This window comes from Rhinolophus ferrumequinum, chromosome 26 (assembly GCF_004115265.2).
Source record: "Rhinolophus ferrumequinum isolate MPI-CBG mRhiFer1 chromosome 26, mRhiFer1_v1.p, whole genome shotgun sequence".
Classification (NCBI taxonomy): Eukaryota; Metazoa; Chordata; class Mammalia; order Chiroptera; family Rhinolophidae; genus Rhinolophus; species Rhinolophus ferrumequinum.
This window is the reverse complement of record NC_046309.1, coordinates 26,144,679-26,433,036: the sequence shown is the minus strand read 5'-3', so window position 1 is coordinate 26,433,036 and position 288,358 is coordinate 26,144,679. Positions and strand designations below refer to the sequence as shown.

Sequence of the window (288,358 nt, the reverse complement as noted above, 5' to 3'; positions counted from 1 at the left end):
AGAGTTCTTTCGTTTCTTTTAAGTCTCAAGTCTCTTTTCCTTCCATCCATGTCATTTCCAGATTTCTATCTTCTATGTCACTGATTCTTTCCTCCATCTGGTCAGCTCTACAACCTGAGCTGGCTATTTCATTCTTCATTTCTTTTATTGAGTTCTTTATCTCCAGAAATTCTATTTGGTTCTTTTTTAAAATTTCAATCTCTTTGGTAAAATGTTCATTCTGTTCTTTGATTGTGTTTCTGAGTTCATTAAACTGCTTGTCTGTGTTTTCTTGCATCTCATTGAGATTTTTAGGAACTCCAGTCTTGAGTTCTCTGTCATTTAAGTCACATATTTCCATATCTTTAAGTTTATTTTCTGGAGACTTTTCATTTTCTTTCTGAGCTGTCTTGTTGCTTTGGTTATTCATGGAAATCAGTGATTTATTATTTCTCTTTCTAGACATCTACAGGAGTGGGTTCTGCACCAGGTTGATAGAAGGAGTTCTTTCTTTTGTTTTCCAGTAGGTGTTGGTAGAATATTTTATTTTCTCTCCGACTGAAGCCTTTTATTCTCTCTCACACTATAATGTTATGTTTTCTCTGCACTATCTGGCTTCTCACAAATCAGGGGATTCCCTAGAAGGTGGGCTTCTCCTCTGTGAACAGTTCACCTGGGTCATATGGCACCACCTCTGTGTGGGGCTGCGGAGAGCTTCTGAAGTTCCAAAGCTCTTCCTGTACCAGATTCAGAGCCCATGTGTTTCAGCAGCTCTGTTTACTCCTGCAGGGATCTGCCCAGATAGGTGCAGGGGCAGGGTGGGTTGTGAGAGGTGACCGAGAGCAATGGCGGTGACCACCACCACAGCTAGTCCTGCCTCCACAGCTCCCTCCCCTTTGCTGGAACTAGTTGGGCTGCGAGTCCATGTCTGTGGAGCACAGTTCTCAGAACTGCAAATATTCTGTTCTTTTGATCTGACACTGCTACTGTTCCACTTCTAGCAATGGGCAGGTGGGGGCGGGGCGAGCTCTGGGAGGGTACAAAGGGGGCGGCTAGTCTCAATGCCTAAGGCTTCTGTTCTCTGGAGCAGTGAGGGCTTAAACCACTGTTTTCAGCCTTCTTCCCTCAGTCTGTGCTCCGAGGTCTCTGCCATGAGCATTGGGTTCAGCCGTGTTATATGCTGTCCCCTTAGCCCTGTGGGCCATAAACGGAGCCTGAGTTCTTCTCTCTCCCACAGCTGCGGTAGTTCAGTGATGCAGCGAGCTCAGAGCACTGAGCTAGGTCTGCGTCCTGCACCCCCACGGCTCTGTCTCCACATTTCTCCCTTCCCTCCTCCCTTGCTCGTGCAATTTGCCCACCTTTAGGTGAATTCAGTCGTGAGCCTCTTCATCTTGCCTATCTGCTATGCAGGGAGTCCTTTGTGGAGTTATAGTTTTTCAATTTGTTGTAAATTCCAGGGCAGATTTCTAGAGGCTCACCTCATGCTGCCGTTTTGATGATGTACTGCTTTCTTCAAAGGCTGTGTTACATTGAGCAACCGAGGGTGTTTTCTTTTTGACAAGATATCTTCATCCTCTGAATTTAATACTCCACAAACAAAATGAATTTACAATTCTAATGAACTTTAAAATTCTTCAGTCAAATCTGATACAACATCCATGCTCGAATTAAAAATTTCTAATGAGATATCTTTTGCTCTTAAAAGCTCTTATTATGCTCTGTGTTGTTCGGGGAATTCTCTAATTCTCAAACCATGTTACAGTGAAACCGTGTTCTAGACAGCCGTGTTGCACGAGGGTTTTCCCCAATTCTCGAACCGTGTTAGAGAGAAACCATGTTATAGAAGTGCTGTGTCATATGGGGGTTACTGGTACTTTAAGTGTGAGTTTTGAGAATTGTAAAGATTCAGAGAAAAAGAAAATTATAAAAAGCAGTTGGAAATAGTGACACATGAAGAACAACTGAAGGAAATGAATCTGTTTAGCTAGAAAAGAGCCTCAGTAGGGGCAGGCGTTAGTATTTGAAAACTACCTTTAAACATGTCAAGGGTTAATATTTCACACTTAAACAAAGAAACAAAAAACTGTAGAAGGTAGAAAATGATTAATGGAGTTGGCGGGGGGAGGGAGAAGAAAGAAGAAAAGAAGGAAGGAAGGAAGGAAGGAAGGAAGGAAGGAAGGAAGGAAGGAAGGAAGGAAGGAATTTCAGGTAGATGATCCTGGCACAAATAATGAATTTTACGACATATAACCATATTTGGGTTGCTTTATAAAGTAATTCCCCTTTGCGAAATATTCTAATAGAGCCTGTATGATCACTTATGAAAATTCACTGATAGGTGGTCACTGACCCGGAACCTCTAAGTTCTTCCCAAGTCTGAGATATTGTTAATGAGTAAGGCTGTGACTGGGAAAAATAACGTTTTGGAAAGGAAGAGAGCAAAAACGCAAGGAAGAGAGAGAGGAAGAGGAGGAAAGGGTGGTTCTGTCAAGGAAACACTTTCTCTAGCAGGAAAAAACAAACCAACAAGAAAACACTGAAGAAACTTAGACGAAAATAAGACCCAAGGCAGGAATGTGAGCTTCTAAAGTAAATTTTAATGTCCTAAAACATCTCCTTACACCTAAAAGGAACTTAACTGCATTTTAATCTTTTCCTAAAGGACAGTCCAACTCTGTTAGATAATTGGCATCCTCTAGTTCTAAATAATTTAAACCTAACAGTCATTCATTTGTCACCTCTCATTTCTTCTATTATGCTATTTTTAATGAAAAAGACTTGGAATACGTTCAGAGTGAAATTGAATAGGCTTTTCCAAAATGATAAAATAATAACTCTATTTTTTTGCCCAAACATTTAGCTATTTGTGCTCTACTCCTCCAGAAAATACTTTGCTTTCATAGTAAGTCTTCAGACTAAGTAATTTGAGTAGCGTGCCCTTTACAGCAACATTGTATAAATTCAACTATTTCCAAATAAAGTAGTGTGCAGTTTTTCAGGACCGCAGTGTTTTACTATTGAAGTTTATTTTCAGTGGCTTGTTTATCTAAGAGCTTCCAATGCCCACAATAGTTTTTAGAAAGGAAAAAAGCATACTTGCTAGTAAAATGTGAATGTATACAGAGTGATAGTAAGCGACAAGCAGAATTTTATATTCACTCACTATTCAGAGGAAAATAGTCACGCTCTATTTGGTAAATAATTGTTTCCCAAAAGTAAAGTGGTGATATACAGATATTATAGGAAACAGTGCATATTTCAGTGAAAAGTTTGTTGTTTCTTTTGAGGTTAGCATGATGAGAATGTTCTGAATGCTCTGGAGAATTCCTACTTTTTTAAGAAAACACAAACATCTACTAAAATTGCTTTGAAATAAGACATGTATTTGCTAATTGTTTAACTAGGGGAAAATCATGTTATTCAGACACACAGAATGTTAATAGTCCTACTTATAATGTATTTAATAGAGTCAATATCTACCTTTAGATCAATCCTCTCACTGTTTTAAATAAAAACCTAGAAGCTACAGAGCAGTTGTCCGGGAGTGGGGGGCCTGACTGGGCTTCGATGGCTCCGAAAGAGTAGATACAGAAGCCTGAAATTCCCAATTTATTTTATGCCTTTATGTAGTGTAGAAAGCTGCCTTACAGTTCATATAACCACAGACAGAAATAGACAAACATTCTTTTAGCAAACTCTCTGGAAACAAAATTCTTCCCAGATATTTATTGATAGGAAAATAGAATCTAAAAATTCTCCTGCCCAGCCCGTTGGCAGCACCCGTGATCCATCTGCTGTGTGCACTGGAAGTCCCTTTGCTCTTGGCTCCCAGGATCTTCTCTCAAGTATTCAAGGTCACCTAACAGACACAGAACAGTAATATACAAGAACAAGGTGGAAAGTAGTCTGCATTTTTGTCCTTATTCTTCTATTGGAAATATGCAAGAAGATGAATATTTGTAAATAAATAAATAAATGACAAACCAAAAACTCCCCATCCTTTTTTCTCTTGACTAATGTAGATTAGTTATGTTATTTTAAAAATTGGCATTTACTCTAAATGAAAGTAGAATAACATTTGTAAAAAGAAGAATTGCTAGACAAAACAAAGGCTTCACATTGAGCTATGGTAACTTTCTGGTCCAAAATCAAACACTAAATCAAGAAAACACCTCCAGACCTGTTGTTTTAGTAACTAGTAATCTTATTGTGAACATTTCAGTTGGTATTTGGAAAACATTCAACTATGCAGCTTTGCAGAAATGAGTTCCCATTTGAATATAGAGGAAGTTGTACTTATTAAGATTTTAATTTAAAAGTTAGTGCTCACCAAAAGTTAATTAATGCCTATTTCATGTTCTGAAAAGATAAAATATCAAAGTCCTATGGAAAGGTTTTATTTATATATACAGTTTTCCAGAAATCAATAGAATACTGAAAAGATTAAACAGGAATATCCTTTCCTTATGGACAACAGGATAAAATAAATCTAAAATTAATTGTTTTGAATGAGAATGGAATGACCTCTCATCTTTATTCACAAATATAGGCTTTAGAAGAGTGTGCCTTCCTCCCCATTTATTTCTAAGAGCCAAATACTTCCAAACACCAGCTAATTCTGAAAATTCTTGTGTATGAAGAGAGGTGTTTGGCCAGAGGAGGTGCTATTTAAAACAGCCAGGAGATTCAGCTGGCACCAATTACAAAAAAGCTACTGTGCCTTAATATTAAACTACAAACTCCCTGTTCACTGGTACAGGCTAATTTTACCCAGAATGTGGACAAGAAGACAAATGATAGGTAAGAAAAAAATGAACAAGATTTCATTAAACACCATAAAACTCTCTGGCACAATTCCCCAAAAGCTGATTATCGAATAACTTGAATAACAGGCTTTTTTTTTTTTAATCTGTTCCTTTAAACATTTTTGTGGGAGGCAGTCCTGTGCATTGGGGAGGGTGAAGGTCAAGGGGGAAGAGGATGAAAAGATACACTGAGGCACAGAGGAGGATCTTAGGAGTTATGCAAGGAATAGTTTAGGTAAAGCCCACTATCCAGAGAGAAGGACCCCTGCAGGACACTGCAGGTCTTTCCAAATTCTCAGGCTTTGTTCTGCTGACAGTGAGCAAGTCTGAGACGGGATGCTCCAAGGACATGTAAGTCCCCCTCCCCCCCTACCCCTGGCTGTTCCACTGTGATGGATTTCTCACTTGAGGTCACCTAAAACTTGCAAAAGCTATTTAGTTGCTGAAGAGTGTCAAAAATTACAAAATTATGTAATTTTGAGTCCTGAGATGGACTCAAGAAGTCCCAAATCTCAGTTTTTCCAGCTATAATTATTCAAACAGCCCTGGCCTTTGTGAGGAAAGTGTAGGAGGCTGCAATGCATCCAGGGCCTAGCAGTTGCTTCTTGGTCGTTCCTTTATGAGGCATACATATCCCGCAGATAATACCAACATTGTATTGAAAACTTGCAATTAATCGATGGTAACTGGTTCTTCTGAAAATGTTACATGGCAAGCAAATACCCTTAAACTTATTTTCAAAAATCCCTGGAGTTTCTGACAAATTGGCATTACAATTCTGAGATTTCAGCATGGGTTTGTAAATGAACAGCTGCTGGAGCATAATTTTCCCCATTCACAGGAAGAACTAATTCAACAATGTCTTATGCAACAGTTCTCAGTACAGGGAAGAAGGGGAAAGGTGATTTTGGCACCCAGGGGACATTTGGCAATGTCTGGAAACATTTTGGTTGTCATGACTGGGGGGTGCTGTTGGCATCGTGTGGGTAGAGCCAGGGATGCTGCTAAACATCCTGCAATGCACAGGACAGCCCCCCACAACAAAGAATGATCAGTCCAACATATCAACAATGTCAAGGCTGAGAAAGCCTGGTCTATTCGCAATGCTTTAAGTATTATTAAGCCATAATGGTGAAATCAAGAATCATTAATATTTTCATTAATAACCAATTTGCACAAAGGCAGTTTGAAAAATAGGCTCTGCCTAAAATTGTATGTAAACTATACAAGGAAAATAAATGACACATTTGTGATTTGAAAAGAAAAGGTGGGGGGAGAATTAGACATTTTTATTCATAATGGCATTCACATACAATTTTCAATGAACCAGCGAAATAACCTTCTTTCTTAGACACTATGCTGAGCACAGTGAGGATCAAAATAGTAATAAACTATCCTCACAAATACTAATCTATTATCAAGCTATTATTCTTCATATGTATTAATATACCATTTGAAAACCAGCCCTCTTGTCAGAAGCTGTGATGGCCAGAGGATGAATGCACTGGTATTTACTATGAGATTCACTATGAGACTTTCCAGCTCCCTTACCTTAATCATATGGCAGCTTTTTTAATACTAAAAATGGCTTATTGGAGAGTAAGCCTGTGATCTGGGACATCTAGAGTGTGCTCAACCATTTTTCTCCAACTCAACTCTTCTGGGGGATCTCTCTCCTGGTGGGTCTCCCCTCCAGTTAGTGGACACAGGATATCATTTGCTGTGGTCATCACTGGTTTACACTCCTTGAGAACAACAGTAGTCAACATTGTCTAAGCATTTACTAGTAGGATAAGCAGAATCATTTTTGATAGCTCCTCTCAAAAATCTTATGTACTAAAATGATGAAATGAGCAAGAATTTCATCAAAATTAGAACCTCACACAGACCCAACCCTGGACCCAACCTTGGAGTGGGGCAAGGTGCTCAATAAAAAGTGTGTAAAGGAATGAATTCATGTGTGTGTCCTGTTCTTTTAAGTTCTATGCTACATACAACAAACCTAGATATGTTTGTTTGTTTGTTAACTTAGATGTTAGAGACAGTTTTTCATGGATAGCTATCATTTTACAAGTATCTATAGTCTAAGTTCTCCCATTAAGACCATGTTAATTTTACCTTCTTTTTGGACCCCTGGCCGGCTGCCTGTAAAAAAAAAAAAAAAAGTCAATTAATTATAAAAACTATTGCAAATGTCTTACTAATCCCATTGGAAATGGAAATGTGATCAGAGAACAAAAAAATAATAATAGTAAGGAAAGGAGTCGTAAGGCAGGTTTTCAGCACTGTTAAGACCATTCTAGCACAACAATGACATTATTCTTTGGATGAAATGTCTTACAATTTGGGGTTGTAATTTTAAGAAAAGTAACTTTTTACAAACTGTTAACTGTACACTCACTTCTTTTCCATGTCCTGGTAATTGATACTACAGATTTCCTTAAAAATTAAGGTCTTCTATTCACTTCGATAAACAGTCCTTGGGCAAAAACTCGAGACAAGTCCCAGCTCCCCGAGTTGAGTGAATGGGGGAGGTAGAGAAGATGGGAAAGAGCAATAAGGAGTGTGTGTAAGCCATTGCTTTGGAATGAATTGAACATAAATAACATAGGGAAAGAAAAGTAGGAAAAAGGGGAAAGGGTAAGCAGGAGGACCTGGGAAAGGCGGGGCGCTGGGCCCGAGAGCCCCCATGTCACACTCTGCAGTGCCCCACACTGCCATGCATGTTCAGCAGTAGCAGTAGGTGAACTTTTTACTTCATTTTTAGCAACACTGAATTTTGGCTCCAAAATATTTTTCCAAATCAGATCCTGCTCTTTTTTTGTAATTGTTACCGTTTCAAAAATTATCTTTTTTTTTTCCAAAAGAGGTAATTCTTCAAATCCAGTTCATCCAAGGGGATTTGATATGTGCAGCTACTTCCAAATGCACGTATCCACAGCACTTACCTGCGTTCCTACTATGTCTTAGGCCAGGATCACCCCGCCGTCACCCCCTCAAGTCCAGGGCCCACAATTTAGCTGTGGGCACATTTTCACTAAATCATTTCCTTCCAGCAAGCCACATCTGAACCCACCAGACCTTAAACCATTGATGAACGTGTAAACTACTCCCTCCCTTCTAAAAGGTTTTGAGTGAGTAGTCAGCGGGCTGGGTCACCTATTTTTGGGTGGCTTTATCCTCTGGGTTTGTTTCCTTGGTTCCTACAAAGCGGTTGCAGATGTGACTGCATCTCACAGATACCAGAAATCTTTGAACAGGATCTATTCGAAGGAAAATTGAGGTATAATTTAGAAAAGAAAAATCATACGTCCCTCCTCCCCCCCCCCTTCTGAAGGTTCAAACTCCTAGAAGCAGGGTGTTTCCCTACGCAATTCCGCGCTTCCAGTGGGCTCACATGGGGCTCACTGGGACAGCTGGATAGCTGGTGGCTGCTGAGTCTCCTGGCACTGGAGGGGTCACCTGGCATTCAGGTGTGTTATGGCTCCTTACCTCACAGCGCAACAGCAACAGCGTGGATTGGAAGCATACTGTGTGTTAGGGGCCATGTGAGTTTTACATGAATTAACTCATTTAATTCTCATGGGATAGCTCTGTGAAGCAGGTACCATTGCTCCCATTTCATAAGGTGGCAGCTGGGGTTCCGAGATGGTCCGAAGCCCACGCCGTGAACGGCAGAGCCAAGATGACGACAGGCCCTCCGATTCTCTGCCGGCGCTCTTAACCACCACCTGTCCCTTTCCGCGAAGTTCATCCTCCCTGGACCACCTGCCAGCTCTTGAGCATCACAGTTCCAGGTGTCTAGCGATGCGACCCAGGCCTTTCGGCCCCTCTGGGCGCCGAAGACGGGTCCTGGTCCCAGTGACACGCTTCGCCCGCCTGGGCAGGTCCGGGATGTGCTTGGTGGGAACCATTCCCTGCGCTCCCGGCCAGGGGGCGGGCGGGGACCCGGCAGGGAGGGGCGGCGGGGCGCGCGGGGCGGGGCTCCGGTGGCGCCCGGGCCGGGAGCCGGAGCCGGCAGCGGGAAGCGGCCGCCGCCCGGGCGACGCGGGGCGAGGCGAGGCGGGGCGGGGCCCGGCGCGGCGGGAAGGGGAGGCCGAGCCGGTCCGGAGCCGCGCCGCACCAGCCGGGCTGCAGCCGCCGCGCACCGAACGCAGCGATGGGGCTGGAGACCGAGAAGGCGGACGTGCAGCTCTTCATGGACGACGACTCCTACAGCCGCCACAGCGGCGTCGACTACGCCGACCCCGAGAAGTTTGCGGACGCGGGCGGGGATCGGGATCCGAACCAGCTCAACTCGCATCTCAAGGTGAAGCCCGGGGTGGGCTGTAACCTGGGCCTGAGGCCGGTCCAAGACCCGCCACGGCCTGGGGGTGCGGGTGCCCCCTACCCTCTGCCCCAACCCCAAACCCTACCCTCGCCACTGGGTCAGCCCGCGGGGTCCGGACCCGGAATCCACCAGTCGCGGGCCGCCTGCGTAGCCGGGAATTCTTAGCCAAATTCCTGTGCGCCAACCGTGACCCTAAGAGAAGGTGAGACATCCCAGCCAAGTTCTTCCTTCTCGCTTCTCCCTCAGGTGGGCTTCGAGGATGTGATCGCAGAGCCCGAGTCTACGCACTCCTTAGACAAAGTATGGATCTGCAGCCACGCCCTCTTTGAAGTCAGCAAATATGTGATTTACAAGTTCCTGACATTGTTCCTGGCTATCCCCCTGGCCTTTGCTGCGGGAATTCTCTTTGCCACCCTCAGCTGTCTGCACATTTGGTGAGAAGGGGCACACTGGGGTGGACCAGCTTCTGAAACATAGGATTCCTTTGCCACCCGCCCCCTGCTCTCCCTTTCTCCCAGGTGGGCTTGCGTGGGGAGAACAGGACTCAAGTCAATTCTTGGTAACAGTAGCACGAGTGGGAGGCCTCGAACGGCAGGGTGCATTCTTTAGAGTCATAGGTTGGGTGCGGAGTTGAAACGAAGGGAACGTCCCCCGGTACTCGTATGTGATTTTCCTTTGAATGCTAAGGCCCAGCTGACTGCGGAGGTGGAGACCTGGAAGCCATGCTTCCTGCCACAGGCCACCCTCTCACAGACAGGGCTGTTACGACTTGTGCCTGTGGTTTGGGGCAGGGCTCTTATTGTTTTCATCACCGTTTATTCAGTCACCACCTGTGCTTGGGGTAAAACAAAAGTGATCTCTGGGCAGAATGCCAGTGACAGTATCGCTGGACATGGATGTCAGCCCTGGTTAATCAGTGCTATGGAGGGGCTGCTCCAGTCGTGCCCGGCAAATGACAAAGATGAGACCAGAGGAGATTCCAGGTGTGTGCATTTAAGGTGAAGCCCCCCCCCCCACCTCCCTACCCCCCTACCCCCGCCAGCACAAAGGAATGAAAACTCAAACTGCAGGATAATGAAATGAGACCACCTCTCATTTTACTTTTAATTTTACTGAAAATTACTTTTTCACCTATGGGGAGTGAATGGGAGTGACATTTAGTTCAAGGGAAAATAAATATAGAAACATACTGGACATCGATAAGATGTTTTGAAACTATTCACACAAAGTGCATCATAAAGCTTTAGAGAACAATTTTAAGCATTAAAATTTTTTTAAAGGAAAATGTCATATTTTACCAAGAAGTTTTGTTGTTGCTTTGAAAGATATCCACTTTATTCTGAGAGGGAGAACATTCAGATCATCTCTAGTATGGCAACAGGTGCCAGGCTTGTGTTTTAGGGACATCCCAGTGAAATGGATAACCCCAGATGCTTCGCTGTCTTTCCTAATCATTTATATGGTGTTGCTACACCCTACCACAGACTGCTGTTAGAAATTACAAAATTATTCTCCATTCCCCTTTATTATCTGAATCAATTTCTTTAGTCAGTTAGCCAGCTGTTTAGTTCAACCAAGGAAATTTATTGAGTACTTAGTTTGTGCAGGGCACTGGGCCCAGGATGAGTAAGAGGAAGCCTTCAGCGTCCTCCCAACACACCCAGGGCAGCTGGCTGGGTAGAGTAGTACGTGCTGAGGCAACTTGGTTAAATCTATGCAGGAGGAGGGAGGCGCCGGGAAGGCTTTGTGGAGAAAAGAGTGTAGAAAGGCTTTTAAAGAATTAATAAAAATCCACCAACTGAGTGAACATCAATTCAAGTTGATCACTAAAGGTTATAAACAACTAAACTATGTTGAAAGTGCCAAAAGACTGCCGAAGGAATGAAAATCTTTGCCTTTATCAGCAGATCCACAAAAGCCAGATATGTATAGTTAGCTCATATTCTGAAAATAGCACATGGATTTTTTAAGATGCCTAAGTCGGCCTATAAGATTTTGGATTCTAATTAACTGAAGCCAGTCAATCGAATCTCTATGTCAGTTTTCTCACTTTTAAAAATGTAAAAAACTGAGTGACCACATAGCATATTGTGAAATGCTGGCTGTGAAGCTATTTGGAAATATAGAGTGCCGTGTTTATAGTCACCAAAGCTAGGATTTCCTACAGCATTTGTGGAAGAATTGAAAGTAAAAAGGTTTTCATTTCCTAAATGGTGGAAAGATAAAAGTAAAACTACAATTAACCAGATGATATTTCTCTCCATGTGGCTCCTGAGAACGGTTTTTGTGTGATGCTTCCAATGGTGAATCATCAAACCACATCTTTTTCAGCCACATAAAATGCATTATTTAACTTCAGCTTGTTTTTCAAATTATATTCATATGGGACATTAATATTTAACGATCATACATTTGTGATTTGCAGCTAGAGGAGTAACTTCAAACAAAAATCCTTAAAAGTTAGTTTATTCCTTGATACAACAGATTTATCATGAATGGACTACATTCCCATGATATGGTAGGAATGGATCAAGGAGAGGCCTTATAGACGAGAAAACCTGTTTAAGCTTTTTTTTTCTTCTTTTTTTTTTTTTTTGTCTCTTTTTTTCTTTCTTTTCTTTCTTTTTCTTTTTTGGCAGAGTGTGGGAGGTTTTTGTTTTTCCAAGAAGTTGGTGACCGAAGCTATGAAAATAGGAAGTAGTAGGTCTTCCAACCACATCACATCATCACAACAGATCTGATTTTAGATTCTTTAAACAAACAAATAACAAGAAGTACAAAAGACACCCAGAAACTCAGACTGATGATGTTGAATCTTAGGTCACTAGGATCCAGGGCATGGGTTTGACTATATCGCACATTCAGACTGAGATAGCTGCCACTTAGCAACTGCAGGTTATCAGTAATACGTAAATCATACCAAAGAATGGCTGGAGCTCCCTTACCCCTTATTTTTGCTGGGACTCAGTTCAAATACATGGTCCCATGGATGGGAATGCAATGGGAGCAGTCTCATTTCCAAGAAGACTTTAATACAGCAAGTGGCTGTGACGGTGCAATCGGCATGATACTACAGCTAATACAAAGCTAAATAAAAGTCTCTGCCCCAAGGGCTTTATTAGCCAATAGAGGAATATATAATCTTTTCAATTATAAGATTGGGTCACTCCAAATTGCCTGGAGTTTCAGAAGGGAAACTTTCGGATGTGGAGGACACAATTTGATATCAGAGGATCATTGGATCCTCTGATCCAAAGTGAGAGAACAACTTAAAGAAAATAAAATTAAAAGGAATTCACCACAGGCTATGAACTAAAGTCCTCAAATGTGGACTTTTATTTGTGATAACTTTTGGTAAATTTGAGCATTAGGAAGTTTGTTTCAGTACTTTAGAAGTGCGCACACGCACATACCAAAGGAGTATCACCCCCAGCCTGGCCCAAGGGGGACGGAAGTGGGACGAGGCAGCAGGAAAGGCTACCAGGAAGTAGAATCGCCAGGAAATATGAAGTCAGGCAGGTTAATGTTTAGGGGCAGAGGTCAGGTAGATAAATTTACTGTTTTACTTATTTTTGTTTTACGAATTCAGATAGCATGCCAACCAATAGAAAGAAGATTGGTGTTTATCATCTACATCCCTGTTTATTTTTTTAAGCAATGTATCTTCTGTGCATCTGATCATTATGTGAGTCACTTTCATTTATTTGTTTCAAATGTTCAACCAACTGTAGAGGAATTAGGTCATTATTATATCTTTTCACACACGTACGAGGGTCAGTGTCCTTAATTGTTAACACCAATAATCCTTGCACATCTCTCTCCCTCCATTCCAGGATTGTAATGCCATTTGTAAAGACGTGCCTCATGGTCCTGCCTTCCGTACAGACGATATGGAAGAGCGTGACAGATGTGGTTATTGCCCCACTGTGTGCGAGCGTGGGACGCAGCTTCTCTTCTGTCAGCGTGCAGCTGAGCCGCGACTGAACACTCGCACCCCAGGTCTGGACATCTGGATACTGTAATTCTTGTTCGTTGTTATAACATAAAAGCACCACTGTTCTGTGCGTTTCCAACTGTTCTAATTAAGAAAACTGTTAAGATGGGCAACCACATTTAGAAATGTTTATTGGCAAATCTTTTCAAATCTTCTCACCCAACGCTTTTCTAATTAATAACCAAAAATTTCATATCTAACTTTATAACCAGAAGTATACAGTAGGTTGGCAACACTTAATTTTAAAGGCAGACAGTTTTTGCTTTAGAACAAAACTATACATTTTGCCATGGTGAACTTATAATGATCCAAGGACATTTCAAACACTACGATGGTTTTATGTATAAGTGCTGATAAAAAATACCAGATTCCCTATTTTTTTTACTCTGGAAGTAATACTTTTTAAATTGCCTTTGCAGATAAAGTCATGGAAATATTGAGAAATGAGATATTCAAAGATCCTAGAAATTACAGTAACAAAAGCATATAGTGGTGATAGGAGCTATCAAATATAATAAAGCAAATGTGAAAATAGATTCATATAAATGAGTTCCTTTAAATAAGGTATTGTTAACCTACAGGCCTATTTAATAAGATGTTTCATTTTACTGTATATTTTGTACTTAATATTAAGTGTTGCTCTAATCAGATTGCTTTAAAGCACTTTTATTATATTTGTGATCTTGTTGAGCTAATATATAGAATGAGTAAATGTATCTTCCACAAGGAACTTCATTGGTGAAACTGCATTGTCTTGATTATGTAAGCATCTATATCTTCTCTGGGAATAGAAGTAACAGAGTAATATACTAGGCTTTTCTTTCTAACTCTTCCAAGAAAAAACCTTGAAATGTTTTATAAGTAATGTTTATCTGGCTGTGATCTCAAAATAATCTGTATGTAATTCTTATTTTGTCTAGGTGATGCTTTCTCTCTTGTAGTTAGAAATTAGAACTGTATGCTGCATTCTTATTAATGTTTCATTTTACCTTCAAGTAATATTGGTGCTATTTAATAACATTTTACAATAAAGGCTATTGCTGACACTTAGGTAAGATTTTACCTACAGTGATTCATGTAGAGACTTACAAGAAAATGGTCGATTTGTTGGGTCAATGCTACTGAGTTATGTATAGAAGTTAAACACTAACAGCTACAAACTTTCAATATGTTGTCTAATATGGGTTTTGTTACACAGTATAAAATTATTCTTATCATTTTTGAACTGTAGAATCCCATTCAATGTTATGAGTCGCTGTCGTTTTAAAAATCTCATTGTTGCAAAATGATAGGCATATGTAAAAGTTCTCTATGATGTGAGCAGTTACTGTAATTTACACATCTTAAAAGTGTATAAATGATCAAATTTCAGAATTGCTATCAGCACCTGAATTAACATTCCTTTGAATATCTTCCTAGATGACAAATCTTCATTCAATGAAGATTAATTTTATTTTTCCAAATTGTCAGGACTAGTGAATATAAAGGATGATTAAACTGAAATACTATTGGGGACCAAATCAAATGAATGATTAAATTATGAAATTCATGTTTTTGAAGGTAGCTTCAAAAGACACTTTTCAAAAAAGTCTTAGGTCATTACAGCATCCTTAGAAAAGCCCTCATGATCATTACCTTAAAGCATTACCAACCATTTGACTGTATAGATTTTATTATGTTAGTTAAAGAGGTTAAATCAGTCTCATGACTTTATAATTATACCTTGTATTTAAAGTGTTCTTTACATATAATTAGATACGTTGGTTGGCCAAAGTATTTGATTAATAAAATATCTATTTAAATAAATCATGAAATTCTGTCTTTTCAAATAGCTATTGGCAAGTTTTAAAGCCAAAATATGTACACATAGTTATATAACAAAACCTATTAACTTTTAACAAGTGATACACATGCATTCTTATTTCTGAATAGCATTGAATACTATCAGAATGAATTTTTATTGAGATTTGCCACTAATTATTTCAAAGACTGAAATTTTGCACCAAGTGGACCGAGTTTTCATGTGGAAACATGTTTGTTCTTTTAGCTGGGGGGGGAGAGGTAGGTGACAAGAAGACCTTCCCAATATCCATAATAAACTTTCTAAACACCCATGAAACGTGCTCATTGCTTTTATTACATTAAAAATAGGACTGATCAATAAAGAACCTTTTCAAACTTATTTTACCTTATTAAAAACTCATAATAGATAAAAATGCATGAGTTATTGCTTATTCAGAAATGTGTTTGTCAAAAATGATGAGACTGGTAATTCAATTCTTTGAACCACTTAAAGCAGTTCCCTATAATTTTTTGTATCATTTGAGGAATAGTATGGAATAGCTTGTTCACAAACCCACCATATTTCATCTTCTTCATGAAATAATATCTCTTGCTAATCCTAAATAAACTGTTATTTCTGTTTTCAATTTTTTTAATAAGAAAGTAAAACAATATAAATCACATGTACTTGGATACTGATACCATGAAGCCAGTATCCAAAATTATTTTTGGAAAGTGACTTTGTGAGGAGTGGTTGCTGGTATTGGCATAGATTTTGTCGTCAGTTAATCTGGAAAGTTGACCAAACTCTAATAATAAAACAGGTGTTTGGTTGTTCAAAATGCCCTTTATAGTTACAAAGAACTTAAAAAGTCCCTCTTTTCAATAGTTATCCACATCCCATGAATTTATTTAGAGGCCTTTCTGGGGAAGCTGTTGGCATATAATGAAGAGCCACTGCCTCCGGGTCTTGCATCTGAAGCTCTGAAGCGGTCTCAGCTCGGCCGTGCCTGAAGCACGTCGCCTCCCGCAAATGGTTTTCTTCTCTTTAATGAAAGGATCGGATTTAAAAGGAGCTTTCAAGCTCATTGTTTTCTGTGATTTTAGAAGGGTGAAGACGTGGCCATGTATATGCAAACCAATATATCTGTTCAGTTCAGGAATTTTTTAAAAATCATGAATTTTCTATCAGAGGGTTGGTGTGCTATAAATATAACAATAAATTTATTCCCTTTCACTCTTCACTTGATTGTGAGACTGTGATGTGGCTTTGATTCTTCATGACAGGGATTCCTAGATTTATAACAATTCTAAGTCTTTATTATTGTGACATCCCCCGCCCCCCAATAATATGTAACTCTGTATTTTAAATTAATTAAAATGTATTTTTTTCACCAAAATCACTGCTATCATCATTGCTGTCTTCATCTTTCGCCTGGCTAGTTGCCACAGCCTTCTACCTGGCCTCATTTCCAGCCTTCAGTATGATTTCTCCAATCCATCTTCCCCTTCAAAATAAAATAAAATAAAATAAAGTGATCACATCAAGACTCCCCTGTCACTCTCCTGCTTCAAGCTGTCAGTTGTATGTGATTGCCCTCAGAAGGTCATCCAAACTCCAGCACTATATACAAGGCCCTCATTTCTATCCACTTAGGCTTCCTCCTGCAGCCCTCACTGGACTGCCCAGTCTCTCCCTGCCACAAGCCAGCATCCCTTCTCACCATGTGTCTAACCTCCCTGGTCCTAAAACTCCTCCACATTAAGTGCCTCTTCTGTGTCTTCACATAAAATCTTGTACAAACCCCGATTATCATTTACCACACAGTAAAACTAACCTTGGTAACTAACCCCACGAGACTGCTAGTTAGGTCTCAAAACATGACTTTGTCATTGTTTCCTGGGATTCTGAATGGTGCCCAGCACTTAATGAGCTCGGTCGATATTTTCTGAATGAATGACTATGTGAATAAATAATTGAAGAAAACTTGGGATGATTTCACATTTTGACCTCAGAATTTTCTTCATTTGCAGCAGGGGTTTGAAATGCACTGATTCTAATAAGATTTTCCATCTCACCATTTTCTCATGAATCATTAAGTTGGGAAAATTAAAACAGATGTAAGCATATCAGGTATATTTCACCCTTTGGGGTAAGGTCCATCTTTACTGTCAATTCTCTTAATTTTATTTCACATCTTCAGAGGTAGGAAGCACTAACACTTAGAAACTGGTCTGGAAACGCTTTTTGGCAGTTTAAAACGTCGCTGTTTCTTTTACTATCCCATTTTGAAATTTATAATACTAAACATTGTTTTGATAGAGTTTTACATTTTAAAAAAGAGTCCCATATATCATCTCATTTGAATCCAGGACAAAAAAGGCATAGTGGAGAAAGTATATAAATAATAGCTTAATTTCTTTAGCTTGCAACTTCGTCATTTTAGAATGTTTATTTAAGATAACAGTGGCCCTAAAGAATTTTTACAAGGTTACATATTATTTTAAGAAAGTTAAAAAAAAAAAAGTAGGTAGTGCTGCAATGAAAAATTACCACTGCTAGTGCAATTTATCATAAATCAGGATTTGGTATATTTTCTTCCTTCAAGGTATATCTATATGTATTTAGGGAGAACAAGGGAAGGAGGGTGGGGCAGAGGGTAAGGATATGCTAGGTGTTCGCATTATCTTTTTTAGGAATAAAAATAATTTGGGCTTCCATAATTTAATCATTCCAATTACCCTTCTCTGTTCACCCCCAAATAACCAAATGAGCAAAAGAAGGTATCTGTTGTATTTTTAAACCATTTTGTACCCACTCCTTAGCTTCTTTCTTCGGACTGTATCTGAAATGCTACCATCTGAACCTTATTCCTTGATGCATGTTTAAGTGAAAGATACCCTTTAGGTGGGGTAACATTTCAGTCTATTGGCAGTTGTCCATTACTTCAATGTGAAAGGACAATCTGAAAGGAGGAGATTGAAAGCTACGGAAGGGACTCAAGTATAAGAGCCTTGAGCTAAGCGCCTTATGAGAGCACCATACATTGATTAAAAGACATCCCACCAAAGAGAAAATCAGGACAGAAAAGGGAGAACAGACGTCTCCAATGACGCACTCTTCAGCCTTCACAGTTTTGCTGCTGGACACCCATGCCCCAAACTCCTAGTGAAGGGAGAAATGGAATTGAACAGGGGTGTAGGGAGTGGAAGTCCACTCAAGACTGTTCCATAAGGGGAAGTTGCCTATGTCTCATTGAATGAAAAAGGCCCTGGGAAGGAGCATGAGGGCTCTGCTAAAACCAAGGACCCTAATGACAGTGGCAGAAGAGCCAAATCTGAAACGAACACTGAACTACAACCTGTGACCATCTGTCTCTCTTCCACCTCGCGTCTCTGCTGTTGACTGCTGCAATGCATCTGTGGCAAAGAAAGAAGACCATGCAGCAGAGAAATCAGAGGATACCACTTCAACAATTGTCCAAAAATAGGACAGAGACACCTATCTGCCTGCACTAGGACGTGTTAGGTCACTCGGCTTGGCTACACGGCTGGAGAAGTCGTTTTGCCATTATAGGAAAAGGTAAGGGTGGAGAATGAAGAGAGAAAGGAAGAGGCATGAGTCAGAGTGGGAAACAGCACGTAACCAAGGGCAAATATTTCTCCCAGACTTAAATGGATCAGGAAGAGATGGGAGCAACAGGTCATCTTTGGAACATTCTTTTCTTTCCCTGCCTCTGAGTAGCTTGTAATCGAGCAGCTGCCAGTAACAAAAGGGGAGAGGAGGACAGGCGGCAGGACCTGCTTCTCTAGCTGAATGGCGCACCAGTTCCAGCCAACTGCCTGTCAGCTAACTGGGGCAGTGAAACAAGGAGTCATTGGAAAGTTGCAAAGATAAACACAGCATTTCCCAGTGAGTCAAACGGCAAGGATTAACATGTTTCTTCTACTGAGGAGGAAATCTGTGGGAACCCTGATCTCTGGTACAAACAATAACATTTACGTTTGTTGAACATTTATTACCTGCTGGATATGTATTTAATCTGCATAATACCTCTGTCGATGGCGGTTCTATTATCATCCCGTTTCTCAGGTGAGGAAACTGATGCCCTGAACTTGAAGAATTTTCCCAAGATCACACCGGAAGTCAGGATTTGAGCCAAGAGAATCTGACACCAGAATTCAGCCTCTTGATCCCTATAGAGATTATCTTTTAGAAATATTCTGTTTCCAGAATGTGTTCATGGCCATTTCAGTGACTTGTTCTCCTTCTTTTCCTTTATCGTTCAGTCACGTCACCTTTCATGCTCTGAGAAGCACTTTTTCCCCCACCAGTGCAGTCAGTTCCAGGTCCTCAGTGGTGAGAGTTCCTCTCAGGCTGGTATCTGGACTCCCTGTATCCTCCTCACTCTGTCCCCATCTCACCCTCGAGCCCTCCCGAGCCCTATACCCTGCTTTCCCAGGCACATGCTCTCCTTATCTGTATAATCTGCGCTCTAAGCCCTTGTCATGCAGGGGACCCTGCTCGCTGCGCCAGTTGTCACGTGGGGCGGCCTGTGGGGTCTCTGGTCCCACTCCCCACACAAGAACTCAGGACATGGTGAGGCCAAAAAGGAACACCCACGGAGCCACAGGTAGGGGAGTCACACCACTATGGTCTCACTGGAGGCTGGGTGTACACGACGTGCGACCTGCTGTCCGCTTTGCTGCCAACTGACCGACTCTCCTCCACTCTCCTTCAGTCTCCTCCTCTCTCTTCCTCTCTCCTCGACTTCCCTCTGTAGCCGCGGCAGTTATATTAGTGGCCAATGGCTCAATAGTTACAGCTGACGGCCAACCAGCTACAGCTGACGGCTATCTCTTACCTGAGCCAGCACCTTTCCACATGAGGCCGAGAGCCTGGAAACTGCTTTCTGGGGCTCTGTCCCCACAGCCCTACACTTGGCTAATGCAGAAAACGTGTTTTTTTCAAGTGCCATTATTCCCATATTTTGAAAATTTCATAAAATTTTACTACCTTTAACAAAGACTTTCTTAATATGTGTAAATAACACAATATTTGTCAATACTACATTCCTTGACACAAAATATTAATAATTACAGTAATAATTTCTATTTAGGCTAAGCATATATTTTTCTAGATAGAGGCCATATTTTGTATCTTTCTTCATTTGGTTGGAAATTTCTTGTCAGTTTGTACATCTTTTAATATGTGATGCGATGTTATTGTCAGTGATTTTATCTTGGAAATCCCAAGGAAAACCATATGCAAATTTATTTTCCTCCTATAGGGTAATTTTCTCATAATAAATTTTCAAAAGCAGAAAAACTGGATTGAAGTATATTGTGATCCCCATGCTCATTTTTTCTCTAATTTTTCACTCATATCTAATATACTAACGCGGTCTGTTCTGTGCAATAATGGCTGGGCTGGACCCCTATCGTAGAGCATGGACTTTATATTTTGCATCACTGACAATGGCTATCACAGATACTTTCACTCTTCTCTTCCATTCCTCTTTCTCCTCCTTCCTTTCTCATCCAGTCCAGTTAATTGACTATTTATGGCTTTAAAGGGTGAAGGTTTACAATGTTTTGCTATGAGACAAAGAAAAATGAATTGAATCACAATATGATCACAATATGATTTTATTGTCTTTAGAACTTGGTCTTAAATGATCTAACAAAGTTTGATATTCTTTCTGATTGAAACTGTGTAAACTACAATGCACCAAAATAAAGAAATCGCCAAACGAAAATGTCTGCAATCGCAAATATTTTTTTCATACGTTTTCTCACAAAAAGATAGCAGGAAACTAGTCAATATCAAAATAGGGAGCAATGTTGAAAAGGAGAAGTCATGACATTGGAATATATATAAAAAAACATAAGATGTAACCAACCCTTCCTCTCCTGGTTACATATGACCTCGCTGAGGCAGTCATAGCGATAGCATACATTGTTTAGGGTTAGATAATGTGAACAAGATGAAAATCTCCACAGAGTATCGAGCTTATTCAATCAATCTCAGGGGCTCCATGTGCAGGCTCCATGAAGGGGGAGGAAGGAGAGGAGGAAAGGGCATGATCAAAGTATTGGAAACAAAACACCAAAACAACCATGTTGTTATCATGTAGAAGAAACACGTGAGCAATCAACTGAATTATTTATATACCAGAGGAAGATTCTATGATGATTAAAAATGTGAAAATAGACTCCTAAAAAAAAGAACCAGAGTTATTGGTATCATTTGTCCTAATGGTGGTTAAATGGCCACGTGAAACACGAAAAAATATTCTACAAAAAATGACTTTTATTAAAAATATTTTTTCTGAGACAGAAAGCTTAAGTGGAGTTATCTTAAGTGGTAATCTTGTTAGAGTAGGCACACACACACACACACACACACACACACACACAAATTTGATCATAGATATACTCAAACAGGGAAATGACAAAAAGAATATTGTATTTTCCCTAAAAAAACTTTGGGAATAATGAGCATTAATCCACTTGAGACAGATCAGATGTAGGCTTATTCTATGTGCAGGATGAACTAGGGATTCATTTAAAGGTGTTATGATTCTTAGAGTTGAAGAAATAGTCAGAACTGGACATCTGCAAAGAAGTTTGCCCAGCATGAAAGGCTTCCTGGTGCAGGATGGGTTTGGCTTACCTACTTCGAAGCAGGCTCTGTGGAACAGCTCTGTCTTCTAAACTTGATGGGCCAGTGCTGCCTAACTCTTGCCTCAGGCCAATACCTTTTGGGTGCGGCTGATACCCAAACTAGAGTTTATTATAGCTCAGGCCCTTGCGTAGCAAAATAATAATAATAATAATAATAATAATAATAATAATAATAACAACAACAACAATAATAATAATAATAATAATAATATAATAAAATAAAAAATAAAGAAAAGAAAAAAAGAAAAACAATCACTTTGGCTGCTGCCCAGTTTGTAATTCTTCATTTCACATTCCAAGAAGTCTTCAGTTTATAGAAATGAAAAGAACTGCCAGTTCCCTGCAAGCAACTTGGCCAACTTAGCCTGTAGGTTTCCCCCTTGAACATGCTTCCTTCAATTTGCTTACAAATATTTCTTTAACAGTATGTAACTTCCTCCTGTGGAGTCGGGATTCCCTGCAAGTCATCTAAACTGCAGTTCTACTGCTCTTCCAGTGATGTCAATGCTCCGCACGTATTTGTGGGGAGTTGTTCTTCCCTTACAGCTCTTATATAGGAATGTGGCATCTGCTGGCACAACTCCTGTCTTTTAAAACATCTTCAGAAAATGTGTATTTTCAAGTTTCCTGTAAATCACTGCTTATGAGAGCTTGATGTGCATACAAACAACTGGGGACCTTACTAAACTGCAGATTTGGGTTCAATAAATCTGAAATTGCCAGAGATTCTAGTTTCTAACAAGTGCTCAGGCCATGCTGGTACTGCAGGTGCCCAGACCACACTTTGAGAAGCAAGGCTCTAGTAATCAGCTTGAGCAAGACACAGAGAGAGACAAAGACGACGCAGCTGCAGACAGAGAAAAGAAGAGAGTGACAGAGAAATCTTTTTTCTTTTTTTTCCCTACAAAAAGATTTTACGGTCTTTATAATACCTCCTCACACACACCTGCTTTAAAACACATTCCCATTCTCTTCTAAGTAGCTGAATTGATCAGAGGCAAAGTCATCAGTGCAGAATTAAGTCCGTTCTTCAGTACTTACAAAAGCTGATGTTGCGATCACAAATTTTCTCTGGAATTAGTGAAAAAACACTCATCATCTGATTATAAGAAAATAAAGTTCTCCATAAAGACAAGACCACTTAATGACCAGTCAATATGAACTTATATGTTTTTTAAAGAGTGAAATACTTTATGATTAAGCATCGTTATGTTGAAACTAGTGGTAGTGGAGATAAATTTCCCCCAAATAAAAGCAACTCCTGGTCAATAGTTTATTTAGTAGGGAAAGGGCCAAAAGGAAAGAGAGTTTCCTTTGTTAAATAATGGAGCTCTGACTTAAAGCCAGATGGGTTGGTACAAAACAAAGGGCTTTTCTAGAGGACGCCTCCCAAACATTTACATTAACTTAAGAAAAATACAGAAATTTTATATATAATTTCATGGTCGTATTCAGGGGCTAATGTCATTTTTATTTTTTATCATTTCATTACAGTCAAATTCGGATGTTTAAATTAATTATTTGTTAAAATAAAATGTGATGTTTCTAGTGTGCTGCTTAAACACTAGTACTAATAGTACACTATAAAGTGTAAATATCTCAGATTATATCACATTATATTATACCATATTATATTATAATTTGTTCTATTAAGTTTTCTGAGAATCACATTGGATAAGATTTATGGAGCTTCCATATTTCTAAAGGGTCGTCATGATATTGTTTCCCTTGAATAGGAGGACGTGTAGTCATTGTCCACATATATAAATACTCTACTTCTCTTGTTGCCAGAAAATGGGTTCCTGGTGAACACCACAGGAAAGAATTCAAGGGCGCACCAAATAAGCAAATCAAGCAGTGAATTTACTAAAGCAGGACAGTGCACTCTCAAAAACGGAGAGCAGGCAGCCTGGAGAAGAGAAAAGGGGCTTAGGAATTTATTACCCTCAAAATGGGGATGTGAAATATTCGAAATTTAGGGGTGGCATTATAGGCTTTCCCAGGAGGGACTTCACTGACCTCCCTCCTTCCGGTCAGAGGAAGGGATCTTTGTCCTTATCTGGCTTTTGTTGGAACTGTCATGGCAGCACAGGTGGTAGAGCTTTTCCCTGCCTGGAATGCTAATGATATTAGAATCCATTACAATTAGCTAAGGTGCATCTTGGGCAGCAAGATGGCGTCCTGGTCTGCTCTCCGCCCCCAAAATGTAGTGCTCACCTGTCTGGCGGCTGCACCTTTCCTTAAGAATGACCTCATCTCCTCTCTCCTTTGTCGCCGTCTTTCCTCCCCCTCCCTCGCCGCAGCCCTATTCTTTCTGCCTAAGGCAGCACTCCCAACTCGATGTAGTGTAATAATCTGTTCACGACTTGACTCCAATTTTTATGTAAATTGCTATTCCCAAGACTTATATTAAATATTTTAAGTCTTTGATTAGATAGGATGTAATTATTACTTTTATTATTGATATAAAACTATCCAGCTGAAAAAATGTGCCAAATATTTATATACCTCTCATTCTAAGCTTTCTGAATACCTTAACCCCTGGTTATACTAATGTTTAGACTAAGAGTCCCTCTCTTTGAAGAATGCTAGAACAATTATTTTGGTAGGGCTGGTATAATCCAGTTATTAAAATAGTCAAGGTAGGTAGATCATCCGACTTCATGGCAGTTAGTTTGATTTTTGTATGTCATCATGATGAGATGGTGAATTGACTTGCAATTTTGCTTGGTCTGTGAGCACAATGTAAAAAGAACTCAGTGTGATTTGTGTTTTCTTATTTAACATTTTCTCAATATTTAGATTACTTGCATGCTAACAAATCAGATTGTTATGATTGTTTTTAATGTAATTTGTGAAAAAATCTCAAAGAAAAAATATTTTCAGATAAAAGAAAAAAGCAAGTCTGTAAATGTTGAATACCTACTTTTAGAAATAAAATTTCTAAAGAAAATCACAAATTTCATCAGATTGAGTTCTAAATCCAGAACAATAATAATGATGGTGATAATAAGATGATGGCCTAATTTTTTGAAAGTAAGACAAATTGTCAGCTGCCTTGAAAGTCACATTCTGTTTTAAGATAAGAGAATATATCTTGTGACGTATCTGGGCCCTCTGTCAAACATCGTATTTGAGAATCCTCATATAGAAGTTTGTATTTAATTTAAGGTTAGGGAATTTTTCCCCCCTTATCAACTGTTTAATGGAAAGATTTTTAATGCTATATAAAGCTTCCTGAGAATGAAATAAAAGATGGCAAAGGATATATCTCAGAATTCAGATTAAAACTGAAAGCCAAAAACCAGCCTCTAATGACACACATTTGATGTAGATTTAGGATTTTCACACCTTGCTGTATTCACACCTTTGCCAGGGCCTGCCTCATCATTGATGTATTTACCTCCCCCACCCTTGACTTTGGGTTGGGTCACACAGGACTTGCCTTGACCAACAGAAGGGGGCAGAAGTGACAACATGCTATGTCCAAATCTAGGTTTCTAGGAGCCTTGCATAGTTTTCCTCTTGTGCAACTGCCACTTCTTGGATCAGGAGAAGAACCTACTCCAAATAGCTTGCTGATCCAGGAGTATGAGAGACGCAGGGAGCAGAGCCAGCACAGCCTGCAGTGAGAAGCCGAGCTGCCCCAGCCACCACAGCAGAGATCAGCCGAGCCCCAGCCCTTTCAACCCATAGCTCTGTAAGAATGCATGATTGTTTAGAGCCACTGAGTTTTGTAGTACTTTGTGCCGAATTATGGTAGCAATAATTGATTGATACACCCTAAATTTCAGTTTTAAAATGTCTGTTAAATATATGATGAAAAAAGTGTTGTTTCATCATCTTTCACTTTTAATTAGCTGTTATGATATCATTCAGACATAGCTATAAAGCTTCATCTGCACTGATGTAGTACTTATAATACCTTTACCAGATTTAGTTAGCACACCAGAAAGAATTGCACTTTTCTACACAGGATTGGCTACCCAAAAGTTTTCCCAAGAAAGTTAAATACCCAGTCAGATCAATTTAGTTTTGACTAACAAAAGATTTGAAAAGAAAATTTAAAGTAAACTGACATAGCAATGGCTAAAGGCCAGACATAGTTTTCCACTATCAATATTTTGAGATAATTGGAACGATAAAAGCCCTAATGCAAGGCTATCAGTGAAATATAAATATTGGCAGAAGTTCTACAATTATATATTTGGAATTTGCGTTTGAAGGTTTGTTATATTTCAGAAATACCAGCTATATCTTAAGAGATGTTACTGGCAAAATCTTGACAGGACTGAGTTGAAAGGAAAGAAGAAACCTGGTGAACAATGCTGGTTTTGAAATGCTTACTGATGTTCTTCACTGGGTGCCCCTGTGCCTTCCCCTGCCCCACCCATCCCCGTGCCTAGGGAAGGATTATTACAGAAGAAAATCTTGATTCCAAAAGCCTTTGTCCTGGGAGAATTCAGGACATAAAAACTTGTTGGGTGATGCATGAGCAAGGATTTCTGCTCAATAGAGAGGAAATTGGGAAAATAAGCACAGTAATTTTTGACACTTTGTGTGTCCTTAGCACGGGCCCAGATTAGTTAGGAGGATCGAAGAGCAGAGACACCATGCCTCCTGCCTCTGGGGAGGGTCCCCGGAAGCAGCGACCTCCCAGGTTTCTCTGTACCACGGCCCAGTGGTTGTTCTCTCCACACCACCTTCACCATGGGGGGCTCTGTGATACTGCACCCTGCCTGCCCACGCGGAGTCATCAGTCAGACTCGCACAGAGCCCCAAGAGAAGGACAGAAGGAGCAAAAAGTGTCTCCAGCCCTGGGCACGTATGAAGGGCTTTGTAGCAGGGTCTTGAATGGATCAGTGACCAAGGACAGATAGAATGATGTACCTATCTGCAGACCCAAGACACACAGCTAAGGAAGAGCCTCTCCCCAGACCCACCCCGAGATTTCCTGGCAATGCATTAATTAACTAAGCCTCTGGAATGGAGATGCAACCCCAGCAAACTGGAAGAAACTAGGAATTGACCGAGATGAAGGTTCTGCCACCTGAAGGAATTGGAGTTTTGTTAAAGAAATTAAGTTCAGTTATAGAGAAAGAGAACGTTTCACATCACAAGGGACTTCGATAGTATCTAGAATGTTTCCACTTTAAAAAGTCTGAAGCAAGTAAGGCAAAATGATATTATTTGATCAGGCTTGATGGTAGGCGTTCATTATACTATTTTCTGTATTTGGATGGTGAACTAATTATGATAAAAATACTTTAAATACATTTCTTCCAATCCTGAATCTGTAGACTGAATTTATACCCTTAAGCCTATATCTGTCGTAAGCGTGGCAGTGTCCTCAGGCTTTAAAGGTGTCACCTCATCAGCTGTTCACAGCACCCTATTGGGTAAATGTCAATTACATTTTTTCATTTTACAAATTTAAAAGGTCGAACTAAATTAAAGAGATAGCATGAAAAGAATACTTTCTCAGACACCTTTGTTTGCTTTTTTTAAAATATAGAAATAGTTGTTTATTTTTTTAAAGAAAATAAAATTTAAAATACTGAAAATGGAAACCCTCAAATCGAGGACGATTCCAGTGGAGCCTTCAAATCAGAACCAAAATAGGAAAGGGTCAGCTAATGAGGCAAGCTTTCTTCTAAAAAGTAGTATCTTTCCATGTATACGAGGTGTGATCACCTTGTGATCACAGTGAGGGGTGGGCGGGTGGCTCAGTTGGTTAGAGCACCAGCTCTGGGCAAAGGGGCTGCTGGCTTGATTCCCACATGGGCCAGTGAGCTGTGCCCTTTGCCATTAGAATGAAGTCAATGAGCTGCCACTGAGCTCCCAGATGGTTCAGTTGGTTGGAGCGCGTACTCTCAGCCATAAGGTTGTCTGTTCGATTCCCACAAGGGATGGTGGGCTCTGCCCCCTGCAACTAACAATGGCAACTGGACCTGGAGCTGAGCTGCGCCCTCCACAACTAACATTGAAAGGACAACAACTTGACTTGGAAAAGTTCCGGAAGTACACACTGTTCCCCAATAAAGTCCTGTTCCCCTCCCCCAATAAAATCTTTAAAAAAAAAAAAAAAAAACTATGGTGAATGCTGCTGCCAAGTGCCATCAAATGGAAAGCAGCGCATGGAACCTTAGTAACAGTGTGTGACAAGTTTCAACTTGCTCGGTGCTGTCGGTGGGTGTGAGCTACGATAGAGAGAAGGTGTGTTTTAAAGTGTGCCATAAATCATAGATCATGAACAACGCATTAACATGAAATTTTGTTTCAAACTGCAAAAAAGTGCTAAAGAAACACAGGAGGGTTAAAATTATTTCATGGTGATGCTGCCGTGACCATGAAGATCATCTTATTAGAGCATTTAAAAAACAATGTGTGTAGAAAATGGCCTGAGAAATGGGCAGTTTCCATCATGACAACACTCCATGTCACACATCGCTTCTGGTACGGCAATTTCTGTCAAATAAAAACATTACGATGTGTCCTTATCCTCCTTATTCACTGGATCTGGCACCCTGTGACTCCTGGCTCTTCCCCAAAGTCAAAATGATTCAGGACATCGAGGCAGCCATGACAGTGCAACTAACGACATTCACGAAAGAGGACTTCCAGAGCTGCTTCAGAAAGTGGCAAGAACGACAGGATAAATGTGTTCGAAGTGAGGGGGATTAATGGCAGTGTGTCTTTCACTGTAATAAATTTTTTATAATTTAAACATTCACCATATCTTTTGATCACACCTCGTAAAATGGAAAGTATGGAAGAAGTATGGAAGGTATGGGAACAAGGCCTGAATGGAATTCAGTGAATGGAGGTGAATAGGGGAAGGTGTGAGAGGTGGTGATGGTGATAATCAGGGTAAATATTCAGCTGAACACAGATTGTAAAATTATTGACATTTGTGTATTTGCATGTAAACAGGCACTCCCTGAACCCCTCCCCTGTCACCCTTCTTCTAAGGGCCCCCACCCTCCCAATGAGCAGCCAGCAAGTAGCCAGCAAGACTGGAGCACAGCTCCAGTGTGGGGACCCAAGTCTGGAATGACTGCTAGATGGTTCTGCCATATTGGTTATTAATTTTTTTTTTATATCATGCCAAGTGATAATTCTACTTATAATCCAAGCTATACTCCTTTTTCTGAACTCATCAACAAAGGCACATTTGGGCAGCCTCAGCTTCTGCATATTGGAAAATGTTAGAAAGATACCTACTTCTCAAAACCTTGATTATCATTATAAGTGATCCCACCTTAGATTCCTAACCCTAAAGTGGGAATTAGATGGGGCCACCTGAGAGTACGAAGAGGACCTGGGAAGAGGACCTGGGAAGAGTGGTGGGAAGGGAGAGAGACAGCTGTGCCATGGGGTCAGGGGGTCTTGAGAGGAGAGAGAGAACACAAAAGGCAGCTAAGATCACCATCTTGCCCTGAGCAGGCCCTTCCCAGACCACTTAGGAGTCCATGTCCCCTAAATTAAAGGTGCTACAGTTATCTACCAACCTGCAATGTTGCATTACCCCACAAAACTCTGTAAGGACAAATCATTTTTGTATATTTAAACTTCAGTATTCTCATCTCTAAGATGGCTAATTTGGATGTGTCCCCTTTAGCTCTGTATTTTTAGTAACACATAATATACGAGCTGACCTTTAACACTGGTTTAAAAAAAAAAAAGAGGGCAAATGTGTTGCCATGTACCCATTTTTTAGTAAATGATTTGGAGAAAGTTATTAACTTGCCTCCAAGCCTAAAGTTATCTGCGTGGGTATCAAAGAAAAAATATTTTGTTTTTCTTTACATCACCTATTCATTTCAATGCTTGTGCTGTGCTAATAATGCTTCTTTTTTTTTTCAATTTCTCATAAAGTGTGAACCAATTCTCAGCTATTATAACTGGACTAAGATCTGTTTCTCCCCGATGCCAGCTTCTTGTTGAGGCAGGTTAATGAAGATCTGTGGGTTTTCCTCTCATTAAGAATTCATTTTGGCACTGACAACGCTTCACTGATCATTATGATCCCGTGTGCTGCTGTTGATTCCGCTTGGCCTTGGACTTGGCCAAGAAGGCTGCTTTCCCTCCTTTGAGTACTAGTTAAGCATTCACTCACAGGCCTCCCCAGAAAGTCCATTTCTTGCTGGAATGCAGGACATGCTTTCTCCCTGTTCCTGTTGACTTTTTTCACAGTCAAGATTACTCATCGCAGCTGAAGACTGAATAACAATAGATGGGAAACGGTTTCCACATTTTTCCATAGAACATAACCCCAACTGCTTTGCAGCCAGCATTTATGAAGGAAGACTTAGATGAACAGCAATGTTCTAGCAATCATTAGAAGTGGACTGGGCACTACACAACACATGGACCCTGACACCACCCTTTTCTAGCATATCATGTTTGTTAACACACAATTTGTTCAAAGAATTTAGAAATACAATTTAGCAGAAATAAAATGAAGAAAGACCAAATTTGGAAAATCTTTGGTATTCTCATGATGATTAGCCAGCATAATTAAATTCATGCCAACATTTGTGACCTGCTTCCAGCTACGTAGATGAAACTGATTCTTTTCTTAAAATTTATTGCCTTTTTGCTATAAATAAGAGGCTGTCTTTTGTAGTTCTTATATGTTCATGTCCTCTCTATAACTAGATAATTAACTCTAAGGGTTCCATCCTCTTTCTCCTTTTCCTCCTCCTTTAGTGCCCTCCCACATTCCCTTTTCTAGGCTGCCAGTATTTTAAATGTAACATGTGTCCCTTTAGGTATATTCCCAGGTTTTTTATTTCAAGTCATAATTTGACTTTTTATTGTATATGGAAACTTAAGTAAAAAAAATCCTTTCCACTTTTGGATAATGAATTTCCTGATATACTATAATCCCAAAGTAAAAGTGACTGATTGTTGTGTAATTCATCTTGTGCTACTTTATAATAAGGTAAAGAAAGAAGCCCCCAATTCAGGAATAGATAAAATATTTTAATTACTAACAATTTTTAGAATTCTAATCAATTAGTAGAAAAGTGAACTCTCCCTCAGCTCACAACCAAGCATATTTTTTTTAAAAAAATCACCTCTAGTAAACCTGAAGCTCCAATGAAATATTCCTACAATTGTAAATATTTTACCTGTTTTGTAACGATGGCCTGACCTGTTGGCATGAATATCCTTTGTTCCAGAAAAGATCAGTAATAAAATTATAGAAAAGTTTAATATTTTTATTTCTTATTTCAAATCGTTTGGGAGACGTTTCAGAAGGCGTTGGGAAACTTTCGATTCTGCATGCTTGCTTCCTCCAAGTTTCCATCCACAACGACTAAATGTAAAGCAGTGTCCCCGAAAACACACCCCACATCGCACCCACACAGATTCCTTCCTAGTGTTTCGATGTGAAATGCACCTAAAGGTTCCGCGCCATTTTTCATCCCTTCCTCTGTGAAACGGGTGATAGTTGTGTCTGAGGCAGCGATGGAACAGACATGGCTTAGGGCGATAGGAAGACACGGCTGAGAACCGCGCAGGATTCTTGTGGAAGCTCGGGTGCCTATTCTGGGCTCTCTCCACTCTCCACCCCTGCTGGGATGATGCTCTGAGAAAAGACTCGCTCTCCCCAGGACTCCTCTCAGCGGTTCCTAACTAGGAAAATGTTGCCCTGGGTTTACAATACCCGCCCAAGCAGCCCAGCGACAGTGAAACGCTTTCTCACTGCTCTGTGGCCCCGGCGGGCGATTCTCGCCCTCTGCTGCCAGAACCTCTGGGATGTGCCCAGACCCGGCGCTGCGCACGTCCCAGCCAACCCCCAGCCGAACAAGCCCTTGGCCCGCGGCCAGGAGGCTCCCTCCCAGCCACCGCCCCCCGCCAGCGCCTTTTTTTTTTCCCCATACAATACAAGATCTTCCTTCCTCAGTTCCCTTAAATCACAGCCCAGGGAAATCTGCTCAGAGCCTTCATCCAGCTACGGGCCAGCATGTCTGGGGGCAAATACGTAGACTCCGAGGTAGGCTGGGGTGGTGCGCGCCGGGCCGGGCACGCCAGGAGTGCCTGCGTCTGCTATCTCCCACTCCAAATACCCCGGCTGCTTTCCTCGCCCCAGCCCTCTCTCCACTTCGGGGCACTCCTCTTGCGCTGGCACTGCTGAGGAATGGGCCTGGGCGGGGAGGTGAAGAGGAGGCAGGAATGTTCTGTTTTCCTCCTGGGAACGGGCTCGGGATGAGGGGTAAGGGGGAGCTAAGCTAGAGGGAAAAGGGGACTCGGGATCCTGAAGTCGGGTTTCCCTGACCCAGGATGCGTTTCTGGGTGGGGTCCCAGGTGCTGCCTTCCTGCAGAACCCCCACGGTCCGGCCCGTGCCTGCTGGGAGGCGGAGAGCTGCATCTGGGTGGGAGGTCATTCACCCGCAGTCCTGAGGACTGGCCCAGCGACTCCCCGCCAGGCGCCTGGACCGCCCGGCCCCGCGACGGCGTGCGCGGTGTTTGCACTTTCCAAAGCTCTTAGGCCACCTCAAGAATTCTTCCCGCAACTCTGCGCCTGGCAGGGGTGTTTGGAGAGGGACGCACTTCCCTTCCCCCAACTACCACCACCCCTTCCAACCTCCCTCCCCCCGGGAGTGGAGACCTCGTTTTCCCAGACGCAGCCGCCGTTTAGCCACCGGTCGGCAGCCTGGGAGTGACCTGAGGGTGGGTCGGGAGAGTAGTGCAGGTGAGATAATCGTTCCAGGGAAGTTTTGGGATCTGACACATGGCTACGCCCAGAGACGGGTATGCGGCTTGTAAGCACCACGGGGGTTGGAGGAGCTGTGGAAGGACAAAGAGGGCACAGGGAGGGTGGGTAATGAGGGCAGGTGCTAGGGAGACGCGGCAGGAAGCAACGAAATGGGGATACTCCATGGGTCAGGGAGTTCAAGTTGAATCTTAAGGATGAAGCTGGAAGGATTATGGAGAGAGGGAGAATGGGGTCCAAGGACCGGAAAATGGAGCAGGTGAAGCACTCGGAGTGAGGGAGAGGGGCTGGAGAGAAGTCAGAGGTGGGTCCCGTCCCCCCCCTCCCCGCTGCCGGGGTCTCTGCAGGGTACAGTGGGCTGGGCGTGCGCTAGGCGGGGGCCAGAGTGGACTGCGCGGCGGGATTTGCCCTGACCCCTGGCGGCGGGCGGGGGAGGCAGGCGCTCCCTGCCTGGTACGAAGGGGTGTGGTGTCCTCTCCCCGATCCTCTTAAAAAGCTGCGGCGCCAAGGAGCTGGCTGCGCGCGGAGCCACTGGTAGAAGTGGTTCGTTCGATTTTGAGCCTTGGGGCTTGTTCCGCCTCCCGGCTGACTTCTGATCTCTTGTTTTTCTTTTTGAACATTTCTTCCCACCGCCGGTGCCACTCTCCCTCTCCTGGCCGTCCGCCCTCTGCAGGGACATCTCTACACTGTTCCCATCCGGGAACAGGGCAACATCTACAAGCCCAACAACAAGACCATGGCAGACGAAATGAACGAAAAGCAAGTGTACGACGCGCACACCAAGGAGATCGACCTGGTCAACCGCGACCCCAAGCATCTCAACGACGACGTGGTCAAGGTAAGGTGAGGCGGCCAGCGAGGAAGGGATGTGCCCCGAGGGGACGCTGTCAGGGCTCAAACAGCTCTGCTTTGGCAAGCAGCCTGTGCTTGCTTCTCCACCTTTGACACACACACACACACACACACACACACACACACACACACACACACACCGTCTTCTGGGCTCCATGTGTGGGAGTTCCAGCGGTCGTCAGAAATAGCTCGTCTCCCCTCCCCCTCCTGCTGGTTAGTTCAGCTGGAATTTAGCGAACTTGAGTTTTGTAGGCTTTCATACAACTGCACTCTTCTCCTGGCAAATGAACCCCTGATCTCAGCAACAGACACACTTGCACTCCTTGGAAGGGTGAGATGGTTACACTACAGGTCACCCTCTCTCCGTTCCCAGGTTGAAAGTCCAGTGAAGGGTGTGCCCACTGCACACAGAATTAAAGCAGTAAGGTCATTTTGTAAGGTCTGTGCCAAAGGTGAAAGCCAGAACACAGAGTGGGCAAATTCCCTCAGCTAAAATTAAGTAACCTGAAGTGATTTCTTTTAAATAATAAAGTGGGTAGAGGTGCTTCCAACTAAAGACAGGTTACACAAATGCACATACACATATATATATCTATATCTACATCTTCATCTATTCTATTTTAACTGGAAAAAGATGGCACTTGTGCACAGCCAGCAAATTTACAAAATCAAAAGTAACGTGTACCTCTTGGTTTCTCCCATAGGCACCTCTAGGTAGGTGTGGAAAGTTTCTTGTTTAGTGACTGCCTGGGTCAGCCTTCCCTGAGCTAATGGGACACTCAAGTTGGAGTTCCTTTCTGTATTTTCAAGATGTGCTTGTGAGATTCAAAACAGGTTAATTGAACAGGTTATTAGCCAAACTTAGATCTGACTTGGGGGTCAGTTTTCTATTTCATTATGTTATTCAACTTTGACCCTTTCAGCAAATCAAGTCAGACGAATTTATTGTCTGAACCCATCTGGACTGTGAAGTTGTGGGCCTGAGCCATCCTGGCAGAGGGTTTGCTTTGAGAGGCCAGGAGGGCCCAGGGAAGTCCTAGGCTGGAAGATGGAGTGCAAAGACCCAGTTCTGTACCACCCCAGAGTAGCCAATGGGGTACGCGAGCAATTCCCACCCACCAGCCCTCCTACCCGCAGATGGAAGGAGCAACAGGGCAGAGACTGTTCACATTTATGAATAATATATTTCAAAAAGGGGAACAATTTAATCTGTAACTGGAAGGAAAATGACTCTCTGTAACTGTCAGAATTGACTCTCTTGGCTCTCGGGTGGAGGAAAAAGGGAAGCTGGAGCGTTAGCAGGTTTTTCTAATAGCCACATTATGGAATATTTAAAAGCAGCAGCAATAACAAAAGTACCTTATAAATGGAAAATTAGAATTGATAAAAGCTATTTACTGAAAACATTACCTTCAAAGGGGTAAGGGCATTTTTGCTTTTCCCCCTTCTCATGTGGTTTTGGACACAAGGAGAGAAGCCAGGGAAAGAGGCAGATTTCAGAAAGGGCTGGCTGCACGGAGCCTCCCTGTTGTCCCATGGCAGGGCGAGTGAGGTTCCTGGAGCAAGCAAAGCTTGGGTGAGTCAGAGAGACCAGCAGCGTGGCTGTGGGTCTCCACACACAGCATGACTAAGCTGAGGAAGAAAGGCCCGCTGGGAAAAGAGACTTCAATGCAGATGGAAAAAAGGCATAACAGCCTCAGAGGAAACAGCAGTTTACCAAATGGCATTTCAAAGAGCAAGGGTGAGGATCCTCATATTAAAGAAATTAAGAGGAAGAGTTAGAGCATGCTCCTGCTGGCCTAGAGAGAGCAAACCCCGCCCACCTGCTCACAGACATGTGACGAAACAAGACAGTCAGAAAAATAGACCTTGAGAAGAATTTGGTAGGCTCGGTTACTCAGATGCCTCACCTAAAGAGGACTCAGACTGCCCTGCAGAGAGACCCAAAGGGTGCCCTCTGCCAAGAGGGCTGGAAAGTGGGGTCACACCCTTTGGAGACTCTTAGCTTATAATTTTTTTCTTTGAGTCCAAGCACAAACATAACGACAGAAACAAGGATGTACCTCTCCATGTTACCATGACAGAAAAGAAAAAAGAATTATTTTGATGACATAAAGACATCCAGAGTTTCACTGCTAATGTATGGCAGCTTAAAACTTCATGTGATAATAAAGAGTCTACTATTAAAAGGTACCAAATCAGGGAAGGAAATATCTGTCCTAAAGGCCAACAGCTCTGTAAAGTGGCTCTGTCTGCTTCTGTAGTCATTATCCACTGTGACTATTTAAATTTAAATTTCAAGTAATTTACGTTAAATAAAATCTAAAATCCAATTCCTCAGTCACACTGGCCACATTTGGAGTTCTCAGCACAAGACTGGTGGCTTCTCTATTGGACAGCACAGTCATAGAACTTTTCTGTCATCATGGAAATCACTACTGGACAGCACCAGTCTAGAGTGTTCCCTGAATTTGAAAAAGTTCCTGTACCAAAGTTAGAAAAATAACTCTAGATGGAGAAGACATTAAACCCTGATGTACAGTGTGAGGAACAGAATAGTGTGTCTGCATAGTATTCTCTCAGTCCATAAAACAGCTGTTTAGGGAAGGAAAGAAAACCCAGAAGCTAAGTATGTCATGAATTTATATTTCAAGAAAGTGTAGTATCATCACCTGTTCCTCTGGTGATAGTGCCATGAATCAGTTTATACCATTTGTTCCATTAAATTAGTTTCTTACCTTACTAAAGGTTTCTGCTCCATATTATGAGATACCTGTGTAGACATTTATCCCAAAAGAGTACGCTGTGAATGCTTTTTAAAATTTCCTCTAATTAAACTGATCCCAACTTCAGACCCTTCATTTTCCTTCCAAGAGTTCTGTCTTCTTATTTTCATTCCTATGTTTATTATGTAATTATTTGGAATTTCTAGATAAGTAAAATGGCTTCAAATCTATGATTCTGATAACACATTGGCCACCAATCAATTCATCTATTAAAGTCTTATCATATTATAAACTAAACACTGTGCTACATACTACAAATGGTAATTCCTAAAATAAGTCCTAGCAATCACAAAGATTAGAGTTAATGAGACAAGATACGTATAGATAAACAGTTTTAAAACTACACACATACAATATCACAACAGTAAGTCATTGCCAAATGGTAACTAATAGGTTCTTTTTGACTTTGACTGCCAGGAAACAAAACTATTAATAGATTTTAAGTTTCATTAACTTATGTTACTTATTCTCTCCCACATATAGTTTTGAATTTTCACTTTCTTTTTTCTTTTACAACTGGCATGCTGTTTTCTGTAGTCTCTATTGTAAGCCCTCTTATCATCATTTTGGATATAGACCAAATAAATTCTGTGATAAATCAAAAGTAATATTAAATATTGCATAATAAAAAGGTTTTCAAAAAGTAAATCGCATTAATTATCTTGATCTTGGTAGTCATTCTACAATGTAGATGTATATCAAGTGATCACATTGTACACTTCAAATATATACAATTATATTTGTCAATTATTCCTAAGTCAAGTTCTTTTAAGTGAATAGTTTTGATATTACCGTATTTTGCCATGTATAATGCACACCGACATTTTTGGCCCAAACTTACAGGGGAAAAAATCTTTCATTTTAATTTTTAATTCAAATTTTCATTTCTTTACATTTAGCTACTTTTTTGTATTATAAAGGAATTTTAGCATTTATGTTTTAACATATCATGGTATAAGAAATTTTATGAAACAGATAATTACCAAACACAAGAACAGGTACAAGGTACAAGAAATTTTATGTACCGGTAACAAATTTACGATATCTACGCATCATAGAAGACTAAGGACTCTTTTTCATTGCAAGTTCGTTGTAAGTTCAACAAAACTGATTATTGTATTCCAGGGTGTTATTTTCCATACGAATATTGTTATTGATTTATAGAGTTACATGTTTAACTCATAAGCATAAATAAAATAATTAAAAACATTTTTATATATATGGAATTAGTACTACCCATGTATAATGTGCATCTTTATTTTTCCCTCATAAATTTGGACAAAAAAGTGCACATTATACACGGCAAAATACAGTAAGTGTCAGGGAGACCCTATCATGGATAGGGCATTGAAGTGGGAGAAGGAGAAAGCATTAGAGAGTTTACAGGAGAGGAGTGTGAAGGAGATGCAGTCTGAGTTGGGTTGTAAAAGACAGATGGAATGCGTATAGCTGAGAAAAACACAGAGGGCATTCATTCTACATGAGCAAAGCATGGAAATGGGAAGTTCTCACTAAGGGCCTGAGTCTGAAAGGTTTAGTATCCCGTTTTGATTGGAATTAGAGCTCATGTGGCTGAGTGGAAGGTCACAAAGATGAAAAGACTCATCGTGGTCGTATGGCACAGTCCTGAATCCAGCATTCATGATAAGTTTGGACTTTATCATGTCAGCAGTAAAAAGCCAGGAAGACTTCAACATGAGGATGGCATGATGAAGGTGGGCATTTTGGAAGATGACTGTTAAGGTACAGGATGCAATAAACCATAACTAGTCTAGATGCACAGAGAACAGGTACAATGTATTTCAGAGTGGTCCAGACATGCAATGAGAACAGTGTATGTCGGCATTGGGGATAAAACCATATAAGCACAGAATGACAGAATTTTAGAATTAGAAGAGAACATAATGGTTATACCAAGCTACTCTCAGATGGTTGCCATCTAAAACAGATATTTTGAAATGTACCACAAGGGAAGAATAGACAAGGTTATGTGATTCTTGTGGACTATTGTCATGAGGGGAGCAATGAGTTGAGATGATTCTGAGGTTAATTCTGAGACAAATAAAGACATCTGAGAGGAGATATTATTAGAAAATAAAAATATGCGTAACTTTTTAAAAACTTGAATGTAATGATTCAAGAAATCATTAAATAAATATACAGGAACGTTTTCTTAGCAGTCAAGAGGAGGCATGCACATAGTAATAAGATCTGTTTGGGTTTCAAAACAACGGACTCTGTGATCCCTTTCAAATGGAATGCATTTTAGAGTGATTGCTGATTAATATCAATATAATAGTAATTTTTAACTTTGTGTTTATTTGGCTACCTATAATCAAAGCATGAGATTTAAGAAATCAGAGTTTCTCAAAGCACTTAGCACCATGGTAATACTCTGTTCTGTTGGAACTAGTGTCAAGTTTGTTTGTTTGTTTGTTTGTTTGTTTGTTTAGGAGATAGCATCACAAGATGGTGATGGATATTCTACTACACATGAGATCATTCATGAAATTCAGAATCCCCAGCTTGTAAAAAAGCATTATGGTCATCTTTGATGGGAAATTACTCCCATATTACTAAGCAAAGAACGATAGTAAAATGGGGGATATAATTCATTCTTAAGCATTGGATACACTTTCAAGATCAGCCAACGATGATATACATTTTAAATGCGTATTGAAAGAAAGTCTTTTTATCTTCTCCACCTTCTAATTGTGGTCAAAAGACTTTGAAGAAGTAGCTCAACTTTGGTTCTAACTGAATAAATATCATATTATTTGTTAAAATTTAAGACAAGACACACCAAATATCCTTGAATTGTGAAAAAATTTGTGATGTGGGTAATTCTTCCAATTAACAGTAGTGTTGGCTACTTTCTAAGGGGCTTAAAGTAAGAACAGCTGCAATAGTTAGCAGCATCTGGAGAGTCCAGTGATTTCAAAAACCACCTGCTTATGCATCATACTGCCCATTTGAATCCATAAAATAACAGACACTTTCATATTCCAAGTGGAACTGCTTTTTAGTTTGCCCTAGTTTCAACAAACTGAAGTTCTTTATAATGAAATGCTGATAGAGATCTGGTCCCTAGAAGGGCACTGATTTGTGGAGTCTGGGCTCTTTCATGATTCAACTGACTGGGTTTGTAGTGGGGGAAGGGCAGAGCTGCTATTTTCATACAAAGATGGTTTATGCCAAGAAACACACTCTTTTTTCTCCTACACTCTGAACCATATATATATATATATATATATATATATATATATATATATATATATATAATCATCTTTGTTACTGGACACAGATGGCCTGGAGAAAAAGATTTGCATACTATACTTCTTTTTTAAAAAGTTCCAAAAAAAAGAAGACCTCACACCCTAATATGCCTAACACATAGTTGCCTGGAGACACCCTGATAGAGTGGAAAGAGTATTATGCCAAGATAAGAAAAGATATTTTTTCAACTTTTTAACTTTTTTCTCTAAAACTTGAATGTAATGATTCTTAAATACGCAGGCACAAAATTCTTTTTCTTTCTTTTTCTTTAAGTGAGAAAAAGGCATGCACATAGTAGTCAGATCAGTTTAGGTTTCCACTTAAGGACCTAATGCTTTCGTGCTCTTTCAACTAGAAGGTGTCCAGTGCCATTCATGTGGGACGGGACACCAAGGAGAAAGACGTCAGGGCAATAGATTTCTCCTCCTCAGAGGTCTCTGAGACACTGACCTACAAACAGGGTGCAAACTTGCTTGGATAATAAAAGCTAATAAACCCCAGCCTTAAGACTATTTGGGGCAAGTTATTTTATGTTTCTATGCTTCAATTTCTCTAACTATAAGGAAAAGAATGAGAGTCGGTCTCGTATAATAGCACCCTCCACCAAAGCTATTCACCTTTCCAAGAATGATTATTATGTATCTACTCTTATGTGGCATGGGCTACAATTAGGAACAAGATAGGAGTCCTACCCACTCAGAGTGCATGGCTATCTCCTTGCCTCTCTTCATTCAGTTTCCTTCGAAAGCTTGTGCTGAAATTCCTTTACCAAAGTCTATTGTCTGTTGAAACACTATAACCTTCAGGGCTTAGTTCAAAAAATGCTGCATCTATACTGCCTCTCATTGTTTCTGAGCCAGTACATGAGGCTGGGGCAAAATGAGAAACATTTTTTTAACCATTTTGGTACCCTATTTTGGTTCTATAAAAAGTTCTAATTAAATTATGGACAATATTTCAGTTCTCTAATATTCTCTCTTCCCATATTGGTGTTCAATTTCTAATCTTCCTATTGAAAATTTGAAATTTTCAGCCTTTTTAAAACATTATAGCCTCTCTATAAATCCAGAGGGCTTTCAAATTTGGTTGGGCATCAGAATTACCAAAGGAATTTTTAAAATACAGATGCCTGGGCCCATTGCACATGTACTAAATTAAATTAGCACATCTAGGGATAGGTCCTAGGATCTGTGTTTCTCAGAGCTCCCTTGAGGATTACATTTTTGAAGTCACATTCAGAAGTAACTGTGCCCAAGTTAGCTTAGAGACACACACCCTCAGTTGTTCCACCGTAACATAACAGATGAGTCACTCTGTGAGTTCTAGATGTTCTAGATGTTCTTCCCGCCAGAATGCTTGAGGGTCAGGCCAATGTAAACCACACCAGGGAGTTTGGAAACGCCATAGAGGGCTCCCAGGTCAACCTGCTCTTGGTCTTCCATCATTCTAGGCCATTTTGCCTCAGAGCCAAGTACAAGCTTAGCGTCTCATGGTGACCGAGGAGTGGGTGGTCATGTGTCCTCGGTTGTCCCATACAGACCAGTTAATACTGGCTGTCCCTAAGTAACTATTAATAGCTCCCCCTTTCATGCTTATTAGTGTCCCAGTTTGGAAGAAAAATTATATGGTCACAAATGGATTAGCAGTGACCTGTCATTGATTCCTGTACCTGGAATGCATATTTTTTAGCTGAATGATCAAAATTTCCACATTCCAAACATGTCCTGCTTTTCTTTCATCTCCACTCTCCAGGGTCATCGCAGCCATCAAACTCCACCATAACTTGGAGGAGGAGCTTTTAACTATCAATCTACTCTCACTCAGACCTGAGTTTCTTTCCTTGCAACACAGAGTTAATAAAGCTCATCTACTTCCATCACATATTTTGTCAACAACTGAATCAAAGATTAAAGTGTTTAAAATAGTTTAAACTATTTTTCTATTAGTTCAGGAAACAAAAAATGGCATGCTTTCACAGAACCATTGTTTCAGGTGGGGGAAGTATTTTTAATTTTGTCTTAAAGGAAATCTGCATGACCCATGTACTATGCAAGTACCAAGGGAATTAATTGGTACAACAGATTTACACTTGCACAGAGTACATATTTCCTGCCTCTTATGGGAACCATGCTGATGTTTCAGATATAAGATACATCTTGTTTTCTTTATCAAAATTGAGAAGATATCTCTTGTTGGCTATTATTTCATGCAGGGGAAGTATATATCCGAAAGACACAACCAAGCTTCCCCTTAGCCATCGTGAGCTGTTTAGGTAATTAAGAACCAGGCATAATACATTTAGATCATGTATATATGTGTTTAATCTCATGGCAATTTAAAAGTAACATTTTTTAATGGTGCATTCAATATATAAACCTTTCCTGAGTCCAAGGATATTATAATACAAATGGACATTGATAGATTCTGTAGAAAAAGACAAATTGCATCTGGAGATTGCATCTCATGTATGTTGCATGTATGCAACACAATTACGTTTTCTCACACTCACAATGATTAACTGGAAAAGATGCTGATTTCTGGACCCAAGAAGTAAGAAAGTAGGAGATGAGGAGTAAAAGAAGCAAAGATAAAGAGGAACACAAAAGGCGGCTTCTCCCCGTCCTGCTGCTCTCTCTGCGAGCCTGGGCTTTGCACGTGCTGGCTCCAGGATCCCACGGCCATTGTGTCGCCTCCGCTGCGTGTCTGATGATGCGATCGGGCTCAGGCGCGGACGGAGTAGTAACTCACTGCTCCTGCGTACAGGTCAACAAATCTGAGTGAAATCACGTAACTAGGATGGGCCACAACTGGGCACAAAGCAGAGAATTCTCAGCAGTCTCCACAACCACACGTGTTCCCCAGGCGCTAGAGGCAGTAAAGGGGACCCAGCAGACGGAACCAGCAGTAGAGGCCCAAAGACCTGAGGGCACTTGGCGTGTTCTAAGCAGCAGTGGCGGGACAGTGTGGCCAGAGCCAGGGACCCAAGCAGGAGCCAGCTCGACGGGGTCCTTCATGGCCAGCCGAGGCATTTGTCCCCTTGCAGGTCCCAGCACTCACACAGCCGCTTTTAGGCCAGGGAGTGACCTGATGAGACATGGCCTGCGCCAATACAAAGGCCTGATCTCAGCGCCCTGAGCCAAAGCAAGGGGTGCTGAATGTGGCGGCAGGAGCCAAGCAGGGGCGGGCTGCTTCCTCCAGCACGTCCCACAGGCCAGCTCCGAGGCACAGGTTACCGGCTCCCAATGGCCCTTTGAGGAGGGAGCTATGATGATGATCCGCAGTCACATTCATTCTGCAGATAAGGAAACTCAGGTGGAGACATTCGCTCAGAATTACACAGGAGGGGGTCGTCAGGGTTTGAACTCAGACAGCGAGACCTCAAGGCCGTGGTTCTTCCACGCTGCGCTCCAGTGCCTCTCTGTAACAACTGCTCATGACCCACGCAGACAGGGGTGTCTCCACAGTGCTGAGAACGATGAGTGTTTTCACGGCGGGTGGGCGGCACTTGGCAAGGGGAAATCCAGAAGTCGTCTGCTTTGGCAGTGACAGGCCTGCAGTTCTAAGTCAGACTCTAGGTCCTGGCGGGTGGGTTGGGGAAGAGGGGAAGACCAACTAAAGACAAAGGGAAAACCCTAGACCTCAGGAAGTGCGCATGCTGGGTGAGCTCCCAACAAGACAGGGAGGGGCAGGTCCCCACGACCGGAAGTGGGGCTCAAGGTGGGGGTGTGGTCTCAGCGATTAGAGGCGGAGCCGCTCTCAGCACCAGACAAGCTGCAGTTCTGACTTGTGTCCAATCGCCCAACTCTTTAGAGCATCCCGATTGCCCAGGTGGGCCACAGCGCCTGGGGTGCAGCTGATCCTGCCTGGACGCGTGGGAGGGGTGGGTGTCACAGAAAAACGCAGGTCCTGACAGGCGCTCTGCATCCACAGCTTCACGTAAGGCGCTCAGTTTGCCTGTTGGATTTCTACAGACTTTCGTGCTATTACAGCAATGTGCTGTAAAAACAGGAAACAATTGAGGACAAACCTTAGTCTTATGCTAGTGGGAGAAATGCCTATTCAGTCCTGAAAGTTGTTTCTCTGAGACTTCCTCCCTAGTAATTCTGTACTTGTTCTCAAAAACAAACGCCAGAAGCAGGGAACAGACTTAACAGCACATGTTACAAGGCACCATTTATCTCTCTGCAGAACAATTACAATGGCCTGTGACTCATGGCTCACGGTTAGCCTTTTCCATATTATTTGCAGTAATAATACCTAGCTGGAAATGGGCATACCAAAATATGTCAAGGAAATGGATCGCATTGGAGCACCAGTCATTTGGTCAGGTCAGGAGATCGCTCTTCCTAGCTTGTTCCTAAGCATCAGTCTTGTTAGTGGGAAGAAATGGTTTGTCTAAAACAGTTAATAACCATCCGTTCACCAAACTGTTTTCAGTAAGCCCCTGTACTACTCTAGTTATAAAGGTAGGAATGAGAGTCATTCTCAGATAATGTGCTCCCCAGAGAGACCATCCGATAAATGTTTAGGAAGCATTTATTCCCCAGGAGTATGCCATGAGTCCTGCTGCACGAGAGCCTCACTGACAGAACCACGGCCCCTCGCCCAAGCTGCCTCTCACACACTGCCTGTAGGTCTTCCCTGACTGCTCTCATCAGAACTGGTCATCTCATCTCTTGACTTCCACCACAGTTTGTTTTTACGTCTATTTTAGCATGCATCAAAGCCTTCTAAGCATTCTGCTTCTCTTTCCCCATGCCTCTCTTCCCACGTCACCCCCGAGTCCCTCAGAGCTGCCCAGTACCCACCCCAGGGTTCCACACTGAGTTTGCCATCAGAAAATGGATGCCAAATTGAATCTGCCAAAAAGAATCTGAGATTCTTCTTTAAGTAACTGAAGGTCTCCTGTGAGTGCAAAGACAGTAGGATTCATTATTGCCTGTCTCTCATTGCCCCTTTTCTCTATGAAAGCCACATTTAAAATCTTGTAAGAAAAAAATAGAATTAATAAATAGTCCCCAAAACATCCACTCTATTTACTAAGGTAAAGAGAAAGCATGGTTTAATATGTGTATGCGTTTATTAGGATTTCTGTTTTAACCTGTAGTTTGAGGAGGACACAAATATGTGTGTCCTGAGCCTTCCAGGAAGCAGCCTATGGCATCCCGGGCCAGGGAGATAAGGCTCATCTCCTAAGTATCTTGGGTCCAGAGCCAAGCAAATTCCCAGCATGGCAAGAGATGCATTGTGCTGCTGGGCAGTGCCTCCTGGGGCCAGAGGTGTGAAGGCGAAGAGATGGCTCTTAGGTCACAGGAGAAGCCCCCTGCCAAGAAATACATAAAAGGACTCCTGTCGGAACCCCCATGTGCCCCTAGATCAGGGGTGTCCAAACTTTCTTCAACGTTTTTTACCAAGGGCCATATGCAGTAAAATACACAAATAGCCAGGCCACTCACTCGAGGTGAAGTACGTATTGCCTCATCTGGTTTATTTAAGTAAACTAAATATATTTTTGGAATTTGCTGTGGGCCAATTAACAATGGTTGCGGACCGCAGTTGGCCCGCGGGCTGTAGTTTGGACACCCCTGCCCTAGACAATGCCAAGCATCAGAGGAATGACTAGGTCCAGAAACAGCCCTGAAGAAAAAAACAAAACCTTCCACACATAAAGGAGACAACAGCTTTGAGAACCAAAGCCTCTTCTTTTTGGCTTTACTACTTCTAGATGTTAAGTACACAGAGCTCTGTGATTTTACTAGCTGGGAGGTGGTGACCATTAATCCACAATTCCAACAACATAAAAGTTTCTTTGTACCTCAGAGGTGGTCTCTTATAGATCTCAGATCTCCTCTCAGGAAAGAAAAGAAAAGAAAAACACAAAAAAAACAGGCAATATATTTAAGTGCTTCTAGAAGGGGTCAGACATCATTCATTTCATTATTGATGTCTGTGCCAAGTGAAGCGGCTGTTAGCTCCTTTTCCAGATGTGTTTCTTTCTCTCGTCTTCCGTGACAGGAGGTGGATTTACTGTAATACGTAGAAAAGTAAGATTTTTCAATTTGAATCGTAATAGCTTCACTATTAGCAAGCTAAGTATAGGAAATGAGGATCATTATTCACTTAAGAACAGATAGGATTAGGAAGTAGCCATCAAAAAAAGGGTGTATTTTAGGTGTGACTGGTATCTAACATACAGCCAGGCCACAGTCCTTGTACATTTATATTTTGTCAAGGACTGGAATGAATAAGTTAAGAGGACTCTCAACTTACAAATGACACCAATTACAATGATCTTGTTAGCATCTGTGATAAAAATAACATCAAAGTGATTTTGACAAATTACAAATAGCCTATAAAAATAAGGTAAAGACTAATACAAAATAAGATAATGTTTTATGAGTAGAAATAAAATGTCGACATATTAAGTAGGAAGCAAATAGGTAAATATATGAAAAATAAGAAAATACCAGGAGAGGTTGTCATTTCTGTGGGAGCTTGTGATGTGGAAAACCAAAATGCTTGGTGTACATAATGGATATGGAGCCCCTTATAATAATTCCACACACTCTAACGGACCAAGATCCCCAAGGCGAAAATCACTATTACAAACTCACCCTTAAATGTATTCACCGTGCTCCATACCCCTTAGGGCACCCAAATTAAGTTTGCTGATTGTTCCTGAACATTAAACATCTCAATAATTCAATGATATTTTAAAGGAAGCATAATGAATGGAATCCAAAGGACAATGTGATGAAAAGAAATGTCATATACAAGATTCTCTATTTGCTCTTGGTCAGACTAATTAAGAATGGATTCCTGTTGAAAGAGAGATCCAAGATGGCAGAGATGATAAACACTGTGCTTGTGTGCTTCCATAAACACATTAAAATTACAACTAAATCATAGAATGATAAACCTGGAGAACCATCTGAAGTCTAGCTGAACAGAAGTTTTATAACCAAGGATATAAAGAAGAAGCCATGTCAGGACTGGTAGGAGGGGCAGAGACACAGAATGGGACCAAAGCCTGTGTGGCAGTTGAGAGTCACGAGGGATATCTCAGCCATGGAGGTTCCCCACAGAGGAGTCAGGAACCCCAGCCCCACACCAAGCTCCCCAGCCTGGAGTACTGGTGTTGGGAATAGGAACCCCCATAATATCTGGCTGTGAAAAACAGTATGGATTTCAACCATCCCGCTGGGACAGAAGGCTGCATGAAATCCAGAGGTCTTCTTAAATAACCCGCACAGAGACTCACTGGTCCAGTGGAGGGATGGTGACTCAGGGAATATTGGAGGCGTATGGGGGGCAGACTGAGGTGTGTTGCTTCAAAATCTGGAGGACAATCACTATTTTTCCTGTGAAGGGTCCTCCTGTGCAGGTGGCAGGCGGGCACCATCTTTCCTGTGTTGATCCCACCCCCACAACACCCAAATCTGAATCTGATTGATCTGGTGAGTTCACAGCTTTACTCTGCTGATTCACTGGGAACCTGCCCCATCCAACTCTGCCCGACAGCAGAGGCATTTTCACTACAAGCAGCCAGCTCCACCCGCATTGCACTTTTTCTTAGAAAACTACCAGCCCCAGGCAGGCAGCAACTGGCCTCAGTGTGCTCTGAGACTGTTGCTGAATAGCTCCAGGCTCAGCACTGGCGCCAAACCAGAGTCTACATTTACCTGGTGACCACAACTCTTCCCACTCTAGTGATTCCCTGAAGCCCTGCTTCACCCAACTTGCATACCACATGAGGCTCTACCAGTGGCTAAACCTTAAGTGAGCTGCAGGTGGCAGCAGGCCTCAGGGTTTCCTGGCATTTTGCAGAGCTACCCGAGGCCTGAGACTGGTGGCCGATGTCCTCAGTTCACATCTTGGCTTCTCCTGTATGCCTCCAGGTTTAGCACAAGCAGCAAGCAACCACAGATCAATTTGTAGCTCCCAGGACGTAGCCCCCAGCCAGTCACAGGCAGTGGATGACCTGGGCCTGTACCAGAGGCCCTCCCAAGAGGCCCCCGAACAAACATACTTAGAGGATGGCTTCAGACCACAGCAGAACACTGTCCAATTAGCTCCACAAGTGGAACACCCAAAGGGTGGTCTCAACACGCACGAGAATCCACTGGGGTGAATCCCACTCAGTGGAATAAGCCCTCCACACAGCAACCCATAAGCTGTGGACATGGCCCAACCCCACAGCCAATCAGCCTGAGGGTCAATCCTACCCACTGATGTGCCAATAGACATCAAGGCTCAGCTATAACATGAGGACATACACAAACTACACAAGGGACACTCCTGGAGCACCTGGCACAGGTGACCATGGAGACTTTGCCAGGGCCCCACAGAGCACCTACTACACAAGGCCACCCGGCCAAGACTGGGAGATGTAGCAGATCTACCTAATGCATAAAAATGAACCCAGAGAGGCAGCCAAAATGAGAAAACAGAGAAATGTGTCACAAATGAAAGAACAGGAAGAAGCGCCAGTAAAAGAACTAAACAAAATGGAGGCAAGCAATCTAACAGATACAGAGTTCAAAACAATGGTTATAAGGATGCTCGAAGAACTTAGTGAGGACTTCAATAAAGAGATTGCAAGCATTACAAAGGACATAGAACCATAAAAAAGAACCAGTCAGAGGTGAAGAATATAATAACTGAAATGAAGCCTGCAGTAGGAGGAATCACCAGCAGACGAGATGAAGCAGAGGATCAAATTAGCGATTTGGTAGAAGACAAGGTAACAGAAAACACCCAATTGGAACAGCAAAAAGGATAAAGAACCAAAAAAATGAGGATGGTTTAAGAGACCACTGGGACAACATCCATCGTAACAACATTTGCATCACAGGGGTACCAGAAGGAGAAGAAAAAAAGCAAGAGATTGAGAACCTATTTGAAGAAATAATGGCTTCAAACTTTCCTAACCTGGTGAAGAAAATAGATACAAGTCCAGGAAGTGCAGAGAGTCCCTAACAGGATGAACCCAAACAAGCCCACACCAAGACACATTATAATTAAAATGGCAAATGTTAAAGACAAAGAGAGAATCCTAAAAAGCAAGAAAAAGGCAACTAATAACTTATAAGGGAGCTCCCATTAGACTGTCAGCTTATTTCTCAACAGAAATTTTGCAGGACAGAGGGGATTGGCACAAAATATTCAACATGATGAAAAGCAAGTATCCACAACCAAGATTACTCTACCCAGCAAAGCTATCATTTAAAATTGAAGGACAGATCAGAGCTTTCCAAACAAGTTAAAGCTAAAGGAGCTCATCACCACCAAACCAGTATTACAAGGAATGTTAGAGGGACTTCATGATGGAAAAAAAAATTCAAAATTATGAATAATAAAATGGCAATAGTTATATATCTACCAACAAGTACTTTCAATTTAATGGATTAAGGGTTCCAAAAGACATAGCAGGACTGAATGGATAAGAAAACAAGACCCTTGCATGTGCTGCCTACAAGAGACTCACTTCAGGTTGAAAGGCACACACAGACGGGAAATAAGGGAAGCATGTATGGAAAAAAGATGTTTCATGAAAATGGAAATGAAAAAAAAAAATAAGTAAAGCTGAAGTAGCAATATTGTAGCAGACAAAACAGACTTCAAAACAAAGGCTACAACAAGAGACATAGAAAGACCCAGTAATCCCACTTCAGGGTATTTATCTGAAGAAACCCAAAATGCTACTTCGAGGGGACCTGTGCATCCATACGTTCATTGCAGCATTGTTTACAATGGCCAAGATGTGGAGGCAGCTTGGGTGTCTGTTGATGGATGAATGGATAAAGAGAAGGTGGTACATATATACAATGGATTATTGCTTGGTCAGGGAGAGGAATGGGTTCTCACCATCTGCAACAGCATGGATGGACCTGGAAGGGTATTGGGCTGAGTGGAGTGTCAGAGAAAAACAGATGCAATGTGATTTCACTTATATATGGAATTTAAAGAACAAAATTAACAAACAAAATAAAAACAAATTCATAAATACAGAAAACATTTTGATGGTTGCCAGGTGGGAGGAGGGTAACGGGGGTGAAAAAGGGGAAGGGATTAAGTACAAATTGGTTGTTACACAGTAGTCATGGGGATATAGGGTATAGCATAAGGAATATAGTTAATAATATTGTAACAACTATGTATGGTGTCGTATGGATACTAGATTTATGGGGGTGATAGATGGGGGATTGGGGGCAAGGGTAAAAAAGGTGAAGGGATCAAGTACAATTGGTAGTTACAAAATAGTCATGGGGATGTAAAGTAAAGCACAGGGAATATAGTCAATAATATGGTAATAACCATGTATAGTGCCAGGTGAGTACTAGACTAGTCAGGGGGATAATTTCTTAAATTACATAAATGTCTAACCACTATGCTGTACACCTGAAATTAATATAAACTAATATTGAATGTCAACTGTCATTGAAAAATTTTAAAAGGGGAGGAAAGATGAATAGGAATAAGAGGTCCAAAGTTCCAGGTGTAAAACAAGTAAGTCATGGGGATGTAACATACAGCATAGGGAATACAGTCGATAATATTGTGATAGCATCGTACGGTGTCAGATGGTTGCTGGACTTGTCATGGTGATCACTTCTTCAGGTATATAAATGTTGAATAAGTATGGTGTATACCTGAAACTAATATATTGTATGTTAGCTATATTTTAATAAAAATATTTTTAAAAGAGAAAAACAATAATGGATTCCTGTTTTGATCTTATGAGGGAGGTAGAGATGCTGGAAAGATCTTAGGAAAGAGCAAAAGGAAGGAGATAAGGAATGAAAAGAACCCCCAAGGTATGTCTGGGGAGGGACTGTTTTGTCTCGATGATTTGTTATGCGAGTTGGAAGGGAACATAGAATTACAACTGTCTTTGTTTACTGTCAGGTTATTATAAGACGTACAAGAAAAATACTGCTCAGACATAATCACCATTCAGACAAGGAAAAAGGAGGAAGGGGGGTACACTTAGTTTTGGGGGTGTTTTCTTTTTCCTTTTTTTGTGTGTTAATTTACATGGGAGAAGAAATTCCAAGTAGTAAGTGGTTAGTGTCAGGAATGTGTCATGGCAGGTTGTTTTGTAATAGTTGTGTTACATTCCTTACCTGTCTGTGTGACTTCTCAGTCCTTCCACTTCTACAGTTACAATTTGGTGTGTAACTACACTGACACACAGCCTCGTAATAAGCAAGGTATAGGTATGAACACTTTCCTCTATTCCAAGAGGATATGGTTTGGGGGCAAAGAGGAGTTGCTATGGCAACTTAGCAGTGGTTGGGAATGCAAGTGGTAAACATCTGACAATACAACACTGCAAAATGCATGCATTGTATGGCCCAAAAGGTCAGCATGAAACACTATCTTTATGGCAAGCCTGCTGTCCACTTCCTCCTACACATTGCATATTCGCACAATTTTGCAGCTCGTATAAACCCTTATTGTGATTTAAACTCATGCGAGAGTTTGCTTTCTGCAAAGGGTGGCTGTTTTGTGACTTTAAACCAGTGGTTCTTTACCCTGGTTGCAAATCATCTGGGGAATGTTGAAAACCAGTTGTGCACACCTCCTCCTTAGAAATTCTGATTGAATTGGTCTGTGATGGGGCCCAGGCCTATGTATTTTTGTCTTTTTTAAAGCTCCCAGGTGATTCTAACGTACAGCCAGAATTGAGTCTGGTTTAGACACTCAAAACTTCTTAATAGTAAAACTGTGCCATGAATAACGTTTCGGGACCATAAGAGCCACAGCGAGGAAATTATTATTTCTCTGTGTCCTCATTTTGGGGAGTCCTTAGCATTTTATTGGAATATGATATTTGTTACTCAAATTCCTGTTACAAAAAAAAAATGCTTTGTGGAACTCTGCTATAGCAACTGCATAAGATAGACTTTGTATGTGGGATAAATTTCATGTCACTTACGTAACCTAGTCCTGTTGTTTTTCCCTTCCTTTTCTCATTCTTTCTATTCCCCAAAGAGGAAGATGGGCTGATGAGAGTATAGGCATGTCATCTCCATCCCCCTTTGATTCCTGGGTTCATGGCTCAGGTATAACTAGGAATGGAGCACACAAGATGCTCCATTTAGGACTGGTTTTGTCCTAATTGTGCAGCAAAATTCCTGTGTTGCCGGGGGCCACAAGAAGCTTCCCTGGATGGAAGTTACAAGCAAGTGCCTGGCACAGAGGAGAGACCCCAAGTCACTGAGAAGTGCTCTACTAATGCCAGTCACTGCTCAGAACAGATGGAAAACTAAGCCCGAGAGGAGGTGTCTGGACACTGATACTGAGTGTTACTCTGGGTCTTGAAAAAGTCACTTGTACCCTCTAGAGCAGGGGTGTCCAAACTTTTTTCAACATTTTTCACCAAGGGCCATATGCGGTAAAATACACAAACAGCCGGGCCACTCACTCGAGGTGAAGTACGTATTGCCTCACCTGGTTTATTTAAGTAAACTAAATATATTTTTGGAATTTGCTGTGGGCCAATTAAAAATGGATTGCGGGCCGCAGTTGGCCCGCGGGCCGCAGTTTGGACACCCCTGCTCTAGAGCAAACAAGAACTTGAACTTAAAGATCTCTAAGTCACTTTCATTTCTAAAATCTTTGATTCTGATTAACCAGCATTCATAAAAGAATAAAAGACCTTCTTCTTAGACTTTACCAATTGTCCTTCTCACTCTTAATATTCAGGCTGTGGAACTTAATTAAATCCTCTTTGAAATACTGAGCTATCCACGGAGGGCACGCTGACTGCAGATATACCACAAATGAGTGTTTGGTACTGAAGCACTCAGAGCTCTGCAGTCTTCCCTTTCACTGCCCTTCCCTCCAAATTGGCTGTCTGTGTCCCAAGATCGATCAGAAAATCAGTTCCAAAGTTGGTTACAAGCTTTCGGTAATTTTTTTGGAACCAGCCAATTACTCTTAGTTTATATAACAGAGCAGTGCATGATTACTTGCAACTTTAGTTAGAGCAATGATCGTCAAAAAATCTAGCTAGCCAGAAAATGTTCCCACTTTCTGAGTGCCAAGAGTCGTCAAATTCACCTAGTTCATGTGGCCACATTTCTGAAGTTCTTCTAACAGGTGAGCTGTGAGCAGTAGGGTCAGATGACTAAGAACCACAGGCAGAAGCACTGTTACTCTGAGTCAGATTTTCCCATTACCCAGCTCTAAAGAGTGTGTGTGTGTCTCTGACCCATAGCATGTTTAGTACAGAGGGCCCTGCATAAATTTAATCCCATCACTTAGCACCCCAGCTGGACGATTCTGAAGGTAAACACGAAGTTGTCTGAATTCCAGGCCACCTGAACACTCTTACGGAACTCATCAGCTCCTTAAGCTAAGCTGTGTCAAAATTTGTATGGGTGAACCCAAATTTCATGATCAGCAAAAGCTGAATTGATCTGTCTTCTGTCATGTCACCTTTTGTTCACTCTTTTACCAAAATTACTGTAACTGGGTTAGAATAAATGAATGAAATCGATGAATGCAATTACGAACATTTCAGATGGATAATAACACATTCAGAACTTTATTTCCTGAAGGGGATTTTATCAGGTTGGTGCTCTTGTAAATAGGAGAAAGGGAGAAATGTAACTTAGCAAATGGCAGCATTCACTAATTCATTCATTTATTCAACAAATATTAACTGAGTACCTACTAAATTTTAGGGAGTTTACAGTCTAATAGCAGGAAAAAAATCACACACACACACACACACACAATCACACCATTAGTTGTGTATGATAGGCTGGATGAAAAAAAGGTCCAGGTAGAAAAGGAGGGGGACCAGAAAGAAATCTTTGAAGAAAGAACATTTAGGTTAGGACATTACAATAACTAAGAGTTAGCCAAGTGAAAAGGGAGTTGTGTTCCAAGCAAAACCAATGGCAACTGGGAAGGCCCTGCAATAGGAAAGGGCTTGGGCCTTTGTCCTGGGAGAAATTATTCAAGATTCCAGTCTAAATTTAAGAGGTTAGTGATTTAGAGAGGTGCAAGAAAGTGATATCCTCTATTATCTTGAAAATAAAGGAGTGCCCCCAGCAAGGAGATCACCCCTCCTTGGTAATGATTCCTGAGTGGACTTCAGCAGCCAGAAGTCCACTATTTTATTTGCACTGTATCCTTTTCAATGATGCATAGCCAGCTCATCAACCCTGTCCTGGTTCTGTATTCTCATTTCATTTATTCCATCCTCAAAAAATATTCAATGAATGAACTTACAAGGCCACAGAACTACAAACAAAAATTTTCTGGAATAATAAGCCAGCATTCTAGGCTACAAATTTTTCTAAATTTAAGGTCCTGTCTCATTATATTATATTTGATTTTCTAAAGCAGTGCTTTTCAATAAGGGAAACCCCCACCCCACCCAGGATACATTTGGCAATGTCTGGAGATAACATAGGGGGTGTTACTGGCATCTAGTGCATAGAGGAAAGATTGCTACAGTGCACAGGACAGCACCCACCCTGACTCTAATGACAAAATGTCCATAGTGCCAGATAAAGAAATCCTGTGGTAGAGGTTGGAGGCTGTGTCCTGAGAGACACATAATGGGCTGTGATTATTCTTGCTTAGACCTTGCAAGAACCTTGGTGCAGATCCTTTCCTTACTTGCCAAGCAGTGTTCAAACCTGCAGAGATTTATTTCATTCATTTTCTATCTGTTTAATAAACAGACTCAAAACACTGGAGGGAAAAATATTCCAGCAGTGAGGTAAGACGAGAGCAATTAGTAACCCTAGTTTGACTTAACTGAATGGTAGGAAACAACCTTTGCTATCAGGAAGTGAACTGTAGAAACTAAGAAGTTAATAGTGTTTAAAAAGCTCTGGTTCAAACAGGTGTCAGTGCAGACCATTGGATAGTCTGAGAATGGTGAAGATGTTTCTGTTTCTTGTGTCTTTGACAGAATGGAAAGAGCTTTTATTTTCTTTAGTGTGGTAATCATTCATGTTTGTCCCATGACACACCCAGAAGTTTAAAGAATAACAAACTCCCAAGTGTAAACACAGAATTTTGTGAGTGAGTCCTCTGGATGAATCCTTATAATTTCGTATTTGGATAAAATAAGATTTCCATGCATTAAACAGTGCAGGATTTTTCTATTCGTGCAGGAAGAGAACTCTCAACACTGGGGCTGTAGGTATTTTTCCCCAAGGATGGCAACATAGGTGCCCCCGAAGCACTGTTCCTCCCTGTTCAAGTTCAACGTTCCTGTCACTAGCCCTTTTTACACTGTTCACTGTTCCATGTGACTTGTGTGGTGACACTCAACATCAAGTGCCACCAAATTGATACCAGAAGCCTGAAGATTAAAAACAAGGGATCAAAGGATATGCAGCCTGCTTTGTACTGAGCCATCCGCAACTAGGTACTGTTTGTAACAATGAAAATGCGAGGCCCTGTGGACCAGAGAGATGCCAGCTTCCTGAAGAAGGCTCAAGTCCAACTGGTCTTAAGTTCACCAAATGTGGTTTTCTGTTCCTGCCTGGGAGTCCCATAAGAAAGGGCGGGCAGCCTACTCAAGGAGGTATGAAAACACTCTGGAGTGTGATATCATCTCATCATTGAGGATTGTTTCCAGTGAGTTCAAAGGGACGTATATGTACACGTTCCCCAGGATTGCCTTAAAAAAGATCGCAAAGTGGGTGGCTTCCAACAACAGAAATGTATAGTCTCACAGTTCTGGAGGCTAGACGTCCAAATTCAACGTGCCAGGAGAGCCACACTCCCTCTGAAATCTGTAAGGGAATCCTTCCTCATCTCTTCCTAGTTCCTGGCGGTTTGCTGGCAGTCTTTGGTATTGCTGGCTCGCAGCTCTATAATCCAACAGCGTGGCCTTCTTCCTTTGTGCCTTCACATTGCCATCCTCCTGTAAGGACGCCAGCCGTGTTGGATGAGGGCCACCCTACTCCAGTGTGACCTCATCCTAATTACATCTGCAAGACCCTATCTCCAAATAAGGTCACATTCTAAGGTACTGGGGATTAGGTCTTCAACATATCTTTTTGAGGGGGACTCAGTTCAATGCACGATAAGATGTGAACTAGGAATGCATATCTTTATTATCAAAATTGGAAAATTTAGCTTAAATTTTCAAAGTGTAATATAAACCCTAGGATAATTCATACTCCTTTCTAAGAAGAACAAAAGAAACCAAGAGAAACCTGGTGGTTACCTTCAAATGAAAGGAAAGCAAGCAAAAAGGAATGAATTTAAAGCTAAGAGAGTCCCATCTAATTGGTGTTGCCACCTTCCAACATAACCAGGTACTCAGTCAGATGCAGCATCTTGTCCCCCAGGACATTTGGTGGCTGTGTGCCTCCTGTTTTTAGTAAACTCTGGAAGGCTGACACGCTTGCTAGAAATGAGCTAATCCTTGTGCACTTAATGGCAGAATGCAAAATAAGCCGCCACCTGAATGAAACAATTTCAGGAAGACCAAGAGGTTCTCCTTTTCCAAAACATTTCCTCTGTCCTCCCAACGCTTACTGAAATCTCTGACATTTTCCCACTTCTGGACAGGACGTCTGGCCCAGAAGCTCCTGATGTAGCATTCCCCCAGGCACTGCCCTAAACATTTTACGTGTTATTTAATACGCAGAACAATCCTGATGTGGGTACTATGAGACCCACATTTTAGAGATTGGAAACTAGGCACAGAGAAGGTTAGTAGCATATGTGAGATAACACAGCAGAGCTGGGATTCAAACCCAGCCCCTGTACTCTCACCCAGGTCACCACATTGCTTTTCAAAAGTCAGGAGCAACACAGTGACTAACCTGCCATCATACCCATCAGGTCCTCTCACCTCGCAGAGAATGAGGCCTAAGGCAGCTTCTGTTTCTCAAAGTGCCCTCCCCAGGCCACTGGAAGCAAAAGGTGGGAGGAGGTCCAGATATCTGGACCTTCAGAACACGATACAGAAACTTTATTTTAACAAACATCCCCAGAAAATTATTGAGTATATTAATGTTGGAGAACTACTAAAGGAATGGAATAAGGAAAAGGCACAACATTATGATAAACCAGGAAAAGCCTGGGAGAGATCAGAAGGCATCGGGAACCCTGGTCAGTCAGATGACCCTGGGGTCCCGGCCCGAGAGGAGCTTGGTGGCTGGGGAGTGAGAATAACACTGAACGTGGCGGCTTGACTGCAGGAGGCCAGCTGCATCCTCTGGGATCACACACCCTTTCCTGGTGGAAATGGTTATTTGCTGAGTCAGGGGAGGCATTTTCTACGAGTTGGGATGGGAAGCATGGGTGCAGCAAGGGAAAGCAAGCAGAGCATGGTTCAGGAATCGCTACGTGACTCTGAGTGAGCAGGGCTGCATAAACAGAACGGACTCTGCTGTGAGGTTAAAGAGCGTGGTGTGATGGCAGGAGAACTGAATGAGGAACCAAGATACCGAAGTCCTGGTTTGATCCAGTCACTGATCACAGCTCCCTGAGGCTCAGTCTCCTAGTCTGTTAAATGGAGGAGGTAACACGTGCCTTGCAGGTCCTCATGTACAGGATGTGATGCGGCCCCGCTGAGGTATGCAGTGCATGATATAAATTACTGGTATTCCCAGGCCTCTGTAAAAAGTCTGCCTCAGAAGCTATCTGCCCCATCGATGCCCGACAGCCATTAACAGCACATAAAGGACAGTCGGCCACGATGCTCTGTCTGGCTGTGCACATGCACCCCTCACCCCTACCAGGAAAGAAAACCAGTACCCCACGTCATTCCAAAGTACAGATGACTTTAGGCCTCCTTTCCCACACTGGGGACACACACACACGGGAAAAGTGGACACTAGAGGATCTAAAGAACAAATGTGCTCTCCTATCCCATCCCTTTCCCATCGGGGTGCTCTGCCGATCCCTCAGGGCTGGGCCAGGCTGCACCCCTGCTTCCTCTTGGGGGGGGGTCTCTCCTCATTCTATTCCAGTGTGTGCCCCATGCTTTGGGGCCAGCTCAACAGGGCTGTACTTGTTCAGATCATTGGGGCAAAATCCAACCAAACGAACTCATGCTTTGATCAGTATTTTCTAAATCGTTTTCCTTAAAGGTGAAGAGTTCTGATTTGAAATTTCCCTCTCTTCTGTGGGCTTTCCATTGTGCCCAAGTCACCTGAATGATAACCAACTCTCCAGTGCGTTTTGGTCAGAATGGTTGTGGTATTATAGAGCTATGGGGAATAAGAACATCATTTTGAATAAAATGGGAGACTAAAAATAATTAATTAAAATATGCTTGTGACACGAGGCAAAGAATTCATAGATAATATGATGATTAGTGACATGTTATATATATGCCTACATCTTTTCAGTGGACACTCACAGCTTCTTTAAGATATTATATATATAGAAGAAATATTTATTTGCTAATTAATGTGTGCATAGTACTACTAGATACTGTGGAGGATATCAAGATGCGGGCAACAAGCACAGACCCACCCGCAGCTCTGGTTGGTCCAGTCATTTATTAGTTAAATGATCTTTCCTTAGTGGGAAAATGAAAGACTATTTTTTATTCTTATTATAAAGATGATCTAGAACTTCGCAAGTTTTGAAGAGAAGCAGATGAGTGAAACAGGGCACTCTAAATGTAAAATACCATTATGCTGAGGTCTCTGTAAAGTCTGGAAAGCAACAAGAGGGGTGTCAGCGGGAAGGGACGGGCTCAAGGTCCTGGGGAGAGGCCCAGGCCAGGGACTGCAGAACCTTCCACAGGCCTCCTCCACACCCTAACCCCCTTCTCTTCACAGAGCTAGGTGAACACCAGCTTTGACCCTCTGCAGACTGAAACCCTGGGCAGTAATGCGGCCCCTGCCCTCCTCCCCACGAGGCAGTCCTGCGCTCTTGTGCAAAGTGAACTCCCTAATACCTGCCACCTCAGGCAGCCCAAGAACAGTGAGCGTTCCCAGCAGTGCTCCTGGGCCGTGGGGAGCCTCTGGGAATCCATGTCATCCCGGCATTAACAACCCAGTCGGGGCTGGAAGAACGCTGCAGCCTCTCCCCACAGTGGTGCCAGTTTGGCCCAATAAACACACATTAGAGCAAAGTTCCTGTGTTCTGGGAACGTTTATTGTGCTAGTTCCCAACCCTCTCTACACCCACACGCTCACACACAACATTTACTCCATTGATTTCAAAGGCCGCTCAATATGTTGGAAATATGTGCGAGAGCAGTGAAGTGAGTTTGAAATTCATCTAAACCCTCTTTCTTTATGGCTGGGTTTAGAACATACATTAGGATTTTAGAAGTGCGTATTTGAATATTTTTAAAACATGCATTTGTTTCACTGGGTTTAGAATCGGAATATCTATTGCCAGTTTCTGTGTTTTCCATAATAAGTAATAGTCATTTATCCTTGTTCACTAATACATATTTAAAAGCTCAAGTTAGGAAAAGCTTTTCACAGAGAATTTCCATTCATTATCCACCAACTTCCAGATGCCATCCAGCCCTGAGGAGCTCCCAGAAAGAAGCAGGAAGTGAACTGGGGCTTGGAGGCATGGCGGGGCAGAGTGGGAGTGAGCCCCACAGACAGAGCCCCACAGGAGCTGTCAATAAATCCGAAGGGGCATGGCATCCTCTAGTCCTTTGCAAGAGAAAAAAAAGGCAAAAAATTGTTAAAAACACAGATTCCCAGGGCACTGCCCCAGAGAGTCTGGTCTGAGTCTGAACTGGGGCCTGAGCATCTTCACTTTAACAGCACCCCACGCCCACCCCCACAGCTGATCCCTTTGCCGCACTGGTCCTGCGGAGAACCCCTAGGAACTGAGGGCCCTGTGCTAGTGTATTACACTCATGAGTCCAAACCCAGTGATGGGTTTTCCAGACGGAGGTGGGTCTTAGTGTTTGGTGTTTATCTCAGCATAAAACCAAGCCACTTTAGGTGTGTGAGCTGACTACACTGTCAGTAGCCTAAAACTTTCCTAATATTCTGTTTGACCCGAATCGTCGAAAGTTGAATGTGCTGTATTTCCTTCTCACATATATTTCTAGACTTATGTGGGTCTATGTCTAGACTCACATATATTTCTAGACCTAGGACCAAATTCTTGAGCATTTATATACATTATTTGTATACATTTTTCTATAAGCATGAACATTGAATTAACCAGTAGAAAAGAGCAATAAGATAAAGAATAAGAAATGATAATCAAAATAAAAGCAGTTGTTTGGTAATCATACTAGTTTTCCTTAGCTGCGTAACAAATTACTCCAAAATTGAGAGGCTTAAAACAATAAACATTTATCATCTTACAGTGTATCAGGAATCCAAGTGTGACTTAGCTGAGTGGTTCTGGCCCAGGGCCCCTCACAAACTGCAACCCAGCCATCAGGGATGGAGACATCTCAAAGGCCAAGTGGGAGAGGACATGCTCACAAGGTCACTCACACGGCCGATGACAAGATTCTGTCCCTTCCGGAGGGTTGGGCTGAGGACCTCAATTTCTCAATGCTTGTTGGCCAGAGTCCTCCCTCAGTTTCTCCAAAGACAATTCACAGTATGGCAGCTGGCTTCCAGCAAGAAAGCAAGCAAAAGAGCAAGAAAAGAAGCAAAATGGATACGTAGTTTTTTATAACTTGATTTTGGAAGTGACACCCCATCCCTTTTGCCATGTTTTATTATTTAAAAGCAAATCATTGTTTTCCCATCTTGCAAGATGGAGGGTGAAAACTCTCAGAAGCCGGACACTAAGGAGAAGACACCTGAAGCCAAGAAGGCTGACGCTGGTGGAAAGCTTAAGAAGGGTAAGCTCCAGGCCAAAATGCCTCAGAAGGGGCAGCCCCACTGCAGCCGAACCCTGTCCTGTCAGAGGAATTGGCAGATATGCCCCATTGGCTATGTGTTCCCGAAAGGCCAGGTACAAGAGGAAGTATTCAGCAGCTAGCCAGGTTTGAAAAGCAAAAGAAGGAGAAGATTCTTGCTACTGTCACAAAACTAGTGAGTGGCGACACAATGGTGACACCTGAGTGGTTAAACTTCACAAAAGGCCTAGATACTGTCCGACTGAAGATGTGTCTGGAAAGCTGCTGAGCCACGGCAAGAAAGTCTCCAGTCAGCAGGTGAGACAACTTGGGGCCAGCATCGCTCCCGGGGAACATTCTCGTCATCCTCACTGGACACCACAGAGGCAAGACGGTGGTTTTCCTGAAGCAGCTGTGACTGCACCTCTGTCCGTCACCTAAGTTCCTCTGTGTAGAACACACCAGAAATTTGTCATCACCACCTCCACCAACATTGATACCAGTGGTGTGAAAATCCCCACGCATCCCACTGATACTTACTTCAGAAGAAGCTGCATAAGCCCAGACACCAGGAGGGGGAGGTCTTCCACGCAGAGAAAGAGAAATCCGAGATTACAGAGCAGCGCAAAATTGACCAGAAAGCCGCGCATTCACAAATTCTGCCAAAAATCACAGCTTTTTCTCAGCTGCAGGAGCTGCCTTGGCTGTGGGTTTGCTCTCACAAGCGGGGTTTATCCTCACAAACTGGAGTCCTAAATTTATTACGAAGAACCTAATTAAATGTCTGATCTGTTGTTAAAAACAAAAGCAAATCACTAAGTCCAACACACAGTCCAGGGGAGGGCGCTGCACAAGACATGAACACCAGGAGTGGGGGCGGGCATCACAGGGAGCCACCCTATCACGGAACACGGAACACACGTGTTTTTTTCATAGTCAATTTAAAATCCTATTTACTTTTTGCTAAAGTTAAATGTTCATGTAAAGCAAATATTTTCTGATACAGGTTAGGCAGCGTATTCTGGAATTAAATCTAGTAGTGTTGGAAAGCTCCGTTGAGGTTAGACATTGAACTCAGGTTTCTAAAAAAGGAGATGTACTACTTACTGTATCACATAGGACTTCCTCTGCTTCAGGTAAGTAAAAATCTGAATTGCTGTGGCTTAAAAATAAGGGTGTATATATCACATAACGAAAAGTCTAGAGATGGACAGCTACTGACGTTTTTACAGCATCTGTATCTGCTCTCACAAATGGGGCTTATCATGCATATCACTTCATTGTCACAAGATAATTTCTCTACATATCATATTCTAAGCAGGATGAAAGGGGCAAAGGGCCACTTCATAGGCCTCTGTGTCTTTTCTTAAGGAAGATAATACTTTTCTTGAAGCCCCACCCAGCAGATTTTCACTTAGTTCTCATTGGCCACAACTGAGTCACATGTCTACCATAAACCAATCACTCACCAAGGAGACTAACATCACCATGGCAATCTAAACCAACCATGACTCTCTGAGATCACAGGATTATTGCTATTACCTGGATAAGGAAGATTCTGTTGGCAGAGAAATTGACTGTGGATATTGGGCAGGCAACACGTAAGTCTTCTGCAAACACCTCGTGTGCTGATATTTATGTGTTCTATATATCCAATACAATCGCAATTTCCACCAAGAGTCTAAAAAGATATTTTCCAATAGAAACAGAATATGCAAGCATCAATGTTTATGAAATCCTAAGTGTACTTCAAGTTTCCTTCTCAACAATTCCTTATTCAGAAATAAAATGTCCAGATTTTGAGACAAAAAATGACCCCATGTTTTTTTAATCCTGTGTACATATAAAATGTTTTAAAATATTGCCATCAGATACATTTAACAAGATGAAAGCTTCTGAGATTTACTGTATTAGTCCAGTATTATCAAAACACAACAAGACAGATTGCTTTTCCTGACGTCTGCTGCAAGATTTATGTTAACTTATGTTTTTGAAATTGTAGCATCGTAAGTCAATGTTGCACGAAGGTATTTAATGTCATTTATAAAAACCTAGTAATATAAACTGTTGACTCCTTATAAAGCATCTAATACGACAGAGAAATATCACTGAAGCACATTTATGCCTCTGGTCTGGATGTCCGCATAATGATTCTTGCCAGAAGGATAACTTGTTGAATAGATTACAGGACAGAAAACTGGTTCTTGGAGTAGTAGTTCAAGTTCATTTGAGGCATCTTATTCTAAAAAACTAAATGGCACCTGCACCTCTTGTGTTTTGTTTGTTTGTTGTTATAAAATCAAGTCTCTAGTGCCTGTTCTGGAAATCTAAGAGAGCAGGTAAAGTTCTGCTCCAGGCCAGACCTGCCCTCCTATCAAGGATGAAAGGAATGAGTCCCGGAGGAAATGGAAGTCCAGAGTGATAGTTTTGATGAAGGATGGATCAAATGGAACATGCATGGGAACGATGAGCATATTGGGGATAGTCGGAGAGAGACTCCATCATTCGTTCAGCAACAGACCTGCAGGATTTCTGGAGAGCGAGATGATGTTCACATTCAGATACAAGCCGAACTGACTTCTGCTTTGGCTATGGAACGTAGCAGCCTGCCCGACCTGAAGAGTGTGCTGGTGGCGGAAGAAGCCAGGACAGTTCCGAAGCCTGAAATCCAATCCTGTGTCTCCCATTAAATGGGGAGGCATCCTTGGTCCAGCCACCTGACAGCTGTGACCATCAATTTCTCTGTTTTAAATGGGGCTCCATTTCTTTAAGGATCCCTTCAGCTTTAAATATCTATGAATCTGCTGAAGCAACTGTGTTCTGATTGGTGTGGAAATTTGAACTGCCTTTAAGTGGAATGATTGATTACTAGCAGAACTTTGTTGAGTTCAGTGCGTTATGAATCCATGTCAAAAGGTACAATGAGGATCTTTTATTAAAAGTCCCCTCCAGTTTTCTTCACCCTGTGTAGATGTACAGAAATGTCCGTATTCATGTTGTGAAAGGGACATTTCTCCTAACCTCACACAGAGAAGACTTGCAAGTCAATTTCTTAGAAGTCAGTGCGAGACTTATGGGAGACCTAGAAACATGACTGGGGTAGGCAGAGAAGGGACGTGGGGAGAGAGATGTATGTTCCTAGGGAAATAATGTGGACACGGGCCTTGACCTAGGCCTGGGCATCAGGAAATTAGTGTTCTAATTTTCGCTTTCCCACGGATTCACTTGGGACCTTGAGAATGTCATTTTAATTGTTCTGTGCCTCAGTTTCCTTATCTGCCAATTAGAGTGAGAGTCCTTGGCTGGGTGCCCAGGATTGTAAGAACGTATTGTGCAGAGCCATGAAAATACAACCAGTCTCCAAAATGGAAAACATCTAGTTCCTAGAAGTCCTAACTTAAAATGGAAACATTAACAAGAGTAATTCCTTTAGCAATCAAAATGTGAATGTTTTAGGAAGCACATCTACTGGGTGAAAATTTAGCAAGTAAGATTATTCTAAGGGCTTGTCACCCCAGCAATACATAAGCAAAAAGAGATCAGATTTGAAGTAGGACAAGTTCCAGCTTTGCCACTTAGTATTTGTGTGACCTTGAGTGGTTTTTTAACTTCCCACAGTACCCTCACCATTCATCTCCGAGGGTTGTGGTAAAGATGATGGCAAATGGAAGTTAGTTCTTCGGAACCACTGGTGAGGTTGAATTCACAGCTACTCTGTACTTTGCAGCTGGTAGTTTCTCTTACTATAATTATCTATTAAATATCTTAGTCATCCAGAGCAAGGGATTTTTTAAGGCTACTATCTACTGAGCATTTACTATACTGCAATGCTTTATCCCCATGCTAAGCACTTTACATAAATTATCTCATGTACTCCTCACAAACCTATTACTATTCCTGCTGCAGAAATGGAGGTAGAAAGAAACTAAGCTTTATTTCTGGCTCCACTGTGTTTTCTTCACCTGCCTTGCTTTCTGTTTCTCAGCTACATCTAATTGGCTGTACTTTTACTATTCATTCTTTGAAGCCAGGTTAAATTTTGAAGACTAAAGTAACGACTAACTAACTGAGTATATTTATATGACATGTTATTTTTGTCATGTTGCTGTCCAACCCCTGGAGACCTGCTCTAAATTCACTTGGATATTTGAAGATAAATCATGCTTACTGGCAGTTTTTGGAAAACACTGAAAAATAAGCCACCCTGAAATGTTCTAAGCAATTAAAGCTTAAGGATTTCCAATAGTGTTCATTGAAAAAAGCATTCATATTTATGCTTAGAAAAATAAAGTTATTATCAATAAATCTTACACCCACGGGTATGATGTATATGACCTCATCTAACACTATGCTGTGGGAGTTCTTACAGTTACCAGAAGGGTTAAATTCAGCAAACTCTTCTTTGTTAATGTGCCTTTTCATTGTGAAATACTATAAATGCCTTAGAGAAAATTTTTTAAAATGTTTTTAAAGTGATGTGGTATTGAAGAGAAAGTCAGTATCTTTCAGACCAGATTCGAAACTCAAATCCACTTTTTATTTACCTCAATTTATTAACATTTGGTACCTCACATTTTTTTCCTATGAAACGAGAGTAATATATCACCGAGTTGTTGTGAGTTAAATGAGAACAGTGTGTGATCATAATAGCCAGTCAACAAATGTTGGTAACCTACCTCTTCCCTTGAAAAAGAATCTCAAGGCAGATGTGCTTGAAATCTGTTCTGTAAAGAGAACAGTAAAGTGCTTCCCAAGCTGCTTTGATAATAGACTCTTTATTTTTAAATGGAAGTAATGGACCCTCTCCCGTTGTGCACTCAAAACGTATGTACCCATTTCATGATATTCATGGACCGTCATTGCTCATCCTTTGACCCAAATTAAGAAAGCCTTCTCTAGTGTATTAATTTTGACTTCACCAAATCCTCTTACAAAATAAGGTCATCTTTAAAAAATAAAATTCATTAAGTGTCTTGCAGTTGAGGGAAGGAAAATTGCAGGCCTGTATTTTTAATAGCTTTGGGAAAATGCAGTGTTAGCACAAAATCCCACAATAGGCAATTAAGCAAATTGCACAGAAACATCAGTAAATGATTGATCTGACTTGCCGCATATTTCATACAACCTTTTAAAATACACAAGTTACTGTTTATGTCAGAGTCTAGATCTAAATGAGCGAAGAAAACATTAGAATGACAATAAATCTATTTAACTTCATTTACATAATTGTGGACACACCATTTTTACATATTACATTAGGACACTGGACAATAGATCAAACAACAGAATGTTCTAGAAAATTAACTTTAACTATTGGTAAGCATCGTGTGCTTTTCCAAATGAAGTTTTATTGTGTTGAATCCAAGGTGGCTCCTTGGCACTGAGAGCCTCCGCAGAGTCAACCCAGTTTTCGTTCCCTAATCCTGAGCTTGGCTGTATTGCTGCGAGCAGTCATCAACTTGTTTGGACTTCAGACTCTACATTAGGTCCCTTCATATATCTGTCAACACCAAGCACTTGAGCTGGCTCTGTCTCCTGGGAGTCATTTTTTTTTTTTCTTATCCTATGCTTCAGTTTTGTCTATGTAAATCCTTCCAAAGTGTTAAGAGCTCCTAGAATTAATTGTTTAGGTGCACATGTATGATGGGAGAGAGTGCTGCTGGGAAAGGGGCCGAGTTTGCATTCTGGCCCCACCTTTGCTGTGTGTTTGACTGTAGCAAGTCACCTTCACCCCTCTGAACCCCTCTATCTTCTTTTGTGAAATGACAACCTACTCCCTGTATCATCCTTCCTGTTCCTGGGGCCCTGCTCACACCGTTTCCAAGGTCCCTTCTTCCTTCCTCTCCAAATCATACTTCATTTTCCAAGCCCTGCTCAAGACCCACCACCCCATGAAGACTTCTTGAGTCCTCACAGCTCAAATTGATCTAATTTCTTGAAGAAATTGCACCAGTGGAATGTTTGAAGAGCTGTAATCAGTAAACTAACGACCCCTTAACATTTTGTGTGTGTAGTTGTCGCGGTGTGCAATTAACTGAGGTCGTGTCCTTTTCGTTCTACTGAGTGCCTTGTGTGCTTGTCCATGTTGCCTGGTTGGACTTGAAGGCAGGAACTGTATCATATCCTTTTGGCTTCCCCGACAACAGTGGTTCTCAACTTTGCACATGGTAAAGAAACACCTGGAGAACATGTTAAAAGCTTTCCTGGATTCTACCCCCAGTGATGCAATAAGGCCCGGGTGGGGCCCAAATGCCTACTTTTCCAGCACATTCCAAGTGGTGCTGCTGCCGCCAGGTGCCCTCAAGGTTCTCACACAGAACCTGCCCACAGAAGCTAATACATACGTATGAATACTCAGGAGTGGCTGTTTCTTCTCTTTCCTTCTATTTCAAGCTCATGTTCTGTCACTTCTTCCTTTCAGATTGATTTTGAAGATGTGATTGCAGAGCCAGAAGGGACACACAGTTTTGACGGCATCTGGAAGGCCAGCTTCACCACCTTCACTGTGACAAAGTACTGGTTTTACCGCCTGCTGTCTGCCGTCTTTGGCATCCCGATGGCCCTCATCTGGGGCATTTACTTTGCCATCGTGTCCTTCCTGCACATCTGGGTGGTCGTGCCCTACATTAAGAGCTTCCTGATTGAGATTCAGTGCATCAGCCGTGTCTATTCCATCTACATCCACACCTTCTGTGACCCGCTCTTTGAGGCTTTTGGCAAAGTATTCAGCAATATCCGCATCAACACGCAGAAAGAAATATAAATGACATTTCAAGGATAGACGTACACCTGATTCTTTTTTTTTTCCTTTTAATTTTCTTGGTGCCAATTTCAAGTTTTATGTTGCTAGTACAGCAACATTATATGAATGAATTTTCTTGGTTCAGAACAAAGAAATCACTCTCTCAGTTTTCATAACTATTATTTGTCTCTTCTGAGTTATTTCATCTATTTTTTTTTTTTGGTGATCTGAATTTTTTAAACCCATGTAAAATGTTTTCCTTACATTTTTATTTGATTGTGGATCATTGTTTTATTGCCTGAGATATGAACCTATTGTTGAAAGATAATTTGAGAGACAGCTGAAGAACTGAGGAGGAAAAATAAGAACCAACAACCTCAACTGCCTATTCTAAAATGATCATTTTTATGGTAAGGGAAGAATCCCAGGCTATGGCCATTGATTATACAGGTATGTGGGCTGCTTTTAAGCAAACTCTTCCCTCGCCGTCTGAAGTGTTAGTGGATTGCTGCCATTCAGTTTAACGATCCAGTGAGATCTAGTGATGGTTATCAAATTAGAACACATACTCTGCATTCACACAATGCAACTAATGCCTCTTACCCTTCTTGAAATTTTAACCTGTGATACTTTCTGTGCCTGAATATTTGTTATATAAATAATGAGACGAAGTGCCTTCCTGTTCTTCACATTTTCCTCTTCAAATAGGGTCCAAATGGTCAACTTTCATTAGGTCAGCAACTTCCTTAGAGACCAAAATTAGACAATCCATTACCTAGTTCCCCACACTTGTTTCTGACTCTACGACACAGAGCCAGATGAAGTTCATGTCTGCTCTTGATCAGGCATCATCTTTATCCATATCGGGTAGAGTCCATCAGTCCCATGAAATGAATTAAGGTGAACAAATGGGACTGAGCCTTCTCTGAGCTGGCAGGAGTGGAAGCCAACTCTCCCTGCCTTTCATCAGCTGAGTGAGGTCAGCATGTCTATTCAGCTTCGTTTATTTTCAAGAATAATCACGCTTTCCTGACTCCAAACTAATCCATCACCGGGGTGGTTTAGTGGCTGGACATTGTGTTTCACTTTCAGCTGATCAGTGGGCCTCCCGGGAAGGGCTCATAAAATGGAGGCCATTGTGTGAGACTGTCAGAGTTGTTGCAAACGTGACCCCTTTAAAGTAAAGCACTTGCAATAGTCTGTTATGCTGTGACACATGGCCCCTCCCCCGCCAGGAGCTTTGGACCTAATCCAAGCACTGCATTGCTCAGAGAGAAGATGGGGGAGGAGAAAGTAACAAAAGATTGAGGTCGTTTTGCTAGAATAAATTTGGATTCTTCTGAACTCAAACTGAGGAATGTTACCTGTAAACCTGAGTCATACAGAAAGCTGCCTGGTACATCCAAAAGCTTTTCATTCCTCCTGCGCATATTAAGACTCTGCCCTTGGGAATTTATTTTTAACCTTTAGTTATGCCTTTACTTTAGTTTCATACACCTGTTGGAACTCTGCTTGATTTTTCCTTTTTTTTTTTTGCCTTTTTCAGTTTCCCTGACACTTTAGTTACCAATGTGTTACCTACTTTGATTTTTTGCATTTAAAACAGACACTGGCATGAACATAGTTTTACTTTTAAACTGTGTACATAATTGAAAATATACTATACTGCATACTTTAAAGTGTAAAGATATTTTTATCTTTATATGAGGAAAATCACTTGGGAAATTGCTTTATGATTCAACCTGTAAACTGTGCATCCCAAAACATGTCTGTTCTACATAGATGCTTAGTATCTTGTGCAAATCCAATGCTGGTCCAAAAGATTGCTGCAATTTTATATGCTTACTGATGTATTTTACACTTTTATATCCTGCATGTCCTGTAAAGGTTACAAGTCTACACATTAAAAATGTTTAACAGTTCAATGGTCAGCTTAATTATTTTACCCCAAATAGATGTGTGTGCAGTGTGCATGTGTGTGCAGTGTGCATGTACAGTGTGTACATATTTGGAGGGTGTTTGTGGGGGGGTGGTCTTCCACTTTTCAACTACTACGAAGTCATTTAGGTGTGATCTTTCTTCTAAGGCCATCAGCATTCATGAGTTACTTTAGATAAAAGTTATAATTAATAAGATTGGAGTCTACCCAATGCTTTATTATATGTCATGTCATTTGAGCCCCTAAGATCTTTGTGTGATGGATATTAATATTCTCCTTTAGTGAATGACACTTTTAGGTGATAATGCCTTGAATTTTGCCATGTCTTAACTGGAATTTTTTAAAAAGCACATTACAGAAACAATTTATTTTGGGGCCTTGGGTAAGTTTACAATCAGAGCTCCTGTAGTAGTCAGAGTTCTCCAGAGAAACAGAACCAGTAGGAATGATATATATGAAACATATATGAATATGTAAGGAATAATATGTATTTAAAGAGATTTATTATAAGAAATTGGTTTGCACGATTTTTGGAGGCTAAGACGTCTCAAGGTCTCCAGGGTGAGTCAAGAAGCTGGAGGCCCAGGAAAGCTACTAGTGTACTTGACAGGCTCCAGACCCAGGGAAAGATGATGTTTCACTGTGAGTTCAAAGGCAGGAAAAAAACAATGTTCCAGTTCAAAGGCAGTCAGGCAGGAAGAATTCTCTCTTACTCAGGAAAAGATCAGCCTTTTTGCTACTCAGCCCTTCAACTGATTGGATGAGGCCCACGCACACTGAGGAGAGCAATTGGCCTTAGTCAGTCTATGGATTTAAATGTTAATTTCATCCAAAAACACCCTCACAGGAACACCCAGAATAATGTTTGACCAAATATCTGGGAATCCTAGTCAACTTGATGCGCAAAATTAACCATCACAGCTTAATTTTTTCTATTGTCTTTTTGTTCTCTATTTCACCTCTGCTCTGATTTTTATTATTTCCTTCCTTCCACTAATTTTGGGCTTCATTTGTTCTTCTTTTCTAGTTCTCTAATATGTAATGTTAGGTTGTTTATTTGAGATTTTTCTTGTTTCTTGAGATAGGCCTGGAATAATATAAGCTTCCCTTTATTACTGCTTTGGCTGCATCCCAAAATTTTTGATATGTCGTATTTTCCTTCTCCCTAAAGAGGTTTTTACTTCAGGTGCCTAGACATAGGCAGAGGTATAGTCATAGGTTAATGTCATCATTGATCTATGTGTGACTCTTTTATTTATTTTTTATTTAGTTATCATTAATTACCACCTGTGAATTCATCACCTAATCAAAGAACTAAAACAGTATAAAAATTCACATACATTAGATCTTTCTCTTTGCCATTCACCTGACCCCCTCTAACCATATGAAGTAATCATTTTCCTAAATCTTGTATTTATCATTTTCTTTCCTTGAAAAAAATCACAAGCAGAAAATTACTTCATTTTAGCTATTTTTATGTTTTTCTTTAAAAAGAGTATCATGTGTAATGGAATATTGTGACACTTGATTTTTTCACTTAACATTATTTAAGATTCATCCCTATTATTGAATATAGTTCTAGTTCATTCATTTGCACTGCTATATATTAGTTCATTGTTTGAACATACCACTATTAATCCAGTTCCTTCTTGATGGACCCTTGGGATGCTGCTATAATCATATTTGTACATTTCTCCTGAGGGGGCTTATGGGCCTAAGTTCTTCTAAGGTTATCATTAAGACTGAATTGTTCGGTCCTGACATATGACATATTACCAACTTTCCTAGATAATGACAAATGGCTTTTCAAAGTAATGATAGCAATTTATATTCCCACTAGCATTTGGAACTGTCACATTTCTTACATTTTGTTAATCAAATGGATATCAATTAGTATATTATTTTCGTCTTGGTTTATAACTTTCTTATTACCAATGAGGTTGAGCATTTGTTTCATATGTTTGTTACTCATGTGGGCTTCCTTTTCTGTGACATGACTTCCCATGTCATTTAGCAATTGTTTTCTTTATTTTTATCATTGATTCATTGGTTTCTGTCAGTTCCATCTCTACCTATGTATCTTGTTTTTGAAGTCTTGCTTCATCTCCACTGTCACTACTTCAGCGTGAGCAACGATTATTTACATCCTGGTTTTAGCTAGTCTTTCTGTTTACACTCTGGCTCCCACCTGTCCCCATTCTAACTCACTTCACCATTTTGCTATACAACAACACAAACTGTCACGCACGTAAGTAGACACACACACACACACACACACACACACACACGCTCATACACACACAGTTTAAAACCCTCCAGTAACGTCTCATTGTATTCAGTATAAAATCTAAGCCCTTTGCCAAGGCCTGCAAAGTCTGACATGACCCATGCCCTCCCTGCCTTTCTCGCCCATCTTAACTCACACCACCAGCTCCTCAGATTGGGGCTCCAAACACACTGACCTTCTTTCAGTCCCATGAACACATTAAGCCTATCTGGTCACAGGACTTTGCACCGACGTTGCCTCTGACTGGAGTGCTCGTCACCTTTCTCTCTTCTTTGCTGCCTCCTTCTCATCCTTCTGCCTGCGTGGCATCCTCAGAGAGCTCATCCCTGTCTGCCCCAGCTGAAGCGAGTGCTCCCTTCTTAGTCTCTGTCTTAGCCTGTTGCCTATTTCCTTCACGGCACATATCATATTGAATAGTTATTTTGTCATTGATAATTTTTTAGTCTTTCTCTCTCTTAGGATATAAACTCCATGAAGCAGAGATTTTACCACAATAGACACAAAATTAATATCAGGGATGGATAGATGGATGGATGAATGGCCAGAAGATCAGACCACCCTGGAGACTATGAAGGTACAAGGTGCTACATTTCTGCTTTACCACTAACAGTGTCAATGAAGAAAGTCACCCAGCCTGTTCTGAAATAAATTCCAGCATTATCAATAATATACTTGTCATTTTTTCTTCTCCCACTTCACTTTATATTTCCATAATTTTGTTCCCCCATCAAAACTTTCTCTACTGTACACATTTGAACATTTTGATACATCAAAACATGAGTTTCTCCAATAAACATTTTAGCAAGGGCTACTATGGATATTTGATATACATATTTTTCTTGCATGAATACTAGCAAACATGTGTTGATACAGTTATTAAGGGGAAAAAATGATTTTCCAGCAGCTGCTGATTTCATCAATTTCACTATGTGATGAGTCACTCAAATTTCCACAGTGCTAGAAAGTTACAAATAAGGAAGAGAATTTTTTTTTCTTCTTTAAGAGAGAAGTGGGAAGATTTAGACATGGGCAAGTGAATAAAATCAACTGCAATGAGGATTGTATGCTATAGAAAGTTGAGTAATTTATATGTCAAAGGGAAAAAAACTATATACCTGCCTATTGATTCAATGAAGCAACTGAAAAAACATGTGAAAACTGGCGTAAAGGGTGGGGTATATGTAACATGAAGAAGGCAGTCATATAAAAAAAAAAGAAAAAAGGCAACAGCTGCCATTCTGAGCCTCTCTATGAATGCCCAACAAAGAAGCCAACTCCTCTCTTTCATTTTACTAATATGATGCCAACTATTAATGAGATCATAACTATCCCAGGCATTAGCCAAAGTCCTTTTAGAAAGGCTGTTTTTTTAAATTCTTCATCACATAGCACAACCTCTTGGAAAAGGTGAGGTTTAGTTACCTGCCAACTCTAAAACAGAAAGTCCTGTCAGTTGCACAACACAAGAGAGAGCTCTGTGAAATGCATAGCACAGTATCCACATTGATGGAGATCAGTTGGCTTGACACTGACTTTGCATTTTCACCATGATTTCGTTCTTTGCTTCATTGTCTTTCATGCTGCCCTCAAAATAAAAGTAGCTTTCATTTACTGAGCACATGTCATATGCCAAGCCGTGCGCTAAGCATCTTACAAACAATTCTCCTAACAACAGCCCTATGGCTTATGTGTAATTACCTTGATCGAGCGAACACCATTCCTCTATATCTGAGATCAGAAAATAGAAGGTCAGAGGGGTTAAGTAACTGACTTAAGATTCCTCAACGAGTTTAACAGCCACGATTATTAGCTCCAAAGCTCTTCCTTAAGAAGAAACTCACTACATTCTTGAGCGAAATTGCAAATGTGGAATACCACTGGCGTGTTACAAAAGCATCGTGTGTCACCAAGGAGCACCAAGAACAGTAAATGGTAAAAAGCCATGCATATAATGGATTCTCTAGTCCAAGGTTCTGTTCATACAGTTGTTCACTTTATTCCTTCAACAGGCATTTGTGGAGCAACTATTTGGTGTAGTGGGGAATAGAAAGATAAGTAAACACAGATGAGTCAGACGAAGGCCTTTATCTTCCAGGAAGCTCAGTGAAGCATCAATGAAGTCAACTCTAAGATGAAGCTAATAGTTTGCTATTTTTTGCTAAGAAAATAGCTTTTTGTAAAATAAAAATTGACAATACATTTTATGGTTTAATATAGGGACTTTACAACTGTGCCCTATAGAATCCAAAAATATTTAGTATCCCCCCAAAGAGAAGAGAGGTGGGCTAGGGATAGAAATGAGAGGAATAGCATCGACCGTTTTCCTTCAAACAGACAAGCCTCGTTTTAATTTCTTATCATATTAATTATCAGCATGGTATTTTGTTGGACTAAATAGTTCCATTACTAAGAAAATTTGAAAACTATTGATTAAATTCGTAAAATAAATACATTTTTTATACCAGCTTAGATCTTAAATTGGCTTGCTTTTGTGATTGTCACTCAAATATATTCTAATAATGTTTTTTGAAGATGCAGGCTCAACTTAGAAGATGATCAAACTCAGAAAATATCTATTAAAACCATGAATAAATACCAATTAAAATATACGAAGCTTTGCAAACTTTCACACTCCATTTCTAACAGAAATGAGTAAGTAATGATTTGACCGGGATGAGTAGAAAAAAATTTGTAGTGTCATTTAGATTCCTGAGGAGGAAATAACAGTGAGGTTTTAGGCATTAGGAAAAATATCTGGGATGATGTCAAATATTGCTCAGGCATTTACAAATAGAATATCAGCCTTCAGTATCTACATTGGACTAGAACAATTTTTCTAGATCTTCTTATTTCACGTTCAACCTTAAACAGTAAGAAATACAAATAATAAGCCATCTTAGAGCAAAAGCAAAAAAACAAACAAAAGAAAACTTTGAACTGAGAAGCAGGAACCTGAAATTAATTCCTCAACCAATCTGAGAACGATCTGCGTGGCTTTGGATAAGTCTCATAACTGAATACATTCTCTTAAACCAGCAGCCATTATGCCTCCTCCCTCATTAGACTGTGGTTCGAATGAAAAGTGAAAATGCCTAAAACAGAACCAGACCTCGTGAGAATTAAAAAGGTGCAGACAGACTCCATCACCCATCTCATTCTTTCTAGTGCCTTTGGGTCACTTACCTGCTTTCTTAACACATCCAGGCCATTCTCTTGCCTGTCTCCAGAGAGCATATTTCATTTTGTCCTCATCAATATGGACTGAGTCAAAATGCCCAAAATCTACCTGAACTTTTACTTCAAGGATCCATCATCTGACTTCCATGTCTCTGTCTCTGTATTCACAGACTCACAGGGGACATCTGATTACCTCAGACTAGACTATAGATCGGCTCCTCCTACATTTATGCTCCTTCCTGGTTCAGTCAGTAGCAGCTATGACAGCAGAGTACGTTGGTTTGAAAGGTTGCCCATTCAAGGAGTTATGGAAGAAAGGGGTAGCTAATTAGAAAAAGGGATGTAACATGTCTAGCATTACAATGTAAGTGTAAAACTCGAATTTTCCAAAGTCTTCCCTATATGTGTCCTCTCATATTCTCATGAGATAGGAAGGGAGGTGTCCTCATAACCCCATTTTACAGATGGGGAGACTAAAACACTGAGGACAAATGACTTACTTAGGGTCACTTAATGAGTGACTGATGGAGCGGAAAATAAATCCAGATTTTCTGAGAGCTTAGGCTGCCTGGTTTCTCTTTAACAATTAAGATTGCAAAGATTTCAAAACATACAGTAACAAATGATGCATCAGTACCAAGTGTAGAGGCAAAAACACAGGCACAGATAGAAGAAAGAGCTAACTGTCCAAAGTCACTAAAATGAGGGAATAAGCCAGCTTGAAATAGACTTCTGTCTCAACATCGTCAGGCCCTCAGTCCTGGGCAGCTTCCTCTCTGGAGAGTAACACTGATGTCAGTAGGAGAGGACCCGAGGTTTAAGTCCTGGGCATCAACCCTAGATGGCAATGGAGAGCGTTTCCCCCGTAACTCAGTCAACGAATAAATGTCTCCTTCATACAAGTCTCAGAAAACAGTACTCAGCCACTGCCAGCAAACTAAATGGGAAGTTATCTTAGTGTCAAAAGCAAAACTATGTTTTTATTTGTGTAATTTAAATGAGACACAATAAAAGGAGAAGAGACAAAACAGCTGCTGCCAGAAGTTTCACTAAAAGATCACCACCATTGGGTGAGCTGTGGGGCCATCATTAAACATAAATTTCTCCTGCACCTGACCCGTGGGCAAGACGGTGTTGGGAGGGCGGTGGTCTCAGCTTGGAGCAGCAGAGTGCAAAGAGAAGCGTCACTGGCATGAGGTCCAGTCGCCTGCCTCATGAGTAATGTTGCCAAGCAAATTCAGGATTGTCACGGTTCCCACCTATGGTCCAGGCACATTTGTGAAACAGAGCAAAGGGAGACAGTACTTTGAGAATGTCAATGCAAAATTATAATAATTGCTTATTACATAATACAGTTATTAAACTATTTTCTGTGTTGTTCAAGAAATAAGGCATGCACATGGATAGAGAAGATAGAAGAAATGGGCATAACTGTGTTTTCCTCCTGTCTCTTTCCCAGGAAGAGAAAGTTGCTCTGATCCTTGAGGCCCTGAGGCATTTCATTCATATCTCTACTGAGCTGTAAGCGACTGGGGGTAGCACCAAACTTTGTCCACTTTATCACAGGGCCTAGCACAGTAAGTAGCCACTCCACTGAACTAATACTCTGTTATAGAATTTACCATGATGCATCCTGGATTCTGCAATAAGCATATGATAATCATTAGCTCTTAAAAGGGAGGGACCAGGTCTGATCCCTTTACATCTTTATACCTGCGGAACAGTGTTGTCCAATAGAATTCATTGCAATTATAGAAATGCTCTATTTCTATTATAATAAATGAAAGATTTTTAAAGAAACTTTATTTATTTATGAATCGGTACTTACTCTGTCCAATAGTAACCACTAGCCGCATGTGGCTATTGAGTATTTGAAGTGTGGCTGGTGTGACTCTGAACTGAATTTTTAAACTGCATCTAGTTGCATTTAATTTAAATTGAAATCACCGCGTGTGGTTCATGATGACTCTGTTGGACAGAGCAGCACTGGAGTCCAGGGTGGTGTTGGGCACATAGCAATTGATAATTGAATGTTCTGAATGAATGAATGACGGCCCATACCTCAGCCTTCCATGTACCGACCTCCTTCCAAACAGCTCTCAGCTGCAGAACGCCTGAGCATTCAGTACTTGCTTAGTGAGTTCAGTTGGGGTTAAATGTGGGGCCTAAACGAAGAGAGAATTTGGTCGTTCACTGGGTATTGTGAGGAAAGTCTTCTGTGGCTAATTTGAAAGAGTCACTTCAAAATAACTGATTTGCTTAAGAATAATTCATCTATAAACCATATTGCCATTCCCCGTCTTACAACTTAGGGCAGAGTGGTCAAGTGGAAAAACAATCCACTTAATTCCTAGTCCCACTCAGCTGTCTACTGGCTGACAGATTTTGGAGCTCAATGATTACGAAAAGCACTTGACTTTTCTCAGCTGCAAAATGGGGAAATCTTCTCTACCATACCCTTTTCCCAGGATACGGTCAACAGCAAATGAGAGCACATGCGTGAAAATATATAATGCTAAACAAGTGTACTATTAAAATGTTACTCATTTTGAATTAAATAATATTTCAAATAGTGATTATCATAGTAATGATGCTTATGTTATTAGCAAATAACTGAATATGTATTTTCTTGCACAGAAAAGACATACGAAAAAAGGTCAAACTACTTTGTTCCACTTTAAGTTGACTTCCATTTGTTTTTCTCTGCCACTTCGTATCTCCTAAGGTCACACCCTGCTGGCCGGATAGCTTCAAGGGACAATTCTGCAGCTATTCCTCTCACCCCTCTATCAACACTGTTGAATATGGCCATCGCACAACACGGTTACATTGTAGGAACTGTGTTTGTAGGAAAGACTAGTACTGGCATATTATTTTCCCATCACTCCTCCAAGGAGATTTCATATTGTATTTCCAAAGGCCTTTCAACAGTGACTATATGGAGTCCTCTCGGAAATGAAAGGAATGGAAAAAGCAAGACCAGAAGGCAACTTGGGAAGTGTCCTCGAAGACTGGGAAGACAGCGAGATGTGTGGGCTCCATAAGCCCTGGGAGCCTCTGTCCTGGTGCCTTACAATGAGCAAGATGGGACAGGACCTCAGAACAGGACATCCACCTGGAGTGCCTAAGGAGGCTGGACCCTGAGCACTGGGCTCTTGGCCTAGGCAATGACCCCGACTGCTAGGAGAGCCCCATCCTTGAGAGAGAGTACACTTCTAAACACCGATGACATCAGCTGTGATCTTCAGGGACCAAATAGCCCCTACTGCCCACACATGGCACCAGGAAAAAGTCTATCATGCAAGGTTTGACCTTTCCACCAGCCGAGCTGAGTGGGGGCTTGGAGCAGATCAAATTTATTGAGAGAAAGGAAAGAAATATAATATTACTCACATCCTGTTTTTTGGAGGAAAGTCATGCTTGTTACCCATTTTATGGTTGTGCTTCAAAGCAGGGCTCCTTTCCACTCCACATTTTTCAGAGGCTATAGTCAGATGGTTTTTTGACTCATCCTTTGTCACAGGCTCCATCTCCGTAGAACTGTGAGGACTCAGTTGGAGACAAGTCCTGTTGCACTCACTACGCTGTGTTCGAAAAAGCAGTATTTCTCTCTGACCCTCAAACAATTTCCTTAGATCAAGTGAGTTTACCTACAGAGCTGACATAAGCAAATTTGGTTGCTCATGAGTTTTAGGTTATTCTGGCAGATATCGGTCACCTCCGGTGACCTATCATAGGTGAGAATTATAATTCTCCTCTCCCACAATCTCATTACTGACTGATGTATGATATTGAAAGCACATGTTGAAACAAAGAAGCCACTTGTTCCAATACTCATTACGAGCAGGCCCAGAAACAGCTAGATCACCGAGACAATTAGTGCAATGAAGTCCCAGACAACAGATGCATCAGTGACCTGGGGAAAATTCCACTAAGCTCCTGGTCAGAAGTCAGGCCCCAGGATCGTCCATTGAGCTGTTGAACAAAGCCTGAATGAAGTCCTGCTCCATGAAGGCCCCTGTGAAGAGGGCAGGCGGCACGGCTCTCTCTGGAGCCTTACTCCCTGTTGTTCACACAAGGACACAGGCCCTGTACAATATTTCCCACTAATCAAGTGGTTAACTTGATCACCACTCATTCTATCAATGAAAAGTTATTCTAAAATCCCTTATGCTAACTAGCATACATTCTTGTGCTCTGGAGATAAAGTTATAATAGAATTGTGGGTTATTGCTTTTCGGTGCTATTTGAGTATCCCTGAAGTGTGAATTCCTTAGTCCAGTATTTCAGAAGTTAACTACCCACTGCTAAGGTGTTGTCTAAAAACACACACACACACCTCTGTTTGTGCTAAAGAACTATAAAGTAATTTACAGAGAATGTAACAGCATTGTGTTCCCTTCAGGAGAACTCTCCCCCTGAATGGCTGAGAGGTTTGAAGTCTTGCTTCTTCTCAGTAGTAGGGCTTAACTTTGAAGTTCAGTGTCTTTTCTCCAGTTCTCCTATACAAATAAGCCTTTGGTGAACCCACAGATGTGGCTATAGATAACCACACATACTGTGTTTCACCAAAAATAAAACCTAACCAGACCATCAGCTCTCATGCATCTTTTGGAGCAAAAATTAATATAAGACCCGGTATTATATTATATTGTATTATATTATATTATATTATATTATATTATATTATATTATATTATATTATATTATATTATATTATACCAGGTTTTATGTTATAGTAAAATAAGACCAGGTCTTATATTAATTGTTGCTCCAAAAGACGCATTAGAGCTGATGGACCGGCTAGGTCTTCTTTTCGGGGAAACACGGTATATGAGATCACAGTGAGCATACAGGTTGTTCAAGCCCTCCTTCTGGATTTTCCAACTAGCCAAACACTAGTCATTCTTAAAAACAAGTGCAAGGATATCCAAAGAGTAGATAAACACTGCCTGCTTCCTTCCATGAACGCATTAACACAACTAAATTACAGAAAAATCAACGAGGAGATCCATCTGCAGTCTGGCTGAACCAAAGTTTTATAACAAGGATACAAACGTCCAGGCGGATAGGCAGGGCAGAGACACTAAGTAGGCCCCAAACCACAGTGTGGTGGTTGAGACTCAAAAGTGAGAAACCTTGGCCGTGGAGGTTCTCCCTGGAAGAGCGAGCAACCCCAGCCCCACACCAGCCTCCCCAGCCCAGAATAGTGGTGCCAGGAAGAGGAGCTCCCACAACATCTGGCTGTGAAAACAGTGGGGATTCCGACCATCCCGTAGGCTGTGGAAAACCCAGACGTCCTCTTAAACATCCCATGCACAGACTCACTCACGCAAAGACACTCACCTTGGTCTCTGGTGGAGAAACGGTGACTCAGGAGCGTCAGAAACATGCGGGGGACAAACTGAGGCATGCCGCTCCAGGACAAGGGCTGTAGAAGAGTCAGCATTTACCCTGTGTGGGGTCCTCCTCCAGCAAGCAGCCACCATCTTTAATGTATTGAGCCTGCCCTCTCTGGCCAAATCTGAATCTGATTGGTCTCGTGAGGTCCACTGCTCCACCCTGCTTACTCCCCGGGACCCTGCCCCACCCAACTCTCCCAACACCAGAGCACTTTCTCCGAGAGCAGCCAGCCCCACCCACTTGCACTCTTTCTTGGAACACTATCAGAGTCCCTGGGCCCCAGGCAGATGGCGACCGGCCTCGGTGTGCTCTGAGACTTTTGCTGAGTAGCTCCAGGCTTAGCACTGGCACCAAACACCAAACCAGAGTCTTAACATTAACCTGGTGACAACAACTCTTCCCACTTTAGTGACTCCCTGAGACCTTTCCTCACTCAACTTGCATACTGAATGAGGCTTTATTAGTGGCTAAACCTTAAGGGAGCTGTCAGGGATCAGCAGACCTGAAGGTGTCCTGGCTTTTTGCAGAGTTACCCTAGGCCTTGTACTGGTGGCAGACATCCTCAGTTTGCAGCATGCCCTTTCCCACTTGGCTCCAGGTTTAGCACAGGTAGCAAACAACTGCAGATCACTTTGTAGCTCCTACTAGGTAATCTCTGTCTGGTTACAGGCAGTGGGTGACCTGGGCCTGCACCAGAACCCTTCCCAAGAAACCCCAGAACCAACATATTTGGAGGATGGCTTCAGAACACAGCAGAACACTGTCCAATTAGCCCTACAAGTGGCACACACAAAAGCCAGTTCCAATAAGCACAAGAGCCTGTTGGGGAAAATCCCACTCAGTGGGGTAAGCCTGCCACACAGCAGCCCATAAGCTGTGGACATGGCCAAATCCCACAGCAAATCAGCCTGAGCACCAATGTCACCCACTGTTGTGCCAATAGCAATCCAGGCTCAACTATAGTAGGAGGACACACACAACCCACACAAAGGTACTCCTGGAGCACCCAGAGCAGGTGATGAGGGAGACTGTGCCAGGGCCCCACAGGGCACCTACTACATAAGGCCACATGGCCAAGACTGGGAGACATCACAGATCTACCTAATACATAGAAAACAAACAGAGAGGTAACCAAAATGAGGAAACAAAGAAGTACATCCCAAATAAAAGAAAAGGAGAAAACTCCAGAAAAAGAACTAAAGAAAATGGAGGCAAGCGACCTACCAAAGACAAAGTTCAAAACAAGGGTTACAAGGATGCTCAAGGAACTTAGTGAGAACTTCAACAGAGAGATACCAAGCATAAAAAAGGACACAGAAACCATAAAAAAGAACCAGTCACAAGTGAAGGATACAATAATTAAAATGAAGCATGCACTAGAAGGAATCACCGGAAAACTAGGTAAAGCAGATCAAACCAGCGATTTGAAAGACAAGGTAGCAGAAAACACTGAATCAGAACAGCAAAAAGAAAAAAGAATCCAAAAAAATTAGGAGAGTTTAAGGGGCTTCTGGGACATCATCAAGCGTAAAACATTTGCATCAGAGGGATACCAGAAAGAGAAGACAGAAAGCAAGGGATTGAGAACCTATTTAAAGAAATAATGACTAAAAACTTTCCTAACCTGGTGAAGGAAGTAGACATACAAGTTCAGGAAGAACAGAGAGTCCCAAATAATATGAACCCAAACAGGCCCACACAAAGAGACATCATATAATTAAAAGGTTAAAGACAAAGAGCGAATCCTAAAAGCAAGAGAAAGGCAACTAGTAACTTTTAAGGGAACTCCTATAAGATTGTCAGCTGATTTCTCAACAGAAACTTTGCAGGACAGAAAGGATTGGCACAAAATATTCAAAATGATGAGAACCAAGCACCTACAAGACTGCTCTATTCAGCAAAGCTATCATTTAGAATTGAAGGACAGATAAGGAGCTTCCCAGACAAGAAAAAGCTAAAGGAGTTCATTGCCACCAAACCAGTATTACAAGGAATGTTAGAGGGACTACTTCAACGTGGAAAAAAAATCAAAATTATGAATAATCAAATAGCAATAGCTATTTATCTATCAACAATTACTTTCTGTGTAAATGGATTAAATGCTCCAATCAAAGACATAGAAAGCTAAATGGATAGGAGAACAAAACCCTTACATATGCTGCCTACGAAAGACTCACTTCAGATTGAAAGACACACAGACTGAAAATAAAGGGATGGGGAAAGTTATTTCAGGAAAATTGAAACAAAACAAAAACAAACAAAAAAATCTGGGTTAGTAATACTTATACCCGACAAAATAGACTTTAAAACAAGAGACAAAGATCCAGTAATCCCACTTCTGGATATTTATCTGAAGAAACCCAAAATACTACTTTGAGGGAACCTATGAATCCATATGTTCACTGCAGCATTGTTTACAATGACCAAGATGTGGAGGCAGTCTGGGTGTGTTTGTCGATGGAAGCGTGGATAAAGAGGAGGTGGTACATATATACAAAGGAATATTGCTCAGTTAGGGAAGGGAATGGGTTCTTGCCATCTGTGGTGTCATGGATGGACCTGGAGGGTGCTGTGTTGAGTGAAGTATGTCAGACAGAGAAAGACAGATGCAATGTGATTTCACTTATATAGGCAATCTAAAGAACAAAACAAAACAAACAAACAAACAGAAACAGAAACAAACTCATAAATACAGAAGACATTTTGATGGTTGCCAGATGGGAGGGGGCTTGGGAGTGTACGGGTAAAAAGGGGAAGAGATTAAGAAGTACAAATTGGTTGTTACAAAGTAGTCATGGGGATGTAGAGTATAGCATAAGGAATATAGTCAATAATATTGTAATAACTATGTATGGTTTCATATGGATACTAGATTTATGGGGGTGATAGATGGGAGGGGGTTGGGGGTAGGGTGAAAAAGGTGAAGTGATTAAGATGTACAAACTGGTAGTTACAAAATAGTCATGGGGGTATAAAGTAAAGCATAGGGAATATAGTCAATAATATGGTAATAACTGTGTATATTACCAGGTGGGTACTAGTCTAGTCAGGTGAATCACTTTTTAAATTATACAAATGTCTAACCACTATGCTGTACACCTGAAATTAATATAAAATAATATTGAATGTCAACTTTAATTTAAAAATTTGAAAAGAGGGGCAAAGGGGAAGGGGAATAAGAGATCCAGATTTCCAGGTAAAAAAACAAATAAGTCATGGGGATGTAATATACAGCATAGGGAGTATAGTCAATAATATTGTGATAGCATGGTGGTTGGATTTATCATGGTGATCACTTCTTTAGGTATATAAATGTGAATAATTATGATGTACCCCTGAAATTAATGATTGTATGTTAATAAAATCTTTTTAAAAAGAAAAGAAAAGCAAGTGCAAACACAGTAGTGCTGTCCCAAACCTTCATGAGTCCCCTAATGTCTGGCTATCTATCTATTTGTTCCATTTGACCCCACAGTGTTTCTTCTCACTGCAATAAGGATTTCTGGAAAAATCCCTACATGGAGAATACTGATATCTGCAATATATTGATATTTTTTCTTTATTCTAGGAACAGAGGATGTTAAAAAGTTTTGGGTTCTACAAACAAAGTCACTGGATAGCTATGTGAGGGACAACAAATAACATTTTGCAAATCCCCTTCTCAAACTTTCTTCCTTTAAGAACCCTCTTTTGCTGGTCTCCATTTTGAAATGTCTGTCTCCTTCAGCTACTGTTTCTCAAACTGTGAGTGCTGACCTATTATAGAGCTATAAAACTGATTTCATGGGTAATGGCTTTTATTTTTAAATAAAAATGTAACAGAATAGAACAAGATGGGAAGGGATGGATGGGATGAGAGGGCATGGGATGGGATGAAATGGATGGAATGGGATGAGGTGGATGGGATGGGATGGGCTGAGATGGATGGGATGAAATGGATGGGATAGGATGGGATGAGATGGGGTGGATGGGATGGATGGGATGGATGGGATGGGATGGGATGATGGGATGAGATGGTATGGGATGGGATGGGATGATGGGATGGGATGGGATGGGATGGGATGATGGGATGGATGGGATGGGATGGGATGATGGGATGAGATGGGGTGGATGGGATGGATGGGATGGATGGGATGGGATGGGATGATGGGATGAGATGGGGTGGATGGGATGGATGGGATGGATGGGATGGGATGATGGGATGAGATGGGGTGGATGGGATGGGATGATGGGATGAGATGGGATGAATGGGATGAGATGGGATGGGATGGGATGGGATGGGATGGGATGAGATGGGGTGGATGGGATGGGATGGATGGGATGGAATGGGATGGATGGGATGGATGGGATGGGATGGGATGAGATGGGATGGGATGAGATGGGATGGGATGGGATGAGATGGGGTAGATGGGATGGGATGGATGGGATGGAATGGGATGGATGGGATGGATGGGATGGGATGGGATGAGATGGGATGGGATGATGGGATGAGATGGGATGGGATGGGATGGAATAGGAATATCAGAGTAGATCACAGATAGCAAGGGAAATAGGATGATAAATCTTGTTTCACTTTTATGAGTGTGTGTGTAATGCGTAGTGATTTGCAATATAGAGCATATTCTTACTGAGGATAATACCAAAAAAATCTCTCAAGTCATTTCCATAATTTACATGGAGATAATTTATCTTTGGGTCTCAAACAAAATAAAGAAAATTCTGATGGGAACTTGCCATGTGTCTAAAGAGATTAGCAAGACAGGAAGGTTGGGAGTAAATTCCATCGTGATCCCAAAATATCTGCCTGAGGCAACATTATTTTTAAAGTGTCAGATGACCCCCTCATGCAGCCCAGGCTATGTTCTGGGAAAGTAGAGTCTTAGTTTGCTTTCTCTCAGAAGCGGACTCTGACACAAGGATTCACATGCAAATAGTTTACTTAGAAGAACAGGGAGTGTCAGCTGAGAACTGAGAAAGGGAGAAAGGGAAGGGCAGGCAGCTCTAAGAGGAGCTGTGGAGTCAGCTACCACGGTCGGCTTCTGTGCACGGGTTCGCTCGGGGAAATGGTGCACAACACATGCTGCAGAATAGCCCCCTCCTCAACGGGCAAGGGAGCAGCATTTATATCCATTTCCCAGTGAGCTGAGACTCGCTGCTGGGACAGGGGTGTTGGGGACAGGAGCTAAGGACGGGACTGGCACCTCCAGCATGCCCTGCTCCTGGACACAGTGAAACAGAGAAATGCCCACACCCTCACCACCCAAAAAAAAAAAAAAAAAAAAAAAAAGCCCTCAGACCCCAAGATGCAGGTACTGAAAGACCTGGGTGGAGTGCTTAGGTGGGCTCCTCCTGCAGAGACTCACCTGAAAAGCTATGACATGCTCTCCACCGTGTCCACTCACCTTGGATACAGTGCTAGTTCTGAGCTGAGCAGCCTGGTGCAGCTGAGGGTAGAAAGCTCTATGAGTGATGTCAAGTATTGTTTTGGCTCTAGTGTTTGGAAGCTTGTGAAAAGTGGGTAAAACCCTTGGGTTACCCTAAAATTTCCACCGTCTTGCGATGAGAGAAACAAAGCCTGCATAGATCTAAGAGGAAAGCCCTGATTTTGGTAGATTTTAGGCCAGTTAAGCTAGTTTCTCTGGCTCTGAACCATCAGCCACATACTCCAACTTTGTGTGCTCTTAATCTGTCCCTGTAAGATGTAGTATGCAGGCTGAAATTCTGGGCCTTGAGCTCCTGTGTGGCTTCGGAAGCAGTCCGCTCCTCTGGTCTCAGTGTCCTCAGCCAGCTAGAGGGAAGAGGTTGGCCAGCTGGAGTGCTCAGCCTCTTAGATCATCCTTCCCACTTACCCCCAGGACTGGTGCCTGAGTGGTGCCAGTCCTGCCCCCGGGTCCCTGTCACCATGAGCGCGTGGGGGATTTGCTAAAGTCCATGGACAATTGGATTCAGAGCTGGGACGGACAGATCCAAGGCATGTCTATATCTTGTGCTGGGAAATGTCCCACCTGGGGGAGGAGTTACTCACAGGTTTGGAGCTATTCCAGAAGGCTACCAAGGGGACAGGTAATTCCACACTTTCTCATCAGTCATACCACTGCAGAGTAACATGGGGCTTCCTGACTCTGCCAAGTTACCTGGACAGATACATGAATGGATTTACCAAGATTGGTTTAGATCTATAGTAAAATAGACCTTGGAGACTCAATCACAATGTTTCCTAGATTCAAGGAAAGAGAAAAAATAGGTGTATGTAACTCTGCATTCCTCAGCCCCAATCAATTGAAGAAACTTGAGACCTTTGCTTGGCTTCATGGTTCATTCCATTGAGTCTGGCACAACACTAGAGACCCCTCCCCACCAGGTGGTGTCGAGATGTCTGTCCCAGACCCTGAGCACCTACCAGAGCGGAGGCCACAACTTCTAATCTATTGTATTGGCCAAGAAATCTTGACTGAGTTTCCACCTTGGGTTTCCTGGGATCACTTTGGCTTCTCCCGGGGTTGAAACCTGTTTGAGTCCCGATCATCTGGCTGTGATCTTCCACCCTGCAATCCTTCCTGGTTCTTTCAAGTCTTCTCCCATCCCAGGGGACTGAGACCTATTCTCCACGCCTCTGCCACTGGCCTCTTCAAACTAAACAGCGTCTCTTAGAAGCAGATGTAATTCATCATCTGACTTCACGGCTCCCCATTGCTTAAAGACCAGCACGTGTGCTGAAACCACCAGGTTCCTGGTATCAACACCAGCCACACTGGGAAGTGTCGCAGACACCAGCTAGTTTGTGCACAAAATTTTTATCTTTCCTCCTGGACACACAGTTAGACTACATTCCACAGCCTTTCTTGCATGACCATTTGACTCTGATCTGGCACTGGAATTTGGGCAGAAATTATGTGCTGTATTTCCAGGCATGAGCCATACTAACCTCCCATGGGTCCTTCCATCTGTTGGCTGGATGTCTAGACCAAGGGCATCTATGAAAACCATGTGTTGAAATGGCAGAGCTTCTCTCAGCTTTGGTCTTCCAAAGACTATGTAGAGGAAAATGCCGTGCCACACCACACTTGCCAGCACCATGGGCACTTACACAAGTAAAAGCTGACTACTGAGATTCCAGGGTTTATCTGTTACAGCAGCTGCACTTCCATGAACCAATGCAGCCACCGACGACAAAGGCCAGGCTTGCAGCCAAGTTCATTACCCCAGCCGTCTGCAGCCTGGTCCCCTCTCCCTCGTGGTTGTGGAGGTCCCAGCTTTCCTTACCGCCCAAGAAGGCTGTTTTACACATATAGGGTGTATAGATGGGTGGCAGACAGAGTCAAGGAGATGTCTCTCAAGGGAAAAACTTTGACATTTTCTTGTTTTGTAATCAGAATTTCCCATGGTTACACAGTGAGTCAGAGGCAAAGCACAGATTCTTCTTCTCCCTCTGCTGGGGCATCTCTCCTCCTGCAAAATAGGGTCTAGACCCTGTGCTTAGGGAAGTGGAGGATCAATCACAAGTGGGGTCATGAAATCAGGATCCCACCTTCTGCCGTAGACCACTGAGAAGACTTTAAGCCCATGAGCCTCAGACAAGGAAGAGTTAAGTCAGCTGGACAATCCCCCTTCGGCTTAAATATAGTACTGTTCACTTCCCCTGCCAGTGACTGTGTCCTTAGCCTTCCATGTCATTAGAAACGCACATTCCCGTTGTTTAATCTGTAAACTACATTGCCCAACTTATTCGTATGAAGAAGTAAATTGAGAAGTCATTTCAACCTGACGGTGTCTCCACACTGAGCAGCTAAGTGCTGCCACCCAATGCATAGCAAATCCGCTTAAAAACTGGGAAGAGCACCAGCCCTAACAAAGCATCTGGAGGCACCCTACTGTGTGCCTGGTCACCACGGCCAGTGTGTTTCCTCCAGAAAGGATTCCCGCAGCAGCTCCCCACAGTTTCTGTGCCCTCAGGGAAGTTAGGAATACTTCCTCAGCTCTACCCCAGGAGCCGAGGAGCCGTGCAAAACGCACAAGGCTCAAGGCAAAGAAACGGGGAGGAGACTCATGACATGGAGCAGGCCTCTGGCTACAGAGAGACGGTGGGGCCTGGGAGGGCCTTGCGAGCTCTATATTTAGTTCATCCAGTGACATCGTTGCACCTCAGCGCCATCTCTCACGCTAGCTAGCAAAGGTCTGTGAGACCAAATGTTTTTCTCATTGTAGCAAGGCTCTGACTCACTAGTTTAAAAAAAAAAAAATATGAGAACAATAAGACCCAAGGGGACAAGAGTGTTCCAAAAAATAACAATAATAAAAGAAACAGTCAAGCATTCCTGTAGGCTGAATAAAAGTATGACGGTCCCGGAAAACTTTTCCAGGAGGCCTCCAATAAGCTCTTTTTTTGTTGCTTGTTTTTTTTTTTCTTTTTTTTGCTAGAGCACAAATCCAAATTGCAGCAAACACTAGTTTATAATTTCCAAGGACTTCTGAAAAACACAAGCCTATTTTTACAAGTGTTTGTAAAACTGAAATGTTAGCGCCGACTACAGACTAGCACAGTTTCTCACTGACAATAATGGCCTTTGAGGGGCTGACTGCAGATTACAGGGGTACTACATTCAAGCCAAGCTGTGGCCTGTTTTGGTTTGGTCTTGACCCCAAAAGTGGTTAGAGACAAATTGAATATTTTTCAACCAATTCTCTTCAAAATCTGTGAATAACTTATTGTCGGGTTTGGCAAGCTTTTCTTGGCCAGATAGTAAATATTTTTAGGCTTTGCAGGACATATGGTCTTTGTCATAACTAGTCAACTTTGTCACTTCACACATTGGCTATGTTCCAATAAAACTGTATTTATTAGGAAAAACAGGCGGCCAGCTGGGTTTGGCCTGTGGCCATGGCTTTCTGACCCCTGACTCAGTGATCAGAGCCAGTGTTGATGAGACCAGGCTCACAAACACTACCCAGGCAGGGCTTCACCTTGTTGTATGGCCAGAGATGTCCCCACACCCCAATCCAGCAGTCTGTTTCAAAAACTCTCTCCTAGACATGTAACACGAAGCAAAAGAGGGTGAAGCTACCGTGTTTCCCCGAAAATAAGATCTAGCTGGACCATCAGCTCTAATGCGTCTTTTGGAGCAAAAATTAATGTAAGACCCGGCCTTATATAATAAAGAACTTGCCTTATATAATATATAAAATAAAGATTCTGATGTGCTCTTAGTGTATAAGTGTGATGAAAATAACCTGTAAGTAACTTCTTGCTTCATTTTCCAGGGAAGTAGATCAAGACTCAGATGGTCATGTCAGCTTCAAAGACTTCGAATATGCCACGAACTACGGACAAAATGAAGCTTAACCATGTGAACTGCTTTTGGCAACTTCTGGGGAGACCCATAGATTGTAATGTATCTAAATGTCAAACTTCACTCTACTAATGATGTAATGCTGCCTACCCGGGGTTAAACTCTTTGTCATGGTTTTCAGATGCTGATAACTGCTAGCATCTCAGAATCCTAGAGGTCGTTTCCCTCCATGTGGCTAGCATCCCTAGCATCATTCTAACACAAGTGATTAGCAGAGAAGCTTAATAAAAATAAGGTCTTAAACCATCAAAAAGCAAAGGAGCCTAAAGAGACATAATAGCTAGATGTAATTTGGTATTCTGGATGGTACCCTGGAACAGAAAAAGGATATTAGGTAAACACTGATAAAGTATGGACTTTAGTTAATAATACTGTATCAGTGGTGGTTCATTAATTGTGACAAATATGCCACGCTGATACAGTGTTTCCCCGAAAATATGACCTAGCCGGACAATCAGCTCGAATGCGTCTTTTGGAGCAAAAATTAATGCAAGACCCGGCCTTATATTATATTATACTGTATAAGACCCGGTCTTTATTATATTAAAATAAGACCGGGTCTTATATTCATTTTTGCTCCAAAATACGCGTTAGAGCTGATAGTCTGGCTAAGTCTTATTCTCAGGGAAACACGGTATCCTTGTGTCTCTATCAGAACCACAAGGTAATTAACTCAAATTCTAACTATTTAGGAAACAGAAAGTTACAGGAAATCTAAATTTTTCTGCGTATTCTTTTAAGTTTGAACCTGAAGAGGGAATAAACATTCTGAAAACTCCTGCATCCACCAGTGGGAATTGTACTCTGAGCCAACTTTACTGATGTCGGTCCTTTGTAAGAACTGGTTTTCATGATTATAGAATGACCATGTTCTGGGGTGATTATGTAAAATTTGGTTTCTAGGAAGTACTCACACCGAGAGCTGTGTGAGGACCATTTGTGGACTTGGGGGTGTCGTACACTCAATTGCTTCTTGCCTACGCACAAATGTTAGTGTCTGGTTGAGTGGCCACCCAAGGGTGGACATCTTTGCTTTCCTAGTACCTGGTTGAAGTTCTTTAGGAAAATAACAAAACAAATTACCTACCTGATAATGGCATGCAGGCTTATAAACAAGGCCTGTATATCTAATACATTTTCCACAAAGAAATAGTAATATCTTAACATCCCAAGTAAAATCTCAAAATCTCGGACCTGATTCTGTCTCTTTTAATGGGACAAAAAGCATGGGGTTGGGTGAGAAAGAAGATGACTCTCCTTTTTTCCTTAGTCAGGATAACTTTGATAAGACAGTAATTCTATAAGAGACCAGGTTCTGATTTTGATCCAGCCCCCTTGTGAAGGGCAGGCACAGAGTTGGGCACAATCAGTCTCAAATGCAAGTAAGACATGACATCAGGGGAAGATGTCAAGAGACAATAAACAGACCAGTGGCATTTATCCTGACCACCTGTGTCTAAACCTGTGTGACTCACCAATCATCAGTAGCTAATAGAAGAAAGCAATAGCATGTGGCTGTGTTCACGTTGATCACCTGAGCACCTTTTCTCATCTCTCCATTCTTACTTCCCCAGCTCAACTTCCCCAGCTCTGCCCGTCTTCTGAAACTTCACCTATTAGAAACTGGACTTTAATGCAGTGTTTCTAAACCCTGGGCGGGACTTCCAGTCAAGACGGCAGAGTAGGTAAATGATGTGCTCACCTCCTCCCATGACCCCATCAAAATTACAATTAAATTTTAGAACAACCACCCTTGAGAACCACCTGAAGTCTAGCTGACTAGAACTCCTATAATTAAGGATATAAAGAAGAAGCCAGATCGAGACTGGTAGGAAGGGCAAAGACACAAAACAGGCTGGTCCCACACCCACATGTGGCAGTTAAGAATCAAGAGGGATATCTAGGCTGTGAAGTTTCTCACTGAAAAGCAAGGGGTCCCAGACCCACACTGAGCTCCCTCACCCAGAGCAACAGTGCCCAAAACATCTGGCTGTGAAAATCAGTAGGGACTCAGTCCAGGTAAGATGGAAGTCTGCTGTAGACACAGGTGTCATCTTAAAGTGCCCAAACACAAACTCACTCCCTCACAAACACTTGCCCTAAGCTCCAGAAAAGTGTCAGCAGCTTGAAAAGTGCCAGAGAAACACAGGGAGGAACTGAATTGTCTGGCTTCAGGACAAGGGCTAGAGGGGCAGCTCCCCCAAGTCTAAAAAGCCAGCAGGTACCATTGTTCCTCGGTTGAGCCCTCCCCCACACAGCCTTCAGGCACAGGCAGGCACCAAGTCTGAGTGTCTATTAACCTGGCTAATACTGCTCTTGCCCCACTGTGGTGATTCCCTGACACCCTGACCCACCCAATTCACACACCCAGCTCAAACGGCTTTCAGAGGCTTATCCACACAAGTGGCTGGCCCTAGCCCATGCTGTGGACTTTCCTAAAATCTCTAAAAGATACACAAACCAGAAACAAACAGTGGCTGGCCTTGGCAAGCCCTGTACCTCTTGCTAAGTGGCCCCAATCCCAGCACTAGTGGCAGCCAGCCTTGGTTCAAAGCCTAATCATACCCAGGTGTCTCTAAGCCCAGCACAGGCTGCTACTAACCACAAACCTCTTTTTAGCTGCTACCAGGTGGACTTAGGCCAGACATAGACAGCAGCAGACCTTGGCCTGCACAAGAGTCCATCCCAAGAAGCCCTAGAATCAACACACCTGGTGGCTGGCTTCAGACCACACAGAGCACCACCCAATTAGTGCCACAAATGACACACCCAAAGGGCACATTGGGAAGGCACCAGAGTCCCGCTAAAGCAAATCCTGTTCTGTGGGATCAGCTCCTGCACAACAACTCATCTGCTGTAGCCACAGCCAGTCCTCACAACCAGTCAGCCTGATGGTCAGTCTCACCTGCTGACATGCCAATAGCAATCAAGGCTCAATTACAACAGGAGGGCACACACAATCCACACAAGGGACACCCCTGGAGCACCTGACTCAGGTGAACAGAGAGACAGCACCACTGGGCCCACAAGAACTTACTACATAAGGCCACTCTGCCAAGACTGGGATACATAGTAGCTTTACCTAATACATAGAAATAAACACAGGGAGGCAGCCAAAATCAGGAGACAAAGATATATATATATATCAAATGCAAGAACTCCAGGACAAAACTTCAGAGAAAGAACTAAACGAAATGGAGGCAAGTGATCTACTAGACACAGAGTTCAAAACATTCATTGTAAGGATGCTCAATGATCTCAGGGAGAATGCCAACAAAGAGATAGGAAATATAAAATAGGAGATAGCAAATATTTAAAAAAGAACCAGTCAGAAATGGAGACTACCATAACTGAAATGAAGAATACATTTGATGAAATCAACAGATTAGATGAAGCAGAGATCAAATCAGCTAATTGAAAGATAAGGTAGTGGAAAACACCCAATCAGAACAGTAAAAAGAAAAAGGAATTTTAAAAAATGAAAATAGCTTCTTCTTCCTGGCTGTTTGAGGATTGGACGGCATCATGAATGACACTTCCTCTAGAATAGGAAGTTTGTGACCAACAGACTACCTCAATGGAAACAAATAGTTATGATGTTCTTCACCCTGGGAGGGCAACAGTACCTAAGACATGAATTTCTCAGAAATTCGAGAAAAATTAGCCAAAAGGTACAGGACCATACCAGGTGTCATCTTTGTATTTGGATTCACAATCCATTTTGGTGGTGGGAAGACAACTGGCTTTGACATGTTTTAGGATTCCTTGGATTCCTAAAAATCCAAGAAAGAAAACACAAAGAAAAATGAACCCAAACATAGACTTGCAAGACATGGTCTGTATAAGATTTCAAGACAATGGCAAAAGGAACACAAGAACAGAATGAAGAAAGGGAGACAGCAAAGGCTGGCAAAAAGTGAGCTGGAGATTAGACAACGGAAGAAGTAAAGATTCTTCAGTGACTTTATCTGTGGTGATTGTGCAGATTTTTCATGATATGATTAATAAACTAAGAACTTTTTTTAAATGAGGATAGTTTAAGGGACCTCTGGGACAAGATCAAGCATACGAACATTCACATCATAGGGGTATCAGAAGGAGAAGAGAGAAAGGAATTGAAAACCTATTGGAAGAAACAATGACTGAAAACCTCCCTAACCTGGCAAAGGACATAGAGGCCCAGGAAGCACAGAGCGTTCCAAACAAGATGAACCCGAACAGGCTCACACCAAGACACATCATTAACGAAACGCCAAAGGTTAAATACAAAAAGAGAACCTTAAAAGCAGCAAGAGAAAAGCAGTTAGTTACCTATATGGGAGCCCCCATAAGACTTTCAGGTGATTTCTCAACAGAAACTTTGCACGCCAGAAGGGATTGGCAGGAAATATTCAAAGTGATGAGAAACAAGGACCTACAACCAAAATTATTCCACCCAGTCATTTAGAATCAAAGGACAGATAAAGAGCTTCCTAGACAAGAAAAAGCTGAGGGAGTTCATCACCATCAAACCAGTATTACAAGAAATGTTAAAGGGACTTCTTTAAGAAGAAGGAAAAAATAAACAAATATTAATAAATAATAAGAAAATTTTGCAAAGAAAAAATATTCTCACTGACAAAGGCAAACACACAATAAAAGCAGTAGATCAACAAACACTAAAGCTAGTACAAAGGTTAAAAGACAAAAGTGAGAAGATCATGTATAATTACAACAGTAAATTAAGGGAAGCACACAAACACACACATAAAAGAAGTATAATAAAAAATGACAAAAACAAACATGGAGGGGTGAGAAAAATGGTAATGATTTTAGAATGTTTTCTAACTTAAGCAAATATCAACTTAAAATAGACTGCTATAAATATATCATGGCATATATGAAGCACATGGTAACCACAAATCAAAAATCAACAAGCAATAAACAAGAAATAAAGAGAAAGGATTCCAAACACAAACATCAACATGCAAGAGAATAGAGCAAGTGAATAAAAAAGGAACACAGAACTACAAAAATGGCCAGAAAACAATTAATAAAACGGCAATAACTACATACCTATCAATATTTACTTTATATGTAAATGGATTAAATACTGCAATCAAAAGATAAATGGATAAAGAAGAGGTGTTACATAGGAGTCTGACAAGTAAGTTCACAAACTTGTTGCAACAATGTAGCTAACCTTTTTGGATATGAGAGGGATTATTCATTATGAATTTGTACAAACTGGATAAACAGTTACCAAGTGTACTATTTGGAAGTGCTGAAAAGGCTGCGTGAAAAAGTTAGACAACCTGAACTTTTTGACAACTCATGGCTCTTGCATCACGACAATGCACCAGCTCACACAGCACTGTCTGTGAGGGAGTTTTTAGGCAGTAAACAAATAACTGTATTGGAACAACCTCCCTTTTCATCTGATCTGACCCGCAATGACTTCTTTCTTTACCCAAAGATAAAGGAAATATTGAAAGGAATATTTGATGACATTCAGGACATCAAGGGTAATACGAGGACAACTCTGATGGCCATTCCAGAAAAAGAGTTCCACAATTGCTTTGAAGGGTGGACTAGGCATTGGTATCAGTGCATAGTTTCCCAAGGGGTGACCATAGTGATATTCAGCAATGAAGCATGTAGCACCTTTTCTAGGATGAGTTCATGAACGTAATTGTCAGACCTCGTATATACACTGGAATATTACTTTGCCATAAAAAAAATGAAATTTTACCATTTGCAACAACATGGGTGGACCCAGAGGGTATTATGCTAACTGAAATAAGTCAGACAGGGTAAAACAAATACCATATGATTTCACTTATATGTGGAATCTAAAAAACAAGATAAATGAACAAAACAGAAACAAACTCATAGATACAGAGAAAAACTGATGGTTGCCAGGTGGGAGGGGGGTTGGGAGAAGGGATGGAAAGGGTGAAGGGATTAAAATCACCTAGGGAGTTTGTGAAAATTCCACTGCTGAGGCCACATCCTAGACAAATTAAATGAAGATTTCTATCACAGGTTTGAAACCAAGTTGTTAGTCTGTTTTCAAGTTCCCTGGGCAATTGATTAAAATTAGATAGCCAGATTCAAAGTTCAGCAAAGCCAATTATCCATTCTCTCTGAGTCTCAGTTTCCTCATCTGTAAAATGGTAATAATCTAGTGTCTAATTTATAAAGTTGTAAGGATGGAGTGAGTTAATTCATGTCAAAATCTCAGCACAGTTGTTAAATATTATTTCTTAACACCCAGTTTCCTCTTGTCTTCCCAGTTTTAAATCTTAGAGCCTCCCAAATCTTTAGCTTTTCCTCATCTCCTGTGTCGTCCTGTATTGAGTTGCTTTGTTATGACTCCAGACACCACCTCTGACTCCAAGCTGTGTAGTTGGTGGCTTGTCCAGGCTCATTGCCTCCACCAAAGACCATGGGACAGGCATTGGAGGGTCCAACACTAAGAACACACTGCAGACAGAAGACAGTCACAGGTAGGGTGAGCAACTAGCCCAGTTTGCTCAGGATGGAGGAGTTTCCCGGGATGGGGGAATTTCAATATTAAAAGCAGGACAATCCTGGGCTACCAGAATGGTTGGTCACCCTAGTCGAAGCATCCAGAAAATCATTGCAGAAAGGAATTATCTTTAAGGAAGTTGATTAGCAGGAAGTCAGGGTCTCAAGGTTAGGCTCCTGGACAAAGATGATGTTCGAGAAGAGAAGAGACTACAAGAACCAGGCAGGACCCCAGCCCTAGGGACAACAAGCCAGTGCCTTGCAAGGGATACAAGAACCTAGTTAACAAAGCTGGAATTCCAGAAGGCAATATTATAATGGCAAGTTCCAATAGGTAGCATGAATATTGAGCTAAAAAATGTTCAAATCCTGAAAATCTAAACACACTGAACTATATATGGAGGTCTCAGCCCCAAGGAAATGAAGTGCAGATGCTGGCTGAAGCCCCTTGCCCTGCAGGATCTGATCTTGACATACTCCCCTCCCCCCGTTTTTTTTTTTTTTTTTTTTTTTTTTTACATTTTTAATTGTGGTAAATACACACAATATAAAAATTACCTTCCTCACCAGTTTTAAGTGTACAATTCAGTAGTGTTAAGCATATTAACATTGTTGTGTAACCAATCTCCAGAACCTTTTGTTCTTGTAAAACTGGAGCTCTATAACCATTGAACGGCAGCTCCCCATTTCCCCCACCCTCTGCGTCTTGCAACCACCATTCTATTTTCTGTCTTTATGAGTCTGATTCTCCAGATGCCTTGTGTAAGTGGAATCGTAACAGTGTTTATGTTTTTTGTGACTGGCTTATTTTAGGTAGTATAATGGCCTCAAGGTCCATCCATGTTGCAGCATGTGTCAGAATTTCCTTCCTTCTTAAGCTGAATAATATTCTATTGTGTGCGTAGACCACGTGTTGTTTATCCATTCATGCATCAATGGACGTTTGGATACTTCCAGCCCTTGGCTATTGCGAACAGTGCTGCTATGGCTCTCTTTCTCCGCCATGCGGTGTGTGTGGTTGACTTCCTCGCCAAGTCTTCTTACAAAACTTTCAGGATCAAGCAGTTCCTGGCCAGGACAGAATCAATCCATTCTCCAATGGATGTGATGAAAACTGGAAATAAAATCAGGTACAACTCCAAGAGGAGACACTGGAGAAGAGCCAAGCTGGATCTGTAATCGCGTATGAGAGGCACACATACAAAGTCGGACAATTACGTTCAGTGACTCACCCTAGAAAAAGTGCTACATACCTCATTGCTAAATATCACTATGGTCACCTTCGAAGTACTCTCCTTGGGAAGCTATGCACTGATGCCAGCACCTAGTCCACCCTTCAAAGCAATTTTGGAACTCTTTTCCTGGAATGGCTATCAGAGCTTTCGTCGTATTACCTTTGATGTCCTAAATGCCATCAAAATGTCTTCCTTTCAATGTTTCCTTTACCTTTGGGTAAAGAAAGAAGTCATTGGGGGTCAGATCAGGTGAGTAGGGAGGGTGTTGCAATACAGTTATTTGTTTACTGCCTAAAAACTCCCTCACAGTCAGTGCCGTGTGAGCTGGTGCATTGTCGTGATGCAAGAGCCGTGAATTGATGGCAAACAGTTCAGGTTGTCTAACTTTCTCATGCAGCCTTTTCAGCACTTCCAAATAGTAAACTTGGTTAACTGTTTGTCCAGTTGGTACAAATTCATAATTAATAATCCCTCTGATATCAAGAAAGTTTAGAAACTTCGTTGCCACAAGTTCGCGAAACTTAATTGTCAAGCTTCATATTTATGCCATATCCAGGTTGCTTGCATTTTACCATACCACTAAAAGGATCACTACCTCCTGGATAGTTGGGCGTGTTTTATTGAGAAATTATTGGAAAATAATTTTTCTCTTTGTTAATACATTTCTACACTAGTAGGTTGGTTCAGTAATAAATATGTGAGACCTTTAAAAACCTAATGCTTCTATGAACATTAGTGTACAAATATCTCTTCAAAACCCTGCTATCAATTCTTTTGGATAAATATCCAGAAGTGGAATTGTCTTGATCTCTTCTTAAGCTCCTACCTTGACCTCTGTGTCTCCTTATAGTGGGCCACAGAGACTCTGGTTTTTCTGGGGGTGGCAAGAACTTGCTACCCTTCCCACGGACAAGCTCTCCCCTGTTGCTTCTACCATGGCTGTACTTCCTGCATCATTGTACCTTCACACTCTTGGACTTGGAATATTTCAATAATTTTCTTTGCATGATCATCCATTGATTGAAGAAGTATTTGCTGTAAGGCTGAGAAGGTGATGGTCTGGTGAAAGTGGAGGGGGAAGAGCCCTGGGAGCTGAACTCTTCCCCCTCCACTTGGTTCACCTCCTCCCACTTTCCCTGAGTTTTTACTACACGCTCTTCTACATCAGGCCATGTGCCCCTTGGCTTGAGACAGCCAATAATCTCTCCTGGTACCTTCCTGATCCTTGACCAGGAAAAAGCTTTCTCCTCAGCCTTCCTTGGACTCGGGTGAGCTCACCACATCCAGCAGCCTCACATTTGCTTATTTCTGACAAACCCATGGCGGGTGCCCTGAAGGCACTGAGTTCCAGAAACAATGACTCTCCCGTTCTGCTCCCCAGTGGGCAGGACAGGTTCTTTATCTTGCCCAGGTCTTTTGAGGTGAACAAGAACCACCACCACCAAGGAGGAGGTCCCCTTGGAAATCCCTGTCTCTTAGGGGAAAACATTTCTTTTTCTCTCTCTCTTTTGCTCCCCACAATGTTCTCTTTGACAAATCAGATTGGCAGCCCATGTAACAGCCACTTTTCAGTATTTAACATTAATGACAATGCCTACAATTACTCGTCAGCGTGTCTTCAACAGAGAAAGGAAACTTTCTAGAACAAAGCATCACCTGGTATGTTGCTGGTCACATTTAAAGGGCACTTGGCCACAAATCACATCCTCCGGTCTGCTCCTCTCTACAACATCAAGAACACTGACAGAAAATTGATTTATTGCCTTTATTATTCTAGCGATTTTGGATAGTTTAAGTTAATAATTTCTTTTGTTTCATTGTGACAAAATCTTTTTCAAGCAAAATGAAACAAAAAAGCAAATATATGTTCCATTTATATTGGTTCTTTAAGGCTAAATATGAAGAATGAAGTAGCTTAAAGTTGACTTTCCCCATCATTGTGTGAGCTGTATTAAAGTTTCCAAAATGCAGACTTTCAAAAAATAGTAACTGCAATCAGGGTTTAAGACGATGTCCTGTGAATTCTAGTGCCTGTACTGCCATCTACTGGACATTTATAATATAAAACTAGTTAAGCTGTCTTTAATAACTGAAGCAGGATTGTAACAGAAAATTACCGTTACAGATATTAATTTTTATAATAAAGATAAGTATCTAGATAGATGCATGGAACAAATCAATATAACATGCAGTTGCAGGAATATTCTGCCTGGAAATACTGGCTACTAAGGAGTTTTAATTTCCATCCGCAGAGTAATGTTTCTTTTCCACTCTGGTGAACATAGAATCGTGGCATTCATTCTCGGAAAATGATTTCCAAACTGTGGTTCCTTGATATCGTCAGAGAGCGGAGATAATTCATATCATGCTTCATGTGCTAAATTAAAGGTACATATGTGGAACTCTTCCCCAAAAAGGTTTCAGATTAGGACCTTATGTCTAATCACACAGTCTGAAAATATACGTTATAAAATGCATGTACAGTTATATACGTTTACAAAACCTTACGGATTTTTAAGGAACTGAAGTCAACTGTATTCACAATGGTGAACTTTTCATAAACAAAGTTCAGTCTTCATTTCAGAAGACAGTTCCATGCTTTGTGGTACTCGTGGTCGTTCTTGAAAACAATTATCTTCGTACAATATTGTAAAAAATATACTTAGTTGAGCTTTGATCTGTTGTTACTCTGGACAGATAAGTGCTATCCTTCGATTAGATGGCAGAAAACTACATGGGTTGTTTTGCATTTTTAAACGTACAAAGTAACTCATTCTGGATGTTTGACATACTTCTGGGAGTGGCAAGCGAGTTTTACATAGTAATTTTATAATAAGGCATAAATTGAGAATATGGCAGGCATAGGTGTGGAAAGATAAAATTCATTATAGGTATTAAAACCAACCTTTATAAGTCACGTGTCATTTTTCTACTTATTTTGGGTCAGATCCTCCCGCGCACATGCACCACAGGGATGCTTGGTTGTTGAAACACGCGCCCTTTCAACAACAAAGTAAAAAATTGCTAGCGGTCACTTTAAATCTTAGAAAAGGGTGTGTGTGTGTGTGTGTGTGTGTGTGTGTGTGTGAATGTGTCTGCGTAATGTCTGTGTGTGCGCATACGCGGTTGTTGTTGGAGGCGTTACACAGCAATAGGTATTAAATGAAAGTGTTTTCTATGATGCCAATAATAGAAATCAAGACAGATTATGTGCTAATGAACGAGTTAGTTTAGTGAGTATAATTTTAATTGCGAGAGCACAAAAGAAAGTATGGTTAACGATAAATAATTTGAAATGAATAAAATGGGATGAGGTTTCTATTCAAAATCCTTGAGTGTTTTCAGGGTACATTTTAAGAAAGCTAAAATTTAAGTAAAATAAAATTAAAAGAAATTGTCTAAGTATTTCTTTTTAGACATCATGGTAAATAGAAAATAAATATATTTCAATATCTCATGAGACTCATAGCCATTTTTTTAAAAAAAAAACTCTCAAACACAGAAAATTAACTTAGAAAAATAATTGTGTTAGGCTTTGAAAATTTACTCTCACTAAGCTTTACAAAGTGTCCCAGCGTTTTTGCATGTCTTAATTCTTGTTTGTGATCCAGAACAAAACATCTTTGCTCTACCTAAATTCAATTAAACCAGACCTACATAGCTGAAACCATGAGAGAAAACACAATTATGGAATGAATCCTAAAGCACTTGTATGGTGAATTCCAGCAAAAAATGGAACTGGTAAATGTGTAATAACAAGAATAGGGTTTCCGGGTCGGAATTCTCACCCGTTCTCATGAATTTTTTTCGCTTTCCCATTCCCGAATCCCGAGAAAAGTTGGTCAGGAAATCGGTAAAATCAGTTCTTTGAACCCAGTAATACCCACAATGGGAAATAAACATACTACTCACAGTGTATCCCTTAGACATTTCTCCTATTTATCGCTAGGGTTTCCAGGCAGGAATTCCCGCCCATTTGGAATTTTTTTTAGGTTTCCCATTCCCGAATCCCGAGAAAAGTTAATTGGGAAATCGGGAAAATCGGCTCCTTGAACCCAGGTGGTTGGTAGCATCGGCCATAACTTTGTGGAAATGATTCATCATGGAGAACACAAAACAATTTATATCTCGGGATTCGGGAATGGGAAAGTGAAACCCTTAGTTACAAGAGTAATATAGAGCCAGTCAGCATAGAAGGAAATTACGCATATTGATGAATACCATCCCAAATTCATCAAGAAACTCCCACATTTCTATACTCTATAAATCTGTATTGTCCGACTCAGTACCCATTAGCCACTTTTGGCTATTTAACTTTAAATTAATCTTACATTAATAAAACACAATTTTCATTCCTTAGTCTCACTAGCTACATTCCAAGTACCAAGTATTGGGCAGTGCAGATACAGAAACATTCAGTGCATCAGCACAGAAGTTCTGTCAGGCAGTGTTACTATAAGTCAATAAAATCCTATTTCAGTTCTTTGCTGTAACTTGGAACATCAGTTTGGGGGCTTATTTTAGCAAAAGAATAACCACACTCTTCCAAATAACAACTGCTTTATTTGCTAGTTAATTCAGCAAATATATTCCAAGCTTCAAAATACAGCTGACATACATATCCATTTCTTTAGAAAGATATCTCCAAGCTGCTAGAGTTTGAAAGGACCTAGAGATAAATAAGAGTTCACATCATTCACATTTTACCAATGAGGGTGCTCAGACAGGCTGGAAGAAGAAAATAACTTACACAAGGACACAGGAGCAAGTCAGATCCACAACTAGAACCCAGCTTCCTGACATCAAGGCCTGTGTGCCGTTTGAATAACAAAGAGTAAGTTATATTTGTCCTGAGACTATACCATAACCTGAGACTATATCATAAATCTTTCAGGGTCTATAATGAAACTAAATGGAATTTTTTAAATGGAGACTCTTCATTGTGAAATATAGAGGGTGCCCAAAAAATGTACACACATTTTAAGAAAGGAAAACTGTATTAAAATTGTAATACTCAATATATACTGATAACAAAAGATGAATACAAGTCACGTTTGACATCTACAATGACAAGAGGTGCTCAAAGTGGTTCCCATCAGCGTCCAGACACTTCTGATTACCGTGAGCTACTGCTTGAGCAACGTTGAAAAAAGTGTCTACTTGCATATATTTGTTTTTGGCACCCCGGATATTTAGCAGTACTCAAAACTAACACCAGGTGTCAGATCATTAGATTTGAAAAGTTAAACCTGATGAACAGTTTCTGTTTGATAAAAAATTATCTGACTTTCCAAGTTCATTGGAAACTCTACTGCTGCTAAAGTAGCTTTGAGACCTGATTGTCCCTGTGAACTGGAACAATTTAATCAGACAGTCGCTACTTCTGACCTGTGTTCTAAGAAGAGAATAATACTTTTTGTAAGTCTACATTGATTGTTGTTAATTATTTGGGACATCTTTAATTGTTGTTCTCTGCATTTGCGAAGAAACCAAAATATTCAATACTACTTAACTGTAAAGCAACTTAAAGTGGCATTATACTTCATCTTAAGTTCTGTGCTTAATATCTGACAGTGACATAGCTTCATTGCAAATACAATATAAAACTGTTTCCTTTAGGTAATTTAAGGGAAAGACACAAATGTAAGGCAGGAAATAGAGATTTGATCACAGCTGGTAGGAGACAATATAGCAAGTTGAAGACCAGGGAGACCAGGGAAGGATTTCAACAGAGGAGAGAGAGGGTTGTTGGCGGTGTAGATCAGGAGACAGGTACTACCAGGAGGAGCCTATGCCAGAAAAGGCTCCGAGTCCAAAGCTAGCTCAGGGACTGACGGACAGAGTGAAGAGGGAAGCTTGGCAGAGAAGAGAACAGGAAAGAGTGTGAGTAGAGATAAGGGCTACAACCCAGCCGGCCATGGCTCTGCCCCTCTTAAGATGAGAACCTGATATGAGGGAAATCAGGGGCCAAAGTCAAGGAAAGAGGCGATGGAACTAGAAGACCTTGAATGGAAAATGAAACCATTGTAATTCTGGGAAAAATGGGAAGGGTGACATTAAAAAAATCGGAGTTCAGAGCACAAGAGAAATTCAGATGAAATATTTGACACAAAATATGTGCAGAAGATATCACTTGTTTTGAGAAGAAAAGGAATTCCACAATAGGTGATAAAGTCTATTTGACTTGATAAGTTTCACAGCAAGTCATGGCCAGTTTACAGACACCCTGGGAACATTGGGGTCACCTCAAGCATATCACAAAGATGCCTGGACTTGCATTCTAGCTGCCTGACAGCCTATGCGGTCCTCCCAGGACAATTTTCAGGTACCGCAGGAAACAAGCCATGCAGTACAAAAAAAAAAAAGCAAGTGGACAAAGTTATCCACTTGGGGAGCTATCCTTTCAATACCCTCTCACCTTTTTTAGGAGCCCATGTAAAGGCCTATTGATCATTTAAACCTGCCTTTCCATTGCTCCTACCCTCCACATTCTACTAAATCTTATTCCCTCACGGTATCAAGTATCTAGTGTAACAAAGAAAATAAAGTGACATGCTAATGGAAAGGTCTGGGGTATCTTTATAACATGTAAACTTAGGCCTACACATAGGGCTGGCCCTGTGTCACAGGAGAAAATTCACAATTACATTAAGAACACTTACAAAGCGAGGAAACTCACCGTTTCCTATGTACATTTCTTCTTGTGTATCGAGGAATCAGATTTCCAATGTTCTCAAACTGGTCCCTTTGGCATTGCATTTTAAAAACAATCTCATAAAGCAGAGGGAAACCCTGCTGTTTTATGTCTGGACTCCTAGATCTAGGAAAAGGAAAATAATAGTTAGAAGGATACCGTCATAGCGTGAGCAAAAAGGATTGTTTTTCCAGAGATTTTTACATCCCATGGAGTTACAGAGTACCACACAGGTGCCTGAGAGCCTTTTGTTGGGGGAGGACATGCACTGGCGGGGAGGGGGGCGAAGATGGTATGGCCTAGGCCCCACTCCCCAGTTCAGTCTTCCTTTGTCTGTTTTATACAGTGGAGTACATATAAAAAATATTTTTAATGGGTCTACTGATAAATGTTTAACAATCAGCTTTCCAGAGAATACAAAGAGCCCTAATTTGTAGTATTTTCCACTTTTATGGTGTAAGTAGTGCCAGTACGGCCGATTTCAAGCTGCTTTTCCTCCAGTGGGCTTCGATTTGTTAATCAATATCATTTGAGTGTTATTCCAATACCTCTTCGGAGAGTTAAGTACTCCCTGTCTGGCTAGTGTCAAGCTGCCAACATAAGTCTCTGAACGCAAAGTTGGAAGGAAACGTGCTCAGTTACCTCGCCCAAGCTGGTGTGAGCCAGCCCAGCACACTCTTGCACAGCTCATTAGTGGAAACACCAGAACTGGAACTCAGAACCACCACCATAAAATACGGTCCCATCACATGTTCTAAACTACCAACAACCTTGGGCTAATTACTCAGATCAGTGTTCACATCTCATGTTCCAAAATTTCGGTTTGGGTCTTCTTCCTCATGATGATTCAAATGTCTCACGAGTAACAAATGTGCAGTTAGACATAGCAATTTCAGAATCATATATTCAGGATTTCTAGCTTCGAGAGGAGCTTAGAGGTTATTAATCCAGCCATGCTCGCTATGCCTACATCCCCACTGTAATGGAGCTTATGAGTGAATACCCCCAACGACAGAAAATTTACTCTCGGATCCTCCATTACATCTTTATTAGGAAACACCCTTTCTTAAAGGAAACAAAGTATCTATCACCTTGATGCTCTATCCATTTTTCATCGTCAACCACATGCAGCCAAGCAGAACAAGTCAAATTAAGTGACCTTCAGCTGCTCAGTATTACTAGCCCATGAGAGATCCAGAGCAAGCTGCAAAGGCGATTGACCTCAAAGTGTGTGCCCCTTTATCAGTGGACACGCTTCTTTCATTCGTCATGTCAGAAAAAGAAAGGATTGAGGAGAGCAAGCAGGTTTCCTGCTACCTGGTCTCTGTCTAAGGTGGTGTGAGTCCGTGTCCGTGTCCGTGTGTGTGTGTGTGTGTGTTTGTGTGTGTGTGTGAGAGAGAGAGAGAGAGAGAGAGAGAGTTTCAATTGTTCTTATCTCCAGTACTTGAGCTCGGTAATTATGAGAAACCTAGATAACAGTTATTCTAACAATGTTATTCTAACACCGTTCATGCACCACAGCTTTTCATCTGAAAACTTTGAAGACTCTTTGAGGTCAACACCAAAATAAAAGGCAGAGTACCCACTAGGATAAGTGAGCAATTTGTGCTATCTCAGTGGAGTCGCATTTGGACAGGAGTCAGAAGGGAGACGAGGTGGATTCCCATTAGTGTCAATTACGTGCTATATAACAAATCTGGTCCCAATGGTAGGGCAGCTCTGGAAAGCTCTAAAACAACCCCAGGGTTTCAGATGGAGAATTCTAAAGTCTGAGTGGATTTTCTGCCATGATGCGGCACTGATTCTGAAGTGAAATTGCTCTCAATTCAAGAAAGCCCTTGAGTCCAGGGGTTGGGACCAGGTCGACACTTTGAGCCCAAGTGCTTTGGTCACAGGCAGGCCTTCACTCCTGGTCACCCAATAAATATGTGGCATATGCTTAGAACTTGGCCACTTCTCTGGGATACCTAATTGTTTTCATGGCCCTGAGTAATAATACTTTGCCATCTAAGTGGGAAAAAACTCTCAAACTTAACTCTGTGGCCTGTCTACATAGTTCCTCTGAAGTAGCAGTTGAATGATGAACAGAAAGGCAGAGTAAGCCTCAAATGGACACATTCCAAAAATTTACAGGAGGTGACCTTGTTCCTGCATAAAGGAAGGAAGTGAGTATGGCCCCTTGGGTGTTCACTTGGGTAGATTTGGGGAAATTCAGTCTAGGAAACATGGGTGGTCCCAAAGAAATGCTTATCAAGGTCAATGCCAATCAGGAAAGGCAGAGAGGAACACATTCAAAATTCCCCTGAAAGTTGGAACTATAAAATGGCCATGAATTTTTGTCGAGTGCATAATAAACGGGAGATAAGATAAATATTTAGAAACGGGACGGGCGTGTCATTTTATTCAGTTTTTATAACTTTATTTTAATTTTACTAAACTAGTGAAATTATTTTTGAGTCATTTTACCAATGACAAAACTAAGTCTCAGAAAAATTAAGAGATTAGCTCAACATCACAACTAACAAATAAAGGAGTCAGAATTCAAAAACCAAGTATGTCTGATCCCCAAATCCAGGCGTTTCCCCTGTAAGAAAGAAGAGAGAGATGAAAAAGGGAGAAAAATTGAAAAGAAAGTTAATGTTAATTTAGTTACTAGAATAGTCCAAGTACTATGCTGGGCAATTTACATGTGAATTTATTTTTATGTAGTCTTTACAACAACAGATACAACTGGTACTTTTGTTCTGTATCACATCTGTAACTGTGGTTTCTTGTGTAAGTTTGAGGATCCCACAGCATTTTAACCCCAGCCTGTCACTTTTCACCCACCCCAGGCTCCCCTCTCTGATACGCTCAAGGGTTACAGCCAGTACCTAAAGGATTCAAAGGCCGAGACCTATAGATTTCTCTGAAGCTACAACACCTGAGTCACCTTAAGGCTGAGGAATCTCACAGTTGACAGGAGAAGCGCACTGCTCTGGAGTCAACCAGTGCTTCTGGAGCTGCCTCAAACATGAGAGGTCACTGAACAGAGTGAGCCGCCAAAAGAGTGTCTCCTTCACCACTAGAGGGCATTCGTTCCTGTTTTGGCCATGCTTGAATTTCTGCCACCACCACATACTCCACTTCCCAAGCGCTGTCAAGGAAGAGTAGAAGGTATCTGCCCTCCTCTCTCCTAGAGAAAATTTCAGTCACAGGGACGCCAAGCCAAAGTAGCCCAGGTTCAACCTTACGGCCTTTTCAAGTGGATCACATGGAAATCTCACCAAAGCAAAAGCATGCTCCGCGTTGCTTCCCCCAGCTGGAGGTTATGGCCAGCCCAGGAGTCCTCTCTTTCCACACTCCTCATTATTTTATTTTAGAAGTTGTATCACCTGCTCCTGTCCCTGAACCTGGCTCAAGGCAACCCTGGTCCACTCTGACAGGTTTGCTGACTTGAATCACAGAAAATTTGAAATCAGACGGCAGTGAGACGCCAGTGAGTAATCCTGGTGTCTCTCCTCCGAGAAGTCTTCTGGGCTCCTCCCCATGCAAAATTTCAACACTACCTACTCTATTGCCAAATAGTTAATTATTCATTTCCCAGGGGGAGAAATTTACCCTCCATTTTGCCAGACTCTCCCTACATAGATTAAGAAACTGAAACTCATAGAAGTTGTCAACAAAGAAGGAAAAGGAGGACAAAGGAGGAAAGCAGTTCTTTTAGCTACTTAGTGAGATAGCAGAGATTCAAACCCATGTTTGATTCCATAATGCCATGTGCCTCAAAGAAAATCATTCTCTGAGATTCAAAATGTGGCACTTCATTAGTGAGGTGCTCCCTTGGGGACCCAGCCACCACGTGAGAGGCCCAAGCCACATGGAGAGGCCCCTGGTGGGCGCTGTAGCCCACGGTCCCAGGTGAGCCCAGCCTCTTCGTAACCCAGCCCAGGTACCTGGTGTAAACATGGTTCCAGCCCCCAGCCATGCCAGGTACCCTCAGCTGTTTGAGTCTTCCTAGCTGACGTCCCAGACACCTGAGAACAGAGAAGCCGTCCCTGCATGTACCTTGTCTGAATTTCTGACCACAGAATCAGTGAGCACAATGCAATGGTTGCCACTTCACCCCCAGAGCTTGGTGTGACTTGTTATACAGCAGTAGATAACCTGGGGAAATTCATCAGGAGGGCTAGAAAATCCAAGACCCTACAAGGCCAAGGTTTTGATCATCCTAGACAAACAGCATCCAAGTGCTGAAAGTGCCTCCTGTCACATAGGTCATGCAAGTGCCAGTACCTCACGTTATAATTTTTGGCTGAGGGACTCAACATACACATTACCAGGTTATTGTTAACTGAGTATTATTGATGCTGGGCTGGGAAAAGCTTTACTGGCAACAGTGGAACATTTGGATGTGGAATTCTCTGCCATGGAAAATACAAAAAAAAAAAAAGTTCTTTAGTGAAAACCTCAGATCATCTGGAAAAAGCTTTATCAGTATCTTAGTAATGTTTTTATTTTCTTACAAGGCAAAATCAATTTTTCCCAGGTATAGGTTACGTTCAGAACTTTTAATAAATAGACCCCATTATGAAGATAACAGTGCCCAAGAGATGAAACTGTCCAAATTATGGGAAAGATTAAATAAATCTAAAAAGTGTAAGAAAAAGGCCCATAAATATGGGATTGACTTTTATATTTGTTTCACATAGAAGGAGTGTCATATATCATATAAGTAGTGTGTGTGTGTGTGAGAGAGAGAGAGAGAGAGAGAGAGAGAGAGAGAGAGAGAGAGAGAGAGAGAGAGAGAGATTCAGAGAGAAAAAGAGGAGAAAGAGGAGAGAGAAAAAGAATTTTATGGCTATGAAACAAAATAAACAAAATGAACGTCTGCTAAATCTCTTGGTTCTGTGGAATTAAAACATAAGGATAAAATTTTTGATAGCCCTATTTTTTCTATCATAGTAGCAAGCAGTTAAAATCAAGCAGGACATATAAACTTACACATATATTTATAGACTTGTAACCATAAACATTTATTTATAGACTGTCTTAGATTATTTGAGGTGCTGTAACAATACCATAGACGGAGCAGCTTATAACAAATACGAGATTTCTTTCTCTCCATTTTGGAGGCTGGAAGTCAAGATGAAGGTGCTAAGAGATTGTGTCTGGTGAGAGCCCACTTCTTAGTTCCTAGATGGCCATCTTTTCGTTGCGTCCTAATATGGTGGAAGGGGCAGGGAGCTCTCTGGGGTCTCTTTTTAAGGGTACTAATCTCATTCCTGGGGGGGGTTCTACTCTCTTGATCTAATCAGACTCCCCAAAGGCTCCACTCCAGATACCCTCACCCTGAGGATTAGGTTTCATCAGATGAATCTGAGGGGGACAGTAGACATTCTATGCTATACAATACAATACAGTCATTGTATAGCATAGAATGTCTACTGCTCACTGTCTAACATTTATTCATGTATTTATGTGTTGAGAAAATATATATTGAACAACACTGACTATGTTTCAGGCCTGGTTCTAGGTCCTAGATAGAATAGTGGTGGACAAAAGACAGAGGATCCCCCCCTTGTTACGTTTACATCTGGTATGTGTGGGGGGTTAATGATAAACAAGTAAATAAATAACAGGATCTATGGTCTCTGAGGATTTAAGGAAAAATAGGTCAGACAAAGAATTTTTGAAAAATGGGTTATACATCACAGAAGTGGAGTCGACATTCGTTTTTCAGCTGTCAGAATGTCACCTCCCATCCCCTGAGCAACTGGGTTTCCCTTTAAGTGAAACCCCCTCATGGAGACACTGCCAGTCTCCCACTGTGGAAACCAACGGGCAAGCAGCTCCTTCTCCTCACCTGCTACAGAGGGACGGGCATATGACTGAGATGTGACCAAGCAGGACACATTCTCAACTGACAGATTCCACCCAGGTCTCAGTAGTGACAGGCTAACCAGGCCTCACCTACAAAGAGGGTCCTGCCATGTGTGATGGTTAATTTTATGTGTCAACTTGGCTAGACTGTGAATATACATGTATCTCTGTATATACATGTATGTATCTATCTACACACATACACACACACACACACACACACACACACACACACACACACGTGTATCCTATTGGTTCTGTTTCTCTGAAAAACCCTGATTAATACACTGTTGTTTTTTCTTTTCTTAACCTAAAGTGCCATAATCTCTTCCTTCTTCCTCTTCCAAGCCTGGCCCTTTTGTCCTGTGTTATTCCGCAAGTTTGAAACATCCACCCCTCAAATACTCATAAAATGGTAGTCAATAAAATGATAAAATGACAGGCAATTAAAGAAACAAAGCTCGAGCTCAATCACACAGACCAGCGCCATGAAAACCGCTGAAATTTCCCAGCGTCCACGACCCCCCCACCCCCTGACTCACACACCAGCCAGTGACCTGCCTGCTGCTCACAGTGGGCAGAGGAGCCTGCCGTCAGGCACCTCGGCTGACACCGGAAAACTCTAGCTTTTGAAATAGGTGGTCTCTCCAATACCTTTTGCTTCACATCTTTTGCTTTTTCTTCCCTGCAGCTTTTCCCAGTCTGCTCCTGCCTCCACTAAATCACATTCGTATTCAGAACACTTTTGGCATCCTCCTAATAATTCTTGTTGGATTTATGTGTTATGATTAAAGCTTTGCTGTCTCCCCAGCTAGGTCCTTCAGAGCAGAGCTTATGTTTTACACGCCCTCCTGCCACGCACGGCCACAGTCTGTGATAGTTGCTTGCTGATGGTCCCTTGAGATAGCTAGGGTGCAATCCCTCAGTGAAAGAACTGCTTTCCATTTGAGAATTAACTTTGTGCTGCCGACGGGAGCAGTAACTGTTTCGATTAATAGAGCATCTTTTCCCAATGAATTCTAAACATCTGAGCACATTATTTCGAGCATGCAAGATACTGTTTTGGCAGATATTTACAAATAGAAGCCCAATAAAGACAAAATATTGCAGTGATTTTTCCATGGATAGAGCCACTTAAAGGTAATCTGAGAAAAAGGCCACAATGGTCATTATTTTCAGTAAGTTCTGTTTTTCTGACGCTAGTCTGTGTGGTTGAGTTTTTTCTTTAATTGGGACTATCAATTTGTCGATATTTGAGGTGCAGATAAAAAGGATAAATTGGAATGTCTGCCCACATATCCCTTACTAACAGGAAGAGGATGAAGAGAGAGGGAAAGAGGACGCAAAGCAGGTGGGGGGCATTCACAACTCTTCATTTCTGTTCAGAAGATCAGGAGAGAAACAGAATCAAATCGACCAGAAGGAAACTGGGGACGTCATCTTTGTCCCTCCAATTCCATCCATTGCTGTTCATAAAGAAACCACGCAAAGGACTGAGGCACCAGGTAAAGATTTCTGGGCTGAATACAGCGGAGATGTGATATTTAGCACCTTCAGAATGATGAGCCTCGTCTTCAATCCCGCTTAAACACAGAGGGAGTTTTAAAGCATTCCTCACCAGGCAAAAATATTTCCAAGGCTGCTCCCATTTTCAATAAATTCCATGAGCTTGAAGTTACGTTTAATAGTCACAAAATAAGAGGTTACAGATGAGTCTCTCTCGTACTTGAATTTGTATTTTTTGAAGTTTTAGAAGTTAGTAAGGGAAGTAGCAACAAAACAGAAAACAGAGCTAAGAGACTTCAAATTCTTAAGTGTAAACTGCTATCTGCTATTGATATCCAATCCCAATTTTAATTAATTATTAATTATACAGCCAGAAAGATAAAATTATCAAGTTGGTGAAACTTACTAGAGCAGAATCTAAGTAACAGTAGCATTATGGTCTTATATAGACACAAAAACAGACTATTCAGCCCCCATTGTTTTAAACTCCCGTCTTTGAATTTATTACAGAGACCATTAACTCCCGGCTTAGATGCAAAAGGCAATGAGACAATAACGGTAAAATTTAAGGCAGCTGAAAGTGGATTTGGCTTCCAGTGTAACTTGTCCATTAAATTGCTCTCATCACAGACCCGTTTTCAACACAGTACACGTTACTGGCTGTACGATGAAAGTCTAATAGGCAATGCAGGGACCTTCTTGTTCTGCAGAGCCCCAAACACGGTGTTGTACCACCTCAGTGCATTACCCACACGGAGAGCGGCTGCAAAACCCCGCCATGAGCCGCGCTCTCACTTGGTGCCTAGTAAGTGCTACGCAATGTGCGTTTCTGTGGCTGCTTAGAACATAGTCAAAATGAGGCCCCGAGATAAACCCAGCTCCTAAAGGTGCCACTTCTAATTCTCACCTAGGAAGCAGAGTTTATGGCTCCGCTCCAGGTGGGAGAGGCTTGCTGGGGCCTTGTGTGAGTCACTTCATTTCGTGAGCTTCAGTGTTCTCCTTTGCAAAAGGAAGACAGAGGTGATGATAACAACAAAAAAAGACAATAATAATAACAGCACATCTTACATAGCAGGCACTGTCTGCCAGGCCGCTTGCTGAGCAATTGATATGTGTCACTCACTGATACTCCGAGCAGCCGGATGAGAGGCCGGGTCGGCCGCCCCCCTCCCAGCCGCCCCCCTCCCAGCCGCCTCAGGTCTCGGGCCATCTTAACGCACCTCTTACAAATACGTGGAGCTGATCTCAAGTGGTGCCAGCAAAGGGAATAGGCCTTGCAATGCAACACAGAAACCAGCAGCAGGATGCTTCAGGCAGGATGTCGTCCATGGGATAAAGAAAATAGAAAGTGCGGCCTTTGCCCTGGTGTTTTGCACAGAGCTCCTAGCACCCTTGGGATTTCCTGAGTGACGAGTGTCTTGCTCTTCATAGGCAGCCCCTCTCTACCATAGTGAGCTGGTAATGAGGTGACACATAGTAGGGCCCTTAGAGAGCTTCAGGTGGAGAGCTGCTCACCAGAAAGTCCAAGCGCACAGTTAGAGGTTTGGCGCTTTAGTGCCACCCCTCAACCTCTGGGGAAGAAACTGGGGGCTAGAGATGGGGTGCAATCACCAACGGCAGTGCTCTCATCCACCGTGTTTACACAGTGAAACTGCAATAATCACTCTGTCCTGCAGGCGGCAGGCGGGCTCTCGGTCCCGCCCCCACGTAGTGACGCAGGACAGGGGGAGGCCGAAAAGGCACGCCCAGGGAGCCATAGGTGGGGGAGTCACACCACTATGGTCTCGCTGGCGGCTGGGCCTGAGACACAGAAAGCAGGAGCCACACTGTCCGCAACCCACACTGTCCTAACTGCGATCCGCACTTGCCGGCTCAGCCCCCATCTTCTTGCTAGCCCCCATTTTCTGCTAGCGAAGCCACAGCAGTTATATTAGTGGCCAACGGCTCAGCTGACGGCCAACTAGCCACAGCTGATGGCCATCCGATCACAGCTGATGGCCATTTACTACCTGAGCCAGCACCTTTCCACGTGAGGCCGAGAGCCTGGAAACTGCACTCCTGGCTCTGTCCCCAGACTCTTGAACAGGGATATTTGCGGAACTTCCTGGTTGGTGACCACACTGAGGTGCTGGGAGGGTGGTGTGCCCAAAGAGAGTGCGGGGGCTCTGCACCCCCCACCCCATACCTTGCCCTGTGCATCTCTTTCTTTCTGCTGTTCCTGAGTTGTGTCTTTGAGAGTAAGACTGTAATTGTAAGTATAGCATTTTCCTGAGTTCCATGAGTAGTTCTATTTGGCTGCTTGTCACTTGTGAGCCAAAGATTGAGAGACAAGGGTTGATGGAAGGAAAAGTAGGTTTATTCAAAATGCCAGCATTCCTGAAAGATGGTAGACTCCTGTCTCACAGACCACCTTCCCTCTTCCTAGAACCATCAGGGGGGTTTATAGGTACAAAGAAGAAGCAGAACAAAGGAAAGGGGGAGTTAGTCATGCGACTCATCTGGGAGAATGTCTCCTGGGGTCTGGTTTGTTCTGTGATGATTATCTTGGACCAGGTCGGAGGGGTGATTCATATGCCATCTGATGGAAAACTGCAGCCCAGAACTGCAGCCTGGTTGCCAGTGTCCGGATGGCTGAGGTCTGACTCAGTTTCTTTGAAGTCAGCATTTTGCGGATGACCTGGATTAAGGTATTCATGTAGCCTCAGGAAAACAGTTATTTAATCAGGTAGGAGGGAAAGAAAAAAAAGAACCTACATGGTTAAGTCCTGAAAAGTATACCGTCACCCTTCTACTTCTAGGAAATTATTGAACTTGAGGGGGAATGATGGGAATCTCTGAATTTGTAGTTGAGCAGGCAGAAGTGTGGGTGGCCTGGGGCCCCACTTGCAGCTGGTGTCTGAAGGGAGGGCAGTCTTGTAGGACTGAGCCCTTAACTTGTAGGGTGTGTGCTAACTCCAGGTAATGTCAGAACTAAATTGAATTCTAGTATACCCAGTTGGTTGTTGTTGAAAAGAAAAACAAAGAGTATCCCCACTGGCTAATTAATTGGCAAAATCAAATTCAGGGTCAGAGACAGATAACGCCAAATGGGAGTGTTATAATTTGCTCTGTGACTTGTGAGGTAACCTGTATCTCTAGCAATTAGAGAAAAAAAAAATTCTTACTTATGGCATAATATAGGAATTTCCCCAATATTGCTTGCTCAGTCATCTGACCCTACTTTGAATGAGAAGATATATGAATTATTATAAAAACCATATTTGAGATTTTTCATGAGGAATTTGTATTTTCTGAAAAATTTTATTTAAAAATTGTTTCCTCTGGAGAAAATAGATATGTGTATAATGGGAGAGGGTTTTAAAAGATTTTATATAATGAGAAAAATGCATCATATAAATATTTCTTTTTAAAGTGTTCTGTCTACAACTTACTATCTTAGAGCCCTCTGCAATATTTAGCACTGTAAATGTCTAATGAAAGATAAAAGAATCCTTGGCCTTACGTCACTACATCTGTAGTATAAATTACTTTGGCAAAAGTGGGACCCAGATGAAGGAGAGAAGAATATAGATGGGAGGGAGGCAGGGAAGAGAGGGAGAAGAAAGTCAGCAGTAGAAGGCCTCCCCATTGATTTGGAGTCATTCTTTCTGTCAGGTATTAATGTGATCTAACGAAACATCAACCTCTATTTTGATCTGTTGCTGCTGCAGCACCCTCAATTTATTAGGTACTTCCTTGCATTTCAAAACACAGCAGTGCTTTGAAGGATGATTGGCCTTCTCTGATCAAAGCAAATTTCATTAGCTGAAATAGCTTGACTTAGAGCTGGCCTGTATACAGAACCGGAAAAAAAATGTAATGCCCGTATAAAAATACCTCCCAGAAGCCTTCATTAGCATTTATTTTTTTCCTTCAAAAAAACAAAAGGAAGACAAGGTAGTAGTAAATAATTTCTTATCTAAATGAAAAACCTGGTGCCCAGAAATCATTCAGGAAATTTTCATATAAACCAAAGTTTAAAAACCTTGAAAATGCTACCATATAAACTGCAAAGTCTCACTTAACAGAACTGGAAAGGATTTAGAAAAACTAGTAGACTACAAAGTTGTTTCTAAGCTCACTTAAATACATCAAGAATTGCTGAATTTGAATAACATTTAAATACTATTTATAGATTAGTATTCTTGATGATTTAGTAATTGATAATTCAAGTCATAATTTTTTTAAGGACCTTGTTTTTCTGAAATCTTTCCTTGGCTGCATTTTGGCTATTTTTCTGCTTTTTGTCTCAACCACTGGGTTTGGGAAAGGAGTACAAGAGAAGAGCTAACTCAAAAAATCCTACTCAGTCTTTATGTAATTACTTGGCTACTTGATGGGAAAATCTAAACCATGTAATAATGTGGGTTTCCAGATTTTCTGTTTTTATGTTATATTATTTCACTGTTCTTCTGTTACTGTTTGTTAAGGGAAAAAGGTTAGAGTTATTTGTATTAACTTTACAATGAAAAATTTTAGATATTTTCCTATTTAAGCAAAATGAAAGAAAGTCACTTTCAAATAACATAATCAAATAGTCAATCATGATAAGCTAAAAAGGAACAAATTCATCAATACAAATGCTATTTCACCTAAAATATTCTAGCACTTGCAGTTTTCTGTACTTGTATCTTAGTTCTGTACTTTATTTTATCTATGTAAATACAACATCCAATGTAAAACATTTTTAGAGATTTTTCTCATTTTTAATAATTTTTTCTATATGCACTGTAAATTGACAATAATTGGGAGTCAGATGACATTAACATTCGAGTCACTTAATATAATTGTATAAGCAACAAATTTGAGAATTTATAACTGAGTATATTCATTTAAAGATTTCCCACTGCTTCAATAATTAAATAACTCAAATTTTAGACCATTAACTAAGGCCTAAGAAGAAGAAATTCTGACCGGGAACTGTGGTGTCAGCCCGGGCCCATTTCCAGCCTGCCCTCCTTATCGGCCTGTCCTACTGATTTGGGAGTGGCCCGGACAGCCCCCACAACTGTGGTAAGTCAATTCCTTATACTAAACCTTTAATATAGATCTTCTACTGATTGTTTCTCTGGCTGAACCCCCAACAGTCTTACCGTCTGCTTCCCCATGCAACCTTCCACCCTTTTCCTCTCTTGAAAACACTTCCCTTACATCTCACCTTCCAATCTTCCCAGATACCACAAAAGAAAACATGTCATAGAGAGAAAAATCCATTAGTAATGAGCAAATTTAAACCAGGAGGGATTTTAGACTTTTCTACTTGATTTCTCCCATCCCCAATATTTCATTATAAAAATCTTCAAAGTATAGAAAATTTGAAAATTTTCATAGTAAACCCCTGTATAACCTAGATTCTACCAGTAACATTTTTTTTTACTCTTACTTCATCTGTTATTTGTCCATCCACGTATCCACCTACTCATCCATCAATCCATCTTATTTTTGATGTATTTCAAAGTAAGTTGCAGACATCAATATCCTTCTCCCTAAATGCTTCAACATTGCATCATTAATTATAATTTAATATTTGTTCATAGCTTTTTTAAGGAAAATTTCATACACTGAAATGCCAAATCTTAAGTGTACCATTTAATGAGGTTTTGTATTTTTTTGTTGTTGTTATTGTTGTGGTTGTTGTAATTTTTAAACTTTATCTTTTTAGAGAAGCTTAAGTTTCACAGTAAATGGAGAAGGTAGAGATTTCCCACCTACTCCCTGCCTTCACACTTGCATAGCTTCCCCTATTCCCAACCTCCCGCACCAGAATGATACGTTTGTTAACAACTAATGAACCTCGTCACCCAAAGTCCACAGTTCACAATATAGTTCACTCTTGGTGTTGTACACTCTCTGGATTTGGACAAATGTATAATAGCATATACCTATCATTATAGTATCATACACAGCATTTCCACTGCCCTAAAAATCCTCTGAATTCTGTCTAGTCATCCCTTCCCCCACCCCAACCCCCGGCAATCACTGATCTTTTTGCTGTCTCCATAGTCTGGCCTTCCATTCAATGAGTTTTGACAAAGGCATGCAAACTTTATCAGTCGGGCATTTCCATTACCCTAGAATTCCCCTGTGTTTCTTCCCAGTCAATCCTCATCTCGTCTCTCATCATACCAGAAGCAACCACCGGTATGATTTGTTTTCCTCCACAAATTAGTTTCACTTGTTCAAGAAACTCATAAATATAGAATCAGAGAGTATATACTCTTTTGTGTCTAACATTTTTCGTTCATCATAATGTTTTTGAGATGCATCCATGTTGTTACGTGTATTGATCATTCTCTTTTGCTGTTGAGAAGCATTTATTTTGTATGAATATACCACAGTATGTTTATATACTCCCTTATTGATGGATATCTGGGTTTGGGGATGTTATCAATAAAGTTATGAACATTCTTGTATTAAAAATAGAAATCCAAGACTATATTTTAAGTTCTGTTCTTCACATGAACAAGTATTGATTGGACAACCACCATGTGCAAAGCACTTTCCAGGCACTGAGGTCACGGGGCTGGAACTCCAACAGCACAACAAAACGTGTATGTAAATTATTACTATAAAAAATAAAGATGCTATAAGAATAATGTGAAGTTGAGTAGATCAGGAGAGGCCTCAGGAAGAAGAGTATCGTGAATAAGCCTACAAAAGTGTGTTTGGAATATATTTCACAGGGTTTTTTAACAGAGGGGTCTCCAAAGAGTTCAAAAAATAATGAAAGGGAAAACACTGAAGTATTTTGAGGAGCATTTTAAGAACAGTAAGAACTGTGTTTAGCTAGATTCTTCCAGAGGTTTAGCAGATTGACAACAGGATAGCTTGGAATTAAGATACCAATAGGGGTGGCCGGTTGGCGCTGTTGGTTAGAGAGCGGTACTAATAACACCAAAGTTGCCGATTCAATCCCCGCCTGGGCCGCTGTGATCTATGCCCTCCTAAAACAAAGAAGAAAAAAAAAGTTATCCACCAATTAATTGTGGATATTATACCCAAGTGAGGTAATGGAGAATCTGCCCAAAGGTGTGGGCAGTGAGAATAAAGGAGAGAATTGATTCGTTACAAACAGACCTACAGAATTTAGCCACCAACTACTTTTTTAATACATCCTCTAATTGCATTGTAATTCAACACATATACATATGCATAAATAACAGAAACAAAGTTTCAAAAAAACACGCCCCTTACTATGTGTGATGTACACTAATATTTTCTATTTTTTATTCCCTTTCTTGTTTTATTTCAAAACTGAGAGTAAACTACTAAACTGATTTCGTAATCTGTTGGGTCATGACCGGTGAACGGAAAACTAATAAAGAAGATGACTCAGATTCAAACCTGGGCAAGTAGGAGAATGGTGGTTTTGAGCACTTCAAAATATTTTATTGAGAAGTCTCAACCTGCTGGGGAATAAAAATATAACAACTCAATGTTTTTCCAGTAACTTCCTTCAGTTCTGCTCAGTCATGCACTTCATCCCCACCCAAATTCATAGTTTTTCTTTTTTTATTTATTGTTAATGGACTTTAGGAGTACAACATTAGATAACGCATGATACTTGTTTCGTTAAATACTGTCATCATTCATGGCCCTCTTTTTATTTATCACATATTTATTAATAACATAATCTTAAAACAGTGAGGAAAAACTTACATCGATCTATGTTTGCCTTTCATTCTAAATCTTGCCTTGTCTTATGACTATTACCCCAAATTATGTTTATCAATTCCCTGCTTTTTAAAAAATAACTTATAGCAAATGCTGGTTTAGAACAAAGTGACCAAGCTCTGTATAACCTTTTAGGGCTGGCTGCTTTTTAAACTCAACATTATATTATTACTACTCATGCCCAGTTTTGGATATGGTGAAATTAATTAATTTTCACTACTGTGTAATATTCCACTGTGTGAACAACTGCCGTTTATTTATGCTTTTTTTTTCTTTTTTTGCCTTGAACATTCTAGTAATCTACAGGTTTTTGTTTGTTTTTGCTATGACTGTTGCTACAAACATTTTTGTAGTGGTGTCCTGTACACGTATTTGTGAGTGTATCTTGGATACATACCTACGAGTAGAATTACTGGGTCGTAAGGTATGCTTATATTCAACATCATAAGAAAATTCCGAGCAGTTTATTCATTTACCTCCTTCTAGTGAGATATTAGAGGTGTTGCTGCTTCATATTCTCTCCAACACTTGGGATCTGACTTTTTTCCCACACTTTCTACTGTCAGAACAGTCTCATTCTACGTCTTTCAATTCAGTCCTGGTAATTTGGAAACCTCAATATCACATGGATTTATGGCTCTTTTGACACCCCTTTCCCACCATGCCATGATAGACCTGCAGCTCTAGCAACTTGGGGTGGAGGTTGGATCATGGCCTTTTTTTCCCCGACCTCACCCCCTATTCTCCATGCTTCCTCTTGGGTCTTAGGGTAGGGAGGAAAAACAGAGGAGCAGAAGTATCCTTACTTAATGGCTCCAGACCAAATTTTACAATCTACTGTTCTGCTAGGACAAAGATGGGAAAAGAGATGGAGGCAGGTGCAAGGCTGGGGGCTTGGAGAGGGCGTGGCATACAGTGGTGCCGCTGAAACCACTCATCAAGCCCTGAGAGGAAGTGCCCAACTCCTACAACGGTCTGCTCTCTGCACTGAGAATGCAGACTGTTTAGAATGTTCTGCTTCCAGCTTTGAGCCTGAATCACAGATTTGAAATAAGTCCCATTCAGTGCTTACTACCATCCTGTTCCAGAGAAGCAGCCCCGGATTGAAGGGAGAGAAGATTCAACTCCAGGACATTTTGAGTTTCAGTTGTGAGTCAGACTTCCAGGTAGGGTTTCCTGGTAGGCACTTGGTAATAGGGCTGTGGGCCTCACAAGACAGGTGGGGGCTAGAGCAGGGAACTTGGAAACGAGTCACATCGCTGAAGTCGTTGACAGTTAGGTATTATTATTATTACCCATTTTACTAATGAAGAAGAACTGAAGCTCAGGTGGTATAAATAACCCACCCAAGATCTCAGAGCTAACCAGAGACAGAAAGATCTCCCTCTGATATTTTGTGACTGCGAAGACAGTGCTATTTTGGCCATGTGACAACATTGTGTGAAAGAAAGAAGGGACAGGGCATCTATGACAATCATTATTTTCTTTGGAAATCATGGAAATAATGGAAATAAGATTGCAAATGACAACTTTATATCAATTGAATTAATTATCCTTTAACTTATCTGCTTCTCAATAGGTCAGAGGATAGAAGGATTCTCATATCTGTAAAGGAAAATTATTAACAAGGAACAATGAGGGTGTGGGCATGGGTACAAGGTCTGAGGGGCCATAAAGTGGGACATGGTATGATGGGAAGCAGCTAATGAAGCAGAGATGAATGAACGAGAAACACAGGGACAAATAGTGGCAGTGCTCATCAAAGCTTGCAAGCACCACTCACGGTGAGAAGAACACTGGCTCGCAAACTCACCCTTTCCAAACGCAGACCAGGAAGCTACATCCCCTTGTGGAGATCAGTGACAGATGCTGCCCCTTGTTTTCCTGTCCCAGGCTCACTATGCAGCCCGCGGAGGGTAACATAGCTTTCTCACATTTTGCCTTAAAGAGAGAACTTGCTGACCAGAAGACAGGCATACCCACCCATGAGACTCTTTCATATTCCACTGCTGTTTAATTTAACCAAGTTTATAAGCATCTGTTTCTGGTGAAATTTTCCGTGGGGGCAATGTTTGTTAAGTCAGTTTGGAAGCTGGTATCAGATTTCTAATCCCACAGGCCCTGGGCAATGTCTACTCCACCATGGTGGGGTTTTGGTAAGGCTCTGTGGCTATCCACTGCCTGCCACCACACTGCCCACCTCTGCTCAGGACTTCTGGGTAAGTAAGGAATCACTGCAAATGCTCAAAATGGTTTTACAAGGGAAGAATAAGGAAAGAGCCACGGGCGTCACCGCCACAGGGCATAATGGTTAAATAAGCAGAGAGTGGGTGTCCACTTTGTCAAACACTATCAAGGCAGTAGGACCAGATCAAAGAGAAGAGATCTTAACCGTTTTCTATGTGTAAGAACATCGTGATAACTAAAAGATAACTGTATAAAAAGCTAATGGATAGCAATGGAAGAACTGCTTCTGAATGAGGGTGTAAAATGTGGATTATTTAAATGTAGTAACTGATTTAGATAAATATTATTTATAATATTTGAAAGAAAGAGTAAAAAGGAGTAAAATTAAATACTTTGACTTTTTAAAAATGTTATTAATTCATTTGATTATATACAGTCTAGGCTTGCTCATTTAAAAACATCAATGTGAAACCAGCTCTACAAAATGAAGGGAAACCGACATGCTCTCCTGACTGTCTGTGTATATATCCTTCGTAGTAAGATAAAACCACACACATTTCTCACAAATGTGAATGGCCAAGGGGAACATAATTTTTATTTTCCCCTTGACTCTAAATTTTAGAGTCAGAAAACACAGCTTTCCACTAAATAACTGTTTAAAAAAACAAACAACAAAACAACAAAAACCACGGCGCTTCTCCTTTGCAGCTTCCAATTTTTCAAAGTACCAGCATCTCAAATGTAACCAAAAACGTAAGCGGAAAGTCCCTTGATAAATGATGGCGTGTCTGATGGGACAGATGTCACCTTCCCTTCCTTTTCCAGGGCCTGAGCTTATAGTCAAAATGTGTACATGTGAAGTATGGACGGGAGAGTTACACCATCAGCCCCGGTTTCGTTTCTCTTGGGTGGTACTTGTGATTCTCCCAGATAATCCTTATTTACAGTACAGACAGGAACCTGAAGAAAGGATGCCCTAACAGTCCCAATTAAATAAGAAGATGTACAAGGCCGTATTTCATTTGCCTAAACATGTGGCTTAGACCATCAGAATGCCAAGGTGACTCCTTCGCCCCCAGTTAGTACCAAGTAAGCCGGAAGGGCCCGCTGCTTCTGCTGACTGAGGTCGGAGGAGCACAGGCTGCCGCCCCTCCCCCCACCCATGCCAACCAGGAGCAGAACAGCAAGAGAGTGGTCTTCCTGAGACCGGCGTTGCCTTTGTGCTCACGCAGGATAGATTTTAGGAGTCTCCTCTATGCTCCCAGGGTAGACTAAGGGGGAAAACACCTTTAAATGATAACGGTAGTGTTATAATGTTAAGTTTATTAACAAGGAGGGAGAACTCAATTCTGGTCCCAATGTATACATAGTTCATTTAGGGGAATGCACGTGACTATGGAAAAGAAATATCTACAATGTCATGGTCCCTGGTGTCTGAGTTCTACCTACACAATAGAAAGGTCAAATGGCTGGCAGCTCAGCAGTGCTTCTTTAATTTGATTTGCATGCTGTACTCTCAATATTGACCTCTGAGCTTTATCTTGACTGTCTTTGTTGGCACCGCCTTCCCAGGGATCTGGTTGTTCAGGTGATGAATGCTGCACACCGTAATAAAATAAAGTACTTTTGAAATGAACAGTAATTAATGCATTTGTTTTGTAAACGTCACCTTTTCCCTGATGGGAAAATGAGGGTCAGCGTGCCTTCCTCACTAACAGTGAGAGCAAGGTTTGGTGTTAATTCTCCCGTATGCTTGTTCATCCCTGATGGGCTGCAGTTAGTCCATGTTATGAAAATACTTTTAGTAAACTTGATTTAAGAAAAGACAAGAATGCAGCATCCTGTCTTGCCAATTGGTATGCGATGTGGGTGAAGCCTTTCTTTCCAATTCTTTTCATAACTTACCAAGTTCACATTCCAAGAATTTCCTGGAAGTGCAGATGCAGTTAGATTTAGATGGTTCCGCCTTTTTCGGTTTCAGCACAGGTTTCAGTCTTGACCCAACCTGAGCCTGACACACCAGTCCCCCAGTTACCAGCCCGTCCATCGAGTCAGCATGCAGGGTCCCTCAGGTACAGCTCAGTGATGCCGTGACAAGCAGCAGCTTGAAGTGGAAGTGCACAGCCATGTGACGGCTAATCCTTTTGTACTTTCAGGGGAAATAACGAAGGAAGAGAAACGAGAGCCATCTATAAAAGAATGAAAGTGAAACCAGGTGGCTCATTAGGCTCGTTCAGTGAGTTTTCACATTTTGGCAAATGGGATCTGAAGGCCTAGGAATAAATAAAAAGGAATTGTTTTGAAAGCTCGTACTATTTTTCACTTAGAATATATGCTCACATACCACACACTCACATGTTCACACCTCCATACACACCAGAGAACCTAGTCAATTGGTGTGCTGTGCCCAAGGAAGGAAAAGGTGGGAGCAGAGGAGGAATTCGTTGGCAGAGCCACACAACAAAAGACAAACACACAGCACACAGAATGTGTGCTTGGCTCAAGGCTGTGCAATTAGTATTGCTATTTCCAGCAAATTCCTTGTACCAGCACTTTAAAAGTAAACAACAACTAGATTAAAACGGTTTCATCAGAATGCAAAATTGAACCACGGTAAGTTCCAGAGCTGATTAACTATCTCACTTTTTTTTTCCCTCCTGCTAATTGCTAAGTACATTTTCTGGTTCCTGGCATTGATTTGCTGGGTTCTAATTCAGGGTATGAGTTTAAAATATTAATCCACAAACTTCTCATTTTCTTTATTGGTCAATACAACTCATGACAAATTGTACTCCATAAATTCTTCGTCTTAATGCTTCCACTTTGATTTTTTTCTGATTCTTCCATCTATTTCATACATTTGTCGCCATCACTCCCCCACAGACTACATTTTTATTCTTTCTTCTGCTAAATTTGCTTAGACAAGAGCAACATCAGCTAGAAAAATGAGAATATGAGTAACAGAGATTAATAGACACCACTTAGAAGCTGGTGGCTCAGTGCAATGGGTGTTCTGCCCTGAAGAATGGAAGCATATTAGAAACCTACAGAGACAGGTACCCAAAAGTAGATGTGGGTTGATTCCTTCCTTTCTATGAATGTTCCCAAATACCTTATTTAGGAAGCAAAGTCTTAAATGAATCAATGTTTTCCATTGAAGTTTGTGACTAATCTAATTTTACAAAGTTGCTAATGTGCCTGTTTGTTGGAGAGAATATTGTTGCTACTATAAAGAGGGTGGGTGACCCCAGCAATCATATAATGCCTGGTCCTGCAGTCTGTCCTTGACAGACAGGGAGTAAAGAAACTCTGCACTGGATGGTGACTCACAGTGATGGTTCTAGCAGGTAATGCACGAAAACCTCTGCACCCCACTGCTCCTTTGAGGAACAATAACTCTTCTCAAATCAGGGAAGAGTTATTGTTCCTCAAAGGAGCTACCATTTTACTAATTGCAATTCCATTTATACTACGTCAGAAAAAAAGCAAAATTCATCTTTGCCAAAGAAAAGACAAAATCATTACAGGAAGTTGTACTTCTTATTTCTAAGACAAATATTTTCCACAAAGAGAATATGAACCAGCTAAAGTAAAAATTTCTTGGAAAAATTAATCAGTACCTTCATATATACATATATACACACACACACACATATATGTATATATGTGTATATATATACATATATACACATGTATACATATATATACATATATATGTATATATATATTTGAAGCTAATATGATAACAGATATTTTTTAAATGCCACACTTTAATTTACAACAATTTCTCGAATTACTCACACCACTTACAATTCAGAGGAATAAACTCAGAGGTGTTTTGAGAAATAAACAGTGAGAAGAACAATATTTTTTTAAGACTCACCTGTACACAAGGTGCTTTAGATACATCATTTCCCAAGATCCTCAAAACAACCCTGCAGGGTACGTAGGAGCATCTGACAGATAAGAGACCGAGACTCAGAGAGACTGAGTAGTCCCAGATCACAAAGATAGTCAGCTGTGAATTCAGCATTGAACCCAGGAAAATCTGCCATTGTAACTTTTCCACACATCATTCCCTAGACTTCTCTTTCTTGCCTTTCTTTTCTTTTCTTTTTTTTTTAATCCAAAAGCAAGTTTCTTATATCACAATGACGAGGGGACTATTCAGGAACAGATCACTTAATTTAGTAAAGGTGTTCTTGTGTATAAATAAAATTTTAACTGAACCCAAGATATTTTCTGCTGCTATAAATTATTTGACAAATCATTTTAATAATGTTCTGTTTACATTATTAAATCCTCTTTTATTTAAGGTACATATCCTAATTTGGACTTCAATATAACAAATTCCAGCAGGGTACACAATAATTATGAGCAATCCTTCATATGTAAACATAAATGACACCAGGGACCAGCCATAAGTGGGTAACATTATTCAAGGTGTTTTTCCAGCGCTGGTGATGGATGTGCACTGAGTCACTCTTTCTCCTTTCTTCTGCTGCTTCCGTTGGGACCATGTGCATGTATTGCAGTCGGTAGAAAGTCTGTTTAAGATTGAAAGCATGAAAATAGTGCCAAGTGAACTGGCCCACAAGGGAATTAAACATACTGGTATCATGCTCAAATCAACTGAGTCAGCCAGCTGTATTTTCTTAAATCCAAGCACATATTTATTTGGTAAATGTGGAAGTTTCAACTTCTTCAAGTCCCTTGGGGCCCATTAAGTGGATTTCAGCATTCATTATTCAACTGATACTAATTGAATACTTAAATTGAGCAAGTCTTGTCCTTAGCAATCTGAGAGCTATCAAGATGTGGCTCCTGGTCACCAGGAATGACAGGTTAGCTGACGGAGGGGAGAAGATATATATACAAGTAGAGTCTTATGTACCAGTTAAGAGCCTGGGTCTGGAAACAGAGAAACCAACCTCGAAACCTGGCTCTGCCGCTTACTGGCTGTAGGATATCTGTCACATAACAGCTTCTCTAAGTCCCCACTTCTCTACAGGTAAAACAAAGAATACTATCACAGGCGGTCCTGAAAACTCAATGAGAGCCCATTCTCAAAGCCCTGAGTGCAGTTTATAAAATAAGCACCCACTAGGTTGTGGTTACTACATTGAAGACTGCAAGGATGAGAGTCAATGTTTCGTAACCTCCTAAGATTGCTCACTTTTCCAGAACTAACGCTCCTCCCAACCCAAACTGCCCACCTTTTTTCTTCTGCATTTCTACTAATGGTGTCATTGTTCACCAAACCATCTCTGTGAGCTCTAGAGTCTTTTTCCATTTCCTCCACCACTAGATTCCAACATATCGACACTACTTCTTGTCACTTCTTTTGCAGAATCCCTGCCGTTATGCTCTGAGCCATCTCCTCAGCTACTCCCCAAGTAAAGCTCTTGGTTTCTGAGCTGACCTAGTCCCCTGCCTATCTCAGTAGTCCCCTGATTTGGTATATTTCTTCCCAGTTTTATCATTCATCCAATTGGTCCACACAACTGTTCACAGCAATCTTCCTAAGCACAGAGCTGATTAAGCCCTGACTTAACTCATTGGCTTTCCACTGCCCACCGAGTACTCGTTACACGGCCAATCGCCATATAAAAAGTCCTCTCTGCACCTCCATTTCCAGTAGCACTCTCAGTATTTGCTATTAGACGTATCACACAGAGGTCAAACTTCACAATCTTCCCACCTGTCCTGTACCTTTCCACTGTCTTCACGTGTGCCATTCTCTACCTCCTGAAACTCTCCTAATTCTGCAAAAACCATTTTAAATGCATCCTCCTTCAAATCAAGCTTCTCATGATGCTCTCAGCATGAGATAACCTCTCCCTCCCTCGTGTTCCAATTACACTCCATTTACAATTGCATACAAAGTTCACTTTAGCACACCTTGTATTAGCACACCTTATATACCTTTCCTCTCCTTCTACAGTAAACTCCCTGGGAATAGTGTTAGCATCTTATATATTTCTTCATCTTACAAAATTCTAGAGCAATGACTTTTTCCACCTGCAAGGTCTAATCCCTTTACTCCTTTGTCCACTTGTAACACTTCAGCTGTGTATGATAAGGTTTTATACAAGATCTCCTCGCTCCTAAATCTTGTTGACTCAGTTCAGTTCTTATTCTCACTTGGCTTCTCTGTAGCATTTAGCACTATTCACCATTGCATCCCTTCTTTAAATGTCCCTTCTATTGGCTTCCATAATACCACCCCCTCCTAATTTTCTTCCTTCCTAATACAACGTTCCTTCTTCTCAGTTTCTTTTGTGGGGATCTCTTCCCCACCATCCCTGAAATATCGGCATTCTCATGTTTCAATTATTAGTTATGTCTCCTTTTCATTATTATTGACTCACTAAATTTGACCTGAGTCCATCAAGTTCTTTCCCTCAACATCCTTTCTTATTGAATTAATAAAATTAATCACTCAAGCCAAAAACCTGTACATCATCTTAGAATTTCCCCCAAACTCATGCCAGCTATTCAATCTCTTGCTTCTGAGCTCTAAATCTACCCTCCATTGTCTTGCTTGTGACATTGGAGCTGAACCTGTGGACATTTGTCCCTTGCCAGTTGGCCCACAGTTAAGCTTTCTCAGTTCTCAGTGGAAAGTGGAGGGACATTGCAGAAGAGAAGGGGCTTTTCTTCCTAATTCCAGTTTTCTCTTCTCTCTTCTTGCTCCTGTGCTGCTCATGCAGTTTGCAGGACATGCCGTGGGGCTCATTCCCAGACAGTTTCAGCAGCCTTCCCATGGACAGCTTCCCAGCGAGTACCACTGGTGCCACAACCAGCTTCCCTGTAGGGTCAGCTGTGAGGTGGCTTCCCAGCAAGTTCAGCAACAACCCTCCAGATAGCTTCCCAACAAATTCTACCAGCACCCAGAGGCCAGTTTTATCTGCACCTAGCAGGGGGTTTTCTGCTTGCCAGCCTCAGAAAGCTTCTTCTCCATCCGGTGGGCTACAGAAATGCCCTCTCTAAGGAGATCTGAATTTCAGCCTTGAAGAGGTAAGAGCGTTTCCAAATTTTTTCTTCGGTGGCTGCTCTGCCGCGTCCCCGGGGGCAGTGGCTGCTTTTCATAACTGCTATTTCTGTACTCTTTGAAGTTCTCTTTATCCCTTAGTAATTAATCCCCTGTTATTAGTTAATAATTCTTTCTATTAAATTTTCCCTGTTCAGATCACTGTGTGGTTTCTGTCTTCTGATGGGAGCCTGATTGATAGTCCCTTCCCATTTCCTAAGCATTTCTCAGATCTAGCAATTTCTCTCCAGTCCCAGAGTCCCTGCCAGAGTTTAGATCCTTGTCATTCCCTGTTTGGCTTTTAGTATAAGCCTCCTATGCAATTGCCTTCTTCCAGTTTAGATGTTTTCTAGTACTTCTTCATCTACACCGAAGAATCATTCTATAATGTGCAATGTGTATGAATTTTGATTCACCAACTCAAGTGTGGATGAAATGTCAAGTTATTTTTCCTGAAACCTAATTAAATCTAACTCTGCATAGAAAATCTTATTCTTAGTTATTATTGAGTTTGTTCTCAACTCCCCATCTCTTTCCCTCCAGGATTGTGTGAGGATCCCAAGAGTCTTATATAGATTAAAATACAATCCCTCGATGGTGGGTGGCACAGCCAGCTCTCCTGAAGCACAGGAATCTTTGCTGAAGTTGGCAGACCCATTACCATGAGTTCAGCTTTCTATCCCCCTCTTAAACTGGGCCAGCTTCCTGGGACACTAGGTTTGCATGGACCTCGTGGACCTTCACCCCTTCCCAGATTGGAGGACTTCTTGTCCCTCTCCTCCTCTTCCCTGAACAAGGTGAGGTTTCCTCCCTGTAAGATTCGTTTCTTCTGGAGACTCTCTTTTAGACACTAAGACCCCAAACTCCCTCATGACAAGAAACACAAAATCCCAACTACCTTCTAGAAACAAGAAAGGAGAGAGAGATATGGAGAACAAAGCAGAAATTAGTATCTCACACGGGGTCAGAATCTTTTAGGCTAGAAAAGAATTTTCAGCCCTTTATGTTTCTGGCCAAGACATTTTAAATATATGCTGTATCTTCTTAAACTCCTTTTACCTTTTCCACAAATCCTCTAAAACTCTCAGTAAAAGGATCAGATTTCAGAGACAAAATTTCTCAGATCTCTGGTACTTTATTACTTGCTACAACTCTAAGGCAGTGAGCACAGGCCAGCAGACTGAATTTGGCAGATTGAAACAGATAAACAGTAGAGAAAGGGGGAGGTGCGGAGATACATAAAACATCAGCTAATATCTCAAAATATGACGCATGATCAAAAAATATGGTGATTGTTTAAATAAAAAAAACTTATTACAGTAGAAGACACTAATTCCCCTCAAAATACTCCCAGTCACTTCAAACACACTTATCCCATCATTCCTGCCACTCTCTGAAGCAGTTCTGGAAGTCCTCTTTCGTGAGTGTCTTTAGTTGCGCTGTCGTGGCTGCCTCGATGTCCTGAATCATTTTGACTTTGGGGAAGAGCCAGAAGTAGCAGGTGCCAGATCCAGTGAATAAGGTGGATGAGGACACACCGTAATGTTTTTATCTGACAGAAACTGTGGTATACCAGAAGTGACATGTGACACGGAGTGTTGTCATGATGGAGGATGATTTACAGCACACTTTAAAACACACCTTCTCTCAACCATAGCTCCCACCCAACTGACGGCACCGAACAAGTTGAAACGTGTCACATGCTGTTACTAAGGTTCTACGCATCACTTCCCGTATTGAAGACCCTGCCTTTCTGTTGGATGGCACTCAGCAGCACAGTGACTGCAGTTTTTGATCCCACCTCATATTATGCCACTAGACATTCAATAAAGCATCCTTCCACAAATGCAAATTTAATTTGTCCCTTCCCTGCTTACCACCCTTCGTTATTTCTCAGTTGTCCCTAGGACAAAATTCAGTGTCCCTGCATTTGGGCACTGTCCTTCCCAATGTGGCTTTGATGGCTTCTCAAGCTTGCCACCCGTTTCTCCCCCTCCCCCCAAGGCTTTATTCCAGACATCCCTTGGTACCGGCAGCTTCCTGCCAGCATTTTCCTCCCACTTGCCTTCTACCTTTTTACTGTGTTCCAAATTAGAAACACCTAGATTTGTCTTTCAAATTCCTTCAGATAACAAGTCCACCATGATCCCTGGAGGCATGGCCCCCACTGTGGGAGCCCCTCCTGCATGGCACTTCCCACACCCTGGACCCAGCACACCTGCCTTGTGTTGTATTACAGTCTGGGTTTTATGTGTCTGTTCACCTTCTTTTCTGCTTCCCCTCTCGCTTGTGAGTTATTTGAGGGGTAGGCGCAGAATCTCTCATCTCTGTATTCCACAACTGCGAATAAAGGTTGGTTTCCAACGTTTCCATGTTTCTTGAAATAATTTTACTAATTCCTTTGGGTTGCTACCAATAAATCTTGACAACAGGAGTGCCCTGCAAGAGTCATTGTTCCCTGAAGTGCCAGAACTGAGCTGTCAAGTATTTTTCTTTCCAAGGACACACCAAACTTATCTTAAATTTCAACTATCAAGAAGTGTCATTTCATTACTTCATCTTTTAAATGCTACTTATAACATTTGCTGTGATACAGTCTTTGGAACCTCCTAAATATGGAAAAGCATTGCACCTCTCATTTCCCACACTTTTGGAAATCAGGTGTGTGTTTTGGAATGTGATGCTTTTAAAGGGACGTGTCTTCTGGATGGCCAGTAAGTGAACTTGCTGATGATTTGCATTTTCAGGCTTCAGAATGTCAGAAGAGGGGGATAGTTTTCCCTTTAAAATGAGGTTAATATTTTTATGTTGTTTGTGTATTTTGGCAGTCTCAAGAAATGCCATCTGGACTAACAAAATGAGGTATATTCTTAAGGGCTGAAAAATGTTAGTGTGAAAAATATAAGTTACTTCAAAATACAACAACTAAGGCTATTAAATTAACTCAGCATGTGGCAAAACTACAGTAAAGGACTCAATATAATTTGTTCAATGCTGGGTTATTCAAAAGTGAGACTATCTAAGTGCATTCCATTTTGCATACTGCTTAGCCTTTTTTGTGTGATTATTATGTAAACTGACTTCACATTTTTGCAAAGCAGCAGTTCTGCCTGGTTCAAAACTTGGCTCTGCCACTTTCCAGCTGTGCAAATTTAACAAATGATTTAAGTAGGTGTTGCCTCAGTTTTCTCATCTGAAAAATGGAGACAATAATAGTATCTGCCTCAGATAGTTATGGTGATCATTTAATAAATAATCTCACTCAGAGAAGACTTGTTGATTGCCTTCTGTGGGCCTGGTGCCATGCTAGGCACCTGCGATACAACAGTGAGTAAAACAGGCAAAAATCTCTGTCCTCATAGAGTTTATATTATAGTTAAAATGTTTAAAACAGTGCCTTGCACATGAATCATATAAAAGTTATTGTTATTATTATTATTACTACTGTTACGTTGTGACCAGAAAACATGTGTTGACTGGTAAGCATACACAATCCTTAAGCAATTATCTAGAATCTCAAGTCACTTTTCTGTAGCCTGCCACACCCCAGGCTGCTAGATGTAAGGTTGCAAACCACTGGCCAGCCAAGCCATGTCCTGGGTTGTGGGAGGCGGGGAGGAAAGGATGGGGAGAGTTTCATGTATCTTGAGATGCTTAATATTAGCACAAGCCATTGAGTATCATGAGATATATTTTTCCCCTTCACAAAAGCCTAGGGAAGGAAGGATAGAAACATAAAAACTCAATTCAGGGCACAGAGACTGAACCAATCCTGAGAAATTCTACTTTTGCCAACAGCACTTCTGGGAACATTCTAAAGAGGTTGTAATATGTGGTATCTAAACCTGAAAGGCAGCTTTGAGGAGGGGTGTGGGGGCTTTGGGAATAAACAGATCTGCCACAACCTTCCATTTCTTCCAGAGCTTTGCACCAATTTGAACTGAGCCTGTGGAAATGGTCTTGCTACATGTTGCCCTAGAGCATGGTAGGTACCTCCTGGATTCAAACCAAACCACATCTCACTTGTAAGATGAGAGATAGGCAATTATTTACCAAAATAAATGAATTTAACTAGTATTCTTTGGGTTTGATTTGCTGAGTTGTTTTGATATCACAAAGAATAAAAGAAAGATAATAATGAGGTCACAATATTATACTCCTTAAAACTAATTACTTGTAACTTCATTAATTAATTATTAATTAATTATAACTTCATTAGTGGAATAGTTTTACAAATATATATTTTTCATTGTGACTTAATTTTACTGTGATTTGTTAAAATTCTAGTTCCAGTCCAGGGTATTGAGATCCAGGGTTCCTGGGATTCCAGTGCTGGTGTCACAACAGTAGACAAATACTAGGGGAAAGTTTCTATCATGCAGAAAAACTATAAGCCTCCTTCTGGGCCTTTCTATGCAGCTTCAGGAACACCACAGAGATCTTCTAAAATTAATACTTATCCACGCAGTATAAATACACAGTAACTCTTCAACTACCCGCTGGTACCAAGAAATAAGTATTCTAATTAAGTACATAGTTTTTTGAAAATAACCTATTTTTATTATAGAACAAATCCAGGCACGAATATCTCTACAAAGGATTTATAAAACAGCAATCAAAACAATTCTCTTAAATGCTTACAGTGATATTAGTGCATTCCCGTTAGAGGTCTTGAGAAATACAGAATTTTACCCACTACAGGTCTTCAGTCTTATAACCAGACTTTTGAATTTCAATGCAAAAATATTTTCAACGAATGTTTGTAAAAATGCACAGGGATTTTAAGCCAAATAAAACCAAATTTTAACAACAACTACCATTTATTGAGCACTTATTAGGTGCTTGGCTCTGGGCTCAGCTCTTCACATGCATAGTCTCTCCCTAACATAGAAAGCTTCAGAAGCCCAGGAAAAATAACAGGGATCTAAAGAGAAAATGTGATTACAAAATAGAAGCATGGAGTGCTGGCTCTGAAAAGCAGTGGGCACATGGGAGGTATTACTAAGATTATAAGCTTTAAAGACACAATAATAAAAGCATAAATGTAGGAGCTAAATCAATTCTTCCCTCCGCATCAAAACGGGCCGTCTCTGTAGGTTGAGCGCGCAGAGCCCTTGAGGCGCTCTTGGGAGCACCTACCGACCTCCTCCGGACGTCTTCCTCTGACAGATTTCTCTCCATCCTTGGTAGAGTTCCCAGCGCGTTTCTGAGCACTGGGTAAACCTGGAGTGACTGAAATATTACTATAGTAAGTATTACTGTTATCAAACACATGCTAAGAAAGTAAAATAATAGAAAGCAGAAATGAAATTTAAAGCACAAGTAATTTTTGAAGATCCTAGCAGGAAAATAAGTGCAACTTTAAAAAAAGCTCACTGAATTAAAGCCGTGTCAAGTAATTCCACAGTTATGATGACCAGATCAGTATACCCACCTGCACGATATCAGCCACGAAATCACTGTAATGATGTTTAAAGATAAACAAAAAACTGTTTTATTTCCTCACAGCAAAGGCCAATGTAAATTTAAACAGGTCGCTGTAGGATGTAAAAAGTAGAAACAAAATGCATTTCACTGTTTGGAATACTAAGAGGAAATATGAGTAATTAAGGAAAAATTAAAGTAGAGCACACTTAGGAATTATCACTGTCAGCTGAATTGAAAATATGAACAGTGATTAGGGAAAAAACAAACAAACAAAAAAACAGCCACAAAAGAGATTACCTGAAGTTATATGTCGAGATGATGAGAAATGTAAGTAAAAGAGTTTAATTCCAATTGTAAATTAGTTCCGGTGCTCTTTAAACTATTTCTAATTAAGTGATACGAACATGCCTGCCTCAGACATCGAAGTTTGTTTCTACGTTTGATTTAGGTGGGCACACATTAGAAGAAAATTTTTATAAGAATAGTAAGTACCACACAGAGACTTCCATAGATAGACTCTTTGGTATTGATCTTCTCTAAAATTTCTCTGGGAACAAAGACTGTCTGTCATGCTGCTCGCTGCGCCATGTGTCATGCAGGGGACCCTGTGGGGTCTCTGGTCCCGCTCCCCACACAAGAACGCAGGATATGGCTAGGCCAAAAAGGAATACCCACGGAGCCATAGGTAGGGGAGTCATACCACTGTGGTCTCACTGGGTTTACACGACGTGCAACCTGCTGTCCGCTTTGCTGCCAACCGACCGACTCTCCTCCACTCTCCTCCTTTCTCCTCCTCTCTCCTCCTCTCTCCTCCTCTCTCCTCCTCTCTCTTGGTAGCCGCGGCAGTTATATTAGTGGCCAATGGCTCAATGGTTACAGCTGACGGCCAACCAGCCACAGCTGATGGCCATCTACTACCTGAGCCAGCACCTTTCCACATGAGGCCGAGAGCCTGGAAACTGCTCTCTGGGGCTCTGTCCCCACACTCCACCCCTACAGGTTCTCGCCTCATAATCTATGCGACAAGCATCTTTCGCTAGGGTCCCTGTGCTATATTAGCCTATTGACACCTACGGACGAAAAGAAACGGTAGTCTTAGGAACCAGCAATGGCAAATCCCTTCCATCTGGGAGGATACACGCTAGCTTTTTGTCCTAGGAAAGGAGGGTTGCTGCCACTGGCACCTTTCCTGGTTTGTGGGACCAGACCTTTATGGCAGTGCTTGGGGTCCCTTGCATAGTATCAACATGTAATAGAACAGGGGACCCCATAATAGGCCATAGTGAGAGCACATAGTCTCCCCGCAAAATCATCCCAGTATCGGGACCTTCGTATACTACAGTCACTTGTGGTGGCCACTCAGCCACCACCCCTGGCGCCACTTGCAAATCATGAGTCAAACCGGCCCCCTTTGGGGCTATCAGGCCCAACCATCGACAGTGGGGGCTTTTGACCTGCCAGGTCCAAGTCCATTGCTGCTGTTCCCCTGCTTTTAAGCATGTGGGGGCTGGCAGCAAAATGTTTCCATTTCTGCCGTAGCCTGGTTTTAACAGAGTCTCACTGGTGGTAACTATAGTCCACAGTCATTCGCCAGGTCCCATCTGGCTTCTTGACAGGCCATACTGGGGAGTTAAAGGGACTGTACGTTGGCCTCACAATATGTGCCTTCTCCAATTCCAATATTGTACGACCAATCTCCTCCTGCCCTCCTGGCAGGCGGTACTGTCGCACTGTAACCACGCGCTGGGGCTGTGGCAACACTTGAGGAGGGTGGTGAGCATGCCCGCGTGTCACCGCTTTCACCACCCGGATCCGGAGACGGAACTCTCCTACCAACGTCTGTAAGCTGAGGCCATGTAGCACGTCCACTCCTAGAATATACTCCAGAACGGGGGAGACATAAACCTTGTAGGTATGAGGAGGAAGCCTTCCTATACCCAGTGGTATGGAAACGGCTTTCACAGTCACAGTCTTTCCCCTGTAGCCATCAATGCAGATTGCTGGTCCAGGGAATAGTTCTGGGTTCCTATAAATGAGACGGCAGTCTGTGCCAGTGTCAACTAGGGCCAAAACCCTCTGCACATTAGAAGGGGACCAATGTATGGGTAGTTCCATGTGAGGCCTCCGGTCCTTGCTCGTCCCCTCTGACCCAGGTACCTTGGCCCCACCTCTAATCAAGCTGAAAGGAGTTGTCCTCAAGCGGCTGCATGAAGTCCTGGAGGGACACAGGTTGCGCTTTCCCAGACTTCTCCTTTATGCTTCTTCGGAATTGTTGTTCCGGACGCAACTGTTTCCAAAGTTCCAGCAGGAATGCATTGGGTTTTCCATCTATTTTCTCCCGATTGACCCCTGCTGCCACAAGATCACGCCACATCTGTGCGCGTGTTACTCTCTGAGGCCCGCGACCTCGCCCCTTTACCTTTGGTTTGGGCTTCCAGGTCTCAACTGTGCAAACCTCCTGTCTTAATTTCCTTCGCCTCCAGCTTTCAACATCCCGTAGGGTGGCCATGGCAGTTGTAACTTCATGGATCCGTCGCCCTACATAAGGTGTAAGAATATCAACCAAGGATCCAAAAGCACTCGCAGGTGCAGTATCCAAAACCAGATCTCTCATGCTGGCTGTAAAAAGCTCGTCATCCGGCCCCTGCATGTTAAGGTTAAAAATAGCATGTCTCCTACCCATTTCACGGATGATTTGAGTAAGTTCCGTATATCACTGCCATTGACTCACAATGTCTGGCAGCTCGCCAGCCTGTCCCCATACTGTGCGTACAGCAGCAGTGAGCCACTCCATTAGAGTGTGGTTGCCCTGGTCGTGGGCCAACCTATGGCAGTTCTGTAACCTTTGTCGCAGGGACGGATGCACTGTCGCGAAGGCTAGCTTTTCCATCTCTCCTGGGGAGCAGAGAATGTTGTCTGCTCCCTCATCCCATAAACGTAATAGCCAAGCCGAGACTGGCTCTCCAGGGAGCTGTCTGTACTGCCTCCCCAGCTCCTGCAACTCAGTGGGAGTGTAAGGGGTGCAGGTTGTGAACTCAGTCACAGCTGGGTTGCCGGCAGCGACGCCCCCGGGGCCCAAAGGTTGCTCACGTTTTACTCTTTGCTTCAAGATTGGCCGGGCTTGGGGGTTGGGAGCTACATTGTCTCCACTGGCTTCCTCCGCCTCTGCCTCAGAGTCTCCACTGTGGGGCCCCGCTTCCAACAGGCGAACCCGAGTTTCCAGCGCTTCCAACCGGGACACCTGGTCCGGCACCTGGGCCGTTTCATTAAGTGCATTTTCCGTGTTGAGACTCAAAGCCGTGAGGAACATCCAGCCCACGTGGCCGGCTGTAGCCTTCGCCTCCTCCGGCAACTGCTCAGCCAGAGCCTGCAGGGCCCTCTCCACGCTGGCCAGAGAGCCATCCATGTCCTCCCACCTCTCCTTGGGGGTCCAACTCCTGAGAACAGTGGCCACCGGACACCACACACTGTGTGGGGGCCACACGTCCTCCTGCCCAGAGTCAGACTCCATTCCTACCTGGTCGGAATCTTGCTCACTGTGACAGGTGTCTGAGTGGGTGGAGGCCTCCTTATAAGATGTCCACAACCCTCGGATCCTAAGGCCGCAGCAGATCATCAAAATTAAGGCAACGCCTTCCATGGCCAAGAAGGTGGTGTGCCAGCTGGAGGCTTGAGTCTCCCAGGTAGACCGTGCCTCCCGTTCCCGGTGTCGCTCCTCACGGGCCTCCCAAAGCTGGGCTCTCACACGCACAAACCGCTCCACCATGCTTCTGTAGGTTTTGGCCTGCACCACACGCTGCTTACGAAACTGAGCTTTTATACGTGTAAACTGCTCCAGTATATTCCGGAGAGTTTCGGCCGACACCATATCCTGCCGACTACGCCATGTGTCATGCAGGGGACCCTGCGGGGTCTCTGGTCCCACTCCCCACACAAGAACGCAGGATATGGCTAGGTCAAAAAGGAACACCCACGGAGCCATAGGTAGGGGAGTCATACCACTATGGTCTCACTGGAGGCTGGGTGTACACGACGTGTGACCTGCTGTCCGCTTTGCTGCCAACCGACCGACTCTCCTCCACTCTCCTGCTCTCTCCTCCTCTCTCTTGGTAGCCGCGGCAGTTATATTAGTGGCCAATGGCTCAATGGTTACAGCTGACAGCCAACCAGCCACAGCTGATGGCTATCTACTACCTGAGCCAGCACCTTTCCACATGAGGCCGAGAGCCTGGAAACTGCTCTCTGGAGCTCTGTCCCCACACTGTCCTTTGTAAATGACAGAAAGAGGAGGGGCATTATCCTCTGCTCACTCACCTTAGACTTTGCCTTTTCAGGACATGAACAGAGATGTCTCTCAGCATAGCAATTGGGAGCCTCATGCCTTAGAACAGAGCTCTGAAAACGTTTTCTGGAAAGGGCCAGATAGTTAATATTTTAGTCTTTGTGAGACAAGAAGCAAAATCAAAAACAGAATGTCAATATGTATGTAACAAGAGAAAACATATTTCCACATATATTTTATTGGTGAGAATACAGGTCTATTAATGAGGAGAGCAAAATTCCCTTCTAGGGGGATAATTCACTTAATTGGGGAATAAAAGTTAGAGCGCGCTATCACCAAGTCATACAAATATTCATCTGTAAAAACCATCATTAGCTCATAGGCTATTGGCCAAAGGTGGCGTACAGACCATAGCTCACTATGAGACTTTTTACTGATGCCTTGGTAGAGTTAAAAAGCAGAAGCAAAGACCGTAACAATAGAAACTGTAATTTACAGTTTTTCTGAAATATATTTATGTGCTTCTTTATTTCACATTTTATTTTTTTGACCTTCTTGATTGGCCAAAGGCATTCATTTGCTTTGGGAGTGGATTAGAATTATTTAGCAGACGTGAAAATAGAGAGAAAGAATCAATGCTGAACTACTGACTACCAAAATAAACACTTTCAGTTCTAAATAAGGCCAGAATATTGAAGCCAAGCATAGCAGAGTGAATTTTTTTTTTTAATTACTTGAATTCCTATTTACATACCAAGAGTCAGGTTTGACGGGTACCTCCAATGTCACCAAGCCAAAAACAAAGTTAGCAGTACATCTCTGGGGATGTCTCTGCTGGGTGATATCTCAGCTATGGCCACAGTAATGCTGAATAACAAACCACCTTAAGTCTCAGAGGTTTACAACGCTAAAAATTTACCCTCATCTTAGGGGTCTGTAGGGCACCTGTGGTTCAGGCGTTTCAGCTTGGGCTCAGCTGGCTGCCCGAGCTTCAGGCTTTGCTCCAGGTTATGGGTTCATTCCGGTTTGCTCATGTCTGCTCATTCTGGTCCCCAGGCTAATGAAGCAGTAACTAGCCATGGCACCTTCTTGTCACGGCGGTTCATGAGAAAGCGAGAGACCAACCATGTTCCACAAGTGTATTTAAAGCTTCTGTCCACGTCATGTCCATAATATTCCATGGCTACAGCATGTCACATACTCAAGCCCTATGTCAGCAGTTAAGGGAGGTACACTCTGCCCCCAATGGGATAGAAGGAGAGTGATATTTGCTGCGCAATAATTCAAACTGTCACCATAAGAGAGAAGAGTTCTAAGCTTAGAGTTCTAAGATGTATATAAGGAGTGATGAGAGAAAGTAAATAGAAACAATCAAACAGACACACTTATCCTGATATCCCCATTGTATCGATCAGGAAAGCATTTGGTCCCATATAACAAAACAATACATTATAGTGGTTCAAATAGTTTTCTTTCCTCATAACAAGAAGCATTGATGTAGACAGCTGAGGGTGATGCTGCTGCCTACGTCGGCACCTACATCATCACGTATCCAGAATCTTTTTATCTTTTTGCTCTCCTATCCTTATCCTGTAGCTTCCTCTCATCTCTCTCTCCCAATCTTAAGAGACAGCAGTATGCCGGTATTCCAGACAGGGTTGAAGGTGAAGAAGTCAAAAACCTTTCCCTCTTATGGCTTTGTTTGTTTTTTTGTGTGTTTTTGGTTTCTTTCATTTAAGAAAGGAAACCCTTCTGCTACACCTTTTTGCCAGATCTGTCCCATGGCCAGCTCTGACCAGATGACTAGGAAGAGTTCTCCTAGTTCTCCAATACCTGTGGCACAGAAGGCAAGGCAGGAGGTGTCTGGGATTCGGGGCTGAGTCAGCTACTCCATACTCCATGCCATAACTTCTCTATCCTAACATCTTGATAAAAAAGGGTTTGCTCTAACAATGCCCCGATGGAAATGGAATAACATAGGGAACTCCAGCAGTAGGCTACTTACTCAGTGCAGTCAGGGGAGATGACAAGCCTGGAGAAAACATCCGACGTTGACCTAGAGCCACATCCAACTGGCTTAGACGTGTTGGTGAAGGAATGTGTACAGAGAGATTTGCATGAGGTATAGGTCTTGGTTTCTGCCTGTGCATACTCTGGGATCTAGAAGCTTCTTTTATCCTTCTGAAAGGAGTTAAGGTACCGAGAGGGACACTAGAGGAATAGCAACCTGAGAACAGGGCATTCTGGGAAGAAGTGTTCAATGATCAATCCATTCTCCTAGCATTCAAAATTATTGAGATAGGCTGTGACAGATCAACATGGCTTCAACTAAATCCCAAACACAGGAAAAGGCAACAGATTGCCAAAATAAAGTTATTTTGGAGGTAGAATACAGCCTGGCCCAATGAGCTGACCTAATGCAGAGTCAGGGGTCTGATGGGAATGACGGTTCTAGGTTTATGACAACGGGGCTAAAGTCGGACTGCCCCGCCCTGCCCTTTTGGATCATGCTTGTGCCACAAAGGAGTGGCTCTGCACATGAACTTCAGGGGCTGGGGCAGGTGGGACGGGGGAAGCAGAGGAAGATGAGACTTCCCCCTCAGCACCCTGGAGATCACAGTGCCCTGGGGAAGACCAAAACCAGGACCAGTGGCTATAAAGACAAGAGGCATAGCTGCAGTCTATGCCTCTTGGTGGGGGGCGGGGGACATAGCATCCTTCATCCTTAGTGGGGATGCCTGGAACTAATGCAAACACAGTTATGGAGCCAGGGAGTTTCTGATGGTTGTCTCAGGAGGATAGTCTCTCTTTGGGCAAGATGGGAACTCAAGGTAAAAATAACTACTTTATCCTTCTACCGAGAGAGTAAAGCCTACACAACAAGAGGAAAAGAAGAAGGCTTTTACGGCTTTGTTATGCTCTTTCTCCCCCAATGAAGAAAATAATCTCATCATATATTCTAATTTATATAAATCACAGCATAAATCTCAGTTTCGTTTCTGGGGAGTATGAATTAACAGTTTTTTAATTAGTGAGATTACAACTAACCTTGGTTTGTAGCTATTAAAATCTTTTGGATAATAATATCCATTTATAAGAATATCTTTAACAGGGTGCAGTGAGGGTTAGTTTATAGAGGATGAACTTTCTATTAATTGATTTTAGCAATTCTTTTACATCTCAGTTTTACATTTTCGGGAGGAATAACTGGAAATAATCCTTAAGAATGTCTAGGAAAGAAGACTTTCTGTAATTATCTTCTCCAATAAATGTGAGAGTTTGCCACCCTACAACAACAGACAAGTTCACATATGATGCTCCTATAGGGAGTGAGAATGAGGGAGGGAGAGACAGAAAGAGGGGTGGGGGGGAGAGAGAGGGGGGGTGGGGGGGGAGGGGGGGGTGAATTAAACTAAGAAAGAGAAAAGAGGAGAGGAGAAAGGAATCGACTCCACAGACATCCTCTAATACTCTGAAAACAAGAGAGAGGGAGGCAGTATAGTGAAGTACATTATCCAGGTTTAAATCTCAGATCCTCCCATTTCATAGCTGTGGGCATTTCAAACAATGGGCATTATTTGAGTCACCTAAAACTCAGTCTCTTTCTGAAAGATGGAAATAATGGTTCCTACTTCATATGGTTATAATGGTGATTAGAAGACCTAATGGATATAAAGCACTTTCCAGAGTGTCTGGCAATGGTACTTGGTAAACATTAAATGCTATTATGGTAGCAAACAAATACATCAAATACTCCATCTTTACTCCTGACCTAATGGACATCTATTACATCTGATAGAATCTATAAAATGGGTTCTTTCTGAAAGGTTTTACTCTTTTATAATCGTAAGCAGGTGGTCATTCCTCCCACTACTTAAACAAATCTCACTGCCCTGTTCCTTCAGAAGGTCGCTTTGGACCTTGTCCCTCTGGTACCTCCCTGTGGAGTCAGAGCCCCAAAAAGCACTTTCCAGGCTCTCGGCCTCACATAGAAAGGTGCTGGCTCAGGTAGTAAATGGCCGTCGACTGTGATCAAATGGCCATCAGCTGTGGTTAGTTGGCCGTCAGCTGTAACCAGTGAGCCGTTGGGCACTAATATAACTGCCATGGCTACGCTAGCAAAAAATGCGGGCTAGCAAGAGGATGGTGGCTGAGTCTGCAAGCAGCGCAGTGAGGGTTGAGAATTGTGTTGCTCCTGGTTCCTGTGTCTCCAACCCAACTGCCAGTGAGAGTATAGTGGTATGACTCCCCTACCTATGGCTCCGTGGGTGTTCCTTTTTGGCCTCGCCATATCCTGAGTTCTTGTGTGGGGAGCAGGAGCAAAGACCCCGCATGACACCCCCCATGACACATGGCGCAGCGAGCAGGGTCCCCTGCGTGACACTCCCCATTCCTGCCTCTGCCACAAAGGAGGGGGTGCCCACCCTGCCGCTCCCCTCCAGCCCTCAGGCGCAGCACGGCCACATTCATGGGCTCTTCCGACCGCACACAGAATCCAGTCAGTCATCCAGTCAGCCAGTGCTTCACAGGCTGCCTCGCTTGGCTTGCCCCTCCCCCTGGGTCATTCATTAGTCACAAGACTACAATGTGTGCTCTTAAGGAAGAGAACTCTTGAAATGGGCTCATCAGCAAGCCTCTTCCTTCTCCTCCCGCCATTTCAGATAAAGCACCATGCTTAAAAATTTCTCCTCAAGCAAAGAAAGTTGCCCCTTAGTTGGAAGGCATTTGCTATTAAGAGGTCTCCTCCTGGTGAAGATCCAAAACAGACTCTGAGGCTATTGAGCCTATTGATGCTCGTCTCTCTTAAATCAGAACATGTTGGAGCGTGTCAGGGTATCGTCCTCTCACCTCATAGAGGAGGAAATGGGCCCAGAGACGCTGATGGCTTGTCTGAGGTTACACAGCCAGGTCCCGGTGTAGCTGAGGGGACCTGACTCCTGGTCCTGTGTCGTTCCATTGGCTCTTACTAGTCTGTTTCTGTTTGACCCTGGGTGAAGAGAGTGTTGTGTTATGTCACACATGTCCCTTCAGATAATACAACCTAAGTTAATACAATATTAGAGGGACTGTTAACAAAGAGGGCATACCCTATCCATTAACATCTGCATACATTGAAACAGGCAAATGTTTTACATTTAACTTGATTGTCTAAAAATTGAATGGATGTCTCTAGGAACACATTTGAAATTGTCATGGGAGTAATGCTTACCCAAAAGTCTCACTTTTATCTATAAAATTTACTTTTAGGATCCTGAATAGGGACATAGAAAAATCTAAGACGTTGTGAACTGTTACCCATGTATGGAGTGTGTGTGTGTCAGTGTGTAGGTGTGTGTGTGTGGGTGTTTATCCTGACAGTGTATGACAGGTCAAAATTTTCAATTGATGAAGCTTCCTGCAAACAAGGAAAGGGCTGGCCTGTTCTGAGTTTGCCCTAATGACTGCCCCTTCCTTTCCATCTGCAGTTGGTCAAACTGCAACGCCAGCTGGGATGAAATCCAGTGCCATGGGCTCTGCACTTGATGTTGTTTAGGCTGAGCCCTGATTCACAGGACACTGAGCTTATCTAGACTTTGGTTAGATATAAGGGTTATAACATAAAAGAAACATATATCATGTCAGGTATGATCAAATCCATTTAAACTCTAACCTGCTCAGCACATTCTAAACTACACAAGCTAAACTATAAACATTAGCTGACTGATTAGTCTTCCACTTCGCGACTAAGTATGTGATAGAACACAGTTGCTGTGAGACTTGGGGTAGAAACCACTTAATTCATTCCCCACGTATATGCTGACATTCGATGTAGCTCGGAATAAAGAAACATATATAAAAGAAGACTATAAAATAGTTTTCAAAAAAGGGGAGAAAAGGAAAAAGACACAGATATTTTTAGCAGAAACCTGGGATGAGGCAGTTGCCTCAGCTGAACACCGGATTTATCCCAGACTTCTTGACCACAAATAAGAGGGGTGAAACTAAGGTTCTTATTTTTATATATTTACTACCACATAGATAGCACATGTCATTTAATTATCTTTGGTTCAGATACTTTGAACAACAGGAATAATATCTGTAAAGCGTTTTCTGAGTTGCCTGGTTGTAAGTCAAACTGTCTAAATTAATGTAATGAAATTACATTATGGACAAATTAAAGATCCACAATCACTTTTCCAAAACCATTGGGGCCAAAATTCAGAATTTTTCAGGATTTGAAAATGTAATACAGTATATGGAGCTTGTGTTATGTATCATCTCCAGAGTCTGGGGCAGCGCCCCATAACCAAACACATGACTATGTCTGAAATATTTGAAATGCCTCAGGGGTCACACTCGGTATATATGAAGTTTATAAATAGCCTCTCATTGATTCACATCAGGTTTTGCCATCAATGGAGTTTGGCACAAATATGAAAAACTGTTAGTTTTCAGAGATTTTGGATCCGGGAATAGTGGAAGAGGGATTGGACACACACACACAACCAAAGAACTACACAGGAGAAGAATACTAGAGAATGCTTTGCCTTTCGTCTTAATATGTGTTTGACCTGGAGCAAATTGTATCACTCTGGGCTATTTTTACAGCACAAATGTAGGAATAATGAGGCATTAACCACAAGATAAACTGTGACTAAAGGCTGTAAACCCCCTTTGAAGCACTCTCCTGAGTGAGCATAGCAGGCGGGTAAGAGATCTAAGTGTCATCACAGCTCTGCTGTTGACTTTCCATGCGACCTCAGGAAAGTGACTTCATTTTCCTGGTCCTCAGATTTTGCTTCTGTAAAATGAGGTGATTGGAAACAATCTCTAAGGTCCTGTTCCACTTTCACAATCTGTGCTTCTAAGGTTTTTCATTTTGCTCATGTCAACAGGTTTAATTTTTTTTAATTAATATCCAATAATACTATATTTGAAATCATCTCTTGGTCTAAGAGGTTCATTCTTACACAATTGCTTATGTGTAATCATCCTTTAGTCATTGAATTGCAAGAATTGTGCACCAATCATGTTCCTTACCATTTCTAAGTAATGTTGTTTTATATACAAGCAACATGAAAAAACTAAGCATGACAGTAAACCAGAACACTCCAGCTCCCTGTAGCTGGACTTCACAAACTTCTTTGTATTATTTTACATGCCCTGGTGTCCTTAATATAAGAACAGAACGTGCCACAAGATTATTTCTCAACTCTGCAAGTATTTGTGAGTAATTTTGTCCAAGTATTAGTCAGAAATGCTAATTGAAAACTCCAGATGGCAGTATCACAGTTACCTTGCTTTGCTAATTTTCCTCTTTGAAATCTTGCCCTCCTAAGAAAACACATTGAAAAAAAATCTCTTTGAAACATTATCTTCGGCATGGAAATTAGTTTCTCAGGGGTTTTAAAGCGCAAACTTGTACTTATGGCCTCTGTACCATGTCTTTTTTGTTGTCACTGTTTTAATTTATAAAAAATAAATTTTGGAAATTGCTCAATGGTAGGAAACAGTAAGCTAAGTTTCTATAAAAAAAATATTACCAGTTTTGAATCTTCTGGCACTCAGGGGAACAATTATTGTGTTATCCAATGTCCTCCTGGAGCCAATCCAAATTCAAAGTTTCCAGTGACCTTGAATGGGACTTTGTACTCATGTCAGCTGCATGGTTATAGGAATAAAATAAGAATCTAGGTCTGTGTTGCTTGTGCAGACAGTATGATACTTAAAATAATTGTCATGTGTATTTCTCCATGACTTACAATCTTGCTAATGTATATTTTCCCCCTTAGCTGCAAAATATGTCTCTAATATTGTGTGTGTGTGTATGTGTGTACCTGCATACAATAACCTCTCTGTCCTGTGTCCTCAAAACTGGTAATGTGTATCCCTATAATTACTTAGTTTATTGATTAAAATGTTAAACAGCCTAAATATTTTAATATATTTTATTTAATAGCCTAGGGCCAGGTCCTCCAAATCCTATCTTGATTTTCCCCTTCTAAAATGTATGCTTCCTGCCCTACTCTTGTCTCAATAGTTTTAGAATGGAAGTTGGAAAGAAAGTACAGTATGAGGATTATAACATTTTATCTTTCACCCATTTTAACTCTCATCCCAAGAGTGTAAGAGTGCCTTACACTCTTAGTGTGTCTTGAACAGTGGCCTGAAGACAATATATTTGTGTATTTTAGTATGTATGTGTTCATGATTATAGAGGTACAATTTGATGTATGGTATATACAAATACATATTATTGTAGGAATCTACTTCTTGTTTTTCTTATCTTTTTCCATTTAGTTAAGGAACGTGTTCCCTAATATATGTAAGACATTTGTTATGGTTCTTTTTATATTTTTGCACACTGCAACTCATCTCTTAATCCAGCTTTTTAAAACTTTTTGGAAATAGCCATTACTACTTCTACTCATTGCTCTACTTTTTTGAGCAATAGTATCACTTGTTAATTTCTTTTAAAGTTTAGTGAGCAAAGTTTCTGTATAACTTCTCTGCCTTTTCTTCTAAGATATGGCCTTGAAAATATAAACAAAATTATATATACTTATCATGACTATAAAATACATGAAGAAACATTTTGAAAAGTTAAGAGATTTAAATGGGAGTATGAAAAGAAGGCAACCTTTTTCTTCAGACTCCACTCTCAGCCAGAACATACCGTTTATACAACCCTTGTTTAAATCACCACCACCACCACCTACATCCCAACACTTGTTGATTCTGTCTACTGGTCTACCTGCCAGTTGGATTAAAAAAGAATCAGAGAATGGATGTAGATGAGGGAAGTTTGGGGGGGTGAGCTGGTGGGCTCTTGTACTCCTGATACGAACTAAAAAGTAATGTACAGACTTTAAAGCAAAGCAAAGAATAGGAGGGATTTTAGCATCTGTGTGCCCTACCCATCAATAGCCTTCTCCTCCCTTCCAAACATAAACACTTAGCCAATTTCTTTGTTGAAAAGAACCAAATAAGCAACTATGAATAAGATCTAATGTAGACTATTTGGTTTCATAAGTTAGGCTAATAGATTTGATCATGCTGAAGTGTGATTATAGATTCTGGTGGAAAAAGTGGTGTATTGCTAATTATTTAGTCTGTTCAGTGTACACTCAAGATAATGATAGCTAACATGAATGGTATACTTCTATGTGCCATACACTTTCATGTATTGTAAACACTATATATATTACATTAACTTTTAATAATCGCAATTCTATTAGCGTCCCTGTTTTACACACAAAGAAATAGACATTAAAAGGTTAATTTTTCCAAGGCCACCCAACTCAAGGTCACACACATACAAGAGAAATTTTCACTAACTTGAGAAACTTGAGAGACTTACTAAAAATACGTAATTGTGAAAATGAAAAAAAAAAGAATAACAATACATTTCATCAAATGGAAATTGTTTCATATGCCATATTTAATTAATTCTGTTGTAATTTCTGGGAGGAGATCATTAAATTAATCAAACAAAATAAATTTCAATCACATAATAAACAGCTACAGAGAAATTATTTTGTGCCAAGAATTATCTTACGGAGTACAATATTTTTATTACTTCCTTAAGTTTAGACAATATACTAGTTGAATACTCCCATGCTCCAGCAAAAGATGCAAAATACATATGTGTGTGTGTGTGAACATTATATATAAAACTGAAGCTGTATTATGTCCTCTAATACTGAAAATATTTATTGGGAATCTTTGAATGCTCCTTGTCAACAATATATTAAAATTACAGCCCTTCGTGACTTTATATTGAGAACCTAAACTACATATGTTATTTAGCTCTAATCTTACCACCACCTCAGATGTTATGTTTGTAAACTTACACCTCCTGGTTCATTTTATAGGATGCAATTAAGTGGATAGCTGCAAATGGTCATGACACAGTAATATATTTTAGCATGGTAGTTTGATTTAAAGCTATTGATATATTTGTTCAAAAGGCTGAAGACTGAGCATGATACTGGACATTTAAAGGAGGTACCATAAAATCTAATTACAAAAACTATAATGGTCTATATGCTCATTATAAATGCAGTGCCTTAATATTATTTTGAAGAGCTAAAATAACTTGCAGAAAATTTCATGGTATTAATTCTTCCTACAGAGTCAAACAAAATGACTATACTAAACCTCTGGTTAATATTTTAAGAACAATTTGGAGTTTAAACAAATAGAAACACTGGAATGAAGGTATAATTTAATTTTAAATAAACCTTTTAGAAATATTTCAAAAGAGTTAAGAAAATAATAACATAAATACAAACAGAGGACCAAAATGAATTCTACAAAACACTACAGGACCCTCCCCCCCAAAAAAAATTCATTTTCGTGTCAAATAATTTGGGGAGATGCGAAGTTTCTTTATATGTTCCTCTCCTTTAATTCATTTAGATAATTTTCACCTGTTAATTGACTTATAAATCCTCAAGAAGGGAATATGGCATATAGCATTTCCTAAAATGTTTGACTGTAAAACCCCTTTTTCACAGAACATCTTGGAGGACTCAAGTTACACAGAAATCATTTGGGGATTGTTGGTTCAGAAACAAAGAACTCTTGACACAAGTATATTTGTTGGCCCCCAAAGGAAAGATGGCCCTGAATCTGGACACACTGCTGGAGGGTCCATGATGGCCGACACTGCCTCTACCTTAAGAGAGCTGAGAGTCAAGCAGAAATGTTATAAGAAGGGCGAGCCCAGACTCCAAGGAAGAACCTGATCACAGAAAGGTAACTTGCTCAAGATTATACAAATAAAAAGTGGCAGAAGTTGTACTTGAACCAAGGCAGTCTGCCTAACAATATTCATGCGCTTAATCACTATTTAATGCTGTCTACTAACTACATCCTTTACTAGTTCTTTCAGTATTGACCTCTGCCTAGTAAGTCTCTTGGACTTTTAATTCTCTAAAAAAATGGCTCTTGTTTAAATACATAAATAAAAATAAAACCTTACATAACAATTGTGGTCTGCATACCAATGCCCCCTCCCCAGATGACCACATCCTAATTCCCAGAACCTGTGAGTGGTACCTTATACAGCCAAAGGGACATTGTAGCTGTGAGTAAATTAAAGTTCCGGAGGTGGTAAGATTATCCTGGATTATCCAGGTAGGCTCTAAAGGTGATCACAGGTATCTTTCTAAGAGGAAAGTAGAAAGAGATTTGACACAGAGGTAGGAAAAGTGACAACACAAGTAAAGATTGGCATGATACAAGGAAGGCTTCCTGAGCCAAAGAATGTGGGAGGCCCCCAGAAGCTAGAAAAATCAAGGAAAGGAATTCTTCCCTAGAGCATCCAGTAAAAACAACCCTTTGATTTGAGCCCTTTAGGGTGCATTTTGGACCTCCAGAACTGTAAGAAAATCAGTTAGTGCTGTTTTAAGCCACTAAGTTGGTGTTAGTTACTTCAGTAATAGGAAAATAGCATAATAATCCACCCCAAAATGCAAGAACTTGAAAAACAATCATTTGTTCTCTTGGATCTGTAGGTCAACTCATCTCCTCTATGCTCAATTTGGGGTTGTTATGTTCTTCAGATCTCTCACACTCCTCCTCAGACCACCGAGGTGGACCAGGAACACTCTTCCCATGGCAACGGCACCAGCCCAGAATAAACTCACAATCGGGGCCTAGGTTTGACACAGGCACATTGTCATTTTCACTTCATTCTATTGGTTACAGCAAGTCACATGGCTGAGTCCAGAATGAAGGAGTAAAGAAATACCCTTTTTGCTTTCAACGTTTAAAAATGCATTTTATTGTTTCCTGATATTTGGTTTGTCAGTGAGAAAATTGCTTTCAGTTTAATTACCACTTCTTTTAGATTTTCTTTCATTTCCCTCTGATAGCTTTTAAGGTTTTCTGTTTAGTTTTTGAAGAGCCTAGATTTGGATTTATTTTGATGTATCTCACTGGATGTTAACATATTCTGTTAAAATGAGGGCCCCTGTCTTGCTTCAGGTCTAGAAAATGTACAACCATACAACCTGTTTCTTATTATCTTAATTTTATGCTTCTAGAACTATACTGAAGCTTCTTATCTTTCCTCCATCTCTTTTCATCATTTTAATATATTTCTTTATTTTTCTGTGCTATATTCTGATTGCCTTTTTTCAGACTAGCTCCCGATTCACTAATCCTCTCTTTAGCTGTGCCTAATTTGCTATTTAATGTTTGTTGAGTTTCATTTCACTTACTGTATGTGCTTTATAGCTATGCTTTCCTTTTTTCACCACCACTTTGTTTATTTTTGTTATGGTTTTTATTCTTTATATCTCCTTAAGCTTTTGTAATGTACCTATTATGTTTCAGATTGTTCTATAATCTCCAGTTCTTGGAGTGCAAATTCTCCTGGTTATTGCAGCTGTTTTTCCTTCCTCATGGAGTTTTCGATTTTTTTTTTTTTTTTTTTTTTAATTCCCATGTGCTCTGTTTTGTGGGATGATCCTTTCAGAGTTGTTCTACTCCTATTTCTTCCAGGGGCCTGGGAGGTTCAGAAATTCTAGTGCCAACAATGGTGTTAATTTCTCAATCTGGGATTCCAGCACCTCAGGAGTGGCGCAAACTCCAAACTCACACCTGTTTGTGCCGACTTAAGTTTCCAGTTCTTCGCAGACTTCTTGACCCAACGCTCCCCAGGCCCACCCTAGAGGACAGAGTTTCTGTTGCCCCGTTTCTTCCATGGGCAGCCCTGCAAGGCTTCCCGATGGAGGGACCTATCCCAGTGCCTGTCTCAGACAAGTCTGGGGCCTCATCTCCTGTCTCTGAACTGAACTCTAGTCCCATCTCTCAAATCTCAGTCTGCCTGGGAAACCCCTGTAAGCCTCCAAGCCTTCATCTTCTCCTTGGAGATCTGACTTTGTATTCCTCCCTCCTCTGTGGTACCAGGGATTTTTACTTTCTTTCTCTCAAGTTGGGTTATTTACTTTTAAAAATCTACATATTTTAAAGTATTCCTGTAACTAGCAGCAAGAGGAAGAGACTTTCACCATTATCTCCTTTCACCATATTGACAAGAAGTCTATGCATTGATTTTCTACTGTATAGTTTACATCTGGTGATCCTATTGAGTGCCCAGACCCCCTTTAGATTTGGACCCTATTCTAAATCCAGCTAGTACATATGGGCCCTAATGTCTCCTTCTAGCTTTTCTTCCCGAGTTGAATCCTCCACTCACAAACACCATGATAAAAAGGTCTTCCAGAACCAATCAACCATTATTCATCTGATTAGATTTCCTGGTTGTAACAGTCCCACCATATTCGAACCCCAATTTCCAAAGTCGAGCCAGAAGTTGTAGTGCTTGGATGCTAAACAGACGATCCTCATTCAAGACCCATGTCTATATCCAGAATACTTCCTCCTATCCATTCCCCAGCCGTGATGTACACCTCATTGAGTGAATCACTGCCCGCTGATGGCTGATGGAGGACACCTCAGCAGTCTACCTCCTGTACTCAGCAAAATCCCGTCAAGCATACAGTAAAATCTTATTTTCACAAATATCTAATGAATTAGAGCCCCTAATTAAACATTTCCAATCTCAAACCATTGCTAGAAGTCTATTTTGAGGAAAAGAAAAAAAGAAGCACATCTTGGGAAAAGAAGTTTAAATAAAGGATTTGTTCAAATAGTAAATACCCTGGTTATGTGCTGAGCTTACATACATCCATCCCCATCTCTGACCATACAGTGATTATTGACATTCAGGAAGATCAATATCAGACACTGGAAATTCACAGTGACCAAAGAAAGATTAATATACTTTTGTACTTCCCATGACAGTAAAGACATGAATTCATTTTTTAAAGATTTTCTGTAGAAATTGAAAATAAAACATTTAATTTTAAATTAAAAATTAAAAAGTAATTCAACAAAACAGCATCTTACCCAAATATTTCCATCAACTGAGGCATTTCTCTACCATTTTTCTATTAAAGTACAGTATTATTTAATGGAATGTTTCAGTTTTCTGAAATTGTTTCCTATGCATGTTTTAAAATTAGATTGTACATTTAATTCACCTTGAGAAAACTTGCAGAAAACATTATCTTTTGACATAATAAAAAAATCAATGATGCCATTTTCAAGTTGACTTTTTAATAATATGGGCCCTACATCAGAATACATACTATTAAAAAAAATCATTGGGAATTTAAGAATGAAAGAAGAATACAAGTAAATCGTAATAATATTCTTCAATGCTATTATTTTCGAAAAAGAAAACTTACCTACATAATAATTAACACACATGAGTAACCTTCCCCTCAGCTCTTTTCCCTAGAATTCCGTAGAAACTTTTGCTTACTCCTGTGTCCTACAAGTCATTTCAGCTGTCTCTTTTCTGGGAATTTTTCTAAAGAAAACCCCCTAGATAATTTTCTAATACAGAATCTCTTTATGTATGCTATGCCATGTTTTCTATTTGATTATTTTTAAAAAGTTATCCTGCAAAATTTTTGGCAACATTTTCTGGGGAAAAATATTTCCATGATTAGAACTAAAAACTTTCCAGCAGCAAACAAAATCCTTCTATATTTCTTACAGCTGAACTGTAAGAAATGTGTAATATTAAACATTTTTATATACAGTTGAATATGGCTGAAGATATGATTTGATACATGATATAACTAACCCATGAAATGAGCTGTATGTTGAAAATAGAGGTTATGTTACTCTTAAAGATATGGAAAGGAGAATAGTCTCCAATAAAGGTAATTAATGAGGCACCTGTTATAATAGTTTTAATTTCTTTAAAATTTAGCTCCTAATTATTTTAATGGCCAAGCTCTCTGGATTAGAAAGCATCTAATTAACTCATTCTATTGTAGAATAGATCTAACTATAATATATTTGCAGGCCACTGATATTTATGGATCACAAAAAATGCTATAAATAGTATCTAGATATGTTTTGCTTTTAACTGGGACATTTCTAATAGGATTGGATTTGCTTAGGAAGTCCTAGAGGTTGGTATGCCTTTCCTTTCCTGGGTCAGTTTATTGTGGTAGCTTCCATTTATGGTAGTGTTTGTTTGTGATTACATTTCCAAGAGTTTAAGTTATTTACTGCAATGGTAGAATCCTTCAGACTTTTCAGACCTCTAATAGCCAAGATTTCATAATTCTTCCTTTAAACTGAGTGTATCTCTCTTCATTCCTTTTCTTAAACATTAATTTCCTGTGAATGTCTCCACTATATAAAAAAGGCATTTTTTTAGCTAGGCTTTGTACTTTACAATGTGAGTTTCTGTTAAAACCAAATTTGTTTTTAAGGGGCTTTGCCCTTTTTTCTTCTCTAAATACAATCAATACTTGAATAGAAAGTACTAAATAATTTTAAACAATGTCATGATATTGCCTCATTTTAATTTTCCAAATCAAGTGCACATTAATTTTAGAGTGGTGATAGAAGAGTGGGTGTCTCAAAAGAATAACTCCATAAAGATTCTCTTGTCATTTGTGGGCGGACAGCCCATAAGCGTAAGCGGAGGGATGTGATGAAGTGACAAAGCTCAGGCTTTGGGGCCTGACAGGCCTGGCTTCAAATCCACTCTTCCTAACTCTACATGTTGCTTAGCTCTCTGGGCTCCACTTTCCTCATCTATCAGATGGGGATGATGATTAGCAAATCTTACAATTAAAGGAGACAAGAAAAGATAAGTTCTTCTCTCTCTCAGAATCTAAGGATGTCCATGCTTTTTCCTTCTTACGAGAAATAATGATTGACGTACTACAGATGGTCTGTCTTCTAAAACACTTCCCATTTCTTCTGGTGAGTTACTTTCTGATAACAGGAGTCGTCAGGAGTAGAGGGTAGACAGTTTATAACAGAAGCCAAGGAGAAAGCAAATGGCGGGCAGTCTTACCTAAATTAGCTCGTGTCAGTTAACTAAGTGGTAAGCAATTGCTCCCATCCATGCTGTGCTCCCCAAAGAGCTGTCTGCACCTCAAATAAGAAGCTGGAAATAAAAACCCAAGGGCTCCAAAGTAGAAGAGGGAGAGGCTCAGAACTGCCATCTGTGTTGACTCTGCATTGCCCTCTCTTTGACAGGAATCTACTCTAAGTCACTAAGATTTTTTCAGAAGAGAAAAAGTTATTTTTCTTTAAAATTCTCACAGTTTGCCTGGTGTAGGGAAGTGCCATCCTTCCTCAGCCATCGAGTCTCAGACCCGGTCCACTAATTCTCTGGAAGTCTCCATAAAAGGTTGGCTGTCTGCAGAGCCTCAGCTCAGCTTCAGAGCGTCTTAGCCCGACGTCCTCACTGCTGCCGGACTGTGACCGAGGGCACCAGCTCATCCCATGGCTTTGTCCACCCCTGACCTCTGAGCCCGACCTGCTTCCTGGCCCTGGGCTGCTGGTCTCATGGCAGAGCATCTCATTTCTTAATTCTGATAATTCCCATAAACTTCACTCTCGATGCTGCTTTAAACTAACCCAATCCACCTTCCAACCCCGCCATTCCAATCTGCTGTCATTCCCAGGTCAAATGTAATCACTTGCCCCAAAAAAACCAGCAATAAAAATGCTGCCCCAGTGCTGCGTGCCTTCTTGGAACTTCTACTGAGAATTTTAGATAGTGTAGCATTATTTTCCAAATACCTACATTATCAAACAATGTTGTTAGAAAACTAAGGTATATAAACTGTCCAAAGATTTCCAGCTCTAGAACCTCCCAAGCTCTGTAAGACAATCCTTGATCAAATTCTATGGACCAGTGACTCTCAGAGAATGGTGTGTGGTCCACGGCAGGTGGGCAATGATGGTTCTCATGGACCAAGAAAGGACAAAAATCCTCCCCTAGTCTCTTCACAAAATGATGTGAGTCTCCACAGATTTTCATTTATATATATGACCAAGGGCCAGTTTTGCAAATCTGCTGTCTTCGCTGGTTCCCCAGAAAGCAGAGACAGAAGCAAAAGTGTACGTGTAACCGCTTTATTACCGAGTGCAATCTAGGAAAGCAGGCTTATGGCAGGAAAATTAGCGACACCAGCTTCAGTCCCTCTGCCTGCTGGTCCCATAATAACCAAGGTCATAACTGATATTCATCACCACATCTTCCTCTCTCCTCCATCCATTCTAGATTTCTTCATTCTTGGCCAGAACTTTCGATGGCCTGATTTCTTGCCTAGTGAGTGGCCCAGAAGTGGCCCAGGTGTCAGGTGCTGCTCATTTCTAGGATGCAGATACATGGACACAAGCAGACCCCATGGTGTCTCTCTTCTTCCACCATGAACAAGGAGCCTCAGGGAAGAAGGTGACTAGTGCATGAGTAGGCAAAAGGAAAGGTGCCGTTGGGTTGTACTTTCTTGAAATCCATTGAACCTTTATTGAAATGGTCACTATCGTGGTGATGGGAGTGGAACAAGAGACCAAAGGCTTTTGTAGACAAGTGACATGAAGGATCTAACATGTCTGGTGCTTCCAGACGTGAGTTTTGCCTTCCAGGGCCTATTGGCTTATCTAAGTAGTTGTGGGGTGGGGTAAGAGGTCAAAAACACTGCATACTATTGCCTTAGATAACCTCTAAGTGGCTTATTTACTTAACTTATTTACAATCAACTCCTTTTAAAAGGATTTGAAATGGCCTATAACAAAAGGCAGGCCACTATGAATGACATATAAAATGGGCCAAACAAATAAAGGAAATACAAAGATGCTAATTGTATGTAACATAACTGCAATGATAGAGCTGCAAATTTGGCTGAGTTATATGGTTCAGAAAGAGTGATAAGTTATATAGCTCTTGATATCAGAAAGGAGGAAGCATGTTTAGGAGAAGCAAAGTTTTTTCTGGCACTGAAATCTAAAAGAACTTTCTGATGTGGAGCTTTATAGAGAGGAAATTGAGTGATGTAATGGACAATGTTCCCAACAACATTTTTACAGCAAATGCAGAAGTTGATTTCACTTTATAATGAGGTGGAGAAATTTATTATTTAAACAACTGGTACTATAATTCCTTTAAGGGAGCAAATGACTTTTGTTGGGAATGACCCTTGGGGCAGAAATGGACTCTCTAAGCTTCTGAAGTGGGCTTTGAAGGCTTGAGAGGAACAGGAAAATAGTGCTGCCTAGTAGAAGTAAAGGAATTTGGAGGCCACATGGCTATTTGGAAATGAATGGGTGAAAAGCTGAGGTGGGAAGGGAAATGAGGGAGAGTAAAAGCCACCAAGGTGGAGGAAAGCTGAGAACAAGCCATCCCTCATCAGCTCCCACTACTCCCAGGCTTAGTGAAGTTTGTTGAGCTGGTAGTTGCTTTGGGTATTTTAACACCTATATTGAAAGCAAAGAAGTGCTTAGTTTTGGTCAAGATGGACTTAGGGTGAGATGGTGACAGAATGTGAGGAATCCAGAAGCCAAGAAAAAGGAATCAGGAGATTGTAAGCCATCTGGTTTTAACAAATGCAAAGTGGAAAGCAAAACCAATGCTGACTGAGGGTAGGTCCACAGGCTTTCAATACCAGATGAACACCCCCTTGTAAAAGCCAAAGGCTAACAGTGTCAGCCTGGTAGACCAGCTCTCCTCTGAAAGCAGGTAACACTCATGATGAAAGAGGCAGGTGATTGTCACCCATCATCCACGTCCCACCTTCTTTGTGGTTATAGAACCTGCCCCTTTTTAGCTAGACACATGGAGTCCCAACTAGAGCCATTTCCTAACAGAGCATTCAGCTGCTTGTGGCTTGTTAACAAGTGGCCAATGAGATGTAAGCAGAAAGGACGTGGGCAACTTCCATCTAGATCATATTCTCATGAGAGGCGACTGCCCGTTGCTTATAATCTCCCCTTTATACGGACATGGTGGTAGGGAGCCAGCTTTGGCCACGTGGTAAATGACAACACAGTAGTCTGGTGGCCGAGACTGAATTTCCTAGATGTCCTGGACCTAGAGCTGCCTACCCTCCCTCCCCTGACCTACCAACTCAGACTTTTACATGACAGAAAAGTGAACTATAATGTTTCAGCCACTGTTATTTGGTCTCTGTTAAAGCAGCCAAGTCCATACCCTCTACTTAAAATATATATTCACCTATTTATATTACTCCACTTTTTGGGTATAGCCCTTAAAATTATGTAATATGAAATATCTTCCAAACTTAGCCAGAATTGTACCTCATTAGTTATAACCATGGTTCCATTACTGATATACTGCAAGCCCTTCACTGGATTGATTTTTGCTGTAACCAAATGCAGTACTTCTATTAGACGGAATGTTTCGCTGAGTGGACCATGTTGCCCATTATGGAGGTAAGGAATATGTCATACTGTAATGCTAGCACAAAGAGCCCACACTTCTCAAACACGCCAAAACTTTCCCTCATGAGTAGAGGGGAGAGGGCAGTTAGAAAAGCAACAGTTCTGTTTGTGGGGACCAAAAATTAATACTTTTCCTCCCACCCTCTAAGTTCTTCTTGCTGGGGTAATAGTCCCATTAACAGACAGATTAATAGGAGAACATCAAAGTTTTAATATATGCACACGGGAATTCATATAGTCGAAAATCCCAAAGACAGTGAGGCAACATTGGGTATATATGAGATTTTGGACAAAGGAGAAAAGCGGGGCACAGGGACTTAGATTTCAGAAGAGACAATGTGTGATTTATGGGTAGTTGAGGAGGAGTGGAACACACATGGCAGGTACATTCTTCTGGCAACTCCGAAACAGTGGGACCCGGGGCCTCTAGCTAACAGGCTTGGAGTCTGCCTGACTAACGCTACAGTCTCAAGGTGATAAAGCCAACGCTCTTCTCAAATACATACTCTTTGAAACCAGTCACCATGTTCCGGGGGAAGTTCAAGCAACATCATGGAAAGGTCATTAGGGAAATAAACGAAAACCACTAACTTATAGCCCTGGCTGACCTCCCAGCTCAAAGCTGGCATCAACTTGCCTACCATTTTAGTGAGCCATTTTAGAAGCAGATCCTTCAGTCTCACTTGCACTGTCCTAACTGATGCCTCATGGAGCAGGAATGAACACTGCCCAAATTCCAGATCTGCAAGCAAAAGAAGTAATTGTTATGGTTTTAAGCCAATTTACCACACAGCAATAGATTACTTTCAGTAAAAGAAATTAGTGATGACTTAATGAAATGTAAATATGAATAAATTTCTAGTGGTCAAAAAGTGTAACGAATATAAATATCATCATGAATATGCCACTTCTCTTTTTTTAGTACAAGCCAGAAATGTATTTATTATTAATACTTGACTGTAGTTTATCTAGCTATATGTATAGAGGCACAACTTAAATATTTGGTAAAAAAAATGGGGGAGGGTATATTCCCCATTTACATGAAAACAAAAAGAATTTATGGAGCAAATGGAAACTATACCTGAAAAGCATCTGCTATACTACCCTGAGCTCTGAATACATTGTAAACAAAAGGAATTTTAAATAGAGATCACAGTTTGTTTGTTTTTTAACAATGTGCAGTCAGCGCTGGTGGGTGTTTACCATTTAGAGAAATCAGTTACTGCCACTTAGCTGATAAGCACCAGAACGAGATAGAGAAGGACAGAAAGCAATGCACCATCAAGATGGTTTATCTTTCTACTGTATTAGAATTGTATAATTTTAGTTAAAATACTTTCTTTCCAATATTACTACTTTCATAATGTTTAGGGCTTTCAGAGAATGAAGTCATTTCAAAGTAGAGTTCCCTAGTCTGTTTGGAGGTGCAACTAAAGAAATTGTTCTTTATCCATTTTAGGATGGGGAATCACATCTCCAGATGAAAACTTTTAATGTGTTCAGCACATAAATAAAAATTACAATTGATTGGTTAATGAGACCTGATCCATGAATGGGTAATTTGGTATAAGATCTGAAAATTGAATCCGTTTTTTTCCCTTTGCTTTCTATAAAGACAGCCATAAGCTGGGGGCTTATAACAAAGGATCAAACTAATCATGTCTTAAACAGATCCACAGGCAGGCATTAGAAGGCTGGGTTGGCAGCTTTGTGATTTGAGTTGTTCAGGGACTCAAGTTCCTTTTGTTTTGTTGCTCTTCCATCTTTAGGTTGTTTTCTTCACCTGCAAGTTCGAGGTGGCTTGTCATCACATCTACATTCCAAACAGTAAGATATAAAAAGGGCATACTCTCCTTTTAAGAATGCAACCCAGAAGTTTCACAAATCAATTCTGCTCGCATCCCATTGGCTGGAATACCAACCACCAGGCTCACTCCCTCAGAACCAAGAATGCGTCTTCTGGCTAACATTTTCCTTTTCATGAGATCTTTGATTTGAATGTTCTGCCCTAATGAGCACCAGACCAATGCTTTACCTAAACTTCTCTGACCAAAATTTCACAAAGAATTCTTCATTATGACAAGAGATGATGCATCATTAAGTCATCTTTATGTACTAACCATAAAATACTACCATAAATTAAGGAAAACAGAACTCATTGATTCAGACATGGTGAATAGATATTCAGGACACATTTATCTGTGCTAAGCAACAATTTCTAGAGTGCTCTACATGTTTGCTTTTTCTATAATTTTAACTTACATAGTATCTTTCAGCAGACAATCTCAAGAAGCTTTTATAAATGTTAATTAGCTGAACTTCACAACACTCTTGAGAACTATTAATACATCCCCTTACATGGCAGGAAGCCAGGAGAACATTACAATCAAGCAATATGGAACTTAGTCGGTTACAGCCATGTAAGGACATCAAAAAGAAAGTACCAGAAGTTCAATCTGAAATCTGGTTAATCTGAAAATTTGGTATTTAGCTCCTTCTAGATTGGCAAATGATTGTTACCCTATATTCAATACAAGCAAAGCTACATTTCCAAAACAAACATAAAAAGAAACCTTTATTTTGAAATGCTGCTTCAATTTAAATGTGTCTGATGTATAACCTTCTATCTATAAATCTATATATAAAAATAAAATTGGAAAGATTCTCATCAGATAGAGTTTTAGCACCAGGCTTGATGCAATTTGTTTCTAGATTAAATTTGAAAAAACACAGCTGCTAAAAAGAAGTTATTCAATTCACGTGTCAGAAAAGAATAACACATATCAGATTTCTTTGAATGAAATAATCAAATTACATACAAATGTATATTATGTGTATTATCTGAACTGATCTTAGAGTAGTTGTCATGAATAAATAATATAAGTGATGGTAAAATACATGATTATTGTGCATGGACTATCAAAGAACTAACTTCTTTAGTATGGCATAAAACATCTTGACAATATTTAAAATCCCAAGGTTTTTTACATTGTTGTTATTCATTGCAGAAATTCACAATATACATTTCATATGTTCAAAGGAATTTTCCAAATAACCAAGAAGATATAACCATGGTCCCTTTAAAAGCCTATAACTTATTTTAGTCACTAAATAGAAGTTTCAACATTATATTTATTTCTGGTAATCTTATCCTATGTCTGAATAAAAAGAATGAGCTCTAAGACTCAGTTTAATGGAAGCTAAAATATAGAAATAAAGGCAAGAGTGTTATTTTCATAGGAATGGACAAATGTCCAGTGCAAGATTTACTGGTGACAAGCGGCATGACTAATGAAATATGAACCAATGACTTTTAGCTCAAATTTATATCAGTAATCCTTCCAAAAAGCTCCTTAAATAGATTTTTTAAAACCCTTCAAATAAGGTCTATCTAAAGATTAGATATAGGACAATATCCTGAAAAAATCTTTTGAAGTTATTGGTCTTCTTCCAAATTGCAAGAAACTTTAAATAAATTTTTGGAAAAATTTTCCTAGGGCATTTATCCAGGCTAGGCTAATAAAGAGGGGGAAACTGGGCTTCCATTCCACCTGGCTCACCCTTTTGGGTGGATTGACACACTCAAAACATTAAAGTTATAAGCCAACTAACTAAGGAAAACTATTTCAAAGCCAATAGTTTAAACTTATGGGCTGTTTTGTTTGGTTGTGAGGGAGTGTGTGTAGTGGGAGGGGTTTCCAAAGGAATATCAAATTTAACTTTAATGACTTACCAAAGAAAAGAATCTTGATCATCAAAACCTGATAAACGTGCAAAGTCTCTGCTATTAATAAAGATGGAGTAGAAAAGATAATAGTCATTAAAGACCTGTCAAGATGGCAGAGCAGGTAAACGCTGTGCTCACCTTCTCTCCTGACCACATCAAAATTATAACTAAACTACAGAACAATATCATTGGGAATCACCTGAAATCTAGCTGAACTGAAGCCCTACAACTAAGGACACACAGAAGAAGCCACCTTGAGACTGGTAAGAGGGGCAGAGATACGGAACTGGCTTATCCCACACCTACGTGTGACCATTAAAAATCAGGAGGGATATCTCGGCAACGGAGGTCCCACCCTCAGAGGAATGAAGGGTCCCAGCTTCGTAACAGGCTCCCCAGCCCAGGGTTCCAGTGCTGCGGAAAGAAGACCCCATAACTTCTGGCTGTAAAAACCAGTGGAAATTATGACTGAGAGAGAAGGAGTGTTGCTGGAGTCCCAGGCACTCCTCTTAAAGGGACCACATATGGACTTACTTGCTGACAGACCCCTGGCGGGCATGGCTCACTTGGTTAGAGAGACAAAAGGGCTTCTCCCCACCTTACAGCCAATAGCCATGGGCATGATCAGTAAGTGCTTCCAAGGCGACAGGTGTACTGTGAGTCCTGGGTGACACCCAGGTAAAACTCTCCTCCCCCAGGCCCACAAGTTGGGTTTACTAGTACCCTCCAATCATATGCTTTACCTTATTTGTGACAGACTTAACAGACACATCCAATCCCAATGTTTTTGCCTCATGTGAGTCACTAAGTAGTGGACACCTTTCAAATATCTAGTAAAATGGCCACTTTATTGGTAGGCATGTTATCTGGACAAAGAGAAAATTGTCATGAGAGTTTTGCACATACTGCATGACTCTCTCTTTGTGCAGTATGTATAATATGTCATTTGGGGAGGAGACACCATCTCAGTGTGACTTCATTAAGAATAACAGAAACTGCCACAGCTTGTTAATCCCATTTGTTTCTCAGGAGGAGGGAAAGGTTATTAATTGCACAACACAGGTTGGGGGTCATCAGTCCCATAAAGCGGGTTGCCTGTGAAGGCTCTGCCCCCAGAGCATGACCTCCAACTCCTGCTATGCCTGCAGAGCAGTTTACAAAGGACACAGCCCAACTTCCACACTTGCTTATTATGAATTCTTAAAACTTTGTAAGCATAGAGATATCAAGGTTTTTAGGTAAACAGATTGAAGGGGTGCTACTTCTGGGGCCTTGTCCAACCAAGCTAAGGTAAAGCTGGGTTATCCTGTACTTGCAGCAAGTTAACTCCTTCTGAATACACAACACTCTAAGAGATGTAAGGTCCCTACCTCCCTCTGGCCCCAGTGACAGCTTATTTTTTTTGCCTTAATTCTTTCTGACTCACAAAGTAGAAGACAGGAAAAAAACACACAAATTAACATATCATTGGGTCATGTGGTCAAAAAAAAACTAATTATAATACAGTGCAAGATATACTAAATTAGAAGTATAAAATGCCACTGGAGAAAGATGAAGCAACCTGTCAGCCTACTTCGGGTGTGGGACAGGGCAGGGAAGGAGAGGGCCGGCCAGTCATGGAAGCCTTCCCACATGAGGTTTGGACCTTGTAAAATGAATCAGAGTTTGCCATGCAAATATAAGAAGGAAGGTCATTCCCAACAAAGGAATAAACAGAGCGAATACCATTGCCTTTTTGACAAGGCTCCCAACAAGGCCTCCTTTGCTGCTCTCTTCTTGGAGTAGGAGACACCCATGTTCTCCTTTGCCGGCTTTGGAAGAAAGGCAAAAAGCAAAACAAACACAAGAAAGGACTCCTCAGGGCACACACCTTTCTAGGTCAAGTCTCATTTCCCAGTACTGGCAACTAAGTCAATACCTCTTCCTTACCATCTTTGCACTTAAACTCTACCCTCTTCCCAGGGTAGGAGAGGATGGAGAAGAACAGCCCAAACACTTATTCTCCAGTTCTGGACAGTATCCCCCGCTCACTCCTGTTCTCAACCTGCTCATGACAGGATCCTCACCAAACTAATACTATGAGGATCCCTGCCCCACAGCTGCATTCTCAACAAGCTTCATCCCACTTCACCCCAAGACGGCTTCACCTGCTAGCAGGAGGAACTTTTCCTGTTACAATCTGCCCTGTTCCTCCCTGCCTGTCTCCACAGCACCTAAGATCTTTCATGTCTGGCTCTCTATGGTCCAGATAATTCCACAGCACTACATCATATTAAAATGTTCACATACAAAATAATAATAATAATAATAATAATAATAATAATAATAATAATAATAATTTCTTTCAACAGCATATGAACCAAATGTTGAATTTTATTAAAATTCCTCATAGCTGACCTGACAATTTCTCCTGTTTGGACACATTGAGATCATCATTCTACTCTAGTGACCACTATCAGGAAATCAGAAAAAATCAGACTCTCAAAATCAAAATAATTCTGGAGAGATCCAAGATGTTGGAGTAAATAAACACCGTGCCTGTGTCCTTCCATGAACACATTAAAATTACAACTAAATGATACAACAATCAACCTGGAGAACCAGCTGAAATCTAGCCAAATAGAAGTCCAATAACTGAAAATATAAAACAGAAGCCCTGTCGAGACTGGTAGCAGGGGCTGAGACACGGAATGGGCCCCAAACCTCTGTGTGGTGATTGAAAATCAGGAGGGATATCTCAGCCACAGAGATTCCTCTGAGAAGTGAGGGACCCCAACCCCCCACACCAGGCTCCCCAGCCTGGAGCACTGAGAAGAAGAGGTGGCTGGGAAGAGGAGGCACCATGATATCTGGCTGTGAAAAACAGTGGGGATTCCGACTGTTCTGGTGAGGTGGAAGGCTGAAGGAAATCCAGACATCCTTTTAACCGGCCAGCACACAGACTCACTCACAGGCACTCACCTTGGGCTCCAGCAGAGGGAGGGCCATTCGGGCTGGCCTCAGAGATGTCCAGGAGATAGACTGAGGAGTGTAGCTTCAGGAGACGACTGGAAGACAGTTGGCATTTTCCCAGTGAGGCGTCCTTCTCCTGTGCAGCTGGCAGGTGGACGCCATCTTTACTATGTGGAGCCCACCCCCACAGGCCAAATCTGAATCTGATTGACCTGGTGAGCAACCTGCTCCACACTGATGACTCAGCCTGGACCCTAACACACCCAACTCATGAAACACTGGAGGCACTTTTACCACAAGCAGCCAGCCCCTCCTGCATTACACTCTTTCTTGGAAAACTATCAGAGTTCATGAGCCCCAGGTGGGCAGTGACTGGCCTCAGTGTGCTCTGAGACTTTTGCTGAGTAGCTCCAGGCTTAACACTGGCACCAAACTAGAGTCTACATTAACTGCCAACTGCTGCTAACTGCAGCTTTTCCCACTCTAGTGACCCTGCCTCATCCAACTTGCATACCAAAAGAGGATTTATCAGTAGCTGAACCTTAAGGGAATGGGCAGGTGGCAGCAGGCCACTGGGTGTCCTTCCTTTTGGCAAAGTTAGCCTAGGTCTCGTACTGGTGGCAGTTGTCCTCAGCTCACAGCGTGACCTCTCCCGCACACCTCAGGTTTAGCACAGGCAGCAAAAAACTACAGATCACTTTGTAGCTCCTACCAGGTAGCCCCTGGCCAGTCGCAGGCAGTGGGTGACCCACATCTGCACCTCATCCCCTCCCAAGAGGCCCCAGAACCAACATACTTGGAGCTTGGCTTCAGAGCACAGCACAGCACTGCCCAATTAGCCCCACAAGTGGCACACACAAAGGGTGGTCTCAACAGTCACCAGAACCCACTGGGGTGAATCCTACTTGGTGGGGTCAGCCTCCCACACAGCATCACATAAACTGTGGACTTACCCAAACCCATAGCCAGTCAGCCTGAGAGACAATTCCACCCACTTATGTGCCAATAGCAATCAAGTCTCAACTGTAACAGGAAAGCACACACAACCCTCACAAGGGGCACTCCTGGGGCACTGAGCTCAGGTGACCAGGAAGACTGTACCACTGGGCCCCACAGGGTACCTACTACATAAAGCCACTCAGCCAAGACTGGGAGACAAAGCAGATTGACATAATACATAGAAACAAAGACAGAGAAGCAACCAAAATGAGGAAACAAAGATATGTGTCCCAAATGAAATAACAGGAGAAAAATCCAGAAAAAGAACTAACCTAAATGGAGGCAAGCAACCTACGAGAAACAGAGTTCAAAACAATGGTTATAAGGATGCTCAAGGAACTTAGCGAGAACTTCAACAAAAAGATTGCAAGCATAAAAAGGGACATCAAACCACAAATAAGAATGACTCAGAAGTGAAAACTACAATAACTAGAATGCACTAGGAGGAATCACCAGCAGAATAGATGAAGCAGAGGATCGAATCAGAAATTTGGAGGACAAAAAAGCAGAAAACCCAACTGGAACAGAAAAAAAAGAAAGAAAGAAAGAAAAAGAATTGTTAAAAATGAGGATAGTTTAAGAAACCTCTGGGACAGCATCAAGCATAACAACATTCACATCATAGGGGTACGAAAAGGAGAAGAGAGAAAGCAAGGGATTGAGAACCTATTTGAAGAAATAATGACTGAAAACTTTCCTCATCTGGTGAAGGAAATAGACATACAAGTCCAGGAAGTGTAGAGAGTCCCAAACAGGATGAACCCAAACAGGCCTATACCAGCACATTGTAATTAAAATGGCAAAGTTAAAGACCAAGAGAGAATCCTAAAAGCAACAAGAGAAAGGCAACTGGTAACTATTAAGGGAGCCCCCATAAGGTTTTCAACTGATTTCTCAACAGAAACTTTGCAAGCAAGAAGGAATTGGCACAAAATATTCAATGTGATAAAACGCAAGGACCTACAATCAAGACTATTTTACCCAGCTAAGCTATCATTTAGAATTGAAGAACAAATAAAGAGCTTTGCAGACAAGAAAAAGCTAAAAGAGTTCATCACCACCAAACCAATATTAAAAGAAATGTTAGAGGAACTTCTTTAACATGGGAAAAAAACATAAAAATTATGAATAACAAAATAGCTACATATCTACCAACAATTACTTTCAATGTAAATAGATTAAATGCTCCAATCAAAAGACACAGAAGGGCTGAATGGATAAGAAAACAAAACCCTTACATATGCTGCCTATGAGAGACTCACTTCAGATTGAAAGACACACACATACTGAAAGAACAGTGATGGGAAAAGACATTTCATGAAAATCGAAATGAAAAAAACAAAAAAACAAAAAAACAAAAAAGCTGCTGTACCAATACTTATACCAAACAAAGTAGACTTTAAAACAAAGGCTATAACAAGAGACAAAGAAGGACCCAGTAATCCCACTTCAGGATATTTATTTGAAGAAACCCATAATGCTACTTCAAGGGGACACATGCCTTCATATGTTCATTGCAGCATTGTTTACAATGGCCAAGATGTGGGGGCAGCCTGGGTGTCCGTCAATGGATGAATGGATAAAGAGCAGGTGGTACATATATACAATGCAATATTGCTCGGCCATGGAAGGGAATGGGTTCTTGCCATCTGCGGCGACATGGATGGACCTGGAGGATATTGTCCTGAGTGAAGTATGTCAGACAGAGAAAGACGGATACAATGTGATTTCATTTATATGTGGAATCTAAGAAAAAAATTAACAGACAAAACAGAAACAAACTCATAGATACAAAAAACATTTGATGGTTACCAGATGGGAAGGAGTTTCGGGGTGTGGGTGAGAAAGGGGGAGGGATTAATAAGTACAGATTGGTTGTTACAAAGTAATTTTGGAGATATATGGTATAGCATAAGGAATATAGTCAATAATATTGTAATAACTATGTATGTGTCAATGAGTACTAGATATATTGGGGAGATAGATGGGAGGGGGTTGGGTCGAGAGAGAGGGTGAAAAAGATGAAGGGATTACAAACTACAAATTGGTAGTTACAAAGTAGTCATGGGGATGTAAGTAAAGCATAGGGAATATACTCAATAATATAGTAATAACTATGTATAGTGCCAGGTGGGTACTAGACTAGTCAGGGGATCACTTCTTAAATTATATAAATGTCTAACACTATGCTGTACACCTGAAATTAATATAAAATAATATTGAATGCCAACTGTAGTTGATCAATTTAAAAAGGGGGGAAAGGTGAATGGGAATAAGAGGTTCAAACTTCTAGGCATAAAACAAATAAATAATGGGGACATAAAGTACAAATAAAGAATAGGGAATATAGTCAATAATATTGTGATAGCATGGTACAGTGTCAGATAGTGGATGGACTTATGGTGATCACTTCACTTCTTTAGGTCTATAAATGTGGAATAACTATGGTGTATCCCTGAAAATAATATAATATTGTATGTTAGCTGTTTTTTAATAAAAATCTTTTAAAATGAAAACAAATCAAATAATTTCAAGCAATAAAAAGTATTAAGTGTTTTTAAATATAGTATTTTTAAGGGGTTCTGTTTGAAAATACACGATGGTTGTAGTTCTTAAAAAAATTCAATCAGGGAAGCAGAACCACCATGAGCAATACAGGAGAAGGAATTTATGGTAGGAATTCGTACTTAATTGTTGGAAGAGCTGGGGAGATAAATATCTGAAAAATGTTGTTGAAGCAACAGAGACAAGTCATGAACGAGCCAGAACTTGTAGGAGCTGTGTGTGTAAACCAGCACACACTGCTGCTGGGGACAGGGGGGCACAAGCTCTATGGAGGCTGTGGGTTCTTCATGGCTGTCACCTCTGTGAGCTGTTGCCAAAGCATCCAGTGGAGGCCTAGGGTCACTTTTAGTGGGCAAGGCCAGCATCGGGAAGGAGGAAAGAGAAAGAACATCCTGGAACGCAGCAGCACCCTTGGGCTTGACGGTAACCTCCAGAACATAATGACAGCTGCTTCTCTTCTGATTCCCGGAGCTCACACAGCTTCCCTTTGGGGCAGTGCCAACCTGGGATGACACGGAGAAAGAGAGTGAAAACCGTAGTTCCCGACATAACCCAGCAGGCAATAGAACAATTGGCACATTGGTGTTTTGACATTAACTACTATAACTCACTGTGCAGGACCACGTAAATACCATCTCAAGCTCACCAAGTCCAAAAGGAACGCATTACTGTGCCCCAGACATCCATTAAACAACAAAAAATAAATAAAACAAACCAAAGGCAAGCTTTCTGAGTATGGCTCAATTTCTCTTACCTCGGAGTGGTCCTGTATGGACACGCACTCAGCATCTGTCCAACTTTCCTCCCTGCCTGCATCCCAGCCATCGCAGCCTTACATCAAGCTTCCATCATTGTTGTCCTGTATTAAAGAAATAGCCTTCCCTCTCGCCACCCTGCCTCCAATCTCACCCTGCTGCAAACCTTCCATTAAACCACAGTGATCTTTCTAATATGTAAAATTCCAATTCTTTTTACCTAAAATATTTTAGTGACACCTTATGGCCTCCCAAACTGATTTTCTGTCTTGGTGTGGTATAGAAGACCCATCATATTCTGATTCTCAACTACTTTTTTAGCCATATTTCTTCCCCTACCCCAAACACATGCCCCCAACTGTTCTGGACTACTGAACATGTAATTATTAGGTTGGTGCAAAAGTCATTGCGGTTTTTACGCTTATTTTTAACCTTTTAAACCTCAATGACTTTTGCATCAACCTAATATTTCAAGCCTGTGTGCTTGCTCCCTCTGCTAAGAATTCATTTCCTTGCCTGGCAAACTCCTTCTCACCCTTTCGGAGGTGGAAGACATGTGGCACCCCTTGCAGTGTCTTCCACATTCTCTCACCTCCTCCCAGTCACCACAGTGGGACCATGTCACTCTCCTAACAGTGGCTGGTGCTTGCCTGCTCAGCTACATGCGGATTTTCCGTTCTGGACAATGAGCCCCTCACTGGCAGGGTCACATCTCGTTTGTCTGTGTAGCCCAGACACTAACACTTCCCTGGCACGTGGCAGGGGCTCAATAAACATTGGGTTAAGAAATTAATTGATGGATTACAAGTCCTGACATGTTTAAATATTTTATTCTATATTTATAACTACTTCCATACAAATTACGATTCCCATAAAATATAGGTTTATATTTACCAAAAAAACACACAAAAAACGGATTAATTTGGGAGTAATCTGATAAACGTAGATGGCCAGATATTGAAATTCAGTCCAAATCTTGAAATGGTCCTAAATCATATGACCTCATTGATCAGATTAATAAGATTATTTCTCAATCTCAGTTTCACTGGTGCTGTTTAAACACACTCTTGACCCGCCATTGGAATACAGAACAACAAAGGAAACATCTGGTTTTTCTTAACTTTGGGGTGACAAATCCATTTGTTAACAGTAGCAATGGGAGAGCCGACAGTACTTGATAACAGCTCTAACATGGGAAGCTTGGGCCAAAACAGATGGCCCAGACACTTCAGGGAAAGCTCTAAAAAGATGTCTTTTCTAATTCAGGTTACACACTCCTTGAAAGTTCAACATAAGTGAGAAAGTTTGCAGTTGATTTTATTGGCTCTGACAGTTCTGTCTGGAGGTTAGTTTGCAATTGCCTCTTGGGGGCAGTTTGGTTGGATTTTGTTTTTCAAAGTAGGTAAAGGCAAGAATGTTTATAATAGACCAGCGAACTGGAAGTCTGAAGCAGTTTGCTTCACCAGTGACTCTCTGAGCATGACCCCTGACTGGTCACAATTTGGCTGTGCTATTTTTTTCATGTGCCACTTAAACATTTTTTTCATTGGCAAACCAAGGTTAATCCAGAGTGATTGCCATTTCTTCTGTGTGTTTTGAATCCACATTAATAGTAATTATGTTTAGACTCTGAGGTTGTTAAACAAAAGGTCAAAATCTGGCCAGTGCAAAGGCGTTGGAACCACCTTTATTATACTTCAGTACACATTAGCCATGTGTAATAGTTACAGTGATTCTAATCACACCTTTCATTCCATCATTTTTTCAATGCCACTAAGACCCATATATTACCTCTTTAACTGTGAAATATTGTAGCCATTTCTAAATTGCCTAATTTACTTTTGGACTCACCAAGTATACTATCCCTAAGTTGATTATTAAACGAATCAATGATTGGAATAGAAAAAAGAATTTTATCCTATTTGGATAAGGCAATAGTAATAAGAACCACACCCGGGAGTACTTTCTTTCTAATACAATGTCTCCTTATATACAATACAATTAGTAAATTGTTTGATGTATTTGCTTCGAAAGGACTGGTTTCAGTAAAATTTTAGTTGATACTTAATTTTTTAAATCATTTTCATCAGACTTTGGAACTGTTTTTATAGCTGAAGAAACTGATCCACGGGGGTTAAGTGCCAAAGCACTGATTAAGTTAGTGGTAAAATTTAGGATTGCAGTAATTACACACACACACACACACACACACACTCGTTTTTAAAGGGTTAATCATAAAGAAACGCTGTTCAATGAAGGACACGTTTATTTTTGTTAGTGCATTATTTCCCAGATAGGCTAATCCACTTGTATTAGTGCCAAACAGTTTAAATGAACAGATGGAATGGATATACTAGTTGGGAAATAATGCTATACTATGTTGTATAAAAATGAAAGATTTTTCCCATTTTCTTTCCCAAAATGCTTTTACAATTTACCACAAGGTAAAAGACAGAAAAGGAAAAGACAAGAACAGAAAACAAAAGGAAAAGAAATGAACATGGCTTCATGAAGTATTGATAGGAGAATTACGAGGGCAGCCTTTCTGGACGTTGTTGCCTTTATTTCAGAGACTCCAAAAGACCGTCTCTTAACGACTCCAGGCTTCATTACCTGGGCCTTCCCTTTCTCTCTCACCTTCCCTAAGTCCCAATGAAGAGCTCAGGGGTTGTGAAAACACAGACAATGGGGAAAGAACATTCCAGTTCCTTTCCACGTGGGGGACGTTGTGGTCATACTCACCTACAGCCCACCCCCAGGACACTCAGACTGCTTGGGACCCGTGTTCCAAAATGCACAGTGCTTTACAGATGGGCAACAAAGGTTTATTCTGCACTGCAACAACCAGTCCCCAAGGCAAACAAACAGAGGTGCCATGCCTTAAGTGGCAGAGAAGAAGGGAAAACAAGAAGGCTTAAGTGCTACTGGTCTCTGTTAAATGACTGCACGGCTCACCAGAGCAGGAGGACCAGTTAGTAAACAGTTGCCAAGGGAAGCGGAGTTTTGGAAAGAGCCAGACTGAGGCCAGCTGTTGTGACCTTGGATGAATCACATGATCTCTCTGAGCCTCCTTTCCCTGGATGTAAACTAGAGCATGATACCTTCCTGGAGTTTGTTATGAGGACATAAGTAGGATTCAAACACATGACTGATCCATGGTAGACATTTAATAAATGGGAGCTAAATACATTATACCTTCATTATACCGTGTGTTTTATAAGAGAGGTATAAGCTGAATGTGAAAATGAACCAAATCACTAACAAAATCGCTGCACCCTGTTGGAGATGGTAATTTATTTTTAATTTTCCTGCATCCAGTTTCCTAGGCTTCCTGAGTAAAATTGGGACACTTGTAGCTTCAAGAGCATAGCCGTCTTTTACTTGTCCAAGATATCAAATAAGCTTAGTCATATTTTTAGATAACTTAATGTTGCATATTTTATTTTTAGATAACCCAGCCACAACCAAATGACCAATATAAATCAACATAAAAGCAGTTCATATGGAAATTGCCCTGTTCTAACCCTTTATGGCTGGCATTTCCATTCTTTAAGGCGAGGTTTCCCAAAGTATGTTACCTATTAAACTAATTTTAAGGAAAATTGCTACTGAAACTGTTAAGACGGAAAAAAAAAGCGTGTCTTTTGTTGTTGTTGTTCTGTTTTTCCCTGTGTATTTTCAGAATCTTCAATATTCTGATGCAGATAATGTATCTCTAAAAGGTAAAAAGATTCCTACATCCCCAAAATGTATTTGCCCACAGAAATTACTTGAGGAACCATCACCTGAATTACTCTTCTTGTCCTTTTGTGGCGACATTTTCCATAAGCAGAGTAATAGGGGTAACGGGGAGAGTTGGGGAGAGGGAAGAACAGAGAGAGAGAATCCAAGAATAAATACTCTAAGACAGGTGTCACAAATCCTAATGCTTACAAGTCCTGTAGGATAAGGTGACATCAAGATCATTGGGATGCTGGATGCATTACAAGAGAAGATGGTAGGACAACAGCAAACTGCAGAACACAGGTTCTGGCCACAGTGATTCCAGCTTTTAAAAAACACTGTGGGCCCGTGTGTTTCTGTGGCCCTGCCTTCCACAGGTTGCCAGGTTAAGCCCCTGTTCTAAGACAGCTTTCACTTTTGTTTCAAAAACAGCACCATGTGAATGAACTTAAAGAAAGAGTACCTTCTAAGATGCAAATTTCCATGTGATGAAGGGAGAGCAGAAAGGATGCGGCAAGACACTGCTGTTCCTCTCTACTGACCATGGCTACCACTGGGTCCATCGTAGGGTGAAGAGGTGGGATCCTGTGGATAGTTTGGCACTACTGTGTTTCCCTGAAAATAAGACCGGGTCTTATAGTAATTCTTGCTCCAAAAGACACATTAGGGCTTATGTTCAGGGGATGTCATCCTGAAAAATCATGCTAAGGCTTATTTTCTGGTTAGGTCTTTGTGGGGACAGAGCCCCAGAGAGCAGTTTCCAAGCTCTCGGCCTCACGTGGAGGGGTGCTGGCTCGGGTAGTAGATGGCCGTCAGCTCTGGCTAGTTGGCCGTCAGCTGTAACCCTTGAGCCAATTGGCTGCTGATATAACTGCCGCAGCTACACTGGTTGGTGAGTCTAGTGGAGTCGGTCGGTTGGCAGAAAAGTGGACAGCAGGTCGCACATCGTGTGAATCCAGCCTCCAGTGAGACCATAGTGGTCTGACTCCCCTACCTATGGCTCCGTGGATGTTCCTTTTTGGCTTTACCATATGCTGCGTTCTTATGTGGGGAGCCGGAGCTGAGACCCTGCAGGCCGCCCTGCACGACAGTCTTATTTTCAGGGAAACACAGTATGTTATCCACAAGTATGTGGATAAGGATAGCTCATGCCTTTCGAGCCCTTATATTTTACCAGGGCTCCTTCCACATGCTTTCCTCGTAGCTCCTCATTTCATCCTCACAGTCATCCTATTATTATTCCCATTTTATAGATAAGGCACAGAGAGCTGATGCCACTGGCCTGTAGTTACACAGCTAGCAACCTCAGAACTGGGATTTCAATCCAGGCTGTCTGGCTCTAAAACCCACATTCTTAGCTACAATGCTAAACTCAGTCTTGGAGATATCTTGCTCCCCATTTGAGGGGTATATCAATTTTAAATGTTTTTTGGACACAGGTGACAGAAACCCCAGCTAACAGTGTCTCGAACAAGTATTTTTCCACAAAGCAAGAAATCTGGAAGTACTGGCGCTGTAGCTCAGCAATGTCAGACCCAACTTCTCTCCTCATTCACAAAATTGCTAGCTCTCTGCTGGACGTTACATATGAAATCAAGAAAGCAAGAAGTGAGAAGGGCTGGCAGCAGCGTATTAGGTCCTTTTCATCAGGACACCACACTCTTTCATAGATGTGCTCGACAGATCTCAGCTTAACCTCACTGCCAGAATGACATCACGTGGCCTTGTTTGGCTACAAAGGAGTCTGGGAAAGTCAGCTTTCTGTTTTCCAGCTCCAGAAGTGGAGACAGGCAAGGGAGTATCTGGTTTGGGAACAGGTGTTGGCTTAGCCAACCACAGGGGTTTGGTTTGGTTAGGGAAATGCCAACAGAACTTCATCATACAGTGTGTCACCCATGTCATGGACACACTGTATCATGAAAAGTGAAACAGCAACAATTGAAGTTTGCCACAAAACCAAAACTGAATGGTAGAACTCCTGTTGCCTTTTTAAAAGATCTGCTTGTATCCATTTCCAAATATTTGAAATTACTTTTACCCCTTTCCTGATCAAACCTATCTAGGTGTTGTTTAAACTTAATTATTCGATTTTTCACACACAGAGAGATTCTTAGTTATGCTCTTCTTAGTTATTTTTATAAAATGTTATCTCCTTATTTATGGTTAATAAATCAAAATGACGATTTTTATACCGTTTCAAAACTGGATTGAAACTTGTCAATAACTAGAAACTAGGAAACTTCAGTGCTGAAAATATATGTTATTTGAGTTTATAATCTATTTTATTTTCCAGTTTGCAATGGTTTGTCTAGGTCTTTCTACCACTTTAGTTGTAATTTTTTTCTTTTATATTTTTATCATGGCAGACAAACTCAGAAAACCTGTTAAGGCAACTACATAATACAATCTAAAATCCAGTTAACATATTGCTATGGAAACCAGGAAATAGAAACAGCACTCTAATCATTCCTTTGGACAACTATGGCTAATTATTCGTGTGTGTGTGTGTGTGTGTGTGTGTGTGTGTGTGTGTCTGAAATAATTCGTCAGTTTATTCACCTTTTATTGAAAGTTCATACTGAACCCCAAATCTATAATTGATTTGTCCATACCAGACTCAATGTCCTCCAGTCACTAAATCAGCATTTTGATATAAACCATAGTCATTGTTAAATTATGCCATGTGATATCAGCAAATGTTGGGTAGGACTGCATTGTTTATTTAGCCCTGCCAGGCTGAGGCCTCTTGCAGTATGAAGAACCCTTGACTGGAATTGAGGGCTGGGTTCTAACCTGTCTTCTCATACTAACCAGCTGTGTGACCCTGTTAGGACTCTTAGGCAATCAGTTTCCTCATTTGCAAAATGTTTCAATGCAGGGCTCTACTGTTATGTAACGGGAACATCCCTTTTCCATAAAATTAAGGAATCATGAGGTAATCACTTTTTAGGATTGAAACTGCAGTGTGCAGTCCCTGGTAAAGGGGCACATCATAAGCTCTCAGGAAAACGCTAACTGTTCTTACTATATTTTTCTATTTTTCATTCTGTAGGTAAATAATTCCTGAACCTGCATAGTAAGTTGTAAATTGTCCCATGACTTCAATAACTAACCGATGCCATTATCCCAACAAGCCTGTAGGAGTCAGAAAGGAGGACACTGCTGCTCAGGTCTCTTTAACTTTGAGTATTTATTTTCTTTTGAAGGGTAATGTCAATTTTTACATTAAGACATGTGAGATATAAAAAGTTATCCTAAAACAATTGATACTAACACAACTCACCAAGCCCTCAAATCTTTTTTTAATCATAAGATTTCAACACTCAAGAATTAAACTTTTGTTCTGTTTTGCTTGTTCATTGATGTTTGCCTAGTTATTTAATCAGCCTGTTTCCTGCTGTGGGGGAAAAAAAAAGAAAAAAGAAAGAAAAAAACCTTAAAGAAACTGAGGTTTCCTCGGGGTTACACTCCTGCATTGTTCTTCCTTCCAGAAATCCGAGTTATTATAGTAGGGGATAATCGCTGCCTAATGAGATCATTGGGACAATTCTTCTCTCCACTCTGACCTCCGTCTCTGACAATGAATTCCTTGTTTCCGTGGTGCCCAAACCTTTCCCTACCCGGGTCAGTGCCCGGTGGTTAACCGGGACGCGGGACGGGCAGAGCCTCGCGCGCTTCCCGCGGGTGGCGCGGAGTGTGGGCGCGGGGGTCCGTGCGCGCGGGCGACGCTCGCCCCGCGAGCACCAGGAGGGGGAGACGCGGTGCCGCTTATCTGCCGCTGTGCGAACTTCTAACTGCCCGCGCTGGGGGAGGAGAGCGCGGCCAGGGCGAGAAAACTTCTCCACCTAGAAAGTTTCACCTTGTCGTGGGCGGGGGAGGGCTGGGAGGAAACGCGACCCCCGTGGGGCCAGGCGCGGCGCGCGGCGGCAGGAAGGGCGGGGGCGATTTCCCCCTGTGGGTGGTGCCAGTCCTCACCTCAGCGGTCTTTGAACCCGCGGACTAGGCGGACGGACAGAGCGCCAGACAGACGGACACGTGCTGGGGCGGGCGGGAGGCCGAGCGCCTGGGTCGGGTGGCAGGGCCGTGCCTCCCGCCTGGACGTGCCCGGGCCTCCGCGGGCGGTGCGCGCGCCCATTCCCGGCTGAGTCACGGACGGTCGGGCGCGGGTGGGAAGAGGCGGAGGGAGCGCCGCCGGGAGCGCCGCTCGCGGGCCGGGCCGCAGGTGACCCGAGGCTCTGGCCGAGCGCTTTGTGACCAGATGCGGAGCCCAGCGGAGGGCGCGAGCCAGATGCGGGACGACAGCTGACTCGCTGCGAGGAGGCGGCGGGGAGGCACGGAGTGCGCGGGTGGTCCCTGGCCACGGACTTCTCGGCCGCGGGTTCCCGGGCCCCGCAAGGTAAACTACACCCTCTTCCGATCCCGCACTCCACCCCTCGCGCTTCTGCTCTCTTTGTTCCCGTAAGAGACCTGACTGCTGTTGCGTGCGGAAGACGAGACCAGAGAGGTAGGCGAGAGTTCAGAGGCTCCAGAAACTCAAGGGATGTGGTCTGGGGGAGGTCGAAACTGGAATGGGGCTATTCGTTTTAGGGGGTCGCTTCTGCCGGCCACCTGTATGACTCAGGAGAGAGGAGCGCTGGGGAGGGGGTGATATATGACTGTTTATGGCCAGGCCAGTTTCAAGACTGCAATCTGACTCATCCCTTAAGAGAGGGACCTGGTCACCCTGTCCCACGGTGATGCAGCTGGCAAGGTTGAAAGCCAGAGGTTTCCTTATCCCCAGCCCTGCTTTATCTGTATTAGTGGGAGTCCTTCCAAGGGACAGGTGTTTCTGTGAAGGTCTGAATTGTTCATGTCTGGCAAATACACAGGACTTGTGATCCATCATTTTCAATTGTACCTTAGCTCTTTGCTGGAGCTCTGGGGAGGGCATATATCTTATTAGGCGAAATAGGTTATAACCAGAGGTCGGTAGTCTGGCCAGTACTGTTACTGACCCAATCATAAAAGCACTAATGAAAGTAATCTTACTGACTATTGCCAATGCAGAATTTACTCCAGAGTACGGTTTCCCATTTCATACCTTTCATGTTTTAAAAGAGCCATTTACAGATTTGGCAGTTGAAGAGGGTTCCAGTGGTTCATGCATGAATAGTTGCCCAATGTATTTTTTCTTATCACAGTTTTATGTTCAAAGGAGCCCTGGGGTAGAATGAAATATTGTCAACTCTCTTAGGCAAAATAATCAGCATACTTTAATTGCCAAGTTAAGATGGTCGACGAATATAGGAGGATTGTAAAAACGGACATTGGAGAGAGTGTAGACTATCTGGACCGTCTCCTGAATTTTAAGAAGACTGTTCACATTTTGTAGAGTTGGATGGAGGTTTATTCTCTTGTTTCCATCAGCCAGACACATGTATATTGCCATGCAAATGGATTCAGAAAAACATTATTCTCCTTTACAGCTAAACTATTATAGCTGACTAATGATTTTTTTCTGCATGAAGATGATCTGAGAATGATGTACATTGTGTTTCTCTGTGCTACTGGGGCATAAATTGTGCTTTTATGTAAAGTGTAAGTGGTGCCTGGATTATTTACAGGTACATAGGTTTCTTTACTGTCTAGCTCTAAGCTTATTAGACTTTGTTTTAACATGTAAACTTCCGTAATGGAACAAAAGTGAGGTGCTTTGGTTCCAGTTAATTCTGTGGTGTATTCAGTGTTCACTCTTTCTGAACTGCTGAATAACACAGGTAAAATTTACATCACTTATAAGGAATTTCTGTAGTACAAAAATGTGTCTGATTGCCTACAAAATATACTGGTGTTTTTAAAAATCTGTTCAGGTTTCACACTTATCAGTGCATAAGACTACAGTTATTAACCTAAATACATTTTTATTTTAACATAATGGAATTTATGGCATATAGAAGATGGTCTGCTGACTACAGCTTTTTCAAAGATTGCTTTGTTCTTGATACATCACAATAGGGCTTTACATTAGATGTACACCCCATGCCTTCAGAATTAGTGGATGAGATTTATCTGAATGATAAAGATGTACAATATTAGCCACAGCCCATATGAAAGCTCGTAACTAGTATTTTCATGACTTTTAAATCTACAATAAAAGAAAAGTGACACTTTCCTAAGCAGGAAAAAATACCTTTATCTTACAAATTCATTTTAAGACTATATAAGCATGTGTTCCACTAATAATCTTGATTTTTTTTGGTTTGTTTTAGTGAGGATTAGACTAAGAGACACATTTCAGAAATCAATTTTCTTAGCTGTTAGTAAAACAAAAAAGTCCAAAATAGCATTAGTCTAATTTTCCTTTAACAAATCTGTATAATAACCTCAAATAAACTTTTTCTCAAATGTGGTCATCGCAGACTACAGTGAATTTTCTCAGGACACGCACCTTTCTCTAAGAGGATGCAGCAGCGCCTCTGGTGACGCGCCATGACGAGTACCCAGCTCCCTACACATGCTGAGCACCTCCCATCTCCCCACCCGCTTCCTGCTCAGCCTTTCCCCTTGGTTTGGTCAGAGCTCCTTCCAAAACCTTTTGTGCCCCCATTTGTCCACTCAGTTCTCATGGTTTCCTCTTCACTGTCATTACACCTAATGACTCTCACCAGAACCATCTATGCTTTCTTTTCCCCGTCATCCCTAATATTTTCCTTGGGTTTCTGTCTTTGTTCATGGGACCCCAAGTTTTCTAACGGTGCTACCTTCAGGGGAAAAAATATGCAGAAATTCAAGTGCCAGGGAGTGCACCTCCCTGGTGTATGTTGAAACTGTTGTCTTTGACTCTGAGCCTTCAGGACAGAATTTTTTCAATGCAAAATAAACAGTCACCTCTTAGTAATAAATGATGTGTATACTGACTCGTGTCAATTCAGCATCACTTTGATTTAACAGACACTGAGTTGCAGCAAGGCCCACATTTCCCTCACCAATAAGAACTGCACATAAGTATCATATGTTTTTGGTATTAGGGAGACATTTTTAAAGAGGAAGAAATGCTGCCCTGGAGGCATTTACGGTCTAGATATACAGATAAATAATACACATATAAAAAGGAAACAAGAACCATAGTTATTAAGGGGATGTCCCACGAGAATGTCATCGTTAGAAATCACCCCATTTGCTATTAAATAGTAGAATTTTTTTCAATCAAAAGATTGAAACTTAAAGACCTCTTAAAATTTTCAAGCTGCTTTTGAGTATGTCATCTTTCAGATGCCACAACAGCCTTACCAGATAGGCAATATCTTAACCTCACATGTGACAGACGACACAAGTGTGTGCTTGAGCCTGGTCCCCATGCTGTCTCAACAGCACCCACAGCCTCTGCCCAGACATCAGGGAAGGTTAACTATTTGAAGCCATTTCCACTGAGAAATAGGTTGGCGTCTTTAGGTTAGTAATAAATGATGAATATACATTTCCAGGCTCTGAGGTTTTTCTCACCTTCTCTTTCTACAGTTCTCTTTTCCTTGTGTTCTCTTTTTGTAGTAAAGCATACCAAGAAAGGCTCCGTTCATATGTGTGGGGCATTCTCCTATTATCAGATTAAGAGTTGTGAGTAATTTTGTGATCTCCCCTTCTATCAGAAATCCCATTCTCAGATCTCTCTTCAGCTCTGTTTAACAGAGTATATTCCCCTTGGGATTTGTTTCAATAAAAACATCCAGTAAAATCTGACTACTTTGCTTTTTAAGGGACAAAATAAAAAAGTGTTTTTATAAGCTGTAAAACATAATTGAGAGAAAAATCATGTGTGTGGCATTTGTAGCAGGAGGTGTAAACACAGTGAAAATTTTTTAAAAAGTTAACTTGCTAATTACATACCCAGGTATACATATTTCTTCTGTGATTGTGTGAATTTGTGCAAATATGTTTATGGAGGATACTCCTGTTGTTTTTAATTTCTGTAATAAATTATGTAGCTAAAAGGCCTATAGAAATTATATAAGAGCTTATGAGCCATATAAATTATATAATGGTCCATAGGATTTGAAAATGTATTTCTCCAAATATAATAAAGGATTATTATGAAATGTGGTCAAAGCAATTATATAATGTGATAAAGAGAATCACGGGTTGTAATGAAAGCTAAGTTCCTGTACTCTAAGACTGTGGTTGAGGGTTTAGTCATTCGGGATAATTTGTTGTGCACCTACCAGGAATAGGCAATGCAGCAGAGAATAAAATAGACGAAAGTATCTAACTTTATGATGTTCTGTTCTATATTGAGGACGGCAAACAATAAATACAATATGTAAATAAAATGTGTTGCGTATGAGGTACTGATAAGAGCTAAAAGGACGCATAACGTGATGAAGGGGAGTAGGTACTGTCAAGGATATGGGGATGGAGTGGTGATTGAAAATCCAGTCGTGGGGTCAGAGAGGGCCGCACTTCACAGGGGGCTTTTGAGCTAGAGCCTGAAAGAGACGAGAAAGCGACCCATCTGGTGATTTGGAGCAGGGCTTCTACTTTGCATTCCTCACGAGTGCCATTCTCATTTTATTTTCTGTGAATTGTGCAGTCCACAGCCTGCACAGCTGTACATGAGGTCTCTGGTTTTCTAATGGGATGCACCTGAATTTGAAGTTGTGGCCCACATCCCCTGGTTTATGGGGTATGGAAGAAGAGAACCCATGGTGTTTTCCTCCATTTGCCTCGTCCCATCCCTAGACTCCATCCTTGATCAGGGATATTGCTCCCTTTGGACAATTTTCCTCCTTCTCTGCTGTGAGCCTGGCCCAATGGGATTTGTTGAGAGTAATGCCGATAGCTTTCGTCACAGATCCCTTCCATAGCATAAATCCGGGGACAGCAAGGGAGGCAGTTGATGGTATAAGCTTCTGTCTGCTGTGCACTTCTTTCTTTTCTCTGTCACCTTCAATACCCCTTTCTTGTGAGAAACTATTGTGTTGGATTTTCTTTGTCTTTTCTTCCTTCTTTCTTATGCGCTGTCTGTATCCTGTATCGAGATTTGCAAACAGCTAACCTGAATGAGTGAAACTAACCCTTTCACTAGGGACCAACAACCTGCTCAGAAAAAGCCCCACCTAAGGGGGTGGCAGGGCACACTGCTTGGCATCACCACCAGAGTTGCTGTGAGAATAAGTGTGTGATGTACTCCCATGTGGTGTTGTCTTTCAGATTTTCAGGAGGAGCTAGAAATCTCGCAATATTAAAATGTTGATTCGGCATCTTTAAAACTGTGGCGGGAGAGACAAAATGTGTGTGGGCCAGATTTGGCTTCTGGTGGTCCTGTTTGCAATCGTGGCCATCATTGTACCTGCCAAGTGATCCTGTGTAGGACCTTCAGGTGCTGTTGAATCCAGCAGCACGTGGCCAAAGATCCCCAGGACCACTTCTGCAAAGTATTTTATCTTTTAGAGTTCTCAGATTTTTTTCCTCTCTGGAATATTAGCTTAGCAATTTAAAAAAGAAAAATATGGTTTGTATTTCATTGTATATTGGCACATACTTACTTTTCTAAACTCAGCCCACACACTTTCTATCAAGCTATGTGTGTTTTGAAAGGGTAATCTAGCTATTTCATCCTTAAACTGAAGCAATCACTTTCTGAAACCTAAATTCATCATATCTTTATATGTAGATGTCATATTTCATTTCCAAATTCTCATTCAGAATAAACTCTCTCTTTGGAATACTGGCACTTTCTTGGTTTGGTTTTGTTTTTGTTTTGTTTTGTTTTGTTTTTAGATCTGCCTGAACTTCACCAGTTGTTATTCCTCTACCATTGAAATTCAACACGCGCACTGCTTTGGTTTCCAGTGGCCTTTAAAAGGCATCAGATCAGTGTTGCAATCTATTTTTCCAAAGGAGTAAAAGCCCACAGGTTGTGCACTAACTTGTTTCCTTTAATCCTAAAAACTCAGTGAAATGCCCAGGCTGGAGCCTTCCAGAAGCCATTGTGTGAGACTGGAAGATTATGTGCTGTATTTCTTTCTATTGTTTTAAATGCAAATATAATCATATATCATGAAATAGTGCACATATTAAGATCAGAGGCCTTTTCCTTTTTTGAAATGATCTTGTGTTTCCCGATAGTTGGAAATCTGAGGTAGCACCTAGAATCTCGGGTTCAATTTTAAAATTGAATGTTAAAAAAAAAAGAAATGACTTGAAGGAATTAAAAAGTACTCCAGTTGTTCAATAAGACCGTGGGATATTTTGGGCTTTTAATATGTTATTGCAAATCTCAAGAAGAGCATTCAAAGCTGGAGACCTTTGAAATAATGTAGTGGTTTTCACAAGTCAGAGAGAGAGAGGTGGGGGATACTTAGTTAGCAGAAGGCAGGTTCTCTCCTTTGAGGCCTAATCATGTGGGAAAGAAAAGCCCAGCCAAGCTTTGGGTCTATGAGACAATTCAGACTATCTTCACAAATAAATTTTGGCTTTGCTTGTGACTCACATGTGTTTAGACCAACATTTTAGCTCTTAAAATTTAAACCTAGGGGTCTTTTAAAAGAAATTTAATCCATGTGTTTTTGATTCACTAAATCCTAAATCATTACCCATAAACTGTATGTCTCTCTAAGCTCTTTGATGTCTAAGAAATCTTTGAAACCATGTAAGGCCCCTTTTGTTCCAGAAAAATAGGAAGTTGGTTTTTACTAAGGGTCAGTAAACATCATCTTCAAAAATCTGAGTTAGGTCTAAAATCCTGCAACCATGACAGAATGGATGTTTGAATGAGTACTAATGCATTTTTCTGATGCAATGTGAAAAATATAAGTACTTTTAAAGATCTTGCTTACCAGTGGTATTCCCTTATAATCCTTACTAACCCCCAAGGAAATTATTTTGGCACAACTCCTCCTTCTATTGTAATATAAAATAAAGTCCAAATATTTATTATAATTTTATCCTGGCACACAGTAGGTACTCAGTATGTATGTCATTGAATGTTAAACAAATGGCTTTTTCTTCTGCCCAGCTAATGTCAATCTTTCTATTCAATATCAATATCCATCTGTCATGTCTTGGAATGAGAGCTATTCTGAGTCAATGACCTGGTTCAACAAATTTTTAAAATAAGCCATCTAACTAAATATATGACATTTATTGAAATTCATTCTGTACCATGAAGCAACTGCCTTGCACAGAGTGCTGAAAATAGGAAGGAATTTCTAGGCTAATTTGATTAAGTATTCAGTTGTTACCATATGCTTTCTGAAAATTGATTTTTTTTTTCACTTTCACCGTTCCTGCCATCCTTCCTCCCACCTTGACATGCTTACTGATTGAAAGCTATGTACAGAAAAGGGCAGGTCATTTGTATCTCTACACAAGAGCAGCAAGTTCAAACAAGCTTAGAAAACATGACGCTATAATCATAAGTTGCCCTAATATAGGAGGGGAGAGACGGATACTCAACAATAACACTGGTGTTGGGTTTTGCTCCAAATTCCATAGATGACACATCTTTAAACTCTATTGTGTGGAGAAAAACACTATCTTACTGTAGTTAGATTTCCTGTTTGTGAGTCTATTTTCTGGTAACTAGACTTTCCATATTGACTCGGCTCAGATATGTAACTTTAAGTGCATTTGAAATACCTACGATTATGCAGTATTGATGGCTGTGGAAACAGCAACTCCTTCTGTCTAAAAGAAAGAAAGAATTTAGAAGGCATTGTACTGAAACATAGGCACTGAGATCTTTTTGATATCATGTTGTGAATTTCTGACAACTCATCACATTTGGTCCCCGGAAAACCTCCTGATCAAAGGTGTCTTGCTTTTGTGTGACACTAGGGTACCAGAATTTGGCCATTTCTTATATCTTGGTGGGAGATAAAGGAAAATTGTGTTATTACGGTGTTGAAATGGAGGTTCTCCTAGGTGAATCTGAAGGTTTGTGGAATACATATATCGTCAGTAAAGCTTGTTTTGAAATTTAATTATAGATAGCACTGTGTAAGGAGTAACTTATTTATATAGTTTTGACATGCTTAATTTTTATTTCAGTGGTTAGCCAGAGCATCAGTAATAATCATATATTAATGTGTTTTTACAAATTCATCTTTAGATGATTTTAACTTCAATTAAAAGGTCTCACAATTGGATAAATGAGCAGTCAAATGCCTCTAATTGTACTTTTTGAAAAATGCAGTTCAATTTAAGAAAATTTTTGAGATAACTCTCATGCCACAGATATAGAAGATAGATAATGAAGGAGACCTTAAGGTTTTGATGAAGTACTGGATCTGTGAGGTTGAACGAGGGGTGAGGTGGGTGGATGTACTGAAAGAGTCATGGGTGGGGTGCATTGCAAGTCATGAAGAGTGTCCCATTAGGCATCAGGCTGCTGCTTCCAAATAGGAGAAACCTGGTCAAAACTGAGTGGGGAATCAAGGGAGGCACACAGGAAAATGGTGGGGCACATGATAAGCAAAATTGACATTTCCCCCAACTCTATCACAGGAGTCTGACTCTGGGAGAAGCTAGACTGTCATCTATCCAGTCTGACATCAGGCCTCTTGGTCTACCCTTCCCTCAGCCACAAGTAAGAATAGCAGGGACATGTAGCGGAAGCAGAAAGAACTTTTATTCTGAGTGTATGAGGTATGTCCTAAGTCCTCTCTTAGCTAGTCACAAACACCCTGAAATGCCATGTTCTCAGAGGAGATCATAATATTTAAAAAAAAAAAAAAACTTATAAATGTTTTACACCATATCATGACTAAAATTTTCTAGCGTATCAGTGCTTATAATGCATCTATTACTGTTGGGACCGAAAGTTATGTCCCTAAAAACTGTATCCACATTTACTTTCCTTTGGGATATCATCTGCTGTGGATGTTAGCTTTTCATATTAGCTTGTCTTGTGAATATTATCTTGAGGCCATTTCTTTGGACCTTGATTATACAGTGTTCGTGCACACTGGCGTGTGCAAAGGAATTGTCATATATTTGTCATGTTCTAAACACAAACTCAGACAATGGTCTCAAGATTTGAGGAAAGCTCATGTCAGGACCTGCCTTCACTTCCTGTCTTTTTGCTCCGCTCAGAGTCGTAGGTGAGCAGCTGTCACCTGACTCAAAACTCACGTTCAGGCAGAGTCCCTCCAGCTCCTAGTGATGGCTATCCGTCCGAAGTGAGCTTGTGGTCCGACTACTACGTATCTAGTTAAGACAAAGTGAGCAGGTAAATGGAATCATTTAGGGCCCATGTAAACCTTTGAGCTTCAAATATTACCCTAGTTGTTTATTTTTAATTGAAGGTAAAATAGTATGATAAATATTTTAAGTTCTGCTGAAGTAAGTATATAAAAAAAGCAGCCAAAGCAAAGTTTGTTGACAGAAAAAGCTTCCTCCTAACAGAAATGAATATGCATTTTGGACTTTTCAAACATTCACTTTCTGTCATGTGAGAATTAAGATACTTCTAAATTTTATTTCCGTCTCACTAACACATACTTAGATTGTTCAGTAAAATCTGCACATCAAGGTCCAATGATTTTAAGCAATCTTCTGATCTTCAAAGAGCTTACCAAAAAGAAAAAAAAGTGATGTTCTTTAAATCACCAGAAAAGTGCAGATGAAACTCCAGACAGTTTCATTAACAATGAAAGGTGACAGCCCTTGAATCTGTGTCATGAGTTGATTAATTAGTTTCCAAACGTTATTAAAGATTCTGAATGAATAACAAGACTGGTATTTGGGATCAAGACTCCCTCACAATTCCTAAATGGGTTTTAATTTTCAGAGTTAGATGATCATTATATCTGATTCATTTGTTTAGCATCTTTAGACTGTTGGTTTTATTGAAAAGAGCAGAGTATCTGTTTCAATATGATTTTTTCCCCTGAAGTTATTCCTTGCAGATTTCAATAAACCTCATTTTGAAATAAAAACAATCAAATCCTGACATTTCCTCTTAATAAAGACTTATAGATCTGTTGAATTATGTAAACATTACAAGGATTTCACTACAGAGGTCATGATTCTGGAACCATTTAATTCCCAAATCTGCCTTGCAAACTGCTTAGACACTCAATGAGAATGGACGTTAGGATGAGTTTTACCTCAGTCGAACTTGTATTCTTGTTTTGGTCATTTTCCATTTTCCCTCTTCCCATTCCAATGATTGCAAACGTTCACCATTCTCTCAAGCTCTTGCATCTCTATGGCTCCTCTTATTTTCAGCATAACGTCTTTATAGTTTAGAGAGTAAACAGAAACCAAAGTGGTCTCCATGTCACCCATTTTTAGATCCCTGTTTCTGTCTCAAATGATAATATGGTCTTTTCAACCTCTGGTCTTGATTCCATTTTTTTCCCGTGTCTTCGGGCACTTTGCTCCATCTATCCCACCTTCCTACCAACCCTTCCCATCTTTTAAAATCTCTCTCACCTTTTTTCATTCAGCCCTTACTCAACTTCTTCTTTTAGAGAGAAAGAAAACACATATGTCCAATATCCTGATAGGAACCTTAATACACAACTACCTTAAGTATGCACTCCTATTTCTGCCGCATCCTTTAAATAAAGAATTCTTGAAAATAAATTTCTAACTCTTTTTCTCTACTCCTATGTGTTCCTTACCTCATTCAACTCAAGCAGTGTGTTCTACACTCCCAAGAAAGTGTCCTCATTGTAATCACCAGTATCCTCCTCATTCTCAAGTATGACTGATTCTTTCTATCGCACTTGACCCCTCTGACATTTGATACTATACATTGCTCTTCCTTTATTGAAATTTCTCCTTAAGTTTCTGAAATACCACTCAAACTGTTTACCTTTAGAATATAAAGGGTAGATTCTGGTCTTCCTTAGGGTTCCATCTGAACCCCTCCTTTCTACTTACTGAACTTGCCCATAGGTGAGCTCACTTACCTCTACGGCTTCAGATACCCTGAGGGACCAGTGCTTCACAACCTGATATCTCTGACTCCCTCTTTACTCTAAGCACAATGCCAATGTTATTAGCTACCTGATAGACTTTTCTACTCAGATGACCATCACACACCTCAGAGATATTAACTGACCAGCCATTTTTACTCCAATACTTTTTTTGCCTATCTTCCTTACCGTTTATGACACCGTTAGACATTTTTAGTCATCCTTGACTTCTCAGTCTCCCTTATAAACAAAATCCATGTTGAATCATTGTCACATAAATTTTATCTCTCTAATATCTTTCTAATCTCGTCCTTCCTTTCTGCCATGTCCATACATCCAGAGTCTTTGTTCAGGATCATTCTTTCATGTATTAATTCATTCTGTTATCCATTCTTCAACAAATTTTTACCAACTGTCATATTATGGCACTATGCTAGGGGCTGAAAACTGAGTCTAGTGGGAGATACAGATAAGTAAATTATAACACGACATGATAATGTCTAGGTAAGGGGAAGGCAGTTTTGATGTATGAGCACATGGGAGAGTTCCTAATTTCCTACCAGAGGGTAAGAGAGGCATCGGAGAAGGCTTCCTAAAAGAAGTGTTCCCTCAGGTGAGACTTGAAACGAGAATACGAGTTAACCAGATGAAGATTAGAGTAAGAGTGTCCATAAAGAGAAGCCACATGTGCTGAGACTCAGAATGGGGGAGCACATGGCTTTCGTCAACAATGTGAAGAAGGGCAGGATGGCTAGAGCCCAGATTTCTAGTGGGGTGATGGCAAGAGGCAAGGCTGGAGAGTTAAGGCAGAAGCCAGATCATACATGGCTCTTAAGATGTGCTAAGGAGTTGGATTGTTTCTAAACAGAAAAATGACGTAATCAGATTGTCACTTTAGAAAGATATCTCTGGTACATTGAATAACGGATGATCAGGGGCAGGAATGAGGGAACATCAGGTAGGAAGCTGTTGTAGGAATCCAGGCAAGAAGTGACACTGCCCTGAACTATAGATGGCAGTCGGGGTGGAAGCAGATGGACATGTTTAAAACACCTGTCGGTGGGAGTCAAGGAGGATGTCCTGTAAATATGGGAAATGTTAGTCACTGAGTAGATGAATGTGCCAGAAGGATACCTGACTGCTCCTTCTTAGTCTCTGTCGCATTCACCCTCTTCTGCCCGCCTGTTAGCCTTGGTGTGCTCATGTGTAGCCTCCTCTCTTCATTCCCTGCACTCAAACATTCAACTGTATACGCTCCACTTGGATTCCTGAAAAGTATCTCAAACACGAACGAAACCCCTGATAGTCTCATGTCCCTGCCTGACTTGCTGCACCCACCGGCTTCTCCATGTCAGGAACTGGCAAAGCCATTCTCCGGTTAAAAAGCCAAACTCCTTGGAGTATTCGTGACTTCTTGTTTTCTCACACACCTCATATTCAAATCCATCAGGAAATCCTGTTCTGTCTTCAACCTGTAACCTGAATTCAGCCACCTCGTGTCATTCGCCACTTCCTTCTGGCCCAGGCTACCACCATCACAGCCCTGGGCTTCTACAGCAGCCCCCAACCGGTCTCACTTCCCCCCTTTTGCCCTGCAGCACGCCCTGCCACCAGCAACCTTCCCCAACACAATGTCAAGGCGGTTCCCTTCTGTCCTAATCAATTACTGCCTTGCTCTGATCAATCAACACCCTGAACTGGCTCCGTGTCACTCCACTAAAAGCCCAGGCCTCTCAGCGGCCCACAGGCCCTACGAGCTGTGATGCTTTGTCCTCTGATCTGATCTTCCGGTCACCGAGGCTCAGGCTTCCTGGCCCCTTTGCTGTACCTCAGACATCCTGGGCATGCTCTCAGTAGGACCTTCTTGCCTCTGCTCAGAAATCCCTTTTCACATCTTAGATGCTAAGTCCTCTCCTCCTCTGCCCTCTCCTTAGAAGTCGCCTTCCCAGCTTCTCAAAGCTACAAACCTCTCCCACCACCTTCCCTCTAGATGTGCCTGATGCCCCAACCCTGCTCTTCTCTCTTTTTTTTTTGCCCGTAACACTAATCAGCTTCTAATACATACATGATCTACTTGTTATATAATTTGCTGTTTGAATCCACCTGCTGGAAAGTAAGTTCTACAAAAGCAAGAATGTTTATTTTGTTTACTGATATACCCCAAGCACCTCACCCATAGTAGGGCCTCAGTAAATCCATGTCAAATTTAGTCTCAAGTAGCTGTTGGGCATACAAAGCTGATGCTTGAGGGATGGATTTCTGGACTTTGGCGGTTCCGAGATGAAGATACAGGTATGAGTCTTCAGTCTGTTCTTAATCTTCATCCTCTGTTGCCTGGACAGATGCAGTGACTTTCCATCATGTCTTCTGGTGTCTAGCTCCTTTGCAGTCCAAGCCACTCTCCAGACCATCACAATATTTTCTAATTATAGATATAAGTATGCTGATTTTCATCTCCTGCTTCAAACCTCCCAGTGACTCACCTCTATAGGTGAGCTGCAGACCCTCAATGGAACATACCCAGTTTGCTGTGATGTGGCCCCAGCCTAACCTTCCAGCTTCTTCCAAACCAAGCCCAGCTCACACAGCTTCTGTCCTCGTTACAGCTTCCCGAGCAGCGCTGCGTGTTCTCCCGAGGTGCCTGTGTGTGGGTCCTCTGTCCAAATGGTCTGTCTCTTGCTGTGCCTGAGCACCTCCAGCTTGTCCTGAAAGCTCAAGATTAATATCTCCACTGTGAAATACTCCGCCTCTGTCTGCCAGTTAGTTCTTCCCTCTGCTCCTCTAGGCATGTGCACCCATCTTTACAGCACCACCTGGAATGCGGTGGGGCAGGCGGCTGGGACCGCCAGCCAGTGGGCAACACCTGTATGGTTGAAAACTTATTTTTATAAATATCCTCCCTCTTTCTGTTTCTCTCTCCTCCCCCTCAAACACACAGAAGTTCTACACACACACACGCACACACCTGTCTGAATTATTTTTCCTTGAATTGATCAGTTATATAAATGCAGACCTGCGCACAGTTGTTTTTAAGGTGTCCTAACCTTTTGGTTTATTGATTTTTCAAGGATCCAGAGTGTTTACTGAGTTTTAGAAATTGGATTCCGTAGTTATGTACTTATTTTTCTGTACTGTTCTATTTGTGTTAGGATAACTTTGTTTGCCCTTCTCTGTTCATTTGAAAGTATTTAAGATATTTGTAGAAAGTTTTGGTTTGGTTCTTTATTCTCTAATTACTATTGATCTCAGCATAGTGATATATGCTTTAAAATTTTCTCCCAATACTGTTAGAATTGCATTATGTTCACCCAAGGAGTTCACATCTACACAAAAACATGGCTATGTTTGGCTTTCCTTCCATTCACAGTATTTTCATGATTTCTAAAACTATTTTTCCTCCTTTGCCTGAAAAAGAAAAGGTAATATACAGACAAAATACACCTTGAAAGAGATTCCTAGCTCATTCCACTGCCAGGGAGTCTACTTGCTAACTTTGATTTCTGAGAAAAGTTCCCAGGTGTGAGCCAAATAAAATTCAGACAGACCCTAAGAACTAAGTGGAAGTAGTGTTACAGGAGAACACCCACTTCATTGGACCGCTCTGTGTTTCAGGGTCAAGGCCTGGCCTGTGGTACCCTCAGGCCTCTCTTTGTCTCTCTGGATGTTGCTTCCTCTTTACATGACAGCGGCCATGACAAGAACGGGGTCCACTCACCAGCAGCATTCCTCTGCAGCCGTTTGATTTCTGCTTTAGGCAACACCAAAGGAGATTGATCAGTTATATAAACCCAATCCTGAACACAGTTTCTCCCTTTTGGAATTTACCATGACTTATGCTGAGGACATTTTCAAACGTGGAGGTTGCGAAATGTCTGATTCATTAATGAGTAATGTCCCAGCTTCCTCCCCGACTTGTCTCCTTTCAGTGGTTCACATTCTGATGGTTTCAGTCAGGCTCAACCTATTCAAACCCTGTATTTGAATGCCACTGGGGAAAGTTGCTAGACTTATTTTAACTTACATAGTTAGATGTTGTTCAAATACGATTTACAGATTCATGTTATTCGTGTTCCTGGACTAATTGAACAAAATCTGGTAGCACTTCTGCACATTCTGAACTATAAAATTACATCTATCCATTGAGCTGAAAAATATTTTTAAAGGATTTCAAGCTTGTTGGCACTGTCTTGACATTGAAAGTTCAATCTTCACATTTTCAAGGGCAATGAAACCTTCTTGCCTGACCTGCAACATGTTAATGGGACAAAAGCCTGTCCATCAGTCAGAACTCTGACTTCAATATGCTGTCTGAATAGGACTTTTTACAGTGTGCACAATGATAAAACAAATGTCCATTTATTCTTCTTTCCCAGAAGCTGAATACTTTCAGCCATTCTTAAAAGGACAAAGATGTTTACTAACAGATTATGAATGTATGAGGGATAATCTCGAGAATACAATGGAATTCTATTCTTTTTATCTTTTACTACAGCCGAGTTGGACAATGACCTCAATCATATGTTACAACTGGAAAATGCATAGTTGGCTTTTTCTTGTGCTATGATTCAGTCATTTTCAACTTTTTTTTTTTTTAAGGACATTTTGGATAGATAACTTTTTTTTTAAATTTTTTATTGGGGAATATTGGAGAACAGTTTGTTTTTCCAGGGCCCATCAGCTCCAAGTCATTGTCCTTCAATCTAGTTGTGGAGGGCGCAGCTCAGCTTCAAGTTCAGTCACCGTTTTCAATCTTTAGTTGCAGGGGGCGCATCCCACCATCCCATGCGGGAATTGAACCAGCGATCTTACTGTTGAGAGCTCACGCTCTAATCAATTGAGCCATCTGGCTGCCCCCCATTTTCAACTTTTAAAAATGTTTATTGGAAGAAGAAAGAATGCAATATTAGATAAGCATCTGAATAAAAGCACTATTTCGGTCTTATTCAAAGTAACAACATCTGTGTAATAATCAAGAATCAGTATTTAGAGGAGCCCCTAGAAACATTAATTATAACACATGAAAATTATTCCTCTACCATGTTTAACTTGTTTTCTCCTATAGCCAACTATGTTTGAATTTTTAATAAGCTTGTTTATTATAAATAAACTATGCAAATTAATCTAGGAATATTTTTTGTTTCAGAAATTTCATGTCAGTGACAAGTTGCCATATACAGAACAATTTTTCTACACAAGCACACAATCTTTTCCTTGATTTTTAGTAAAAAAAGGAAAAGAATCTTTACTCCCTTTCACAGAGTTACACATTCCCATGATATTTAAAACCACCTGTGAGGAACAGGTTAACCTGATAAGCACTTGGGAAACAGCATGTTTGAGAGACACAGCAACAAAACAACAACAACAAAATTGCATGCAGTTTCGCAGCATGTATGCGCTACAAAAACCTTAAAAATACTGTTCTACCCCAACAGATAATTAGGTTCAGCCAAAATCTTTTTAATCAGAGTTCTGTTAGTATAAAGGGTTATTGTTCCTTTATTTTTCTTTATTTGCTTACAACTAAGATTGTCACATAAAATATATTCATGGGACATACTTGTACTAAAAAAACGTATATGTTGTTTATCTGAAATTCAAATTTAACTGGGCATCCTATATCTTTATTTGCTAAACCTCAGTGGGGATATGGGTTTATTCTTTCCTAAAGAGGTAAAGTAATGGTTACTTATTTGTTCTTCCTAAGTATAGAAGGCCCTTACCATGGCCTTTTTCTTGGAGGACAACTTAAGAGGGACTTCAAGAACTTGAAACGGGTTTAAGGAAAACCGCAAGATAGACAAAGGGTGGGAAATAAGAAATAACACTATTTAATCTGTAGATGAGAGAACTGTGGTGATGAAACAGTCACCAAGTATTTGGAGTGGGCTCACCCAGGACTGTGCCAAGTTCCTCATTTTTGACAAGGGCAGGCAAAAACTGGCTAAAACACAACTTAAGATGATAAGCCTGGTAGCTACATTTATTGAATACCAGTGTATGTGACATAATTGAATGCCAATGTCTCATAATTTATCTCTTACCATGGCCAACCTGCAAGATATGTACCATTATCCCCATGTTTAAAATGAGGAAATTGATACTTGAAGTCAGAAGGTATGTAAATGGTAAAGCCCAGATTCATATCACATCAAAATCTGTCTGACACCAAAGCCCATACTCTCTCTGCTACACCCCACTCTTCTCTAGAAGGTTTTATGAACTAGTAGGAAGAATATTGTCAAGCAAACTAGTATGAATATTAGACATAAGATTGACTCATGGATATTTGGGTCACTAAATGTAGTTGTATAAAAGGGCAATTGGGACCTGAGAGATCCAAACTGGAGAAGGTAAACCTGTGCTTGTGTCCTTCCATGAACACATTAAAATCACAAAAAGTATAGAACAATCAACCTGGAGAACCATCTGAAGTCTAGCTTAACAGAAGTTTTATAACTAAGGATATAAAGAAGCAGCCACATTGAGACTGGTAGGAGGGACAGAGAAGCAGAACAGGTGGCCCCACACTTAACAGGTGGCAGTTGAGAATAGGGAGGGATATCTCAGCCACTAAAGTCCCCTGTACTGGAGGAGTGAGAGACCCTAGCCCCACACCAGGCTCCCCAGCCCAGAATACTCCTGCTGGGAAAAGAAACCCCCACCACATCTGGCTTTGAAAAACAGTGGGATTCTGACTGTCCGGGTGGGATGGAAGGCTGCAGGAAACCCAGATGTCTTCTTAAAGGGCCCGCACACAGACTCACTCGCTTGCAGGCACTCACCTTGGGTTCTGGCAGAGGGACGGCAACACAGAGGGTATCAGAGACATACAGGGAGAGACTTGAGTTGTGTGGCTTTGAGGTGGGGTCTGGGGGAACAGTCACCATTTTCCATGTGTGGGGTCCTCCTCTCATGTAGCCAGCAGGTGGGCACCATCTTTCCTGTGTTGAGCCCTCCTCCTACACAGACAAATCTGAATCAGAATTGGTTTGGTGAGCCCTGCTCGCCTGCTCCCTGGAGACTCCCTGGGATCCTTCCCCACCCAATTCACACCATGCCTGAGACACTTAGTGAGCAGCCAGCCTTGCGTGCATTGCTATCTTTCTTGGACAACTGCCAGTGATCTGCAGACTCCGGGAGGGAAGCCACTGGCCTCAGTGTGCTCTGAGACTTTTGCTGAGTATCTCCAGGCTCAACACTAGTACCAAACCAGAATCTACACTAGCCTGATGACCACAACTTTTCCCACTCTGGTGACTCCCAGAGACCCCACCTCACCCAATTCTGTACCACATGAGACTTCATCAATGACTGAATTTTATAGGAGGAGGCAGGTGGCAACAGGCTTTAGCCTGTCCTGGCTTTTTGTGGAGCTATCCTAGGCCTGGTACCGGTGGCAGCCTTTCTCGGTTCTCAGCATGGCCTCTTTCACGCACCTCCAGGTTTAGCACAGGCAGTGACCAATCCCAGATCACTTTGTAACTCCTACCAGGGAGTCCCCTGCCAGTCATAGGGATGGAGTGACCTGAGCCTGCACTGGAGCCCCTCCCAAGAGGCCCCAGAATGAACATACTTGGAGGTTGGCTTCATACCATAACAGAGAACTACCCAACAAGCCCCATAAGTGGCACATACAAAGGGCAGTCTCAACAGGAACCAGAGCCCACTGGGACAAATCCCACTCAAAGAGTAAGCCCCCACCCCACCCCCACCCAGCAGCCCTTAAGCTGTAGACGTGGCCAAACCACACATCCAGTTAGCCTGAGGGTCAATCCCACCTACCACCTTACCAATAGCAATCAAGGCTCAATTATAACAGGAGGGCGCACACAATCTACACAAGGGACACTCCTGGAGCAGGTGACCAGGAGGACTGTGCCAGGGCCCCACAGGGCACCTACTATATAAGGCTACCCAGCCAAGGCTGGGAGACATAGCAGCCCTACCTAATACATAGAAATACAGTGAGGCAGCCAAAATGAGGAAATTAATACATTCCAAATGAAAGAACGGGAAAAAACTCCAGAAAAAGAACTAAATGAAACGGAGGCAAGCAATCTACCAGGTACATAGTTCAAAACAGTGGTTATAAGGATGCTTATTGAGAACTTCAACAAAGAGATAGTAAGCATAAAAAAGAATACAGAAACCATAAAAAAGAACCACTTGGAAATAATCCAATAACAGAAATGAAGAGTGTACTAGAAGTAAACACTAGCAGACTACATGAAGCAGAGGATCTTATTAGTGATTTGGAAGAAAACACCCAATAGGAAAGGCAAAAAGAAAAAAAAAGAAAAACACAGAGGATAGTTTAAGGGGCCTCTGGGACAATATCAAGTGTACCAACATTCACATCATAGGGGTACCAGAAAGGGAAGAGAGTTCAAGGAAATGCAAACCTATTGGAAGAAATAATGACTGAAACTTTTGTAACCTGGTGAAGGAAATAAACATACAAGCCCAAGAAGCATGGAGAGTCCCAAACACGATTAACCCAAACAGGCCCACACCAAGACACATCATAATTAAAGTGGCAAGGGTTAAAAGACAAAGAGAGAATCCTAAAAGGCAAGAAAAAAGCAACTAGCTACTTATAAGGGATCTCCCATAAGATTGTCAGCTGGTTTCTCAGCAGAAGCGTTGCAAGCCAGAAGTGATTGGCATGACATATTCAAACTGATGAAAAGTAAGGACCTATCAGCAAGAATGTCATTTAAAATCGAAGGACAGATAAAGAGCTTCCCAGACGAAAAAAAAAGCTAAAGGAGTTCATCACCACCAAATCAGTATTACAAGGAATGTTAGAGGATTTCTTTAACATGGGAAAAAAATCAAAATTTTGAATAATCAAATGGCAATAGCTACATATCTATCAAAAATTACTTTCAATGTAAATATATTAAATGCTCCACTCAAAAAATAGGAGGGTTGAATGGATAAGAAAATAAAACCGTTCCATATGCTGCCTACAAGAGACTCGCTTCAGATGGAAAGACACACATGGAAAGTAAAGGGATGGAAAAAGATATTTCATGAAAATGGAAACAAACAAACAAAAGACCCCGTGATCCCACTTCAGGGCATTTATCTGAAGAAACCCAAAATGCTACTTCAAGGGGACATGTGCATCTATATGTTCATTGCAGGTTTGTTTACAATGGCCAAGATGTGGAAGCAGCCTGGGTGTCTGTTGATGGATGAATGGATAAAGAGCAGGTGGTACATACATACAGTGGAATATTGCTCGGCCGTGGAAGGGAATGGGTTCTTGCCATCTGCAGTGGCATGGATGGACCTGGATGATATTGTGCTGAGAGGAGTATGTCAGACAGCAAAAGACAGATGCAATGTGATTTCATTTATATGTGGAATCTAAAGAACAAAATAAACAAAATGGAACCAAACCCATAGATATAGAGAACATTTTGATGGTTGCCAAAATGGAGGCGGTTGGGAGGTAGGTGAAAAGGGCGAAGGGATTAAAAAGTACAAATTGGTTTTTACAAAGTAGTCATGGGGATGTAGGGTATAGCACAGGAATATAGTCAATAATATTGTAATAACTACGTATGGTGTCAAATGCGTACTAGATTTATCAGGGTATTGATAGGAGAGCGGTTGGGTGGCACGGTGAAAAAGTTGAAGGGATTAAGTACAAGTTGGTAGTTACAAGCTACTCATGGGGATATAAAGTAATGCACAGGAAACGTAGTCAATAATGTAATAATTATGTGTAGTGTTAGGTGGGTACTAGACTAGTCGGAGTGGGGGAATCACTTCTTAAATTATACAAATGTCTAACCACTGTGCTATACACCTGAAATTAATATAAAATAATATTGAATGTCAACTGTAATTGAAAATTTTAAAAGGGTGAAAAATGGATGGTGAAGGGGAATAAAAGGTCCAAATTTCCAGGTATAAAACAAGTAACTCATGGGGATGTAATATACAGCACAGGGAATATAATCAATAATATTGTGATAGCATGGTACGGTGTCAGATGGTTGCTGGATTTATCATGGTGATTACTTCTTTAGGTATATGAACATGGAATAACTATGGTGTACCCCTGAAACTACTACAATATTGTATGTTAGCTATATTTTTAATAAAAATCTTTAAAAAAAAAAAAAAAAACAGCAATTGGATAGGCTGAAAAATCCTGAAGATTTCTTCATCCCTTCAACTTAGTGTTAGAAATCATTGTCAAGACAATGTCCGGCTACATTAGAAGAGTTTTTTGACATACTGTATTGTTTTATCTTTCTAATGTCGCTTTAGACTTTTTTGATGATCATATCACTGTGTTAAATCTTTAGGCATAACAATCAAATGTTCAACAAAACATGTTAAAATTCACTTTCTCAATAGTCTGGTAGATCCATTCACTTTTCAACTGAGGTTACACGTTTCAATTTTAAGCATTTAACTTGCTATCTTCAAATCTGTAGACTGTCCACTGTCTGAGGGTAGAAACTTTCAGTATCTCAACAAGGGTATGGTATGCAATGAGTGCTCACAAATATGTGATTAATATTGTTGACATAATATAATATGACATCATAAGTAGTGACTGTTTTTAAACACAGTATTTTAAATGACATCAGAAATCTCTTATTGGATCTTCTTTCCTTAACTTTGTTTTTATAGGCCTACTTTTAAAGTTCATGGAAATCATATCTATGTAGAGAGGTCTAAGGGTTTGCCTTAGGATTTCATTCTGGCATGTCCTCCTGGAGAGTTAGCCATAACTGTTTTTATGACTAATTTCCGTAATTTGGGACCTCTGCCATTTTCCATCATCATAAATCCCTTTTATACACTTAAAAGCAGGATTGAATGTTTGCTACGTTTTATATTTTGATTTCACTTTGATACATTATTTCTATCTTGAGATTATATTAAGCAAATATTGTGGGAGAATTTGAAATTATGTAGCAGAAAATAAAAACTAGTATAACACCTCAGAAACTTTAATAGATGTGTCCACATGCAAAGTGAAATATTTAAAGTAATCCTTCAAATAGAAAAAGAAACCACCATTTTCTAATTACTTGAATACATGAAGTTGTTTATACACCTACCTTTGTGTTTCAATTCATAGGTTTGTAGTATCTTTGAGTACACATTCTTTAGTCAGGACGTTTTTAGGAGCAAGGAATAAAAAACTCACAATGAAACTGCTGATGAAAAAAAGAAAGAGAAGGAAAAGAAGAAAGAAAAAATTGCCATTTCCTATTAGCTTAAGACATGGCGGGTGCAGATGCTCAAGCAGTACCATCAGGAACCTGCTTTTCTCCACGTCTGAGATCGCCTGCTCCTTGGGTCAGTGTCCTGCTCAAGCATGCTTTCTCCTCACAGTGGTAGAGATGGTAATCAGACACTCCAAGTTATCATCTTTAGTTCATGTGATCTTTGAAGGAGATAGGTCCTTTCACAGTAGCTATATTGAGTCCCTAAAAAGATTCTGATTGGCCTTGCTTTGGTCACCTGCTCACCCCTGACCAAGCTGCGGGTCAGAGGAATAGAGTTCACTGAAAGGCCAGCCTGGTTTACCAGCTCACCTGTGGGGAGGCCATGTGGTTGACATCCCATGAGATAGCAGAGAGAGAAAGTTTTCAAAAGAATTGCCCGTAGTAGAGACAGTGGCTGCTGGGCAGGTGAACACACATGTTTACTAAATTACTATCCCTTTTGACTAAAAATATTTTCCAGGAAATGCAAATAATTTGAAACAATTCAAATAAGTATCATACTTTAAAAAGTTAGAAATACATTCAGAAGAACTAGATTACATATTTATCACATTTTAGGTAATATTTTGGTTTCACTGAATCTCAGTTTGGTCATTTGAAAACATGGGAATAATGCTTACTTTCAAAGAAATGCAGATTAGAAGAAATGATGTAATTGACAGTATCTTGTACACTATAAAGTGCTATCTATATAGTTATAAAATATATGATTTCTAAGAAAATTAATTCCTAAAGAAAGCAAACTCACCTATGTCAAAGTTTGGAAAGTCTCTCTCTCATAAAATGCATTCCATTACAACTATTGAGGTTTTCCTGAGGAATTAGTACTTGAAGAAACTCACAGATTTGCCTTGTGACAGGCTTTTGTCGATGAGGACAACAGTAGTGGAGAGAACACAGGTAAGCTACTCGATACATTCTTAGAGGATTAACCTATTGCTAGATTTCTAAGGAATGAAAAGACCAATGGAAGCTAGTGGAATGATAAAACTAGAGGCAATCGATGGCAGACAGAGAGTAACTGGCCTGGGGGGTTCAGCCAGTATTTGTAGCTCACAGAGGGTCCTCTTTATAGGAAACACTCCTAAATGCCCGTGGTTTAATGACCAAGATGCCATGGAGATAATCATTCCCAGGAAATGTTTTGCCGGTGAAATTAGCTATCAACTGAAAAGAAATAAATGTTTTATGCATGACTCAGTTTCACTTGCTATGTGAGAATTAATTAGTCAGACTATTTGAATCATCTTTAAGTGTTCCTTTTAGTAAAGAACTTAAAGTTGGTTAAATGGCCAGGATTATTTCAGAAAGAAAGGGAAAAAAAAAAGAAACAGTAAAAAGCATTGTATATTGAAAACCTGATCCAGACATATCACAGGAATAAATGTATCAAGATAAAAGTATATGAAAATTGAAAGTATTTCTGGAGTCACTACCAATATAAATATTAAAATTGCTCACATAGACCGATTTGGCAGAATATATATATGTGGAGAAGAGAAAGCAGCGTATGCCAATTCAATGGCAGTGACGTAAAATGTAATTGCAGAAAACCATCTCAGAAGTTGAAAATTATTAGAGTTGGAAAATACTTTAGAATTCATTAGTTCAACCCAGGCGTATTCTTGTAAATATTTAATACCCATCCCTTCAGGGGAGATAAAAAGCCCTGATTTGTAGGGCTAGCCTATTTCTATGGTGTAAATACACCCACCACGACCAATTTCAAGCTACTAAGATGAGGTCACTGAACGTGAGTTAGGAAGAGATTCACCCATAGGCTCCAGCACATGACTGGCTCAACACTGTAATTTTACACGTAAAAAAGCAACTGATGCCAGAGCAGTTGGCGACTGGCTTTGGGCCATACAACTGTGTAGCGGCCCTGCCACTACTGACACTCAGCTTCTGCCCCTTGCTGCCCCTCTGTTGTGATGCATCAGGAGGGAAGGACCATGACTGACTGACTGGTCAGCCCACATGACTCCCCTAGCCTGGTCAAGGTCCCATTTCGGGGTCCCCACAGACCTTTTCACATTGTGTTTAAACTGTGGTCTGTTTATCTACTTCCCTACTCGTCTGAGATCTCACTGACAACTGTTTTAGTCATTTTTGTGTCGTCAGCCCTCTGCACAGTATCTGGAACATAGTTGATGCTCAAAAGGTGTGTTGAAAGCATGAACAAATAATAATAAACACTTACTGGCCTACTGTGTGCCACGCACTGCTCTTGCTGTGCATGCACTAACTCGTGGAATCCTCAAGTGAGGTAGGTACTATACTCCTCCCATATTCCCGACGAGAAAATAGAGGCTCAGAGAAATTACTTGCCAAGGTCACACAGGCAGTGAATGGATTCTGTCTCCAGAGCCTGTGCACTTGACCAGTCAGCTGTCACTCAGTAAACTGGCAGTGTCACCAGGGTACACAGCTCAGCAAAAAAATACTTCCAAAAAGTCTCCCTCCTTTCCTTATGAATGACACAAACATTTCCCAGAGCAGATCTGGTCCGACCAACAAACCCCTTTGTTAATGGGGGAGGGCCTACATTAGTTGAAATGATTAAGGAAATGGGGTGTTTACGTTTTCTCATTGAGGATTAAACAGAAACCCATATTTTAATTAAAAATCCAATTGTTGACAATTGCCCCTAGTTTCATTTTTTTGCTTTAATTAAAAAATGAACCTTTGATTTTTCAGTCTGAAAAATGGCATCACCATTTGCTATCAAAAGAATGCGAAGAAGGTGTAGGAGACTGGGTTACTGGCTCCAGGGGTGTTCCGCAAGATTTTTTCTTTAAATAGAAAAACTATCCTCCTTCCCTGCTGGTTTTCCTACGATTTGCTGTCTCATCAAGTGAGATAACAAAACAGCCCAGTGGTGCATTTGTACATTTTGTTGGATTCTAGTTAATTGAGGTTTAGTACTGTCAGTGAACTAATGTACCAACCTTGAGATATGAACCTTATTTTTAAAACATGATTTAATATGATACCTCAGATTAAAAAAAAAAAAAAAGATCATTTTGAAGGCTCCTTCAAAACCAGAAGAAAAAAAGGCATTCGCCCTTTGTCCTACATTAATGGGCCTCAACTGAGATGCAGATTGGTTAGGCCTTTTTTCCTTTTGACAGTAATGGTTCATTTATTTTCTTCCTTTATTATTTTCTCCGAGAAAAAATACGGTGATAAATAATGTATTAGGCTAATGTTCCCAATTTAAAAGCTACACCAGTACCATATTGAGCAGAGCATTTAATTTTTCTGCGTAATCTAGTGTAGAAGGTTTAGATACATATTTGCAGTTCGTATTTGTCTTCTCATGGGACAACCTGTCCCAAATCCTTTTCTTCTACTCCTTGTCATCCCCGCCACCAGTGCCCCAAATTTTCTACTCCATTTCAAAACAATGAGAATTAGATATAAAAAAAGAGCAAGTACAACACCCTACGTGTATATTTATATACACTATATAAAAAAGTGCTTTCAGAGATGAGAGCTCTTCTTGATATTTAAAACCATCATGTGAGGGAATCAAACCCTGGAACCCAAGAGATTGGTGAATCCCCTGAAGTTACAACTGGAGAGGAGCAGGGCGGGAACCAGAGCTCCACCGGCTGCCGGGGACGCAGCGTCAGTGGACAGGTGCCTGTGAGCCAGGTGTGACACTGACCCTGTTTCTAACTGTGTGACTGGCAAGTTTGCTCAACTAGAAGAGGAGAATAATAAGCTTCATACATCACGGGGTGTTTAGGAAGAGTAATGCAGAGGGTTTAGCAGAATGCCTGGCGTATGATAAGCACTCAATACATGTTGTTATTTTATGATTTATCTTCTACTTCTTCACCTTAATGAAGCTTTGTTTTGCCCTCCAGAACTACTACAATTTTCCAGCCTTCAAAGCCTGTATCCCCAATCACATGCCTCATTTGGATCCTGAAATCATTGTATCCTTGACCTTCTGCCTTGGTTTCTTCCGTATCTCATAAATGTGGAGAGGAAATCATAATACATGGTATTTTATCTCAAAGGAGCCCTCAGAGCTACTGAGCAATCTTTTCTTTCATTTCTTGCCGACCTGTTCGCATGCTCTGCTGCAGCTATTCTAAACCTCGCCCTCTTTCTGAAGTCCCTAATCCCTCTCTATGTCCATCACTTTCAGCAAATGGTCATATACTCTGATTTATTTTTAAAACATTGGGATCATGTGCCCTGAACTCTCTCAGTGTCCTTGTACTTCATCTGACTTCTCATCCTCTCCTCTGTCTCAGATGCACTGACTTGTCTTATGTGCCAGGGCTCTTGGAAATGCCTCTCTTTGCTCCTTTGGAATGTCGCCGCAATAATTTGTATCTCCCTCATTTGACCTCTGGTTTCCCCAGCTCTCCAGGGTCAGCTACTTGCAGTTCTCCCAACTGGGCCATATGCTCACGCCTGCCTCCATATCTTCACACAGATTGTTCTGCCGTCTAGGAGTTTCCATCCTCCAGGGCCCTTCAAGACTCAGCTCTAGCATCTTTTCCAATCAGGTTGGCTGCCCTTCCTCATTCCCATAACTGTCCATCAACACACGGCCACCACCAAGTGTGTGTGAGCCTCCTGGGGAAAGGTGTCCTGTCTCTGCACTCCCACCCAACACTGCCTGGCCCGTAGTAAACACCAATAAATGTTAGCGGAAGAAAGGGCGGTCTACACATCAGCGTATGTCTTTCCTACAATTTAAGAATAAACTCCTCTTGACCCTGACATTGCCTTCTGCTGTTCTTCCTTTGACAAACATTCTACTTCCTCACCACGTTCCTTGCAATTCAGCATCAAATACCACTACTGAACCCACTGAAACTACTCGTGAAGGTGCACAAAGAGCCTCGTGTGGACCACATACCCCCCACACCTTGCCCCAAGCCTCTCTCTTGGCCGGGCTTCTGTGACTGCGCAGTGGACATTCCCTTGATGCCTCACTAAACTTATTATAATTTCATTGACTCCTTCGCTGGTTTCCCAAGATTTGTTTCATTTGCCTTCTCTTCTTTCACCTTGTCTCTCCTTGAACACTCTTGGTTTTAACCATCACCTCTGTACAAATAATATGCAAAATTTACTTCTAGTCCAACTAGAATCCAGTTACTCCACCAACACCATGCCTTGTAGTGCAGAGATGGCAGTCACTTGGCACTCACACTTCCACTTGGCACTGTCTCACCTACGACGGATATGGTCTCACCCACGATGGGTATTGTCTCACCCACGACGGGCATTGTATCCCCCAAGACCGATTGTGCCTATTTCCCAGGAAGGGCAGGCTTCTCCAAGGAAGCCTTCTCATTATTCTCCTCTATTGTTTGACACAAATGTTCTCTAGGCTTGAAATCTTCATTCTTCACTTATGCCAGACACCTGCTTCCTGGTGAACAATGTAAAACCTACTAGTCATCCCTGGAGTAGAACATTTTCACTCCTTTCTCAATATCACATCAAACTCAACATGTGTAAAACCAGCTAATTGCATTCCCCAATCTTCAGCCTGGTTTCCTCCTACTGACCTCCCTAGCTCTGTAAGTTGTTCCACTTTTTCCCAGATGACCGCTAATCATCTTTGCCTTCTCCTGTGTACTTCACCAATTTAGGTGTCGATCTTATTTATTCAAAGAGGTCTCTCATTTATCCCTTTCTTTCTATTCTTGGGGCCACCATCTTGGCTGCCTCTTATTACCTGGTCACGGGCTGTAATAATAGCTTGTCATCTGGTCTTCCCATCGCCAGGTTCTCCCTGCTCTAAGCCACCTTGCCTTCCTAGAGTAAAACCTTGGTTATGTGGTTCTCCAGCCCAAAACCTGTCAATGACTTTCTGTCACCTCTTAAATACAGCCCCAATTCCTATCAAATTCAATAGAGTAAAATTATCTTTGATTTTGGAGTCAAAAGGATTTGGATTCAAGTCTGGCTACTATATTTACCTGTTCTGTGACTTTCAACGTATTGCTTAAATTTTATTCACTCATTTATTCAGCACATATTTATTTAACACCTACTGTGTTCTAGACTCTATGCCAGGTACTTGGGATAAAGTGATAAGGCAAACAGGTAAGGTCCTTGCTCTCCTGGACCTTACAAGCACAGTAGACTTATCCCTATTTTTCATAATCATAGTAATCCTAAGAACAGGCCATGCCTCCATCTCTTTTAGCTTTTGGTTTGTGCTACGCATGGCATTCTAATACCCTGCCATGTATTAAAGTTATTTGCATATGTGTGTTATCTTTCAACCACATTGTCAGTTCGCTGAAGGTAGGGGCCAAATCCCATTTCCATAGTGCAAACAGAGCTGTGCACATACTACTAGTTGCTCAGTGAGTTCTGTTGTGCTTTTGTAGACCCAGGGTTAGACTACGGAATAGTTACAATGTGTAGTATGTTTTTAGATGCTCCCTTTGTCCTGTCAGAATTATGCATTTAAAAAAAGGAACAAAGTAATACCTATTTAGTTTCTATTTGCTCTAAGGCCTCTCCTTCCAACCTACTACCCAGCCAATAACCCAGCCGATAACCATTATAAGCTGAAGTCACAGTGTTTATAACTTGGGCACCTTAAGCTTCTAAAAACTGAATAACAAGTCCACTCATGCTTCCTAGTAGAAATATTGTCCATGTGCATAAAACAGAATGTGAAAATAATGTTCTTTTTACTAAATAGCTTTTGACTTGGTAATGAACAATATGTTGTTTTTCCCTGAGAAATAATTCTAGGACTTTAGTCCTGAAGATTATATTTTATTTTATACATTTTCAGCCCGCTGTTTTTATGTTCCCAATGATCTTACATTAAGTTAAGCATTTGTTTATCCAAAACAATAGGTCAACTATAGCCAAGTTATAACCATACCTTTCCTCTGCACACAGAATTCCATTATAAACAGCATGTGATCATATTGCTTCTAGAATTTATGATTGTTTTCTTCCAAAAGGAAGCTAAATTTAGCCTAGTAATTCTGCATGCTCCCAAGGAAACAATGCCTGCTGTGATTTCTAGAATAAATGAATCTGAACCACAATTCCTTTACTTGACTAACTGAGAAAGTTTAAATATCAACCTAGTCATTAGCCACCGATATTAAACCACATTACAAACCAGCAAGGGGCTAAGAAAGATATTTGCTATGTGTCTGACTTCATTGGTGAGTGAATCTAACCTAGTGGTTCTCAGGCCCTTAATACAGAACATTGTTTGCACCTCATATGGTTCACTAAAATTCCTCCATCGTGGTTTGAGTTCTAAAATTAAACTATGTAGCGTCATGTCCAACTGCACAAGGCATCTTTATGTGAAACAGCTAGAGATTTTTTTTGCTTTGTTTTCATTCAATTAAAATGTCCAGTTAGGAAGCTCTGTTTCTAATAGTTTAACTGGTATAGTGCTTTCCATCTCTTCTTCGTTTGTAATGACAGCTGAATTGCTCTCGCCTTGGACATGTTTTGGCAGATACCCGGCTCACCATGAAGGCCCTGGCTGTGCTTGGCCCCGGCCTCCTCGTGCATCTGTTGACCTTGGTGCAGAAGAGCGGTGGGGAGTGCAAAGAGGCGCTCGTCAAGTCTGCGATGAACGTGAACATGAAGTACCAGCTGCCCAACTTCACCGCGGAAACGCCCATCCAGAATGTCGTCGTGCACCAGCACTACATTTACCTCGGTGCCGTTAACTACATCTACGTCTTGAATGACACAGACCTTCAGCAGGTCGCTGAGTACAGGACCGGGCCGGTGCTGGAACACCCGGAGTGCTTGCCGTGCCAGGACTGCAGCCACAAGGCCAATGCGTCAGGGGGCGTCTGGGCAGATAACGTCAACATGGCCCTGCTCGTGGACACGTACTACGACGACCAGCTCATCAGCTGCGGCAGCGTCCGCAGAGGCACGTGCCGGCGGCACGTGCTGCGCTCCGACGCGGCGGACATCCGGTCCGAGGTGCACTGCATGTTCTCGCCGCAGGCGGACGAGGAGCCCGGCCGCTGTCCCGACTGTGTGGTGAGCGCGCTGGGGACCAAGGTGCTGCTTTCCGAGAAGGACCGCTTCATCAACTTCTTCGTGGGCAACACCATCAGCTCGGCCCACCTGCCGGGCCGCGCGTTACATTCGATATCGGTGAGGAGGCTGAAGGAGACGCAAGACGGCTTTAAGTTTCTGACAGACCAGTCCTACATTGATGTTTTACCCGAGTTCCGAGATTCTTACCCCATTAAGTATGTCCACGCCTTTGAAAGCAACCATTTTATTTACTTCTTGACGGTCCAACGGGAAACTCTCGATGCTCAGACTTTTCACACGAGAATCGTCAGGTTCTGCTCCGTAGACTCGGGCTTGCATTCCTACGTGGAAATGCCCCTGGAGTGTATTCTCACAGAAAAGAGGCGGAGGAGATCCGCAAGGTCGGAAGTGTTCAATATCCTCCAAGCTGCCTATGTCGGCAAGCCTGGGACCCATCTCGCCAATCAAATAGGGGTCAACCTGGACGATGACATTCTCTACGCGGTGTTCGCACAAAGCAAGCCGGATTCCGCCGAACCGATGAATCGCTCCGCCGTCTGTGCGTTCCCGATCAAGCTGGTCAATGAATTCTTCAACAAGATCGTCAACAAAAACAACGTGAGATGTCTCCAGCATTTTTATGGACCGAACCACGAGCCCTGCTTCAATAGGGTAAGTCACTCGGTTCCCCACTTACAAATTATGAGCTATAAATCAGAACAAGTATCACTCTAGAGAAGAATTAAATTAAGGGCTTCTTGCTACTTGGGAAATGGTCTTAATCCAAAATATTTGCAAATTCTTTCCAAGAAAATTTAGAAATTGAATCTTCACTTAAAAGTCAAATCACAGCTTGAGAAAAAATGTGGTAACAAAAGAAAAAATAAAATATTTTTACAATTTGGGTTTGCACATTTGCCAACACCAGATTATTAAACTAACTTCTCATAAGCTTTAGTCGTTCTGGTCACATTTACACAAAGGGTAACACAACACCGATTCCTACAAAACAAGATTATTGAGATCCCAATGCAGTCTTTACAACATTGAAAATTAGGCACTCAAGTTAATTTGTGGCTTTTGAAGGCTTTTTTCTTATGAGGCCCCAATTCCCTCACTAATATGCAAATAGATGGTCAATATTGTTGGCATTACTTAAAGAAACAAGTGAAAACGAAACAAAACAAAATCTCTTCTAAAATGTTGGTAAATAAAACATTTTTAAATGAACTAATATACTTCTCTAAATAACATAGAAAACTAGAGAGGAAACCTTCGCTCCCAAATCCCTCTCTTGGATCTTAACATCAGTCATGAACTTCCCACTTGAATAGACATGTGTCTACCCAGTTGTAGGTTAATACTTTTTATCTGGTTGGTACTGATACGTATAAATATGAATATTTTTTTATCAGTGATGGTTTATCCTTTCATGAAATGGTATTTTCACGGGACGTATTGGGGAAACTCTTTGTTGCATTGATTTCGGTATAGTAAAAGCTACCAGCTATGCCTGGGGATTTACCCTGCTAGTCATCAGATCTTGGTGCCGAAGGAAAAGCACAAAATTGAGACTCCACAATGGCCTTGGGCTTCCTTGGCTTGCAACCAGATTTGAACATACAGACCTGGCTATGCCACTCGTGATCATAATTGAATAAACAAATAGTATAGCTTTTCTAAAGACGATTTGAGTTGAGAAATGTACATCTCTTTTAGTCTAGCAGTTTTCAATCTAAGTAATAAAGGTTATAATTGCAAGTAGGAAGAACTTGAAACATGTCCTTGGTGAAAGGAAGTATGTAATTTGCTGATGGGTACCAAGGGCCTGTGAATTCAGAAATATTTGGTACACTTTTGCTGAAATGTCTGGGGTACTTCCCCAGATGGAAGCTGCAAGTAATTTTTTTTATATAACATTTAGAAATATCTGCAAAAATGAATTCATCTTTTGGGGAACTACAAACATAACTTCTCTCCTTCCCCTTCCAAAGTCTATGAATACACATAATATGCATATGCATATATCCCAACTAAGACTTACTCCTCCCTGCATGTGTTTAATATTTGTTGCAAACTGTGTAAGAAGCAATGGGATTGCTCATGAGGCTGCCCCTTTCCTTCACTAGAAAATACAAAAGAATGAAAGGAAACAAAAGGACTTTCAGAAGCCTGGAGTTAGGAAATAAAAGTGCAATATTAATAGCATTCCAGAAAAAAACACTTTTCCTGCATCCAATGAATTGCTTCAGAAACACAAGTTTAAAAAATGTCTATTAGGAATTTCTCCACGTCTTCTAGAGCACATGACTTTGCTATTTAAATCTTGTTCTCTTAAAAATTGAAAAGAGACTTAACTTACGAGTTTATATTGATATCTTATTATTTTGTTTTGTTCATGTCAGCCCCCAGATGTAAAAGTATTTATCAATTCTAGAAATTCCCAAAACACATCTGAACTTTATCGTACACCTTTGACTTTTTTAGTGTTCCAAGGGGAACAAAAAGACAGGCTTATCCAATGAAATACAGGTCAGTTTTATCACTCAGGAAAAATGCCCAAAATGCTCCAGCCACACCTAAAACCATTATCACTCCCATCACACAAATTCTTGTGGAAAACAAGATGGAACTCGCCAACGCAGTCTTCTTACAAGGAAGCCAATTTCTATACTGGCCAAATTCCATAAAGACAAATACCTTCAAACCTCCTCTATTTATTTGCCTGTTTATCTTCCCTGGTTACTGAAGATCAAAATTCTTCCAAGAATGAGACTACCCACATTCTCAGTTTTCATATGCCCGTTCCACAGAAAACCTCAGATCGTACCAATAATCAGCATCCAGTCATTTCCAGCTTCATTTCAAAACAAGGCACCTAGAGCCATTACTCACACAAAAACAAAATGATTTACAAAATCAAACCAGTTTGGAAAGACTCTAAGCAATAAGATAACTCCATTTCGTCTTGGCAAATTTACTTGGCAAGCTATCAGGTGACGCTTCTAACAATTTCTTGGAACTGAGTTTTTATTTTGTCATAAAGTTTGGTGAATAGACATGTACATTGTAGTTTTTGTTAGCGTCTCTAATCAATCAGATCTTTATGGAGGGGCTGCCGCGTGCTCTGGGGAGAAGGTTAAGAAAGCTGTGGCAGTGATTTCCCGCTGAGGTCTGCCCGGTCCTTAGAATATGGGCACAGCCACAGAAGGGGTTTTCTGGCCCTCCTTGAGCTTCCCTTCCTGTGCAAGAAGGGTTTCTATCACAGGATCAGACAGAGAGAGTGCCCAGAAAGGGTAGGTGTATCAGGCCTGACTTGCTCATTTAAGGTCACTCATTATGTTGCTTTTCTCGCTCTGACATTTTATGAAAGATTAGCTGTACAAATTCTTCATCTACATCTTCTCATATTGAAGACATCACTAAAGCCCTCTTTTGAGTCATCTGATAGTTTCCAGAGCACATCATCTTTACCTCCAAGTTCTTTGTGCTTCAGAACTCTTTGCTTCCACGTATGTATGACGCTGTTTCTGGAAACTTATCTCAAGCCACAGGTATAATATTAGTGTCGATTGTATCAGTTGTTCTGTAAGAGTTTATTCTTGATCTTTGCAATGTTACCATTTTTTTTGTGTGTGTTGCTTTTGAAAGTTATTCTTAAAGGGTTTGTTTAATGTGACTTCCAACACTTAGAATTATGAGATTATATATACCCCCAAATATCTTAAATATCGTAACCTCCTTTTTTCACCCATTCATCAGTGGACCTCTGTAAGCATCTGAAACTAGTATTAATTGAAGTTGTTTTAGACTAATGCATTAGTCCCTAACAGCACATTATTATTCAAAATAAAGTAACCAAGAAAATGCCGCACGACTCAATATGGAGACTTTGTAAAGCCCCAAATTTGGGTAGGGAAAAAACAAACAAACAAACAAACACCTCACATTCTATCTGGGACAAACAGGATTAAAAATTCCATTAATTTTAAGCACATTTACTGGAATCTCCCACAGTATCATGTAAAGGATTTATTAACATGACAATTATTCCAGGAAAAAACTAGAATCAGTACACATTGGCCCTATCTCTTACGAATGAGAATATTGAATAAGGGAATTTTTTAAGCCCCAAGTCTGCGAAGACCCTGTTCCCTAAATCTAGCACATTTACTAAGAGAAGTCAAAAGATATATTTGGAAAGACTTGTAATCAAATTTGAAATTAAAAAGGGTTCTCTCACCTACCCAGAAAATGCAGTCATATGTTTTTTGTACAATCTCATTGTCAAAGTTTTGCTCTGTCTGTAAGCATTTGAAAGAATAAGTGGAGACTTGTGGCAGATATTTTCATCAACATCTTGGTCATCTTCCTGACCAATGATTGACCAGTTGAAGGGGGAGAGCATGCCGTTTGGTGTAGACACATCTGAATGAAGTCCTGGCCTGCTGCATACCAGCTGTGCGACGGCTGCCATATTACTTAACTTTTTAGAGCCTCGGTCTCTTCTTTTGTAACATGCAAGTGACAATACTTTGCAGGGTTTTGTAAAAATCTGGGATAATCTATCGAACGTGCCTGGCACAATAAGGAGACCATAAATTGAGCTCCTTGGGCGGTGGCATGGTCAAATGGCACGAGACTAAAGTCAAAGAGATCTGGGTTCAGATGTGTACCCCACGATTTTCTACCTGCCTGCCAGGAGAGCATCATTTAAATTCTCTGAACCCGTTTTCTTCCATGCAGGACTACTGTGTGAACAAGTGTAATAATGTTTGTAAAAGACCCTAACTCAGTCCATGGCACATAATAAATAGCAGCGATTACTGTGAGAAATACTTGTGTAAAGAAAGGCAAATTCAAATGACTGGGTTGCTTTCTGGAAGAGGCACATTGTGGTTTTATTGCTCATGAGGCTCTCCCTACCTGTTATGAGTGACCTACCTCCATAATGTTTAATTTCTTAAAACAATAGCTAAAAAGAAAAGAAAAGAAAAAGAAAGAAAGGAGAGGTGAGGAGTGGTGGTGTTTGGGGGACAGAGAGAAAGACAGTTGAATCAGAAATGTATGGCAGCCAAGCTAGAAAGTACAAAGTGTGCTGCTTTTCCCAGCTTTCACTTCTACCTGCCCACGGCCCTTTAAGATACGGTGCGCATGTAGTTTAGTTACACTGTGCATTCAAAAATTTGCACATAATGCAATTAAAAAAAGAACTGAACCTCACAGGATGTTTTTATCAAGCTTCCTTGTTTTTAATTATCATTTATACTCAAATTCAAAGGTAGCCAACCGCTTCCCCCAAAAAAGGAAACTTAAAGTAGTAATTTTCCATCTCCCTCAAAGAGTGCCAAAGTTAAAGGGTCACCACTCAGAACCATCAAAGGAAGAAAGCAAAGTGATTAGAACAATTTTGAATGAAAACAAAAGCAAAACAAGATGCAAACAAGGAATAATAGGAATAGACAGAAAAGTAAGCATGCAGTGATGTTTCTTTATTACTATTATAAAGATGATAGATGAGTAAAATTGGGTTACATTTAAGTTGTAATGGAAGAAAATAATTGCAGCCTTCCATCAGGAAACCACAAGGACCATTATTGATCTGTCATCCTCAGGGCATGTCTCGTAATATTTAATAAAATAAACAAAGATTTATAATTCTTTATAGGCCGTATATCTATAATCTCCCACACCCCACCATTTGAACTGGGAATGTGGAGTCAGTGTTACAAACAATATCCATGTAATTATACTGGTTTGGCATGTCTTATTTAAACAATCCAGCCTCTCGAGAGAATGCATTTTGTGTTAGGGATGAAAAATGTGAAGTCAGATTTCAGGGTTTTTTTACTTCCTGTGCTCCGAAATGAGAGAATGTTATCCTATATGAAAAATGTTATTGAGGATTCTTCATTCTAAACTCTAAATATCTTGGCCATATGCCAAATGTAATAGCTACCAAAGCAAAATCTTGCAAGAAAGAAAATCTTTGAGGTATAAGGATTCAATATATATTTTTTTTTCAAATCAAAGTAGAAATTTATTAATTTTATACTTGATGCCTTTCCTTCTGTAAACTCTTCTTTATTTCCCAGGCTCAGGGAGTCACTGCTCCTTAACTTACTTTTTTGAACCCGTCCCATGAAAAGTGGCATATTGCATTGTTTTATTAAAAGGAATTTAAAATTATTTTTTCTCCAGAATTTTGTAACACTCTCTCAGATCAGTGGGCACACCCTGAGAGTATGAGAAAACGTATTACAGAGTGAGCCATTAATGACTTTTGCTTTTTTCTCTTCCTCTTCCCAACCTGTCTCGAAACTATTTCATAGCTTATTCACTGGTCTACCCCAGGAAAGAATGAAGAAGCAAAGGCATGATGTTTTTATAAGCTAACAGCAAAGAGCAACAGTAAATGCTGAAACAGTCACCAACAGCATAGGTAGGCCTTACCTGTGTGTTATACTGACTCATGATGTGATGGATGGTTTTGCCCGTGTGTGGGTTTTTAAGAGGTCACCATGCATTAAAATTCATTCTTCATTCTTCATAACGTCTTTGGAAGTAGGTGGCGAGCTCTGTGTTAGATTTAACTAGTTGGTTTCTATGCAGAGATTCATCTGGTAAAATTAATGTAGTAATTTTTTACAGTAATTTTTTACAGTAATTTTTTACAGTTTTAAAGAAGAAGTTCATGCAAAAAAATCTTCAAGTTGCGTTTTGAAAAGCTGAAGTGCTAATAACACCTTGAAGCCATAGCTCTAGTCCATGATGTTCGTGGCCACACCACCACATGGTGAGAGACTTCTGAAAGCCTGCGCGTCCTGCGTGTCGATAAGAATATTAACCTCCTTGAGTCAGAATGGATTTTTTGCTCAGAATAGTACATCAGATTTTGGGTGTTACACCCTTACTTCAGAATTCTCTCTTCTCGATGGCCATCCCACCCTAATAAGAAAAATAAGAAGCTGTCAGAACTGGGATAGGAGACCCACTAGGAAATTCTGCTGTGGCTTATTCCTGGATTGGCACAGATGCTGAGTTAGTGAGCACACAAGTCCACAATGACTAAGTGCCCAGCTACGTGCTGCAAGCCCCATCTGCAGCCGTGGAGGGCTGCACAGGCTCTATTACCAGGGAAAAGAAACCAGGACTCAACTGCTCCTGCAGTCATTAAAACTCCCCTGACTTGTTTTTTTGTTTGTTTTTAATAATAGTGAATGTGGTAAGTGATTCTATGATCCCAGCTAGATACATTCCAGTCTGCTAATTAAATAGTTTTCTAACTGAAATATTCCAGGCAGGTTCGTTTGCATGTCAATTACTGGCTGAGCGGTGTTGACTTCCCATCCCTAAACCCTTGAGGAAGAGGCACGGAGCACCTCACCCTAGAGCTGAGCTAACAGTGGAGCAGATGGAATGCACCTACCTTCTCCGCTTCAAATACATTCTCTAGTTTTTGAACAAGAGGACACAAAAAATGTCTTACAACTACATGCCAATATAGAGTAAAGGCTATTTTAACCATTCTTAATGTTCACAAATAGGGAGAAGTGGTTTGTGGATAATATAAACATAAAATAAAAATCATGAATTCAGATTAAAATCTGACTTTATTTGTCTTAAGTGGGTAAATGACCAAAATATTTATTAACCAGAGATGAAAAGTGTAGATGATATTTCACATTGTGCTGTAGGCAAAAGGGATGAATTAAGGTCAATTTTGATTTGTGAAGTGTTCTTTTCTAGAACTGATTTCATGAAAATTAAGTTGGCTGGGTTGTCATTTCAAAATACATAGATTATTCATAATTTGCTAGAATTTGTGTTCGTGTAGGAGAAATGTGTAAATACGTATGATATTAAATTTCCTAATGACAGTTGAAATTTAAAATCCTATTAACACTTGCATCCAGCAACCAGTCTACTAACTAAACCATAGGTGAAGTGGTGTTCAAGACATGGGAAAAATGCCGAGGTTAAATTGGTCTGTGAGCCGAGTGAATCAATACTGTTTGGCGCTAATGCACTAAGCAGATTACAAGCACTACTGAGTGGCAGTCAATAGCAAAAACGAATATCTCTAAAATTATCTTGACAATAAAATGTGCAATACTTTCCATTTATTTTAAGCTAATTACATTATATTCTTGTTCTTTCATCTTATTAGTTTAAGCCAAGTGCTAGAAGCCTACTTTATTTAGTGCATAAAATGACCAAGAATTTATAATCATTGTTTTCAGCAAGAGACAGAGGAAAGGATTTGTTCATACAACCAAGATTCAACAAGAAATTCAGCAGATATTTATTGATATTTATTGAGTGCCTAACCCTGTTGGTGTTAGAGTGGTGAGTGAGATAGGCAGGCATCGCTCTTGTCTTTATGAAGCAAACACAGGAGGGGAGGACATGACCATAAATGATCAGTCACACCAACAAGCAAATACATCATGATGATTTATGCAATATAGCGTGAGGGAAATAAACAGCTGTACATGCAAATGAGGAGGAATATGTTAATTTGGTAGTATCCTCGCAAAAAGCCACTCTGAGAGCTGAAAGTTAACTTTTACATAAGGCTAAAAGACCACCTTTACGTAAAACTCAAAATTTTAGACAAAGTAATATATCTTTAGTACATGGGCCGGTACATAGCCAGTACGTAATTAACTAATAATTATGACCTATTCACAGGCGTTAGGTCTGATCTACATGCTGCGGCATTTAAGCCCCTTTTTACAGTGGGTTCTGGCCGTGAGCTCATATCACTCTGCATTTACAAAAACACGTCCCAAGGAGTAGAGCTCTGCTAGATCACTTAACTTTTTTAACAGTTTTTTAACTGGTTTTTTTTTTAAATAGTTGTCACTGTGTTCAAACTGTCTTTTCTTTGACTTCTGAATGAATTAAGTTACTTTTCATTGAGTGATTTTTAGTCTGAAGAAGAGAAAGTGTAGATTTCTAGACGCTAGGACAGAAGTAAGGAGTGCTCGCTCTCACTGCCTCTCAGCCTGTCACCTTATCAGCTTCTCTGAAAACAAATAGTGCTTATGTCGGTTCAAGTTGTCTCTTTCCTGGTACCCCTTCCTTTCTTCTCTGGCTAACACTTGGGACCCTATTTGTCAGAAGAACCTGTGTTGCTTGAGAGTGGAAGGGATTATCCTGTTACCAGTAAGTCCTATGACAAAGTGAATCGTATACTCCTGAGAACACACACAATCAGCTCTTTTGAAACTATCAAAATTATAAAAGTTGATCGAATTCAAGGGAATGTGATGCTGAGGTGGGCCCATCATATGATATTGTCCTTCTGCATCTGTGCACTGGCCTCTGCACAATGGCGTCCATTTTGGACGATTTCCTTCTCTTGTGAATCCTGCGGCCACGTGAGACGAGTGTTCCAGGGACTCGCGGGGATGTCAGGGGCGCCTGCTGAGTGTCCAGGCCGTGCTAGCTGGTTCGAGCCGCCTTCATGTTGTTCTAGTGCATCTTTAGCTGCAGACACGTTTTGCCTTTGTCTCTCATTTTAATCACGTTTATCTGTATCTATCTGTCTGTCTATCTATCCATGTATCCATCTATCTATATTTAATCATGTAAATATCTAAGTAACTTTAAGATCTTAGAGGGCAGGCAGTTTGTCATGCTTCTTTGTACCTAAGCTTATGCATGTGCTTTACAGATTGTAGACAGTAGTGTTGATTTTACTTGACAAAAAATGGTGTCTCCCAAAAGAAGTCTGTATATTTACAGAGTAAACAGAGACCATCTGAATTGATGAAATGTTTGGATAAACGTCCTCGATAAAAATCTACAAATGCATTTTTATGACTGGATCATAAAAGGCATTGTTTTTGTCATTTCCACAAACCACAAAGATGTGAAATGCAGGTATATATATATATATGAAGAATCAAAAGAAATACGTTCTTCTTTGTTCACATTTGTTTGGCCAAGAAAGAAGTGGAGTTTGCCAAGGGAAAAATGAGGGAACAGGAGGTACTTAATCTTCAGAGCTTATTCCTGTGCCTACATGTCAGAGGTCACTGGCTTGCCCCTTCCTGGAGGCTGTAATTACAAGCAGAGGACTATTTACTTTCCAGTAATGTAACCAGAATCTTGAATGTAAGAGATTGTTTATAAGAGTACCATGTGTGTAAGGGTTATATAAAACCCCAAGAAAGATAATAGGGAGGCGAGATTATTTTTCTTCATATATTCACTAATAGGAGAAGGTCCAATAATAGAGGTGAATATGAGGTCAAATTAGGTGATCCTGGTACTTAAGGAACCAAATTAAATGAATAAAGAGGGGGAATTTAGAATAGAATACAATCTATCTGATGAGTCATTAAATGTAAACTTATTTGTGGCTCCAGCATCATGGTAAACCAGAATCGGTAAACATGTTAGTAAGAGTAATTGAGAAATATTTCTAATTTGAAAAACACCAGTTATGTTGAGTTTATCTAGACCTGATATGGAAAAAAAAGGACAGTGTTTCTTACTCTCAACTACACTCATTTTCATTTCTCATTTCAGAAGAGTCACAGAAAAGGTATTGATTCCATGTAGAATTGGGCAGACAAAGCACAAGATCGATTCTGTTACTGGCCCAATATTAAAGATGTTAGTCAGTGTTTGCAAAATGATGAGTAATATATAATGGTAGTTTAACAATAGCAGGTATAACGTGTAATTAACATTGAAAGGTCAAAGTACAGCTTTTTGGCATGTACAAAGAGGACTAAGATATGTGCCTGCTTTTTAAAAATGATGACATCATGTTATGGTAAATTGTGAAAATGATTATGTTTTCTGTTTACTGTTTTAGAATCAAACGCTTATGGAAACATAAGTAGAAATTTCATATTTGAAGGCATGCGATGCTTTTTATGACCCTGGGCACGTGGCACAGTGGCACACGAATCACCGCCATGCCTTTTTAGTAGCTTCTGTACAGGAAAACATATTCGCGTCAGTGTTGAAAATCTGAAGTTCAACATTGATGGCACTGTTACAGATCATAAAAAATTATATACCAGGACTTTACCTCACCTAAAAAAAGAAAATTTTTTATGTAAAAATAAAGGAAAAAAACCCTCCAAATTATTATGGGATCTAGGATAGCCCTAGTGTAAACTATATAATATTGAGTATCTTATGACCCTGGTGATAAGATAATATTCCAATTGAATGCAGATGAACTCATGAAAAAAGAAGGATTATGAAATATTTGGAAAGTAAACACCTACATTTTCATAAGTAAATATTAATTTAGTACTTGTGTAAGCTTTAGATATTAAAGTTTCCCTTGCATTCTCCGGGTCCTTGGAACCAGCTGTTCTAACTCCCAATGCCTTATTTAATACTCTAAATGCTGGGGATTCAAGAAATAGTTAGGAAACAGTCAAATTTTCTATTTTCTCTGCCAATATGTAATAAAATCTCTCTTCCAGTGAATGACTGGACAATTATTTTAAGAACAATGTTGGCATAGCTTTATTTCACCTTTTTTGCCACTAGCAAGGCCTTCATTCTATACTCTAAACTCTGGGTAAATCACAAGTGAAAATGAACTATTGCTTGTTTAATGCTCTGCTTCCTTCTCGCCTTGTTCTTGTCTATCAACCTCAACCCAGTTCCCCAGTGGCTCAGGAAACCCTCAGCTGGGATTAAGCAACGGTTTACACAACCTCTCTCATTCATTAATACATGTTGACATTTTCATTCTGTGCACCAGCCTTATTTAAGACTTTCGTAAGCACCTTATTCCGCTGCTGGTTTGGGTGCAATGCACACCACCTATTTAATCAAGAAACTTAATGTTTCTAGAGAATCATTCAGCCCATCTCAGCCTTCTTCATTAGCACAATCTATTTCGATCTGCTGCTTATATTCCTTCTTGAGAATAAAACCTGGTCTCATTCACAGTAAATATTAAGTTTAAAAATCTTCTTCTTTCCTTCTACATATAAGCAAAACAGAAAGAGAAAATTGCAGGTTATCATTCCAGACAGGTTTTGTGTTATGAGTGTGTTGAAAATAATGCCTGTATGATAAACCTAGATCTCCCTGGCCCCATCCTCATCCCCAGCCAATCTATTAGTCTCCATAATGCTGCTGGAGTAAGTACTCTTTCCCCAGAACACACCCATTTGTGTAACTACATCCATTAAAATAATTTGAGGACGCCCCAATGGTTTCAAAGTCAAATCCACACTCTTTATTATGATATTCAAGGAGTTTCTCACCTTTGCACTGGCCATTTCTTGGTCCTCCTCACACCAGGTGGTATGCTGGTTGATATTTTACTCTGAGAGGAGAAGGAGCAGAAGCCCTGATTTGCAGTGTTTGCAAATTTCCATTTCTTCCTTGGTGGAAGTACTCCCACCGAGCCAAATTCGAGCTACAAAGGTAAAGTCACTGAACAACAATTAGGAAGAAATGTTTACAATTGGCTCTGTAATCTGGTACAAAACAGCCTAGGCACACCACTGCCACCCTACCCTACCCTCAGCCTATCATTCTTTGTGTGTGTGGGCCACGGGACATTTAAGTTCTACTCTCAGCAGATTTCAGTTATACAACAGTGTTATCAACTATGGTCACCATATTGCGTACATTAGACCCTCGGACCTTATTCATCTTTTAATTGTAAGTTTGTACTGTTTTACCAGCCTCTCCCTCAACCCATGCCCCAGCCCCTGGCAACCATCTTTCTACTCTCAGTTTCTGAGTTTGAGTTTTCTTTTTTTAGATTCCACATGTAAATGATACCATGCACTATTTGCCTTTCTCTATCTGGCTTATTTTATTTAGCATAAAAGGTTCACCCATATTGTCTCACATGACAGGACTTCCTTCATTTTTTTTTTTTTAAAGATTTTTATTGGGGAAGGGGAACAGGACTTTATTGGTGAACAGTGTGTACTTCCAGGCCTTTTTTTTCCAAGTCAAGTTGTTGTCCCTTCAATCTTAGTTGTGGAGGGTGCCGTTCAGCTTCAAGTTGTTGTCCTTTCAGTCTTAGTTGTGAATGGCGCAGCTCAGCTCCAGGTCCAGTTGCTGTTTCTAGCTGCAGGGGGCACAGCCCACCATCCCTTGCAGGAGTTGAACCAGCAACCTTGTGGTTGAGAGAATGCGCTCCAACCAACTGAGCCATCGGGAGCTCAGTGGCAGCTCAGCTCAAGGTGCCGTGTTCAATCTTAGTTGCAGGGGGCACAGCCCACCATCTCTTGTGGGATTCCAGGAATTGAACTGGCAACCTTGTGGTTGAGAGCCCACTGGCCCATGTGGGAATCGAACCGGCAGCCTTCGGAGTTAGGAGCATGGAGCTCTAACCGCCTGAGCCACTGGGCCAGCTCCACTTCCTTCATTTTTAAGGCTGAATAATATTCTATTAGGTTGGTGCAAAAGTAATTGTGGTTTAAAAGGTTAAAAATAATTGCAAAAACTACAATTACTTTTGCACCAACCTAATATATATATGCCACATCTTCTTTATCCATTCATCCGTTGACAGATACTTAGGTTGCTTCCGTCCCTTGGCTATTATAAATAGTGCTTGAATGAACATGGGAGTCTACACATCTCTTCAAGATGATGGTTTTGTTTCCTTTGTCAGGTTAACACTTTCTCCCTATTCTTTACAACTCTAGTCAGGCCCAGGAAATCTTCTCTAGATTTCCCTGCAGCCCCATTCTGGATCAGCTGTCTTTCCTGAGTACTGAGTAGCACCCTTTAATTATTTCTACCATGTCTCTTACCACACTCTGGTAACATGTTCACTGCTTCCCTTATCAGCCCCCTGAAGATACCGACTTTGACTTTTATCTCCACATCCCCATTACCTGACACAATAGCTTGAACAAAATATGTGTTTATCAATTGAGTGAATAATTATGACCAAGCCCCCATATTTCAAATAATGTAATAAAATACTGATTAGTAAAAATAATTTTTAGATAAAACAGTTTTTAAATCTCTCCTCCAAATCTCTAAAAACTAATATATGGAATTGAGGAGTTCCCAAAAGTTAAATTAGCAACTGAATAAATTCACACACACGCACACACACATACACACACACACACCCTCCTCCATCCACCAGTGTGGAATGAAGATGGATCAGAGAACAAAGAGGAGAAGGAAAGATGAAGATAGAGAGGTGAACAGACAGGCATTCCAAGCTTTGTAAATAAAACTGGGAAAACACACGCCATTAATAGGAAAAAGACGGAGGAGCAGTGTCTCTGCTCCGTAAGACTTTCTGGAGCTTGTCCACTGAGCTCCCCCTTTGAGTGGGTGACACTGTCTGTATGAGGGACTCGAGGCAATAACTTGGGGTGATATTCCAGCAGAGGTGTCCCCACCCCCATGAAGTCTGCATTTGGAGTCCACAGATTTTCACTCTTGACCGCCAATCTCTGATTTCAAGTTGAAAATAATGATTGGTTAAAGAAAAGAAGTTGGTTAGGGTGAAGGTGTTTTAAATACCAGCCTTCCTGTGGCCACATGGTTAAAATCCAAAGGGAGCACTCAGAGGCACGAAGAGCATGCTTGGTGCAGAGAGAGACTTCCTTGAGCTTGGTCTCGATGTAGATGCAATAAGATTAGAAGCAAGTTTGGGAAGGGCCTCAGGGACTTTGGCCAGTGAGAAGCACGGCCCACAAATGGAGGCTTCTGATAAGCGGTTTTAGTCAGGTGCCAGGGGAGAAGGTTAGTAGAGTCTCACTGCACAGTGGAAAGATGGAAGGAGGGATAAGAGGTGGCAGACTGGAACGCAGTCATGGCTTTAAACAGTATGCTGGGGCCCAGGTGAAGGACTCGGGCTTCATCCGTCTTTCACCTCTCCTGGCCTCTGCTAAGGCATTCATCAGCCCATTTCTATGGAGTGTGACACTTAGGCACATCAGCAGGTGTGGATGGCTCTTGTCACTGACAGGGAGAGCTGCTTCTGTGTTATCGTTAGTGTACGGAAGTCCGTGTGCTGTCTTTGAGTGTCTCTCATACTCCTGTGAGTAAGTACATTAAAATTTGTGTCTGTTCACGAAATAGAGAAAAGCAGAAAACCTCTACACACTAAGATCTGCCTCACTTGGAGCAACTTTCCCGATGAATCAGTCTGTCACTCCTGGATGTGACGGAAGGCTGCTAACCGAAACCACATGAACTTGGTCTGCCTTAGATCTGACTCACCTTAGCAAGTGATGCTACAGAAGCAAACGTTTTAACTCTTAGAATTCCAAAGCTCCTCCCATTGGAGAACTCTGTCTTCTGAACCCTGAGGATACCTCGAGAGGAGCTACATGACAGACCTCGAATGGATGTGTATCCGTGTCATTTATATATAAATGCATTTGTACACATGTGTGGAAACCCGTAACACATATACATGAAACATACTCTGCGCCAACTATTTCTCTTTCCTCTTCAATAATCCAGCTTCTGTCGAGACCTGGCCCCACCTCGCCCCACGTGAGCCTCTCCAGCCATAGGGGTCTTACCCTTTTCCGCATCCTACAGCATCTGCTCCCTGTACCAACGTTTTCAGGACCGATCTGTCAGCTAGTTCTTGGTCCTTTGCCTTATGAATTAGCTGTTTTGCGTGTCTTATCTCTCCCCTCGCAGTGTGCATGATGTGCCACTGACGGGCTGTTGGTAGAAGCATTGCCAGGGCTGGCACCCTGTGGCCTGTGTCTGTGCATCCAGCAAGTTACGAACGGTTTTTAAATTTTGAAAGGGTTAGAAAATAACACACGAACCAACATATGTTCCATAGAGCGTCTGGTACCCCAAGCCTAACATACTTGCTACCTCGCCCTCTGTAAAAGAAGGGCGCCCACCTGCTTTAGAAGATAGTGAAAATGAATAGTGGACAGATAACCCAGCCAACCTCACTTGCTGTAAGTAATTCTATTTGATAGGTATGAGGGTTTCTATTTAACAGATGAAGAACCCGAGGCTTGTTAACCTAAATAATGAGAACCCTGGACTTTATCCTTCCCGGCGTTCTGAGGAATCGCTAGACCAACAACAGTGATATTAATAATAACTATTCAAGTTGCACAAGGCCAGGCACTGAGTCTTTTGTTTACTGCTGTATCCTTCCAGCACCCAGAACACTATCTGCCACATGGTATGGGTTTGTATTAGTTTCCTGGGGCTGCCATAACAAATCACCACAAACTCTGTGGCTTAAAACAACAGAAATTTATTCTCACGCAGTCTGGAGGCCAGCGTTTGAAATTACGGTGTCAGCCAAACTTATGCTGTCTCTGAATGCTCCAGGGAAGAACTTTCTTTCCTCCTGCAGTTTTGGTGACCCCAGGCATGCCTTGGGTTGTAGCAGCATCACTTCGGTCTCTCCCCGTTCTTTCCTGGGTGTGTCTACGTGACCTCTCCTTTTCCTGTAAAGGTAGCAGTCTGTGGACTTAGGTTCACACTGAGTCCAGGGTGATTTTATCTCAAGATTCTTAACGAATTACATAGCAAAGAGCCTTTCTAAGTAAGATCACCTTCTGAAGTTCCAAGTGAATATCAGTCGTTGGGGTGGACACTAGTCAACCTAGTAAGGTCTTAAATATTTTTGAAGGACGAGATGAATGAAGGAAGTAACCCTTCAATATAAGTGTTGTCACTGCATTCCTTTCATTTAGACCTTAAAACAATTGTGTTAGTAGGTATGTGTTTTTCCATTTACAAGTGAAGACCTGAGGCGTGGAGATGTGAGTATCTTCTCTAAGTCTGAACAGCTGGTCAGGGCAGGGCCACCCGGATCCCATGCTCCTCTCCACTAGGCCTGTCCGCTAGGCCAGGGGGATTACCACTGGGCATGATGAAGAAGGTGCTTGGGGAACATTACACTAAATATTTGTAGAGGTGGCACTGAGGAAAGAGATTCTGGAATCAAGGAAATCAGACTGTAAAAGGCCAAGTTCTAGATTTCCTTTAATTCAGTTTTTAAAAAAGTATATCACTGTGTAGATAAACAATAAAAGGAAGAGTCAAAGATGGCTGAGACCTCACACTGAGGATGAAGGTAGCTATTGATGCCATATAGAAATAGGAAGCTAGAAGAAGGAGTCAGTTCGGAAAGACAAACAATGAGCTTGAATGTCATCGATGGTATATTTAAACTTGGCCTGAAGGCAGTTGCAGAGACAGGGCTGGTCCTCAGAAGAGAGAATGCCACTGGGTGTGTGGAGTTAGGTCATCACCACGAGGCGGCATCCATCACCTCGTGAGTCAGCAGTGTTGGGCCAGCAGCTGGCTGGCCAGACGCCTAGTTGTACTACATTCGTGGCCTTATGAGGATGAACACATAGCCAGAAAGGATGCCCTTTCTGCCTTCCCAGAGACGAATCAACTCTTCTTTAACTGTTCCCCAGCTCTCCTCCCCAGCTAGAACTCTGAGCTCTGAGGTTGTCATGAACCCCATGGCTGGTGAAGCTGTGAGACAGGATTACTTCAAGGGGAGTTTGTGGCAGCAGAACTATTGAGGAAGGATCTTTCTTTTAAACTGTACATCATCCGGCTGAGTCTTCTTCATAACAGAAAGCAACCTAATCAGATTCTCAGGGTTTGACCACAGCACCCTAACAGTCTGCCCAAGAGAGCTGACTCTTCTGCATTTTACAAAGAATCAGGCTTCAATGTTGATTATCTTAGACATTTGAGTACAGACTCAGAGAAGTTAAAAATAGCTCTGAAAGAAACATAACCTGACACTGAAGTTCAAAGCTCTATGCCTCCGCCTGTTGTCGGTTCCAGACCACCTCTCTCCCAGTCCCACTTAGTAAAGAGAAGAGAGCACATACATAAAATTTAGATAAATATGCTAAGTGGAATTCCTGAAATTAAAGCAGTTGAGATTTTAGCCAACTACATGAAAAGCCCTGGGCAAAGAGGGCTTTTCCATTTTGAAATGTGTATGCCCCTGAAAGCCATAACTACATGTCCATAGAGTCTGTACAAAGTATAATTATGAATAAAGTTTATGTTAAATTACTTCTGTTAATTTAGTCATGGGCAAGGAGGGAAGAGAGCTGGTGTGAGTGAACTGGTATGAGTGAACTGGTAAAGATTTTACAAGACAGTACGTTTAAAAAATTCTATCTGCAAGACTGATTTAAATTATCTATAGATGAGCTAAATCTGTCCTATAGATCAATTAAAAGAATCACTATTTTAAATATATCACATCCTTAATTATACTGAATTAAATGTAATTGCATATTCACTGCATGAATCATAATGTTAATTAAGGGAAACATTTTGAATCAAATACAGTTTTCTTTTTATAAAACAGGTATATGTCTGAATCAAGTAAAAAAGTCTGGCAAGTATTCATGAAAAGGCAAAGAAAGACTAGAATAATTAAAGTATTATTTCAAGGCTTACAAAATGTAGAGTAATTCTTATTACGAGGTGTGATCAAAAGTTACAGTAAATGTTTAAATAAAAAAATTATTACAGTAAAAGACACATTGCCATTAATCCCTCTCAAAATCCCCCCCCCCCATTTTGAACACACTTATCCCATCGTTCTTGCCCTTTTTGAAGCAGGTCTGGAAGTTCTCTTTCATGAGTGTCTTTAGTTGCGCTATCGTGGCTGCCTCAATGTCCTGAATCATTTTTACTCTGGGGAAGAGTCAGAAGTCACATGGGCCAGATTCAGTGAATAAGGTGGATGAGGACACACCATAATGTTTTTATTTGGTAGAAATTGCCATACGCCAGAAGCGATGTGTGACATGGAGCCTTTCCATTGTGATCAAAACATACTGTGAATGCAACTGCCATGTGCCATCCAACAGAAAAGCAGGGATCTTCACTACCAGAAGCAGCAGGTCGAACTTTAGTAAACGTGCATGACAAGTTTCTGCTTGTTCGGTGCACTCAGTCATGGGGGAGCTACAGTTGAGAGAAGGTGTGTTTTAAAGTGTGCCGTAAATCATGGATTACGAACAGTGCATTAACATGAAATGGGCAAATGGTTTCATCCTCCATCATGAAAACACTCTGTGTCACATGTCACTTCTGGTATACCACAATTTCTGTCAAATAAAAATATTACGGTGTGTCCTCATCCACCTAATTCACTGGATCTGGCCCATGTGACTTCTGGCTCTTCCCCAAAGTCAAAATGATAGAGGACATCGCGGCAGCCATGACAGCACAACTGAAGACACTCATGAAAGAGGACTTCCAGAACTGTTTCAGAAAGTGGCCAGAATGATGGGATAAGTGTATTTGAAGTGGGAGGGATTAATGACAGTGTGTGTTTTACCGTAAGTTTTGTTTGTTTGTTTGTTTTATTTCAACATTCACCATATTGTTTGATCACACTTTATATTTAGGCCTCTGACACTATTTAAGCTTTTGAGTTAAGGAAACAATTTGTAACAAGTTTTAAAAATTAAAAAAAAAAAAAAACAGGTTGTTTATCATTGGTTCTCAGAGTTGACATTGTATAATTATTTTAATATGGGATAAACCTTGAAAAAAATAAATGCTTTTCTAAACTTCTTATAGAATAGACACATGTATCCAGAATCTGTGTTTTGGAATAACCTCTGGTGGTTGGGGGACTGTTTCCTCATGATATCTTGAACATCCTGAGCACTCATTTGTTCCGGCTGCGGGCTGGTGGCAGTGCAGTGATCCCAAGCTCAGGGGAGGCTTTGGGAAGCCCTCCATAGACCCATTGCTTGAAAGAGCTGGAAGGGAACTTTGAGGTCAGCTCACCCAACCCCGTGCTGTACAGACAAGCACGTAGCCTGGTACTGGAGTGAAGACCCTGGGGTCAGGTGGCCGAGGTCTGGTCCTGGTTCTGCAGGTGCTGGTTATATAACCACGCAGTGCTTCAGTTTCCTCCCGGGACTGTTATGAGGATTCAGTAAATTAATATTTGGAAAGTGCTTAGAACAGTGACACATTGTGAATACTATGAGTACATGTTTGTTAAGTAATAGTAAAATAATACTCAGACCCAGAGAGCTCAAATGATTTGCCTGAGGTCATGCAACTCATCAGATCCTGGCTGGGGTGGAACCAGTCCTGTCGGGTGCTCGCTTCTTTTCTCTCCCGGGTCTTAGACCAGCCCCGGAGCGTGGGTTTGTCGCAGAAATAGTGTAGGAGCTTGTAAATAAGAGCATGATGCAGGGTAAGGAATATAGGATTTGAAACCAACAACTAGGATTCAAGCTGTGGTGTTTATTGACAACTCTCTGAACCTCAGTTTCTTCATATATAGAAATACGATGATCATAACAAGCCCAGCCCACAAACTTGAGAGGATCCAATGAAGTAATGTACTTTGAAAACTACGACCGCTCTGCAGAACTTATTTAACATTATTGGGACCTCCTACAAGCTGAGATAGACCGTGAATGTTTAAACCTGCTTAGGACGTCCAGAACTTGGGGTAGGGAGAAGTGCAAGATACGCTCTCTCCACTTTCTCACTTCCCATTTATTCATTGTTTTCTTTAAAATTTATTAAAATATATCCATATACACAAAAGAATCACGTGCTATACATATGTATTGTTCTGTGTGTGTATGAAAAATTAAACCCATACTGATTTCTCTACCACTGGGCTTTAAAAAGAGAACGTTAGCAGGTCTGTGAAGGCACTGTGTGTCCCACCCCAGTCAGATGCCCTCTCCACCCCAGAGAAGTGGATGAACAACTGTCATGCAGTGTTGGTTCATCTTTCCCTTGTGTATAGCTGTACCACACAAGCGTCTCTGCCTAAACAATGTATTGGGAGAATTTGTTTTTCTTATTTCTTTTCCCCTCTTGACTCAAATATCAAGCTATGTGGTGTCTTCCTGTATCCTTATACTATCCACTCATTCTTTGTCACTATGTCCCCTCCCTCACTCATTAAAACATGTTACTTCTGTCATTCAAAGGACCTTATAAACAGAGACTTTGCAGAGAGTCAGGTTTCAGGTTGACCTGAGCAAGAAGTGGGTGTCTGTGACCTACCTGGAGGTGGGACATCAACTGCCAGAGCAAATGCGACAATCCAGGACTTGGAGGGTCATGTGTCAGAGCCACTCTTGAGATTCATTTGGCATCTTAGACGGTCACCTGACCTTTTATCTTAATGGAAAAAAGTCTAAAAATGTAAGTCAAGGCAGGCCCTGCTAAGGAATTTAGACATTTCCTCTAGGCCTTTGGGCAGCAACTGAGGTTTGAAGACGGGAGTGACAACTCATAACTGCTTCAGGGCAGATGAGATGGGAGACAGAAGAAACACCTAGCCTGGGGCTAGGTGTGGCCGGGGAGCTGACAGGAGAGACACTGCATGGAAGGGGTTTAGTGGGATTTCACACCTGGTGGGATGTGGGAAATGCTAGAGAAAGAAGTAATGACTGAAATGTTTAAGTTACCTGGATGGAAACAGACTAATGTTAATTAACAAAATAGGTAATAAAATCAGGTAAATTTGATAGCAAAGCTGATTAGAACAATCCAAAATGCTAGTGGTCATCTCTGTGCCATTATCCAGAAAATAATGATTAATTCCAGCCTTTCTCTCAGCAAAGGAATCAGAGATGGGTGAATCTACATTTCCTACTTTCAAGAGCTATAGGTTTTTTATGTTAAATGGTAAACTTTTGTTTAATGGTTCCAACTCTGACAGTAACAACTTTCCTGACTTTCAGTTTCTCACACAATAAATTAGGGGCTGGAATAAGATGGTCTCCAAGGCCCTTTCCACTGTTTCAATTGTGCAATTCTCAGAACTTTGCCCAGAATAGTATGCAGTAGCAAAAGAAATTCATGACCATGAAAATCAGGGCGAACTAAACCCCAGTGTCAGTTCTAGCGTGCCCGGGCACTGTGGCCGCACCTTGGGCCCGGTGAGTCTCCTCCTCCTGAAAACTGAGTGTAATGACAGCTCCCGGGGCTGCTGAGAGTCTGGCTGTATGGGAAAATGCCCACCTCGGTGCCTGGCACAGTGTAGGTGCAGGAAAAAGATAGATTTCCTCCCTCCCTCCCTTCCTTCCTTCCTTCCTTCTTCCTCCCTTTGTTACTAAAGGGATAGCGTTAGTCTGGCTTCCCAACTAGTGCTGGGGTGAAACCTCTGTGGTGCCCCAAGCAGCTGCCATATCAGAGAACTGCTTCCACCAGCCCGGCTTACAGACCTCATGCCTTTGAGGGAAGTCAGAGTGGCAAGGAGACCCCTGGCAGCAGGTCTGTAGTTGCTTTTCCAGCTGGACCCAGCCTCACCGCAAACGCCACAGCCAAGAGCTAACTTTGTCTGAAGCACTGTGAAGACACCCCCTCCCCCCCCCCCCAGCTTTCCTGTACAAACAAGCAGCAAACGCCTTCACTCATTGTCTCTAAGGGACACGGTTCCTCAGGCTGAGATTTAGTCGCATTTGCACAGCGCTTTATCTTTGCGTTGCTGAGAGCTGGAACCGAGGCTCTCTAATAGTTAAAGTTCTACTGTCCGAGCTCAAAGACAGCATGCAGCTCTGGGAGCCAGTTTCTGCCACCCTGACCCCAGTGGTCGAGTTTATCAGGATTCTCAACAGGAAGAGGCAAGGAGTCGTCCCCTCTCCTGCAGTCAACCCTGGAATGTTAGCTTTTCCTGGAAGCTAATGGCCCTACCCATCTCCTGCAGATCTGTTGAGGAGAAAATGAAAAAGAAAATGGTCGGGGTCCCCTGACTTAGGAATGTCACCTGAACCTGATGAAATATTTGGTTTGGAGCTCCAAAATACAGTTTTTCAAAATCAAGTTCTGTAGGTCCTCTTCCAACATCATGCAATGTTCCTATACTTAGGACTTTGTTTGGGGGCCAAAGAGAGACATAACTTCATCTCAGCAGTCACTGAGGAGGTACCATTTGGAGACCTTACCACTTGCTGAAGGGGAAGTCTTGAGGTGCACAATATAAACGCTTCTTTAACTCTGATGCAGAGTTCTGCATTTATGCCTCACACGTGAGGAAACAAGCGTCTAAAGTTCTGGTCGTGTTGCTCTTCCTTCAGTTGAAAAACACTAGTGAGTCCCTGCAGGTTGACAGACACAGATCTAGCTCACCTCATGCTCGTGTTGGCCCTGGTCAGCAAAGCAGACCACAGAGCGAGCTGTGGGGCAGAGGGGCCATAAGTCTGATTACTTCACGGATGCCCTCATTTCTCAGCAAGCTGTGGTTAACTACGGATCGTGTGCTGGGCACGAAACACCGTGGGGAGTAAAAGATGAATAAAACAATTCCTAGTCTCTTGTTGATAAAAGGCTGCTACTAGTTTACAGTCAAAGACGACTCCACACACAGCAAACTGTTTCATATCCCAATGAATTCATCACATCTCTGTCAGCACCGAACTCAAGGTCAAGTTTGAGGCTTTAAAGTTCCCAGGATGCCACCCAGATATAGAAAAAAAGACTAAGATCAAGCAAGAGAAGGAACAAAATAACCACAGAAACTGATCCTGAAAAGAGTCACCTCTTTAACAGAATACTTGCGATGGCCTTTGATTTAGAATCCTTTAAGCAGATTCCCTTAGTTCTGGCTATCTCTGCGAAATGGATGATTGATCACCAATAGAAACTTAATTACCAATCAATTGGTTACTATTGAATTGCTGGTACATCTCAGTTATCTGCTACTCCTCAGAGTAATCTATAGTACTTTGGTGAAAAAAAGCTCCTAATTAAATAGCAAAATAGCAGTCATTGATATATCAAAATAAATGTCTAGAACTAAAACATTTCATTAATTATGAGTCAGTAGGTTTAGCATCTCAGAGATTCCGTTTGCTAATTTATCACCATTTAAAATGAAGACAGAGTTGCTATATAAAACAGCATTTTAGGTGATTTTTGAACATAAAAGTCAATAGATGTAAGACTTTTGCAGTCCATGTGACAGAAGTTTGACCTTAAGGAGAAGATTATTTTATGTAAGGATAACTAAAGTTTGTATTTCAATTTGTTCTTAAACTAAGTTGGTTTGAAATATAGTATGACAATTTTCTAATTGCTATAGTAGGATAATAATAGAGCATATCTAATTTTCAAATCCTTTTCTGGAGTTGTAATTATACACAAAGATGTACAACAATGAATTTTTTTTCTCTTTCTCTTCCAAGTGAGCCTTCATTTCCTTCTTACTCCATGTTATCTGCCCCAAATTTATCAATTCAAAACTCTCTTGTCAGGAACCATACACTCTATTTGTCCCTTATAAACTCTTAGCTACCTCTATTCCTGAAAATGATAACTTTAGTAATATTGGTTCATATCTCCACACTCATTTCCCAGCTACCTATAGCTGATTCACTTGTTCATTCATTGAATTAATATTTACCGAAGGTTTATTGTGTGTGATATTTCATCTACTCTAAGCAATTGCAGCAGTGAACATGCAGGCTCCCTGATCCCAGGCAGCCACTTGGAGAAGTCTGACGTCGGCCATATAATCATACAACCAAATAGCAGTTGCAGCTGTAACAAGTGCTATAACATAATACATATGTTACATGATACATAATAGTAAGAAGGATTTGACCTAGATATTGGGGTCAGGACAGACCTCCTGTGCAAATGATGACAAGCTGAGATCTGAAGGAGGCATCGCGGTTCAAGGTGCATGGAGGTGAAAGGAGCATTTCAGGCAAAGGGCATGGTATGCAGAGACCCCACGATGGGAGGACACGTGGCGTATCTGGAGAACTGAAAAGCGGCCAGCTCCCTGGGGCTCAGGGGACACAGGAGAGTGGGTGCAGGGCGAGTCTGGAGAAGCGGGTCAGGATCCAGATAGTGCAGGGCCCCACGGGTCCTGTGGACATTTTTGTCCTTTATGCTAAGAGCAACGGGAGACATATTAAGGGTTTTAAACAGAGTGACGTGAAGAGATTTATGTTTTATACAGAAAATCTGGCTGCACTCTAGAGACTGGATCTGGAAAGAGATTAGACAAGATTGGGTGTGACAGGTCCACTAAGGAGGCCATTGTAGTGGCCCAGGAAAGGGCTGGGACAGCTTGGATGAAAGTTGATGTGGAGAAGAGACATCTGGATGGGCCCAGGAGATACTGAAGGGACTTGGTAATGGATGGTATATGGGGAGAGTCAGGGCTGACACTTAGGTTTCTGACTTTGCACCTGGTGGAACAGGGGAAGGCTGTGGTTTCTACGGTGGCCATGTTGACCTGAGGTCTTTGAGATATCTGCGAGCAGATTTCATGGTGTAATGTAGGCACAGTCCGCTCAGAGCTGAGGGGTAGCCTGGAGGTACAAAGGTGTCAACTAAATATCACCAAACGGCACTGGAGAGACTGATCGCCCCAGGAGAGTAGAAAGAGCCAGCAGTCCTGCGAAAGAGACACAGACACTGCAGCCAGAAGGCAGAAGGGAAAGTGGGAGACTCGAGTGTCAAGGAGGAGAGAGGACCCACAGCGCGTAACTGTCACACGTTACTAACAATATTTTCTAAAATCCTTCCATTCAACACTGAAGCTAAAGCACAAACACCTGATTGAGTGGTGATTGCCTTTTAGTGCATTGGTTACTGATGTATTTGATATTCAACTTTGGCATTTTTTGAGCCTTTCACGTAATGATGACAAATACGTAGGTGGTACTGTGTTCTTTGCACGCTGGGTTCTGTTGTTAGAGATTTCTAGGAACCAGCTCATTTCATCTTTACAGCAGTTCTTTCTCTAAGGTAGGCACACTCCTATAATGCTCTCAATTTTACAGATGGGGGAGCTGAAACAGAGGTAACATGAATTTCACAGATGGAGACAGATTACAGGACTCCAGGAAGTAAATGAGCACCAGATCCCAGATTGGATTTGGGATGGGATGCGCACACTCGGGCCTGGGGTTTGTACCCTGGAGCCTCCCCCGGAATGACCCATCAGCACTGCTACACTCCCCGCCCCGCACACAGGCACATATGTTAAAATATATTGTCCCCATGTGACTCTAACGTTTAGGACTATTCCAGGTAAAATTCATCTCATTGGACTTGCCTGCTAAGAAGCATTATCTTTATGTCAAGGGCTGAGACATTTACAGCTTTATTTTCCTTTCAATTGCACCAGCTAAGCTCCATCTTTCAGCACGGGGTGAACCGTGGTTCGAACCAGGACGGTATGGTTTGCCCCAGCTCAGAGACCACACACGTGCGAAGGTGCCTGACGATGCTGGAGCCACTTAGGTCCCTGGGAATGCCTCTGGCCATCTCTGTTGGCACAGTTCTCCCTGCCATCCCCCTCTAAGCTCTGAAAAGACACACCAAAACGTTTCTTACCAGCTTGCTCACATTAATTCTAGGACCATATTTTATTCCAGACACTTCTGAGAATTCCATCAGGCTGTGAAGTGCGCAGTGATGAGTATCGGACGGAGTTCACCACCGCTTTGCAGCGGGTCGACTTATTCATGGGCCAGTTCAATCGAGTCCTCCTGACATCTGTGTCGACGTTCATTGCAGGCGACCTCACCATCGCCAACCTCGGGACGTCGGAGGGCCGCTTCATGCAGGTAAGCGCTTTCTGAGCGCGGCCATGTCAGTTTCATCTGGTAGCCTGCACTTAATTGGTTTTTGTTTTTGCAGTAAAATACTTGCAAATATTGTAAAGTGGGGATCATAATAGAAGCTAGAGACAAAACTAAAAGCCAAACAAAGAAGGCTGGTTTACGTTTTATGAAGTCAATGGCCTATTTTTGTTAAATTCTTGAAGCTTTCGATTTAAATGTGGTTGCTTTTCATTCCTTTGCCAAAAATGGTTTGTTGGGGTTTTTTTTCCCCTTTCCATTCATGATTTCTATCACATGATTGGAAAATAAAATGAAACAATTAAAGCACTTCCAGGCGATGTTTTCCTATTTCAAGGGAAGCTTCAGATCAAAGGAAAGCTATTGTGTGAACCGCGCCTCTCCATGAGAAGAAACATTCACATCACTGAGAAATGTTGGCAGCAGTTAGGAAGGGACGTTATCATCAAAATCCCATTGTAACTTCAACTCTCCTGATTCTGCAAAACGATGGGGCCAGATACAAAGAAGTTCAAATACTGAAAAAAAATCTGGATTTTGTTAAGAAATGCTTTTAATGGATAGCAACAGTATTTCCATCCAATAAAAGTTCACATTTCAGAAGTTGTGTTTCCTAGATACAAGAATCATAGCACTTTGCCGAGATTAAAATGCTCTTGTGTTGGCTCTTTTACTGCTTTAATAGTTACGGTGTAGTGCTTTCAACATCAGTCCCTCATCAGATTCTTAACTAATGCAGAATCACAATGGCATCTATTGTGATTCTTGTATTTTCTTGTATTAGTCACAACTTGTATTTTAATAATACTGTGGAAAGGCTGAATTCCTACAAAGACTAGAAGTCTCTTTTAAAAAGTGATGCTCGTTTCATAAGTATCTGATATAATTTACACCCTAGTCAGACGATGACTTGTAGTGAACCAGTTGAGGATGATGTTTTCTTCTGACTTGCCTGGCTCTACATCCTTTTTCAGTATTCTTTTGCAAACATATTTTTTAAAATTACCACTGTCTTTATAGCAGTCTGCATGTTGATAATTGCCACATTTTAAATCATGTTTTTCTTATACTAGTGGGCATGGTGGAATTTTTTCGGGCCTAAAACATGTCAATAAATCCTTCCTAGCTTAAAGTGAATCATATAGACCCTGTTATCTAAATATTCCCACACTCAGTCCCCTCCTCCCATGGGTCACAGTTAACGAAGCTTTTTCTCCCCCGTCCCTCCGGTTCCCAGCCTAATGTTTTTATATACCCACCTCAGACCATTTAATTCTGTCCTAAACTCCTCAGCTCTGAAGGAGGAGTGCCCAGTCCCCACCCACACAAACAAGCACTTGAACATATTTGAAATATGGCCGCATCTATTATCCTTGTAAAATGTGTGGTATTATGTTGTGTTTATGTGGGGTTTTTTCTCAGTTTACGTTGATGTTATTCTACAGAATTCCAAAATAATTGGAAGAGGATGAAAGAAGCTAACATCTATTGCATTCCCAAAGTGTTCGCTATGTCGATTTGTTTCCCTGTATCGTTATTTCTGCTTTTCTTTTTTTTAAAATTGTCTATTACCTTGCCAATCCAGTTCCATATTAATAAGCTTTCTACAGTCACTTTAGGTCTGACACTTTCTTACATCAAAAGGTTCCTGGCCTATTTCCAGATTCTACAGTTCTTACAAAATCCCATTTTCAGATAGGTTGCTTTAATCACTGAGTAAATTCTGCTGTGTGACAGAGTCCTCCACCCAAGTGTTATGTCGTGTATCAGGCTCATTAGAACAGAAACGCTGTGGCAAATGTTTTATTCTTGTCTCGCAGCATTTTCATAGAAGAAGCTATATTATGCCCATTACCTGTGCATCCAAAACATTAAAGATAAAAAGAAGGAACAAGTAGATGCTTATTTATGAAAAGTACTAGTATCACTGATTTTTTTTAAAAACTCAGGTGGCTCTTAATTCATCAAATATATATCGGAACTTACTAACTTTGCTTTACGAGGCAAATAAATGAAGCAAAGAAAGAAGTGACACAGAACTTGCATTTAAGGAACTAAAATTGTGGTAGAGGAGATAAAAACATGTACCTGATACAAAGGCCCCAAACAATGGCGCACAAAGGACTATTGACAGCCACAGAGGATCTATTTCTCTGACACCTGCCGAAGAGAATCCCATTCCATGAAATTTTAATAAATAAACCTAACACATTGGAAGGATCAAACAGTCAACATCACTGAAATCATGTTTGTTTACAGCAAATAATGTTAGGGGAGGAGTCAGTTCTGAGCACAGACTGGGGGACCTTCCAGCTTAATCTAGCTGAATGGAACTACCTACCACGCTCTGTAAATGTTTTGGCTGCCCTAAAGTTCTAAATCTAGGGCCAGGCCTAAGCTTCCACAACTTGTATTTTAATAGTACTGTGGAGTTTCTGTTACAAAATAGAATAGACTTTTTTTTTTCCCCAAAAACAGCTGCCATACATGAAAAGGAAAAGAAAAATGATTTTACTTCCTTCCTAGCCTGAAGCCTAAAGGCAAAGTTGCTTTACAAATGCTTTCTCCCAAGAGTTTGCAGCTGTTTCTGCCTTTCCTATTGTGCTTCTGTTCAGCTCCGGCTGGGAATCGAAGCTACAGCCCCAGCTGTCGGGTGCAAAGTGAATCAGGTATTTCACAGTGGTTATTTGATTAGAAAGAATTATATTGTTTAGCTAACAATATTATATATGGCAGTGAAGACATTTTTGACATGTTTCTAACATTTAAACATGTGTAACTTATCTCATGCAGGTGCAGCTACGTCTAAATACTCTGATGGGTACATATGTCCAAGCCTAGCTATAGAACTACATCGATATAGATTTCAGAAACAGTTTTTATTTTTGTGATCACTCTCTTGGGATGCTTTGAAGTAAAATAACACGATATGCAATATTCGAGAGTATAAATAAACAATGAGAATGCGCCTTCTTGCACAGTTTGGGGGGGAGCGGATGTAGGAGAGGACAAGGCTCAGGCGCATTAGCGCTGTGTGCAGCCTCCGGGGGAGAGGGGAGAGGGATCCTCATGGAGATCACGGGACTAATCACAGGGATTGCCCGCGTCTCCCCTCTGAGCTCCTCGTCTAATCTACCTCCAAAAACAATGCCTGCTTGATTTTTTTACAGCACTTATATAAGGGCTTTAATCTCTAGATGTGAGGCATTGCTATTAAAATATTTGTGCATGACTGTCAGGCCAGGGAGAGTGAGTGGGTCAGGATGGATTGGGGGTGGGGAGTCCCTTTCGAGACTGGTTTCAAGTTCAGCTCCTCTAACACGCACTGGGCAGCTACCTTGTGCACATACAGTGGCCACCTGGGCACTATCACAGCTGTCATTAGGCCCTTGGGCATCTTCCTGGCTCTTCTCCAATCCGCTTTTTCCCTATCCCCAATTCTTTAATGCTATTACCACGCATCACCCCGTTTCTCTTGTGCTTCTTCACTGGACTAGTTGGGTCTTAAGCAAGAAATTTAAAGAGGTAGGGATGACCTAAAAAGACACCCTTAGGTCGTGATCATTACCTTGCATACCCATTACTGAAAGGATTATGTTAGTAATCAGTAAACTTGAGAGTAATGACTCACTTCCAGTAAGAAGAAGCAATGCACCTATTGACCTCCTGTCCAGATTCCTTCCGCTCCTGTGCCACTGTCATGGCACATCAATGCTCTGTGTTGGAAGCCGGTGGCATGCATTACGTTTGGGATTACTGCTGTTTTAGTGCATGTAGACACAGATCATTAATTCATCAATGCTGTGAGCGTCTGGCAAGAGACACAGCCGAATGAAGTTTGAACTTGAACAACGTTTCTCTGTATGGATTGCTGACTTACCTGTCTGTCTCCTTTATAAAATGCTCAGATAAAAATGTCATCAGCCTTTTTTTAATGTTCATGTTATTGACTTAGTTATAGCCCTAAAGAATGGTAGCTTTGGTATATTTCTCTAGAAGAAAAGATACTAATAAGTTCTGAAATTATTTTGTGCAAAAAAGAACCTATTATAAATAATAATTTCAGTTATATCCATAACTAAAAATTAAACCCAGTTCATGAATAGTCTACTAAAATGCATTAATGCATGCCTTCAAATACATTTATCTTATACACCGTTACATGCATAGAAATTTAAAACATCGTAAATATTTGAAACCATGAAAAAATGCTAAACTTTTGTGTGTTTGTTTCGGTTAGGATATAATAGCCCAGATTTCTTGTTTGGGTGCTTTTTTGAAAGAGTGGAGTGACATTTTAAGACAGGATATGTATACATATGTATACATATATATATGTATATGTATCATGTTTTATATATATATCATATATAATAGTTTTAAGAACTACTCATCTATATCTATGGATATATATATATAGATAGATAGATATAGATACATATGTATCAATAGTCTTTTAAACTTTTATCACTTAAAATTCAGAAACAAATATGCTCTGAGTGTAGACTGGCTAATTCTACAATCATTGTATTTGAAATATTGATTTGAAAGTATTAGTTGTTTTTAAATTTTTAGAAATGTACTAGACTTTTGGTTTTTAGATGCTTGATTTTTTTTTTTTTTTTTTTACAAAGGGCTTAGTTTGGTATTGACTCATTTCGACTCACTTTGACTCATTTCAAAAAGTTGAAACACACACATACCAGTATTATAATAGTAAGGAAAACTGTTTTGTTTTTTGTATGTACCTTTCCTTTGTAGTATCAAGTTGGTGTAGAAACAATTGTGCCCTATACAAAAAGAGTGAAGGAAAGAACAGAGTAAAGCCTCATTTAATTCAATGTTTGCTACCTGATATTTTGTCTTACCACTTTTAATTTTGAGTTTACAGTACCAATCAGGAATTTCTACTACTTCTCATGTTTTATCTTTTTTCTATTTTAGGAAACTAGATGTTTACCTTGATTGAAACAAATAACTCTTCACATCGGATTTTATTCTAAACAAATAGCAATGTCTCTCACATACTGAAGAAAATAGTAACCCCAAAGAAAGGTCTTAGTCAGTTCAGGCTGCTAAAACAAATTACCAGAGACTGGGCGGCCTAAACAGCAAACATTTGTTTCCCAGAGTGCTGGAGGCTGGGAAGTCCAAGCCCAAGGTGCCAGCAGATCTGGTATCTGGTGAAGATCTGCTTCTTGGTGCATAGAATGTCATCTTCTTGCTGAGGGCAAGAGAGCTTCCTGGGGTCCTTTTGATAAGAGCTCTAATCTTATTCAGGAGGGCCCCACCCTCATGACCTAATCACCTCCCAAAGGTCTCACCTCCTAATACCATCAAATTGGGGTTAGTATTTCAACATATAAATTTTGGAAGGACACATTCAGTCTGTTGCAGCAAGCAAGAAGCAAGAGGCATCAGGAGCCATGATTTGAAAATGCAGATCAAACTCATGAAGGTTATTTAAATATCTGAAATATTTTAAAACCCCCTGAAGACATCAAGTTTTAAGTGAGCTTATTTCAGTCTATTCATATATTTAGGCAATAGGTAATCCTTTGGGATTTAGTAGGTGCCAGACTGTACTGGGAACTGGGAAAGCAGACCCCTCCCCTGGATGAAGATGGTACCCAGTTATAACCTAGTCTGTTTCGGAGTGGTGTCATCACCTTCACTCACATTTTTCCCTCTCGGCTCACATTTTGTCTCCAATAATTTGCACCATCTTTCATTAAAAATGAAGTTTTCTTTATTCCTTCATAGAAATCCACTATTTTTCTTAGCTTTTAAATTAAAAATCAATCTAAATTAGTAGCAAAGGTCTCATGCAGCATATTTTCTGAATAAAAGGAAACTTCACTTTGATCTTCAAAAACCAGTGGCTCTTGGGGAGTGTGGTACATCTCCCACTCTGACTGGTTCTTCTAGTGAGAATCCGTGTTTGTTCCTTCTGCCCTTCCCTCACCTCCAGCCTCTCTGGGACCCTGTTTTACAAAAGTCCAGTCTGACCAAGAGGGATGCTCTCTAGAACACTGTTTGGGAGACTGAGCAGGTGATGCCAACCAACTACTCAGTCTCAGGGAGAAGGAATGAATGAAAGGCTGTAGAACCTCCAGAAGTAACCTTAGCTTTTACTTAATTTAATAAAAGATTTGGCAGAGAAATGAAAAAACAAAACCACAATGAAATACCACTCATACCCACTAGGATGGCTATAATGAAGAAAATAGAAAATAAATGCCGGTGAAGATATTGAGAAATTGGAACCAACCCTCATACGTTGCTGGTGGCAATGTAGAATCATGCAGCCCCTGTGGAAACTTGTCTGACAGTTCCTCAAAAGGTTAAACAGTGCTACCATAAGACCCAACAAGTCCACCCCAGGTATCTACTCAGGAGAAGTGGAAATACATAATCACATAAAAATTTGTACATGAGTTCATAGCAGCGTTATTCACAATAGCCAAAAAGTGGAAACAACCCAAAAATCCATCAACCAATGAATGGATAAATAAGATATAGTCTATCCATATGATGGAATATTGTTTGGCAATCAAAGGAATGAAGTACTGACACACATTCCAACACGAATGAACCCTGAAAACATTACGCTGAGTGAAAGAAGTCAGACACAAAAGACCACATACTGTAGAATTGCATTTACACCAAATGCCAAGAATAGGAAAATCTATAGAGACGTAAAGCAGATTAGTGGTTGCCAGGGACTGGAGGATATGAGGCCATGGGGGATGATGGCTTAGGGGTGTGGGATTCTGGGTCAGGTGATGAAAATATTCCAAAACCAGTTTGGTGATGGTTGCACAAATCTGTGAATATACCAAAAACAATCCACTTTTTTTAAGAAATGGGGAAACTGGACAAAGCCATATACAAATATCTCATGTTAAATTCATCATTCTTAAGGAAAATTAAATTCTAAAACAGATTAATTAAAAACAAAAGTCTATGTATGGGATGAGGGTCTCTAGCCTTTTGTATTTGTAGCTATATCACACAAAATTACTTTGTTCAGGCTATGAATTTTGGGGCCCAGCTGCAAAGGTTTGGTTTTATTTGTACATGCATTTCTTCCCCATGTCCTGTCCTAGATAATTTGAGATCACAGCCACAATTAAGTAAATTCAGACTACTCCCTACTCCTCCGCCCAAAAATATGTTACTCTTATGTTTTCAAGAGCATTAAAGCAAAAGATTTTGAGACCTAAACACTAAAGATTGGTTGTCGACACAGCAGAAACTCAAAACGTTCCATTTCATACTAATTGACCTAAGATTGCCAGGTGATTTGTCATAAGAATTAAATTAAATGCTAAATTCAGTTCTGTCCCTAGAAATATCTCTATGACAACCAAAAGAAACTCCTAATTTCTTGCAAACATTGCTTCAGGGGTATTGTTAAAGTTAAAGTGGTTACTCTATTTAGAATTCGGGAAATGAGAGAAAGTGAGGAATTAACAGATAGAAAAGCATTCTTGGCATTGTATAGCCGTAGGTATTCCTGCAGAGAAAGGGCTAATGATCAACTCAAAAGGTATTTGCATCTGTGATATGACCTCTGCTCAAAATTCCAAACAGTCATCTCACTTTTCCACACAGCCTTCCTGTCTTCTCTGGTTAGTTTTGTGTTCTGTACCAAGTCACACATCCCAGCTCATGATCAAAAGTAAAGCTTGCCAGCTGTGCTGGTAGCTTTCCCTGTGCCCTCAGAAGCTATTCAGATGTGAAGTCCTTCTCCTTAGGCACACTTAACTTGTGCAGCCAATATTACTGAAACAAGGAGCATTTGGCAGGCAAAAATATTGTGAAATTTGTTTTAATGCTTTGACTCACGAGTGGCTCTTAGAAGCTCAGAGTTGAAGCTTTTTGTTGGTATTGACTCTGGTGCTCCAAGAGTATAGCAGTTGAGTGTTTAAGGAGAGGTCAAGCACACAATTCAAACATTAGATAAAGCTCCTTGGGAACCTGACTCTTGTACTTTCTAGTTAAAATACTCTGTCGTATTTTCTTTATGGAAAATGATAGTACCGACCTTGGAGGATTATTGTAAGAAATAAGCAAAATATCCATTTAAGGTACTTAGCACAATGCCTCGCTCAGTTACCTATTATGAGAGTATCATATCTATGGTGCTCTCCAGACAAAAAGTCTTCTGTTTTGTTTTGTTTTGTTTTTTGTGTGTTTCATGTTTACCAGATACAAAATTTTAACAGGGAATGCACCAAATCAACCTATCCAAGTGTTAGAGGTGCAAAGAGATTCTTTAGGGAAAGAGAGAGAAAGGTGAACTCTCTTCCGGAAATGAGTATTTGCATGGGGTTCAGATATGTGATAAAGTCAAAGATGACGACCTAGTAATTCAGAGATTGCTTATTATAGATAAGGGAAATGATATGAAAAAGATCAAGAAGACAGGGCAAAAAGGGAACTAAAAGGTGACTGTTATGTAGCACGTCTGAATAGAATGAAAGATACAAGAGAGACAGAAACAAAATGCAGCTATCCCAGGAAGGTTCCCAGGGATCTTCAGTGAAGTGGAAAGCAAAGGATGAGGCAGAGACAGTCAGGGTAGTAAGAGAGGCTGCTGTCCTGTTTTGTTTTTGACACGTGTGTGAGAAAAGTTTTATTTGTTCATTTTTAATCTTTGCAGTTTGAAGTAATTGGCAACCATCATGAAAATGTTAAAAAAGGGGTTGGGTAGGAAAAACAAGAGGTGGTGAACACCAGAAGTGAGTTAAGATTGAAAAATTGGATAACCAAAAGCTGGATCATTTGGGATGGAAGCTTTAGAAGACTGATGTCCTGATTCTCTGCTTGTAACCAGAACCCAGAGGGAGACAGGACTGGTCATTGGATTTCTTTTTACTTTGCCTGCAAAAGTCACAAATACCTATTTGGCCCCCAATTTAGAAATAATAATTTCCATCCTTTCTCATCCTGACCAAATGACCTTTGGTCCGTCATTTAACTTCTGTGCAAATACTGTCACCATGCTTAGTAGAGCTGTTTTGAAGGTGTTGAACATTTGGGGTAACAAATGTTAGGGAAAAAATGTCATGATGCTTCATGTGTATGGTCTATAAAAGCTTCGTTAGTTTCTCTATCAATGGTCCATTCTCTGGAGCAAATTAGGTACTTAGGGAATCTTCCCAAATTGTTCCAGGCTACTTGACTCCTTTATTGTGTTGAAGAAAAAGTGTACTACTGGTTCCCCAGAACATTTATATGTTGTGTGTGAGTTTTTAGCGTGCTCAGCAGTCAGTTACTCCTATAATTTTCACTCCCATTTTACTCATGAGAAAGCTGAGGTAGAGGGAGTGGTTATTTAACTAATCCTAGTCTCACACGTGCCCATGTTTGTCCTGTGATTTCATACTCATGGCAAATACATACACTTTCAGTGCGACGTGCAAGGGTATTTGGGATGTGGGGAAATTTCACAAAGTGAATTTCAAGCTCAGAGCCGTGTTCAGCCTCCTATACCCTTGATTAAGAACAAACGTTTCTCTGAGTGTCACTCTACTCTTCCTGAGTCTTAGCGTTCATTTCAGATCGTCATCCTGATTTGACCCCTGGACTTCATTATTGCTGAGTTTTGCAACAGGCCAGATGAAAATTACATAGTTAAGAAGCATCCCAAATTAGAGATACCTGTAAGCAAGAATGACACCAGTTATCAAGCCTCATTTCCAAGGCATTGTTAAAACCGTCAGGCCTTATTATAAAACCAGACTGAGAAGCAGAACTTTGTTTATAATCCAAGTAATAGCAGATGCTGGGACAATGGTTTATAAAAACAACAGCACATCATTTCAAAGTAGCTGAGGGCCTATTTTCACCTCCAAAGATCTATAAATATGGCTTAAGAGTAGCAAAGCTGACACTAGATTCGAGTCCCCAGAATCCCTGTCCACTGCACTTCCCATTACGTCAAGGGAAACTGCCTGGTGGGGAGGGTCAGGAGGATACATTAAAAAATAATCCAGAATGCTTGTAGCATAAATGAGGTCTTCTGCTCTGGGGAGAGTTTGGTCTCCTCCAGTTCCCCAGTGGAATCATGAGGATTTGTCTGCATGTGCTGGCTGATTGACTGGGAGACCTCCTTCCCCAGAAACCATTAAGCCATCACAGCAAAAGTCTGTCTTGGGGGTTCAGATGAATTGTCTTCAAGGCAGGAGATTAGAAGATGCCATATTGACTTACAATGAGATAAACCAAACACCTTTAGTTCAAACACTCACAAGCTCTCCTAATCTATTACCACCATTATCGTCCACATTTTCCACTTATGTTTAAACTGAACTTGTTGGAACAAAGGTGTTTTCTGTTTCGTTTCTCAGGTTGTGGTTTTTCGATCAGGATCATCCACTCCTCATGTGAATTTTCGCCTGGATTCCCACCCCGTGTCTCCAGAAATGATTGTTCAGCACCCATTAAACCAAAATGGCTACACACTGGTCGTCACTGGGAAGACGGTAAGCCGAGTTCCCACAGTAGGTGCCACAGACACAGTTCTTCCTAAGTTCTTCCTATAGCCAGTACCACGTGGTCCTTTTTAACTTCTCTCTTTATCTTGGATTCACCTCTCCTCTAGCAAGCTCCTTCTTGAGTATTTCAGAGATCTTCTGAAACCAAGTTAAATTTTTATTTAGGGAAAACTGGACCTAAGGGAGGGCCTGCTCATAATGTGTGCTTCTCCTTTTGTCCTATATTTCTCAATGAGAAAAACAAACACAGAGAATTAGAACTACAGTCCTAAGGGAAGAAATCCAGTGCAGGCAGATAAATCCTAAAATTCATATTGGAATCTGACACCAGCCAGTAACCCCTTTTCTCTGAGAGAAGGATGTACATCTTGATACCAGAATGATATGTAAACTACTTAGAGTGTCCCTGGGGTTCAAGTGTGTTGTCCAGCTGCTTAAATCATACTCTCTTGTTATTTTAAAATCGTCCCAGGCAGAGCAAAATGTCCCTACAGAACAGAACCTCTAGCATTGCATGACAGTGCTTGCGTTCACTGGTCGGTAGTGGTAACTTCTATTACATATGTGCCAACAGTAGAGGGAAGAAAAGGGTTTGATTTTTTTATTTTTATTTCACTTTATCATTATTCCATGATTTGCACACATGGGTGCTATCTCTAGTAGATCCTAGAAAATTGTGTTTACTTGTATCTTTGGTGTGTTTAGTTTTATTTGACAAACAAACAAACAAAAACTCTCTGGAAGCTATTTTCATCCCTTTTGTTCACAGATCACCAAGATCCCGCTGAATGGGCTAGGCTGTGAACACTTCCAGTCCTGCAGCCAGTGTCTCTCCGCCCCTCCCTTTGTGCAGTGTGGCTGGTGCCACAACAAATGTGTGCGATCGGAGGAATGCCCCAGTGGAGTATGGACTCAAGACGTCTGTCATCCTACAATCTACGAGGTAAGAGTCTCTGGCAGCTATCAGTGTTTCTTGGTAAACACACATCTCACTAATGCAAAAAAAAAAAAAAAAAAATCAGTTTACTGACTGAGCTGTGAGACGTCAGCCAAAGCCCCCCTCCCTTTAGGTGCCCCTTCTGGCTGGCGTTCGGGCCCATCCCCCAAGTCTCTCCTGACATGCTCCTTCACACTCACTAGGTACATTTTGTCCTTGGGTGATTGCGCCTCCTTAGTGCTCTGTGAATAGGAGTGGTGGTTAGTAAGCCACATCACACCCCACTTCCTCCCACGGGGACCTGTTCCCCCTGGCTCACCCATTCCCTAATTCCTTACCACCTACTTCATCTGCCAGGTGCCCAGACACGAGCTCCTCTATACTCTGAGATCTGCTCATGGCATCACCCAGAACCCTAAGTGCACCATGTAAGCTGGAGGGCCCAGCCGTGCTGGGGCAGACAGGACAGAAGGCTTCTTCTGTCTGATGCCAGGGTGGTAGCCTGTCTCATCACAGGTGAGACTGGCGGCTACTTCCCTGGGCAGTGTAGCTGGTCAACATCCAGGGGTGGCTTGCACCTCCTCTCAGAATTCCTGGAAGAGCCATAAGGGCGCAGCTGTTGACTATACGAATATCTCTTCTCTGTGAGCCATCCCATTCTTTACTTCATTCCAAAAATATTCACTGAGTGCATACTACCCAGCAGGCACTCCGCAGACACTGGGAAGATCCAGTCAGAACACGGCCAAGTACCTTCTGCTGTCAGAGAACCCAGCTTCCAGTCGTGGGCTTCAGCCACGACACTGCAGCCACCATCATTCCTTGTTGCCCTACTTCCTTCAGCACATACCGGGGGTGCCAGAAAAAATGTATACAAGTGAACACTTTGGTCAAGTTGCTCAAGCAGTAGTTCGCGGTAATCAGAAGTGTCCAGATGCTGATGGTAACCACTTTGAGCACTTCTTATAATTGCAGAAGTCAAACGTGACTTGTATTCATCTTTTGTTATTGGTATATACTGAGTAATACAATTTTAATACAGCTTTTTCCTTTCTTAAAATATGTATATATTTTTTTGGCACCCTCTGTATTTGGCACTATGAAAATCTCCCTGACAATTCTTTAAAATGTCTTAAAGCCAATACATTTTGCTTGAAAATACTTCCTGGTGAGGACCCAGTGTGTATTTTCTCTTCCTGCATGTAGAAAAGTTGGACTTTAGTAAGTGGTTCTTGTGAAAAATTCAAGTTAAAGGTCGTAGACGCCTGGTTCAAGCCCAAGTAAACAGAGTGTACGATTCAGAGCAGGAAACCACCCCAAGCGCATGGCTGTTTTCATTTAGTTACGGTTTGGGACACGGTTTGTGGGGTGACTGGGTTTTAAACCAAATCAGTTTCTGTTGGGTGTGACACAATTATTAAGACTTAGCTTGATTAGCCAGAGAATAAACTAGAAGATAATAAGAAAACAAATTTAAATCTGTACTGTAGTGTTTATGTACCCCTTTTTGTTGTTCTTTAATATACTTTTAAAACCACATGCAATTTTATACTCTTTTAAACACACAGCCTTGGCAACTTGAGACATTAGAAAGCTGAGCTGAGCTATTTATTCCATGTAAGAGATATGAGGTGTGTGTGTGTGTAGTTAAATCACAATTTGATATCAAAAATAGCCAAGTTTGTGTTTTAAATGAAAAGCAGGTTGAGAACCTGTATAAATGAAACATTAAATTTTAACCAATGTGCTTCCTTTTATTAGTCAAGCTATGTTAAAATTGTTAAAAAACAGAGTAAATATTTTAGAATTTTCTGGAATCAGAAAATCTTTCCTAAGGTTTGCATCTTCCTCCTCTTTCACCTTTCCCAACTCCAACACTCTAGTTGGCAATTTTAAAAGGTTGCGTTGTATCATGCACAAGTCAGTGAGTCTCAGGCTGTGCGGTTCATAGTTGTTAGAAAGATTTCATGCTGCACTAGAGCGTGACATTCAGCATTCTTACTGCAAAAAATAAGACAGATTATTCATCTTTTTCTTATCTGTCTTAAACTCCATAGGCACAAAACCCAGCTGATGTATAGAGTTTCACTTTCCAATAAATGTAAGTTAACCTGCTTTTCAAGGCACATGATGTTTGGTGGCTGAAACTCTTTGCAGTTGCACAAATGAGAGATTTCAGGATTGCAAGCCCATTATTTTGTGTCAAACATGTTATCTGATCTTGTACTTAAAGAGCAATGAGAAATGCTTCTGAAAAGGAAGAGCACTTTCGAATGTATTCTGAATTTATAAGGATAAAATTGTCATCTCTTGTAGGATTGAATTCCATCCCAGTGAGACAGTAAAACAGTTTATTAATTGATGAGAAGACTCAGATAAGAAGCACCGTCTTATGGGGGCAGAGGTCATGCAGGCCATACACTACCACCAATGTGTTTGTGATGTTTTTCCTACTGAAGAGGCAAATTTTAATTTTCCAAGTTCTTTTGTTGTTTCCCTATATACTCTTCACCCGGTTTCCCCTATAGTTAATACCTTACATTACTATGATACATTGCCCATTTTAATTTTCCAAGGCTTTTGTTGTTGTTTCTAGCTTTCTCGTGTGTTATCTTCATAGGTTTTGAAAACATGATCATTTAAATCATTTTCACCTGTGAGAGGGCGCTCGCTGCCTTTGTGGCTATTTCTCCCCTACCCAGACAGATGGAAGACCCAGCGTTGTGCCAGACACTCATTTCCTTCCCAGAGTTCCTCTGCCCTTCAGTCCAGCTGAATTTGCTGGCCCTTTGTTAGTTCTGTGCAAGGGTGTGTAGTCCAGTCCTGCTTCCTTCCTTTTTCCCTGGAAGAGTGAACATTACCCCGTAAGCTGGGGAAAATCCTCAGACTCCCTCCTTTAGTGTTTCAGCCTGGAGAGGAAAGCTAAGTAGAGCTGGTCTTTCGAAACCTCATGGACGGTCTAGCTGAGTTTTTATAAAATCCATTTCTATTGCCAGGACACCAATTGAACACCACCCGATACCTTTGCTTTGAATAGAAAGTGATGATATACGCAGAGGGACAGACTTCAATTTTTACACAGAAGGTGGGAGGATGTAGGCAGTAGATCAGGCCTTGGGCAGCTGCTTTCTATGGGGAAGACTCCTCATTAAAAAAGGAACAGTAGCTGTGAGACCGCCTCAGGCTAAAGAGAGTCGGGGAGGGTTAGGTGTCTTATTATCTCCTACTGGATTTCTAACATAATAATAAACATATTTTTTCCCTAGCAGTTCTCATTTGACTAAACACAGACGAGATAAGTTTTCATGAAAGACACAACTGTATAATGTATTTTAATGGGTAAATTAGCCATCATAAAAGCATTAAGCTAAGACTTTAAAGGGGTGTGGTAAACAAAGGTAAGTTAAGACTTTGGTTTGCGATTATTTACTTGGGAGGGATAGGAATCTTTGTAAATTTGAATTTTGCTAAAAGCCCTTTTAAGTTGTAAAAGAATCACCTTTAGACTTTCACTAATTAGCCTTAAACAAAAGCCTTTACTGGTTTTTGAGTTGTCTCTGTAGCGGTGCTATGTTTTCCCACCATTGTACTTTACAGCACAATTTACAATATGTCCTCCCAAAACAGCATTTCCTTTCTCAATTGTCACAAAGCTGCTGAGGAGAAGCTTATTTTTAACTTGGAAATTTGTTTTGTTTTAATAGTTTTAGTATTATACAAGAATCGTTTTCTTATAGAATCCTAAGAGCCTAATGCTGTCTTATGTGACAGTTGCCAAAGTTTTACTAATAAATTCAAATTTTACTTTTAACACACTGAAAATGAACCTGCAATAATAAAATGAACATATTATTTATTTAACATTGAACAAGGTTGGGTGGTGGGAATCAGTCCAAGCAATGAGATGTAAAATAATGCCAAGGGCGATCATTAGAAACATTACAATTACAGATCACACATGGGGCGCTCTCTGGTCCTGTTTTTATCTCTTTCTAACGAAATAGTATATTGAATGTATTAAATATTATGTCATTTTTTTAAAGGCTGGGTGTATCAACCAACCTTGGTATCAACCAACCAACTGTCCATATCAAATAGTGACCATATTTAAAGAAAAAAAGAAAAATCGTAAATCAGTAATAAATGTGAATTCATAAGTATAAAGACACAGATTCACTTCCTCAAACGAGTATGTTGATGCCTAGCACATAGTAAATGATTTATACATAAATAGATAAAGAATGAATAAATGACAGGTATGTATTGAATACCATCTATGTGTTCGATAGTAGGAAAGCCGCTGGTATTTTCACCCTGTGACTTTCCTCTCTGGGTGGGGCTACCACAGCAGTTCACATGGGACCAGCTAGTATGCAGAGGGAGGCCTAGGTTGCCACTTGGCTTCTAGGGCCCATGAAGGGGTTTTGAGCAGAGTTTGATCTGGAGGCCCATGAATGAGTCATAATCAACGTTATCAGCATGTAAAATTCGGGGCCTAAAGTGTGTCTTCTCCAGCCCAAAAGTTGCCTAGAAGATGGATTCAGTTCAGGGTGGCCCAAGGAGGTCCTTCGTTCCTGCCCAGGCTCAATCTGCTCTCTATCCCATCGCTGGGTCTGCTGAAAATGCGTTTCATCAGCATGTGAGAGAGTTTTAATATTTGTTCCAGGTGATCTGAAATTTGTGACCATTATTCCTTTAGTGAAAATTAAATTTCTTTAAGTAGTGGGAGAATGGAAGAATTTCAGACTATTTGAGCATATATATTTTGTTTGTTTTCAACACATATGAAAGAATATATTGGGTTTTTTAACTTCTGTCTTGTCCTTGTAGGTTTTCCCGACTACTGCCCCCCTGGAAGGAGGGACAACGCTGACCATATGTGGCTGGGACTTTGGATTCAGGAGGAATAATAAATTTGATTTAAAGAAAACCAGAATTCTGCTTGGAAATGAGAGCTGCACCTTGACCTTAAGTGAGAGTACAGCAAATACGTAAGGAACTTGAAATGCTTCGCTGGGGTGTGGTTGGAAAACAGGTTTTGCTTTTGAATGAATGCTTGTAAAAACTGCCCTAAAAGTTCATCTCTTAAATTAAAGAGTCTTGGTCTATGACATCCCTTGTGGATTTGTCCTATTTTGTTTTTGAATCCTATTTACTACCAGGATTCAGGAGAGAGAAAGGTGACATTACTTGGGTGAAAAAAAGAAGAATCCAACATCGGATTTTTTCAGCCATTTTTGTAACAACTCTTCAGAAACTATTTGGGTAGACTTGAAAGCACTGGCTGGGATCACTCCATCTTTAAAATCTTCACAGATAGTATCCAATGGCTTTTTCTATAAAAATCAGTAAATAGCTCAATATAGATCCCCTCTTCTACACTCACTTTCTAAACCTCAGACATGGAGTGGAGCAGCTGAATCACACTTTTGAGATTCGTTTTTCTGATGAGTTTAAATTTACATTCAGCTGATATTTAATGGCACTGTAATGTAAGGACTGAATCTTATTTAGCCATTCCCAAATCCCAGAAGGGAGCAATACTAGTCCTATTTCACAAAGGTGGTTCCGGAAGGTCAGAGAGGTAGAGTGTAGGTTCCAGAGGTAATCCCAAGAGTAAGAGCTGAGCAAGCCTTGGATGGAACTCAGCTTTCCTTACCTGAGACCTGTGTTCATGCTACTGTATGCTACACGTACCTCCTAAAATCTGAATCCCATAGTGAACGAGAATCCAGAAATGTTTAGTTATCTAGTAACAACAACCAAACATTTAAAGTTTTATGGTTGAACCTAGCCTATCAAATGGTTATTTTATACACAGTTGAATTCTAAGGGTCACACTAAGGTCTAAATCTATTCATTTTACTGAGACCAAAACATCCATTAATGTCATACTTGTTTAGCCGAATGGCAAAACAAATTCATTCTGGAAATGAATTTTGTAAGTTCTTACTCGCAGCATTATAAATTAGAGCCTGGAACCACAGAACTGTACCTGTTGGCATCCTTTAATGAAGAGATTTGGCTTATTTATAATCAGCCATTGTTTCATATGCTGTTGACATACTGTTAGTCTATAGTTAAGTATGCCAAACATTATGCCTACAGTTTTATAGGATTAGACTTAGATTATTACGAACTTTTCCGTTGATGAGGTCTACCATTTCCTGTTTTGTCTGTGAAAGTAATGTAACACATTACTACTATGAAGTTTAACATAACAGTATAGGAATATAATTATACAATTGTCAGTCCTAATGTTTACCACAAAACTCTGCTTGCTAGTCAGAAGTCAGCTCACAATTTAGAGTTAATGTCCCTTCATATAAATCAGCCGAACCAGAAACTGGCTTTGGATTTGTAATGTATTAAACTTTGTGGGGGTTTTTTCAGGTTGAAATGCACAGTTGGTCCTGCAATGAGCGAGCACCTCAATCTGTCCATAATTATTTCAAGCGGTCGAGGCACAGCACAATATACTGCATTTTCTTATGTGGTAAGTCTAAGCATTACTTTTCTCATGAAGTAGGGTATTTAATTGCTACTTAATCTATTTAGAGTTACCAAATTAACAAGTTATTGGTCTTTTTGTTTTTATCTCTCATTCAGGATCCTATCATAACAAGTGTTTCTCCAAGTTATGGTCCTAAGACTGGTGGCACTTTACTTACTTTAACTGGAAAGTACCTAAACAGTGGGAATTCTAGACACATTTCAATTGGTGGAAAAACATGTTCTTTAAAAAGGTGGTGTAAATTTATTTTTTGTCGAATCAGTAATGTAGGATTAATATCTACATCTAACAAATCAAGAAAAACTTCCTCTTTTTTTGTGGCGAAAAATCAAGATATTTATCATTTACTCTCCTGCTGATAAAACTTCTTCCTTGTCAAGCCCATCTACTCCCTTTTGCCATTTTTCTACCTTACTGTTGATTAATTCCACTTTTGAGTTTTATCTTTCCATTCACCTTCTCTCCTGTTACGTCTTAGCACCCAACCTGTGCCGTAAGCTGAGAGATTCGAGTAATTGCCAATTAATTAAAATAAACATTTCCATCAAAATTTACAATTAGACCAAATCAGTCTGGGGAGGTGAGAAACATGGGAAACACAGGGTTTGGAGGGAAGATATTTTTGCTTCTTAGAGTTGGAAGAGCTCCATTTAATCAAATACTAAAAGGATACCTTTAAATTGCTTAAAATCCTAAATGTTTTGAAATAAAGGATGGCTTGCCCAAACAAGACTAAATTTGGGATCTAGTCAAATGGAAACAGGCTACGTTAGAAAGAGCTGTTTTCTAGACTTCATCAGGAAATTCCCTTGTAGGAGCCACTGAGTGATATCCTTTTATGGATATAATTTTTTTTCTTGTCTTTTTTTAATTAAATTTGTTGGGGTGACATTAGTAAAATTACATAGGTTTCAAGTGTATGTTTCTGTAACACATCATCTATACATCACATTGTGTGTTCACCACCCAGGGTCAATTCTCCTTCTATCACCATATATTTGGTCCCCTTTACCCTCATCTAACACCCCTCTCCCCCCTTACCCTCTGGTAACCACTAAACTATTGTCTGTGTCTGTGAGTTTTTGCTTGCTTGTCTTGTTCATTTGTTGCTTTCAGTTTTGTATCCCACATATGAGTGAAGTCATATGATTCTCGACTTTTTCTGTCTGACTTATTTCACTTAGCATAATCATCTCAAGATCCATCCATATTGTCCCAAATGGCGCTAATTCATCTTTTCTTACGGCTGAGTAGTATTCCATTGTGCATATGTAGCACATCTTCTTTATTATGGATATAATTTTAAAATATGTGTATCTTTAATAGCTAAGGTTTATTTTCTTAAATTTTTTGGTACAGTGTGTCCGAGAGTGTTCTTGAATGTTATACCCCAGCCCAAACCACTACAACTGAGTTTCCTATTAAATTAAAAATTGACTTAGCCAACCGAGAGACAAACAGCTTCAATTACCGGGAAGACCCCATTGTCGATGAAATTCACCCAACCAAATCTTTTATTAGGTAAGTAAAAACTTCTGATAGGTATAAGAAAATAATGAACATAAGGATGATTTGGCTGTTGAGTATTGAAGACGAGTTGTAGTTTTATCTGTGACTTTGATGCTGTTACATTTCTTTTAAAGGCTGCCTTTCCGATTCAGGACTGAAAACTACATTCTGGTCCTGAGTGCAGTTTGACGTTATCAGTGCTAGTTCATGCCAAGAAGCATTTTATCCTATTCTATTACATTTTGAATGGATTTCAGTAAAACAGTTTAAAGTGGCACCATAATATTTATGCACTTACATTATGTACGTGTCAATTTTTGTCCTGCCTGCTTTACACACAGCTGTTCCTTATATCAGGGTCCCTTTGAATCAATATCTCTTTGGACCCAATTCAGTCTGTCTTGTTTCCATTAATTCTATCAGTCTAGCAACAATAGTTAATTTTGTTTTTCTTCGTATTTTTTTCAGCGAGATAAAAACTTTCTTTTGCATATTTGGTGAATAAAAAGACAAGTTCATTTCTTCAGCTTACCAAATATGAATTTTTAAAAATATTTTCAAGTTAGTTTCCAAAGAAGAGTTCCCATTGCCTTTGGCTGTGGCTGTAACTTGCAGTCACTACATGTCGTTTAATTGAACTTCTCTCTTAAAATACTTGGTAGGAAAAGGACCTCTTAATGTTGTTGTTTTTCTGTTTTATTTTGCTAGTGGTGGGAGCACAATAACAGGTGTTGGAAAAAACCTGAATTCAGTTAGTGGCCTGAGGATGGTAATAAGTGTGCGTGAAGCAGGAAGGAACTTTACTGTGGTAAGTCCTTTGAGTGATAGTTATGCTTCAAGTTTTGTGTCTCTGCCTCTACCATGATTCATAGGATGTTTCAGTGTGCCTTGAATATTTGCACCTTCCTTGCAGTGTAGGTCAAATGATATTTTTTATTCAACAACTAAAATTATCTAGTCTCGGCTTAACATTGTGAAAAAATACACACACGTTTAGATACAAACGATGATTACCAACTTGAGGCAGTGTTTTTAGACAGTCGGTGCATGTACATACCACATCATTTCCTGTCTTAGTGAGTTAGGGCTGCTATTGCAAACAAACCATACACGGGTGGCTTAAACAGCAAACATTTATTTCACAGTTCTGGAGGCTGGGAAGTCCAAGATCAAGGTGTCAGCAGATCCAGGCGTCTGGTGAGGGCACTTTCCCTCATTGCAGAAGGCCATCTTCTCACTGTAGCCTCTCATGGGTTAGAGAGAAAGAGGAGGCAAGCTCTCTTGTATCTTCTGCTAAGGTCACTGTGAGAGAGCTCCACCCTCATGACGTAATTACCTCCCAAAGCCTCACCTCCAAATACCAGTCCATCGGGAATTAGGGTTCCAACACATGAAGTGCGGGGAGAGGGGGTACACAAATATTCAGTTCATAGCTTTCCTCTACCCCCCTTTTTTAATGTCCCATAGAACATTAACCCTTTGGGGCTAATAAAACCCACAGGTAAAGTGTCCAGTCTTGCAGCAGCATCTTTGTCTTTCTAAGTGGCAGGCACACGAGGTTTTCTTACACCCTCTTCTTACCATTCTTCTTGTCCCTTTGTTAACACTTATCAAGTCCTGAGAATGAGCATTAGAATACTGCCATGTCCTAGAGGGTGTATATTCTTTGGTATTTCTCCACCTTCTTTTATTTGCAAGGGCAAGTAAAATTTAAGGGACTGCCTCCTAAAAAGTGATTGACCTATTTTGTGTTCTAACTATGTAGATCACATTAAAATGGTAGTTTTCGCTTAGACCTTAGGAAAGTTGGAGTTATTTACAAAGAATTCATATTTTCGTTGTCTTTCTCTGGCATAAAAGACCATAAGCTAGTTGGGCTTGTGCCCTCAATTTGGCATGAAATTTCCTAGAGCCTCCTCTCCAGCAGGGTTTTCACTGGGCAGGTAAGAGATTGAAGGACAGCACTTTCTTTTAGATTACCCATCCAATATTTCTTGAAGAGTAAGGCCAGTGTTCTTTAATTACAAAAAACAATTTGGGGCTGAAAATGTCAAGCCAATCACCAAACACTAAGGTCACCTCAAATGAGATTTTTCTTGACCTGCTCAGTCAGCCACATTGCATCACCTCTAAAGAGTGTTATTAGATTTTTATCATATTCTTGAGAGATTGTTCTCCAGGGAGTCACGGTATGAAGTAGAGAGCATTGAAACCATCTCCACACACAGCCACAAACCAAGTTAGAATACCGCTGCTATGAAATTGAAGGACACCAGTTCTCCATAACCAAGTGTAACATTATTTTATTGTCCAAATCAGAATGACAGGAACCCTCTTTGGTGTTAGCATGTTACTTTTTAAAGTAGATTCTAAGAAATTATTAGTTTATCTAATTCACACCAAGCCTATGTTATAAAAAGATGGCTAAATTTCCTTCTTTCTCTCTCACAAGGATTACGATATGTAGAATTCCTCTTGGCTTTCTTCTTTCGTTTGTAACCAAATATTTATTTAAAAACCTTCTAGGTTTGAGACATAAGAGTGGCATATCCCAAGGGGGATTCAAACAATGGTAGAAGATAAAAATGTTATCTGTTTACATATCTGGAAATTTAAACTTCTGTTGTTTTAGCCACAAACATATTAGTACAATAGAACTATGCATAAGAATTGGACAAGAATGAAAAATTCAGTGGGTCTATTTGACTATTGTTTGTGAAAACTATTTCATAAAGAGATTTGCATTCCTTCCGTGTTCCCTGCTGCTTGTAGAATTTAAAATTGACTGTGATAAATTGAACCCATTCATTATTTAATAAGTAAAAACTCTTGTTGGGGTCTGATTTAGATATATTGATCCAGCCATAATAACTTTAAGTTCAATCAACTTGAATCTTTAAAAGTAAAAATATTAATCAGCTCAGCAGAATGTATATTAATTTGTTAATGTACATTATATCTCAGAAGCCAGCAGTTTTATCTGTAGCTTTCAAATTTCTTGTTATGTAGAGAATGATTGTGATAGCAGTAAAATTGTCCATTTCCATTTTTCAGGATTATGGGAATAAATCCCTTTTGGCATTATAATATGAATTTGATATAAAAGTGATATTTTATTCATATTATATTTGTGTATCAGTTTTATTTATCTGCTTACAGCGTACACTTTAAAATGTAGGATAATTTTGAAAATTATTTTTTAAAAAAATATCTAATACCCAGTTTTGTTTGTGCTTTTTATGTATATCCTGAGTCCTTTTTCTATTGTGGGCATAAGTAATTGTTTCATCTCCAACTCTACTTGTCAAAGAAAAGGAAATCTAAGGGATGTTGTTGCTTGTTTGTCTTTTCCTTAAGGGAGAAAAAAAAAAAGGAAGAAAAACCGCAACCATTTAACCTTAAATGTGCCACTTTGTGTTGCTGGTTTAGTCTAAGCACAATCCAGAGGAAACCACATTTTCCAAACTTCCATAAATCAGATTTCCAAAGGGGGAGATTTGAAATGAGAGGTGAAAGAGCATAAAGAATAACAGCAGAGCCTTTGTAAAATAGAGAGCATAGGAAAAGATTCGCCATCACAGACACAGAGTGATCCAGAAGCACTGTGTACAGCCTAGGAGTTAAGACTGAGTTTTGGAGCCAATGGCCCAAGAGTTGTTTCTTACTCTGCCACTCAAAGCTGTGTGGCCTGATTTGATGTTGCAAACTCGAAAAGCTCAGTTCCTTCATCCGTAAATGTGGGTAATCATAGTACATACCTTACAGAATTATTGTGAGAATTCACTGAGACCAACCTTGTAAAATATTTTGCACAAAACCTGGCACTAAGTAATTAATAGCTTAAAACATGCTGATACATGACCTGACTACATAGCTATACTGTAAACGGTAAGGTGAACTTTACCGAGTGTATCCCACACTGTTAATGACACTTTAATCTTATTTCCTAAATGAGGACACTGAGTCTCTAATAAGGGTTTTGCCCTGATTCTCACAGCTTGGTTTAAAGGTAGGACGTGCATAAGGACTCTAATTGCACAAAGTTCAGCTTCCTGTCTGCCATAGCTGTCTCATAAACAAGACAGCAGTCCTTGCAGGTAACTGTCCTGTCTTCTTAAGGAAGATAAAGTGATGGAGGGTGAGCCAGCCTAGACCAACATAGCTTATTCTGGAGAAGTGAAGCTTTGTGTTTCTTTGCAAACTGCACTGTTTGGATAATTCTGCATTGGTCGTGCTTCCAGAAATGTGTTCTTCAACCTTCGGAAGTTAAAGGCAGATTTTTTTCAAAAATTCTCTTTCGATTGATGGTGTGAAGCAGGGAAACATGAAAGTTGCTGTGGCTGTTGTCAAGCTGTATCGTGTTTACAGTGGATAATTGTGTCTCGCTATAGGCATGTCAACACCGCTCTAATTCAGAGATAATCTGCTGTACAACTCCTTCACTCCAACAGCTGAATCTGCAGCTCCCCCTGACAACCAAAGCCTTTTTCATGTTAGACGGGATCCATTCCAAATACTTTGATCTCATTTATGTACACGATCCTGTGTTTAAGCTTTTTGAAAAGCCAGTGATGATCTCAATAGGCAATGAAAATGTCCTGGAAATTAAGGTAAGAAATGCTTTAAATGCTCTCTTAAATCATCAGCTGGCACTTAATTGACTTTATAGCTATGGGAATAGAATTGTTGTACTTTGTTGGTCATTATCGTACACTACATCAGCAAATATCTAAGCTCTGAAAAACAAATCTTTTGGGTATAAGACTAAAAGGTAAGTAAAATTGTGGACTGCTTTTTAATGAAGTGTTTAACAGCTCTTTTTGTGTGTATATTAAGTAGCAAACATGGAACACAAACCCATTAAATAGGCTGCCTGTGATGCATTATCCTGCCAATATTATGTACGTATTTTCCTGGACACATAACTATGCTCATTATAAGATAAAAGGGAAGAGCCATGAAAGTAAATGCAGCAATTATGGTTCTGTACTTCCTTGTAATACTTGGAATTTTGTGTCTGGGTGTGGTCATCTCTAAGCTGATTTATAAATGGAGCTGGGTTTCCTCTACCTTAGGAATAGATTAGCCTCTAAATATAGTTTAATTGGAGAATAGCAGATCATCTTTTCTAACCCAGCCGGTTGCAAACAAAGAATACTAAAGCCCAGAGAAGTTTGACAAGTGATGAAATAGTGGCAGAACAAAGACTAGAATACAGCTCTCTTATGTCGCTTCAGTCATTTTTACTTCAAATAGTAATAAAACAGGCAAAATTATTAAGACCTTCATTATCTATAGCCTTCCGCTAGAAACAGCAAAATTATCCTTCAACATGTTTTAGACAATTAGAATTTTTTTTCCCTAAAAGATTGCCAGGATGCAAATATGAACAAACACAAAGTAATAGGATAGTCTTTACTTAGATGTAATACATGTTCTCATAGATCGTCTTCAAAGCAATAATATGTTTGTACTGAAAATTTTCTTTTTCAACAAGATTTTATTTACAGGCAAACCCATGCACATATTCACACTCATACACGTTTACTAATCTCACAGTTGTGTTTTGTACAATAATGAAGCAAGCCCCGCGTGAAATGAACTGGAAGCCTGCCTCAACGAACAGCATGTTTACCACGGCAAAATCTTTCATCTCCTTCTTTAATTAGGTTTAGAAAGGGAGAAAGAGCTTTTATCTCTCCTCGTTTTCTTTTTTTCAATAAAACTAATCTAGTGTGACCTTTTGCTTTCAACAATTACTGTGTTTGCCATTTGAAAGATTCCAGTCGGTTTTTCTTGATGAAAACAAAGGTTTATTTGCAAATATTTTTATGCCCAGATAAACTCTATTTTTCTATTCCTGTATCTATGATGGATGGATTAGCAATAAATGGCTTTTTATCTACCTTTCCAAGCACAGTCTGACATCAAGAATACTTCTTTTCCTGTAAATTAAGTACCCATTTTTCAATGTCCTACAAAATTGTTGCACCAAGAAAAACATGATTTGCCGTCACCCTCAGCCTTTCAGTACTATTCCCAACATGGCCCAAGGGGTGTCTGGAAACAGGCACAAAACAATTTCTTCTTTTCCCTCTATAGAGAATGACTCCTTTCTCTAACAAGTGTTTAACACCTGTCGTGTTACGGAGTGACAATCTTGGGGGAAAAGGGCCAGTTTAGGGACTATTTAGGTATCGTGATTCAGTCTTTTCCCATACTTCATTTTCCTTACGTATAAGAGAAAATCTAAGGTATAAGAGAACATTTGTGTGACAGCAGTTTAACCCTTTATCATTCTCTAAAGTTGATCCCATTAAAACCTTTGCCTCTCTTACGGCAAAAACAAATGAAAGCAAAACATAAGAAAAGAAAAGGCCTCTTCTGGACAAGCAGTGGACTGTTTTTTTCAAAAGAAAGGATACCATTTTATTTCCCGTTGTGCTTGTTGTTCAGTTACCCTTCAAAACATGAGTGTGAAGGATGTTTGTGCTCTCAATGAATGCACTCTGGAGAGAAGCACGTGTTTACAGTGAGATTGGCCCCTTGTGGCCTGGAAGAGTTCACGCTCCTTGAGCAGCCATGCGGACAAGAATTCCTTGGCTGCAAAGAGACGGTGATAGTTTCCAGCCCGAGTTGTGAGAATTGCCTCAGTCAGCAGTTGGCCCAGTGACTACTCCATGGCCAAGGGGTCAGCCAAGTTTGGATCTGGAGAACGTAATAGAGACCAAGGATCAGCCATTCCTCAGAGCAAATCAGAAACCTCATCAATGTGGGAGGGAGCTTCTGACCGAGCTTGGAGTCAGCCCACCCCAGTGGTGAGCAGTGGTTGTCAGAAGTCGCCATCTCCTCAGCAGTTCACATGAGGGCACCACGTTTATGTCACAGGCAGCTCACATATGGGTGGCATTTGGGTTAACACAATACTTTGACCTATATTGTTTCATCTGAGAGTCACGTGTGCCTGTGAGGTTTGGGAGGTCAGTGATGATAATCCCCATTTATAGATGAGTGAGCAACGGTTTAAAAAGATTAGGTCTTGGGTCACCTGGGGGGCAAACAACTAGGGCTCTCCCTCTGTTTCTTGATTCCAAATTTGGTCTTCTTTCCACTACATTACAATGCTTTTCATATTAACTTTAATGTATACCGAAATACCTTTCATAATAGAGAAACTTTTCTTTCATGGTATGTAGATATCTAGCTACACAGTTCTTTAAATGAAATAGCTCTAAATTCTTTACAATTATCTAAAAATCAATTCTGTTTAAAGGAACCCTCTATTTTTCCCTAATTGTATGACTTTTTGTGTATGAGCATATTTTACAGAACTAGAGAAGTACAGTATTTAATGCTGGAACAAGTACCGTCTGACACTGCCCTGGGGTTTGTCTTATTCTACAGCGTATGGGTGTAGATGGTAATAGAGATCCTCCAGAAATTCAGTCTGGAGAAGTCAGCTAAACAGGAAAAAGATGGCAGGAAGATCAGCTCAGGGGTGAGCAGGGTCTCGGGTATAGCACTGCGAGCTCAAGAGCAAAGGTGGGGGGTCAGGAAGAGGCCTGCGTCGGTGTCTGGGTGTAAGAAGGGTCTAGAAGGGAGCGTAGTTCTGAGCTAATCCAGCTTCCTTGCTGCCCAGAGCCAGCCAGAGGTTGGCTTCTTCACCCTGCTGACTAATTTACCTGCAACTATAGGCCCAGGCTCATCACAACCACGGAGGACAATTCTGTCTCCAGGCAGGATGGAGGTGAAGGGCTCTTTCCTTAAAGGTCATCTGGCCCAAGGTCAAGACCTATTCTTCTTGATGGTACTTATAAACTAGTAGTTCCCTATACTGTGCACTTTAATGTTCATTCTGTTAAATATATATATATATATATATATATATATATATATATGTTTAATTGCAGGGCACATAGGCAGTACCTGTGGTTTCACAGTTCCCAAGTAGCCATTGAAGAAACCAGTTTCGTTTTGTTTCACCCAGCTTTTCTCAAATGACCTGGGAACTTTTTTCCCAAAGGCCTATTAGCATCCTGTGGACTCAGCTTGAAGCTTTCTGTGAAGGTTCTCTGTTCACCCCGACCCATGGCCACCGACTCACTGTTTTTTTCCTGCCAGCCTCTCTGGACTGCTGCCTGGCTGAGTCCTGTACCAGCCTGCACCCCCTACCCCCTTAGCTGACGTTCCTAGACTCAATCTTGTGGCCACCTCGATGTATGAAAACTTGCAAGGCCCCTTCTGTTATAAAGCTGTTTTTCACATCCCACCCACTTCCACTCCAATCTGCCCTGTTGTGTGACCAGCTCGCACCTGGGTCCCTGAGCCTGAATCCCACATAAAAACATGTCACACCAGGCAAGAGTTGGGTAGAGAGGGAACAAGGAACATCCTGATATGGCTGATACATTGGGAGTGCTTCGTTTTCACTTTAAAAAGGCACTCATGCTAACACTGCAGTGAGAGAAAGCTACTCGTCCTCCCCTTTATATTCTCGTTAGGGTTAGGGTTAGGGTTAGAGTTAAGGTTAGGGTTATGCACAGTGAGTGAGTAGCAAGGACATTTTGTATCAAATGGAATTTGATTTGCTTCATGATCAGGTCCTTTCTTGAACCTTACTTCTCAATGTGTAAAGCACGAGTAACAATAATACTGACCTTAGCAGGGTGTCTTTACAGGAGCAAATGGGGTCATTTTGCCTCTAAATTGCTCTGTGTGGGGGGGATTCAAGACCAGAAAGTTTCTTCTTTGTTGTTTTATTTAAAAAGCCATATATTGCCATTTCAGTGACTGAAGAACTGAGCCAATTTTGTAAATATGTTCTATTTGATAATACTTAAATAGTGAAAAAGTAAATAATGAAAGTTCTAAATATATACCTTTTCTTCCCACAGCTCCATAAAGCTATATTTATTTTAAATGATAAAAATTTATATATTTTTCTTTACTCAAGCCCCTCTGTTACATCGTGGTGGGCTGCTGGTGTCACTTTTGTGGTACCTTGAGTAGCAGACTTCTAAGATAATTACTAAACCTACGGAGCTGATAGTGATTTCTTATGGAAGTCATGGCTTGGCACATGTTCCTTGGTAGGCACCAATGAGAAGGGGTTCGGCTGTATGTCTGTGCGATCTGTTGTTTTAGGGAAGCCTTTATGCAGCCTCCAGGAGGTCCTGACCCCAAAACCCTGGCAACGTCAGTGCAGGATGTCCATCCCTCCCCCAGCTTTGGTATGATCTAAGCAAGCAGGACACATTTTAGTCATTCCCTCATAAATCAAGCCCTCCAGCTCTTTAATCTCTTTTCTTTGTCATCCCCTGAATTCCCTCCAATCTGTGAGTGAGTGCCTTAATCCTCCTCAGACCTAACCAACAAGTTGTCATCTGAAGCCCCAAAGTGACCTATTAGATTTATGTCCTTGTGTGTTGAATTGCCCTGTATGGCTGACCTGGTTCAGTGCAGCACCCACACTGCCTCTAGAAATAGCATATGGACAGGGTTTGTCTGTATCTAATTTTTCTTAAACTCCAGATTCGTGTTTGAAAAAGGATTTTCTCCCACCTTCTTTTCCTACAATAATATCTGACCTACCAACCTGTTAAGATCCATGAACAATGAATGCAAAAGCAGTTTGCCAAGTTTTAGAGGTCATGTAAAACAGAGGAGCTACGGTGTGGTTGTTGCTGGCTGCTGTGTCCATAAGGAAAACAGTGATATGTTCGGATGAATCTTTCCTCCAAGTAATGGCTTTTTAATAAATAACTGTGCTCATTAAGTGTTGATATGAAAAACTGTTCCTCTGTTTTCACTTCTTTCCCAAGGCTAATTACTGGTTTCTTCAACAAAACAGTAATATTTCACAAATGCCTAACGGTACCTTCAGTTAACTGAATATGTCACATTGGATAAGTTTTTTAAATCCTCAGGTAACTTTATAATTGTTCAAAATAACATACTCGGCCCTCAAATCATAATGCGGGTCACATGGACTCTTGCAAGCATTTCTCTGAAAATGAAACCATTTATGTAAAGGGTTTAACTGTGCAAGTACGATGAAAAGAAACCGCCCCACTCAAACACAAAAGGAATATATGAACATAGATGAATGAAATCAGAATCTCTGGAGATGGGACCCAGGCCTCAGTATTTTATAAAGTTCTTACTGTGATTCTAGAGGTGAAGCCAAACCTGGTATCACTACAGCATGGAAGTGTTAGGCAGCGCAACCACTGACTCTCTAAATTGCTTCCTGTTTGCCAACCATCCACACCCCTGAAAACATTAATAAGGTGATTATGGGTAAGAGGTCATGCCACGTAAGGATGGGAACCAAGACTCTCCTTTTCTCTACAATCCAATTCAATAGAAAAGCCATAGCCTGTGATTCCTAACTAATTAGGGCCCTGAAATGGTCGTGCTCTCTCTCAGCCATCCAAATTCCCATGAAAAAGAGCATCATAAACTGAGTATTGTGTCCCTTGGCGACAACATGGCCCGTGTTTGCAGCATATTTATATTCCTTCCCAATTGTTTATATTCCTTCCCAATTGTTAGCATTCCTGCAAAACTGTGAAGTGTTAACAACCTCTTTTTTCTAATTCCAGGGAAATGACATTGACCCTGAAGCAGTTAAAGGTGAAGTGTTAAAAGTGGGAAATAAGAGCTGTGAGAATGTACACTCACATTCGGAAGCCGTTTTGTGTACCGTCCCCAGTGACCTGCTGAAGCTGAACAGTGAGCTAAATATAGAGGTGGGATTCCTGCATTCCTCTCATGATGTAAATAAAGATGCCAGTGTAATTATGTCACTTGCAGACTTAAAATAAATCATTACAGCTCATTTGTGTGTTGGCTTTGGCTCATCAGCTCAGCCTTGATTCTTAGTTGTTATTTTAGAAATAGTGAGTTTTTTGTTGTACTGTCTCCTTCCCAAGCATGAGAGGGTAGATCTCAAAAGCCCTTCCTAGCAACGCTCCCTCTGTCATGCCAGACTCTTGCCAAAATTTGCTGTCATTCTCAGGAGCGATAAGGACACATCCAAGATTGCCCCTCCCCTACCTTCTTACCACCCAGGAGGCTGGAGCTGGCATCCCACTGCCATCCTCAGCGATCTCAAATGCATGGGCCTCATAAGAAAACAATATGTATGCACTAGACAAAAGTAAATAGAAATTAAACTATTGGACAATAGCTCCTACATGTAGACAGCTAAATCAGATAACCTGGAACCAGAGTGAGTGATTTTTTTTTTTTGCATTTTTTTTTCCTTGAAGAGCTTTATTAAGATTAACTCACATACCATACAATTAACACATTTAAAATGTACAGTTCAATGGTTTGGGGTATATTACATTATTATTTCTTTTTAATTTGTGGAAAATACCTGTAAGATTAAAATTTCCCATTTTAACCATTTCTTAGTGTACAATTCAGTGGCACTAATTGCATTCACTTTAATTGCAACCACCACCACTATCTAATTCTAAAGTTTTATCACCCAAAACGAAACGCTGGAACAATTAAGCATTGCCGTCACATTCCCTCTTCTTCCCCAGCCCCTGGGAACCTCTAATCTACTTTCTGTATTTATGAATTTGCCTGTTCTGGACACTTCATATAAGTGGAATCGTATAATGGTTGTCTTGTGTCTGGCTTATTAGCATGTTTCCAGGATTATCTATGTTGTAGTATGTGTCAGAACCTCATTACTTTTATGGCTGAATATTCCATTGTATACCTCATTTGGTTTATCCAAGAATGAGTGCTTTTTAAAGGGTTCCTGAAATCTTCTAAAAAGTTATAAAATGGAAAACTACAGACAAACTTGGAAAGTTTAATGCTGAATTACGAGATCAGAGCTTGGAATTCAGAAGGGCCATAAATCCTAAAAATTATACCATGTTAAAGCTGGAAGGGACCTCAAAGATTTCTTCTATGTATCAAAACTGAAATTAAAGTATTTTGAGACTTTATTATCCCATAATAGTATGATTATTTACTTCTTATGGGAAGTCTCCTTTGCCCTCTGCCCCACTCTCCACGACAGAATTAATGTCCTATTGTCTGTGTTTCTTACTATACTCCATGTGTAAATAGATGTATTTATTTACACATCTACGGGACACATCACACTGAATTGTAATCATCTGTTAATGTGTTTGTCTCCCCTTTTAACACTTCAGTTCCTCTAGATCAGCAACTCTTTTTTATTTATCTTTTTATCCCTAATGCCTAATGACAAGTACAAACAGGTAAGTGCTGTGTAAGTCCCTCAGAGATCAGTAGCTCCTAATTATTCAAACACTGAAGCAGAATCGAGGAGTCTTATTACGCGCTCATATCACTTCTAGAATAGTAATAACCGGGTTGTGTTTGGGGCCCAAAGAGACTGATCCTCCCTGTGTAGCATATTTTGTATCTATCTAAAATAGCCAGCTAAATGCTGTCTTTTCTTTGTCATTTTTAGTGGAAGCAAGCAGTTTCTTCAACTGTCCTTGGAAAAGTAATAGTTCAACCAGATCAGAATTTCACAGGATTGATTGTTGGTGTTATCTCAATATCAGTACTACTCTCGTTATTGTTCGGACTTTTCCTGTGGCTGAAAAGGAGAAAGCAAATTAAAGGTACATTTTTTTCACTTGCTTGTTTTAAGGAGTTACCTTAAGAATACAGTCATTAGAGTTTAAACTTGTCATAGATTCATGTGCCCTGTCATATATGCCATCCATAAAATCCATGAATTCTGTCACTTGGTCCAGGTCTGCTGGGACCCATACTAGCCAAGTCTTTAACGAGCTCTTTCTCTCTCTCTCTGTTTTAAGATCTGGGCAGTGAATTAGTTCGCTATGATGCACGAATACACACTCCTCACTTGGATAGGCTCGTAAGTGCCCGAAGTATAAGCCCAACCACAGAAATGGTCTCAAATGAATCTGTAGACTACCGCGCTACTTTTCCAGAAGGTATATTTCAGTTTTTTGTTCTGAGAAATACCTGTGCATATACCTCAGTGGGTTGTGGCATTGTTGCTTATTTTGGGTTTTGCCTTTATATTTTTATAAAAACATAAAAGAAGTATTTACCTCCTCTTTGGCCAAGAAGTATTTAAATTGACACAGAATTACAGGGATTTTATTTTTAAATGAACGTATTTACAGATTATGTTAGGTTTTTAGATTCTTTTCTCACAGAAAGGTTAATATTGAAATCATTTGAGCAAAGGCAGGTGTTTATCGTGTGAATGCAATGTTAAGAAATTGTCATGCTCTCTATAGCAACCCAGAAAGAGTTAAGATACAAAACTTATATAAATAAAAGTGGGCACTGCCACTTTTTTTAGCTCAAAATGTTGATCCTGAAACATTTAAACTATACCTGTAGTACTTCTTCGAAGGAATCTCCGTGGACTGTTAGTACACAGCCTTTTTTTACCCACAGCATTCCAGCACTTGCATACATTTTGAGTCTTATCCAATAAAAACCTTCAGTTATGCTATTTAAAAAGGAGGCATTAGCATCATCTGCTTATGGTCAGGTTAACCAGAGCATTTCACATTGTTTTATCTAAAATCTCCTGGTAAACGCAAAATGTCCGTATCATATCTGCTCCATTATCTTTAGAAGTTACAGGACGTGAGTCAAATACAAGCATTTCCCTGGTTGAATATTTACCACTGGACAAATAAAATGAGTCACAGACGGTTGAGGATACTGGAAAACTTAGAAGTTGCTCCTCAAAATAAGTACAAGAGCAGTAAGGCACTTAACATTTTAACTTTTATTTAACACTGACTGCCTCTTATTTTTTGAAGTTTCTATTAGTTCTGTAGAGATATACGTAAGTATTGTCTTTGCCCACCTGAGTCCTTTTTGCCTTTAAAAATCCATGGACAGATCAAATCCAATTTACAGTTTTGAAATTTAGAGCTTTGATTATCTTGTATTCACATGTAATAGCTCTAATCTGAGATTATTAAAATTCACAAGTAATTTTGTTTTAAAGTTTACTTAATCTTCTTTCAACCTGGTTACTCACCAGACCTCTGTCATCATTGCTAAGAAGCTTGAGTTCCATTCTCTTTTCTACACTGAACCCTTGAAGACATGGAAAAGTAAAAAGGCAGGAATAGGTCATCCAGAGAGAAAGGGAATGCACAGCCCACACCTAAGGAAGAAACGAGTACAGAGCTTCTGTCTGCTGGGACCAGCCTCTCATCAGTCTTTTATGGGGACCTAGGGTTCTCTGCAGGGTCACTCCAGAATCACACATTAATGGTTTCAGTGGTTTGCACACGTATTTACGTTGAACCCCAGGGTCGGTAGAATTTCCACGCCCAAGGACTTTTTTCCATGTCTCACCAAGAATTTCCCTCAAGCTCCCTGATCTCCAGGTTTGGGGAGTGAAAGTGAAGGGACCAAGCTTAGAGAGGCTCATCTGCCTCTCCTTTGTGGGGAGGGTTTGGAGACCTTGACTTTGGCATTAATGGAGCAGGCAGGCCACTAGGCTCTCCTCTTCCCTCACCCGTCCAACATTCAGGGATTCCGCCTGTTTGTACATCCTTCCCTTCAGGTGGCATTTGTCTGATTTCCAGATAGTGATTATACTGTCACTACAGGTGGCGCTGATGCTTTTCTGAACCACTGTTGAGATTTCCTGCTCTGGCCAAATTGATTTATTATTAACCAAACTGTCTAATGTGGAAAACTGCTTAAGTGGGGTTAGGAATAGTCCGGGAGCCGTCAACTTCTTTTTTATGCCCCTCTCTCAAGTTCTGATGTTCCTGCTCTTTTGCAAATAAATACTATCTTCGGTCCCGCTGGGGTCCGCCCACATAACCCTTGCCCTCTCCCCACGTTATGTACTAATACGGTTCAGTGCTCTGCCTTGTTTATCTCAGGTGTGGGGCTGTGGACATGATACCCTCTCCCTGACGTGTATGGGTTCCCAGTGGACAGAGGAAAGCAACCGGTGGCCTCTCTGCCCTATTTGGCATTAAGACACTTATTCTCAACCCTGCAATTCCTCCACCCTGAAATGAAAAGCCTTGCCTGAGGCTCCTACAGGCATGCCGACCCCTCTCCAATGCCCGCAGCCGAGCAGTACACATGGCCCACTAGCCCCCTTCTAATCTGCCTTCTCTAAACAACGGTAACACTAAATCTGCCATCATCCCATGATGGACAATTGACCGCTAATGTGAAAATTTTTCAGTTCTGAAAATTTAGCCATTATATTTCTAATCATATATATGTAAAATAACTAATTACACATGTTTTTCTTTGGCCAGGAAACCATCTAGATTTTGAGCAATACTAATTAATTCCATTAATAAACAGTAAGTCTCTCAAAAGGCAGACTACTTTTGCTGCTTCCCATTCTTAAGAATATAGTATATTAAAAATAAACCTCAAGTGTGGCTTTTTGTTATATATAAGAAGAAAAGTCTAAGGAAATGAGAGTAAACAAGCTGTCAAAGTCAGTGCTTATTCTACTTAAAAGAAAATTTATAAACAGTTTTTAAAACGTGTGTCTGTGTGTGTGTAAAAGGCAGCATCTTTTTCCAACTTACCATTTTTATTAAACCAGCTCCTTTGTAAACGCTCTTCCTAGCCTCAGTCAATGATAAAACCGTCATTTCTGTCATTTTGAAATTCAGGCTTCATTATTAATTCAATTTGCTACCTCTCTCTGTTGCAGTGAGTTTTTGCTCTTGTTTTCTAATATTTTGCTTTATCTTGCAGACCAGTTTGCTAACTCATCCCAGAATGGATCCTGCAGACAAGTGCAGTGCCCTCTGATGGACCTCTCCCCCATCCTGCCTGGTGGAGACTCTGACATATCCAGTCCGTTGCTGCAAAATACCGTTCGCATTGACCTCAGCGCACTGAATCCGGAGCTGGTTCAGGCGGTCCAGCACGTGGTGATTGGGCCTAGCCGCCTGATTGTGCATTTCAATGAGGTCATAGGAAGAGGTCAGTGTTTCCACTCAGCTCTTTGTTCAAGATGATTTTCCAGTAAGCATTTTGTCTTCTGCCTTTGCAGATTAGAGACTTAGACAATGGTGAAAGCAACCGACAGGACGGTGATAACAAGTGCACTTGATCTCTGTTCTGCAGAAAAATAGGCCTGCAAATCATAGCCATGGGGATTTGCCCCTGGACCTGGAGGCAGTTCGATAATCTCCCAAACATACGAGAAATAATCACATTCCTTCCTCACCTTTATCATTATGACAATTCTAATTTCTTGAAAGGTACCTTTTACCTCTTTCTAAAACATCATTCTTTTACGTTTCAATATTTTTACTCCTACTTCCTTCCAGTCTTTCTTTACTCTGAAAACACTGACTGACTCTGAAGTCCTGGTTTGTAGCAGTTTGTACCCTGCTGGGCGGCATCAGAAGGCAGGGAATTTATAGCGTTCTCCTAACCTGACACACCATATATCATCACTACAATGCACTTCAATTTCTTTATACGGAGAGGAATGAATATTTGTAAAGCCAGACAGAGCGGCAAGAGTAGCTACCAGAAGCCAGAAAATGAACTGCACTCTACCCTTGTTTCTAAAAAGCTTTTACCTTTAATACTGTCTGGCCTCTGATCCCTTTTATTCAATCTGTGCTGCCAAAGCTCACACAGGCCTGGGCAGCACGATGCAGAGGCTGGCGGGCGGGCTGCCCTGTATGAGCACGAGGCCTGCCCATCCCCTGCTGCCACAGCAGCCACACAAACCTCGTCACACACTCCAGACTTGCGTCCTCAGCCGCTCCCCTCCCCTGGTAGCAGCTTCACTGTCAGTAAACATGTATCACAGCAGAGGAACACATAGTTCTGTCACCAGCCTAGAAATTCCAGTAATTGCACCAGTTTTAGAGCCTGTGGCTTCACTAATTATGTTCTAATTCTGCATATCGTAAAATTAGAATTATTTTTTAATCATGAAGGTACAAAAAAATGGTAATTATTTCTCTTACAAAGGAATAATCATTCACGATTCTATAAATATTAACTATTGGTTATTTATGTTTTTCCTCAGTAGAATGTGAGTCCTTGAGAGCGTAGGTTTTATTTCATTCATCTTTGCATTACGAGAGGGTAGACCAACGCCTGACACTCACATACCAGGCACTCGGAGAGTCTTGGCTGGATGGATGAGTTAGTTAATGAATGACTTACACAGCTATCCAATGTTTGGCACCTCTGGGGAAAATTACTGCCGCCCGAGGAAAGGTTACTACTGGGAAAGTGATGTGGCCAGCACCAGACAGAACTAGATGAAGTGACTCAGAGTGAATTTGCTTCATCTGGGCAATTTCCTTTCAGTTTCAGCCAACCTGGTTACACATTAACTGGTGACTAAGGGGGGAAATCCTTCTTCTATAATGCCAATCTTATTTCCAATGGTCACATTTTCATTTCATTTCAGTTTATTGGAATACAGGGAGCTTATTTTATTGCATTTTTTCATGTGGGTAAAATTTTATTTTCACATTTAAAGGATATTTTTTTGATCCTTAAAAATAATAAAAATTTTTATGAGGCAGATGTTACTCTTGTTTTCACTGGTTTCACTTGTTGAATATTTTATTATAATAGCCTTTAGTAGCAGTTATATCATCTAAATTTTTATCATGTATTGAATAACATTGCTTGTAACTTTGGGTAAAATGTATTACATCTACATATATTCACAAACACACACACAGAGTGATATTGTTAATCAAAAGTAGAAGAAAAAATATACCATTTTGTCATGTAGAAAAAAGGAAATGAAGATCATAAAGGGATTCATAAATAATTATTGCATAATTAAAAGTAATGCAGCACTAACCAAACTCCCTCTTTCATGTAGGACATTTTGGTTGTGTGTATCATGGGACTTTGTTGGATAATGATGACAAGAAAATTCACTGTGCTGTGAAATCCTTGAATAGTAAGTCATATTTTATTGAAGTACACTTTCGTAGTTTGCAAACTGATAGTTCATAATAAAGTGTAAATTTACACTTTCCCTTGTGGAAAAATCAGCTACTGCTGCAATTATGTATCTAATCCTGAAACTTTGGTCTAAATTCTTATTGAAATATTTCCTCAGAAATTGTCCCTCAGAGCCCTCATAAGTTTGTGTAGGAGAAATGAGGTTCCTGGATGAGCTGAGTATCATTTAACTCTGTTTGGCTTATAATATTTGTTATGCAAGTGACATTTATGGAAAGTATTGGAAGCATGTTGGCACATACAATAGTAATGACTCATTTTACCCAGAGGCATTACTATAATTATTTTTTCACCACAACTTCCATTAAAAAGATAAAAAATGAAATAAGACAAACAGGAGAAAAATATGCTGGCAGAAAATTGAAAAATTGAAAATGTGGTAATACCTCATTTATCCGCATTTTTAGGGAGTGAGGTATTCCACGTAAATGAACTTCCTAAACAAGTGAAACTTACCCACCTTTTAATGCTAGAACATTTTCTCAAATTTTAGCAAAAATCTTTTTTAAATGGAATGCATACTCTGCTTAAAAAACAAAGAGTGCTTCCAAACATAAACTCAGACATTACTGATGACCCAGAGCCATAACTGTGGCATGAATTACTATCTTGGACAACCCAGTGTATTCATTCTAGCGTTTTCCTGGCTCCATTTTGCTGACAGGTCTCACACGCCAAGTCATTGCTGGCGTTTCCTAAATGTCCAAGTTTGTGCTCAAAATTTGCAGTATCCTGAAAAATGTTAGCCAGTTACATTACAAGTTTACATTGGAATTAATAAGCTTTAAATGCACAAGTGAAGGGTTTTTCTGCAAGATAAGTTTTATTGTCAGAACTATTTCAGCCTTTTCTTACACATAAATCTCATGTTCTATATGGTTGATTTGGTTGGAAGTCTGACCAGGAGGTGATAAAAGGGACAGTTTATATAAAACCTAACAACAAACTGTGATGGATTAAGTATGATTGTCAATAAATTTGCCTCATGAGAGAGCATCACTGCCAATTATACAAAAGACAGTCCTGATGCCAAGAAACCTTTCCCTGTCCCTGGGGTGTGTTGATCTCTCTGGACTTCCAGGTTTCAGAATGTACTGCATTTGTAAAAGAATATCATCACCGACACTGACACTAGTCAGATAAATAAATTAAAGATTGTTCACTCTTCATTAATACTGACTGGTGTCAAGCCCTCGGGCTCTCTGTCTGGAAGCGATTAGAAACTATTAGAAACCGAAAAAAAAAAAATCTACTTAGATATATGACAGCGATTGGTCTTCAAATCCTCCCAGTCCCCAGATCGGAAAACTATGGCCCACTACCTGGTTTCTGAAATAAAGTTTTTTGAGACTTAGCTGCCTCTTGCCGTGGCTGCTTTTGCACCGTGACGGCAAGGCTGAGTATTTACAACAGAAACCATGCAGCCCACAAAGCCAGAAAACATTTGCTATCTGGCTCTTCACAAAAAAGTTGCCCACCCCTGCCCTCAACAGTCACTACAGAAACGGACTGGCCTGCTTTCCTCTCGTTTGTCTGTATGAGACAAACTGGTTCTCTAGGAGGCAAACTGTTTACGAAACTGGGCGTAGGTGGTGACTCGCAGGCACAATGCGAGGTGACATCACGTACCATATTTTGCCGTGTATAATGCGCACATTTTCCCCCAAATTTGTAAGAGAAAATAAGGATGCTCGTTATACATGGGTAGTACTAATTCCGTATCTACATAAATGTTTTTAATTCTTTTACTTACGCTTGTGAGTTAAAAGTGCAACTCTAGAAATCAATAACAATATCTATATGCAAAATAATGCCCTGGAATATGATAATCGGTTTTGTTAAACTTAAGAGGAATTTGGAACAACGAGGATTTCTTGGCCTTCTATGATGTGTAAATATTGTAAATTTGTTACTGGTACATAAAATTTTTTGTATCTTGTATCTGTTCTTGTGTTTTGTAATTATTTGCTATATAACATTTCTTGTACCATACTATGTTAAAAAATTAATGCTAAAACTCTTTATAATACAAAAGCAAGTACCTAAATGTAAACAAATAAAAATTTGAATTGAGAAATTACAACGAAAGAATTTTCCCTGAAAGTTTGGGCCAAAACCATGGTGCGCATTATACACAGGAGCACATTATACACAGCAAAACGCAGCACTCAATGTACTGTAAGAACGCCGTGAGCGTGGAGCCCTGTGGGTTCACATCCCATTGCTCTCCCGATCCGAACGTGACAAAATAGTCATTGTTCCGTAATGAAATCGCTCTCTCTGCTGCTTTCTCAGGAATCACTGACATAGGAGAAGTTTCCCAGTTTCTGACTGAAGGGATCATCATGAAAGATTTCAGTCACCCCAATGTTCTCTCACTCTTGGGAATCTGCCTTCGCAGTGAGGGGTCCCCACTGGTGGTCCTGCCTTACATGAAACATGGAGACCTTCGAAATTTCATCAGAAATGAGACTCATGTGAGTACATCACCAAGCTAACGAACTGACGAACTAGCTGTAAGGCAGCATTCCAAAAGGTGCCTATTTTGAACCTTTTTAAACGCTTTTAGCCAAAGCAGTGCCCGTAAAATGTTAGCAACATTCCAGTATCCAGAGACCAATTCAACGCAGTTGTACCTGCAAATATTCTGGTGGGAAGATGGTGATACCTAGCAGAGTTTCCCCAGGGGCCATGATTCCTCCTCTACCAGCCCCCTCATAGGTACATTTAGTCATCTTTGAGTACCTACTGTGTGCAGGAAACAGCACAGGAGACATAAAGGCACATTCGCCTCAGCCCACATGAAGATGTAACTCTAGAAGGAAAGACATTAAAGAATTAGTTATAAATGAGTCCCTTGTTATTCTTCAAACTTAACAACCACTCTCCTACCCCAGGACGTTTGCACTTGTTCCCTCTGCCTGAACCACTCTTCCCCAAAATATCCACACATCTCACTCACTTGTTAACTTCAGCTTTCTGCCCTGATCTGATCTTCAAAACGAGCCTTTCCTGACCTGTCTAAAATTGTACCTGACTCACCCCATCCTTATGCCTTCCATCTGTCTCCTCTCCCTGCTTTATTTTTCTCCAATACACTTATCTTTCTATACACTAGGGCTGAGGCCTGAGCGGTCCATTTCTGTGACCGTGAGCCACGTGTGAAATGTGACCAGTCTAAAGTGAGGTATGCTGTAAGTGTAGACTACATCCCAGGTTTTGAATATTTAGTATAAAAAGGTAAAATATTAATAATTGGCTATGTTGATTACTTATCGAAATGATAATATTTTGGATATGTGGGTTGATAAATATATTATGAAAATTAATTTCATCTGTTTCTTTTTACTTTTAAATATGACTATTAGAAAATTTTATATTACATTTGTGGCTTGCATTATATTTCCATTGAACACTGCTGCACTAGACAATAAATGAATAAATAACAGCTACATGCGTATGTACATATATATGGATGTGTGCACACAAACATACACACATCCCATTGAAATACCGGCTCATGAGGGTAGGGCCTTCTGTGTGTTTGTTCTCTGCTGTGGCCCCAACACTTGCAATAGTGTTTGGCACATAAACTCTTAGTGAGCATGTTTAGCTCAGAGTTACAAAAGAAGTTCATAGCCTCCTGCAAGTGGGAGTTTCTTAGTGACATTTATGGCAGGACCTCAAGGGTGAGCAGGTGATGGCCAGAGGAGAGCCGGAGGAGGGAAGAAAAGGGTGCCCCGAACTGAAGTCCCAGGGACGTCAGGCTCCTTTCTGGCTCCTGTGTTCAGGCCCCTGGAAGAGTTAACGGGGTAGCTTTACTGTTGGTGGAAAACAACTTTGTAAACATGGGGGCAGTGTCAGAAGAAGGAGCTCTGGGATGGCACAGGAAGTCATACTTGTGTTCAGCCACAAGAATAAAAGACTCCCTGGCAGTGAATGTTTATGATGGGTGACTTGACCTGACGAAGTACAAAGCTGCCCTGACAGGTCCCACTTTTCCACTTTAATTCCTGTCATTACCCTGATAAGCCCATCTGGTTGGATATGCTGCCTTCTCTAGGGTATTATTCCCCCAGGGTTAAAACATGATAGAAATTTCTTATTGTGCAGTACCATGGCCTGTTAGAACACAGGGAGTCTATACCGATGACAACCATGAACATAGATGCATCTTAGAGAGAATCCTAAAATGCAGGGAGCTGGCCTTTCCACACACAGTGTGCACTAAGCAGGGCTGCAGCATTCCTGGCAGACTCCGACTGTCTGGCTCTTGGGCTCACGAACTCCACAGCAGCTGCTGAGGCAGAGAGGTGCTATTCCTGATGGCCAGGCCTCAGCAAGGCTGATGCCACGGTGACATGGATACAACTTCAGATACTCGTCTTCTAGTCACTGTAGACACTCCTCTGTCCATCCAGTTTTGTGGGTGGAGTTTCTGAAGAATGAGATTTCCTGTTCTCCACGTAGGTCCAGGCCCCTGGGTGGTGAGCTGGTGCTTCAGTACCATGAGGAGGGTGTCTGATGTGATTGATTTCACTGCGGTGTGGGCTTTGGAGCCTAAAAGATTGAGGTTCAAATCCTGGCTCCACCACTTACCATCTGAGTGGTTTGGGGTGATTTCTTTTGTTCTGAACTGCCTGTATTAACCACATATTACAATACTCGGACTTCTGGGGCCTTGCTGGCCCTGGCGGGACTGCCCCTCCGAGGACTGGCAAATTCCCAGGGATGGTAAACAACTCACCTTCAAAGAGCATGTAAACCAGCCAATCCCGGCTGCCTCCTTTAAAGGGCTCTCAAATGCTGTCACTATCTACCTGCCCTAATCGCTGAAGGGCAGGGTCCCGACAGCCAGGGACAGCCCTACACCCCAAAGCCTGCCTGCTGAAATCATTCAGACGTGCCTGTTTACCCTGCCTTGCCCATTTCTTCCCGCGGAAGCCCCAGTAAAGACGCCCCCCTGACCCACCCAACCCGAGTGTTTCCTGTGTGTGCTCACATGGCAGGGCATGTCCCATTCCCTTGGGAATTGTAACAAACTGTCTTTTCAATGGCAGTTGTCTCCCATCGGTTGGCCTCAACATTCCTGAATAATAATAAAACCTACATTTTAAAACTCCTGCAATTTACCATCTGAAAAATGGAGCCCCTATAACCTGCCTTACCGAAGTGCATAAGGATTAGCCAAAATTAATTTTAAAAACACATCTAGCCTGGTGCTTTGCAAACAGTAGATACTTAATCAATGATTGCTGTCATCAACAGGGCACAAGTTATTATTTGAAGCAAGATCGTTCTTATAAACATTTCAGAATTCTGAGATCATAGCTGGCACAGTAGATGCTTAGTTTATGCGTTTCCAATTCTCTTTGATTGCAGAACCCAACTGTAAAAGATCTTATTGGCTTTGGCCTTCAAGTAGCCAAAGGCATGAAATATCTTGCAAGCAAAAAGTTTGTCCACAGAGACTTGGCCGCAAGAAACTGTATGTAAGTATCAGAATTTCAGTGCCCACCGTCCAAACTAAGTGACCGGGAGGAATGTGGGTCCCACTGATGGAGGCTAGCAAGGAAGTTTGCTCTTCTGCAAAATTCTTTGTTTCCATTACAGTTTTAAATCGGTGTATGAGCACAGGAGATGTAGGCGGCCCTTTCAGGCTTTGTCAATGGAGAATTTAAAAGATTCTCCAGAGGGGATCTGAACAGCTGTTGTGTGCTTTCGCTTTTCTTCTTTCTTCCAAAGTAGCCCCCAGTATTGTGGTCTCACGCTGCATTAGCATTAGGAGGTAGAATTTGATTCAGCCTGTTACAATGAAAAGGCAAAGGCTGATAACACAAACACCAACCTATTGTCACTTCCCAAGGGTGGATCTGAAGTCAGCCTGCAGAAGCCCTACCAAAAATGGTGTTTGGGGATGAATATACAAAAGAACTTTGTACCTGGCTGTCTGGGCTGTATAATGCAGCAGTCCAGTCTGTTATTGATGCAGCCCTGGTTGCGTAGCACTCGTTCGTGACTCATGGTGTGTGTGAATGGGAGAGCGTGCTATTAATTTCCTACCATGGTTTTGGTCAATGTAACAACATAAAAGCTGGCTTAAGCAAAAGGATTCATAGCCTCAGATAGGGTGAACCGACTTGGCTATGTATCCTGTTTCTCTGTTCTCTCAGTGGTGGGATATATGAGTTTTATGTGCTAACCTAGCGCAGTTGAGAATGAAAAAGGGAAATAACAGTCCCCTGTCATGTCTGTCCCATAAAACTAAGTACTGCTAGTAGCTGACAAGTGAATATTGGCCATTGCTTTTGGTTAGTCAGGTGGCATACTTGATTTAGCAATGAAGGAAAGCTGGGAGGGGGCCAATTTTACCGTTTCCCCAGATTTAAAGCCAAACAAATTTTCTTCTGCCACATCAGTTGTGGTCTCTTTCCTTGGCCTGTTGAATTTGTAATGGGTATGCCAAGCATTTTTATTCAAGAATTCCACTGTAATTCAGTGTTAGTCAGTTGCGGCCAGAGGAAGCCTCACGGCAGAAATTATAGATTTTTGGATTTCAAATACCGAAGTCACTTGTTCTAATCCAGAGCTATGCAGTATCGCTGTAAATTATTCTATTTCAGCCACCAGCAATCATTTTTGTCCTTTCTGTAGGCTGGATGAAAACTTCACTGTCAAGGTTGCTGATTTCGGTCTTGCCAGAGACGTGTATGATAAAGAATACTACAGTGTCCACAACAAAACAGGCGCCAAGCTGCCTGTGAAGTGGATGGCTTTGGAAAGTCTGCAGACTCAGAAGTTCACCACCAAGTCAGATGTGGTAACGCACAGCTCGCCCCTGACCTTTCTCCTCTTTCACTTCCATAACCAACTTTTTTAGTGGTTTTATGGCTACTTAATATTTTTATAAGGAAAAGAAGCCATTAATGCTACTAATTTAGTTTTCTTCATAAGTAAAAGCTGGATCGTCTGACAGGCACCCATAGGACATTTCCATAAATTCATTTATTCAAACACATTTGTTCAGCAGAGCCCCAGGCTGGAGCCCGACGAAGCCCAGTGCTGAACCAGGTGTGAACCTGGAGTCAGGTCAGCAGGGAAGAAGGCGTGGCCATCAGTAACTGTCACAAAGTGGACTGGGATTAGCCCAGCCACTCATAGCTCAAGCTGGAGGCCACCACTGAGGCAGGTCCAGAAGTGAAGTCATTATTCCCGCACTTGCTAGAAACATGCTTTCCTTTGTCTGTGAAGATCATCCTCCCCTCAGAACAAACGTCAGAAGGCATGCCCCTGAGTACCGAGAGCAGGAGACTCACCTGCCGGCCACACCTGCCCTTCCCCTTGGTGGAGGGGACGGTGCTCGAAAGGGTCCTTAACGGATGGAATGGGCAATTAAATAAGCAATACCGATCCAGGGGAGGTGAAAGTACAGGAAACTGTACACACCTTTCAAGTTCTAGAGAAAGAGTAAACGGGGTGATTTGGCCAAAATGGAGGGTGCACAGGGGACTTATGAGAATAAAGTAAGAAAAATATATTCATGCCAGATCATAGAGGTCCTTGTAAGCCAGCTAGGGAGTCTGGAATTTATCCTCTGGTCACAAGCAAACAGTAAAGCATAATCAGATTAGATTACTACAGACTTTCTTCATTCTGTAAAATGATTGAGGAGGAGCTAGATACAGAAAGACAAAGTGAGAGACAGGACCTGAAATAACATGGAAACTGTGAGACTAGAACAGAAGAGATGGAAGGAAAGGGCATCTCGGAGGTAAAATCAACACTATTCAGCAAGAAATGGATGAAAGTTAAAGATGAGCAAGTCATGCGCTGGTGCAGTAACAGGCACGTGAAGCACAGGAGCCGAAGCTGGTCTAGGAAGAAAGACATGAAGCTCCACCTGGAACGCGCTGAGTCTGACGTGACAGCAGGACAGCCAGGCCGAGGGGTCCATCACACGTGAGACATACGGAGCTGCCACCTGTGCAGCCTCTGCCATCGTGTTCGTCTCTCTGGGCTACCTGACACAACACCACAGACTGGGTGGCTGAGACAACACACATTTACTTCTCACAGTTCTGGAGGCTGGAGGGTGCCAGCGTGGTTCGCTTCTGATGAGAGCCCTCTTCCTGACGTGACATGGCCCCCTTCTTCTCACTGTGTCCTCCTGTGAGGAGAGAGCAAGGACAAGGTCTCGGCCGTCTCTTCCCACAGGCACTGATCCCAGCAACAAGGCCCCACCCTCACCTCCTCCTGGAAGCTTGAGGACCTCCCCAAAACCCCACCTCCTCACTCCCTCACACTGACAGTCAGAGCTTCGATATACGAATGTGGGGAGGACACAATTCAGTCCGTGACAGAGGTCAAGGTTGGAATGCTTTTGAGAGTGTGAAAGCAGTTATTTAGGAGACCCTCGATCTACGAAGTGAGGGGGGAAGCAGAGAGGTGGGAGATCCAGGAGAAGAGGCTATCAGGGAACCCAGAGAAGAGCAAGTTTGAAGCAGAGCCAAGAAGCTCAGCAGGGCACCCTGCTGTCAGACAAGGATGCCTCAGGAGCTGGGGGCTGCAGAGGCCGAGGTGTGAGGGGAGCCCCGGGGTCGGCTGGGGGAGAGTGCACTTATTCTGTCTGCACACGATAAGCCAAGAGGACCGATGTCTGCAGGTAGAGAAGCATTGACCTTTCAGCCCTTGAGGACAACTGGAAAAGAAAAAATACAAACCCATGACATCAGCAAAAACTAATGCTGATGGAGAACATGGACTTCAGAAGAGAAAGGGTTGGCAGCTCTTGAGAGATTGCGAGGGGTGGGACTGAAATGCAGCCTGGATGGGGAAGCGAGAAACCACCTTACCCTCCTCCCTCTGGGTTAGCAAGACGGAGAGGCGTGGCCTCTACTGGTAAGAGTTTCAGAGAAATCGTGATCTTCAAGTGAAAGCCAAGCTTCAGTTACTATGAGGAGGTGGGGAGACATTAGAAATAAGGTGAGGTGACTGGGGAGTTTGTTTTCAATAAGAATGTCACAGGTCGTGGTGGAGGAATGGGACTTCAGGGCAGCCAAGACTGCTAAGAGAGTGTGGTAGCACATGGTGGAGCAAATGCCTGAGTTCCTGGTCCTGAAATGCTCTGAAACAGATGAAAGAAGTGATACTAGAGAGGTCGGCTGGGGACAGGTTTGTGATGGTGGCAGGTAGAGGCAGAAGGTAGGGACTTAACCCATCCTCAAAGAGCATACTGTTCATTCAGACCCAACAGTTAGTCTACCATTAAGAGCCAGAACTAACTTACAACTCAATAAGGAGAATACTCAATTTTTTTAAATAGTCAAAAGATTTGAATAGACATTTTACCAAAGTGATATAAGATAAGCTAGCTAGTAAGTGCTTGAAAACATGCACCCACACAAAGTCAGATACATGAATATTCTAAGTAGTAGGACTCATAATAGCCAAAACACAGGAGCAACCCCAAGGTCCATCCACTGGTGAATGGCTAACAAAATACGGCATGTATCCACAATAGGAGTGGAACCATTCAGCGATACAAAGAACTACTGATCCATATTGCAACATGGGTAAACCTCAAAAACATTATGTTGCGTGAAAGAAGGCAGACTCAAAAGATTACATGTTGAATGATTCCATTTACATAAAATTTCTAGAAAGATGCAAAACTATAGAGACAGAAAGCTATAGAACCTGGGGCTGATAGTGGGAGTGAAAATTGACTATAAACGGGCAGGAGGGAACTTTTGGGGTGTTGGAATTAATCTAAAACTTGATTGTGATGGTAGCTGCACAACTATATAAATTTAGTAAATATCATCAAGTATACACTTACAATTGGCAAATTTTATGATGTATAAATTATACCTCATCAAAGCTGTTAAAACAAAAAGAGCCCGATGAAATTTTGGATATTCAAGGCGAGAGTTATGATTCTGAGCTTTTTGACAACCCCTCCCCCCGACACACACACCATTACCTCCACAAATACACATAGACCACATGGAGGCCACAACTTTTCACAGAGCAACTGTCACTCAAATATTTCACTGGAAGTGTACTATAGGCTTCTGCAGATCTGAAGTGCTATGTCTCTTCCCTCGTACTGCATAATGGGTGCCCTGGGTCATCCATACACAGCGCTGCTTTGGCCAGTAGTTATTGATTACATGGATATATTTGCATGAAGTTTGATGTCCAGGATAGCACGATCTTCTGAATGTTGACATGGAACATTTCCGAAAGCATGTAATAGCTGTATGTATGTTAAAATCTACAAGCAAAAACTTGCTGCTGGTAGAAAGGTCCACTTTCTTGCAGATGCCCAAATGGAGTTCGGCCAAAGACCTATTCACACAAACGGGGGTGTCATCACACTTCAGCTCCTCATATCCAGTCCTGTACAGTGTTTCACACTTAGCACAGCTGCTTCCATTAAAGTCAGTATTGGCTTCTCAGGTGTTCAGTCAGCGGGCTTTTTCATCCTGCTTCAGCATTCTGCAGCATTTAACACTTGACCACTCCTTCCTTCTTGAAATTTCCTCCTCCTTTGGTTTCTGGGACACTGCACCACCTGGTTTTCCTCTTGCTTCTCAGTTGTTTTCTTTACCCTTGATGGCTTCTCTTCCTTCTCTCACATCCTACATGCAACTAGCCCCCAGGATTTTGGCCTTTGGGTGTCAGCTTCCCTTAACCATTGCAACCATTCCCATCAACATTCACCTCTGAAATCTCTCTTCCTGGATGTTCTCACCCAGTGCCACAAATTTACCATGTTCAAAGTCAAATTCTTTCCTGCCGGTTCTCAATTCCTCACTTCTTTATCTCTATCATGGCATCACCATTATGCAGTTTACCAAGGCTTCAACCTTCTGGTATACAGTTCTTCAAGTTTTAAAGAATGCGTACAGTTGTGTGACTACTCCCAGCCCCACAGCCAGGATGTAGAACATTCTATCATTCTGGAAAGTTTCCTTGTGCCGCTTTGTGGTCAACCCCTAACCTATGCTTAGGACCTGGAAACCGCTAGTCTGTTTTCTGTCACCATAGTTGTACCTCTTCTAGAGTATCATGTAAATGGAATTGTACAGTGAGTAGCATTTGGGTCTGTCTCCTTTCACTTCCCATAATGCACTTGAGAGTTATCCATGGTGTTATGTCAGTGATTCATTCCCACACACACATAACAAAATTGACCGTCTTAACCATTTGTGAGTGTACAGTACAGTCATGTTAACTATGTGCAGATTGTTGTGCAAACAGATCTCTAGAACTGCTTCATCTTTCAAAACTGAAATTCTGTGTCCACGGAACATCTCCCCATTTCCCCTCCCCCCGCCTCTTTGGCAACCACCATTCTACTTTCTGTTTCTAAAAGTCTGACTACATCAGATACGTCATATCCATAAGTAGAATCATGTATTATCTCTCTGTTTGTGACTGGCTTATTTCACTTAGTGCATATACTCGTAATGTCTTCAAGGTTCATCCATGTTGTAGATTTTGAGAAGATTTCCTTCTGATTTAAGGCTACATAATACTCCATTGTGTGGACATACCACATTTTCTTTATCTGTTCATCTGTGGATCGGCATTCAGGTTGCTTGGTTATTGGAATAATATTGCTATGAACATGAGGGTGCAAATATCTCTTCAAGATTCTGTTTTCAGTGCTTTGGAGCATATACCCAGAAGTGGGATTGCTGGATCATATAGTAGTTCTATTTTTGATGTTTTAAGGAAACTTTGTACTGTTTTCCGTAGCACAGTAATTTGTTCCGTTTTGTTTCTGGGTAGTATTGCATAGTACAAATGTACCACATTTTGTTTATCCATGTACTATCCGAAGGACATTTGACTAATGATGTTGAGCATCTTTTCGTGTGCTTGTTGGCCGTCCTCTTACCTCCTTTAATGAAGTGCCTAGTCAAATGTTTTGCCCATTTTTTTTAAGTTTTAGAATTCATTTTCTGGGGGTTTTTTGTTGTTATTGGGTTATTTTTTAATTACTGAATTATTGAGAGCTCTTTATTTTTTTGGGGGTGCAGGTATGTGTTATCAGGTACGTGTTTTTGCAAATACATTTTTCTAGTCTGTGGCTTGCCTCTTCATTATTTTACAAGTATCAAAGAGCAGAAATTTATACTTTTATTGAAAATGTATCAATTTTTATGAATTGTGATTTTTTTTACAAAAAACACAGTAACGATTGTGTCGTATCTCAATTTACCTACTCTTGAATGCTCAACGGTAGCTGTCCCCATTCCCTGCTCACCTCAGCAGTGACCTTTTATCACTTTTTATAGCTTCTAACAATCTCACATCTAATAACTGTTTTGATCTTCACCTTTTATAAAGTTAGGCAGAGATTCTTCAGATGAGCTCACTGCTGGTGCTGATGTTCAGAATTGTTTGACCTTCCACGCAATGATTGTGAATGGCAGAGCTTCCTGCCTTGAAACTAAAACCGACTTATTGCCATCATTCCTAATGCACACGTATTGCACACCTCCTTCTCTGTCTGTCCGTCTGCCTGTCTCTCTCTCTCTCCCCCCCTTCCCTTTCTCCTTCCTTCCCGCCCCCCTCCAGCCTCTCTCAGCAGGCATCATTCTCCTTTGCTCGCCTCCCCCATTGTCCTGTCAGTCTGAAGCCCTTAAACGGACTTTGGACTGCAGATAGGGCAGTGCTTTTCCTGGGAACTGCCCACTCTCACCTCTCTCGTCCCACGAGTCCTCCAACTCGCCTCTGAATCTGAATTATTGCTCAGAAATTTCCCCAACTCTGTCCTCTTTTTTGTGAACTTGCCCCCAAATAAACCTATAGCCTAGGTTATGGGTTAGGGAGCCCTGATCACAGACAACTAAGCAGCCTCTCAGAACGTTGCTTTCTTCATCCTTAGAGCATCTACAAAACCAATGACAGGATCATAACGGGGTTTATAAGGATTAGATAAGATCATCTTTTCTTGCAGGTGTGATGCCCGTACCCAGCTCATTATGTGACACATACCCTCTCCCACCACCTAGCTCAGGAGTTCAGTCTCACGTTGCCAGGACAGCAACCCTCACCTCTGGTTCAGAAGCCTCTGAACTGGCCTCTGCCTTGTGCCTCAGCTTCTCCTGTTTGCCCAAAGCACAGTGTTTACAGATGTAACCTCCTGGAGCTCAGCTCCAGTCATGCCCCATCGATTGCAGTTTAGCCCACTCTCAACCTGCACCAACCCCGCAGCATGGCCCCTCTCCACCTGCCCATCCCCCATCCCTGCACGTGGTCCACACGCCAGGCACAGTGACCTATTGTACTTGCAGTGCACTGAGAGCACACATACACTGTCAGCCCTGGGCGGTGGCCACTCCCTTCATCGGGAACTCACTCTGCCCTCAGTCGCCTGCCTCAGTTCATGTACCCAGAACACAAATGCTCCCTGTTCTTCAAGACGCATTTCACTGTTGCTTTCTTCCTGAAGCCATTCTCAGTGCCCTGCTATTATCTCCTTGGCTTTGCACAACATTTGCACCTCCTTTCTATTATTGCTCTAAATTATGGTGATTATATCTTATTGTTCCACTTGACAGTTAATTGCATAACACTTAACCCTGTTAAATCAGCCTTAGGGCTTATCTAGTCACTTGGACAGTAACCTACTTGTGCATCATCAAGGTCACTAGGTACTTGTTACATTGATTTAAATTTTAATGCAAATTCTGGAACTTGAAGGTTAACACAGTGGAGTTGTCAGGAGTGACTCATGATTTTCAGGTTTAAAAACTGGTGCTGAAAGGCTGTAGAAGGCAGCAAAGTTACCTAGTTGCCACCTGTGGAGGAGTTTGTTTGCTCAGTTTGGATCAAGGCCCGCAACGGCCTTGAAGAGTTCTTGCACTTGGGCGAGGGAACGAGCCATTCCTGGAGATTTGTATCATCAACCACAGCATCTACCTGCTTCCGTGCTGTCAGCCACAGTGTTTGAAGACGTTTTATTCTCCTTGCTGCATATTACGAGCCACACGTGCCTCTTAAGAGCATATTCTCCTGCTCCACCTGTCTATTCTGCATCCTTCTCCTCCTCCGAACTTCTTTTTTCTTGGGTCCGCATTTCTCCCCCCACATACTTCCTAGTCTGTGAGTGTCCTGGGAGTGTGGCTAAACAAGAACTGATTTCCTGGATCCTCTGCCCAGAGGTGACCTGCACATGCTGACTTACTCTGTTTGTGTCGTTCTCACCTTGGTGCATGTCCAGGAGGCGGTAATGTATATGACCGGAGGTATTCCGAGTAGAGTGCTTTAAATCAAGGAATTGCGTATTTGGTGAAGTTCAGTAGACCAAGCAAGAGCCAAGAACCAAGAGCTCTTAATTGTTCATCCCAGTGTGAATTCAGACTTATTGGGGACCTTTTAGCAAGTCACTTAATCTCTCCATGTCCCTGCAGTCTCCTATCAAGTACAGTTACAGCTGTTTTTATTAATCTCTTTTAACATTTTCAAATCACAGTTATTTTATTAAAATTCGTTTTCAATAGAGAGCCTTGTAGCCTAGCAGTTTTGTTGTTTCTTATTTTTAATATGGATTTTTACTTATATTGACTTAGATCTTCTCTTTTAACATTAATTTTTAGATATGGTTGCATTTCTTAAAGACTATTTACATTCATTTGGAAATCCCCAAAATTTAAATTTTGGAAGGCTTGTGTGTCTTCTTCTTTTACGAATAATCTAAAATTGCAGTGAAGCTATTAGAATAGAGCAGGATAGAAACCTGTTAATGCTTGACTCTACACGAGAGAACTTGGAAATCCTACTGCGCTAACTACAGATGAAATCTTAATCACCATGGGGACTTCCGGTATTCTTTTTGAAAACTTCACATTGTAATCTAAACTTTATCCAAATCATAAACAAATCGTTTAAACAAATTGTAAAATGTATAGTTTACTAATTGCCTTTAAGGAAATTTTTGCTCAAAACAGCAAGAGTATTGAATACACTAACCCAAGTTGAGTAATTAAGCTCTACTGATCACCTTTCCTATTTGTGTGTTCATATTTCTCACCTGGATTCTCCCTTCCATTGTTTGACTAGTGGTCCTTTGGCGTGCTCCTCTGGGAACTGATGACAAGAGGTGCCCCACCTTATCCTGATGTCAATACCTTTGATATAACAGTTTACTTGTTGCAAGGCAGAAGGCTCTTGCAACCCGAGTACTGCCCAGATCACCTGTAAGTAGGAATTCCTTCAGAATCTTTGGTAGCTCTTATATTCTTTACTTGTACAGAAATGCATGCCTTCAAAGTGTTTCTCACAGCATTTCTTCCTTTCTGAAACAGGTATGAAGTGATGCTAAAATGCTGGCACCCGAAAGCTGAGCAGCGCCCTTCTTTTGCTGAGCTGGTCTCCAGGATATCAGCGATATTCTCTGCTTTCATCGGGGAGCATTATGTCCACGTGAATGCCACCTATGTGAACGTCAAATGTGTCGCTCCATACCCTTGTCTGTTGTCATCACAAGATCACGTTGATGGTGAGGGAGACACATGACGGATGGCTACACCATCAAGCCCCTTCTGAGAAACATCGTAGAACTATCCAAACAACAGTCCATACTTCGTCCAATAGTTTTTCACTGCCTGGCCATTGAAAGGCCACCAGATATTTTTTTGCTTTTGCCAAAATTGCACTATTATAGGACCTTATATTGTTATTTTAAATGACTGGACTGTGAGGAATTTCTCGTCTGACATAGCGTCAGGGCCAGAAGCTTGGTCCCACAGACCAGTGACCGATGGCAACCCTGTAGCGGGGAGGACCCTCCTGTTGCATTCAGGCCCAAACCTGATTTCTGGGTTGAAATTTTTAAAAATCAGGATCCCACCTGCTTTTATATGGGGAACTGAGGCATTGAATTTTGTCGGCTTCGTGATCACAGAAAATTCAGAAGTGGTAATGTCCAGGACAAACAGGGCAGCCCTGGGACCAGGCCACTCATTTAGAATTAGTGTTTCAAAGAGCGTTCATGTGTTGTGTGGTCTCTAACATTTTTCATTACTGATGTTGTCATTTGCCTGTTAGGCAAACATTCCCATTTAAATTTTGCATACACATTCCTTTTATTGGAGAAATATCCATAGACAATGCAGTTAGTGTTTCAACACAAAATGTTTATAATTTAATAGGGATATTTACAAATTGTACATAGATGACATTGAGAAAGTTTTCATAAAATAGTTTAGTCACAATGAAATATTTAATTGTCATTTAAAAATCAACTTGAGAATGATGCTATTCTAATCTAATGGATGTGGACATTTAAATGTTTTGTCTGTATTTTTTTTAAATGGAGACTGAAAATAAAACAAGTACTTTGTGATGATGTGTTTTTAAAGGTAACTTAGCATGTTTTTAAAGCAGAATGCATCTGACTGAAAGGTTTATTGGTTCCAATCACAGCTCATACGTACAGCAAAGTAATGACCAACAGACTGGAAGTATTAGCCTCTCTCTCAGGTGGCAACTTCCTATCCCACAAACACGGGGAGACAATAAAACTTTGGGGAAGTCTAGTTTTGCTTTAGGACATATTCTGTGTTAAGCAAAACATGTTGTAGAAAAAAAGGCAATTCAAAGTTCTGGCCGTTTCCCTGGGATGAACAGTCGTTATCCTGAGCAGCACTTGGTGACGTTTTGTTCCGTGAGAGTTTGTGCTTACTACTGTATAGTGCACGGGGCACAGGATACTCTAAGTGATTTGTCTATATGAACATTTAAAGTATTATATTTTTATAAAAATGTTTATTTTTAATGATACAAGATAACTTTTGTTAGGCCATAAAAATACTGCACTGTGAACATTTCAGAAAAGGTATGTCAGACTTGGATTAATAATGGCATGATTTTGAATGGCTGTAAATAGTGATAAGGAATTGTACTGATTGTCAGTACACAGTACACCACACCCTCATTACATCACAGGACTCAAAGCCAGGGGTTAACACACAAGCTATGAAGAGGGTATGTTACACTGAAACCCCTTAGTAGAGTTGGGCTGTTGTTGCAAGAGAGTGATTACAACCAAAAGCTCTTTGACAAAGGTGGAACTTACCAGAAGACACAAGGAATGGTACTGCAGAGATATTCCAGTTCAAATATTACTATTACAGAAGTGAAAAGAGGAATACTAATTCACAGAGTATTGTAAATGGTGGACGACAAAAAAAAAAAAAAATCTAGTCTGCAGAAAGCAATACCTCTACCGATGTGAACAGAATGAATGCATCAAGAACAGAAAGAACTTGTGGAAACAACCATCAACAAGACTACACACCTGTATATATGCTTGAGAAAGCTGCAATGTGAAAACCGGGTTTGCTATTTATAAACGTGTCCTTAGGTTAATGTGTCTGGACAGGTTGTGTGAGTGAAGCCTCTACGAATTAGATACTTGTCACAGCAGCATGCCTGCAATTGAGCTGAATGGTACTTTGTATGTTAATAGTTGTTGTTCTGATCGATCAAACGATTAAAATAAATTGTTATACATCCTGTGTGCTGAGAGTTGGTTATTGCTAGGCATGCTTGATTACCTACATTTACATAATGGCAGGAAGCTTACCATTGACGTCACCTGATGCACCAGGCTCATCCGTTTATGGGAGCCTGAGTCAAGTTAGTGCGTGGCAGCTAAGAGAACTTGCACCTCTGACTCTCAGGAAGTCTGTCTCTCCAAGGGTGGTTTGCTCTGAGTTTGCCAGATTACCTGCATTTCTCTGGCAATCTTTAAATTGCGAGAACACCTGCTCTGAACTCTGGATGCTGCTCTTCTCCAGCAGGTGCATCCTGGGACCAGAAGGTAGGACAGTGCAGTTGGCCCAGAGATACCACATTGGGATTTGGAGGACAGAGGCCTTCTTATCACTGTAAAACTACGCTTTCCAACTACACAGGGTCTCACAGTTCAGAAGCCTCTGTTTCTGGTAAACTACCTTCAGGTTATGTCCACAAATATTCTTGTGATGGTAGGAGAATTCAAAGATGATGTTTCAGTCATCTAAGAATCATGTGGCACTTTGGAGCAATCTGATTTTTTTAAATGCCTAAATTTAAACCAGTGCCTACAAAATACAGTGAGGCACTGAGTCTTTACTGAGAGAATTCAATCTCTGTGTACGGCCGAACTCCCTCCCAGCCAAGAGATGCATTTTCATAGGAGACTCGGTCAGACTCCATTCCGCTGGAGGAAAAGAACCTGCCATCTTTATATCCCTAGTATCCGGCACTTTAATAGATTCTCAAATAATTGCTGAACTGCAACAGGATTTTCTTATCCTTAGTCAATCACTTGAAACCACCACAGATGGTTATTATGTATGTAGCTCCCATGATGTTTGGTGCACACTGACATGGGGAGTGTTACCTATAAAAAGGTAACCCTTTGCAAAGTTTCGCTTGGTGCTCTGAATGTTTAATTGCCACAGGATTTTTTCACTTTCCAGTGCAGGCATCAATTAATTATATGTTTGCTCTCTGACCTACACAGCAGATTGCATCCTTAAAGAAATACGGGGAAGAAATACTTATAAAACTCGAATAAGCACATCAAATGTTTGAATCTCACATTGTTCATCTACCCGACTTAGTTCAGGAAGCAAGTGAGCATGATAGAAAAGAAATTGATTAGGTAACGGCGATTTAAGAATAAACAGTTCTTCCCACCCCAAGAAATTTAATGAAAGACAAAGCTACACAACTAGTGAATATTAGAACTATGCATCTCATCGGTCTGCGAACTATCTTGAAGACGCATCACAGTTTATAGCTGGAAGTTAATACTTTTGACCCCTTCAC

At 41.0% G+C, this 288,358-nt stretch overlaps 4 protein-coding genes and 1 long non-coding RNA gene across 9 annotated transcripts; 4 read left to right on the top strand and 1 right to left on the bottom strand.

Annotated features, from left to right (window-relative positions):
* Window positions 1–3,736: 3,736 nt before the first annotated feature.
* On the bottom strand, window positions 3,737–8,682 carry LOC117018073 (uncharacterized). The gene is made up of 3 exons (XR_004422168.1): window positions 8,277–8,682; window positions 6,903–6,929; window positions 3,737–3,838 (listed from the first exon to the last, which is right to left on the bottom strand). It is a non-coding gene; the product is annotated as an uncharacterized LOC117018073 (long non-coding RNA).
* Window positions 8,683–8,841: 159 nt separating this feature from the next.
* CAV2 (caveolin 2) lies at window positions 8,842–16,273 on the top strand. 2 transcript variants are annotated; one of them, XM_033098807.1, is made up of 3 exons: window positions 8,842–9,093; window positions 9,361–9,548; window positions 12,948–16,265. In XM_033098807.1, the coding sequence occupies exons 1-3, from the start codon at window positions 8,944–8,946 to the stop codon at window positions 13,096–13,098; spliced, it is 489 nt and encodes a 162-aa protein (XP_032954698.1). In that variant the 5' UTR covers window positions 8,842–8,943; the 3' UTR covers window positions 13,099–16,265. The 2 variants fall into 2 exon arrangements, with proteins under 2 accessions (XP_032954698.1, XP_032954699.1); XM_033098808.1 differs by lacking the exon at window positions 9,361–9,548 and having other exon boundaries at window positions 12,948–16,273.
* A 15,005-nt stretch (window positions 16,274–31,278) lies between these two features.
* On the top strand, window positions 31,279–68,657 carry CAV1 (caveolin 1). Of its 2 annotated transcripts, none has more exons than XM_033098805.1 (3): window positions 31,279–31,583; window positions 32,977–33,141; window positions 66,415–68,657. In XM_033098805.1, the coding sequence occupies exons 1-3, from the start codon at window positions 31,554–31,556 to the stop codon at window positions 66,754–66,756; spliced, it is 537 nt and encodes a 178-aa protein (XP_032954696.1). In that variant the 5' UTR covers window positions 31,279–31,553; the 3' UTR covers window positions 66,757–68,657. The 2 variants fall into 2 exon arrangements, with proteins under 2 accessions (XP_032954696.1, XP_032954697.1); XM_033098806.1 differs by lacking the exon at window positions 31,279–31,583 and adding an exon at window positions 32,150–32,282.
* A 27,668-nt stretch (window positions 68,658–96,325) lies between these two features.
* LOC117018085 (60S ribosomal protein L39-like) lies at window positions 96,326–96,577 on the top strand. Its single transcript, XM_033098823.1, has one exon. It carries the CDS (start codon window positions 96,326–96,328, stop codon window positions 96,575–96,577), a length of 252 nt encoding a protein of 83 aa, XP_032954714.1.
* Window positions 96,578–175,412: 78,835 nt separating this feature from the next.
* On the top strand, window positions 175,413–287,058 carry MET (MET proto-oncogene, receptor tyrosine kinase). Of its 3 annotated transcripts, none has more exons than XM_033098972.1 (21): window positions 175,413–175,837; window positions 204,978–206,191; window positions 231,850–232,041; window positions 242,415–242,549; window positions 243,331–243,504; window positions 248,329–248,489; window positions 249,892–249,994; window positions 250,108–250,244; window positions 251,372–251,533; window positions 252,230–252,329; window positions 255,973–256,131; window positions 262,126–262,272; window positions 263,988–264,144; window positions 264,343–264,483; window positions 267,263–267,493; window positions 269,376–269,456; window positions 271,817–271,998; window positions 274,904–275,013; window positions 276,176–276,341; window positions 284,600–284,736; window positions 284,845–287,058. In XM_033098972.1, the coding sequence occupies exons 2-21, from the start codon at window positions 204,992–204,994 to the stop codon at window positions 285,053–285,055; spliced, it is 4,086 nt and encodes a 1,361-aa protein (XP_032954863.1). In that variant the 5' UTR covers window positions 175,413–175,837; window positions 204,978–204,991; the 3' UTR covers window positions 285,056–287,058. The 3 variants fall into 3 exon arrangements, with proteins under 3 accessions (XP_032954863.1, XP_032954860.1, XP_032954861.1); XM_033098969.1 differs by having other exon boundaries at window positions 175,415–175,837; window positions 255,913–256,131; XM_033098970.1 differs by having other exon boundaries at window positions 175,573–175,729; window positions 255,913–256,131.
* The last annotated feature ends 1,300 nt before the right edge of the window (window positions 287,059–288,358 follow it).

Bases quoted from the DNA above. Each gene is read 5' to 3' on its own strand.
- CAV2 (XM_033098807.1), top strand. From the start codon at position 8,944: ATGGGGCTGGAGACCGAGAAGGCGGACGTGCAGCTCTTCATGGACGAC. The intron at 9,094-9,360 runs GTGAAGCCCGGG...CTTCTCCCTCAG, and splicing joins AGCTCAACTCGCATCTCAAG to GTGGGCTTCGAGGATGTGAT. The intron at 9,549-12,947 runs GTGAGAAGGGGC...CCTCCATTCCAG, and splicing joins CTCAGCTGTCTGCACATTTG to GATTGTAATGCCATTTGTAA.
- CAV1 (XM_033098805.1), top strand. From the start codon at position 31,554: ATGTCTGGGGGCAAATACGTAGACTCCGAG. The intron at 31,584-32,976 runs GTAGGCTGGGGT...CGCCCTCTGCAG, and splicing joins GCAAATACGTAGACTCCGAG to GGACATCTCTACACTGTTCC. The intron at 33,142-66,414 runs GTAAGGTGAGGC...TCTTCCTTTCAG, and splicing joins TCAACGACGACGTGGTCAAG to ATTGATTTTGAAGATGTGAT.
- LOC117018085 (XM_033098823.1), top strand. From the start codon at position 96,326: ATGCATCAATGGACGTTTGGATACTTCCAGCCCTTGGCTATTGCGAAC.
- MET (XM_033098969.1), top strand. From the start codon at position 204,992: ATGAAGGCCCTGGCTGTGCTTGGCCCCGGCCTCCTCGTGCATCTGTTG. The intron at 206,192-231,849 runs GTAAGTCACTCG...ATTTTATTCCAG, and splicing joins ACGAGCCCTGCTTCAATAGG to ACACTTCTGAGAATTCCATC. The intron at 243,505-248,328 runs GTAAGAGTCTCT...TTGTCCTTGTAG, and splicing joins GTCATCCTACAATCTACGAG to GTTTTCCCGACTACTGCCCC.